This window comes from Microplitis demolitor, chromosome 10 (genome assembly GCF_026212275.2).
Source record: "Microplitis demolitor isolate Queensland-Clemson2020A chromosome 10, iyMicDemo2.1a, whole genome shotgun sequence".
NCBI classification, from domain to species: domain Eukaryota; kingdom Metazoa; phylum Arthropoda; class Insecta; order Hymenoptera; family Braconidae; genus Microplitis; species Microplitis demolitor.
This window is the reverse complement of record NC_068554.1, coordinates 1781095-2003916: the sequence shown is the minus strand read 5'-3', so window position 1 is coordinate 2003916 and position 222822 is coordinate 1781095. Positions and strand designations below refer to the sequence as shown.

Genomic DNA, 222822 nt, shown 5'->3' with positions numbered 1-222822 from the left:
ATCCTTTCTATGGAACTTGAAAAAATTATGAAACCTTCACCAGCTAAGTTTGAAAACCCGCTTACAAGCTTTTTTTTTCTAAGAAATTTGTCTTCCAAAATGTGACTTTAAATATTTTTGATGATTTGAATTTATATGTATATATATATTTATTCACACATACATTGCAAGTGTATGCGAAAATCTCGTCTTTATTTCAGATTATTATTTCTATATATTAGGCTGATCAACTAAATTCTACTGAAGATTAAAAATAGTCCGCTGACAAATGCAACATGCAGATTTTGAGACTTAAAGAATTGAAATAAGTATCCAGATGTCAAAGAGATTATTTTATCAATCTCGTATTCGAATTCACAAACAAATGTAGACTCAGTCTGTTGTCGAAATTATTCAAAAAATTTTTTTTAACAGAATCATACACCATCATTTTTGACATCACTTTCGAGTAATAAACGGTGAGGAAATTTTTCACAAAAGAAAATTTGTTTATAAAAAATTTCCATAAAACGTAGCTTTTGATTTGATACTATTTGAATACGTGATTTTATGCAAGTTTCAGTAAGACTCTCCGCAACTTTTTTCACACGTTTCGAGTATTACTCATGTATTTTGTGTACAATACCAACACCAATAGCAACAACAGTCATCTGATTGAACAGGAATTAATCTGATATGAATAAAGCAGTTATAGAGCTGAATTTACTGTATCAAGGCATTAAAAAATGGAATTTCAGGTGAGTGAGAATGAAGATTGGAACGATTTTCGTGCAACAGCCGAAAAAATTTGCGATTTGGCTGCCCAAAGATTTTTTTCTTTTCATTTCGTTTTTGCAAAAACATGCAATGCAGCAAATGCATGTATTTTTGGTTCGCGAAAAATGTTGCGATCTTCAGGTACATTCAAATTAACACAAAAATTTGAGTGGACTGTTTGGGACACGTGACTTGTGGTGAATTTAGCACAGAATTTCCAACTGTTTTTCTAGCTATGAAACAATAAATTTTTAATGAGATTTCTAAAAAAAATTACTCATGCGGACTCTTTTCAATGTGTGTATATACTGGCTGGTGTATTTGTACGACAGAGAGATCTCACTGAATTCATGGCGAATGTTTTTTAGTGCAATATGTACTAAAGTCGGCGTGTAACGATCGTACAGGTCTTTATCGATTGCCTTTACCCAGGGCATACACTTTTTATGTAGTTGAGCTGCGCGATGTATTCTATACTTATTGTATGTCTCTTAAGCTTATCGTTTTTATACAATACTTTTTACGTCGACGCTCGATCTGGCAGGTGGTACGTTATGTCCGTAATTGCGTATCTACCCTCGCTGGCAGCCATTTATCTATTTAACCGATCGCAGATGCACAATGATGACTTCGACTGCCACACGACTGACCGTTTACGTTGTTATTTGCAAAATTACTAATTTCATTGGAATATCTTGAATTTAAATATAATTTTGCTTATTGATGATAAGCGCGCGATTATTTTTTTTTTTAAATTTCACTTTTTCATTTATCATAAATGCTCTTATTAATATAAAACTACATATCATCGATCAGCTCCAAAGAAAAAAATTTATTTTCAAAAATAGTTTTAAGTTTTCCCACAAAAAAATATACAAACAACATATATGTCACATATATATTTTTCGTATGGATTAATGTCATAAATTTTATTTCATTAGATATTTGTCAATAATTATCTAATATTGTTAATTTCTGTTATTTGCTAACATTACGGTCAAATGGTATTATTCAACGAAACAATTAATAATATGGCTGTTTTGTGAATGGTAGAATAATAAAAAATGTGTATGCGAATTATAACAGATACTTAGTATATAAAATTTTTCGAATAAAAATAAAAAGGAGAGTACTTTTGTTTGATTGTAAGTTGGAGGCAGTAATGATGGCGTTTACAGACACAAGATAACCAAAATACAGGTTTCCGCGGATAGCGTTGTGCTGTAGCGATGGGGAAAATATGGTAGGGGTATACCGGTAGAGATGCTAATGTCGGCCTTGTGCCACATACCCGCTCTCGGTGCATGTCCGTGTACAAACATGATACATGTAGTGAGAAAGAGGTATATAATATAGTGTTTGCATTAAATGTTTATACATATACACTCGTATGCAATTGTACAATCATTGCGCTAGAGTTCAAAATAACTTACTGATAAAAATTAAAAAATAAGGGAAAGAAAAAATGGCTTTCGCATACAACGTAATTACATTAGATTTACAACTTTTCTACAACGTAATTAATTAAAATTTCTAATATATTTAGGACAAAAGGTCGATTGCCAATTGCAATCGTATTGGGAACACAAGAAAGAAGGTTATGTTAGCGAGTGCCTGTGGCTTGGGCTATCGCGAAAATGCGTGAAAAACTGGCTGTCCTAGAAAACTTAAGAGAACCAGACAGTGGCATAAGTGTCCGGAAACACGTGATGTCCATGTGCACAACTTTGTCTGCATATGTATGTTTTTTTTTTACTTTTGATGAGTAGACAATAAGAGGATTAATCTGCTTAAGATTTAATTATAATTATTTTCAGAGTTCTGCAATATGTATATTCACTATAATGCGTCAATGTTGACTTATCAAAATCACTATTTTTTCTGAAATACTTTTTTTTTTAATAATAATAATAACCGTATTTGGAAGCAGCTATAGAAAAATGTGATATTCTGATCTAGAATAAATTTTTTCTCATTATCATAAATTTGAAATAGTGAAAATAGTCTATTGAATAATTACGAGTGAAAAATATATGAGTAATTCAAACGGTGGTATACTTTTCACTAGTGATAAGTGAATATATTCACCGCAAAATATTGATTTTCACTTAATCGTTTTTAGAAAGCACACAAAATTACACAGCTAAAATTTATGTGTGGGAAAAATTGTGGCAAAATTTTTATGTTAAATATTGAACATTTCTATGTGTTACTTTAACATACTGCTTTTGAATTGTTTAATTACTTCATTTTTAACAGAAAGAACGTTAATTGAAACAAAAGTTTTTCAAAGTTATTTAAATGAAACAAAAAACAGTTCTAAATCGTTATTAAAAAATTTGAATTTGTAAAAATATGTAATTAAATGCGTTGTTGATAATTCTAACCATTGATTACTTGAGTGGTCAGATATTTGTAATTTATTACTGTTGCAGAATCTTGTTTTACATATTTTTATCTTCAAACAAATGATTTTTTTTTTTTTTTCATTATAATATTACAAGCACCACATTTTTTACGTGACGTATTGCTAAACTTACTCGGCGTTAAAAACGGATAGCCTTTCAAATATTAGTAACAGCAACCTTTCATAATCTAATTAACTCCAGAACTGATAAAATCTCTCCATTGTCGCAAGGTTTATTTAAATTAGATGATTCATTTGACAAATATTCTATTGTAAAACTTTGCGATACTAATGCGGACCGGATGATTTTGTGTTTATTCTATTTCGTCTAACTTAATTTCATGCCATTGAAAAATGGTTCAAAAAATTTTGACTTTTGATAGATAATGTTCAAAATTCATAAAAAACCAAATAATATTCAAATAATTAAATTTCAAATTTTGTTCCAACTTTAGATAAGGAATAAAACGGGTGAAATGCGTGGGTTAAGAGGAAGAGGGTGGAACAACCCTTATTCCGAGATGGGCGCCTTTTCGTGTTCTATATAAAGTTATTTGAAATTTTCCTACTATACTTTCATTCAAAAAAAAAATACTATGGCTGAAAATAGACTGATTCAAATTTTTCGGCCAATTTTCGGCTTTTTCCAAAAAAAATGTTACGACTTTGACGTGATTGTAGGTAAATTTTTGAGCCTGGGTTGTCAGGAAGAGAATATTCGGATTTTCCAGAGGAGACCATCAAGCTTTCCTTTTTTAAATTTTGAAAATCCTTATTTTTAAAAAAGGATATCAAACTATAGATGTACTAAGTTCCAACAACGATTTTCATCTTCAATAATTATAAGTCATTGACTTAAAAAATAGTTTGAAAACTTGGGGAGTGTCAAATTTACGCAGGAATAATTTTTTCTAGAATTATCAATAATTTTGAGTCCTCCCCAGGATCTTTTTGACTGATGTCTGAAACTTTTATGAAAGTAATGTATAACCATCGTCGATAATCCTTTTTGTTCAATCAAAGTGGTCAGATGTAAACGATGTATATAACGTATATACTCGATTATTATGGATGCCTCAGGATCACGAGGCCGCGCTAAGTAATAATCTGTGAGCGTTCTAATACGACTTGGAACCGGGCGGCCTCCAAGTTGAAATAACTCGACGCTGGTTACTCTTCCCCTCTGTCTCTTTTGCCACTCGATCTGAGTACGTCGATCGGCTATACAAGAAGGCAAGAGGAAGGGGGCTGGGAGCATCGTGTGGAAACCACCAATGAACCTCATGCCAAACCGCCACGACAAAGAAAACCAGCTGCGCGTTGGCAAAACTATCGCTGCTGGCCGTTCTCTACAACTTTGTGTCTCTCTAACGCTCTCCCATCAAGACGAGACAACAAGGACGATGGGTGAATGTTGCTGAGGCATTTGGCATCAATTTTATGTTTAAATTAAATCTTAGTAGGAGGTAATTACCAATTTATTTCATAGAAATGTTATTATATTATTCATGATGTTGCACACATATACAACCATCTATTTCCATGAAATTCAAGATTACTCGAATTTAAAGTGTTATATAGACACTTAAAATTGCACAATACGTAATTCATTGCATGGTCAACTTAAAATTTAGAAGTTTTAAATTAAGTGACCATCAAATGTATAGGTTGCGATGAAAAGTTTCACTTTTCATATGAAAACACATTAAGAACGCTTTTCAGATAATTTTGTCCATGCTTGTGTCTAAAATAAAAGCTCTAAATACAAAATAAAGACACAGACCCGATGCTTTACTTTATGAACTAGCGAAGTATACTTCAATTTGTTTACGAAAAAAGCTTGGAAAAAGTTCCCATTTACTGTACGAGTGCAACAAAGATAGCACCGTTTATCCAGTTTAGTGCGAATAGAGAAACAAATGGAAACGCGTCTTAAGGATGACAAGTTCATTGTAATTTGCTGAACTTTTTCATACTATCGAAAAGTGAATTAGCGAAATTCACTAGCAAATAGTGAATATTCACTAATTTACTAACTTAGTTGTAGAAACGTTAAAGTCTTGAAGGTAATTTTCTTGTTCATCAAATAGAATGTTTTTCTATTCCCAGAAAAGTAAAGTTATTTTATTTGAAATTTGTAAAAATATCCGCGAAAGTTAAAAGTATTAAAAAAGTCGTTTTTTTTTCTCATAAATGTGTTATTCTTGACTGGCGCCCATTTTATATGTACATTTTATTTTTATTCATTTGTTTCGAAGTGAAACAAGAAGTGTCCTGTCTCACGTATAAAAGCATGGACTTCTGGATGTTATGTATACATGCCAATATGTTAACACAAAAGCTGACAATCGATTATTCGCAATAAAAACCTATATACACTAAGTACACTATATTTTCCGGCGCTCCTTTTCATTTTATTTTAATTTTTTTTTTTTTTATAGAAGAATGGTGACTTTCAAGTATTACAACTATTAGAATTAACTGTTTAGTATATATATTTATATATTATACACATTGACTTTTTAATCTTTATTTTCAATCATAAAAATGACACTTAACTTTGTATATATATATATATATATATTGATTTAAAAATACCAAGAACAATAGTGTATTTTTTTGCTATTAAAAATATTTATGAATTGTATGAATGATTATTATCAATGCAGCATATTTTTTTTAATTGTCGAGTATCATCAACAATAATGGGAGACATTTATTCAAATGTAAATGTATAGTATTACAATAATATTTTAGGTACTTTTAATTGTTCAGGCAAAAGTTTTTAAGAAGAGTTTTTGCGTTAGAATTTTGTTATTGGCAATAACAGTGCAGACAATGACAATAAAGAGACTACATATAGCCATGTAGAATGTATGAGTGACAAAGTGAAAGTACAATTTTGTGAGAAAATAAGAAGGGGCTCAAGAGAATCATAATATGCATCGTTGCTTGGCGTCTTGGCTCAAAGGTCTCTGACCTTGTCCCAAATACTACGACTGACTGGTTTTTGTTCGTTTTCTGCATATACCCTCTCTTATTTTCCTTACACTTTACTTATTAACTCTGCACAGTCGTTAATGCCCACTACATTCGGGAATAGGACCGTGAGAACTTTCAGCTAATATGAGAATATCTATTCATTGTTTTGTATTTTATATTTATTATCATGTTTATGTCAATAATATTATAGTTTTCATATAATGATTGTATTGAAGAACTGCATCGAAAATGGACCTTATTTGACGTGGAAATAAACAAAATTTACCCTAATTTCGTTAAACTGCTAGAGTTGATGAATATATAATTCGTTTCAAGATTAACTCATTATTTAGTCACAAAAATTAAGGCTCCACATATAACATGTTCTCAAGCACTACAAATCTACCGAAATGTGTTTGTTCTACACGAATTCAAAAACTTTTATGATACTCAAGTGAGTCATGAAATTTTGATTCGAATTTTTCATCCCCGAAAATGTATAAAAAGTTAAATATTTTATGAACGCGAGTTCGTATACAATGCGCTCGTATTGGGCATTATCTCTACCATCAATGTAATTTTAAAAAAATATTGAAACAGCGCAAAGTTCGCACTTCGATCGCTTATTTCATTTTTTAATCTCCACTTTTATTGTAATGTCGCTTTTTTTCAAATACTGTCTCAATAGTTAAAGGTAAAAATATTTCTTGAATACAGTGGTAATAGAACTTCTAAACGCACTTATGAGCTTCGCAAATTGTCATCAGTGTCAATTGATATAAATGTTTTCAATCGCATTGAAATTTATTCGTCAAGTTAGTAGTACAGCTCGTGAAATATAAGTAAATGAGCTAAAATATCTAGTAAAATAAAAATAGGGAAGGTGTGCAGATAAAAATATACAGAATCGAAGAGTTAACGTGCTGCACTCCCTACAATTGCATGTCCCATCGCAGTGAATAATAGATTAATGATCGCCTGGGAGATAACAAACTCGAGACTGCATGCGCGTAATTAGTTATAGAAAATACAAAAAATGGCTGCAACTTATAGATCATGCCGCAGATTTTTTCGAAGTAATCACTTTATAATAAATGAAACTAAATACTAATAGATTTGACAGAAAGCATGCTTGAGCAGCCCTAATCTGCAGAGATTGCTTGATTCAATCAATCTTCATTTTCGCATCAACAACAAAAGTCGGCGTTATTTTACTAGACCTTTCAAGTTTACTGATACTGTCAATTATCAATTAAAATAAATTATTTTAGGTGTGCAACCCGACAGTATATTTGAAGGCAACACGTCGAAAGATCGATTAGGACTGATAAGGGTTTTCAGAATACGGCAAGAATTAATGGGCACTAATTAACCTATTTCAAAAATTTTAAATTTTGAAACATTTGTAAGTATACTCGACGGGTTCGACCTTAGTGTACAAAAGAAGTTGCTTTCTATATTACACTTTGAAAAATTAGTGTTTTTGAAAAAAAATTTTTAAACTTGCATTCTAAAACTGAATTAGTGAAAATTAGTGAAGATTCACTAATTCAGAGTTATAGCAGTTGTACCACTTAACCTAAAACGTGGTAGGATTATAACTGAATTAGTGACTATTCACTATTTTCTAGAAAATTTCACTTTCAGGGAGTATGGCTTTTCGCAGCTTACACACTTTACGGATAATAGTAATTACTATAAAATGATTGAAATTGAAATAATGGGCAAAGATACATCAGCGGCAGCCATCATGTGAAGTTAAGATTGTGGGACATATATATTACTGCGCCGAAAAAACAGGTCCATAACAACAGACATTCTAAACAGGTGGGGCCTTAACTAAGCATGGCCGAAGAGTTAGCCAACCAATCAAATCGCATTTATTCTTCCAATCCTCGAAACCACATCCTTTAGGCTTCCTATTTGCTTAGCAAATCACAACCGAAAAATTAGACATTTTAAAATTAAGTTTTCAAATTTTATTTTTGGCAGTTATCGGCCTTGAAATTCATCAAAAATGTCAAAAACAAAAACTTTGTAATTCGATTTTGCCTTAAAACTTCAAAATAAAGAAATAATGAGAAATCTATTTCTATTTTTGATGCCGGCTTTTTTCAAAATTTCTATTAAATTTATGAAAATAATATTACTTGTTAATAAAACTTTTGTTGCATTTACTGAAAACTTTATTCATGATTAAATATTAACGGTGATTAAACTCCTCGATGACCGTGACACTATGATTAGACAAGTTTGATTTTTTTCGTGTTAATTTACATAGCTGCATAAATCATGATCTAGAAAACATTGTCCTTCAGTAACCCCACTACTCATAATAATTTAAATCTTATCATTCATAAATGATGGATTATTGCTGCGCATCATGAAATATTATCGTCCACTGCTAAATTCTCTAAAGAATATAACAGATAGAAAAGACTGTCTTCCTTAACTGAAATAAAAATACTAAGTATGTTGTAATTATCATGAAAAATTTTGATAAGATGATAAACTTAACCCAAGGTTAAATTTACTTAGCACTTAATCTATTCAATTATTACCTGATTACTCAGTGTGGAAAAATATAATCTTTAATAATTTGAGCTTTTTTTTTAAATAAATTCAAAATTGCATCTAATCACTAATTTTTCAATATACATGTGTATATATTTTGAAATATATAGTTCAATAAAAACAGTGATTTTTTTTTATCTACATCATTTTACTACATTTTAAAATTTGAAATATAATATAATTAGTTTGCAGGTTTGAGTTTGAATTTTTCCTAACTTATCGCTGTTTTTGTGATAACGTAATTATTTTGATAAGGAATTATCTCATAGATGAGCAGAAGAGGGTTTGGATATACTTACGAGGCCCACTCCTAAAGATAAAACTTGTTTTCAACAAATTAAACTTTTTTTAAGTATGAAAAAATGCTTATCTTTAATAACAATATCCCCTCTTGATATTTTTACGAAAAACTGATTTAGAGAAAACTGATTAAAATTTTTTTATCACTAAATATATAGATATTTTATTTAATTTTATCAATGAAGAAACTTTGCGTTTTTATTCCTCATTTTTAACCATCGTATTTGATTGTGAAATAATTATTATCAAATGTGGAATAATATTAGACATAATCAGAGAAGGCTATAATTTACTTATCAATAGTGATGATGAATTCATATTTTTTTTCGTATTATTGTTATTTTACTGCATTATTTTTAAAATTATTAAGTAAAAGAACCTTTTTCGACTTTTTTCGGTTTAGATCTATTCCATATTTTTATCTCAATATATTTTGCCTTCTTTAGTTTTTATCCACACCAAAATTACTATTTTTGTGCATTGTTTTTAGTCTTTTTTTGATCGTCTCAAAAAAAAACAGGTTGAAATTTAAATTAAATTTTGAAGACATCGAATTGTTGAAATAAAAAGCGACTAATTCAAATTCCGCTTGTTAGCTAACATACTAAAATCAGATCAAATTTTTTGACGCAGGAATCCTGTGATGCGGGATTTTTTTCAAAAATTTTCAAACCTCGTAGATGTATTTTTATTAATTCCGAAGAAATGCTAAACAATCATGATGTGGAACTTGGTATATTTCCGTATCTCTCCAGTCCTAGCAAAGTCACATAATAGAAAAGGGTGCCCAAGGGAGTTCTACGTCCACCCTTTGTATCGTTGAACAATCACGACCTACCCCACAGAGCTTGTAGGGATGTATATATGGCAAAATACACTTTTTCTCTTCAAGTTCCCGATTCTCCCTCATTCTCAGCTATTCTCTTAATGCGTGGACGTCATTTTGCGCTTCATGGGGTTGCAGCAAATGCATCGCAATGACTGCTGTACATAGACTAGAATGACTGATGAACTTCAACGGCCTTCCTTCTGCCTGATAGGCGCATAACAGGACATTTCAATTAATATTGTGCCTGAAGATGCACACGTTATTTTTCCAGTGCAATTTTATTTTTTTGTCTCATCAATCTTCGAAGTAAAGATATAAAGTCATTATTTTTTAGCATTTAATATTTTCACTGTAATTTTAATTTTAATTTCTTCAATTACACTTTTTCGACATTTTTAAATGTGTTCGATACTTTTATCACACTATTACAGTGGAATTTTTTTTTAATGATTTCATTCATTGCAAACTATAAAAAATATAATCTTAGTTATGGTTTCTCGTAAAATAAATGTATATTAAAAAGAATAAGTAATAGAGCTGCTTAAAATATAGAAAACGTGGTGTAATTGCGTTTAACACTATTAAGTATAATTAAACCATAAGACATTGAACTGCGATTTTCAAAAAGGTTCTGCGCATTAACCATATGGAGGAATAAAAAAAATTAAATTTACACAGAGAAAAAAAAGTACTATTCTCGAAACAAAAATTTCTTGGTTCAAGAAATCCGTTCAAAATATTTATTTTATAATTATTAATTATCAATTTCTTGAGAAAAGAGCATCAAATTTATTTTTGTTATTATATGAATTTGATATTATATTATGAGTAAACAAAAGAATAGCTTTACTTGAATTAAATAAAAATTATTTCCTTCAATTCTACGAATTCTTAAGACAAAATTATGTATTTTTGAAAATTATCAAGAATATATGTTCTTGTATCAAGTAAATGTTCTTAACAAAAGTATTTTTTTTTCTCAGTGTAAGAACTCAATTTTTCAAAAGTTATAGTGTTTTCTAACCTATAACCTATAAACTTTTAAAGAAATTGAGGTTAAGTCACTAAAAATAGTTTTTTTGTATAAACAGCCTATCCTTTTCTTTAATCATGATTACAAGATCATTTTTATTTGTAGCAGTGTATTGTTTATACCATTTAATTGTATATTTTAAATTTCAGATGCAATTTAACGGAACAAAATCGATTTTTGAAATTTTAGGGTATAGAGCACTTTGCGCTTGAAAGCATACCCATAACAACAAAAAACAAATATATTTATGACGATTTTGCAAATTAGAAAAATTTTTGTGTGAATGCAGTAAATTATATTATTTCATTGTCAAAACATTGTAAAAAAATAAAACAATAATATTGATATTTAAAAAAATGTCATTGACTTTAATTGAGTTGTTTTCGTATACTCAATTATAATTTTTTTTCGCATTTATAAAAATATCCAAATCTTAACTGAAAACAATAAAGATGTTTAAAAAATAATAAATAATTGCCCGTCATTTGAATAAATAACTATAAAGTACGATGCAACAAAAAAATTTATTTATAATTTTTATATTCCTATTACTTATCAGCTTTATTAAAAGCAAACAAATTTATGATAATACTTCATCTGAATAAACTTTACAGGGTAGACGCGAATAATATTTGCTAACCATATTTTTTTATTTCGTCTTGGCCCATGTACGTCATTATTAGTGTTTTCGTTAAATCAACGTACGGTTCATTGTACTGATGTCAAAGAAATATCATCGCCGACGATAAATTCAAACCAAAGAAGAGAATTCGTATGAAAGGATTTTACTCGTGATATTTTTTTCCCTCATATTTTATATGAATTTATCGACCATTCAATAATAACTATTTTAAGCCTATTTCATAAAATATATTTTTCATATAAAAAAAAATATATCAATGTAATATATTGTAAATTATACATTTAAAAATACATAATTTATAATATATATAAAAAAAAATGTATATGTTCATATAAATGTATAAATATATTATTATATATCTAAAACAGCCAAAATATCTATTTGGAAAAATATAAGGTATTATATATTTTTTCATATATTTTTATGGTTAGAAATATATTACACCATAAATTTTTCCCATACTTTTGCACACCTCAAGCACGATAAAAAAAGTGAACGAATCAATAAGAAACTAATCGAGATCTCAAAAATTAGTATCTATTGCTCTTTCCCCCCTCTCTCTGTCTCTGTCTCACTGTCTTTCTCAATCTCAATGAGTAAGGGCAAATAATTATCTTCAAGTTACCAGTAATGTTTCTATACATTTGTAAATTCATAAGTAGGTAAATAGAAGGAAAGAGAAAGGTATCTGTAAGGTTTACAAGGCATGTGCAAATTGCACGTTCAACACCAGATGGCAATTACATATAACGTATTACAATAACAATATTCACGGAATTCTTTGAAAATTAATGGAGTAACAATACTCAGAAATAGAAAAAATTTTGTTAGTCAAAATTTGAATCTTATGGAAAAATATAGAATATGCGACGTCAAAAATACCTCGCTCGATAAATTAACCTCTTTTTGGAAACATCGAGCGTAAAGGTGAATAACGTATTAAGCTAAATATATTTCTTACTGAGAATAGTAGGGTTTATCGTGATGACGGTGTAGTGAATGGAAACGTGAATGGATTTACTAGAAGATATATCTATTGGGACGAAAGTAAGAGGCATCATGATCTTCACAGTATAGACTTTCTGTTGAAGATAAACATGTAAAAGATAATAATAAGGCAGCTTGTAATGCACTTATTTTCCAGTGTATTTATGAAAAGTAATCATTGAATGATCGGTCGTAAGAATAAAAAATTAACACCATTATAAAAGTAATATTTCGTATTACTAAATGAGTACCGGCTTTTGGTAAGCAGTATACCTAACGTCACAAGCCGCAGGCGAGTTTTAGAATCCTGTTCTTTTTGCTGCAACATCATCATTTTTGCTTTGAATGGGAAGAATTAATATCATTTTTTGCAGAAAGAGAAAAAAATCTTTTTATGTATCGATAGATTTGACGTTTAAAAATACTATATGTTACAAACAATAATAAAGATACCTTTTGGCATTCAAAATTTATTTTTCAATTTTCAGCTTTAAAATAACTTTGCAAAACAATTTGTGTTAAACAAAAAATTTACAGCCTTTTGATTATAGGAATCTCCCTAAAATCAAAAGGACATATAGAAATGTGTCCTTTTAATATGTAATCTAATATGTATGCTTATTAATTTTTCCACTAAATGATACACTCAATAGAAATTTGTTAAATTGTTTCCCTTATCGTTCGTTATCGTTAGAAAATTTTGAATTGGATAGATAAACGTAACGATACCGCGGTAAGTATAAACTGCTCAACGCATACATTTGATAAGACCTCCAAACGCTGCTTCGATGTGTTAGAATATTAAGCTCTTTGTTCATAATTACGGCTGTCTAAATAAAAAACGTACGTATATTATGTTTCCCTGAAAACTGTTAATACTTGAAAAGTATACATGGAACCATGGATATTTTTGAAATGACAGAATTAAATATGCTTTTTAGTTCACATTTGTTGCTCTAGGATATAAATCTCATGAAAAGTTAGGTTTTACGTAACAAGATGGAAGCAGCGAGTTTCCGTATGCCTTTCACACCACAAGGCCAAAGCCGTCAGAGCTGGTAATGTAAGGGCAAACTTGCATGCGCAATAATTCTATCTATCGATATTCTAACGACATGGACCACGTCCGTCTTGGCGTAGGCCTTTTTCTATCGTAGTTGTGTTTATACTAGCGTGACGCGAATCAACGATCGTTGGAGATCATGAACCGATCGTGGGAGCCGGCTTAATACTACAGATAAATACCTGACAACGAGAAAGAGCGAGACTTATATTGTTATCTTTATTGCATATTCTATCTATTTATTTATTTATTCGACCCAGTCCCCACTCGAGACTTTAATCAAACATTATCCAGCTTCAAAACTTCAATTTTCAAATCATATTACTATAAACTTATTTTCGGACTAATTCTGGATAAAAATATTAGAATTGTTCGAGTTTTTTTTTTTTTGGGAATGAGCCTGATCTTCAAAATGCATTCTAATATTTAGTTATCTAATATTTAGGTTATCAGATAATTTTGCCTAAGCTTCTCTGAAATAAAAGCTCTAAACGCAAAATAAAGACACGATGCTTTACTCTATGAACTAGCGAAGTGCACTTCAATTTTTTGATAACTTCCATTTGTTTACGAGAAAAGTTTGGACAAAGTTCCCATTTACTGTACGAGTGCAACAAAGATAGTACCGTTTATCCAATTTAGTGCGAATAGAGAAACAAATGAAAACGCGCCTTAAGTAATTTTGAATGCTAAAAAATATTTCAGTGTTAATCGAACCAAAAATAGTTATCATTAAATTTTGATTTTCATTCCTGATAACTGTAAAGATCAAAAAATTTGATGGCTATATATTTTAGATTACTCAATTTGTTGTGATTTTTTGGTTTTATTAATCAGCTGAAAAAATAATACCATTTACTGAAAAAATGTCCTTTTTAATGACTAAGTTCATTCCAATTTTGAATATATATTTTTTGAATCTACCCATTTAAAAACGACTCTTGGCAATAGAAATAGTGGGTTCCGTTTCCAAAAAATACCACCACAAAATTATTATAATTTATAAGAAATTTGTAAATAAATTTTAAAATTCTTTTGACAACCCTTTTTTAGCATCATAACTTGGGTTTTGAGAGACCTCGAAAAAATTTATCACAACCATCGCCGACGAATTTCAATAAGACAAAGTACAACCGAAAATAAAAAGAATATTCGAGGTCTTTTCATGAGACTTAAACCAAATGGAAGGTCAACAGCGGACCAGAGACCACAAGAATAAAAGTATTTGGTAGACATTTAATGACCTCGAACAACTCAAGGATTTTTTGTTTTTTTAATTTCGCAACAGCCAAGCATTGTTTATACCATGATTAAACTAATAACTGTAGAAAATTTTGATTACGTTTTTATTACGATTTTTTATAAATGTAACAATAATATCATTAATAAAATGATTTAGTTCAGTTGGATATTATCGTTCCGTATCTTGCAAATAATTTTTTTTAGCATAAAGTAAAAGTACTAACATCCGATTAGGAATTAGATCTTTTGCCTTGTACTAAAAAATGAATCAGTGAAATAAAGCGCCCACATAACAAAAAAGGGAGAGGGGGTTGATTTCGATTATTCATAATTAAAAAAAAAAAAAAGAGTAGGAACACGGATTTTATGGGGAATGCGGGCCACTTGTTTACGAAATTCTTTGCGATGATTTTCCACAGAGACACAAATTGCAAATTCTACCCGGAATTTGAAAACTGTTTACTAATACATTAAATTTTTAAAATTCTACTTTTATAAAAATTAGATGCTTCGTAGTATATTGTGAGGCAAAGTATGAAACAAGATCGTTTTAAGTAAGGGCTGTTGCGAAGTTAAGAAAGCGAAAAAATTTAATAAAAAATCGTCGTGTTGTTCGAGGTTATTAAATGTATACCAAATATATATGATAGAAGAGGGTTAAAAGGGGGTACTTTTTTATAGAACTTCAGGAGTACCCGACTTTTCCCCCTCCCTAGATATCTCCGTAGTTAAAACCCTATAAAAAGGGATTTATTTGTCATTCTTTTGTAACAACATTCTTTATGTTTATTTTCATTGGGAATAAGCAGCAACACTTCTGATAGTCAATTAAGTTGACCCAACAATGATAATTATACTTTAGTAATCAATAAAGCTGAACAGAGTTTTAAATATACGAAAATACGATTATTTAAAAATGTTAGAAAAAATTTGACAAAATTGAGTACTATTGTGTGTGTAAACATATTTTTGTTAAAAATTATCATCTTTTATTGTCGAGGATTCGTTTAAAGAGTTTTGGCGAGCAGCGTAGCAAGCAGAAGTATATAAGGCCCTCAACAGTGCTGCCATCAGTTGACTGAGGTCAATGTCGGGTGTTTGCGGATTGGACCGGGCCTGAGACTATCGTTGGACCGGTGTTGCGTGTTAATATATGTGTGAGTGTAAATAACGACACACCAGCATTGCATAAACACTCCTTTGTTTTTGAAAGTGTGTGCGTTTGCTCGCAATATAGCCGGTGTTTTGCAGTGTTCGTGAAGAGGTGCATCGCCCTCTGACGCTACTTCAAGGCCAGCGAAAATGCATGTTCAGCGTCCTATCCCTCTTTCTCGTTATCTTTAACTATAGTATACTATAATCGCCAAAAGCCTTGGCGACTTACTTCTCTTACTCTGTCGTTATTACCTTTTGCTTGCTTTACTTCCCCTAAAGCGTCACAGAGGAAAAAGTGAGAGAAGATGAAAGATACAACGTCTGAGAGGGCGCCAGGTTTTCGGACAAAGAAAAATACCTCAACCTGGGACTAAAAGAGATAGGTCGGGTCTGCGCTTTTGCGCATGTCTGCTATAATGCGAAAACAGGCCCAAGTTTTTTATAACTTTTTTCAACTCATCACTCCATTTTATTACATTCGTTCTTTTTCAAATAATTTTCGTAACTTCTTATTATTTTAAATGTAATTTAGACTAATTAGAAATTTATATAAATTTCTAAATTATGATATATTGTTTTCAACAAAATTGTTTGATAATCGATTATACAGTCATGATAATGAAAGAAATATTGTTTCATAGCAGGTCAGGTGGAGAATTAACACTCGTATGTAGCAATGTACCTGCTTTACAGTAGTGTGTCACTTTCCCTTTAGACCATATTCCTTGCCAGGATGCAGGCAATGTGCATAATGTGCGACGTAACTTTATGAGCAACCGATATAGAAATGAAGGACAAAGAGAAAGAAGAGGAAGGCCGTATTATGAAGCTACAACTTGTCCGTTATTTTAATTTTTTAGTATAAACGACCAAATTATCTATACTGAAAATTATGAAGAAAAAAACAACCAGAAAAATTAAAAAATTTTACTAATTTTTACTTCGCATTCAAAAACTGAGTTATTATGGGCATACAAGGTCGTTGCGGTCATGAGTCCATTGTTGCGCAGCAATACACCTGACGCGATTCAAAGAATCCATTCGGACGCAAATTGCTCGATCTATCTGAATTCTCTCTCTGTACATGTATATATACATATATATATATTAATGCAAAATGAAATTGAAAGATCTAGTTTTTAAAAAAATATAAAATACGAACATACGATTATTACAATCTACCCCGAAAAAAAAATAAAAGTATTTAAATAGAAAAAAATTAAAAGTATATTTAAATAGAATTTCTTAATCAAACCACCATATTTAAAACTTCACTTTTAGAGTTTAATAAATATATACTTCATATTAAAAAGTATATAATTTGTCAAAAATACTTATAGTTGTGATATACTACAGAAACTTCTGTTCACAGTTTTTGATTTTTTAGCGGGAAATTCAAATTTCTTTAAATTAGTGAAGTATGATTTGTTCAGAACATATATTTTTTGAATAATTCGTTTGTTAGCTACTAAGTGATGTCATTGGCAGCACTTTATATAGATATATATGTACACATACATTGAGGAAGGTCGGGTTCTAAAGAGATACCCACCATTTTTGTACAAACAATTTTTCATTGAAAATAGTTTAAAGCTGTTATTTAATATCCTTTTTTTGCATCAATAATTTATAAATAATTCACGTGTGACTAATTCCATATTAAGAGATTACAATAATCGAATGAAGATAGACGTATGTTTTATCGAATTATATTTATACAGCGACTAGCTGAAGGTATCAATATAGCTTAAACATCTATGTTGTATTATGCGGAAGCCAATAGTCGACTCCCTTTGACTATGGGCCCTCGTTTAGAGGGCATCCAGCGGCGAGAAATACTACACGGTGAATGCGTCAGTAAGCGCAATCGATGAAAATCATTTCCTCGCTCTTTGAGCATTCCTCTGTGAGCACCGCATTGAATGCAAAGTAAAAAATAAAATGTAAAATAAGAAAAAAAGAACGGGAAAAAAATTATAAAGAAGCCGAAGACAAAGGAAGGTTGACGGACCCCTGGATGACTTTACTTTTGTGAAGCTGGGTACATTCAGGTACTTATTCAGGTACTGAGTATGTGTACGTGTCAGGTGGGATGAGGCGTAAAGAGAGATGTAGTGAATTTCTCGTACGAAAGAGCAGGAGCAGAAGAAGGCAAGGACCCGTACACAATGCGTGCTGCGAGGAATAAACGAGCTTGGCATTCGTACAGAGAAGATGGAGCAGTTTGGCTTACTTGGTGCATAAGAGCAAGATAAAACCACCACTGGATCGTCAGATCGTCCAATTGAGTGGTAGGATGGAGAACCTCAGAGGGCCGCAATTTCGGGTAGGTCGGACACTGATATCCCTCTCAAACTCTTCTTCAAATAAAACTTCGAGATATTTTTTGCGTCTTCTTTACTTCATAATTTGCTGATTATTTCTGAGAGTGTACTGTAGCCAAATTAAATAAAAATTTACGTGTAATCAGTTTGCAACCGTCACGGTTACAATCAAAATAAATAAAAAATATAAAAAAACGAATGGAGCAGCTGAAGAAATAATAAAAATAAAAGTAGAGGCAACGTCTCTCAACTGGCTCTTCACTCCCGTCTTACCCATCCCCACCGGCGTTTCGGGCTGGAACGCCAACTCAATTTCTCCTCTTTTGGTACCTAACTTCGTACCTACGGCAAGCTCTTCTACACAACTCTGGGCCCCTCCGTGTTATATTACTGGGTCCTACGGCCATTGATCCCGACCTTCACGCGCCGAACGAACGCGATCGCTAACGAAAGCGGACTTTCCGAACCCGAACCTGCAGTAACTTGGTTTTGCTTCGTTCGACGTAGCCACTCAGATCACCCCACTGCTGTTCCCTTCCACATCTGACTCTTTTTCATTTGCCCAGAGCATTTCCACTGGATCCCCGGCTATTTCGCCCGTTCTACAGCCACAGCGTGTTTTCTTTCAATGTTTTTAATCTTTTCATCGTCGTTTTTTCGTCCATCCTTATTGCTCTCCCTTCTCCTGTTACCTATAGTCATTCGAAATTCTTACACGCACTGGGCAAATGCTATTTCAAGTTTTCTGATGGTGAATACACACATCAGAACTTCAGAACCCTAACCTACCACAACTTGTTTTTAACATAATTGCTTTTATTTCCTGTCTGCAATATAATTTTTTATTTCTGCACGGTGAATTAATACCTGGCGATTTATTTTATTTCTTTTTAGCAAATTATTGTTATGTTGCTACTCTAATTCAGTACTCAAATTTTCATTAAGAATTTTATTTTTGAACAATTAAATTATTTAATTATTACCAAAGATGAGGAAAAAAATTTATGATTGAGTAAAAAAATATAGCATGCAAAAAGTCACTCACCACGCCGAGAAATATCCAGAGCAGCAGACAATTCTTTCAATTTCTATAACAAAAAAACAAAATTGATTAACATTAATAATTTTTTAAAATAAAATAAGAATTTTAGATGATTTTTTACATTGAATTAAGAAAAAATTACCTCGGCGGACGTATTTCTGCGCTTCCAGCATCCGGAACCAGCACACGAGATTCATGATGATCGAAATCAATGAATTAATTTCACTCCAATTAATCTGTCACTGAAGTTTATTTTTCTCTCTAAACATTTTCACACCGACTGAAAATTTAATAAAAAATAATTAATAAAACAAATAATTAATTTTTAGTTCTGCGTAAAATATTATGATCCTGAAGTTAGATGACAATTAACAATTTTCAGATTTTTTTTATCAAATCAATTGCAAAAAAAATAAAAATATGCATATGTAGAAAATTCAAAAAGCTAAAAGTGCAGTTTTTTGAAAAAATGTTTTCTTTATCATTTATTGTGTTTCAAAAATATCAAAAAAATATAAGACGTCAGCTAACTTGGGTGTCATAAAATATTTCGAACATTGAAAAATGATTTTTTTTTAATTTGCTGGAATGTGATAAAGAACATAAAATTTAAATTAATTACCCAAACATTAGTGAAGAAAGTGCTGATGAACAATCATTCGAGCGAGTAAATACTCAAGATATCCAAAATATATAGAATATATTCTTGATACTATATATCCAGTCATTCATATCAATTAATTGTAACAAACAAACTTGATGGTTCATAAAGCTGTCAAGGCATAAATTAATTACTATATACTTAAATAAATGAGGAAAAATAATTAAGTTATTCATTTTTACCAAGACATGGGGGTTAGACATCTTCCGTTAACTTCTCAATCGCGTTCTGCTAGCGGTCGTTCTTGCAACGGCGACTCTCATAAGCTGTGGCGCTACCATCTAGTTTCAAAATTTGAATTATTTTCTCAGCGGCCATTTTTATTGCCAACAATTGAAGCTCAGTTACAAAAAATCTCTATGTTTATCTGATTGGCTCTGAGAAAAATGTGCTGACTCTACTTGTCCAAAAATTAAAAAATTGACAGCAAATAGTTTTGATAAATTTTTTTTTTTTTTAGTAGACAAAATTTTAATGGATTCTGTATTTATATAATTATTTAAAGTTTTCAATTAATAACCTGGTCTGTCAACTCAACTGATTTTGCACAAAAATTACAAATCTAAAAAATTTCAAAAACTACTCACTTTGCCGCCATTTTACTGCTTTCTCATCAGCAACGAGCACTTTCACAAATTGATAAAACTTAATTATAAAATTCACTGGATACATAAAATTGATGCTAATTGATAACAAAATTAAAACTTTTACTTAAAAACAATAATTTTAATTATTCTTAGACACTTAATTACTTTCATTCTCGCATTTAAATTTCAACAACGAACCCGGCGCCCACTGATAGGAAAAAAAGCCAACACTGAATTTAATTAATTTAAAAACTTACATTCACTAACACACTTCATTTATTGTCTCAGAATAACTTTTGGTTACTTAATACATTAAATAAACTAATTAGACATATAAGAATTGAATATTATAATAAATAAATTAATTATTTCACTGAGATCCAGTCACGAACAACGACAGCGATCAGCCCGAAAATTAACTGAGCTTAAGGCTTGTGCGCATGTCCCAACTGTCGCGACCGCAGCGCCTTAAATTTGACGACGCTCCAATAATTTTAAACTTTGAAATTTTGAATCTCAGCGTCATAGTTCCAGGAGCCGTCGTTGTTCTAAAACTGTCATGGCTGCGCAGCAAACATCTCTCATGTAAGCTCCATTAATTTTTTCATTTATTTTAATTTATTTGTGGTATTTAAAACTCAATTACATTTTAATAACTTCCTACAAATGAAAAGAAAAATTTGAAATAGTAATTTCTAATGGATATTTAATTAGTCTTTGATAAAATATTAAATTAAAAAATGAATAATACTGAAGTTAGCCGACGTTTAATAATCTTTGAGTTTTTTAAATCGGTGAATTACAAAAAATGTCCGAATAGCTTCGGCTTGACAATTGACAGCTAAAAATTTTTTCAATCGTTTTCTTAATTAATAATCGAGTAATTAATTATTATTATTGTTTTCAATACTTAATATTTATTTTTTTGAGTTTAAATTAAAAAATTTAACTTACTAAATATCGATCTTGGATTTTTAAAAATAATTATATTGTTAAATTAATTGGAAAATTATAATTATTTTTGTGGTGTTTAATATTTTTTTTTAAAGTCTAGGAGATTTTTTGTGACTGAGCTTCAATTGTTGGAAATAAAAATGGCCGCTGAGAAAATAATTCAAATTTTGAAACTAGACGGCAGCGCCACAGCTTACGAGAGTCGCCGTTGCAAGAACGACCGCTAACAGAATGCGATTGAGAAGTTGATGGAAGATGTCTAACCCCCATGTCTTGGTAAAAATGAACAACTTAATTATTTTTCCTCATTTATTTAAGTATATAGTAATTAATTTATGCCTTGACAGCTTTATGAACCATCAAGTTTGTTTGTTACCATTAATTGATATGAATGACTGGATACATAGTATCAAGAATATATTCTATATATTTTGGATATCTTGAGTATTTACTCGCTCGAATGATTGTTCATCAGCACTTTCTTCACTAATGTTTGGGTAATTAATTTAAATTTTATGTTTTTTATCACATTCCAACAAATTAAAAAAAAAATCATTTTTCAATGTTCGAAATATTTTATGACACCTAAGTTAGCTGACGTCTTATATTTTTTTGATATTTTTGAAACACGATAAATGATAAAGAAAACATTTTTTCAAAAAACTGCACTTTTAGCTTTTTGAATTTTCTACATATGCATATTTTCATTTTTTTTGCAATTGATTTGATAAAAAAAATCTGAAAATTGTTAATTGTGATCTAACTTCAAGATCATAATAATTTACGCAGAACTGAAAATTAATTATTTGTTTTATTAATTATTTTTAATTAAATTTTTAGTCGGTGTGAAAATGTTTGGAGAGAAAAATAAACTTCAGTGACAGATTAATTGGAGTGAAATTAATTCATTGATTTCGATCATCATGAATCTCTTGTGCTGGTTCCGGATGCTGGAAGCGCAGAAATACGTCCGACGAGGTAAATTTTTCTTAATTCAATGTAAAAAATCATCTAAAATTCTTATTTTATTTTAAAAAATTATTAATATTAATCAATTTTGTTTTTTTGTTATAGAAATTGAAAGAATTGTCTGCTGCTCTGGATATTTCTCGTCGTGGTGAGTGACTTTCTGCATGCTATATTTTTTTACTCAATCATAATTTTTTTTTCTTATCTTTTGTCTCGAGTCATAGGTTCATAATTTTCTAATTTTGTTCCTTGCTATGAAACTGAAACTCTTTAGCAGAAATTAATTCGGGCGCTAATTATTTCCAACTGAACTAAGGCTCCAGTTCAATCATTCGCAATTATCCGTATTTTAAACCTCCCAAGAACACATCAAATAATTTATAAGCAGTCGAGATTCGGTTTATTGTTCCATAAATTCGAATTGATCAAATAGTTCAAATGTTCTAATGCATAAGGTAGATGATTCAAAACAAGGTTATTGGCTCCACAAGCTGCAGCTGTCACTAGTGTAACGCTGGATGCCTCTTCACTTGTTACTGTGCGTTAGCCAGCCGGTAGAAGTTTTTTTAAACCACTTACTTTTCAAGATGGATTCCACTGTACCTGCAACCTAACTGCAGGCATAATTTTCATATCTAAATTTTTCTAATTGAGTGGAATTTCGTTGACTTATCACTAGAGCCAAGAGTTTTACTTTGAATTAAAAATAACAATTTATAATTGATGGTGTCAAATTTTGGATACTGCGGCGGAAATATTGGTCGTATAAAAAAATTTTTCAAACAAAAGTTATTCTAATTTTAATTATTCAAAAATAATGTCTCATATAATTTTTTCTTAGGACTAATAAGAAAGCTGTAGTTTCAAAATTAAGATTTTCATAATTGACAAAAATTTGAATCATTCATTATGAATCTTAATTTCGAAATTACAGTAAAAATATTGGTCGTAGAAAAAAATCATAAGAGACATTTTTTTAAGAAAATTAAATTACCTACAACTTTCGTTTAGAAAATTTTTTTCCTAGACCAATATTTTCGCCGTAATATTAAACATTTGAATAATTAATTTCGAAATTAAGGCAAAAATCTCGTTCCTAGTCACAGCATTCGCTACCTCGAAGGACAAAATTAAGCTTACACGCGTCCGTGGAAGAAAGGCGAGAGGTAAATAAACAAGCTGTTGAATGAGAAATAGAGGATGATAACGACGCCACCTAGGAGGGAATATGTCGTGTAGCTCTTTGAATGTGTGAGAGAGAAAGAATGTGGCGATAGAAGATGAACATATTGAGTAATCTAGAGCGAGAAAATGGGATAAGGAGAGAACGTCCACCAGCTGTTATTTTTATAGTATTACGGTAGGATAAACTTAACCAATCAACACGATTGAAACCTAGCCCATCCTGAAGCTTCCAATAGTATGCATGTATATATATCTATATATATACATATATATATGTGTGTGTGTGTTTGTCGACTTATGTGCATTTATTAATGCACGCAAAATCTCATGCGATGGGGACTACAAAGTCGCCCGATAGCCTTTGATAAGAATTGATGCGCTTGAACTCTTGCGGCCTACATTCAAAAGTGTCGTTTAAAGGAACTTTCGGTTGTTTAAGCACCTGATTATCATATTACATCTATTATTATAGAATGGGGTTTTAATCTATCGAATCAATATCAAGGGTGTGTCAAACATGAAATAAATAGTAGTATGTATGTGTAAGAAGTAAGTAATTAAAGCCATAGTATATTTAATAATTTCTGGAAATCGTCCAGAAATGTAAGATTTGACTTTTGATTGGGAGACTAAAGGATTGTGGTATTAATAATGCAGAGAGGAATAATAATGGGATGATTTTATTATTAGTCGACGTTTTCAGATCCTTTAAAAATCAAATTTTCGAGTTTTCTCTCCACTAATATACCGACACAATGACCAAGATGTGCCAAGCTACCTCCGTAAATATCCATTATATGTTTACATCAGCTTCACTTCTCGACTCACAATTCTCAATAGTTGGTCGTATTTGATTCTGTTCAGCGTATTCCACGCAGATGAAGTTCTATTAAAACGCGAGACAATAACCTGACAGTTTTGATAGGCGTCGGTGTTGTATAGCACTGTGTCGGGGACAACATGCTCCGATTCGTTTTCCCATCCCGTTCTCGATGTTTTTCTTTTATTTCTCTCTATCACTTCATATCCTCATCTATTTTAATCGTGTGTAAATTTTCACATATTTATTTTAAAATCTAAAGAAGGCTTTACTACCCATATTTATTGAATTTTCAGACATGTTTATAATTGAGAAAAAATAATTATTTTACTACAACAGAAATATAAAAATATAGATTATAAATTTTCATAAATGTAAAGTGAGAATTGAGATTCATAATTTAACCCGATAAAGAAAATTAGATACTATTTCATATATTACTTAATTTTTTTATTGATGAACAATTATTCGCCATCACTGGGGCTCGAACCTGGATCTTACGTGAGTAGTATGAAGAAATATTAAGTATAGCCCATACTTGAACACATACACAGAAAAATAGGATTTCTTAGCGCAAAAAATTTGAATTAATTGATTCTGTTGAATATTCAATTCTGATTTTAAGGATTCAAAATATTCCAATATATTTGAGACTTACAATAACCGCACAGTTTGAAATTTTGACTTAATAGACTTGAATGTAAAATCGAGTATCAATGTTTGATTTGAATATGCGCGCACTTCTACACTGAAAAATTTCCATTAAATTTTACTATGGGTGCATTGTAACCCCGGATCATAAGGGAACTGCTACAAAATTTACAAGCGTCCCATAGTAAACGTATGCGCATAGGTCCCAATCGTGTCATCTGCGCATGTCATTTTCTATGGGACACTTGGAAATTTTGTAGCAGTTTTCTTATGATCCGGGGTTACAATGCGCCCATAGTAAAATTTTTTGGAAATTTTTCACAGTGTAGTGACTATGGATCAGAAATTTTGAAATAAGCCCATTATGCATTGACTATTTTCAAACAGAAAAAAAATTGTCATGTGTATAGTGGCGCAATAATTACTATTATGTTGGTGTGAGTATAGTAGGCTCTCTTAATATTTTAGATGGTAATTTTTACTATGATGTAATAATTACTATAAAAACTTCGTAGAAACTAGGCTTTTTCCACTCGCATATGAACAGTAAAATATGCGCTGCGAAGAGAAAGCTTCCACTCAAAATTCAGCTTCATTGAGCCAACGGCGATTTTGATGGGAGAACTGAATCTCGTTCGCAGCACGATTATATTTCTCATTGTGTAACTGAGAAATAGTTTTTGTATTTCTTAAAGAGAAAAAGTTTCCAAGGAGCATAAGAAAAGTTTTTATGTCAACATAGGAAAAGTTCCAATACGCAGATATAGCATGGAATACAATTTTTAACAAAACTAAAGAATACTGGCGATAGTTAAAGATAAGAGAAGCATACTTGTGTTAACATAGTACTGTAAAACTGAAGTAGAGAGTCGGAGTGGTCGCCGAGAAAAAAATTGTGGGGGTTGGAACGTGAGAATCGACGAGCACGACTGTACAGGGATAAAAAAGTAGAATAGCGTAAAGCGAAAGAGAGTGAAAAAGAAAGCAAGTACTGTTGGACGAAGAAACAAAGGGGGACCTCACTGTGTTATAAGATCGATAACTGATGTGATACCGACCCAACCCAACTGAACCCAGACCAACCCTGGTTCGTTCACCCTCGCGGCACATTCGCGCCATTATCTGTTTCGAATGTCGTCAACGGCGTCGTTTCGTTTACAGCGGCTACCAAATCAGACAACCTCTTGTACTTCTCTCACTTCCGACTGTTTTCAACCACCATTGACTCTACCAGTTTCTCATACTCTCATAACTTTTTACCTTCTAAAGTCCAAATCTTTGTTTTCTCGGCTCGCTTCTACAATTTTAAGGTTATGTGGTTACAAAATATTACAATTTATTTCAAACATTGTCAACTAATTTTTTTGTTGAGAATTATAGGGTAGATGTACCGTTTTTGGCCAGTTTTGGATACTTGAAAAATTTAAATAAAATAATTTGTAAGAGACGCAATGACATTTAATTTTTAAATGTGTTCACAGATACTTTTATCACACTATTGCTATAGAAATTTCGTTTTATAATTTTTCAATAATTAAAACAAAGTATCAAATGTCCAAAATGTCCCAAAATGGAAAAGTGACCACAAATAGTACTTCTGCCCTGTCTCTTATCGCAAAGAATAATGATGAATAAGTTATCGTTATTGATTGATGCTAATATCATAAACTCGTGAACTTTTTCATAAGCATAGATTAAAAAAATTATTTTTTAGTTTATTTTTCCTGATTCACAAATCTAATTTGAAATAATTCAAACACGATCCAAAACAATTCAAAGTAGCCAAAATTGACTATATATAGGTATATACTGTAGCATGGATTGAATCATTCCAAATTATATTTCTGAATCAGGGTTGTGCTGCAATGTTTTAAGGCAACATTATTATCACCGTTGCCTTTGCTTTTATGAGCTTTGCAGACATGCAACAACATAAATAGGATGTGCCTTACAAGAGTTTGGCGGGCGCATTGCTTCAAATATTACGACTGAAAGTGATGGAATGATCTCGTCTGAACGTAAAAATGAATGATAATTTGGAAAGAACTATTCGATAAATAGTTAAGCAGAACCTAAATGAAAGTTATAAAAAATATTTAACACAGTGAACAATCCGTCTTTTTAGCCTAAAGTCGTCACGCATTCACCCTCGTCAAACCTAGACCTACCTCAACTCTCTTTTGCTTGATCCCTTTCCTTCTTATTTCTCTATCTCGCTCTCTTAGCCCTTCTCGACTCACTCATATTCCCCACTGCTAGTTCACGCAATGCAATTTACCGTCTCCCTTGATCCCTCCAGCTTCATCGTACTCTTATGCTCTCTCGCTTTCTCCTCTTCTCTCCACAACCGTACGTGCCGTCTAGGTTTACTTGCCTTCTTTGTATCAGTTGCTCTCCCCACTTAAACAACTATAAGGGGTGAATGAACCTACCAAACAACGACCATGAAAACAGCCAAACAGAAAGAAAATGTAGCCGGAGTCATGAAGAGATATTATTTTTCGATACTGCAAGGATATACTATATTATTTAAAACTCAACTCAATTCAGATTATCATTAAATCAAATTTCAGTGAATGCTCACTATTTTTACAACTGTAAGTCCATGTACCACTAATTCGACCAGTGATATATTTATAGATGGTTCCGCGTATATTTACTAATTCATAGTGAATTACACTAATTCATTTTTAGAGAGATCGTGAATGGAACTACAATGGATCACTCCCTTCAAGGCTGATGCTATTTTTCTACCTTTTCTCCTTATTTACGAACATTTTAGCCCATCGCATAATGAAAACCTCGGAAAAAGTTGGCGAAACGGGTCTATAAGAAAAAATTGCAATAGCACCCACAGGTTTCATTTGCCTCCAATAGTTTTTTAAATTTATTCAAAATTTATCTGCGTTTTGTTCTGTACTCGTTTCATCCCCTCCACCCGTTTGTTTGTTTTCCTCGCAACCTCTTCACATTGAACTACCCCATAAGTACTCATTGAAACGTTAAGCCGGTTTTTGGTTCGAAATTCATTTTTTTTCAGTCTAAACCCAAATTTCGATGACATTTATAAAACTGAAGTCAAGTTTTTTTTTTTTACGTGTTTTCCACTCTGTTAAAGTTGGCAGGGTATTTCACACCAAGTATTACATCACTTTCAGTAAATTTGTTGTAAAGGTTAATATCACATATAATAAAGTTCACTAGGTTTAGTTTCGTACGTCAGACATATATATGCCTTCATTATTAAATATAAAATCAGTAAAAAAAATGTTTTAACGTTCTCTGACCATGATAAGCTTAGTTATAGAAGGTTATTTAACAACAGCATATCCAAAATAATTTTTTTTAGAACAGTGTTCTCATAATACGGCAGTAAATCCTAAGACTGGCCAACTGGGTTAGTCGGCGTCAGTAATTTCTTAGTTATTTTTACGAGGTTAGGTTTTCGAATAACCAAGTTCATTATCCAGGTTCGAAATATTTTAATTTATTGTACTTGCGCCCGAGGCCTTTGATATCTTGAACTGTAATGCTCAGAACTTACCTTGAAATACATAAATGTATTAGTACATGCGTGAATGTATATGTGTATCAGAAAGAGGATAAAAAGCAAACTCCTCACGCAGTCAATGCGCCTTACGAAGTGACGTACGCGTGTACGTGGAAACGTGCGCGACATGCGTGCCTCTGTATACAACGACGCGGGTAAAACTCATGTTAGTGTAGGGCTAGGGTCTGGTTCAACCAATAGCAATAAAGGAATTCGTGACAGCGCAGTTACATGGCCAATCGTAAGGCCCCCCTCACCGGGTTACTGACCTAGCCAACGCGTTAAATAACCCATCTTGAAAAGTACTGCGATACTCTCTATCCCTCTCTTATTTTCAGAGAGTAAAGAGTACAACCAGCAAGGTGACCAAATGTTCAACGATTCAACGTATCTATTCCATAAATATTTTACAAGATTATTTATATCGGAAGTATTATACTCCAGATGTGATTGTTCACATGGTTATTAAAATATTTTAGCTTTTGCACTTTGAGTTCTTACTACTCATATATACTGTGTGCTGTATTGTATAAAAAGACTATATCAAGCATCGTCTATCGATTCGACGGTCTAAAATTTTTTTTAAATTAGCTTAAACAGTATTAATGTATTTGGCATATGATTACAAATTAAGTTATTTAAAATAATGGGTTGGGTTTTCGTACGACAATACGTGCAGTATTCGTGAAATAGGCTGCAGACACAACAGTGTCAGTTTAAGCCGATTATAGTTATCTAAATACGAAGCCAGAACGATGTTGCAGCTTAAAATGATGTTATTCTTTGTATTGTTTTTTTTTTTTTTTTTTTTTTCTTTACATAATTTATTTTTTATTTACTTTTAAAAATAAAAAATGAAAAGTAATTTATTCTGAGAATGCGTTATTCATTAAAAACTTGAAAAGTTAACATGAAATTACGGTGAAAAAAATAATGATGATCTTCGATTTCCTGTAGGTGGAATTTCGAAAACCCGTTTGAGTACTTTTAAATCTTTAAAAAAGAGCATAAACCAAAGTCAGTTGGTGATTGGACGGTTGTAGATGCATGTTGGGAGAAGGTAAAAGATAAAAAAATAAAAGAGTGACCACTGACAAGAATAAGACGAAAGGGCAACGATCATAAAGAGTGTGGACTTACAACAAGTCAATATGTGCTGTTTTATTTACTTTCGGCTGCTTCGATATTATACAAATTATCAGCCAGTATGACTATCGATTGTTCATTAACTCATTTAAAATTTACATTGATAATTTCTATTTTTTTTTCGCCAGAGAGAATTTCACTTCCGATAAAATTTATCGTAATTAAAATTCTAATCTTCATAAAAGTTGAAAAAGAGCTCACGGCTTATACATTTTATTATATTTTACATGGTGGACTATCGATTATAGCAGGATTTAAGTATGGTCGTTTATTAAAAGTTATTTTTACAAATTTACTTGTTATTTAAAAGTTTTTTAATTTTTTTATTTATGAGCTCATATCTTCTTTACCCATAGAAACTCTTCTCGGCTACTTTGCTCAGTATAGTAAGGAGCACCAGCTGCATGAAACGACGTTCCAGGTGATTGAAATGCGACGGTAGAGTTTGGGAGATGTCAGAAACTATACTTTGAGACTGAAAGCTATGGTAAATCGATTGAATGCCTTCTTTGGTCACAAAAAGGTTTCACCACATGTAAAATAATATAGTTTTTCTTCATTGTCCTCGAAAAATCCATACTATTAAAAATAAAAACCGGATAATAAAAATTTCAAACAATAAAGTCTCAATAGACAATTTAAAGTAAGCGTATATAATATTAAAAGAGGGAGAAACTATTGGATGTATAAAGCTTATATATAATATTAAAGCGATGTAACACCTGTCGTTGCTCGGAAGCGAATTTGCTGATGACTAATTCGAAATTAATACTTACGAATTATCATGCCTACTTTTCTATTACTTTGCGATTAATATATTTATTAGTCCGCTCATACTTTTATTTTTTCTCAGTGAAGGGGCAAGCAACACCGTCACTTTGTTCGGTGTCATAAAATGTTATAACATAATGGACAAATCGATAGCTCGACTAAGCCTCACGAATTATTTACTTTTTTCTTATCTTATTGATGAAATCCGATTACATTCTCAAGAGAGTTCCATATTGCTAATACTTTTTATTTATATCTATATAAATATTTTTAACAATCGTTTTATTGTGAATTATAATTTGCAAAAACTATTAGATGTCAAGAAATATTTATATATTGACATCATAATATTTGTAAGTTAACTGTCGTAATAATCATTTTTATTCATGATCTTATATTTTTCATGTACATTTTATAATTATATTTTCAAAATTTTTATTGCATTGATTATATAGAAAAAGGGTCTGAAGGTGTTAAGGCCATTTTCAGACAGACTCCACTTTTTAAAAATTTTCAAACTTTAAATTGTCATAAGCGGATCAAAATTTTATTAATTGATTAAAAAAAAAAATTACTTACAATTAACATGAAGCTGAAACTAGCGGCCGTGATAAGTAGCGGCCACGCAAAAAATTTCGGGCCGCTACTTACTACGGCCGCTAGCTTCAGCTTTATGCAATTGACATCAATTAGGAGTTAAACGAAATTTGTTAAATAAGTTTCAGTTATATCATGTCAATTTTGTAATTTGAATTTTCAAATTTTTTAGGCTATAATCTATTCAACTCCTGACTGATAACAACTATAAGTAATTTTTTAAAAATTCTATATCTCGGCGAAATTACTACTTCGTTGTTCTTCAATTAAAGTTTCAATTTTTTTAAATTTTGAATACGGTTATGACAGATGAAAGTCACTGCATATTTTTAAAAAGTGGCGGGGGGGGGGGGGGCTATCTGAGAGTGACCTTAGGTACGCTTAGCGAAATGTTATCCAAAATTAAAATAAAAGAAGTCAATTAAGTAGATCAGGAAGCCGCGAAAAAAAAAATTGAGAGAATATTAAAAAAGTGAAAATCAATTTGATTTTTTTTGTTGTTTATAAATAAAATGTCGCCAATATGCAACATATTTTTTACGTCTGAAGAGTATACATCGTACATGACTGGCAGAACCTACCCCAAATAGACCGTTTAAGTTTGCCAAGAACGACGCGTATGAATTCGTGCTTCCGCGTCAATACTTTCCCTGGTTTCGTCCGGCCCCTAACCTTCCCCACTCAAAAACGACGTGCGTTGCGGACCGCGTAACAATAATTGGCCAGGGAGCACAGTACAGGCAAATCAAAAAACTTTTTTCAGACGAGCCATTATCAAATATACTTCTAAAAATAAATTATTTCAGTCCACACAACTTTCAATTTATCGTTATAATTTATATCTTCAAAGAGAATACAGTTTATATTTTATTAAAACACTTGCTAAAGTTTCATTTTTTTTACAAATTCAAGAACTTCATGAAAATCGTTAAAAATAAGATGTTTAAATACATGGATTTGTATTAAACGTCAACAGTAGTGGTTATGCTGGTACATTTAATTAAATACTTACAATGTGTAATTCTCATTATACTCAACGTTAAATGTTACAAAATCCTTTCAATATATACTTTAGGCTTGTACGAATTTTCGTCGAATCAAATATAATAATTTGAATTTTTGAATAATTATATAAAATCGAATAAGTAGAAAATTTTCGAATTATTCAAAGCTTTACGATTAATTCGAATAGTTACGAATTTCAAAATTTTATTATAAAAGACTTAAAATTGTAATATTTTTCCCAACAATTCAAATTTTCACACAAATCTACGAAAAAATTATTTTTGGTAACTTTAACAAACTAAGCTCTTCAAATAAAATTTGAATGTTTGAAAGCTGATCAGAACTCGAAAAGTTACAAAGAATTTGAAAATTTTCAGAATCCGACTTTATCAAACAATTCAAAAATTTGAATTATTCGATTTGAATTTCGACTCGAATAGTTATACTCAAATATTATGATTCTGAATTTTTGAATGTACTCAAATGAACAAAAATTTACACACTAGTTATAATCTATTCGATGATGTTTAGGAAATCGAAATATTTTGATGTCAATAATTTAAAGTCAAAAGTGGTTGCATTGATTATTTTTGATACTTTAGCTCTCGGCTTTTTCTCTCTCTCACTAGATTTATTTAATTTATTTATCTAGCAACCTGTTACCAAAACTTGATAATTTTTTTTTTTTGAAATAATTATATTTTTTAGTATAAGGTATTGCTTACATAATTGATTAGGACTACCGAAAATTTATTTTCAATAATTTTACAGTATTCATGTCTTCTATTGAAGTACAGATTTTCGTGCTGTCAAAAAAATTAATTAAAATTAAATAAATAAAATTTGAACTACCAGGATTGATTACCGTGTCATATATTTTCGAGTGATATTGACCTCGAAAGTTTTGTTTTCAACTATCCTGTAGTTATCGTCTGAGTTGTATCATTGATACGCACACGTGGGTATGTTTAGCTGTGCCGATGCACTTTTGGCTCTTGCCCGAGTGTGATATGCTTAAGGTCATTGACGCGGTACACATTTACTGTTAAATATAAACGGCGTGCCTTGCAAATTAGTTTTAAATACATTTTATATGAATGCATTTCACTCATTACTTTAAATTAATATTTCATTGAGAAATAATCCAGATTATGACTTGGAAAATTTAATTGTGCTTCAATTATCTCTGCTTTAAAAGCCGATTAAAGTTTACGTTTGCAAAAATAACAAAAAAAAAAAATATGTTTTTTTTTTAACGACCATGAAGCTGCTCATATGCGGTGACTGACCTAAACTTCTTATGTTTTCAATGACTTCCAACCAGCCCAAACACTTATGTGTCTACTGTCCAGCCTGAAAATATCGTGTATGTGGAATGTTTCACGGGAACCACGACCCACCTCAACGGAGCTCTTACTAAATGAATAATCGATGAATATCCAAACTGAGAAAAAAAAAATTTATTTTAATTATGTGCAATTAATTATTTTAAATTAAGTAAATTACATGATATAGAAATTTTTTTTTACTCACTTTTGGTTTCAGGGGTGACACTTATTTGCAATATACACAAAAGAAGGATTTCAAAAGAAGAAGACAACAATTTTTCTAGGACTAGAAGCTTAACGATAAAATTTTTGGTTTCAATTTATAATGCGAAAATTTTCTTGGGGTGAGAAAAAATTTTTGCGCCAAAAAGTTCTTTTTTTCTGTGTAAGATGTTATCTTTACTAAGATAGAGCATAAATATAAAAAAGTGGTAAATGATCTATTCAAGTATTTCTTAAAAAAGTGATGTGGTTTCAAAAATATTAATTACCGTAAACAGAAAGAAGTTTTAGGAAGATAATATTAATATTAAAACAAAGTTATATGTTAATACAGTGAAGGCAAAATGGATGGTCTGAATGTTTTGCGTTCATCCGTATAGAGTGCAGCAAACTTGTGATTTGGCAAGAGCACTATAATAGGAAGAGTATGAAAGAGAGTCATGTATAGTTCGCGGTTACGTGGGGAGTACCTATGTTAAATTATGCAGCGTGCATATTTTCCGGTCTGTTTGGTGGGTTTCAAAGCCTAACCGGTATAAACCAGCGTCACACGCGTACCGGGTGACTTGAAAGAAAGGACTTGATGGTAAAATAAAATTATTTTAATCATCAGAGCAAAATATATAGGTGGCCGAGTACCAACTGAAGCTGTAGGAAAAAGCTAGTGAGCGAGTCGAAACATTCTTTTTCGTTCATCCACTTATCTCCAGCAGAATTCGTATTTCGAGTACTTTTCATAAAAGTCAGGAATTATGAAATTTCATAAATCTGAAAAAATTTGACTATGGTTCATTTTGGGGACCAGTCCTCAAATTTCCGAATGTTTCAAAGTTCTAAAAACGAAAACATGATTCCTTGTATTTTGAGCTTTCGAACTAAAAAAATCAGCATCTTTTTTTCACTTGACTACTCATGCTGCAGACTTCTATGGTCAAGAGCTCAAAGTATTAGATCAAGTATTCAGCAGCATAAAAATGATTCATTTTTCGCGTAGAACAAATTTGATCAAGATTAGCAACCAAGCTTTGATTAAGCCAGGATCTTTGTCGGAGATAATGTCTTACAACTAAGCTTCGACTATTGAATTTCTCTAAGCCCAGGTAAATCTTGACAATTGAAAGCTGTGCTTATTTCAATTTTGTGTTTATTTTATTGAAATTTTTTTGGCTATTGGTCAAAAATCAATTTGAAATTCCATATTTTTTCTACAGAAAATCCACAGTAACCAGGGCTTGTCATCATCTAGAAAAACCATGGAACACCTTGAATTCAACATTTTCTTGATTTAAGATCTACGGTCGGTAAGTTAGAGAGTCAATCCGTGTCATCAGGATCTGTGATTGATTATCTGTATTATCAGGAATCTGTTTCATAGGAATTTGTATACTTGGGATCTGGATCGCCAATACATCTGGATCTGTGTAATAGACATCCGCATTTAATTATTTAGCACACGCATGTGTAGATCAAGACGCCAGCTGAATTTAGCAACTTTACATATCTCTGTCTATTGATACGACAACCAAAGATGACTTTTTTTCATTGAGTTGTTTTTCTAAGTGAATAGTATGAAGCAGAGTATCCAGTTTGATAAACTATGAATCTTCTTTAATAACAATAGTCAATTATTTTTATAACACTGACTTTTCGCTCATGCCGCCAAACCTACACTCGAGTATACTTCTTTGAATAAATGAACTTCTTTGAATGATTCGAACTAATATAAAAAATATTGTCGATGAATTCTTCAAAATAGTAATCTGACGCTAGCACTAGTTATACATAAAGTAAATAATAGAGTAGCCGACGTATTCATTAGTTCTGAAAATTGCTGAAATCAAAGTTCTAGAACATAGGGGTTCTGCCCTTAGTCATAGACTTTTACAACTCGAAGAAAGTCAATTAGTACTGAAGAAAAACAATTTATACATAAGTTGGAACTACAAGTTTGTTAATAATTTCAAAATTAGTGAATTGTAGGTGGCTACAAAAGATAAACCAATAGTACATGGAAATTATTATCTTAGAGTCAAGGTAGAGTTCTAAACAATACACACTGGATTAGTTTTTCATGCATTGATTACAGTTTAATTCTAACTGCTAAGATTACGAAACAAAGTTATATTGATGGTCTAGTTGTGTGATTTATAAAATTAAATGTGAATTGGGCCGTACAAACCAGGCGAGACAGAAGCTTAAAAAAAACTCTAACAACACAAAACTACTGCAGCAATGCCAATGTATTGAAAGAAGTAAACACTACATTGGCTTCACATTATTCTGACACACAACAATTCTAATTTTGATGACACTACATCCTAGATAAAAATTATAATTCGATGAAAAATGTTAACAGTGAAATCGTTTTTTATTTTTCAAATTATTCAAATGCACCATGAAGAACCATAGATCAGGGACTCAAATAAAACTTGACCCGAAAATTTCCAATGTTTTCGAGATCTAGGAGCTTAAGGAAGTCTGCAATCATATTATATAAGACGCTAAAAGTCGACTTGAAATTAATAAATTAAAATTCTAAATCAATTTAGAAAGTATCTGTGACAGAAAATGAATACGTACTGCCAACTACCGTCAATTTTCTCAAACGAGATGTTTTACACTGGAATATTCGGCGTTGTTGAACCAACGGCTAAATCGAGATCGCAGCACACATTTTTTTTCTCAATGTAAATACGACAAAAGTACTAATATTACATTTAATTTTCATCAGAATCCAGAGAAATAACTCGACTCCATTGGATGATATGAATATTGTATTAGAATCATATTAAATATAATTTTTATGTAAAAAAAAAGGTATAATAAATGTGGCTAAGTGCAAAGAACCCGGAAGTTGTGTCTAACACTGTGCGCGTGAATGAATGTCAAATCAGGCATAAGTTCAAGGAAATGAGGATAGGTGTTGGTTATTATAAAGGGTTAAGAAAACTCGAGGTGAAACTAATTCGCATTTTCATATTATTTATATCGGATGAGCCAATATAATAACAAAACTAAAGTTTTATTTAACTTGGGGTAACTATCAGCGAAGTTAGACCTTTTTAAAAAACATATTTCTCAATATCTTCATTGATATCCCAGAGCATGAAGTAACTTAGCTTGGCTACGGATAGTATATATGGAAAAAAAGTTAGCAGCGGGTCGCAATACTTTTCCGTGAGACGGCACCGAGTGCCGTCGGCCCTGAAGGGTGGGCTTGGGCTGGACTGGCGGGTGTGCGTAGGGTCAACGACCGCAGTTGAGAGGGCTTCTCCCTACCTCGTCGCATGCTTTTGCATTTTCCCTTCTCGTTTCTTTTTCATTCTCTCCTCGTTTGCTCATTCTGTATATACATTCATCTGTGTTCTCTCTTGAACTATATGTCTCAGTGAATCTGATGGGCGTAGATTGGGACAGGTTAGATTCAACTTAGGGTTCAATATCGAGGGAAAATACGAGCCTTTATTTGATCGCTCACTGTACTTCCTGCGTTCTGCCTTCCGAGAATCCCGTTGGGGTTTGTTGCCAGCGTGAGTTGATTGTAAGTAAGCTACTCACAGAATAATAGTATATGTATGAAATGTTCATGAATGTCTTTCGAAATATATATAAACGAGTGCTGGATTCAGTTAATGCTGAGTGCGATGGGAGAACAAAACACCACTGATAGTATACTGATTTCGTACAATTTTCAACATTAGAATATTTTCAGAAAAAGCTTTTATTCTGTCGTAAGAAAAAGCAGACTAATTTAACGTATTGTTAGAGAAAATAAAAATAAAATATCCTTCAAATCTCTTCAATTATTAGCGTAGCTTACAGCGTACAAACTTATTTCATGTTATTCATTTTTTTTTTTTAAATCTTAAAATTGTTATTTTTATGTAGCATACAATTTTTTGCCTAATCATGTTATAAAACCCGCAGCTTACAGCTTAAATTTTGATAGAATGAGTTGGAACAATCCAAGATAGAATATGTCGGATTACTCTATCGAGTTTACTTACGCGCTTGAAACTAACCTGTTACTTCAGTACGTGATTCTGTATGCATTACTTTTTTATAAAAAGACTAAAATAATATAGAAACTTCGGAAGCTCAAAATTTACAACCTAAAATATCCGGTCGATATTTGGTCGTGAACTGAACGAGGATTCAAAATAAAAGAAATATCACAAACTATTTTTAATGACAATATAATAAGAATAAAGAGATCTCTTTGTATTTCATATATATTATACACGCTGATAGTTATCATGAATATTTTTCATTGTTACTAATACAGTATTATAATTAAAAATTTTTTCACCATAATGCTACGAAATGAGTACATTATAACCATTTTCATCAATAAAAGTTATCATTCACATTACGAATAGTAATAATTACTCTCTAAATTTGAAACAGTGTATATACACTATTTTTCAGTAGTTTTCACTGTTTCAGATTTAGAGAGTAGAATCTTAGATGACAATATTTATTTTACAACCACACGGAGAAAAATGTTGGCTCGAAACCTACCAATTTTTATTATGCTGCCGACCAAACTTGAAACAGGAAGGGAAGAATCCAAAAAATTATGCTCATACGAAAAATTATTATGCTGTACACAATTCTTATTACGCGCGAGAAACTTATCGATAAGATTTAATAACAATTACTTTCATACATTATAATAATTGTGATGCGGCATAATAATTTTTCGTACGAGCATAATAATTTTTCGTATGAGCATAATAATTTTTTAGATGCTTCCCTTTCTGTTTCAAGTTTGGTCGACAGCATAATAAAAATTGTTAGGTTTTGAGTCACCATTTTTCTGCGTGCATGGTTTAATCAGGTATGAGACTCTCTAAATCTGAAAAAGTGAAAAACCTCTAAAAAATAGTAAATACACTATTTTACAGATGTAAGTATACCACTTGGTATACTTATATCTGTAAAACAGTAAATAAACACTGTTTTAGACTTAAAGAGGTCTCTTACTATTGAATACTTCAAATCTTAATATATTATGTTGTTAATTACAATAATCGCATGAATAGAGCGTATCGCATGAAAAATGCTACCTTTCCACACTGTCATGATAATCATTGTCAAAAAATTTTCAGCTATGAAATAGCTATTTTCGGTATACGGAATTAAAACAGGGGTTTGCGGTATGCTTGTATTGGTGACATGTTTCGGGTAATGACGCGCTTCGCTCGTGCGAGAAAGATGTATATACTCGTTCTCATTGGTAATGTAACATAACCTAAGACGAATGTTGACAAGCATACCGGATTTCTCGCTTTAATCATACGTGAACAATATTTTTCAAATAGCTATTGGAATCAATAGTGTTAAAGTTTTTTTTCACACGAAAAGTAATGGTAAAATAGTTGCAGAAACACTAATTTTACGTTAGCTAATACTGTTCTTTGTTGTGTGGTATAGGAAGCGCTTCAATAAGTATAGTACATGATATGCAATTAGTATCAGATACTTTGCGTGTCATTTCTCAAAAATATAAATTCATCAACCAATTTTCACTAATTACAATTTAATTCAATATCTGACTCAATTTCAGTGATAAAAATTTGAAAATAGGTAATTATCATGCATTTCTTATGTTTTTGATTAGATTGATTATCGAATTATCAAACCTTAGATAACAGATTACAGAATTGATAGATTGGATGTTTAAGTAAAATTTACCATTCAAATTTGAATTTCGCAGTTATTACGTAATTAATTTAAGTAAGCTTTAACCCTTGAACCGAAATACTGTTGGACTGAATGAGATAGTCTGTAATATTAATCCCAACACTGTGATAACTGTGAGTTAAAATTAACATACTTGAAATAAGATTTTCATTATTTCCATTGGGTAATAATGTATAATTGAGCCTCATTAGAAATAGCTATAGCTGCTAACATTTGAATAATATCAATCAGATACTTACTTTTGTTTCGGATTTTTTTTTCACCCGTCGATTTTCTGTCTTGTATGCAAACATTGTTATAAAAGAGGATAGAAAAAAAAACGGGCTAGTCGAGGAAAACTTGTAGAAATAAGCACAGCTCATTTCTCCGAAAAGAAAAATTCATCCCTGAAGAAAATACAGGCAATAACCTTTGAATCTCTCGGGGTTGTCCGAGGAAGAGGGAATAGAGTAAAGGATAAAATGATGGGGAAGGATATCAAAAAAAAAATAAGTAAGGAGTCGGGGTAGGAAGGGGTAGCGGAGAAAATTCGAGAAGACAGGTATATAGATGTCTACCACAGTAATATGGAAGGATGGAGAAGTTGATGGTTAAAAAGAGAAAGAAGGAATAAGAGAGAAAAAATGAGGGAGTGCGCTGGGAGACAAGAGGGTGGTGGTGGGTTAAAGGTAGCGGGCCAGAACCTCACTTTATTTTTATGCAGTTATTGATCTTCGTGGAAGCCGCTCGTCGTTCTCCTGTTACCCTTCTTCGTTGCCCCGTTCTCACTCTCACCCTTTTTACCATTAGTTTTTTTTCTCACTTGTGCGACCGCGCACATCGGTTGTCTTCGTTTTGCCTACGTTGTCTCATTCGCTTACTGCCTCGTACTCTTTCCCTTTCTCGCGCGTCAACCAACCCACTCCACTTTGCTTCAGGGTGGCGGGTAACTAGCTTATCAAAAAATGGGCGTTGCCGCCTCCTCTACGGCATCTTCCATTGTGACCCGCACACCTGTACATTTTTCTCTCTTCACGTCTCTTGCTCTGGCTCCACAGATCCGGCAATCCGTGAACCTGGAAAGAGGGTTTGAGGGGTATAGCCAGGTGTACCAGAGCGAGTTACGCTGTAAGCGCGGAAGCGAAATAAGATATTGGAACTGACGGCCATGGCGAAGAGTAAGGGCGCGCACGACTCCCACACTAACCATCGCAAAACCCATCCCTGGTAGCTGAGAAAGACCCCTGCCATTTTCTTCCAGGGTGTGTCCCATGCTTCTTCGATTTTGGATAGGTTCGGGACCACCCTCTCTAGCCCACTGCGACGTTGACTACGGCGAAAGCCCACCAACACCCAAACCCAACTTTCCTGATGCACGGATGCATAACCATTGACGCACATCCACATCTTTACCTCAAGGTTCGGCAAATACGCACACACCGGTATCTTACATTGCTTCACATTCCCCAGTATAAATACGTATGACCCCGATCGATTTTTATACGCTCTTTAATTATAGTCAAGATATAATTCGGTTTTGAGCTTCAAATTTTCAATTCTCATTTTATACCCCTTCTAATTTTTTCGTCGCTCGAAATTCGTTTTTCTGTCGCCTGGTTTACTTTTCCTAACATCTGGAATTTCTGAATTTTGTAGGTTAGAAAAAAAAAAAAAAAAAAAAAAAAAAAGATTCTCGAAAGCAAACTTAGTAAAGTAATAGAAATGAAAAAATTATTTCAACTATGAGCATAACAGAACTTGAGAGTTAGAGTAAGTCTGAACTGTTGCCTGCGAATAGGGGTAGGGGTGAAGAAGAAGGGATGACGATGCCCTCGGCTCCGTAGCAACAGGCATCTGTTGCGATAGAAAGACGCTAAAGATACTCACGCCATCTAGTTATATGAATTGGCTTTCGTATTTTTATAGAGTACAAAGTTTCGCGTACATTACACTAAAATTATCATTTTAAACCTCTATATATGATAGTTCAGTCGAAAAATTAACAAAAATAATACATTTTATGTTTCTGTAAATAACGATGATTCAATTTTTCACAAAGTTGTTGGTAAAAGTTTAATTATAGTTCGAAATTTTACAGAATTGATTTCTTTAACTTTTTTTTTTAAATTTTCCACTAGTTTTAAAAAAAAGTTTGTTTTGAATTCGAATGTCAAAATAGCGGATATAAAATATCTTCATTATTAAAAAAAAGATCAAATTAATTACTAAAAATTTTTTGCACAAATTTTTACCATAACATTGAAATCAACGTTTATCTAAAAAATTTTAATAATCGTCGTGGGTAAAAAATTATAAGTTTTCTTAGTTCATTTTAAAATTTTATAACTTTGTATAACTTTTATTTTATTGTATAATAGAATATTTAACTGAGAGCTTAGGTAAAATATGAATTATAAATATTTTCAAACAACAGTCGAAGTAAAGTTTTGTAATGCAACTAACAATAAAAGCAGCGCGCTTCATATGAATATCGTTTTGCATTCTCAGTTTACAAAATTAATTGATTAAATTTTAATCGTGAAATGATTTAATCCTTAACAAATATATGCCGACAATTTCTTATTCAAACTTGACTTTAAAAAAACTCCAATAAATTAACCGCGAAAATTTTTTTTTTAAATAGTTACTTCTGAAAAAATTCATGAGTGTGAATGTAGCAGACATCGGACAAATTTTGAATTTTAAATAAACAGAGTAAATAGTTTTAAAAATAATATTTAAAAAAAATGCACGTTTAAAAAATTAAAAAATGAATAAGTGCATTTTTTAAAAATATTATTTTTAAAACTATTAACTCTGTTTATTTACAATTTTAAATTTCTCTTACGTCTGCTACATTCACACTCATAAAAATTCAACATATATGACTAATAAATTCTTTAGATTTTGAACTCAGTCGAGCAATTACAAGTCTTACAAAAAATATAAATCTTTTTTAGGTTTTCGTTGCATAACTCAAAAGTCGCTCGGCCAATTTATTTCTAAGTTTGACCAATACTGAGTCTTGAAAAGCTCTTTCGATTGCTGCAAAACACGTGCAACCCGGTCGATTTACTCTAAAGATACCGTTGGACAAAAATTACTTTTTTCCCTGTTTAAAAAAATTTTCAATAATTTCAATTCTTTTGTTTGTATATATAGATATACAGTTTGCATGGAGTGACCGCTGCTCAATTCTTTTCAATCAGTATTTTTAACCAGGGTTCAGTGCGATGTATATTTTTCTGATCCAATCGTTTTGTGAGCTCGAAGAGCTCAAAAGTTTTATTAATTCTAACGTTTTCGAGTTCTCTGAGTTCGAAAACAATGACAAGTTTTGGGATTGGGCCACAGGGTCAACCGCTTTTCAGATTTCATACACGTAATCAACAAATAGTTCAAAATCTAATGTCTAAGAAAATCTAACATGCTACTCTACACAGAAAAAAAGAACTTCTTGACACAAGAAATATTTTGTATTATGAATTGAAGACAAAAATTTTTCTTGGCTTAAGAATTTTTTTCTCGCCTGAGAAATTTTTTCCATGTTTCAATAAAATTTTTTCTCATCCCAAGAAAATTTTTTGTTTCACTCTATAATACAAAAAATTTCTTAGGTCAAGTAAAATTTTTTTTAGATCAAGAAAAAACTTTTTACCCCGAGAAATTCTTTTTTTCTGTGTATAAACATGAATAAGTGAAATCTGTGAATATTCACTAATTTTAAGTGCAAACCGAACCACTTATTTTAAAAAGTGGTTCGATTGGCACAGAATTAGTTAATATATTGGCCTATTTCACTTATTCATGTTTACAAAGTAGCTGTATATCATTTTCAACTAATATTAAACAACTTCACTGAATTCGAAATTAAAAACTTGTCATTTTCACTTTCTATTAACAAATCGAATTTCACTAATACTATTTACGTAACAATTATTTTTTTATTCATAATGAAGGTTACAAACTTGATATCTCACCCGCCACATCCATCCCACTGTCAACCCACGATTAGATATTGAGACAATATTTCTTACATATGTACATAAATGTTTTATCAAAACTTTGCTTTCATCTATTAGCTAGAAAATTTATGTAATAGATCTGTTCCCAAAGTTTTTGAATTTCAAAAAATTTTGATAGGTTGATTGGTCGACAATTACTCTTTTGGACTTACAATTATAGTTCATTTTTTGAGTATTCATGACTTATATTAAATAAAAAACTTTTCTGATTAAAAATTTTTCCTTAATTAAAAGTTTGATGAGTCAAGAAGTATCGTCAGAATAACGAAGAAAAAAATTTTAATAAATATTCGATTATTGGCATTAATATGAGCCATTTTGTAATTAGGATGACTAAGTATGCTTACGCTACACTATTAATTGGTTAATAGTTCTAACGTATAAAAAGTCGAAACACTCATAATAGACTGCATGAAATACTGAGAATTTATTTAGTCATAATATGAATTCATTATATTCATAAAAATAGTGGTTTTAAAATCTCAACTTTTTACCAAGTATTTTATGCTAACATTTGTTTGAATTTATTCACATTCATAGTTTTGAATTAAATGTGTTTATCAATATTATATTACTTAGTAAAAATATGATCACAGTACAAACTGGTAGCGTGACACAAACTTATGCGTGCATATTAATGCAATATGTTTGTCGCGTCACCTAAAAGCGCACCAATATAGACAGTATATTCCCGACAGGCAGGCCGTGTTATCATAACCCAGTGACGCCAAATATTGATTTTGACGCGAACACACACACCGATAAAGAGTTTGTGTCCATATTATTCGCGCTTATATTCACTGAAGTAATTTAAATCGTTGTCATATTTGTTAAAACTTAATGTTTTTATGAAAACTTTAAATTCAAATATCAAGAACTTGAATTTATTTTAAAAACTATTATAATGATTGAATAAATTTAATTTCTCAGCTTCAATTTAAGATAACTATCAGAAGTGCGACCCTTGAAATAAAAATCTTGAACAGTTAATTTGCAATTAATATAACGTTGATGAAATAAATAAATGTATACAGATCTGAAACTGAATATGTATTGATAGTATGGATCAATAAATAATACTAAATATTATTAAAAAGTTAAATTCTCTGGTTTGATAAGTAACAGCCGTTTGCATCACATAATTATCTGCATCCATCGAAAAGTGGATATTTCTGGACGTGTCCTTGATTTCACAAAACAACGAAAGGCGCGCCCTCGGTGCATTATTGGCATCTAAGGGGGGAGATGTAAGGATTGGGCGAACGCATGGACTTGGCGACGTCGCCTGAGTGAGAGAGAAGGTTAACATCGGATAATGCCAGAGGAATGCGCATTTCCTGCGGACCGAATCAATTGTGTGTCCAAGTTGTTCCACACGGGTCTTTTTCAGACCAATGTTTTTACGGTTGGTTAGTACCGTTGCATGTGCAACTCAGTATAAAAGGGGGTCATGGTACAACCCAATAGCAATAATAATCCAAGAACTATAAGTTTGTATTCTGGCCAAACTGTCTCTAAATCTAAAATCACTGAAATTATGCATACTGCATGTGCATAAGTAGCGAACTCTGTCGCAGCAACTTAAGAAAACTAAAGATTGCTGGGTTATCTAACAAGAAGCTGGCTTAACACTTAGTTATATACCGACAAACGGTAAGCTGTCAACTACAGGTTTTATGCCAACGGTTGGCTATGAGGATCATATTTCTGATAACCATCAGTTAAGATCATATGAGTGTACCTACATAACCACAGTTTCTCCGTAACTAAGTGATGAAAAAACAGTTTTAGTTAATGTACCTTCAAGTTGAGGGTAACACTTGATTATCCAACTATTGGCTACAATCCCTGATAGCCAAGTTGGCGAGAAACTGACGAGAAACTTGCAGCCGCAACTGGAACCAAGTTGATCGCCAACAGTTGGTACCTCCAATAGTTGATGGACATTTTCTGAGAAAGTTGGTGGCAAAAGTTGTAAATCCAAAAAGTTGACGATCACTTTCTGAGAAAGTTGGTGGCAAAAGTTGCTTGCAAAAGTTGGTGATCATAAGTTGACGGTAAGTTTACTTTCAATTTCCTCAGAAACTTGCATTCCAGTTGCGGCTCCATACTGCCGCCAACTTTCTGAGAAAGTTGGCGGTAACTTGTAGCCAAAAGCTGCAAAAGCTGAAGTTGTCGATAACTTGTCGTCAAGTTGGTCGGAAACTAATGAATGACCAACTTTTTCTCGATCAACTCGTGTTATCAGGGATCAGTTCAATGATTTTGAACTTATTTGAAAAATAGTATATTACATACCTAGGCCAGTAAAATAAGAAAAGTCTCAGAGCACATGTAACTATTGGCCGAGGCGAAGCCGAGCTGACAAACTTACCTGTGCGAATTTAGCGTCTCATCGAAGAAATTGCGAAATCAAAATGACCTGAATTGATAGGTCTACGTTAGGTCCGTATAGGTCCACCAAAATTATCGTTAGGTCCCTTATAGTTTTTTTATAAATAATTGTTGAAATTTTGCAAAAAAAAAATTCATTTTAGCATGAAAAACTAAAGACCAATACGGACCTCATGATAAGGAATGCAAAAATGATCAAATTTATTGGTTTCTCTCTGAATGAGGTGCTAAAATGAAATTTTTTATTTGCAAAATTTCAAAAATTATCCATAAAAAAACTATAGGTGACCTAACGATAATTTTGCTGGACCTATACGGACCTAACGTCAACCTATCAATCCAGGTCATTTTGATTTCGCAATTTCTTCGATGAGACGCTAAATTCGCACAGGTGACAAACTTGTGGTCTGAGGCTTTCCTTTTTACTGGCCAAGGTGCGTATACTATTTTCTGCTCGACGAAGCCGGAAAGTTGCAACTTCGTTCAGGGCAGCGGCCCGAAAGTTTCTACTTTCCGGCCGGAGGGCAGAAAAGCACTTTTTTGAACTTTTTGTAACGATATCTTTTGAAAAAATCATCCAATTTTGATAGTTAAGGCGGTATTCAATGCAGTTTATTGAGTTTTGGAGCTGATTAGATTTTGAAGATTATTTCAAGCTTTTACTGTTTTCGACTGATTGCGGAAAGACACTTTTTAAAACTTTTTTCTCGACCGTTGCCTACAGTTACAATAGATAAAATTCTCTTACATTCCGTTTCATTATAATTTTTTAATGATAATATTCGTTTTGATACTCTTTATCGTCGACGTATTCCAAGTTATGCGCAAGTCAAGTGTAAGGAAAATTTAATAATCTATGAAGAGGGTAGCACCTGCCTTAGCAACGAGTTAAACAACACAAACTTTATTTTATTGTGTTTGAATTGTAAGCTCTTTTAGCTGTCAAGGTGCTGGAATAATTTTTTCTTATTTTGGAAACATGGTAAAAATAATATATAGCTATTAATAAAATGCACTTTTGTATAATTCAATATCGTGATTATCATATCACATAATAATTGTCGTTTATTCGATTTTCCGATCAGAGAACGATTCATTTCTAACAAATTCATTCTTGACCAAACTATTTTCAATAGTTTTTAAATTATCACAACTCAGAAGAGTATTCAAAATCACTTTTGATAGAAATTTTCACTAGAAATACAATTGATTTTCTGATAATTCGAAAAATTTTGAATTGGTCAAGAACGAATTCGTGGGTAAAAAACATTTTTTTTAACGAAATATATTTGACATTGAGGAAATTTTAAACTGTTTATCCAACAAACTTTAGGGGCTATTGTCAATTTTACGTAAATTACGACCAAACCAAGATAAGGAGTTACGGCTTTTGCTACTTGGTCTTGACAATGCCGGTAAAACAACGATATTAAAATCATTAGCTAGTGAAGACATTACTCAAGTAAGTTTTTATATTCAGTCTGCAATAGTAGCAAATATAACTATATGATATATTGAAGGTTACGCCTACTCAAGGTTTCAATATAAAAAGTGTACAAAGTGAAGGTTTCAAACTCAATGTGTGGGATATTGGTGGAGCACGAAAAATACGACCTTACTGGCGAAATTATTTTGAAAATACTGATATTCTAGTAAGTGCATTTTTTTTTTTTTTTTTTTTTTTTTTTTTTTTGTATACTTTCAAACATGTTCTAATGATATTCTTTTAGATTTACGTAGTAGATAGTGCAGATATTAAAAGACTGGATGAAACAGGACAAGAACTTTCAGAGCTTCTGCTGGAAGAAAAATTACGTGGAATTCCACTATTAGTATACGCAAATAAACAAGATCTTGGACAAGCTGTTACAGCAGCTGAAATCGCCGAGGGATTAGGACTTCATAATATTAAAGACCGTGACTGGCAAATACAGTCATGTATTGCAACAGAAAGCAAAGGTGTTAAGGTAAAGTTTTTTTTTTTTTTTTTTTTTTTTTGGGAATAGACTTCTTTATTTTGTCAGAAGATTATAGTCAGATATATTTGCACAGAGTAATATGGGGCAAGTGTGCGCAAACTTATTCATTTCGGACTGAAGTGCATGGGTTTGCGCACACTTGTCCTACGTGACTTTATAAATATTATAATAGTTTCGTTGCTCAGTACAAAAACAATATATAGATTTATTACATTGACATATTTTTTTAATATAAATATTATATTTGAATGTTTAGCGCAATATTCCATTCCTTGCTTTGATCTACATATGCGTGTGCTGAATAATTAAATGCGCATGTGCAGTCTAGAGATTTTGGTCGTAGCTAAAATCAAAGTCACGTCATCAGAGAAAGAATAGATAGTTATTGGTTCAAATTATTTAGTAGGGATAAATTTCGTCCTCTCATTCAAATTCAGTGATTTAATATAAAAATGAGTGTTTTAATATATATTAAACCACTCTTTTGACCAAACAGAAAGGATTGTATTTTAATATACAGAGGTGTTCTTGTTTGAAACACTACGGTGTTATAACAATGCCAGACTATTTTGGCCAGATGTAACAAATTGGAATAAACGGCCGTAATTTTTTTTTAATTTTTTATTTTTCATCATTTTTTGCCGACAGGATATTAAAAGTTTTATGTATTAACTAATGGTGTTTTAAAAGTATTTAAAAATTATTTTTGAAGGAGTCATTGTACTAAAGTATAATATTTTGTATATTAAAACGCAACTATTTTCTTCTGACAATTTGAATTTATTATCATACAGTTTGAAAAAATCATGAAAATATTTATAAAGGATTACAATAGAAAATACTTTACTTGTCCAATGAAACTGAAGCAAGCGGCCGTAAGAAGTAGCGGCCAGTAATTTTTTGCGTGGCCGCTACTTATTTTGGCCGCTAGCTTCAGCTTCTACACTTGTCCATCTTGATTTTTACATTGTAGGCTTACACAAAAATTATATTGATAAAAAATAATGTTATTAGTATATTTATATTGTGATCACCCTTATGAATATTTATTATTTTTATCAGTTTATTGCATGTTTAATAAAAAATTATTACAGGAAGGACTTGAATGGGCATGCAAAAGTATCAAAAAGAAGTAATATTTAATCATATATTCTGGTGAAACTATTATCGGAATGAATATGTAGCAGTGACAAATTTTTGTACATTCGTTATATTCATTTTGAAATTTATCTAATATTTACAAAGATTAAATTATTGATATAGTAAATAGGTTAAAGTGAATAATTATATAAATTATATTAAAAACCGAACTTCACGTTTCGTATTACTTGACTTATTATAACATATATATTTAACAGTATTGCACTTAATGGAATGTAACATATTCGATGTCTTATTATTACTAAGTAGATAAAACTTCCAAAAAGTTGATCATGATTGCAATTTAAATGTGTGTGATTTATATTTTTCAAATAATGTAAAAATAATCATATTTTTAATTTAAAATAAGATAGTCAATCTGCAATATGAAATAAAACTTTAAATAATTATTATAACTAACATATATCTTGATTTCATTACACTGATATTAGATATCTTCAATGAAATTTTTTTCGTTAACTGAAATATCAAAAACATTGGGAATTATTTATGTCTCAATATCCTGCCATAAAAAAATTTTTGGAAGAATTTGATGTTTTTTTGAACCTTTATACTATTTGCACTATAATTCAATATGAATTGCTTCTGTAGTGACTCGAATTTCTTCTTCATGGAACTCATTGCAGTCAGCTGGATACTTATCCTAAAAAAAACAAATTCATTGAAAAATTTTTCAACCGAAAGTTATTATTAATCCCTAGCAGATCTGAATTATGGGAATTTACGATATTCGGAAGAATTAAGCTTCCCGCTCGGCATGAGTCTCAGAAAGACATCTTATTGATGTCATAAAGATCTAAAAAAGTATGTCGAGCGGGTTAATTCGGATCCGCCAGGGTACTTTTTAACAAGATACATACGAAACATTGTTCATTTTCTCTAATAGCACCATAAAGTGTCCAAAAACTAACATTCGTTTTGGTACTAATTGCCCATGCTGCTGGAAAGCTGCTAACCTTTATAATACTGTCTCGTAGAACAGATCTATTGTTCTCATCAGATGGTTTTTGATTAATAACACATAATATGTGAGTTGCACATTTTGGAGATTTTACTGCCCACTTATATGCTCGATAAGTCTTAAAAAATATATTAAAATAGTGTATTCAAGATTCAGTCTTTTACGGAGAAAAAAATGTCGTAATTAGATTATTAAATTTGTATTTACCTTGAGAATCGGAGATACTAGATCATTATTTATAGTGTCGCTGAGACGATTGCTGAGTTCATTAGCATTGACTCTAGACATAATGAATCCTTTCTCTGAAGCCAATTTTATCAAATCCTGAACATATGCCACGGCAGGTTTTATATACTTAGCACTGTCTATGTTCATGTTAAGATATCTTTTGGCCCCAGCATTTATCATTCTGGTAAGACTTTCAGCAGGTTTTGTTGGGTCGAATACCGCTGACTTAGGAAACCCTTGGGATTTCAGAAAACTGTTGACTACAAATTGCGCAGTGGTTAAATAACGACTTTGAATATCAGGATCAGATATATGAGAGAACCAATCAGCAACGAAATTTGTCAAGGATTTTATCCATCGTCGACGAGCACTTGGATTTTCAAAACTTTCAAGAATTCTTTCATACATAATATGACCTTCCGAATCACTCATAGAACCTATGATATGAGCCAGCCCACTATTTTTCCATAGAGTTTGCCCGAACTCAGAATTTCTGGAACAAAATTTACGACATTTTTTTTAAGTCTTATGTAAAATACTTATTTATTAAAAATTTATCAAATTATTACCTAAAATGATCCCATAGAACATGTATATTTTCAAGAATTGGCGGCATGTACCATGAATGAGCTGAATGATCATGATTTTTTGGATGATCAGGAGATGATTCGCCAGAATTAAAGTTCTCCAATATCATGGGAAGTAATCCTAAGATACCTTCAGCATTATTGTTTTCACGAGGACCCAAAAACATACTTGCCATATTCATCAAGCCTTCAAAGTCAACATTAAATCCGTTTCCATCTTCATTACTAGACCTGGCGTTTTTCATCTGTTGATTGTTATTACTAGCAGAAGAAGCAACCATTTGTAAAACTGGACCCAGCATTGACAAATCTATGCCGCCTTGATTTTTACCATTTTGACCTCCTGATGTACTCGCCATCAAGTTTCCAATTCCAGACAAAATTTGGCCAAATCCTGCTAGTCCCTATTCAAAAAACATATATCAATTCTTATGCTAAATTTCGAATAATTCACAATTGAATATTTTTTTTTAAAATGCATACATTGTTTTCATTCATAAATTTATTTGTCCCTTGTGATTCATCAGAAAAAAATGAATTCGCCACTTCTGCAAATGCACTGGAAATATCAACGTCATCCTCTTTCTGAGCAACGGCAATGCCCAAAAAAGCTATCACTATTATTGTCTTTGGAAAAATCATTGTTTTATACCTAAAACATAGATTATTAATGATTTCATAACTTATCTGTAAATACAACTTCAAATAAGACAATACATCATTTTTATGACTGTCGAAAATTTTCTCGTCCCTTTTCAATAAAAATGATGATTTTGCATAAAATTAAAATAAGCGTTTATCTCCATAAATATTCGTAAAATGAATTTTAGAAATAATTATTCATAAATATGGCCGAATTCAAGCTGAATCTTGTCTTGTTATTTTTGGCTAGCAAAAATAACGCGTTAATACTGTCACGTTTTGAAACAAACCGGAAACGTTTCGGATTATGATTATTGAGATACCGTTGCTTCTTCGACGGGCCTCATACTAAACTATATATTCCATCAAGTAAAGATCATGTATAACTCTTTATTTATTTATGCATTTATCTTTGTATTTTTTCTTAAGACGTCAATTTAAAGTAAAAAATTGCTATTTAAGACGAAATTTTTTCATAAGATTTCCATGATGTCTATTATATTAAATGACGTCTAATTCGATTAAGAAATTGTGAAGTCATATTCTATAGCATCTAAAGAATAGATTTCAATAATAATAAATATATATATATATATATATATATACATATATATATATATTTTTTTTTCAATCGTAAAAATGTTTAACGGTTTGAAATCTGGCTTTAATAAACATTTTGTGACTCATTGTAGAATTTTAAGATCATTGACATACATATGTACATATATATGTACTGGTTTTTTTTTTTTTTTTTTTTTTTTTTTTTTTTTTTTTTTTCAAATAATAAGATACCGCTTGCATCTGTTTATTTATAGAAATAAAATATCTTTAAGATCAGTAAAACGTAATTTAAAATTAATAAAAGATGTATCGTTAAATACAGTTGGCTCTTGAAACATGTGATTCTGAATACCGTAATCCACATAAAATTGACATTCTTCGCTTTCAAGGTTTGATACAGGATAACGGTACACAATTATTATTATCAATACATAAAAAAATACGGCCATAATAAATGGAAGTATTAAGAAGAGAATGAAATATATTTTTAAATAATTAACAAAATCTTAATTCAGATTTAAAATTAATTTTATATTTTCCGCAGAAAAAAATCTTCAGTATAATAAATTTTTTACCCATACGAAAAAAAAAAACGTGGCACTTTTTCACTCATATTATCATTAATAGCTTTAACCATGCAATTTTGCCGTTCAATTTATTATTTATCCGTTATCACTTTTAGTTGATAACAAGCGTCCTTAAAAAAAACATTAAAGTCATATACAAAACATAGAAAATATACCTACATCTATACATATATATGGAGTAGAATTTAATATCGTTAATTAACCCTTGGGAGCAAGAATATTCTCAAGTTAGCGTTGAACCGTTTATTACTATATCTAACATAAAATAATTCTGCTTACAAAGTTGAGAAATATTTCAATGAAATTTAAAAAAAAAAAAATTATTTTTACTTACCGTTAATAATAATCACATTTATTTAAATAAATAACAAGAAATCTAATTACTCTATGGTTTTAAATATAAATATTGTTTTAAGTTTGTAAATAACGCCGGAGTGGCAAGAGTTCATACACCTGACGATGCTGTGGCTTGACTGGCGTTGAGTGTAGCCTGGCAAACGGTACTTCCTTACCTGAACGACTCCGAGGAATTATGCTTTGTAGCAAACAATGCAGGAAAATTTTTTTAGTGATTATATAAGTTGACCTACAAATTATTGTATCTAATGAAATATTTTATATTTGTTTTTGTAGTTTAAATAAACAGTATATAAATGTATATGTATATACATATATATTTTTACGGATTCGAATCAAAATTATTTAATTTAAAAATTTTTAATATTTCGTTTATTGTTAATGACAGTCATCAAACATTGACAGATTATTAGTTGAAACAATTTTTTTTCGGGTATTATGGCGTATGCGAGATATTTTTAAATTATTTTTTAATAAAAAATTATTTTTAATAATATGAAGCGAAAAAGAATTTTATGAAACGACAATATTTTAGGCAAAATATTTATCTACTGTGAAACTGACGTGGCCTTTCTGTGGCACAAACTCGATGTCTAAACTCGTTTTGAGCGGATGACTCGTTGAAGATTTCGGGTACTGATAAATATTCTGTAACTAGAAAACTTATAGTTTAAATTAGTAAAATGAAAAAATTGTACAAGTTTAAGAATGGAGAACATTAATTATTTTACCAGTAATTTATTGTCTTTAAAATGGAAAATTTGTGGATAATACGTAAATCAGTTTAGGACAGAGAAGACCTTTCTGTTAAGAATGGATGAGCATAGAAGGGAGCTACTAATCTTTCAGAGAAGGGATAAGTTTATGAGTTTGCCTGCACTGTGAAAAATTTCCAAAAAATTTTACTATGGGCGCATTGTAACACCGTACTATAAGAAAACTGTTACAAAATTTACAAGTGTCCCATAGTAATGGTATGCGCAGATGACACAATTGGGACCTATGCGCATACGTTTACTATGGGACACTTGTAAATTTTGTACCAGTTTCCTTATGGTCCGGGGTTACAATGCACCCATAGTAAAATTTAATGGAAATTTTTCACAGTGTAGTGGTCAGTAAGATTGAAGACATGGGCCAAAAGTTTGAAAAAAAAAAATTTAGAGGGGAATAGGTGATTTTCAACTAAACTATTTTCATACATAAAGAGCCTAATTATTGAATAAAATTTTTCATTCGATGTTTTATGTTATTTATCGAATGAAATGCTTCTCGTTCGGAAACTTCGGTTGTGTCTAATAACGACTCATTCAAAATTTCCATTTGCTAATGTGTGCAACAAGGACCGTTTCGTTTGCACACATGCGTGTGACAAAGAGAATAGATAGCATATCCTCTTGTCACTTTGCCCGTTTATCGAAAATGCGCTCGGATATATTTTCTTCATATTTCTATTAATATGTCGAAAAGGATGCGCTGTAACAAATTTTTGAACTCGATGTAAAAATATATATATAGCACTAATCATTATTGTTATTGATGTAAATTATTTTGGAAAAAATATTGAATACACGGTCCAAAATTAAGCACCGTGTGTCGGGTAATTTTCACACCGGAAGTTGAAAAATTGACCATCAAAAAAATTGATTTTAACTAATGCCAATTTTTCTTGTTTAAGATTTTTTTTTATTTTCTTCATCAAAACGACTCTTTTATCTAATTAAATACGGTGTTAAAATAGTAATATCTAAATATACACTAAAAATTATTTTTATATTATTCATATTGATAATTCTCAGTATCTACGCTCCTAGAGTTTTCTTCTATTAATATATCAATAGTTCTGAGATAATGTTAATAGTAGCGGATTCTATTTCTGTAAGAAGCTTGCACTTTTATGCAGAACCCCAATGATATTCGAAATATCGATCCGTCGTACCTACCGTACAATTTTATTTTACAAATATGTATAGAACACTAATAATTTTATCTACATAGTAAATTATAGTCTTCTTTCCCGAATGTATAATTTTTCTAATAATAGGTTTTACGCCGTAGTTCTGAATGCGTCATGAATATATAATCCATGTCTTATGATAAAAATAAAATGATATTATAGAGTTGAACATAAATGTTCCGCAATCTTATCCGGAAAATTTTCGAAAATTACAAAAACCGAATATGTCACTCGATACTTGGAATTCAGGAACGAGTTATGAACTTACGATTTATAAAATAATTATGTGGCCTTTAGGAATTTGGCCACTGAATCGCGGTGAATTGTTTTCTGATATTCGTCTTTTTTTAGCGGCAATCACACAAGTAAGTGGTTACTAGATTAAATGCAGACTAGACCTTGATATATAATTTTTATACAGGCGTCTACATGTATTTGTCTTCATATAGAAATGTGGCTGAACTGTCAGGGTCTAGAAGATATTTTAGACATTTTCGTCCTCAGTGTTTTTGCCCTTCTCGCTTGCATGAAAGGAATAATTGTACGTTATCACCAAGATAAACTTCATTGCAATGTCACATCAGCTGTCAATGATTGGTTCACATTATCATTGAAAGCCAACTTACGAAATCGTAAAATTATGATGGAACATGCTCGTATCGGTCGAATAGTGTGTATTTCTTTAATGGCGCCCGCTTCTGGTGGTACACTTTCATGGATAGTATTTGCATTGCCACTTCCGATGTTCATTCCTGAAAATAGCACTGATGTTATCAGAAATTACCCTTTACAAACAGCGTGTACTTTTCAATCTGTAACTCTGTCTGGATATTATCACATCATTTTTATCATTCAAATCTATCAATTGATAGCTACATGTCTGGGAAATTGTGGAAATGATGTTTTCTTTTTCGGGCTTGGAATGCACATTTGTGGTCAGTTAGAAATACTCAAGAATGAGTTTCGAGAATTAAAGACAACGAACAATAAATTAGAGGACCGAAAAATTTTTCAGAATGTCGTTCGCAGACACTCTCATCTCATGAGCTTAATTTATAAATTAGAAAGTTCATTCAACTTGGTTATTCTAGCTCAGCTTATTATGAGCGGAATATTAATCTGTATTATGGGTGAGTAATCTAATAAACTATTTTTCTGTAGCAACTGTTGGCAATTTCCAAATTCGTGATTATCCCTGATAGCCAGGTTTCTCGTCCAAAAGTTGGTACTCATTAGTTTGCGATCAACTTTCTGAGAAAGTTGACGTCAGTATGGAGCCGCAACTGGAATGCAGGTTTTTGAGAAAATTGAAGGCAACTTTTCGTCAACTTATGGATTACCAACTTCTGGTCATCAACTTTCTCAGAAAGTGACCGTCAACTTATTGGATTTCCAACTTTTGCCACCAAGTTTCTCAGAAAGTGTTTATCAACTTTTGCGGCCAACTTAGTGTCTAGTTACGGATGTAAGTTTCGCGCCAGTTTTTCACCAACTTGGCTATCAGGGTAATTTTGCTTTTACACAAGTCATTATATTTTGAATATAGACTAATTCGTTTAATTTTCCTCAGGTTTACAAGTCATAATAGCGTTGAAAACTGAAAACTTATTCGCCGGAGTCAAAGCTTCTGTTGTGTTATCTTCACTAATGTCCCAATTGTTTTTATACAGCTATGGAGGTGATTACTTGACATCTCAATGTGAAGCTATTGCTTTTGCAGCATATGAAAGTCCATGGCACAAAAGTTCAGTGAAAAGAATAAAAGACATTCAATTTATTATTCTTCGCGCAGAAAAACTGATTTATGTTACGGCGGGAAAATTTTTTTACATGACTTTAGGAACTTTTATGGATATTATTAAACTATCAGTTTCTTATATGTCTGTTTTGAGAGTCGCAATAGATGTGTGATGGTTTTACTACCAAGCTGAGTGATTTAAATATATAAGTTAAACATAACATAAACATAATAACCAACCATTTTTATACTCTCATCAACCACATTGATTTTGGAAAAAGTTTTTATAGGTTATGGTGCAAAATATCTAACTATACATCAAAAATCGCACAAATTGTATAAGTTTACAATGCGTTCATATGTATATTTGTATGTTTATTTTTTAGTAGAATGCATCGATATTTATTTGATATAAATATTTTATTTTTCACTGAATTATTTATTTTATAATTCATTTATATCTTCAATTTGCATTCAGAAACACCTTTATGCTTCATAAACACCAAATATTTTAAAAAATTTTAAGTACCATATTATAAATTGAAATCTGCAATAGAAGTTTTCAGTGCTACTGATAAGAAAAATAAATGTCAGTTCTCAGGTCGAAAATAAAACTTGATTTAGACTTTGTCGTCTTAAATCGTGAGTAAGCCAGTTAAGTCTAAAACAAGGCGAATTCGCACCGGTTGATGCAACCTGTTCACTAGTACAGGAAACTGGTGCCACGAGGGGCTACTCCAAGCCTTCTTCGGCCAGAGTTTCTTTATTTCCTGAGATGGTAGGAGTGCGTAGCCCACAGAGGTTCGAGATGGTTGTGGTTAGATACCATGCGCAATGAGGATTTTTAATAATACTTCCACCCTTAGTCACTCGATTATATTTTTCAACTAAGAATGTCATCTAGGGAAGAGATAAGGGCTACGCAAGGCGCATATATCCAAAAAGATGAGGAAATAGTCTTCTGGAAAACTTATTTAGCTCATTGTATTTTTTTGTAATTGTATTTAAAAAAACTAATACAAAGCTGAAAATTTGTTATAGTAACGTTAATATTAAATATCGTGAAACAATGAAACGTGTTCTGATGACGCTTACTAACTCCCAGCTAATTTACTTACGTAAAAATCATATTTTTCATTTTATATGGATTCTCGACAATAAATTATAGTGACGCCTATTTTTTGCTCTTATTGAAATTATTTTAGAGACGTCAGAAGTGTAAAGTATGACATAGATGCTTTGATCACCTGAAATATGGATAAATTTTCATGAAAAAAATTCAGTGCTATACCTCAAATTTTCAAATAATTTTTATACTTTGCTGAAACTTTCACATGACATAGTATACATTTTTCCAGCTGAAAGAATGCATGGTTTTCGACTTCGCATCATAATGAAAATCCCAAGTTTTTTTGTTTTTGTAGAAATATTATACCATTCACCCGAATACCTTCAATTTAAATATATATTCAAAATGCTTCATTTTTCGATATATTTCCAAAACAAAAATCAATTGCTCACACTAATTGATGGATAGAAAGACTATGGTCCAATAATCTTTGCCCAGGCCAACTGAGGAAGAAAAGATGCACAACTTGGCCAATCGAAAAAGTGCCAAATCTGATCATCTCACCGGTTTCATTCATTTTCATTACAGTCTAAAACCGAAAAAAAAAATGATACTGTTTTCACATAATTCAATTAGGTTTTGAATAGTGTTTACGCACCTGAAATCCTGTAATACTTAAAGCCAACATATTAATCATTACAATAAATAACAGACAACTATTGTAAGTAGATTTGAGAATTCGACAATACCTTAAACAAAACAAAAAACAAAAACGTTAAACTAGATTAAAATTATCATAAATTTACCAATTAGTCCATTACAGTCACCAACTCGAGTATATTATTATGTTTTTTTATGTAATCTATCATTAACTGATGCATTCTGTCCTCTCGGATTACTTTTTTTCGTTTATTCCATACATATTTGTTGTTTGCTACATTCTTTAGACGATATCTGAAAATTATAATGTCTATATATAAATAACTTATTTTACGTCACTTTAATTATCCGTGCGATCATTAGTGCACGGGTTATAAATTATTAAAGTCAACATGTTGAAGTATTATGAATTATTTACGTAAACACCGCACGTAAGACACTGAAGTGTAATTTTGACTTTGACAACCGATACTTTGAAGATCAATCTCAAAAAACCACTTAAGAAAATTACTAAGGATCGAAAAATAACAATTTTATAAACATTGTTTTCCGATTAAAACTGATAGTTTCCGATACGGGAGAAGGTATGACATCCCAATCTGCATGTTTGCCACCCTTGCATTCGACGGCAAGTACACACGCAGGTTGATATATGCCCTAATTCCCTCCCTTGGGGTGTAATTTACTATTTTTCTTTATCTGCATCCAATAATTAATATATCTAAATATATACGGCCAGACTTTGTTTTTTTTTTTCGGTTAATGAGAGTGATTATCATTCAAGGAAAATAATGGTTATCATGCATTTAATTTTGATAGCATTATATCAAGAAATCGGAAAATTATTGTACAGTAACCTTAAAAAATCTCTTATGGTAATTATCAACGCAAAATTCTCAATTTGTATGTAGAGTAGCCCGTATTTTATGAAATTGTAACTTTGAGACTGATTAAATCGCGCTTTAAAATAAGGAATATTTTACTGAAACGTACCCAATAACTACAAACATACTACAGGCATGGTTAACGAAGTTTGCGTACAAAGAATCGAATGCAACGATTACAGTTGTAGGAAATGGGCTGACTATATATGCATGGATCAAAATCGGTATTTCGTATTGCACTGGATCTACAAAATACTCTGTTTGATATAAACTGATTTGAGGCCGTGTTTGATTCAGTGGCATATAGTAATCAAGAATTTTCGGAACCATGGGTGTAGTCAAAAACATCACCGTAACGGCATAAATAAAATCTTTATTCATAAATAATATTATTTATAAACTCAGTAGTATTAAAAATCAAATATTTTTGTTTTACTCACATATGTAAGCGTGAGTGATTTTTCGGTTATCATTTCCATATTTTCGTAACATCTGTAATTCTACATCTGACATTGGAGATTTCCAATCTGTTTGAGTCTTGATAAGCAGTATCTTTATCTTAAGCATAGAATTTTATTAAAATATGAAACCATAGTAAATAGAGAGCTTTGGTTTTCAGAAATTTTCATGAATGATTTTTGCAAATGCTGACAATTCATCAAAAACCGAAGCTCAAATTTGATGTTATCACCAACCTTATCGATATTGAAAAGACAATTACACATTTTGACAATCGTCAATGCATGTAATGCAAAGATTGGTGCACATTCGACGACTTTGTTGATATCTCCCCAGGCTGTTATCAATTTTATGACCTTAAAAGTGAAAAATGTAATTATATCTGTTTTGAAATTTCGAATTTATAATTTATAGAAGGCTATAGTTAAAAATATTATAAAAATGAGGTTCGCTTCAAGTGTTTAAATTCATTACGATGCGTTTTTTAAAAAAGAATTTAAATTTCATCATTTTTAATTCTTTTCAATCAATATTTTCAAACAGGGATGCCATACAGAAAAAAAAGTCAAGAAAATCTTGAGTCAAAAAAATGTTTTTGTTTAGCTAACAAATGATTCCATTTACCTCCGGTAAAAATATACTTGCAATTAAAAAAAACACAAGAAATCTTAATATTTTTCTAATTCTAGGTGACTGTGAAGGCCATGCACCAAAGCATGAAAGTAATACTTTTGTGATCCTCCAATTTAGACTATCGAAGAAAGTCATTGTTTCAATTTCGACCATATACTGAACATTTTGACTTTTACTAAGTCTCCCGAACCCTTGGTTTCGAATAATTTAAAATTCTATCAGAAGTACACACTGCTCACATCAAACAGCATAATTACCCCCTTTTATTATGACCAGTACCATAAATACTATAAGCTTCCGTGTCGAACTTTTTGCTTGTTTCGCGTGACATCATGTTAAAGCCCTTATTTCAGAGAATTTAAAGACAACATAAAAAAGAATTCAAAATTGCAACAAGTTCATTGTAACTCTCCTTAGAAAAAGTTGTCTTTTCTTATGTCTATTCAAAACGGACTTTACTGTTAAAAAGTACTTTATTCAATGTCTTCTGTCTTAACGACACGCTGCAATGTCTATTAAATTTAGAGAATACTATTTTATTTTCGTCATGAAATTATTCGATACATATCAATTTAAAAGCAATGGCTCTATATCTCTATTTTTATTCAACTCAAGAAATATATCCATCAATTCAGCTTACACGAAAACTATGATGGAGAAAATGAACAATCATAAGAATAAGTTCAAATTTTTCATGACAATCATTTGACAGATTAAAAACAATATCGAATAGAGCCGAATCAGAAATAAAAAAAAATTTTAACAAACGTGACCATCCCCTACAAGCCAAAATGCTTTGAATATACCTGGGACATTACTGCTATTTTTAGAAGGTTACATTCATACGCAAATGTCAAAGTAAGTGTTTATTGTTTATTTACGACGAATAAAATCCAATTTTTTGTAACCATTTTCTTCTTATTTTATAGATATTTTCATACGTAACTTGAGAGAGGCACCATATTGTTACTTTTTTAGTTTTTTTGGAATACATATCTTCGGCTGGTATTGAAGTAATTTATTCATTTTTATTAAATAATTTTATATATTATGTAGAGTAATATGAGGCAAGTGAGCGTAATCCCATGCATTTGTCCAAAATGAATTGATTTGCGCACACTTGCCTCACATTAACTAACTTTTTAAGGTACACGAGGTATATGCACGCTAATTTTTCGCTAAATGTCACAATAAACTTTGGTTAAATCTATACTCCATGGACTAGTATTGTTAACTTAGAAATATAGTTGAGGTAATTTTTGAATCCTAGAGTCACGCTGGAGAAAGCTTAGAAAAATTTTGTCCTTTACTTTTATGTGCCAGTGATATTTCAGAAGATTTTTCTGAAGCTTCCACAGAAAATACACACTCAGCACGTAAACATTCCATACTCTCCACATGAACAATCCATACTCACCACATAAACAATCCATACTCAGCACGTAAACAATCCATACTCGCGGCTCTGTGTTGGGAAAAAACTTTTGTCCTTTACTTTTATGTGCCAGCGAACTTGTATAGGATTTTTTTGAATCCTAGAGTCACCCTAGACTTACTCAAGAGAAAATTTAGGATAATTTTATGTATCACAACAATGTTTTCAAGCTCAAGGAGCTGAAAAACAGCGGGAAGTTTCAGGGCTGACTCGCAGGCTCAACCGATAGACAGATTTTTAATATAAAAATTTTTCGAATTTGATTCTATCTCACTATTTCCTGTTCGATTTTGAAAAATTGTCTTTACTGAATTCTTTGATTGAATAGTTTTATGAAGTTTTTAATATATACTTGTATCTTTACTTAGAAAAAAAAAAAAAAAATCATCGTAATCACAATTTTTACAACTGAAAGCTCAATTTCAAGAGAAAGACTTGAATATAAAATTGTTATACATCAGAAATACTCTCAAAATTGAATTTGATACAGTACTACTATGAATTGAATACCTATCAAACTATTTGTCTAATTTCTTGGGTATTTTTGAATTTAAAATCCTCCGCGATGTTACTCCTTCAAAGATTGTCAGTAGACTAACACAAAAATCGATAATACTGATACTAAAATAAAGTTCATCAGTTTCCTTAATATAAAACTTTATCATGTGGATAAAACCATATCATTAATTAAGCATAGTATAGTAGAAGAACTGTGTTTATGCATAAAAAATGAAGATGTCTCATGCAGATACTCATTAGATATGTACATAGATAGAAACTTTCTTCGAGAATTTTTTATGCTAAAACTTTAGAATATAAACTTAAAAAATATAAAGTAACGATAAAAATAACCCCAGTTCTACAAAGAGTATTTTTAGTCGTAATGGAAGCACCGTTACGTAACACGAATTGGAATGGTGATACCAGATATGCTTTAGGACTTTATAAGTACATTACAAAGAGTGTTGGAATCTGGCCATGCGATTCTCAAACCATTCCGTCAAAAATTCAAACACTATTAGTTATTGTACTTGAGGTACTGTCATATTTACATAAACGTATTTTTCTTTTTTAGAGTGTTTATAAACCGAAATTGATACATCCATGGAATGATGAATGTTTATCAGTGTAAAATCATGGCCTCTTCGAATTAAACTAATAATCTGGTGCTGGGGTTTGTAACTTCAACATTAAATTAATTAACTTGATTACTAATATAATAATTCAATTTTATCTACCCGTATATATAAGTCTCTTTATTTTCTGAGATAGGAGTTTAGGTTCGAAGAGACTTAAACTCGTGCTGCCTGTAGTTAAACGAAAGTACTCGGCTTGTAACCAACATGGTCAGGGTTCGATTCCCAGATGAGACTGTCTGATTATTTTTCAATAAATTGTTTATTGAGATGGTCTCTTCCTCATCTTTCCCAATATTCGCCTATTCTAAAAATTTTCGGTCGTAAAGCCTCTCCAAGGTAACACGACTTTATCTGCCCGGACAAAATCTCGCTATGACAAAATCTCTCCAGGATAAAATACATGTATGTGGAGCATATTCTATATATTTATGATATACACATAAAATGTAAAAAAAAGTCTGAATACTATTCCAATCGTAAGTGTAGAAATCATTACAATTACATAGATTATTTTAAGATCTTGTTTATAGAGATCGTGTCCAGCAGATTTCGTTCTGGAGAGATTTTGTCATGGAGAGATATCATGGTGGAACCCTCTCTAATCCTTCACATTACGAGTCGTGTAAAATTTCAAAAAAAAATCAAAATTTCAATCATTTTTGGGAATTTCAAATTTCGTGACCCTCAAAAATTTTTTATTTAGCTGATTTTTGAGGAGTTCTCAAAATGTCATACAAATAAATTTTTATATAAGCCTCGGAAAAAAAATTGTTCTTTTTTTTGAGCCACTCTTATATATATATATATATATATATATATATACTCAGAGTGTCAACCACTTAATTTTACATTTTTAAATATTACAGATTACGATGGCGATAAGCATTCTAAGTGAGATTAATCTAAATTGTGGAGAAGTGAATGATGTTATTCAAATGTATTCACTAGCAGCATGCTGTGCTATCGTTATAATAAAAATAACATCACTTCGTTACAACAATATTAAAATTCTTGCAATAATATCATCGAGCATACATGATTGGCAAACAGTTACACACCCGAAAGCTCTCGAAATTATGAAGCGAAATGCAAAATTGGCTCGCTCTGTTTGCCTTTTCCAAATGATATCTGCTTATTTAACATCTGTTGTGATTATAATAGGACCTCTGCCATATCTTTCTTTGCAAGTCAATGCGACACTTAATTCATCTGATATGATATTAAGACCTCTGCCATTGCGAACAGTTTGTTTTTACGGTGAAATGTCGACCAAAATGTATTCTGCCATTTATATACTCCAAGCTATCCAAACCTTATCAACGTGCACTAGTAACATAGGATGTGATTGTTACTTTTTTGGAATAACTTTGCATGTTGCGGCACAATTCGAATGGCTCGGAGTTGAATTTCAAACTTTGAATACTGATGCAAGTGAGAAGGAATGCAAAAAATCATTGGCAACTCTGGTCAGCAAGCACAATCGACTGATGCAGTTGTCAGACTATCTAGAGGATTCATTCCATATCTGTATATTTCTGGTTTTATTAGTAAATACAGTTCAAATTTGTTTAAACGGTAAGAATTATGAACAAGCATTTGTGTGTATTCTTGTGAGAAAATGATCGAATTTTTACATGAGACGCGGGTTCCAAAATTCCGATGCATTAAAGAATATTTTTAAGCGTGAAAAATTTGAAAATGTATTCACAATAATGTCTTAAACCTTGAAATCAGTGGGAAGTTTTGAGGCTGGCCTACAGCATCAATTGTTTCTAGATTTTATATGTTTTGCTACGGATAGTAGCTCAGCCTTGTGTACAAATTCAATTATTCAAATTCTGGGAGATCAATTAATTAATCAAAAGTAATGACCACCGGTAAACTTTTCTATATAATTTTTATTTTATAGTTATGCAACTGATCATAAGTGTGCGATTCGGAGATACTGCTACTGCCATTAACGCAGTAATCATTATATATGTGATGAACCTCCAAATTTTTCTTTATAGTTATGCTGGAGACCGCCTGACTTCTGGAATTGAAAATTTACACGTTGCAATATATGGTAGTTCATGGTATGACTTACCACAAAAAACTATAAAAGACTTGTCATTTATTATGCTCAGAGTTAATAAGACTTTTAATATAACAGCCGGAAAAATTTATCCCATGAATATTGACAGTTTTAAAAATATCTTGAAAGCAATGTTATCTTACTTTTCTGTAATGCAGGCCATGTTTGAAGAATGAATATGGAATAGATGATATAAATAATTAGTATGTCAGTGACAATATAAAAGAAGAAAACTCTTGAAAACCCATATTAATAATACTATTTTTATTCGCATCCATTGTATTTGATTGATGATATATTTCATCCCGAAATTAATGGGTTAACGCACACTTACCTACATCGAAAACTTGCCTACATGACTTATTGATAAACTTACTGTATTGTATTAATGTCCTTTTTATATTTTACTTTGTATGGACACGGAGAAATTATTCTGATTTGAAATGCTATAGTGTCATAGTTATGCCGGACCATGTTGGCCACCTGTCGGAAATTAAAGCAAACATACAAAAATTACAATGGCCATAATAAAATTTCCAATGGTTATAGCAATTTGTGATATAATCCTTGTAAGTTTTATTATGGTCGCAGTAATTTTTGCATGTGTTTATTTCAATTTCCGACAGGTGGCCAACATGGTCCCGCATCGCTATGATACTACAGCATTTCAAACAAAAATAATTACTTCGTGTACATTCAAAGTAAAATATAAAAAGGGCATTAATACAATACTGTAAGTTTACCATGTAGTCAAGTTTACGCACACATACATCGAAAACTTGCCTCACATATAAATAAATAAAAAATTTTTTTAAATTTCAATATTTTAGTTGTTTTAGAGCACAAAAATAAGGGGTGACCCCTTAGTTATGTGTAACTTTTATCACTTTTTTATTCAGCAACATACAAAATAGAGGAAATAAAGATAAACTTCCAGAAAACGAATAAATATTTAAAATAGTACTATTTGAACTCTTACGACGATGTGAAATCAAACAATGGCATTTCTAAAGGCGCTAAAGGAGGCAGTGGTGCTAATCTCAGCGAATGCCCTTCCTTCGAAGACATTTCATCTGTTCCAGCAACTGAAACAGTATGCAACCGTTGTGTCAATTGCTTGACTTCTTGTTCTTTAGCTTCAAGTTGACTGAGTAAACTTTCAACGAGAGATCGCAGTTGAGAATTGACAGTTCGCAATTCTTCAATCACAGTGACGGTATCTTTGGGATGCTTGAAAGCCTGATCATCATCCGGTAATGACATAAGACTCAGCAAACTATCCTGCTCTTCTATGGTTTTATAAATTGCTTGCCTTAATGATCCCTCAAATTTTTCTGTTACCACAGAAGCAGTGGATCCTTTGTCATGATACTTAACGACATGTTTACTTAAAATATTCTTTTGCTGATTTTCCAGTGTATTTTTGTATTCGTCGTACTGCGCTTGCTTCATCCTAAAACGTAAGTCATGTTATTTTTATGAAAAATTATTTAACATAAATAATGAGATATTATTTTATACCTCACAACCACAGCTTGCCTTTTATAATAATCGCTTTGTAACGCTAGTGACTCCAGTGCGACTATCGAATGAACTGATGACACTGCTGATCTTGAATTGTTGCCCGAGGGATCTGAAGTTTTGATGTCTGCAAAATTATTACTCAGCTGACTATGAGCATCCGCAAAAAAAGTTGATACTTTTTCATAGCAGTCAGCCGCTTCCTCGAACTGTCCTTTCTGTAGAAGAGAATCTGCTCTTCTGAGCTTTTCATGGGCCTGAAAAAATATCATAAAGTTTTTAATCAGATGAAAAAACGAGTAAAGTATCGACGTAATTATTAATTAATACTTGAGTTATTCATTTACTGAGCGTAACACTGATAAACAAATTAAAAACATGACGCAATGACTGTCAATTGCTATTTGTGGATTTTTATCACATATATGAACAAAGTAAGTAAAACACAATTTCGATAACATTTAAAATTTTTGATATTAAATTTTCAATTGTTTTTTTTTCTAAGTATTTTCTTAAAAGAAATAGATTTTTTTAATGTCTGTTGCTTTTAGTATCGTTTGGTTTATCAAGTTAAATTTTCTACTATTATTACTTTTAATTATGACACTTACTAGATTCAAGATCGCATTCTCCATGACTGATCAGCTGATTGTAAAAACAAAATATACAATTTATTTTTATTTTTAAATCTATGTACATGTATCAACAAATTGACGTTACCGGTAGAGTCAGTAAGTTTATTATGTTGGTAATTTGAATTGTATGAATTCAAGAAGTCAAGAAGTTGCCTTTTTTCTCACAAAAACCCTGATAGCTTGACTTTCTGATCAGAAAGTTGGTGTCAATTAGTTACTGTACGTCATCGAGATGTCAAAAAGTTTAATTTCAATTTCTGAGCTGAAACTCCGGTTTTCTAGGTCGTTTTGCAACAAAAAAGTTACCACAGTATATAAAAGTAGTGTTTAATGTCTATATTATCTGTCTTTTACTCGCTTAATAGATAAATGAATCACCCTTGCATGACTTGGAATATTAGTAGAATCCTGTCAGATGTCGCTGCTTTGTTACTTATCTTGCTTTTGCTCCTCAAGCGCGAAAGCACTGAGGGTGCTTTACTAAGGTTCTTCCTCTTCGGCAATTTCACTCAAACGAGATCATTTCTGTACTCTTTTCATTGCACCAAAATTAGATTTAATTACATTGTTAGTGTTGTCTATTGGATTTTATGCGATTTTGATCCATTTAAGTAGGTTCTATGGGAACTTTCGGATAGGGGTGTTGTCAATTGTTACGTATGAATCTTCGTAAGCACGATAACCCGAAAGACGTTAATCAGAATAATTTTTTTTATTAGCTCTGTATTTTTCATTGAAACCTTTTTGAAAATCGCGGTTTAAATCCTGCCTGTTTCATTATAAGTAATTAATCTCAAAACTGATAATTCGATATTAAATTCCTGTGTATCAATGAAATGTCCAGCCTTTTCTCTTTCTAACAACTGACTACCTCTATATGCCTCTTTTTTTTCTTTCCATCTATCTATCTAACTAGTACTGACAATAAAATTGGCGTGATAGTCGTACAAGAAAGTAGTGACATCTACAAAAAAAGGCGGTCTATTTGAAAAAATAATTTTTTTTTTTTAATTAACTCAATTCAAAATATAATTTTTTGGTTCTTTAGCAGCATAAAAAATGTTCGTCTTTCGTTCAAAAAAGTGTCTCTTATGACCCTATGACAACCAACCCTTGGGACAACCATACCCAGTTTTCTCTACATGGAGAGCGTCGGATTAAACACGGATTCAGACTTCTTATGTCAGTTCTCGCTTCCGACTTGGATAGCTAATTTCACCATCGTCATATCATATTGTTTTATCCCTTGCCACATCATATATTATTATATTATAAGTTTGCTTATATTTTTAGGAATAAGTCTCATCAGTACGAAGTGAACCATTTCTTGAAGGAAATCATGCTCTTTTTAGAACAAACCTAAAAGCAGAGCAAGAGAATCAATTGAGTATTGAAGGTATTGAATGGTTGATCAGGATTACGACTAATTCTGTTAACCTGATGATAAAAAATCATTATTATTTCAAAGTAAGTCATTTAAAAATGAATCATTCCTCTCTAAAAATGAACTAATAGTGAAATGCACTGCGAATCAGCGGGTAGTCACTATTTCTCTAGTGGTATAACTGGTTCCCAATACATATTCACCAATTCGCAGTGGATTTCACTAATGACTTCTAGAGAGAGATAATTTAAAAAAAATTCTATCCTGGTATCAAAAATGGACTATTTTAAAAAATATTGATTTGAATCTTCTGGTAAATTACACGTTTTTATATCTTATTTCCATTTCTTCAGCGCACGTTCCCTGTCTACTCGTGAATGGGCATGGCAAGGACCAACAGTGGGTATGAATGAAATAATAAATATATAAATACGGGGCAGCGTGGGTTGCGACAAGCAAGCAACCAGCAGCAGTAACCACATGGATTAAGTGGAGGACGGGGTAAGACGCAAACGGCGCACGCCATGTACGATCGAGGTCATCACCTTTCTATAACTAAAAGCCTGCTTTCGCCCTTTCAAGTCTTTTCTTTAATTTTTACTTTTTTTCTCTTTTGTTTTCATCTCATTTAGCTTTGATTAAAAGACTCTTAGAACAATATTTCGAAGAACCAAAATCCTCGATATCTTTATCCACGTGAATTATCATTTAAAAACGTAATTAGTTTTTTTTTCTTCATAGATTTTAAACATTTCATCAATTTTTCCTAGTTTACCGTTGTTTTTATAAGAACATTAAGAGACTCACAGCGTAGGTGTAGACTCGGAACAGTGGGTGGAATATTCTCACCATCGAAGAGAAGCAAGAGAGAGTAGAGATCGTTTGTACTTTTACTCTTTTCATTTCTTCCTTTCTCTCTCTTTATCTCTTTCGCTAGGACCCAGAGGTCATCGTCCCCCCATTCTGAAGTATCTACCTTCTTTTTATGGTCGTGACATATCTCGGCGACCATTTTTCGTTATGTTGTGTGTGATGACCCGCAATTTTCAGACTTTGTTGATGCAGATCAAAGTGCAGTGATATTAGATAACTTTTTTTGGTTATAATCATATACACCTCAAAGAGTGTTGTGATAGAATCGAGAATGCCGATACGTCCCACTATCATACAAACACGTTGGTTACCTATTTCATCTCGCTGTCCTTCTCCGAGACTAGAGCTTCCAAAGACGGTTAGGGAGGTACGGTTTCCGGTCGCCCACACGGACTACTATACCTAGTCACCGTCCGAGTTGTGAAAATCTACAATTCAAACATCAAGTGTACCTGGCGCAATATACAGGAGAGATAACTACGTTATGAGATGATAAAAGATAGACTGATTATTCTCTCAATGACACCCAGAGAAATCTATAATCTAATCAATTTATAGGGGGTTATTCTTAATGGACAACTTCGGATTCCGGTTGGTTTATATTTTTTCCAGTCAATCCGATCGAATAGACATCCCAAAATAATTAACCAACTAAAGGTATCTCAAAAGAGAATTAACTCATCCATAACTTGATGTTATAGGTATTTAAATGTTGACCACTCAAATTTTTTCATTTTTTCTATTTCATTATAATTTTATAATTAGTTTTAGAAATTTAAATGAACTGGATCTAGAGTCTCTTGTTTAAAGAAAAGTGTGTGTGTGTTTCATGAAGGTAATGTGGAATATATGTGACTTCAATCTTAGAGATATTTAATATTCATTAGAAGAGATTATATGATGACTTGTTTATTTTATAAATGACATCTTTTCCTTTTCTGGATACAGTAGAACCTTGTTATAAGACTATTGGTTTCTCTCTCAAACTATCATGATACCTGGTTTATAAAAAAGACAGAATAGTCTTATAACGAGGTCCGACTGTAGTAAATTTCAATACATACTTACATCTATGTTTATACAGTAAACAAAAAATTTTCAAAATTCGGGAGTAAATTCGGAGTGATGACGGATTTTATTTAAATCTGAATGAACGTCTAGGTTATGAAATTCTCAAACAAAGATTGATATGCGTAATATCTTGTTTGCAGAGAAACTCCTGATTGTTGATAATCCTGTGGCTCTTCTTCGTTACTCTTTTCTTCAAAGGATATTCGACTGTAGGAAGGATAGTTTCCGGTCGCCCACGCTTTTCTGCGACCACTGTACTGTTTTCGCAGGATTAAGGGACGTGTTGTATAAAATTTCATTTATCTTCTATCAATTTCTAAATTTCATTTTCTTTTCCTAAAAAATAAGATACAAAAATGATGACAATTTATTTTTCCATAGTTATTAATCAAATGAACAAATTATAGTATCACTAACTGAAATTTTGAATAAACGATTAAGCTTTTTCTCAGCCATGCCACTAAAAGTGGAATTTGCATCCATCAGAAATGTCCATTATATTACAATACTTGTATTTATCTTCACACTCAAGAAATATTTTTTTTGTAAAGACCTTCGGAGTCTTTCAATATACTTGAATTGACCTCCCTGCGAGTCAAGGACATTTTTAAGGCCCAACACACAATGAAATATTGTACAAATCTCAAGTGAGCAACGTTCAAACATAAAAGACTAGGATAGGCACCAGTTTAATATGTATTATAAAAATACCTGTTGTACATCTAAAACCAGTGGGTACTGTTTTCTACGGCTTAAGGATCGTGCTCTTTAAAAACTATGTTTTTTTACCTGCTTATTCTTGTGTGCGTCTTATCACATCGACACCAAAATTATGAACAAGTGAAAAATGATGTCCATCATTTGTAAAATCGTCAGAAATTGAAACTAAATGGATTATTGATTCTGATAACGAAAAAAATTATCCAAAATAACAAAAGGTATAGCGAGGTATAAATAAATAAGACGCATCTCCCACGCCGTAAAGTCGTTATTATATCCCATAGCGTATTGTGCCCATGGGAAAACTGGACAGGACTCTTGCGCCAGGGCCTCAAGGTAAGTTCCCGTACCCACACGTCTCTTGAAGCATATACACACTTATAAGGGACACACTCAAGCGTCGATTTGAGATATCGCGGGGAGCGTTAACCTCGCATCTTGTTCTCTGGAACGCGTGTGCGTGTCGTTTCAGCTTATGTGCATGTGTAAAAGACTAACCAGGTCGTTGAGAGAGAAAGAGGGTGTGCGTATATGCACTATAGCGAGGCCCGATAGATGCTTGAGGAACAGGGTGCGGTCCAACCTACCTTGGTTCTTGTAGAGCTCATGAGCTAACCTACCCATAATCCTGTCTTGCCGAGTATACATCCAGGCGCGAGCTGCCACAGCCTGATCTTATGCCATATTTGCATCCACGATCCAGGATACGTAAATACCCTCTTACTAGCTCGTGCGCGTGTATCCCCCCCCTTACTTCCCTGCTTTCTTACTCATCTTTCTTGTTATTTTTGTTTCTTTATAAGTTGCTTCACTCTTCGGGTGACATTACGCAAATGTGTAGGAATTCGCGAAGCTCTGGAATACTAATTATTCAATTTTACACCCTGTTTTATGATATTTCATAAATTTAAAAGAGAATTATCCTTCCAAGTAACGCATAAACTCTATCTATATAATGCGGGTCTAGCATTTTCATGCTGTTTGAATATATTTTTCAGATTATCGGTTTTTTTGTATTTTTCAGTCAGTCATTTTTCCTCGCATGCAAATGCGCTCATGACGATACCATTTCACGCAGACGCGTGGGCGAATAAATCTCTCATGGCTATTGATTAGCACAGACGTAACTTGCGTCGTACTATCTCTTGCAAACCCGATATCAGGATTGGACAAAATATATATAGCAAAATCCAAAAATCTTTTGATACAGCGCTGAGACAGCAGAACGATTCGATCTGGAATATTTATTATTTGTCAGAATAAAAACAAAAGTTATGCGTACACCCAAACGTCCAATGAGATAAGATTGAACCTTCGCGAAAGTTGTGAACATGTAACGATCATGGTTTATTCTGGTAGCGAGTAACTTATTGCTCGCGTAATACAACATTTTTATTTTTTTTTTCTCTTTTATTTTATACCACTTTACAGAAAAAAAAAGTTGTTCAGATAGTAAGTATACACTGTAAAAAGAGCGGCGTTTAAAATCGACTCATTTTAACACCGTCCAGTATTAAAATTACATACCACCGCTGTATGTGGTGTAAAAGCGGTGTAAAAAAAAATTCCACAAATAGAAATTTATACATTTATACACAATACATAAAATTTTAAAATACCATTCGCCCAAAATATAACGCGACTTGTCATCACAATGGCGCCCGCAATTCTTAATGGATCTTAATGAAATTTTATCCACTTATTTATTGGATTACCTTGATTAAGCTCGAAGATAAGCCCAGTCGGTCGATTAGTTAAAAAGTTGTAAGTGTTTGAAATTTTTTCTGATTTTCCTAAAAATGAATTTTCTGGTTTTATCCTAAAATAACTTTTGAACCGAAAATGATAACTTAATTCTGTAAAAAGTATCTCAAAATTTGAACGATTAGCTTCAATTTTCACTGTAATACTTGATTTTTTGAAACATCTTTTCTAACAATTTGATGATATTGAAAATTTCACAAAAAAGCTTATTTTTGCAGCTTAGTCTTCTAATAACTTCTAATTGATGGCATAACTCTTTTCCTAGAAATTCATATTAAAGCTTACAAAATAAGTATTAATTACACTATTGTAGCTTTTTTTGTATTTACACTGTGGAAAATTCCCATTAAATTTTACTATGGGTGCATTGTAACCCCGGACCATAAGAAAACTGGCACAAAATTTACAAGCGTCCCATAGTAAACGTATGCGCATAGGTCCCAATCGTGTCGTCTGCGCATACCATTTACTATGGGACACTTGTAAATTTTGTGCCAGTTTTCTTATGGTCCGGTGTTACAATACGCCCATAGTAAAATTTGTTGGAAATTTTTCACAGTATAGCCGGATGACTTTTGATTTTTTTTACAGTGTATAGAAAAACATCAAAAAGATGATTTACAGTGTGAAGTTTAAGATCCACAAGTCTAATAGATCTTACTAGTGTCTTTCTCTACATACTCTTCACACTCAAACCGGATGACATAACCATGTAATTGATATAATAATCGATTAATTGATATAATAATCGAGACGGTCGAAATTAATTTGATGATGAGCCACTCGAAAGTAATAGACCAAAAAAACATCAAGTGACTCTTCAGTCTTACATATGTAACCCAATGAAAATACTTAGCAAGTTTGTCACACTCAATTGGATTCACACATTACCCAATCCACTTCTTGACACTTGATAGGTGATGCTGGAATTTTGGTTTATCAGATCTTCAGTTGATACACATGGAGAAAAAGAGAGAGAGGTATTGTTCTTTAATAAAAGACCAAGGTTATTATTGGTATATATAATCTGTTATAATCCATGTAAAATTACTACAGAAGTGCCCATACAAGAACTTGGGCTTACGACATTCTATTGGTGTCTATCTTGCTCCATTCGTTGTGCGAGACTTTCACCGACGACTGAGTTCATTCATAAATTGAATATTGCTGGCTTGTATAACTGTGTATAACGACAAACCATTTATAGTAACGTTTATTAAGTAATATTGTATTTATATATATTTAGAATGAGAGAGAGAGAGATTGATTGATTGAGAGACTTACACCTAATACCAAGGCTCAGGGCGAATGGTAACATAGTATACCAAAAAAAAGTTATTAAAAATAAAATTTTATAAATATGAGAAGTATATGAATGAAGGGAGAGATACTGAGATGTAAAGTCATACCTTTATAATTAGGGAACTGAAAAGTGAAAATTTTCGGATGACTATTTTATAGCTTTAATAATTTTAAAATTTCGAATTGTTGATCATACGGTCGAAAAAGAATGTTTCTTAACTCACTACAGGATATATAATATTCAGTAAAGTCATGTCTTGTTGGCAACGAAATAAAAGAGATGAGCGGGAGGAATAAGAAAGAAAAGAAGAGGAGAAAAGAGGTGTGGCGCACGAGTCTCTCTTGCATTGTCTGTCCGTGCAGCGGTCGAGCTGATCCACGCATAGCAGCATCCGAATCTATCTATACTACACGCAAAGTATACACCATGAAGCATCAGTGTCTCTCCATCCAACTCTTTCGAGGCTCTTATGTGTGTGTGCGTAGGCGATTGCACGCGTGCACACTCAGTATAGCGAACCGACAATCAACACACCCGGACAGTTCCGACCGGTATTCAAAGTCAGCAATGTAGACGGCGAGGGGGATACAGATGTAAGAGGAAGAATCGCGGTAGAGGGAGTAGGCACGAGCCTAACTGCAGCCCAGCATCCCACGCTTATATTCTTAGGCGACGTTCCAGCGTCCTCTCAAATTGTCTTTTCTCTTATACTTATAATACTCGTAGTTAGTGTTTTGTTTCATATCATGGATTTCTCTTTCTCTCTCTTTCTATCTCTCCCTTCCCCATTCTTCTCTATTTTGTAAAATTTTTCAAACTTACATATATATATATTAGGGTGATTCAAAAATAAACAGAAAATTTTTTTTTGCGTCTTCTGATTTTTATAACTAGCTAACGATGCATCATAAAAAAAATCATCAGGCATTTTTGTAGGGAATTGAATGCTCTACAAAAAAAGTCTCTTATCATTTTTTGATAAATCCTACTGTTCAAAAGTTATTTAAGCTTCAAGTGAAGTTTATAGTAAATTTTGACATCTTTTTACTTTTCCAGCGAAACTATCAGACTTATCACAAAATATCATAGGACCTTTTTTGTAGACATTTTTATTTCCTACAAATTATTGCCTATAAAGTTTTTTCTAATTCCTCATTGTTTTCTAGTTATTTTCAGTTTAATCACCAGGTCTTAAAAAATCGATCAGATTTTTTTTATGAGCTTGACTAAGTATTCAAAAATGAAGCAGTGGCCACAAATGGTACTTCTACCCTGGAAGAAAAAATTCTGCTAGAGCAATATTGGGGATGTTGTTCATATATTGGGAAAAATGATATTCCACATTCAATGTTTTTCCGAATAAACAAACGGAAATTTAGTTATTGGTTTAAATTTTCTGAGCGATTAATAGATTTAGTTTCTTGTATTTCATATATTTATGTTGAACAAGATTACAACTGTTCATGTTGTTTTACGGACAATCTGTCCCAATTTTTCATTCGTTTAAACTCTTCACGGGACCTCACACACATCTCTATATACACTCAAAACACTCAATTCATTTACACTTAACGATTCAACTCGACGAAGAAATCTATTTCCACTTGGGAGGGACAAGATAATATACGTACTAAAAATATATTTATACGAGTAAAAGTAAAAAAGATACGATTTCGATCGAGGCTCGTATAATCTGTAAAAAAGAATTACGACGAGTCATGGAGAAAAAGAACGTTGTTTGAGTATAGATGCAATAAATAAGAGACGACAAACATTGAAAAGAATATAAAAAGGAAAGACTAATATGAAAAAAAAAAAAAAAAGAAATATATATATATATACTGTATATATAAGTATACAAGAGAAACAGAAGATAAAGCGAGACGAGAGAATATATAATGGGTACAACGAAATTGTATTGAGCTGAAAGAAATGGTTGGTTAGTTTTATCGAACAGGAAACAGACATTTTACTTCTCTTTTTAAAACTTTTAATTGCCATTTATTTTTTTAGTCTTCATAGAGTAGGTAGTGATCAGCCAACACGAATGAACAAGAATCGTGCGAGCGTCTTCATCATGTTGGATTCATTTTTCTATAATTGATATATTTTTATATTCAAGTGTGAGATAATTAATCTTAAATAATCAACGCTCTTTGATTTACTGATTGATATACATTTCGTGCCATTCATTTAAGCTCCGTATTTATCTTTCCTTACGTATCACTGTCCGCTTGATCGTCCTACTCTATGTCGAACATATCATGCAATCATATATTCTAGAGGATCATTAACTTATTTAAATTTTTTTAAACTTTATAGTTTGCTTTAACTGAATATATTATCTTACTCAAAATATCAATTAAAGTGACGACAACTCGTTAACTATTAAGTCATTTGAATTACAAAGAAACCAGCATTTAATATTTAATTACTTCTACTGCATTTCACATTCAAAAACATGGAGCTATTATTTTTGTTTTAAATGCTATGGTGTCATAGTAATGCCCCACCACGTATGGTCATAGTAATTTTCACATGTTTATTCCGATTTCCGTCAGGTGGCTAAAATGGTCTGGCTTTACTATGCGACCATACATAACCCTGAAAAAAAAATACTTTTCAAAACAATGTTTTTGCAAAAAGGCATGCTTTAGTTAAACGCATATTATCTCAAAGAAGGCTTAAAATCTAAAAAAAAATTACTTTCCTTACTTTAAGTGAATGATTACTTCATCAAAAAACGTAACTTGTGTTAAATTGATAAATTATTTATGTGGCGAAAGTATAGCATCTTCCTTATATGAGTCATATTTACTTAACCTGCAAAAATTTGTCTTGAGTTAGAGAAACACTTCTTTCAGAGTAGCATTCAAAGCAGGAGTAATTTCTGCGTGCTAATAGATCTATTTGCTATGAATTAATAGAGTATAGATTGGTGTAGAAGTACGTTGATGTATGGTTAAAGTGTATAATTAAAGGGTAACCCTTGGTCTACAAGCTTAATGGTGTAGTATGCACTTCTGCTGGTCTAAAACCCGTAGCGGTATCCCGCAAGAGGTGGTTCAGTGGGATTCCACCGCGGTCGGTCAACGCGCGTGCGGCCCCACGGAAGATCGAGGGATCAACTATCCTGTCTCATTCCCTTCCATTCTCGTTCTCTCTATCCAACCGTTAAAATGCTTCGGCACGCGTCCTATTCTCTATGATAATTGATTATAATCATAAATTATAAAAGAATTTAAACATATAAAATTAAAACTAAAAATGTGTTTACAGATAATGAAGGATGTTCTAACCAAAGTGAGAGCTGATTATTGACTAATCAGTACACCAGACCATTATTAAATAAAGTAGGCCGTCATCTTCGACAGTTTTAATTGTAATTTAATAAACTACCAAGTTACGAAAATAAGTATTTCGTAATATATTTTATTATTATAGTAATGAATAAAAATGAATAAATTAAAACTTTTTTTTCCATCAAATCAAATAAAATAAAAACAGTGATCAAACTGAGCGTTAAAAATATATGGTATAAATGTTTATGTTCTCAATGTATGATGACGTATTGCCATAGTTAGAAAGAGTGAACGGGTACCAGAGGCCTCGCCCCAGTCGTAAACGACCAACGATTAGGATTACACGGTTAATCCCCCAGATTCTCTACGCTGTTTGCCGAATACGGTAGTAGTCTAAAACTTAAATATATTCGACGAAAAAGACTATAGCGTATATGAGAGGCAAAGAGGGAACTTGTTCGATACGGTGATTATATATGCTCGCTTAGAATCTTTAGTCACTAGTTGATTCTTCTCCCACTCTTGGGTAATCATCATAATAATGATAATGATGATGATGATGATGATGATCGGTCGACGGAAGTCCAAATAAGGGTAACTTATGAGTGAGGCTGTAGTTTCTCGTACTATTGGCGCCACTTCTGATTATTTATGATCGATCAAATATATACATATACATATATATAAATACATGTATTAAGAAACGTGTAGAGAGCAAGAACTTTTACGTTAATAAGTAAATAATCTGGGAGAAGCTTACTGTAATTTAAATAGTGACATTCATTTATACTTACAATAATTTCGATTGGTGGATATGTGAGCTAAGGTCTCCTGTGAATATACAACGTCAACCACTTGATCTCTGGCTCTCTCGCGAATCTGTCTTAAATTACTTGACTTGATTTTAAAGATCTTGAAGACAAAGATCCGCAACAGCGTGTGGGATAGCATCGTGTCGCGTGCCTAACTCTCAGTTTCCACCTTCAAGATTTTCAGTGGCTCTCATTTAGCATCATCTGACTCGAGCGCTATTGACCATAAAGCTAAAACGGTTTTATAGTTTTGTTAATATTTAAAATATACTAGGACCTACAACCAAATGCGCTCATATGTATTTTAATTAAACTCTTGACAGATTTAAATCAGATAGGAGATAGGAGACCTACAATGACAGGCATCAAAAGTCCATTCAAGAGACAAGAGCACATACGCGACCAAGCGATTTCGAAACCTCAACACGTCGACATAACATGAAGGTATCGCCGCTCGCACACCCGCATCCACTCGCCGGCAGCTACCGTTCGACACTCCTGTTTCTAATCTTAAGCATCGCGTCATTCCGTACTGACCACTGCAAGCAGAATTATAATATGGCTGGATGCTGGACATCCGCGATCCAGTTTCTTTATAACACGATGGTGTTATTTGTTAAAAATAAATAATTTATTCACGACGACATCTACTATCAAGCTTCAGGCAATGATTCGAGAAGTATGATATCGAAAAGTATTTAATATTTGTTAGCTAAGCTCAATTATTATCACTATCCCTGCAGCGATATGGTCATTCAATAGACGTTGGAAGAGCGATCGCCAGTGTAGATAATTATGATTTTCATGGTGAAAAAAATCCACGGAATGTTTTCGATTTGAAAAAACAAATGCATGAGGGAATGCTTGGATTTATTGAGGATTGTTGTAGGAACCGCGTATTTAATTGATCTGCTGTACAATACGCTGATGGGAGAGCAAAATCAACCAAGATAAGATGAAGTTTATACAGCTTTTATTTTACTTATTCTCGCGTCCGACGTTGCCGCTCTGCTACGACGAGTCCGAACCCAAACCCAGGTGTCTTCCGCAGTAAGAGTGGACTGTAACTCGTTCTCCACCCACTGAGAGAGCGGGGAACAACGGTCCTAGAACCTGTTCCCGACCGTTTGAGAGTCTCTGCGCCTTACTCTCATCTCCAGCGTCGCGTCTCAGTCCTTCTTCTCTTTTACATCTCTGAAATTCTCTCTTGCACGCCTCTATATGGTTGGCCCCACATACTTGAAACACGTAATATTGAACAAGCAAAAGGAACGAGAAGTAAGAGAAAAAAATATAATATGTAGAGAATTATTCCTTCGTATCCAAGTTGAACTAAAGAGTTAAGAATATTAAAAATATAAATTAAACGAAATTGTATATTTGATGACTGTATATTTAATCAGGCTATTAGATAAAAAAATTTAATGCTTGCTTATTTTATTCCTAAAAAATTACTTTATCTAAACTTTCAATAATTTAATAAAGATACAAATTTTTACAATTAATAATATCCAAATATATTAAAAACCTTCAAAAAATGGCCAATAATTTATACTTCTATGAAATTATACAAAAAAATCTGAACTACGGTTGGTCCTGTAGCCAGCCTCAAAACTTGTCGCTGTTTTCAAGCTCCTTGATCTCAAAAACATTATTTTGAATTCATTTTAGAATATTTTTTCGAAGAATTTTGAAGTTTTTTCAGCTGAAAAAAAAGTCATGCATTGCATGAAGCTGCAAAAATAAAAAAAAATCTCAAACAGTTGAAAAACCGAAGACTTTGAATTTTTGTGTACAATCATTCTTAAGAAAACACATAAATTTGAGCAGAACTAAATACAAGTAATCACATCTATAGTTTCTTCCAGAGATTTTGTTGAGATTTGAAAAATAACTGTTTTCCTCATTCAACAAAGTCATATTCTACTGCTCTGATTTGTCCACAAATTTTGTCGGCTGTAACTGTCATTCTCTGTTTTCATTAAGCCGCTTAGAAATTTATTAATTTAATAGTCTCAAAATTTTATCTGATTTTGATCAACTTGTTGGATTGCTACAAGAAACATTCAAACCGGTTGATTCCGAAAGCTATCGTGAACGACATGTCTGGAGGATAATTACATATTAGTGGATTTGGAGTTCTTAATTTTCATAATGTAAACAAGAAAAAACTCAGTATCCGTGAAAACCCACGTTTTCCAAATTCTATTTTTGAACGCATATGTTACAGGAAGTCTTCAGAGTAGCCGCCGGCACAAAATAATTTCAATTTTATGACTTAACCTTAATCTTATGGAAATTGAGGAAAAATCATTGTCATTTGTTTTTGGCCGCCATCTATACTGAACATGTTTGTCAACTGTTTACATAACACACCTACAGGCTTGAAATTAGACACAAATGTTCCGTGCATATGTAAGAGAATCATTTATTACTTGTATTTCTTTTGAAAACCAACTCTGAAGGAATTGCGACGGAATCAAAGACAATACTCCCGTTTTTTGACATAAAACCCGCCGATATATTGTGTTAACTCAAGTTGTAAACGTAATTATGAAATTTAAAAAATTTTCATTTGTGTTAGCTTAATTAAAAAACGTTTTTAAATCGTTTTGATTGATATCGTTGATCTAAATCACAGACGACTGCCTAAACATACTTTTCATTACCGTTACAACTATATCTTTAAGTCAATCACTTGAACTATTTGACAGAAATCCAAACAACTTTGGAATCATAGAATACCGTTGTAGCTAATACTTATTCATTTTTGTTTAATTTCTTATGAATTATATCCAGTAATTCTTATTATTTCTCTTGTGTACATGATTATTATTAGATTATAGTAAAATTCGATTTTTTGATACAAAAATATTACAACTTGTACGGTATACAACATATGTACTTAAGATACAATATGTTGTCAATTATTCTGAATAGTCAATGAATATATTACTTATTACTTCAAATCATCATAGTTGTCACACCATAAACAGATTTTCTATAAAAAGGTCACGCCGGAGAGAAATTTATAGTAACCGTTCCTAGTACGTTTATGAAATATCATCCCATACCGTTATGATAATAATTACTTCGAATTATGGGTAGACCCATAATTTCTGGGAGTTCTGTAGCATATGCTAACATAGGGGGCCATTAAGCTTATGGGGGTCTAATTAATACACGAAGAAATTATTCTTGTTTGAAATGCTATGGTGTCATAGTGATGCCGAACCATGTTAGCCACCTGACGGAAATTGAAATAAACACATGCAAAAATTACCGTGGCCATAGTATTTTGCACAAGAATAATTTCTCTGTGTAGAAGTTATCGTGTCGAATTCAATGTCTTTTTGTGAGACAAATAATCCAGTCTCATTTGAAACTCTTCTAGTTTAAACTCGTAGTATTGAAGATAAGACGGGTTTTAAGATCGCGTTCAAGAGCTCTGAGATACTCAGACAAACGTTTACAACAGCGATGACTGGGAGGAAATAAGGAAGAGGGGAAAAATGATACGATGATCGAGGCAATAAGTTACGGGGACGAGAGGAAGAAGAAGGGGAATATATACGGCACACGCCACATGCCATTATAATGGAATAATGAGGCAAAAGACGATACTAATCATATGTTTCTTTCCATTGCAAGAGTGTGTTGTCACTGTATGTACTTTTTCCCTCTTTTTTTAATCTCTTATTCACTCACTCGTTCACTCTTACTGTCATACTGAATAAGTTAGGACGAATTGAGCAAATCAGAATTACATCCGATGAGATCACCTCACTAGTTCTTCAGAAGCCTTGCAAATTCTCGGGCATTCGCTCATCTCGGCCGATACATTCATAGCCTACGGTACGAGACAAACCAAAGATGTCCGGTGTACTTGAAAAATATACCAAGTTAAAGAGTACAAGAAGCAAAACGGCATGAAAGAAGAGACGAAAGTGGCCAAGAGTCCACTGGGGAAGCAGTAAGAAGTCATGGCACGTGACCCCAAGAACCGACAGAGTCAACTCGCTCAAGTAGTCGGACTGTGCTCTTTGAACTGCGGCAATTTCAAATTATGTCTCTCAGAGAGCGGATACTCAGGGTTGTCAGAAGCTACTGAGGGCCTTCACTTGCTGGTATGAAGGGGGTTACAAATAATGAGTCCTGACCTCGACTCGAGAAGCCTCAGAGACGAAAGAACATACAAGACTTGAAAGCAAAGCAAGAGTCCCCTGTCCAAAGAATTTGGAATAGATGATAGTTTGTTCTAAGAGCCTACTAGTTGTATATGACTTATTTATTTATTTATTATTTTTTTTCCTTCACAAGTTCTTGTTCTCTTCTCTTTTATTCAAACGTGTGACGTACATATACAGCAATAATTTTCAAAAGAAACTCTTGGTCGTTTGTTGTACGTCTTATGAGTATTCTGCGACCAGAACGATAGTCTTTACTCGCGGAAGACAAATGATCATTTTCAACGTTACGTGGGCTGACATGCATTACTGTCGTCGATATAACCATAGAAGTTGAATGAAAGGCAAAAGAGGAGGAGAAGGTATAGTGATTATGTGTATTCATACTTGTATTTTATTCACTATACTCTGTTACTCTCACATACATTCATATTGGGATGCAAAATCAGGTGTTAATGCACTCTTGTATGTATGGTAGATTGCGAATCTTACTGATATCTTTTTGATGAAATCTTCCTTGGATGATTAGAGCTCTCAGCGCGTGGGTGGCAGAATTGTTGATTCTCCTGAAATCATAAACGAGATGGGAATAAATTTCAATAAAAATTTGAAGCTCTTTTTGATCTAAAGATGATCAAAAACAGACTAATAGAATAATCAACATAATCTCAAATGTATGTATGAAATTCCAACAGGATAAAAAAAATAAAAATTAAAGTTTTCGGTAGTCAGTGTGAGTTACCTGTTCAAACTATAAAACGAAAGAACAAATATTCGAACAATATCTCACTGTTGAAACGTCTGTCAAATAGACGGAGGCTACTAGTAGCCACATAGTTATAAGCAGCATGTCAAATCTTAAGGCTTTTAAGAGGTGTACAATTCGGTGAGGAGCCTCATATATGAGCTACCGGAATGATCATTTATCACGAGACCTTTTAAAATATTACCCGTATTCCTGACTGATGTAGTTCTTAATCAGGAACTATTAAAAGCCATTATTATCACCGTCTAAAATACCAATAGAGATTAATGTAATATTTGTAGATATGACGGCGACTTATCACTACGTAATGACCCGCGACATTATAGAATTGCGATGGATGAAGGCCATATTTATAAAATTAATTTACCATTAACAAGTGATAAAAATTATTTAAGATAATTTTATTAAAAGTTTGAATAATTCTATAAGAGAATATCTTTTCTAATCTATGCTGGTTTTCTAACAGACAAGAGGCACAGCTCAGAACAAGTGAACGTTTTAAACCCGTGGGCTGTTAGACGCGACGACTATGACAGAAACGAAAAAAGAAAAGACTATGGTTCCGGTCCAGTGATGCCTGGGGCAAGGCGCGCGAGCTGTTCATAATCTTGGTGTCCCTTTCTTGGCCATTACAATATTAATGTAACGCTGCTAAAAAAGTATGTTTGCTTGCTCTGGCTGGAAAGGTAAGAAAGATATAAAGGGACGAAGAGGAGGAGGTGGTTTTAGCCCACGTACGATAGTCCAGATATGGCGTGTGCCGCCACCACCGTTCCCCTTTTCAGTCAATCGCCCCTACTATCTCTTCTTGATTCCCCCGCTATATCGCGAAAGACCAGGTTATCTCTTTCTTACTCTGTGGTACCAATACTCATTTTTTCCCTTTTTTTAACCTGACGGCAGATCAACCTCGTATCTTTATTCGGTCATGCGACGACTATTACGGGCCTTCTGCGAGGCGCACGACAGGGTGTCGAGGAAGAAAATAAATCCCCTCTACCTGCGAATCCGTTTTGACGCGTGGTCTACGCCCTTTTTTTACATTTTACTCTACGAGAACAAGCACTAGCAGCAAAAAATTGTCCCATCATCATCTGCAGGGTAATCAAAGACGCAAAATTGGAAGCTTGTCAAATAGAAACTGTTAAAACGAAGTTCAAAATGTCTTATCACATTTAATCCACAAAATTTGCTATGAAGTTGGTATATATCTATATCTATATATATGCTTATGTAGTACTGTTAAAGATAAACAAAGTAAAGAGAGAAGGAATGATACAGACACAATTTGGCGTGGGCGCACCCCCACAAAAATGACGTCATTTAATAAACGTTGGCAGGAGTTACCGAGGCAAATTTTATTTGTATGAGTAGATGAAGAGAAGAGGAGAAATATGGACGCATGTATGTGAGAATGGAAGAGTACATAGCGGGGGAACGAAGCTCTGATGGTGATGTGAAGGTATAGTAGGAGGGTTGACTGGAGTAGTAGGGTGTCAGAGTAACGAGGGACGTGGTGCAGAAAGGGGGTAAATAAGAATGAATGGATATTGTAGGCTGTAGAGACAACTGAGTAGTAGTGGAAGTGGAGGAGGGATGAAAGAGGTGGCGCGATCAAATCGTTGGTCACGAGGGAAGGATGTGAAGATGTGAGAGATAAAGGAGTGGTATAGTAGTGAAAAACAAGAGACCTCACTCTTTTCTCTGACAAGGACTTTTGAAGAAAGAAAAGAGAAAGGACCGGTGAGAATAGAAGAGTAAGATACCTAAACACCAAAGCCACCAAAGTATTGGGGGGTAAGATCCCGGATGATGTAAACAGAACACGTGACGCTAGCCAATGGTCTGATGTTGCTACTGCCGTTGGGGTCTTTCTCTCTCCTTTTCTCGTCGTCATCGTCATCATCTTCTCGTTCACTCAGCATGCTACTAACCACTTGGTTTGCAACTCTTTATTAGTCTAGCGCGGACTATCGTGTACCCCTTGCCTCGTTGCATCCGACTGCTCATTATTATCTAACGTGCACAAAGTTTACCGTGAGATCAATATAACTAAGTTTTTTTAAGTAAAGTATCTGCAGTTGACATCCAAAGGATTATTGTGCTCAAGTGAATTCGGGCTTGTTTGAAAATACATCGGAAGAAGCGACGGATTCGTTACTGGAATCATATCGCGCTACACATCCGGATGACGATAGTTTTACTGATATCTCCTGTCGCTCAGTGAACGTCCTGTTGAATATATGTACATACATATACATATATGTATATACATATACTCATGCTCATGCGTACATGTAGTGTAAATAGAGTCACGACGTTGATGTGATTGACCACGTGAGAATCCGGCTTTTGTAATTGTGGTGATATTTTTTTAAAAAATATATCAAGTGCCCGCTGACATGTGTCAGCTTTTTAATCATCTACTCTTAGAGGCTGATATTTATTGTCCACACCAACAATATCTTTATCAAGACAATTTAGTTTCAAGCAGATACACAAAATTTTACCGGTTATCCACGAGTACTGTGAATTTTGTAACACGCCGGTTGACGACAAGCACAAGTGTAATTTGAAAAAATGGTGGCGCTCGTCGCGATGCGACGCGAACATACAACAGGACGTAGCAGCAATTACGAGCCCGCTAATCCACTTGCAGGTTTTGATCATCTCCAACAAAATCCATTCGGGCATCCAGTGATCAATGAATCGAGATCACGTGACATTCAGACTACTGAAGATGGTGAGTTACAGGAATTTGTGGATATCGCACAAGTCCAACAATTGCTACAGCAACAGACGCAGCACCAGCAGCAGCATCACCACCATCAGCAGCCACCACCGACGTCTTGTCTCTGGGGGGCGGTTTATCCGCCGCCTCCACCAACTATCAGTTACCCTCATCATCATCATCACCATCATCATCACCATCCTTCAGAATCTCACCAGTCAGGTAAGCGATCTAACCAACATATAACCTATTGATTGTAGTCTTGAAATACTATTGTCTATTCAAAATGAAGATATAAAAAACAATACTATAATCACTCATTAACATTAATGTTTCTACAACTTCAAATTCTTAAAAATATCTGACAGAAACCACTTGTGATATTTAGCGCTTAGTAGCTTAATGTATTGCAAAACTACAGTCAATATGATCTATTGCTTGTCTCTCATCTCGAATTACTTCTGTTTGATTTTAATTGAATGCAAGCATGATTGACGTGTAATACGTAACTGCGACTTGATTTATTTCATTCACTGTAAAAAAATCGCGGAGTGAACACACATTTAATCCGGACTCTAAGCTTGAAACAGTGAAAACCACTGAAAAATAGTGAATAGTCACTGTTTCAGATTTAGAGAGGAATGTGGATTTCTAAAAAATCCAAATCACTTCGGTCTCTCTGCTGGAAAAACAAACTTCTTGTTTAAATTAAATGCCCGAGTCGTCCGAATTCACTCCCGATTTTTCACAGTGTATCTAAAAATAACATTTCTAATTAACAATTCATTCAGAATCCAATGTAGTTGATCAGAACACGTAAAGTTCATAAAGATCACCAAACACTCGTTAACAAGCTTGAAAAACTTTTTTTACAAAAGCTGTTGATAAACGTGTTCGAGAAAAAGTATACGCACTAGTGAAAAATGACAAAAAAAACGACTAAATATACAGCATTTATTAGGCGTGTCTATAAGCATGCATTTTATACCCAGTTGCTTTTCCTATAATTTTTCACTTCACCGTCGGATCGTGAAGAAATCGTTTAAGTGATGACTTGAAACGTTTTCCTCATCTTCGCTTCTCTTTACATTTCGTTCATTCATCAATAGACAAGTTTTATTTAAATTTTTTGGTCTTGTCTCAGCAATCCTCGTAGAAAATAAATCGAGCGTGACAAGCGTGAATGTGAATTAGCCCGCTGGCTGGTTTTTAATCGCTAGGAAAACGTCTAGCGACCGGTTGTTTCAGACGGTAGATGGATTTGCCATCTCTTAAAGTCTTTATAATAATTATTTATTAACTACATATGTGTGTACGCATATATTTATTGAGATTTATAATCAAGAACGGTTTGCCATTAGCTGTTGCCATGCATCGATCTCGAATTGCTAAAGCAGAATAGAAATATTTCGAGTTTGCTCAAAATGGAAATCGACAGATAATCAGAAGACAGATGTGGATAATGAGAAAACATATGCAGACATAACCGGAAAGAAAAAGATAAAGGGTATCAGAGAAAAGTTAAAAAAAAAAGAAATATTTGTGTAGCCGTCGTCGATCCACATACCAGTATTATCGGCGTACTCTCACCACGTCGCTCGGATATTTTTTTCTTGCGTTGCATATAAATCGTCGATGATTCATTGACCACCGACTGTAAGATTTAAAGTCTCAGTCCCTTCGTTTCTCAGTCTCCTTCCATTTACTGAATCCTGCGGACACCATGAGGCCAAAAAAAGCTACAATAATTACTTGTAAAAGATGGCATGACAATCTCTCTTGTGGTGCATAAAGCAGCTCGACAAAAAAAAATTTAAAAATAAAAGACACGACTTGTTGGAATCATAATAAAAAGACGCGAATGTAATCGGAGCTATCGGGGAAGGGGGAGGCAGCACGTCGGATCGCGAGCTGCGAACAGACGAGCAAATTAAGTCGGCCTGTCGGAGTCTCTAATTCTACTCTTCTATGTCCCTAAAAAAAAAAACGAGAATTTAATAGAATAAAAGCTCTTCTGACTGCCCTGAATTGTCTAGATTAGTATCACTAGATATCTTTAAATAAAATCCAGCCCAGGAAATATTATACTCACAGTTACATCTCCGGGAACTTGGAAAAAAAATTTTTAATTATTTTTTCATCATGTTTAGTGTGTTAATCAAATTTATTTCATTTTTACAAGTGAATCGGTTGAACAAAAAAGACACTCGTTCAAAAGAAAAAAGAAAATCTATTTTTCAAGCCCGCGAAAATGTATTACTTTCAAATTTATTTGAATGAAATATACCTATATTCATTATACGATTTGATGTACAAATTTTTCCCTAACTCTACGTCCCTTAATAAAAAATGTTCCAGGATATCGAAAAATCCAGGATTGAAAATTTCGATGTTAAACTAAATTTTGACAAAAATCCACTATACAGTACAAAACAATGATATACAGTTGGAGTAGAACTTAACATATCATTCATTGCCATTTAAACGTATATATGACTGGCAACATAATAATCAACACCTTAAACGTCACTAGCTTTGACGTCGATGCAAACGTACAAGGATATTGCTTTACTGTAGATTATGTCATAAGTATATAGTAGTTTGTGGGTGTTTATGCCTCCCCTTTCTATAGACAGAATCGTGTGCTACCTAAGGTAAATAGGAACCTTTCTTTAACGTCGACAAAACGTAGATTACGTCGATTAACCTCATAAAAATAGACTCATTGACATTCTATAGTCAAGTAATATCGGAAATACCCAGAGAAAATTTATAAAAAGCTCACAAGAAAGTTAGTGTGTACAACATACATACATATATATGTAGTCAACAATAGATGAGTCCATATCAAAATCAAAATTCCGGTTTTATTTTGAAAATATAAACTACTGTCACAAAAAAAGTAACATTCAGGAACAAATCACAATTTTAATGACTTTTGTAATTTTCGAAATTCTTGAGCGACTTTAAATATAATAATAATAATAATAATAATAATAATGACTTGATATATAAGATCATTTCTAGACTTGAAAGAATTATTAGTAGCACTGAAATACGATAGAGCGAACAGCGAACTCGGCAATCGATTAATGAGCATGCTGGGACGATAAGGGATAGTTTCAGGTCTCGAAGTAAACACCTTGGGTGCGTAAATCATCATCGCTACTTAAAAAGTAGGTAGCGCACACATCAGACATATAGTGGTTGTGCTCATACGTGTGTAGACGTCGTATTGCATTCATACATTCAATATACGTCAACTTTATAGGATTATATACAAAGTTATTTTTTCTTGAATGATCGTCTCACCGAGCAGAGAGATCGATCGTTGTCTGCGCCCGCGTGTCCAACCAGTGCAATCCTTAACGATCTCCAGGAAAATCGATGTGACAGCAAAGCAATCCGAGATGAGAGATCCAGCTGGTGAAGACCGGACTGGTCGACGAGAGAGCAACAAAAAGAGGGAGAAAAATATATGAATGCCTCCCGGCTTGAGACTGCCTGCCTACCTTCTTCATAAGAATTACACATCCGTTAGTTTCAAATACTCTGTGGGAGGACTTCAACTCTATATACTGTGCTTGTTCGTTCCTTATTTATAATGTCAGTCGATCGTTGTCCATGAATTTACAAACAGCAAAGCTACACCGATTATAACAGAAACTTAATCTATCGATAGCAATTAATAACCTCTTCCAATAAAATTTAACCAATAGCTAAAAAATGTTGTAATATTTCATGTAGAGTTTTAGAAAATAATTACTTCGCATACAGAGTAAATAGGGAGTTAGTTTTTTCAGCTGATTTCGGAGTGATCTGGATTCCATTTCAATCCGCATTTACTTCTTTTAGTAGTAAATTTCACTCCGAACTGGATTTCCAACATCAAAATTAAACCCTTTGGAAAGAATTTCACTCTGAATATTGTCATTTACTCCAGATTTACTCCGCATTCACTCCACTCATTTTTTACAGATCGAGTACTAGTTCCCCGATCAGGTACTGGGTGTCTTACTTCATACAATTCATTTTCGAACAAACATATGATCAAAAACTTGCCCTCTGTATCAAAAAGTAGAAAAAATCTCTGATTATTATACGCAAACCACTTTATACACCGTTCCTCATTTAAATTTGTGAACCAAAAAAATACTTTTTTAATCATTTCATCTCTGACATGCCAAAAAAAACGTAACGCAAGTAAATATACATGAGTATTTCATCAACGGTTACTCGCCTGTTGCTATTGAAGATTCGCTGCGTTGCCAAACATTCAAGGTCGGTCAAGTCGAAATTGCTTTACCATCCCCCCACTACTTCGCAAATTTAAGGATTGAAAAGTTAGTAATCACTTAATACAGCTGGAATCCGCAAATTGGCTCTCTTTTTGAACCATTCCACAAAATATATTTTCTCAATAAATAACCTTTTCTTGCTATAGACGTAAAACCAGTAGTGGAAAAAGTCTATATAGTTATTCAAATATTTTTTGCCATTTAGTATCTTGTTCAATAACATAATTCCCGTGAATTACAATATATACTTAGTTTTTTTGTAATGACCGAGCAACATGTGATTGAAACACATAAAACATCTAAAGAATATAATGTTTACAAGTAAAGCAAATGAAAAAAAAGTTAAAAACGCCCGGTGATCGGTGCGTTCTCGCACGTGTACATACTTTTCTCTTTTGCCTCGGGTGGTCGCGTGCCGTCAAGGATTCGCGATCGATAGCGCAAGACAAAAAGCAAAGTTGACGTTCAAGCGAGACCGACAAAGGAAGAAAAAGTGGTAGGAAGAAAGAGAAAGAACGATGATAATAAAGCGAAATGTTCACCTTCTATACATCATTACAATCCTCGTAGACTGTGGCTCGGAAATACGTCGATGTCACGTCTCGGGATAACGATCGGTATCGTAGAAAAACTCGGTAGTCGATCAGCGGAATGAAGAATTCATGTCAGTGAGCGTTGGATTGACTGATGGCTCGTCTCTTGTGGATACAAGTCGTGTCTTCATCCATACTAACTTATGAAAATGAACATAATAATTCTAGTAAACAACTTTATTTGTATTTTATCACTCAAGTTATTTATACTCATGTATATTTAGACACAGCTTTACATAATATAATTAGTATCTTTATTGTTTTAAATAAGGGCAATGCTGAGGATGCGTTTTAGTAAAAAAAAGTTTATAAATTTTGAAAAATCTTCATAAATGTCAAACGTATGTTTGGATGATTCAGCAGTTGCTATATAAGTAACACCACCAAGTAATTTTGGTATTTGAGGATACTTGGCTCAGGTGGTTGCGTGGCGGCTCAAAATAGTTGCACTCGCCCGCGCAAACCCAACTCGAGTAAGTCCACGAATAGTGTGCGCCCACCGTCGCCTCGATGCTTTGGGATAATTTTAGAATTTTGTTTAGCCACCACCGTAAATTGTAAGCGAGAAAGCTAAACTGTTACGAGATATAAAATGTTGCTTTAATAAAATAAAAAAACCAAGTTTATTTTCATAGTATGAGACTTAGTGCTGTATCAAAAACCAAAAAAGATACAACATCCATTTTTTCTGTTGATAAACTGCTGCATCGAAAATTTCGCCTTTTTAATTTTTAAAAACATGGAGTATTTCAAAATTATTGTCATGGTTCAAAAAACCATAACTGGCTTCAGCAAAACATTGAATAGTCTAATATATGCGAAATATATAGAAAACATGGCTAAACTCTGAAAAGCTGAAAATATTGAATTTCGATCTCTTCGACTTGGTAAAGATTGGATTTTTGAACTGGTACTTAAACTTATCAGTTCTGACAAACATTTGAACAGTTTACTATACATATGGTCTTTACCCATGACTTCCGTATCAGCGCACGAGACACCTCTAATTCTGTTGGTGTGGGAGATTGGGCGCACGCCACAGTTTACGTCATAGATTGCAACGTCACTGGAGAACCGCGGGTAGAGAGGTAATCGTGCCGGGTAAACTGAGGAGCTGAGTAGAGGGAGTACTGGAAGAGTAGTGGTAAGAACATGGTTATAGTGGCGGCGATAGAGGAGAAAAGACTTGAGCGTGGGGAAAGCATTCTAGGGGCAATACACGCGCGCGTACACTGTCAGGAAAGCGGAGAGCGGGGATTGGCTGTCGGTCGGTTGCCGCTTCCAAATATGGGACAGTCTCCGTGGTCCATTCATAAAACTACGGGGCGCGCCGCGACTCGGCTCAGTTGGTGCGCGACCCCCACGCATCGCGCGTCCTTTACATCCCTTCGCTATTAGTATAGGAGAGACAGCGAGATAGAAGCTCGACACGGGTCACCAGCCAGTCTTACGGGAAAGGAAGAAAACCCACGCACCCTTGCCTTTTTTTTATCATTCCTTCTTATTCACTTCAACTGCAACAGTGTATGTGTATGTGCTGGATTTTGTTGTTGTCGGTCGTCCCGCTAAAACTCTGAGGAGGCGTACACGTATAAGTGAAAGAAAAAATTTAAATACATACATTGTATACTTATATGTTCTTTTTTGTGTTCGTACATGAGTGAAAATAGTGTTCAATACATCTCCTCTCTCTCACTCATTGGTACCTTAGGGTGAGGAGAGGAGGATTTATAAACCGAAAGGTTTAAATTTGAAAAGAGGAATATTTTTATTATTTTAACTCTTGCTAAACTTGTTAAGTGTCATGGTATTAAATATAAAATATCTATTAAAAGTTTTACTGGGTCGTGTAACTACGGCAGTAAAGTGTTAGCGAAAGGTGTAGAGGTGTAGAAAATAATTTCATTTTTTTTAACTATTTTCTCTGTCAACAGACAGTGAAACTTTTAAATAACTACTACTGAATGTGACTTGTGCGACTTTTTTTAAAGAAGGCTTAGTTTGAATGATAAAAATAAAAAGAGATAATTGAGTAAAGAGAGAGAGAGACAGACAAAATTAATCTAAAACTAACGTCACCAAACTTGTAAATATTGTGAAAATAATTGCGTTAAATAATACAATAGGCGAGGAGACGCAGTGCGGAGCTGAGGAAGCATTAGCGGCATCTGCCACTGTAGTAAATCCAACACAACTTCAGAGGATGACCATGGACGGAATTGAGGTGGTCGGCACGCAGCATCATGCTGCAGCCAGTCCATTTCTGCTGTCATCACCACCACCAGGACATCATCATCACCATGTCCATCACACCCACGCTTCTTACAATATCCAAGCAGTCCAGTTGAGTTTTGACGCCTGTCTGGCTTACAATACTGCGAGCTCAACTTCTGGGATTCCCATAGGCCGTGGGACGTCATCGCCGATAGCCGCGACCTCCGTCAACAGTGGCAAGGCAGTATCACTGCTAACTCTTTCAAGTTGTCCTCCATTACATTCAGCGAGCTCCGACTCGCCGGATATTCATCACCGGCATCGGCACCATCACCACCACCATCACAATGATAGCCAACAACATCATTCTATCTCAGAGAACCCAGTATCACCGAGTGATTCTGCGGAAAAACAAATCCAACCGCGCAATGGTGACGACGACGATGTATGCATCGGAAACTGCCAAGACGATATGCGTGACGCAACAGAAAAAGATAAACCGGGTGACTTAAATACTCCTGTCACCACCAGTAGCGATTTGCCATCTTTTTTTGGACCCTCCGCTCTCGTAGAACCACCACCAATATCAGGTACAGCATCCACACTACGAAAGACTAGCTTTAAACAGACTATATATTATAATCGATTTTCTTTGATTTTGAACCCTAGAGCACCGGAGAGATTGCTCAAAGGCAAAGTCAAGGTTATTAAAGCCACGCGACGTCCGTGACGTAGAACGGTCACCCGCGAAAACGACCAATATCGAAGCTCAACCACCGACCGTGGATCAATACTTAACGACCCCGACATTCAGCCAGACTCTCTTCTCCTCGCCACCCTCAACTCCTGCTCAGCTTCAATATTCTCTCTTCCGAGCTCACTCGGATCTCCCTCCTGCTACTCTTTTCCCCGAATGCTTCCCCTCTTTAGAGGATTCATTCATGCTTCCGTACGACCCCTACACCACGAGACCGCTATCATCCCAAGCCTGTGCTATCAACCTTCCTTCCTACCCTCTGTCTGGCTTTCATCCCTCAAATGCTACTATGAGAATCACCCAGCTGATTCACGCTCCTAGTAACATATATTCCCATCAAAAACTATTGCAGTTTCTCAACTTACGCTTACAAATTTTTTTTTATAATCCGATTGAACATCAAAATTGATATTGCTTCGATGAAAATGAATAAAATATTTGTAATAAAACTAGAATTACATCAATGTGTTTATTGTTCTCGACAATTTCATACATAATAACTTTGAAATGTATCTCATAAAAAAAATTTAGCAGGATACAGACAAACGCGTAGTAGATAATAGAGCGTTAGCCGTACAAGATAAAAGTCGTATCGTATCATTCGCTTCTTCCTCTAGTATACAATGCCGTATTAGACAATACAGTGCCTGGGAGTCAGCGTCCCCAGCAAAATCGACCAGCATGTAGCTGAGTCTGCGCGTACTATTAATTAACAAGAAGCAATATCAGAAATTAATTTATACTTTCGATTTATCCTACTGGAAATCTTACTAATCAACTAATAATTTAAATTACAGGTAGTCTAGCAGGCGATGATCTCTCCCTTGAAGCAGCAACTGTAGAAGATGATGAAACGGTGGTTTCTACAGGGCGGGATCACCACCACCATCATCACCATCAAGACAATACGGATTCGACAACTGGTAGAGCGCACTCGTCATCTAGTCCCCAGCGTCATCATCAGTCCCAGGAGGACATTGAACGCTGTAATATCCTTCAAGGAGGTGTCATACTCTATTCAGCTCCACACTCATCGTCTTCAGTTTCCTCTACGCCTGTCACGAGTGTCAACATTTGTAATGTACCCACGCTCACTTATCGAGGTATTTTTACGACAACGTGCACTCAATCAACGACTCTTAACACTCTCCAGACACCTCAACAGCAACAACAACAGCAACAACAACAACAACAACAGCAACAACAACAGCAGCAGCAACAACAACAGCAACAACAACAACAGCAGCAACAACAACAACAACAACAACAACAACAACAGCAGCAACAACAACAGCAAACAACTCAAGAAATCTGGAATTCAATTCCATCCCCATCTCTCACCTTAACGAGTCAGCCATTCCTCCATCCCTCACTTCACTCCGCACCCTACGGGGGTGAGACCGTAGAATTACTTCAAGTTGATTCTAAACCCCCTCCTCATTCTGGGTATCACGATTCGCCGTCTTCCACATCGACAACTTGGCTGACCAGTCACGAGGACAACTACGACTCTGGCCTGCTGTCCCATCATCAGCCTCACCTCCATCATCATCATCACCCAGAGACAACGCTCAAGCAAGAACCAGTTTCTAATTCTGGATATAATCCAGCTGTGCAACATCAACAGTCTCAACCCCAACAACAACTGCCCACACCAGGGTCCGGTGCCGTTCAACTTGCGGAGTATAATCCCAGCACATCTAAAGGCCATGAAATTCTATCCCAAGTCTATCAGCAGAGTGCTCTGCCTCTCAGGCTAGTCCCAGTTAAGCCCAGAAAATATCCAAACAGACCGAGCAAAACTCCAGTCCATGAAAGGCCTTACGCTTGTCCAGTCGACGGCTGCGATCGCCGGTTCTCGCGCAGTGACGAACTTACAAGACACATTCGTATCCACACTGGCCAGAAGCCATTCCAATGTCGCATCTGCATGCGATCTTTTTCCCGGAGTGACCACCTCACCACCCACGTCAGGACTCATACTGGTGAAAAGCCATTCTGCTGTGATCAATGTGGAAGAAAGTTTGCCAGGAGTGATGAGAAAAAAAGACATGCTAAGGTTCATTTGAAACAGAGGCTCAAACGTGAGGCGACCCACATTAATTCAAGGAATCATTCTCAAGCTCACGTTTCTTCACCTTGTAATCAGTAAATTTACTAAATTTTTAATTTAAATTAGAGTAATTTCTTCAGGAAATAAATGTTTCATGACATGAGATTTAAAACGACCCTCACATATTTGTCTAATGTGTGTTTGCTCGTTGCTATTAAATTTTAAAAAGTAATTTATATAAATTTTTCAGATTAGTAATTTTTAGAAAATGCTATAGTATTAATTTATCTGATCTCTGTTAATACTTGAATATCCTCTCACGGATACCCGAGTCTTTCAAATGTAAGAACGTGTAATCGTTTATCGTTACCTTAGTTTTAATGGATGGAGTTTTTCATTGCTCGAAATTATGAAATTAAATGACGTCAATTGTTGGTCCTTATTAATCATTTTTATCGTGCGTTATTCATATTAAAGATAAATATATATTTATAAAAAATTAATCAATGGTGTTAATGGTGTATTGATTAATCTATCATTTTTTCTTCACAGATTTTTCATTATTGATGATAATTTAACTAGTGAAAAATTAAGGTAATATAAACTTTAGCCTTTCTATGTGATAATTTTTGAAGATTTATAAATAGATATATATCATTAAAAAATAAAATATTTTTAGCAAATTTTAAAAGATGTATAGTTTTAAATAATCACCTGTTAAAACTAAGGTACCGTTTTTTTTTTATTTCTATTCTAAATTTTATTTTTTATTTTTTTGTTTTTACATATTTATAAATACGTTGAATTTAATATTCGTGATCCGGACACGCTAAATTTCGGTTGTAACTTTAATGTCTGATCAACAACTTCAAGTTAAATTTTTATTCATCGATCGACAAAAATTAACATCAGAATTAATTATTTATAAACAAAAAAAATATATTTCTTGGCGGGAAAAATTATTTTCTTTAATTTATAATTCAAAATATTTTTCGCGCCAAAAAATTCTTTTTTTCTGCTTAGGAAAATTAAGATTAAGTAAAATTATGATTAAAAAAATCAAATTTTTCTAAAGAGTAAGAAAAAATTTTTCTTTATTTTGAATACTTGACAGCATTTTTTTTTTTTTTTAATTTTTTCTTAATATTAATGAATTAAAGTAAACTAATAAAATAAAAGAAATGTAATTACATTATTCGATCGTTATTTATGGTTATTACATAAAAATGATATTGTAAATATGTATATATATACGGCGTATTATATGTATACATAAAAAAATATTTAACTGAATGCAGATACAGTAAAAAAATTGCCTACATATATAAAGGTATACTAATAAAGTTTCACCTGGAAAAAAAAATTGTTATAAAATAATAAATTTTTCTTCTCCAATGTGGCATCCATATGTCATGTGAATACGAGTAATTAATTTTATGTACATAATAATGTTATATTTATAAACAAAAAGCGTGTACATTTTATTGAAAAATAATGGGTATTTTACACCCTCTGCACGTACATACTTTTAAATACTCGTTGTATTGCTGAATAGGCAAGCGTACATATTTTAAATTATATATTTGTATATATGTTGTTGATATAGAATTAGTATTTTTATTGAAATATTTCTCTAAGTCGAAAAATATGTAATTTTAAATTAACAAAAAAATAATTTAAAATTGTTTAATATGTCTAGGTAAGATTTACAAGAAGAAAATAAAACAGTAATCGTTACTGCAGACTACAGTAATAGCCAAAAAAAATTACCTATGCAGTACAGGACTCATCCCTTTACTGTAAAAATTTTGGGGTAAAATTGACACCCGAGAACTTGACACGTGTAGTAATTACGGATTTTATCTCAATTTGCATTGACATCAATTCGGAGTTATAATTTTAAAATAAATTCCTTTTAGGAGTGAATTTCACTCCAAGGGAATTAAATAAATAAACAGTCATCCACTTCCGATTTACTCCACTAATTTTTGCAATCCACGGTGTTATCTAATTTTTTTTTGACATCATTTTGTTACTCGTTATAATTTGAATTCATGATCAACAAATGACCCGGGTCATAATTTCTAGCCTCATCGAACCCAAGTAATCCTCAATCCAGCCTCACTGAGTAGAGAAAGCCTTTCGAGCCTCAAATTATGTTCAAAAGCCTCAATCAGCCTCAAATGGTGATCAAAGAACCTCAATTAATACTAATCGAATTTAAATTACATAATCGAGACTAGGTTCAGATGAGGCTTATCGAAGCTTATTGAGAATCTTTGAGCATCATTTGAGGCTCATTGAGGCTTTTTGAACATCATTTGAGGCTCGAAATGCTTTTTTTATTCAGTGAGGCTGGATTGAGACTTACTTGGGTTCGATGAAGCTAGATATTATGACCTGGAGATCATTGAAAATTTTTAAATACTTAATCAATTTCTATATTAATTTTGAATAGTATTTTGAACATTTACATATTTTTTTTAACGCAAAATTTCCATAAATTACACATTTACGCACCTGACAGTGTCAAAATTTTTAATTACCCCGTGTAAATTTAAAAGGATATTTGGTGTAATTTTTACACCAATAATTTTTTACAGTGTTCAAACGATATTTGATTAATAGTTAACGCAGTAGCGACTGATTTACTTTCTTCTTGTATCTTAAAACAAAATAAAATTGCAAAAGATTGCAAAAGATTTTTATGTATATGCTAATTAAACTGTTCGATATTTACCATGTATCGTTCTTTATTGCTTTTTATTCTCATTCTATCTTTTATCTCACTTTCACCGATACCAGAGATTACTTTTTTACAAAATCATATTATTGCTTATAAGTAATTTAAAAAAAAAAATTTTAAGTGAAGTGTAGTATACACGTGACTTTTTTCAAGTGCAACGCACATAAAATTCAAACTCGCTTATTATATATATTTTTAATCGTTGTTCAATGCAGCATTTGAACACCGCATTACAATAATTATTAACAAAAAAAAAAAAAAAAAAAAAAAAAATACACGTTAACATTGATTCACATAAAAATTGTTTTACTTTAACCCAAAGCTCCTAAGTTAGTACTAAATTACCAATACAATAAATTTTATCAAATAATAACATACGTCATAAGGTAAGTGCAATAAAAATGTTTTTAAGCGAATTTTTTCTTGTGGCTTTTAAGCACCGGATGCTAATTGTATTCATTTATTTTTACAAATTTTTAATTTTCTTATAATAATTTTAATTTAAAAAAGAATTTCTTTCAGAAACATGACAGCCCAGTCCTAATAATTATAAAAATATAAATAAAATAGTTTTCAAAACAATTAAAAAATAAACGATCCTGAAATTAGCATCAATTATAAATTTTTGAATTTGTTTTTTAACAATTAAATTTGAAGAAAAAAAGAAACTAAAAATACGCACATGTAGAGAATTTAAAAGACTATAAGTGCAATTTTTGGAAATATTTTTTTTTTCATTACGTCAGCTAACTTTAGTATCATAAAAATAAATGATCCTAAAATTGACAGACAATCAACAATTTTCGAATTTTTTTTTCAACAAATCAATTATAAAAAAAACGAAAACTAAAAATATACACATGTAGAAAATTTAAAAAACTACAGGTGCAATTTTTTCAAATATTTTTTTTTTTTATAATTTATAGTTCGAAAAAAAATCAAAAAATTATTAGACCGCTAAATTCAGTATCATAAAAAATAAAGTTTTTGTATCGAAAAAAAGATTTTATTACAATACTCCAAAAAAGAAATCTGCATATTTGAACTAAGCTCGGATTTCATCGATTAATAAAATGAATTTGAATAAAATCTTTAAATTTTGCATCAAAAATATGTTAAATCAAAAATTTTCAAGAGCGCATGGCTTTAAAACTTGGAAAATTTATCAAGCGTATGGAAAAAAATTTTCACCAAATTTGGAATGTAGGCCATTGTGCTTCAAATACTTTATACATATATATATATATATATATATATATATATATATATATATATATATATATATATTAATCCATCGTCATCAATAAAATTAGACATAACTTTTAAAAATAATTTCTTGCTTTCTCTATAATTTTGTATTCCTCACTTAAATTATGACATGTTAATAAGTTTTAGTACCAGTCAGGGTTTTTTTATTGACAAAAAAATGATCCTCGGTTACGCAACTCATAAATTTTTTATGTTCAAATTGATATTTTAAATGTTCATACCTTGTACTACCTTTTAAATTTTCACAACACAAGTAAAAATTCAGTAAATTTAACTCTGATTTGATTGGCTCTACTCAGTCTATTAAATTATCTATCTCGTCACTGGAAAACTTCTTATCATGAAACGTCAACGGCAATTGAATCGAAGGTAATTTAATTTGATCCCATTTTACCTTCTCAACTGTCGTCGCAATTCAAATGCATCGGCGTCCCAAAAGGAGTCAAGTAATGCCAGAGTATAGTAGAGTAGTCGTAACCAGCGTCTTTTCTGGGTATTTATTTTTTATTATTTTTATTTTAATCTGTATACAAAACTCGTTTGTGAGCTGAAGAAAGTGCGTCAAGCCGAGCACTCAAATATGAATATATTTATATGCTCATAATATAAAAGTATATATATATATATATACATACATATATATATACCTGAGAATAATGAATTATTCTTTCGATTGAGCATTAAATGTAACTATTTAATTACAGCTACAACAACTACATTGTTGATTAATTTTCATCCTGTAAATTTCATCAAGACCAAAGATACTCTTTTTAAATTTATTTTTCTCAACAATGTATCGTAATATACATAGGTATACTTGTGAGAGAGACAGTACAAGAAGTGGGCAGGAGTGAGGCTGTGAGAACATGTCTATAAATAGGTTCAGGACCGAGATGATACCTCCTCTACACCTCGCGCCTTTTTATACTATCTTGCTCTTACTGACTGTGACTATCTCTCACACACTATATTACTCCTACCACCCAACCACAATTTCCCCTCCTGACTCGTTCCTCACGTCTCTCCCTTCCACCATTTATTGACTTCTCACTCCTTCCAAGTGATCTCGCTCAACCGTCGCCACCCACGGTCATCAACATGCACTCTGATATTCTTTTCTCTTATTATTTTATTCCTCAACTTCCATATGTATTTTTAATTCGTTTGTCCATCAAAACTCTAAAGAAAACCCAGTCATGCCGTACAAAAAAACACTGCAATGTGATGACAATTTGGGTTAGACCACCAAACACTTGATAGATCTTACAGACGTATGATCGCTGTCCAAATACTACATATTTTAAAAATAAAATGAAAAGATACTGATTGAAAAAGCATGAAAGATAGCAGCGATTGGCGAATCTCTAATATAAGGTGATGGTAGACACCTTTATCCGGTTATCAAAGCCTGAACACGGTACAATTTTTTTTATTTCCTCTTGTCACATCGATCTTATTTACTACTATACCAAAGAGTAGTTTGTGGTGAAGCTCGGACTGTAGCTTATAACCGAGCAAACGACTCAGCGAGTCATCCAGCCAAGAGCCTGCCACACCCCGATACGATTAAACCTGTTGCTGCTTCACCCGTGCTACAACACACATATGTAAGTATAATCCTCGCATGTTTCATGCATAGAGTAATAATACCGCATCAACCCCTTGGCTATTCTTTCCACCCACTGCTAACATCACCTCTGACATATTCTTGTTCATACTATTGCCGATGTAGCATTAGCATTAACGTCCAAGTCCAACTGATCGATTACTCCTCTCTCTTCTACTTGCTCATTTTCGGATAATTTCCGATTCCGGGTGCATTAATCTATCATCCAATCGTATTCTTATCAATCCAGAATGATCATCAGTAAAACTCTAATTCAATAACTAATTTAATAAATACTATCTGTCATCTGAATTTAAATATTTTTTAATATACGAGAAAGAGAAAGTCTATCCACCCACATTCCACAACCCAAACCGTTAATCTCGATATTATTTATATATATTATAATAAATATTGACATAAATAATTGTAAATATACTTCTGACGTAACAACCCTTAAATGTTTAATATAAAAAATATCAGAGCTCGTGATTACGAATTATCAGAAGGTCATCAATGAAATCCCCAGATAAAAATAACTGCTGATAAAATATGCACACTTGTAGCTTGGGAAAATAAAGCTAAGGGTTGAAAGTTGCGCGCATGGCTGTTGAGCTTGTAGGGCTGCAAGGGGTAAGGAGAAAATTTGAGGCAAGGGGTGGAATTCATTGAGAAACGACACGTGTGTGACGGAAGACACCAGGGTGGGAGTCACCATGCGATCAACTCCCTACTGAGTTGCCCCTAGCGACTGTTGCGTCACTGCAGCCGCGTGACGTCACCGCGTTTGTGCCCTTGACCGTCCAAACGTCCGCTACCCTGTCAGCAGCTTCTGGTACGTACACCAATCAACCCCAAACCCTTGGATCCTATTCTTAACAATTTTATTTATTCGTTATCATCACATGCGTCATACACTTGCGCAATGTTACCTTAATGTTTTTTGATTGCCGATGGAAATAATACAGAGTTCATGTCTAAAAGTAAGCATATATATATGTATCTATATATATTTACCTCTCATCTTTTCATTCATTCAAGCACCTTCATTCACCAACTGACCAGTTAAGAATTCTACAGATTACAAGTGGGAGAAATATTGCCCACGCTTTTTACTCAATAATATACCTTTATATTACCACCAAAGAGTCTACTCTCTATCGTGTTTTTATAAAATATTACATATACATGCTCATATTATAAGATTTTTTTAATTTATTATTTATTTTCTATAAAAAATACTTTTCCTGACTAAAAAAAATATTAATGCTTTATTACAAATAAACAACGTTTTAATTATACTCATATTTATATAAACTTTCACTTATGGATGTTGAAAAGCAGATCTCACTTTGCTAATTCATTCACTTTCTGGACCATTCGTTTCATTCATAAAACGCAGTGTAATGGCTGGATTTTATGCGCATGACTCGAATTAAATTCTACCTGGAAGAATTGATCAATAGATTGTAATATAAATATAATATATAAGAATTTAAACTTGGAAATTTTGAATAGCGAGAAGTCGAAGCTTTAGTCAATGTATGTGTTAATCAGAGAATTTTTTAAAATTTTATCAGCTCGATAAAAAAGTATCGACGTAAATATTTCAATGGTAAAGTGTTATGATTGTATTCAAATTATCGATTGTTTATAGTCGCCTTTAAGTATATCGATAACACGGGTAATATTTTTCATCACACGGAAAAGAGCGCTTGGGAAATTGAACTCATGTCTGAGTATTAGTTTCGTATACGGATAAAAAAAATTACGACTGAAAGTAAATATTCTTGAGTCAAGAAATTTTTTTAAAGACTTCAATTTTCTGGGGTAAAATAGAAATTTCCTCTGGCTTATGCTGCTAAAAAAAGTTTACTTGATTCAAGAGAAAAAATCTTGAACAGAAAATCTTGAAATTCAGAAATGTATCTTGAAAAGTACGAAAAAAATAAAAATTATTTAATAAGTATTTTTATTGCTGTATATAATCAGTTAATTTTATAACTGTAATGTTAATTAAATTTTTTAATGCAAAAAATGGATAACAGAATTTGAAATTCATATGAGAATAGAAAAGTATATTATTCAAAAAAAAATAATGTATATTGATTATAATAAACATCCACTTGTATCCTTTTCGACAAATGGGTTCGAATAATCGAATGAAATTGATTATTGATGTCAAGTATAGTATCAATACTATCTTGATATTGGCAGTGTTTCTTTTTCAAGCCATTGACGAGCTTGAATGTCATCTTCACCTTGAAGAAAAGGTCGGAGTATTTCTAAACACTTGGCGTGATAAGAATTCAAATATTCAATCTATAATAAAAAAAAAAGTTATTCCGTACTCGTTAATTTGCCCTGATAGCCAAGCAAACGACAATTAGAAGTCAATTTGCTGAGAAAGTTGGAGCAAGTTGACATCCCATTAGTTGATGAGTTGCCTTCAATTTTACCAGAAAGACCGACAGGCGGAAGTAAATTGCCGCCATTTCTGGGAAATTGGCAACCACTTATTAACAGTTACAGAGGCTGTTGTCAATTTGATCGCAACAATTGACATCAACTTTCTGACTAGGAAGTCTCGCTATCAGGGTAAATGAAAAATATCAAGATATCAGATAAATTTTTACCTCTTGATCGGTAAGCAAATCGATGTCAAGAAGAGAAGTTTGAATTGGAACAAAAGTAACTGTTTCAAAAGTCAAGAAATCTAAATTCCTATGGTTGTAAGGAGTATTAGCTTTGATGACAAATTGAACATTTTCAAGACGAATTCCAAAACTTCCGTCTTCATAAAATCCAGGCTCTAAAAAAAACCAATTAATTATTATCCACTTTACTGTACTGTTAAACAAAAATTAAAAATCCTCACCATTCGATAAAAAGATTCCTGGTTGTAAACCAGGATCATCTGGATAAGGGCGCCAGGAAATAGCAGTGGGGAATTCATGAACGTTGAGATAAGCACCTACTCCATGGCCACTACCGTGCAAGTAGTGGAGGCTGAAAAAAACGCCTTTATAAGTAATATCAAGTAAATTAAAAATAGAGTAGTTGATATATTTACCCAACATCCCAGAGGCTTTTGCGTGCTAGGATGTCTAAATAATTTCCCTTGATCATCATAGGAAATACTGCCGTAGCGACAGCGGTCTGTCCCTTAAATACTCGAGTAAAAGCTTCTCGTTGAAAGCTTGTTGGAGTTCCGAAATGAAAAGTTCTTGTCACATCAGTAGTTCCATCATAATACTGCGCACCCGAGTCACAGAGATAAATCTCTTGGTCTGTAATTGGTACATCAGTTTTTGGTGATGGCAAGTAATGAATAACAGCACCGTGAGGTCCAACTGACGAAATTGTTGGAAAACTCAAACCAACAAAATTTTTTTGTTCTCTAGTAAAATTAAAAAATATATAAATATATTTATTTACAGTAATTGATATGATCACCCTGTAGCTAAGTTGACAGCAAGTTAGCAACAATTTACTGCAGCACCTTGTCACCAAATTGGTGGAAAAAGTTGCCTTCAAATTTCTCAGAAAGTTGTCAACAATTTTTAGTTAATAGTTACAAAAACTAAAAATTGCCATCAACTTGATCACAACTAATTGACACCAACTTTCTGACTAGATCTGATATCAAAGCTGGCTACCAATTTTCTGAGAAAATTTATGGCAAAAGTTGGCATCTCATTAAGTGATAGAAAGTTGACAACAACTTGTAGCTATTAGTTACAAAGGCTGGAGCTGATCGCAACTAATTGACACCAACTTTCTGACCAATTTATTGAGGGTAATAATTAAATCTTACCGTCGAATCTGTTCTAATTTATCAGCACCAGTTATTTCTGTAATCGGAGGATCGCATTTACTTTTAACTTTATCTTCAAGCCAAGCGAAATATTTAACCAGCGCAGCAGAGTCCCTAATATGAGCCGCCTTCATGTTGTCAATTTCAACTTGGTTTTTAATAACTTGCATCAATCTCACCGGAGTTATCGCAATATGTCTCTGCACATCTCCACACTCAGTATGCAAAGCATAATTAGCATTACTATTTATCCAAATTCTCTCATTTTCCGATCCATTACCCGTGATAAATAAATTGCTAAGTGCAAGCTGTTTCAAATACGACCTCACATCCTCATACGGATGGTAAATAGCTTCAACACCTTCATCATTCAGTTGTTTTTCCGCTTCCGCAGTCAATCTCGTCTTGTCAACAAATATATGAATATCTGTCAGTGTAATGATAACGTACGCAAAAAATACCGGATTGTAAGGTATGTCCGAGCCTCGTAAATTTAATAAGTAAGCGACTTCATCCAGAGTCGTAATTACAAGAACACTAGCTCGGTTTTTTTTCATTGCCTCTCGACATTGTGTTATTTTTTCCCCAGCCGTTTTGCCCGTGAAAGTTATCAGCTGCGGCACGATTGGATTAGATATTACTGGAGGCTGTTCATCTCCCCAGAGTTTGTCGATCAAATTTTCTTCAAGTGGCAACAAATTATGTCCAGCAGCACTCAGGGAATTATGCAGGGGAATCCATACCGCGTAGCTCATCAAGTTTGGATCAGCACCGACTGTCGAGTTTGGCGGAAGATTGGACACCAGCCATTCGTCCTGAGTTGGAGTACCAATCGTGCCCTCTTTCATCAACGTCCAAGCATCCGGTGGATCAAATTCTGCTTGTGCTTGGGCGTAATACCGTCCATCTGTCCACATCATCGCATCTTTGTCAGTGATAATTGCTGTTCCCAGAGATCCTTGGAAACCGGAAATGAACTGCCGACGTTTGTCACGATCTGTTATGTACTCCGACAGATGAGCGTCTTCGGAGCCAACTATCAGGGCTTGAATTCCTTTTTTTACCGCACCCTCAAACTCAACGGCTGCCATCAGCTCGCGGAGTTTTGATAATTTTGTAGCTCCAGTTCTTGCCATATTGATATTCATCCTTGGAGTTTGACATATGTTTTAATTAATTACTTACTGATATATATTTACATATATTTATTAAATTAAATAAAGTATAGATAAAAAAATAATAAAAAATAAATTAAAGATTTTTTATGCCTTACCTTGTTGTTGTCACTTAGGAAAGTATCAATGATGCAAAAAATTCTTATCAGTTTATTTATATATTTTTAATCATAAAGCAAACTTTTGAAAGATGTGCAATGTCCCCAATACAATGTAATTAGTTCCACAATTTTTATTTATCGCCTGGTAATTTTTTTTTTATAAAAATGACAGATATTCTACAAATTGATCAACACAGCGGTCAGTTGCCAGCGTAAAATAACGAACGATCGTGATTTTTTTAGATTTAGCATCACGTTAATTATTTTAGTATCTGTCAGTGTCAAGTACTCTAAATATAAATGCTACTCAAGGAAAACACCTGATACGATCACTCGACATTACTATTGATGCTGTGTTGTCATCACGTGACTTGCAATAAAAGTACTGGGTGTACTCAGCTGATAATTGTCGGTGTGTTAGCTATTAGTAGTTTAGTTTTATCAATCTCTGATAGCCAGACTCTCTTAATCGAAAATTGATGTCAATTAGTTACAATCGTTAACGACAACTTTAGCCTTTGTAACGACTACAAGTTGTTGTCAACTTTCCTGAATGTTGAAGGCAATTTTCCATCAACTGATGGGATGTCAACTTTTGTCACCAACTTTCTCAAAAAACTGGTGACCACCTGCTGTCACCTTATGGAAATCACAATTTTTGAAGCCAACTTAGCAACAAATTGTTGCAGTAGGTCATCTCCAGCTTGACTATCAAGGAAATTAATAAAATTAATACTTTTTAGACAATTGTCCATCCAATAGTTACACCTGGAATGCGAGGTGTAGTGATAAGATAGCTGATACCCCATAGTTTTTAGTAAATTTCATAGAAATCTATTACATTTGTATTTACCATGGAATTATCAAAGAATTTCGTCATACTCTATCATAATTCATCGTGTAGGTTCCAAAAATACTATTGGTTCAAAAGTTTATATATTTAAAACTATCAAACTTATTGCAAAATACTATAGGAATTTTTTTGTAGATAATTTTACTTCCCATAAGTTATTTATCACAAAATTGCCCACGGGTTTTATTAAAAATAAAAGAAAAATATTATTTTTTAATGTTTTTATTCAAATCTGAGGTAAGAGACCCAGTGCTCGGTCACTCATGTATTTGTATATATTTACTAAATATATCTATACAAATATAAGAAGTGATTAGGTCTGATACTCATAAATTATAAATTAGACAATAGATTGTTTTTAAAATTATTAGATACCACTTTATCTACTTAGATCGAATGAAAAGAAAAAATAATTTTTTTTTTTCGAATATTTATATACAATTTTATAAGTGATACATTTATTTAATGATGCAAATCACAAAAAATATCAGCATTAATTAAATTAATAATAGTTATTATAAATATTACAAATATATAGTACAAATAATAAAAATAAAAAACTTACTACACTTTATTAGCTAAGAAAGTCAATAATATCTTGTGTGGATAAACTAGCAGGTTTGTTCTGCTGCAAATTATTAAATGATTCAGGACTTGTTGGCATCATCATGGAGTTCATTGCGCCTATTCTAATAGAATCACTATTATTTTTATTTGTTTGTGGTTTAGGACTAGTCCATTGAGAAATTTGATTTGGTGTAGACTGCGATCCCCAATTTATTGATGTGTCCATTCCATTTAGATTCCAATTGATTGGTACATTCGAAGGCTTAGTTGACAATGACATAGGCATCGAGTTTGTGTTTTTCCATTGGTTTTGATTGATATTAGTATCCCAAGAAGGCGAAGTAAAACTAGTGTAGTTGGGCTGCACGGGTTTGGTTGCTGATAAATTTAACTGACTAAGATTGTTCTCTAAAAGTGTACTCGTAAGATCTTTAGGTTCTATTTTCTTGGGCTGTGATGGTGTTTTTGGTGTCAATGGACTTTGCGCATGCAATCGATGATTTGATTCTTGTTGTTGAGAAAACCTTAAATCAATTAAAAGTAATTTATATTCATTTACTTACATCTATTGCACAAAAAAATTTTTTGTTCATAATGATTTAGATCTTAATTTCATGACACTCGACTAATGACAGATGTCATTTCCTTGAAAAATCGACCATGAGACAAATACAATAGCTAGATTTTTAAAAAATCTCCCTAAAAATGATCATACACACCTGTGTTTTTCTTCTAACGTCAATCCTTTTTGATCTTTCAGAGGAGCCACCACCGGGAACATTTTGCTGGATGGAAAAGCGTCATTTAGTACATCAACAGTCGATGGATTTGCCGTTTGTTTCAAAGCGTCATCAAGTTGCTGCGCTTCGCGACGTACTGCATCCAACTGACGCAGCGATTCACGATGTTCCGTCGTCACACGATTCACCATGTCGTTTATCAAAGCAGCTAGAATTTCAAACTGCGACGGACTCAAACTTTGTTCAATGCAAAGTGGCAGTAAAGACGGCAATACTTTGGTGGCAAGTATTTCTTTATTGATGCCCAATTTGCTATGAGTCAAAACCAACTTATATATTCCTAAATAAATAATAAAATAAAATATAGTAATTTATACTGAATCTGTGACAATTAATGCAATTTTTATCTTATCATAACTACCTATCAATGCCATAAGAACAGCAGGTTCGCCAGAATGAGGAATTTCTTGAAGGAATGGTAGTATCTGATCCAGTACAAGCCATCGATCCAAGTGTTCCAACATCTTCGCAAGACACAGCAAGCAATTAACACGTAAGCTTAAACTCGTACTGTGACCTGGTCCTTTCAAACAAATTTTTTTAATTCTCGGAAGGATGACATTCTTCATAGTCGGACCGTCAATCAACGTCGCTATCGAGGGTAATGCAGCAAGACAAAGTTCTTGAAGCTGCTCCATAGGTGAGTCTAGTGCCCGAGTCAGCATCGGCACAATATCTGACTTTATTACACTGGCTGAGCAGAGTTTAAGAAGAATATCAATGCGCTGAATAATTACCAGACTAATTTGAGGTGGATCCTCCATAGCGAGAACGGGTTTTATGTTTGGAAGAATGTGTTCCGTAAATTCATCAACGGTACATTCTTCTAAGACTTGTAAAATATTTGGTAACACAAAAGGAATCATCGGAGCATTGACGAATTCTTTGTAGAGACATGGGAGAACTCGGTGTAAAACAACTCGATGGGGCAGTTGTTTCATCACTTGGGGAAGCCCTTTATAAAACTGTGACTTCTGGAGGTTGTCCCATTGAAATAGTTTCTCGAGATAATTTAATGTCTTGACTCCGATGTCATTGAAGTATTCAATTTTGATAAACTGATGAGCATCGGGTCTCAGCTCCGGATTACTACTCAACATTAACTTGACAGTTTCTCGAAGATTCTCGGGAATCAAAGTCAACTTCGAGGCTGCTGATGTTTTGTAGTCCGCGAAGAATCTTCGGCACTTTGATATATCGCCGTGGCATTCATTGAATGCCCGATTCCCGGGTGAATACAGTGTATAGATGAATAGTCCTAGTGCAAATATATCACTCGGAGGGCCACAACTACCTGCTACAATGCTTTCTGGCGCTTGGTAGTCCAAATGAGCTTGACCAATCGATGATACGTTGGGATCGTATTCAATATAAGACCAAGAAGGCTGCAAAGTATCAGTTAATTATTTCTCAGACATAATAGAATCGTTGGATAATGATCCGGGTTAGCAGACAATTAACAATTTTCGAATTTTTTTTTCAACAAATCATTAACTAGAATAAAAAACTAAAAATATGCACATGTAGAAAATTTAAAAAACTATCGATGCAATTTTTGAAAATATTTTTTTTTTATAATTTATCATTTCGGAAAAAAGTTAAAAAATAATTAGATGTCAACTAACTTCAGTATCATATTGAATATCATTTAAATGAGTGTGAATGTAGCAGGTATGAAAAAATAAATAAATAAAATTTCAAAAAATGCGCGTACTGATTTTTCATTTATCTAAATGCACATTTTTGAATTTTATTTATTTAAAAATTTAAAAAATTCCCACTTGTCAGTGACATTGACACTCATTTAAATTAAACATTTTTAAAAATTCTTTTTGCGGGAATTCAAATAAAAATAATACCTCTTTATCATTGGGACTTTGATTTAAAGCGCAAAAATCAAATCCAAATATCTTCCAAGCACCATTTTTATTAATGACAACTGACTCTGGACATAAATTCCTGTGCAACAGTTTGACATCACTGTGCAAAAACGCAAGTCCTTCTCCAAGTTGAAGTAGACCATACTTTATTTCCACGTCCAGTAGTTTGTAGTCTTTCAAATCTTTTGAACTTATTTGTGAAATATTTTCAATATTCCCTATAACATTTGCCAAGCTAGCAAAGACTGGTTCAGTAGCAAAAGCAAGACTATCACGAGATTCTTCAAGTGGATGTTGAACTGTCAGTATTTGCGGGTGTCTCAGTTTGGTTAATTGAGTAACGCCACGTTTTAGAGCTTCCAGAATTACCTCACGTTCTTGTTTACTTGAACATCTGTCTAATAATCTCTTTTCAAAGACAAATATCGCGGCTGCTTGTTTTGTAGACTTTTTATACCCGCTGTAAATTTTCCACAGCAAACCGGGACCCGCACTGGCAATTTGAGCTGTCACTTCAAATTCTCGTGTCACTGGATTACCTGGTAAGACATTTGACAGCTGGGAGAGTCCATAAGCTGTGCTATTAACTGTGTTACTTATTGTATTACTCACTGTGTTTCTTAATTTATTTAACACATCCATGTTAAAAAAAGAAAATTCGATAAATTTTTTATTTTGTTTCAGAACTGAATTATTTGTATTTTAATATTTTGACAAAGAGCGTAAAAGTAGAGACCATTTATTAATTTGCAACAAATATGTTTCAAAATTTTAAATTTACTAAAATTTATAATACACTTGTTCTGTCAGTGAGTAAAAATATCGAAAAATATTTTATTATGGATACTTTGACCACGGACACGATGGAGCCTTGAATGGGTATAATGTCAGGTTGACTAAAAAAAAATAAAAGGTAAAAGGTGCGGTCTCGATAAAATGGGTACCGACTGTATAAATCATCGGCTTAGAAGATTTCTTTTTAACCCATTCTGATAAGACAGATTGCAAAAATCAGGCATTTAAATTTCCCGCCATAATTCAAATTTGAATTTTAATGAGAGAAAAAATCAAATCCCGTAAGTAAAAAAATATATGAAAAATTAGTGAGTAAAATTTAAAAAAAGACGAATAATTAATTGAAATATTATATATATGTTTTTATAGGAATATATGTTATACACTGATAGAAGGATTTCTTAGTATTAAAAAAGATTTGTTAATATTTAACAAATTATTTCTTAACGGAGCTTTATTTAAGAAATATTTATTAATATTTAACAAATCATTTCTTAAACATCATTTTTTTGTATTTAATAAATATTTCTTAGCATCTAATAAACGATTTGTTAATATTTAATAAACGATTTCTTTCCATTTAAAAAATGATTTATTAGTATTTAATAAATCACTTTTTAACATTTAATGAATCACTTTTTAATAATTAATAAATAAATATTTTATATTTAATATATTTTTTATTATTTGAACAAATTTTTTTTTTATATTTAAGAAATTATCTATTAACTTATTTATTAAAATTTAATTCATAAAATCACACAGTTCAAGAATATATATCTATATATGTTTTTGCATGCAGCTACACACATTCATTAATATTTGTATTTATAAACAAAAATAACTAAAACAACCATCGTATAAAATTTTCTGTTCTTTTAATTTCAAAATACAATTTCATAGTAATTAACACTATAACTAGAATAAACAAATTAAAATTTCTTATATTAAACTACGCTGAGAAATAACATAAAATCCGTTTGATAGTACATGTGTTTTTAATGGTTTTATATTTGATTAAAATTGTACTGAATAAAATTAACAAGGCTTCCATATTTTCATAGTTATAATATGGATGACAATTTACAAAAAACTTCTGATATAAATATTATTTAAGTATATGAGTGCTTCAGTTGTAGGTTACGTTTAACCAACAATGCAAGCTAGAACGGAGTAAACAATATGACGTCGCAACGACACACACATATAGCTTTTTTAATACTTGTACACCACTACAGGCTCGTGTGTAGCCCTCTACCGACAAATTCGTCTAAGAAATATTTATTAAATATTAACAAGCCTTGTTTGGTGCTAACAAATATTTCTTTTATGTTAATAAGGCTTTGTTAGCATTAAAAATATTTCTTAATAATAAAGAAGTTACTTATTTCATTATAATAAATATTGTTAATAATTAATAAATATTTGTTAAATCCAAAAAAGTCAGTTGAGAAAAATTTAATAAATCAATTTATTACTCCTAAACAAATCCTTCTATCAGTGTACTTATGCTTGTAATTTTTATTTGTGGTGTTTCTTGGTAACCATGGTCACGAAATCGATTAGTTCAACATTTGTATTCATGGAACTTTGGTATAATTTTCTGTTTAAGAAGATCAGTTTGAATTCGACGAATCTGTAGCTAACATAAAAAATGTGGCAAGATCATGAGGTTCGGTTTGATGTGTCATTGATGTAAGTACATGCAGCTAAGACAGGATTTTAGTTATTTTTGTTTTAACTTCTATTTTTTTTAGAAATTTTCGAATTTTAAAAAAGAGTTTTCTATGATTTTAAAATCTAATCTCATTGATATTATTTTCATTCAAGGGATTTGCAAATACGGGATGGAGAAAGTTTAATTGATAAACTAGATATGATTGAAGACACGAAAGGAAATGCTGGCGATCAAGGTCGGCTAATGGTAACCAATCTGCGAATTATATGGCATTCACTAATGTTGCCTAGAATTAATTTAAGTAAGTTATTAAAAAAAGTATATAAAAAATATATAATATGAAATCTTTAATTAAAAATTATTTTCATTCAGGTATTGGCTACGATACAATAGTTAACGTATCAACTAAAATGATAAGTGTGGTAAATATGATAAACTAATAGACGAGTAAGATGTTTTAATTTTTAATTGTTTTATGATCATGCGTGGTCAAGCCCAATTCATGTCTAATCATACTTTCATATTCAATCACGCATGATTCATGTAAACGCATCATCATTCACGGCATCTTTGAAGCGGAATGAAAAATCATGCATGGCTAAATATCTCAGTAGACTTCAGGCAACTCCGCTGTCCATCTTACAGCTTGAAATACATTTCTTACATTTAGTTCTGCTCAAATCTACGTGTTTTCTTGAGGACACATGTATGTTCAAAAGGGCGCAGAAACGGCCTCCTGTAAAAAGGAGACAGACCTCGGTCTAATTACATTAAATAATTAATTTTTTCTTCCTGGCCACTTCAATTTGTGTCTAAAGAGAATTATATTTGAATTTTTATTAACATTTTTTAAAAATTTTAGATCCAAGGAACGACAACACAAGCTTTGCATATACTAACATCTTTCAAAAACTGCAAATATGAATTTATTTTTACTAATTTAAACACTAAAAACTTCAGACACTATACATCAGTTACAGGAGTTTTCAGGTATTCTTTGATACACTCTTTTGAAAATTGAATGGTATTATAAAATTATTTTTTATAAACTTCAGAGCATACATGTCTACAAAAGCTTATCGCGAAATAAAATTACGAGGTGCCTTTGTACAAAACAAAGCACTTATTACATTACCGTCAGAAATCATAAGCAGTACAACTCTGGGAGTTTGGAATTTATCAACAGAACAAGTATGCAATTCATAAAAGTGTTTGATAAATACTTATACTTTCAATAAAATAACATTTGTATAGAAAAACAATTTATTTTAGGGCAACGTTGGAACATTTGTGATAACAAACATCCGAATAGTTTGGTTTGCAGATATGAATCCTCAGTTTAATGTATCACTGCCTTATTTAGCAATGGAAAATGTAAGAAAATCCGAGCATTGTTTCGAACAATATATTTAATTAAATTTATCAAACTTCAGGCATCTATAAAGTCATCTAAATTTGGACCAACGCTGGTAATAATAAGTACGAAGTCAAGTAATGGTTACGTCTTAGGATTCCGGGTCGATCCAATTCAAAAATTACACATTCTTCACAAAGAAATTCAAACTCTTAAGGCAGCATATGATAAAAATCCAATATATGGTGTTGACTATACTTTTGAATACCAGGTAATAATAAATATGAAATAAAATATCAAATATTGTTCAAGTACTAATTCAAGTTTACCAGTATCGTTGTTATTCTTTTCAAAATTTTTTAGGGCGTAATTGAACCAGAAGTAAATGAGCCACGAACAAACGAAATACAAGATACTACTGATGAAATTTCAAATGTATTTGGTTTATATTTTGCTGAAGATGGATTAAAACAACGTCAACCTCAAGTTGATTCATATTTAGGACTAGCAGCTGAAGAACCTCGACCGGGAATTTCTTTACAAAGTTTATGGGAATTGATACCTGGCAATACATAATAAAATCTTTTCAAAACAGTAATCAGTACATGTTCAATTATTTTCATAAACTCTTGCCTCAGGAATAGTTTTTTCTTTCGAAAAACCGTAATGATACCCAGTTTGCAGTAAGAAGTTCAATTTACTTCAATAAGAGGTTTTTCGAAAATGATTCTAGAAAGAGCTCAAAGAAATTGAAATTACATAAATGTAGTCTAGTGCTAGTCTTCAACTTATTTTTTATTTTCAGTAAAACAAACAACGTTGAATGAACAATTTTTCACTCCTTCATATTGACATCAAATTCATGTAGGTAATTATGGATTCTTATTGCTTCCTCTGTTAATATTCTTTCTTCAATTAATTTCGTTGCAAATCTTTTATTCCTGTTTACCAATATTGTGTTAGGAGTAGTAGCATTACTACCGAGATTTTTCAATAGCATCTGCGAAATAATTAAAGGTCAAATTAATAATCACATTTGTCTCTCCAAAAGTTCCCATAGAACGGGTCAAAAACCGCATGGAAACTAATACGAGCATTTTGGATTCAATGGGGTTTTTGAATGGATTCTATAGAAACTTTTAAATAGACGTACTGTATTAGTCAAGTGTCATGATAGCTTACCATTATCAATCGAATCAAATAAATTGCAAACGTCAAAAATGAAATAGCTAAAAGAGCGCCTTCGAGAGAAGGGAATCCTATGTGAGTGTCATGATCATCCCAGCTTGAGCCACGTTTTTTTCGAGCGGGAATAACAGCAGTACGAAAAGTTATTTCTAAAATAATTCATAACATGCACAATAATTAATAAAAAAGACTTTTCATCAATTACTCGCAATATTTCATTTATTTTCGGCCAAAGTGATATATAATTTTAAAATTTACCTGGAATGACTGAACTTATTATTTTCAATAATTTCTTTTCAAATGATTTCAAAAATCTCAACTTTTCTTCGAAACCCTTTCCTCGGTTCTCTAACAAAATTTTATGAACTCGGTTCAGTTGATTTATTGGAATATAATTTAAAAGAGAATCAATAGTTGACTGCTGGTGTCTGTTTGGTTTGGGATTATCCTCAGTAATTTTGAGAATCGAAGATTTTGTGGTAGTGTATGACTCCATAGTTGAGTAACCGGCTTCGTTTTTAAATTTGTTTGTTTTATTTTCACTAATTTTGTAAGTTTCATCTTCGATAAAACTTTCTATAGTTGTTTTCAAATCGTTATTGTACTTGTAATCATGAGTATCGTTTGATTGGCTAAAAGCAGTTGAAGCAGATGAGTTCAAAAGAACGTCAGTATAAATTTCATCAGAATTACAATTTGAATAGTTTGCTATATTCAAATGTGGATCTTTAAAAATATTCGGTCGGTTGCTGACTTTTTTTTCATTGAATTTAGTGGAAGATGTCCGATAAACTTTTATTTTGTCTGAAAATTGGGGAAGCTCAATCCATTCACTCACAACAGAATTTTTTAAAGAAATCGATAGGAAATAATATGTTAGAGTAATTATCACTTGTGTTTTGTACATAATGAATTTTTTTATAATATAATTTTAAGTGTCTCTTACCGCTATGATGGCAGAAGTTTGACTACTGACCGCATCAAAGAAACTCGAGGCTACACTTTTCAGTAACAATTATTTCGAGTAGCCATTCATTAAATAATTGTCGTGAAAAAGCTAATATGTACTAAGTAGAGCGTAAGTACAAGTTAATGTATTTTATAATTTATCTTAATATATAGGTTTTGATAATATGAATAATATTACAAACTAATTCCACGTATAAAGAAATGAATTCCGAGTGATAATCAAAGCATTTGAAACGATTAGAATCCAAATTTTCTCTTAATAAATCCTTAGGAATTCATTGCAATATAAATACATAAAATAATTTAAGAATAAATTAATTAAAATTTACCCTGATTAAGAAACCTAATTTGAAATAATTCAAACACGTATAAAATTTTATCAGAAACCATGAGATAATTTTCATAGAATTTCGTAAAAGACTAATTTTATGAAATTTCATACATTTTGATGAAATTTTTATGAAACTGTTTACAATTTTATACAATATAATACAACCCTACAACTAGAACCGCAAATATTACCACTATAAAATTTTATAAAACTTTTATCTAGAGCTCAAAGTTGCCAAAACTATTTTTGACCATGTAAATATCAAAAAAGAAAAAAAAGGACTACGTTTATACTCAATTGTTATAAAAAATGTTAAACTAAGTTGATAAGTATAATTTTATACGATAAAAATAGAAAGTCTAACAATATATTATTATTCAAATTATTAAACATCGTAAGAAAGTTTTAATAATTGAAAATATAATTTATTTTTTAATTTACTATTAATAATGTAGTACAAAAAAAACTTAATAAAAATAATCACTTACTGTAATGTACAATTTTGTTTATTATTATTCAATTACTACCATAATTTTTCCATAATTTTGTATGAAATAAAATATTAAGTATAAGTTACTAATTATTTCTAATTAAAACTTATATTGAAGTTTCAAAATGACTGACCTGTAAAATAAAATTTTTTGAATTTTAAATGAACATTTAAAAATTTAATTATTTAGAAAATTAAAAATTCATGGGTTAGATGTTAATTTACGCCGCAGTAAAAGTAAAATAATTCAAATTTTACCGCGCTTGAAAATTTAATTGCAGAGTGCGCTAAAACTCTTATTTCTACTTCTACTTTTTCCACGTTGTGACGCAATATCGTCTGATCCTCGTGGTCGCGATGATTGGCTGACATACAAGTCGGGTGATCATTTGTAATTTTTTTTTTTTTATTATTAGTATTACCCACTGCGTTTGATAATTCGCACGTATGTATGTTTACGCGAAATTATTTAATTTAACTAAATATATAAGTGTGATTAAATAATATTTGTTGTGAAAACAAAAACTTGGAAAACTAATCACTCGGACAATAATTAAGAATGGTGGATTCAGGGGGAGGTTGGTCTTCTATTCAAGATACAGAATTTCCAAATTTCCCAGCCGGCGACAGTTTTAATTTAAATGATGTCACTGGTTTCGATGGTACGTAGTATTGCAAAATAGTGACATATTTATTATTATTATTATTTTTTTTTTACAAGTGTCAACTTTCTTTATTTATTTCAATTCCCTCAATGAACTTTTATTAAATTTTTCAAATGCTTATTTAATCTTTTTCTTAATTCATTCAAAAATTATTTAAATTTAATTATAAATAACAAGTATGACTGTCATGTCAGTACTTAATTATAATTAAATTTTCTTAATGAAAAATAATTTTAAATTAAAAAAAAAAATTATTCAAATTAAATTATAACTTTGAAATTATTTTTAAATTCGAATGCTAAAATAAATTTTAAAAATTCTCTAGATCTTTTGAAAAATTGTGAAAGCGAACTGATGAAAAATGAACATCTCTTTGGTGACGAAACGTTTCTATCAGACCTCAGCGAGCCGATCGCTATGGAAAATGACCAGTTTAATTTTCTTGACATGAATATCGACAATGAATTGAAAGATCCGAATTTACTGAGTAAATTAGTTGAGCCAAATCTTGTTGTTATGGCTCCTAATTCTACACAACTTCCTCAACAACAACAACAACAACAACAACCACCATCTCCGCCACAACCACTTGCGCAACCTCAACCTCAGCAGCAACAACAACAAAAACAACAGAAAAGACAAGCAAGTGTTCCTGATGGACAAGTACCAAATCAACCGAAGAAATTAGCAACCCATCCAGCATCAGCACCAACTGTTTTTGCGTCTCAGTATACACTTCCTCAGAACGTTAATTTCACACTAAAATCACCAGTCGTTACTCTGGCTCCTGTAAATACAAATCAGCGACAATTATTATTACCAGCGAAGTTGATAAAATCAGAAGCTGTTGTATATCCAAGAGGTTCACAAGCTGTCACCTCAACTCCCGTACCTCATCAAATTCATACTTTTGTTAATACAGCCAATGGAACCGTTCTAGCAACTGGTAAATTTATAAACTCATTTATTAATTTATATTCAATAGTATACTGTATGACGAGGAATTAGACGATTTCAGACCAGGGTGAAGGCTGACCACCCGCAATGAAATCCTGTTTCATTTTTTTACACACTAGATTTTTCATGATTACCTGCATTGGAACTTAAAGTTTCTGTGTCAGCAGCCAGAAACAAGTTAATTTTCGACCAATGGTGTCAACTATTGAATTGTTTTTTTTTTTCCAAGGGGTGAAACAAGTTTGTGACTGGGCATTCACAATTTACGCTTGCTAATATTCGCGGCATTGGACTGAAATTCGCTTGTTTCGACTGGCTATAGAGACACTAATTATAATAATTTTTTACGTTTATCTTTTGAAAGGTATACCAGTAGTTTTAGACACTGATAAAGTTCAGATAAATCGTATGAACGCTGCACCAGCGGTTGGTGTTCCTAAAGTAAGAGAGGTCAAGAGAAGTGCGCATAATGCTATTGAACGTCGATATAGAACGTCAATAAATGACAAGATAATTGAATTAAAAAATATAACTGTCGGCGTTGACGCAAAACTCAACAAGTCAGCAATATTACGTAAAACAATTGATTACATCAGGTATCTATTTGTTTCAATTAGAATAATTTGAATAATAATTTGAGTAATGTCTTTATCACATTAATTAATACACAAATGTCTTAGGTTTTTACAAAACACAAATGCTAAACTCAAGGCTGAAAATATGGCAATGAAAATGGCTGCTCAGCGACAAAATCTACGGGATCTATTGTCTTGCGGGGAACTCACACCACCACGTTCAGATTCAAGCGAACCTTCGCTGTCTCCCGCGCCAGCTCCCCTTTCACCAGCCTCGCCATTGTCTATCAAAGAAGAACCAGACAGTTTTCAACAAAAACCATCTCAGCATTCCGTCAATGGACTCGGTGATCATACTCGTCTTACTCTCTGCGCTTTTCTTCTCATTTTCGTTGCCTTCAATCCTCTTAAAATCGCAATTAATAACGTCGGGAGATTCAATAATGACAATACTGAAACAAAATTCGATAGCAGGACAATTCTAACGCTCGAAGATCAGAACGAACCTAGTTCAGTAATATGGAATAGTATTATCTTGTGGTTTATCAACGCGCTGTTATTAGTTGGTGGTCTCTATCGACTGCTTCTTCATGGAGATCCTGTTATTCCAACGGAAAGTAAGACGTTTTTAGAGCTGCGCCGTTGGCGACATCAAGCTGAATTCAACATGTCAATTAATGACAACGAAAAAGCGTACTCGGATCTACGTCGGTGTCTCGGTTACTTCAATCGGACTTTACCAAGTTCCAGAATGGAAATTGGCCTGACGACTTTATGGCAAATAATCCGTCAAGTTCTTTACAGACTCTGGATTGGCAAGTGGATATTGTACGCGGGTAAATGGTTGTCACAAAGTTCTGAACGCCAGCAAACCGAAATATCAACAATGGAGTTAGCGATGGTCTATCAGAGAATTCTTTGCCTCCGTTTATCAGAAGGATCTAATAACGCAACACTTTTTTTGGCTCTGTCTGCTGTTAATTATGCCGAAGCAGCCGGTGATTGTATTCCCAAAGTATCACTTGCGGAAATTTATACCAACGCTGCGCTCTCTTTCAAACAATCGATATTTTCATTGATTCATAAATATTATCTCAATAAAGCAAGATCTGTTCTTGTAACTTGTGTTGTACCGTCTAAATTCAAGTGGATCACCACCAATGAAGGCGCTAAATTTTTTACCTCACACAAGTGGCAGTACGGAGACTGTCCAGTTAGTGAATTTACATCGCAGAGTATAAAAACAGACCCTCTGTCATTTACCGCCCGGGCTTATCGTGAATATTTGATTGGCCAGTGTCTGAAACTTTTGACCGGGACCGCTGGAGACTCTCATGCATCGACAATATTAAATCTTGCTGAAAATATCGTAGCCTCTGCTGATGTCGAAACTGGATTTCCAAGCAGCCAGAGCGTTAACGCACAAGGTAAATCCACTTGTCTACAATATAAATTAATAATCTGATAATTTAATTCAAAATTTTCAGAGCGTGAAGATCCCATTGGATTATGGTGGGGCGCAGTATTTTGCGCAGCAGCTAATTGGAGATTGGGTAACGAGGATTCATCAGCTTGGACAATTCTCGAGAGTAAATTTCCATATGAAAAAAATTACAATGAAAACGATGCGACATCCAACGGCAGTCCACTGCCTTACGCGGTACTCTGCGTCCTTCAAGCCGCTAAACGACCCACTAGATCTTCTATTCGTCTTGTTGATCAAGCAGGAAAATATCTACAGCATTCAATGGTTTATTATCATTGCAAACAACAGTCTTCTCACAATGTGCAGGTGCGTTTATTGCACTTGATATCAATGACAGCATTGATAATTTAAAAGTTACCTTGGAAACAGACATTTGGCATCAGCTCAAATAACAAATGATACCTTTTACGTGTGTGCATTGTAGTTGCATTGCATAATTGATAAAAGTGCAATACTTCTGCAGTGCAACACTCGTGATGGGGCTTTGCAACAATTGTTGCTACGTATTTATTTAATTATAATTCAATTATCTTCGAACAAATATTGTCTTACTTTTTATTAATTATTTATGTATTTTTTAGTTGGTGCAATTGTGGCTCTGCGACTGGTTACTGGAATTAAGAACAGTTTTGTGGCAAGAACTGGGTGGAGAAACAGGTCAGACAGCTGTCAGCACGTTCCTTGCTAGTTTCCAAGGTGATTTAGCGCGTCTGAGACAACTAAGTCAATATATTCCGGTAATTATCGATAATTTATTGTGTTAACTATAAATTACATGATTATTTATTGACAATTTAACATTTTATTGCAGTCCGTGTTACCCAGGATATTTTTGTACGAAGCGACGGTGCGAATAATGGCAGGAGCGACTCCTGTAAAAACTCAATTACTTCTTGACCGCAGTTTGCATCACCGGAACTCGCGCTCGTCAATTATTTGTGGGAAAGATCGTTCTCAGGAAAATGGCAATGAACGCGAGCATGCCGCAGCACTTTGTCTTGCTTGTCGGCATCTTCCTGTTCTCTTACTGGCGTCTCCTGGTGAACGCGCGGGAATGCTCGCTGAAGCTGCTAAAACTCTTGAGAGAATCGGAGATCGTAAAAAACTACAAGAGTGCTATGAGCTCATGCGTCAACTTGGCCCGGCTATTTCTGCGAACTGAAAATTATTTCCATGGTTACATTGCGCTGTAAATAAAACACCTGTCGCTTTAATGTTAAATTTATAATTGTTTCTAGATGACAATACCACATCAATATCATTTTTACTTATGTAAATTATGTAGATTTTATTTATCAAATGTTAAATATTTTTTTTCTTTGCAATCATATATGTAAATTTTTTTTTGTAAATTTTTAAATGTATAAAGTTATTAAAATGAATGATATTATTTTTTTAAGTTCATCTTGATTTATTTATAAATTTTAGACATTTTCCCTGTCATCTATCCTTGCTACTGACTCAACTAAGACTGGCCTCACTACGCCAGCATAATCTCCATCGAAAAATTATTGTTAAAACTCTTTCCCACCAAGTGCTTGCTGGCTTTGCTGCTTCTTGAACGAGTCTGACATCGTGATGTATCTCTTAGCTCATTGTCCTGCTTACAATGATTTCAAAGAAGTATTTACATGATTAGTTTGATGAAGAGACCCGACTTGGGTTTTTCAGTTCAATGAAATTCGAATCTTGTAAAAAAAAGCTCTAGTTAATCGTTTTTCAAAAATTTTTTTTTTTTTTTTTTTTGTAATTGATTTGTTAGAAAAAAAATATGAAAATTTTTAATTGTCTTCTAATATCAGAATCATATAAATTATTATTTATTATTAAAATTATAATTATAATTTCTAGATATGTAAAGCATGAGAAAGTAACAAAATATATGTGATAAATATACTATAGTTAGTTGAAAAAACATGAGTGAGTATACTTTAGAATTTCTCTCTTTTTAATCTTCGCTGTCTTGAAAAAGGTATTGTCATATATTTATAAACTATTACTATATATTATTTTTAAAAATTATTATTTAAACAATAATATATATCACTAATTTTATTACCAAATTTATAAAATCTTATTAATATTTCAAAATTATTTTTAAAAAAATAACTGATACTGAAATTAATCGACGTCTAATTTTTAGATTTATTTGTTAAAAATGATAGCTTATAAAAAATAAATATTTCAAAAAATTGCAACTATAGCTTTTTCAATTTTCTATACATGCAATTTTTTCGTAATTGATTTGCTTGAAAAAAAAATTCGAAAATTGTTTTCTAACTCCAAGATCATAAAAACTTTATATGCATTCTTATATTTATTTGTAAATTCATGAATGAAAAAATTAGTATTGATGTTTAATTAAATATTTAATTATTAATTAAAGAATCATATAATTTTTTTTTTATAAATATTTGCAATTAAACCTAGCAGTAATTGAATTTTTTAAAATTTAACATTGTAACCTCACTTTATTTTACAGATTGAGCCGAGATGACAAATTCAAAGGGTTATCGTCGCGGTACACGAGACTTGTTCTCCAGGAAGTTCCGTACTCATGGAACGATTCCATTGTCGACGTATATGAAAGTATACAAAGTAGGTGACATCGTGGACATTAAAGGAAACGGTGCCGTGCAAAAGGGAATGCCCCACAAAGCCTACCATGGAAAAACTGGCCGTGTGTTCAACGTCACTCCCCATGCCATGGGTGTGATTGTCAACAAACGTATCCGCGGAAGAATAATCGCAAAACGCATCAACATCCGCATCGAGCACTTGAACCACTCAAAGTGTCGTGAAGATTTCCTTAAACGAGTTAAAGAGAACGAGAGATTAAGAAAGGAAGCCAAGACCAAGAACATCCAAGTCGAGCTCAAAAGACAACCAGCTCAGCCTTCAAAAGCTCACATCGTCTCTGGACGTGAAGCTCCAATCTTACTGGCACCAATTCCATATGAATTCATCGCTTAATTAATTAATAAAATACTTTTAAAACTCATACCTGCAAGCCTTCATTTATTCATTTAATTAATTATTAATTATTAATTATAACCCTAAAGTTAGCAGATAATTAATCATTTTCAGATTTATTTTTCAGTAAATCAATAAAAAAAAAAATGCACATGTAGCAATTTAAAAAAACTATGGGTGCAATTTTTAAAATATTTTTTTTATTTCGTCATTAAACAAAAATGATTAGAAGTCTGCTAATTTTAGTATCATTATTAATTAGTTTTAACATTTAAAAATTTCTTTATGTACGTGTCTTAATTTAACTTGTTCATACTTAAAGTTTTTGAATTTCGCGCCAAAATGTAATTTATTTTAAAGTCGATATTAGAATAATCGATTGTGACGGCAGCGCCATCTTATACACTAGCTCCGTCGACAGCAAACATCGAAATCTTTCTTTTTTCCTCGACGATTTGAGCATAAGGTAATGATTAAATCATTTTATAAAAATTTTTCTATTTACTCTATTTTTAAATAATAAACTACGCAATTAATCACTTAACTATGTTTTTTTTTGATAATTTTAATTATAAACACTCGTTAATATCCAAAGATAATTTAAAAAAACAAAAAAATTGAATACCCGTCAACCGCCACGTGCGTTCTCAATTATATTAATTAATTAAGTGCGAAAAATATATTATCTTTGTTCAAATAATTTTTCTCGTGACATTTATTAAAGTTCTCAATTTTTTTGTTTATATAATTACTTAGTATCGAAGCGCGCAGTGATTAGATTTTTCAAAATAAAAATTATAACCTCACTTTATTTTCAGCTTGACTCAAGATGACAAACTCAAAAGGTTATCGTCGTGGTACACGAGACTTGTTCTCCAGGAAGTTCCGTACCCATGGAACAATTCCATTGTCAACGTATATGAAAGTATACAAAGTAGGTGACATCGTGGACATTAAAGGAAACGGTGCCGTGCAAAAGGGAATGCCCCACAAAGCCTACCATGGAAAAACTGGCCGTGTGTTCAACGTCACTCCCCATGCCATGGGTGTGATTGTTAACAAACGTATCCGCGGAAGAATAATCGCAAAACGCATCAACATCCGCATCGAGCACTTGAACCACTCAAAGTGTCGTGAAGATTTTCTTAAACGAGTTAAGGAGAACGAGAGATTAAGAAAGGAAGCCAAGACCAAGAACATCCAAGTCGAGCTCAAAAGACAACCAGCTCAGCCTTCAAAAGCTCACATCGTCTCTGGACGTGAAGCTCCAATCTTATTGGCACCAATTCCTTATGAATTCATCGCTTAATTTATAAATAAAGTTCTTTATAAACTCGTACACACAAGTTTTCATTCATTTATTTATTAATTTTAACAATACTTTTCAAACTTTTTTTTATTTTACAATTGAATTAAAATCTGATAGTTAATTTAACATATTTTACTGAAATAATTTTTTTTTTAATAACTAAATTGAATTACATGGAGGAAAAAAAAATAATTAGATTACATCTTGATTAATTTACATTAAAATAGACTAGTATTGGGACAATTAAAATATAATCGCACGTATTTTAAATAGGAGCAATTGGGAAGCCTTCATTATCAAATATCTTGTTTTAATAAAGATGTTAATTCATTACTTACTTTATTTTCTTCTTTAATAAATTTCTATACCGTTAATTACTTAGTAAAAACTGTATTTATAAATACGATTTAAACTGTAAATAAATTATTTACAGTACATTAATTACAGTCCCTTGATTGGTAGAATAAAATGTATCCGGTTTCTGAAGTTTTATGAATATCTGAGGTGAGTCCGTAAAAATCAGCGATATTCGATGCATCAATTTTCTGTAAATTATTATTTAATTAATTTAATACTAGTAATTATTAATTAATAATAAGACTTACATCAACTGCGTCATCATCAAATAGCAACCAAAATCCATGGCTTTTAACAATTGAAATATAGTGCCCGCGGTTGGGACCACTTCCGCAATGTATCACAACGGCAACCAAATCATAAAGACGATCTGGATTAACAGCATCGTCGCTCTATTTTTTTAACAAAATAATTTATTAATTTTCAGTGTCCCACACTTTTTCAAAATTTTCAATTGACAAAAGTACAACATAATTACTCAGTTGACATCACTTAAGGGTTGAATGAAATTTAAAATTTTAATTTCAGTAAAATCTTCATGTGAAGCAGTAAATAGCACGTGGCCCAATAGGGACAATAGCCAATGATAAAAAAAAATCATGTCAAATTTGTACTTAGAATTTTCAAATTTGGCAGACAATGTATTCAAAAAATTTCGTTTAATTTCTAATTGATAACTAAGTAATTTTTTTAATATATCTCAGCGAAATTTTTTTGGATTAATTGATAAAATTTTGATAAGCTCACGACAGTTGTCATTGAAAATTTAAAAAAAGCGCTGAGTTGCTAGTTTAAATTACAATTTAACTTACAGTATTAAATAACCTTAACTCCAGTGGGAATACAACTCTGTGAGATACTTTAATATGCCGATTGTACTGTTCGACATATTTGAATCTCTTCAAATGAAGAGCAAGAATCATAGGTAATTTTTTCAACCTCATTCGTTTCTAAAAATAAAAAATAATTATTTAAAGAACTAATTTTGAAATAATTGATTTAAAAGATAAAAATTACTTGGGCTTCTTGATAACTACTACAATGATCACACTTGAATTTATTATCACTACAAAGAGTTTCTGTATTAGAAAAACATTTGAGGCAGTAAGTTATGGATGTGTTTTGATCAACATCAACTTGAAGATCGAAAAAATCCTCATCTTTGCTAGATACAGTCTCACAATTAAGGCAACGAGTCTCTGATGTCAAGATACCCTGAAATATCTCGTGCACCCATGTTGGTTCTGGTGGAGTTCCAGCATCTCCAGCTCCACCTTTTCCAGTAGCAGCTTTGCTTTGATTTCTCTCCGCTAATGAACAATTATAATCATTAACATTAATAATAACAATAATTACCCATAAACAAAAATTCATACTCTGCATAATTACTGAACTTACCTAATATAATTTCATTAATATGATTGATAAGAAAATTCAAAAATTCATGGGCATCTTGTTGCATATAATTATCAAACTCCTCTGAAACATTTATTATATTTTATTTCATTTAAATAATTTAAACAGCATCAAATTATCAGATGTCACAGTAGTGCAAGGCAGACATTCAAAAATACGAGAGTGCTGAAGAGTTAAAAATTCAACCGACTAAAATAATAACAGTTATGCTGACTCACAAGAAATCTGAGACAGTTCTAAATATTACTGATTTGAAAAAGTTTCTGATAACTCGAGTAGCACAGCGACAACTTTAAGATGTCTTTCAAAAAGACGAGACTAATTTTTATTGTTTCAAAACCTTTTTTTTATATAAATAAGACATAGATGTTGATCCTAGGAGTCGTAGGAAATTTTCGCACGGGTTTTTAGACCAGCCGCCTCAATTAACTAATTTATTTCTTGTAATTAAGTAACGATATATAGTGCTCACCTTTTTCTTTTCTCAATCTAGCAATAAATTTTTTTGGTGCAATTGAACCGACTTTCTTTTTTTGCGTTGCAATACTATAAAACAGATCTGCTAAACATGTCAATAATGTTTCTTTGGTTCTTTTATTTCTTGCTTTATATTCTAATACTTTCTCCCTAAATGGCCTACAAAAATACAATGCCTGAAGTACTGAATTACTGTAGCAGGTATTTCCAAACTGAAAATGCAGATAAAAAATTAGTTAATTTATGGTTTTGAAGTCAGCAGACAATTTTCAAATTTTTTTTCCACAATTTAATTTAAAAAGAAAAAAATCCACATGTAGAAAATTTAAAAAACAGTATTTTTTTATCATCAGTGTGCATGTAGCAGACATTAAATTTTCAATTATCAATAAATAGACCTAATAATTAATAAAAGAAAATTAAAAAATAATGCACTTTTAAAAAATTTTAAAATTAATAAGTGCATTTTTTCGAAATATTTTTATAATTGTCTATAAGTTTATATTTGTCTGTCTGCTACATTTACACTCATATTTTTACCAATACTTTTTTTTTTATATAATTTACTTTTTAAAAAAATCTAAAAATTATTAAACGTCGGCTAATTGCAGTAAAAATAAATACAAATATTTACATTCACAAGACCAAAGTAATGTTCATTTGGTGGGAATTGATCAGCTCCAATATTTCTTTCTAATTGTGATATATTTGCACCCTAAAAAATAATTTAAAAAATTACACTTTAATTAATGAGTATGGAAGCATAGAAAAGGTTAATTATTAAAACAAAAAAACTAAATAATATCTTACCATTTTACCATTTAATTATTTTACCACGAATAAAATACTGAGCAATTAAAATAGATTGTTTTGTTGAGAAAATCTTCATTGTATTCAAATATTACGATAGTGATTTATTTATTTTAATGCTTATCGCACACATCATATTACAATTATTAATTACTTGTTACATACTTGTTACCAAATCGGCATGGCAATGTAATAAAATACATTGAACACATGCAATAATAATAATATACATACATGTATATATATGTATATATTTATTAACTACAAAGATAAAACTATATCATTTATTTGTGTATTATAAAAATTTTTTGTTTATTTATTTTTAATCTGTGATTTATATAAATTATTACATTTTATTATTTATTACTTTTGACAGATCGTATATATGCATATGTACATATATTTTATTATTTTTTTGTATTATGTTGTGTAAAGAAATACTCCCATCTTATAAAAACCGAATTTGCTGCCATCTAAAGTCTAATCTGACACATTATTTATAATTTAAATAAAACTAATTAATTTTGTCATTAAAAATAAAATATTTAATTAGTAATTTTATCAGGGTATTAAAAAATCTTATGACGTAATAGATAATTGATTATAAAATAATTTTTTATGAGAAAATAAAAACGAATTCACTGATTTATGGAACTGTAAAATTTTCAAGTCCGCGCGCGTGCGCAGTCAAAAATTTATATGAAAAATTGATAACAAGGCAATTTTTTTTATTAAAAATAAAAGATTTAAGTGATTAATTTTATCAGAGTATTAAAAAATCTTATGACGTAACAGATAATTGATTATTTATTGTTTTTAATAATAAAATATTAATTTTTTATCAAAAAATATGAGTGTGAATGTAGCTGACAATTGTCAGTTTTAAAAATTTCGAAATAAGTGAATTAAATGAAATTGGATAAAATTAAAAAAATGCGCATTTATTGAATTTGAAAATGAGTATGTGTATTTTTTTATTTTTATATTTTTAATCGTATAAACGATAAATTACAAAAAGAAATTGCACTTAGAGTTTTTTTAATTTTCTACATGTGCATATTTTTAGTTTTTTTTTTCTTGTAAGCAATTCGCTGAAAAATATTTTGAAAATTTTTAATTGTCTGCTAACTTCAGTGATAGAATAAAAATAAATTTACCGATTGATGAGACTAAAGTTTCAAAGCGCGCGCGTGCGTAGTAAAAAACGAACATGACAGATTGATGACAAGGAAATGTATCACTGACACAAACAATTATTTACAAATATTTAAGTACCTGTAGATGATTTATTGCCAAACTTTTATAGCAATGGTTAAATTGTGTTTTTTGTGTGACCGGAAACCATCAAAAGCTGATAAAATTTCATTCCACAAGTAGTTTTTATCATTACTCTTAATAAATTTCATTTCTGTAAGTAATTACTGATAATTGAATGTCTAATTAATTATAGATTTCCGAGAGATGAGGTTGTGAGACAAAAATGGTTGGATGTTTGCGGACTGACACCTGAAGATGATGTTTCACGCATCTGTATCTGCTCCACACACTTTACAGCATCTGATATGATCAGTTGTTCATCTGGTATTAAAAAATCATTCCTCAAATCTGGTGCCGTGCCAACAAAATTACTGTCAAATCCTCTGGTGATAAAAGAAGCTGATGATGCATCGAAACTATCAAAGAGAAGATCAGAAGATGATCCTCCTGTTGACATCATGCTGCAGTCTTCAGTCGAAGAACTTATTGATGAGCTTATAAATGAAATTGAAGGTAAAGTATTTCCATTTTCAACTTTACTGAGTTTTAAACTATCCTAAGTTTTTTTTATTTCGTAGATTTAGATGATGATAGCACTGATACTCCGAAGAAACAACGAATATTTTATCGACCTCGTTATATATCTGAAATCACTCTGGAAGATTTTTCAACTCCGCGTAAAGCTGAACGAGTACTTAAATTAATAAAAGCAACAGATCTTAGAAAATCGAAACAAATAAAAAGCTTGCAGGACCAACGAAGACAACTTCATCTGCGTATCAAATCTTTGAAAGATTTAATTTCTCACTTACAGAGCAGGAATTCAACTCAAGAAAGTGAAGTTTAAATCGAATTTTCTTCACTAGGTACTTAAATTATGCGCACATGAACAAAGACTGGTTATCATTTCGTTTTTTTCTACTAAATATGTTAGTCTATACTTTTGGTTACGGTAATAACATTTGTCGCTCATATTTTTTTAAAGACTGATATTGTGTGAAGGAATGAAACGAAACGATTTAGACTTGGGTGAAGGCTGACATCACCCACAGTGAAATCCTGTTTCATCCTGAGTTACACACTAGATTTTTCATGATTACCTGCATTGGAATTTAAAGTTTCAGTGTCAGCAGTCAGTCAGAAACAAGTTTATTTAAGACCAGTGGTGTCATCAACTATTAAATTGTCATTTGCAATTTATAATTAAGCAGAAACTATAAATACTATACTATTTATTCACACTAATTTTTATAAACCAATCACAGTCAGAACTGTCAGTTATGTAAATAAAATTAATGGTCTGAAATTACTGAAAAAAATGACAAGTATCAGAGTTTAAATTGCAAAGCCTTCAGTCAACGGGCAGAAAAATTAGTTTGTTCCTAAGGGACGAAACGATTTTTCACCCTGATTAAGAAAATGATTTAACCCATGCTAAGTGTATGTCTATATATTAGTTGATTCAAATTGTTTTTAATCATTTCAAATAATTTTTACTAATCAGGGTTGCCCACTGACTACAGGCAGTCACAGTTTACCCGCTTGTTGATATTAATTCGCGACTGTGGACTTAAATGTTAAGTTTCGATTCTATTCAAATCTTACATTTTTGAAAGTACATTTCATTTAAAAAAAGTCAGCAATATTAAACTTTTCATTGAAATTTATTAATTATACAACTATTCAAGTATTTAAAAAAAAGAACTTGAGTTACAACAAGCTTAAGAAATTAATATTTTCTACATGATCATTAATATGAAAGCACGATATATATTTAATACTACAAGAGCTTATGAAAAGATAAAAAATCTCATGACAATCATGATCACATTTTTTACCTGATTAATATTTTTTATTTAAACCTCAGTAATTATACTGTTCATACATACTATCAACATACTTTTTCTATTTGTCAGCAAATCGTATTACGAAGTACCAGAGTAATTCGCACAGTAATTTAGTTTTAGTGACTTCTAGTCAGTAGGATTTAGTCTTACGGCAAAACGACCAAACATTTACTCAGTATTTATAAAAATTTTTTTAAATATTAGAGTAATAAATATACGATAATTTATTAATAGTAAAGTTCTTTAGTATAGAATAAATTAAATTTTAAATTATACATGTAATTTCTAAACTTTATTACTTATTATATGAATATACAAATTTTTACTCTACTTTATAAAACATTTATTATTATAATTATTATTTATTTACATATGTAATTTAATTACAAATTATTTAAAGTCTTACTGTCATGTAAAACAAATAAACTTTCAAATTTAAACTTCTACATTTTTTTTTAATTTAAAAATTCGCGCCTTAAAGTGGCAGTGTCATGGCGTAAATTTTGGCGCGTAAATGAGCTAGTGTCCAAGATGGAGAATGTAAACTCTAAATAAAAGTGTAAACATTTATTTTCATACATTACTTATATATTTTTAATGATTTAAATCAAGTGATCTCTTTTAAAAATTTCCCGCTAAAACCGGTGAGTTTAAAATTCAAATAAATTTAATTCATTGACTAGAAATTTTTATATTTTTTTTTTTTTTTTTTTATTTACAATTTAAATTTTGTCTAGAATCAGAGTCATCATGGCCTCGGTAAATACCGGAAAGTATCGACCAGAAAAATCTGAAAAAAGCCAAAAAAAATGGGAATCTGGAGTAGATGGTCCTCGAGAAAATGCAGCAGACAGTAGACTGAGGCAAGCCAATGAAAATATTCATATTGACAACCTGTACGGATTCCAGCGTGTCAGCGACAACAAAGAACGTGTAGGCTACTTGATAAACATGCAGATAACAGAAATTGTTGAGGAAGACAAAAGATTAACAAGCGGAGTCGATTATTATTTCCTAGAGGAAGATTGCACGCGTTTCAAGGTATCGCTCCCTTATCATCCGTATTTTTATGTCCTCTGCCGCAAAGATACCGAGCAAGAGCTATCAATATTTCTCCAGAAAAAGTACAGCGGCATTGTAGTAAAAATAGAATTAATTCGTAAAGAAGATTTGGATCTGCCCAATCACCTGTCAGGTCTCCAGCAGAAATATTTGAAGATGTCATTCGCTAATATCGTGGACATGACCAAAGTAAAATCACAAATTCGGCAGGCGGTCAAGTTGAGCAAAGACCGCGAGAAAAATCAGTCATGTTACTCTGAGTTGTTAGCAGACAGTCTTGATCCAGATGACCAGATGTCATTGAAAAAAATAATTGACCACATGGACAACATCATCGACATTCGGGAGCACGATGTCAAGCATCATGTCCGCGTGTCTATAGACTTGAATATTTTCGTCGGGTCTTGGTACTCAGTTAGGACACGTGGTACTGATCCTCCGATCATCACTCGCCGCACAGACATCATTGAAACAGTGGACCCAATTGTCCTCGCGTATGATATCGAGACTACAAAACTTCCTCTAAAATTTCCTGACGCCAACTTCGATCAGATCATGATGATCTCCTACATGATCGATGGCGCTGGATACTTGATAACCAACCGCGAGATCATTTCCATGGACATCGAAGACTTTGAGTACACGCCGGCTCCAGAGTTCGAAGGAAAATTTCAAGTTTTTAATGAACCAAACGAAAAGGCAACGATAAGAAAATTTTTTGATCACATCCTCGACATTCGCCCGCACATTTTTGTCTCATATAACGGAGATTTCTTCGATTGGCCGTTTGTAGAAACACGTGCTGCCATTCACGGGATGAACATGAAAGATCTCATAGGATTTTCGAAAAATCGCGATGGTTTTTTCACCAGCAGACCCGCTAGTCACATGGACTGTCTGTCCTGGGTAAAACGTGACTCATATTTACCAGTCGGATCACAAGGTCTCAAGGCTGTAACCAAGGCCAAGTTGCGTTACAATCCAGTTGAAGTTGATCCCGAAGAAATGTGCAAATTAGCAGTCGAGCAACCCGAGTCACTCGCTAACTATTCAGTGTCTGATGCTGTCGCCACTTATTATCTTTACCAAAAGTACGTTCACCCATTTATATTCGCTCTGTGCACGATTATTCCAATGAGTCCTGATGAAGTTCTGCGTAAAGGTTCCGGTACACTGTGCGAGTCACTGCTGATGGTTGAAGCATTCAAAGCAAATATCATAATTCCAAATAAAAAAGAGACTGAATTGAACAAGCTGACAAATGACGGACACGTTCTGAATCAGGAGACTTACGTCGGTGGACATGTCGAAGCTCTAGAGTCTGGTATTTTCCGTGCTGACATTCCTTACCGGTTCAAAATAGTCACCAGTGCCGTCGACGAACTGATCGCTAGCGTCGAGAGCACTCTGAAGCACGCGATCCAAGAGGAAGAAAAAATTCCACTTGATCTAGTGGATAATTTTGAGGAAGTCGCCGACGCGATAAAGGAAAAACTGATGGATCTAAAAAACCAACCGCTGAGATTAGAAAAACCTGTGATATATCATTTAGATGTCGGCGCCATGTATCCAAATATTATTTTGACGAATCGTCTGCAGCCATCGGCGATGGTCGACGAAACCGCTTGCGCAGCTTGCGATTACAATCGTCCTGGAGCTTTATGTAAGCGCGATATGAAGTGGATGTGGCGAGGCGAGTACTTGGCCGCGAGCTTGAGCGAGTATCAGCGCATCCAGCAGCAATTGGAGACTGAAAAATTTCCACCAGGATTTCCTGGTGGACCTAAACGTGCGTTTCATCAGCTGTCTCCAGCAGAACGTGCGAGTTATGAAAAAAAACGTTTGGAGCAGTACTGCAAAAAAGTTTATAAAAAAGTTAAAATAACTAAAATGGAAGAACGCACGCAAACTGTTTGTCAGAAAGAAAATTCATTTTATGTGGACACTGTACGAGCTTTTCGTGACCGAAGGTACGAATACAAGGGACTTAATAAAGTGGCGAAGCAACAGGTTGCAGCTGCGTTGAAAAAAAACGATGCGGCTGAAATAAAATCCGCTAGAAATCGTGAAGTTCTTTACGATTCATTGCAACTTGCGCATAAGTGTATTTTAAATTCGTTTTATGGCTACGTTATGAGAGGAGGATCCAGATGGTTTAGTATGGAAATGGGCGGGATTGTTTGTTATACTGGCGCTCATATTATTATGGAAGCTAGAAAAATAGTTGAGAAAATTGGACGTCCTTTGGAACTGGACACCGATGGAATCTGGTGCATTTTGCCCGCTTCTTTTCCGGATAATTTTGTCATCAAAACGCGGCATGAAAAAAAATCTAAGCTGACTATATCTTATCCCAATGCGGTGCTGAATTTTATGGTAAAAGATCAGTTTACAAATCATGTCTATCATGACTTAGTTGATAAAGAGACGGGTCATTACAAAATACGAAGTGAAAATTCAATTTTCTTTGAAATAGACGGGCCTTATTTAGCGATGGTCTTGCCAGCGGCTAAAGAAGAAGGCAAGAAACTTAAAAAACGTTACGCGGTATTTAATTTTGATGGTTCATTGGCTGAACTAAAAGGTTTTGAAGTTAAAAGACGAGGGGAATTGCAGTTAATTAAAATATTCCAGTCGTCTGTTTTTGAATCTTTTCTAAAAGGCGGGACATTGGAAGAATGTTACAAAGCTGTGGCAGAAGTTGCTGATTATTGGCTGGATATTATGTACAGCAAAGGATCAAACATCCCGGACTCTGAGTTATTTGAGCTCATTAGCGAGAACAAATCGATGTCAAAAAAACTAGAAGACTATGGAGCCCAAAAATCGACGTCTATTTCGACAGCTAAGAGGTTGTCAGAGTTTCTGGGTGACCAGATGGTAAAAGATGCTGGGCTAGCATGTCGCTACATAATTTCTAAAAAACCTCATGGTGCTCCGGTGACAGAACGTGCTATTCCATTGGCGATATTCCAATCGGAGCCAAGTATCACTCGGCATTACCTCCGGAAGTGGTTGAAAGAGCCTTCGCTGCAGGACTTTGACATCCGGCAGATTCTAGACTGGGGATATTACATCGAAAGACTTGGCAGCGTCATTCAAAAAATAATAACAATACCTGCAGCGATGCAGGGAATTGCCAATCCAGTTCCACGTGTCAGACATCCTGACTGGCTGCACAAAAAGCTGCTGGAAAAAAACGACACCAAGAAACAGATGAAAATTACAGATATTTTTAGCTCCGCTAGCAGAGAAGTCGACGAGAATGATGACGAAGACAAAGATAGCGCCAATGAATCCATGGAAATAAATGACATTGAAGATGTAGGAGCGTCAACTTCAAAGGCAAGGCAACTTCCTCAGGCTAAAAGAAAGCGCGCGGTTTCTGAAGACGAGGAGATCGATTTGAAAAAGAGTTGGCGCGAAGTTTTGGGAGCTCCGCCGGCTCCTGGAAATACTTATGAAGAATTCAAAGCCTGGTTGGAGTTCCACCGGAAAAAGTGGGCGTATCAGAAGCAGCAGCGTGGCGACAGACAGCGGAAGAGAATAAAAATGATCGGTCAGGTTGAAGAGACAGCGCGCGGAGTTGTCCGTAATCCGAACACATCTACAATTTCAGGTTTCTTCCGCAAAGCGCATCGTAAATTACTAGACTATCCGTGGCAAATAATTCAAATTGTCGAGACGAATCAACCAGGTCTATTTAGACTCTGGGCTCTAGTAGACAATGAGCTCCATCAGATCAGATTGTTGGTGCCAAGGATTTTTTACGTCAACTCACGTAAAGAACGTGGGGATCCTGGACCCAATGACTTGTGGCGCAAGTGCACTAAAATTCTTCCAAGATCACGGCCAGTTTATTATTTGTACCAGTATACTGTCCCAGAAGAACTCTATCAGCAGCACAGCCAAAGTCTTATGGAAAACGTCACGCAGCCGGAAAATGAAGGAATCTACGAAACTCAAACGCCCCTTATTTTTCGAGCGATACTCGAACTGGGATGCGTTTGTACCGTCGACGCCAAGGCTGCGCGTGCTATGGCAGATGGCTCTGACACTTTTAACTTACACCAGCTCCAAATGAAAACAGGAATAACTGATATGTATTTACGTGATCGCGCTGCTATCAAATACGTCTACTTGTTCCACCACTGGGCGCCAAATCGCCAGAGATCTATGTGGGGTTTATTTCTAGGTCCCAGCAAACGAGGACATGTTTTTGTTTACGACTCCGTCAAGACGAACCAGATGCCAAATATGAACGCTCTGTACCAAAACGAACTGGCTGCCGTAAAAGATCACCCGGACTTCGATTTTTATCCAGAAGACATGAGCTTCGAAGTGCGGATCGAAATAAGTCTGCAGCAAATCCACCGTCAGCTTCAGGCGGCTCTGAAGTCTTACAAAAATGAAATGAAAGGCGCCACGATGCTGCTGATTCAATCTCCCATGGAAGTTTCAAATCTGTGCAGCGCAATGCCGACACTGAATGAGTTTCCTCTGGTGACTGTCCATAACCCGGACGTCGACCATCTCTTCAGTACCTTGGACTGGCAGAGAGTCGGCGCCAGGACCATGATAAGACACTTTTTAAAAAGTAATCACGGGCTGTGTCTTATGATTGATCAGTGCCGGTTTTTTGCAGCTCCACTAGGCAACATTCCAGCGGACGCGACACTTTTTGGGGCGGATTTATTTTACGCGCGTAATTTACAAAAAAATAATTTCATACTCTGGTCGTCTCCAAACGAAAGACCAGATCTTGGGGGCAGTGAAAATGATGACAACCGTCTGCTTACAGACTTTGAGGAGAGTTCCAGTTGCGCTGCCAATAAGTCAGGGACTTTTTCCAGCGTTTGCGTGGAACTGGAAGTTGAAAGTCTTGCTATCAATACACTCCTGCAGTCGAACAGAGTCAATGACATAGATGGTACCAGTTCATTCGTTGCGTTTCATGTCGCACCCCAAGCTTCCCTACAGGACATAGTATCTGGAGACCCAAAGGCCGTGATTCCAAGTTACGATGAAACGGCAGTTTGCAGCGCAGCATTCAAAGTTTTGAGGAATATGGTCAGCGGTTGGTTGAAAGCAGTTACTCTCCAGAAAAACGTGTTCGCTGATTATCAAATAATTCACTTCTATCGATGGCTGAGGACACCGAATGCTCTGCTCTACGATCCAGCCTTGCGACGAACACTTCACACTTACATGAAAAAATTGTTCATTCAACTGATCGCTGAATTCAAAAGACTGGGATCTATTATAGTCTTTGCTAATTTCAACAAAATTATTATTTGTACAAAAAAGCGAACGATCACTGACGCACTTGGGTACATTGAGTTCGTAGTCCAAACTATCAAGAACAAAGAATTGTTTCACTCAATTGACATCACTTACGATAACTGCTGGGAGTATTTAGTTTGGTTGGATCTAGCGAACTTCGCTGGCATAAAAGGAAAATTGAATGATTCCGTTGATAATAAAGAAAAAAATACCAGCAATGACGATGATGATGAGGAAGACAGAGACTCTGATGAAGAAGATGATGATGATACACCAGAAGTTATCATGAATTGGAATTTAATGGAAATTTTACCTCAAGAAGCTTCATGCCAAGCGAGTTTTAGTGCCGTGATTGCTGGTTACATCATCGCTGTCTATGAATTCATAAATCAGATGGAATTTCCAAGCACTCCAAGACTCAGTCGACGAAGAAAAAATAACTTTAGTCAGACTATTTGTCAACTAGGTCTGGGATCGTTGGAAAACGCTGGTGAGTTTGCTAAGAAGTTAATAAACGGAGAGATGTCACAGAAATTATTTCAAATTGTACAGAAAATTCATAAAAAAATACCGGAGAAAGTTCTGACGAGCGACGAGTTTCCGAATCTCGATCTCGGGAGCACCGGCTCGATGAAAATAAACCCGGCGTTGGAATTGATAAAAGCGGTTTGTAAAGTTCTGTCACTAGACAAAGAAGTTGAAGACGAAGTCTATGAGCTGCAGCGGAATCTCCTGAGATTAATAAACGTCGGTAATTTTAGTGACAAAGCTGAGTGGAGGGAACCCTGCATTTCTTTTGTACTGCCAGAGATTATTTGCAAGGCGTGCAATCATACGAGAGATATTGATCTCTGCAAGGATATTTATCGTACAATTGAAGCTGGTATCCATGTTTGGAACTGCCCGCTTTGCAAAACGACTTACGACAATGCGGAAATAGAGTTTGTACTTATAGATACTGTGTGCAGAAAAAGTATGGGGTTCGTTCTGCAAGATTTGCAGTGCAAAAAGTGTGGGGAAGTACAGAGGGATAACGCCCGCGAGTACTGCACATGCTCAGGAGAGTACAGAAATACTGTGTCGCAAGATGAGATGGTAAAATGTGTTAAAGTTTTAAAATCGATCGCGAAAAAATGCCAGATGATTGTTTTGAGTGATTTAATTGATAGTATCCAAGTTCTTAAATAAATTATATTTTATTAAATGATATTTTTAATTTATTTATTTTTATTTTATTAATCATTTAAATCTTTTTATAAGTAAATTAATGTCATGAAAAAAAAAGTTCTAATTTTATATGTAAATGCAAAATTGAATTTATAAAAATTTATCATCTATATTTTGACAAAAAAAAATATTTATTGTCGCAAAAAGTTTTTACTCGACTAAGAATTTTTTTTTTTTTGCGCCAAGAAATCATTTTTTTTGTTTAGTATTTTTATAAAAAAATAACTTTTTTTTTTTAATAACTTCGGCCAAAGAGCGTCCAGAATTGAGCGCTTTGTCCACATTTTGGATGAATGCATTTCAACTTTTTGATATCTTGGTTTTTGGGTTGGTCGAAGGGAATACAAAGACCCTTGGCGCCCATCAAAGGAGCTCCGGCTTCTTCAGCTTCGTCTCTCGCGCTGTCTTTTTTAATTTCATCTTCGCAGTCAATTCTCCCGCAGAACGGAGCGAGAATCAAGTTCTTCTGGTCCAAGTGCTTGCAGAAACTGTTCCAATCCTGACAAGACTTTATATGATCGTCCAATTCCTTCTTGGCTTTGTCGAACATACTCTTCTGAACAGTGTTAAGTAAATCACTGGCGTATTTACAGACCTGGTCTTGTTTTGCGAAAGATTTTTCCAAAGTGTCTCTGCGCACGAACGTCACTTGGGATTTCTCCAGATCTTTGAATCCTAGTTCAACTCTCAATGGCACTCCCTTGAGCTCCCAGTGGTTGAACTTCCAGCCAGGACTGTAGTTGTCTCGGTAGTCTCCTTTGACCCTAAGACCCGCGTCTGCAAGTTTTTTCTCTAGTTTTGTACACTCAGCCAGTAAATTAGCGCGTTCTTCAGCGGTCGTCGTCGCCGTAATACCGCAAGGGATAATAATTATTTGTACAGAAGCCACATTTGGAGGTAAGACGAGTCCTTTGTCATCACCATGGACCATCACCATCACACCGATTGTTCTCGTAGTTAATCCCCATGAGTTTTGGTACACGAAAGTTTTATCCCCACCTTCAACAACTCCCTCGACTTTAATATCAAACATCTTCGAGAAATTCTGACCCAGATGATGACTTGTTCCTCCTTGAATCGCACGTCCGCTCGCTGATACAAAAGCTTCGACAGTAGTCGTGTAATCACCGCCTGCAAATTTTTCTTTTTCAGTTTTCCGACCGCGTACTACCGGGATCGCAAGATATTCCTCGTAAATTCGGCGGTAAAGATCTAAAATAATTAATACTTCTTCATCAGCTTCAGGTTTTGTTAAAAATGCAGAGTGTCCTTCTTGCCAGAGGAACTCACGAGTACGCAAAAATGGCTGCGGATGTTTGAACTCCCAGCGGACTACGTTATTCCACTGGTTCAATTTCAGCGGCAAGTCCCGATAAGATTGGATCCATTTAGCGTAAGCCGGGTACATGACGGTTTCAGATGTCGGGCGAATAGCGATTGGTTCAGCCAAATCTGAATCTCCTGACTTGGTGACCCATGCAACTTCCGGTGCGAAGTCTGCAATGTGAGTTTTCTCTCGTTCCAACACAGCTTTGCTCACAAAAATAGGAAAGTAACAGTTTTGTACACCCAGTTTTTTAATTTCCGTGTCGAAAAAGTCTTTTATTTTGTCCCAGATTGAATAACTCCACGGACGGAGGATGTAACAACCTGACACGTCATAGTACTCGATCATTTCACCCTTAGTTATAACTTGGGAATACCAATCAGGCAAATTTTCAGATTTTTTGGCTTCTAGACCCAACCTTGTGCCTGTTTTTGTGCTGTCGACTTCTTTAGCTGCTTTAGGCGCCTGCTTGGAAGCTTTTGGCGGCTCAGGAGCTTTTGATTTCTTTTTCTTGTCGCCATCAGCAGCTGAAGCTGGAGGTTTCCAATCTTCGCCGGTAGCTGCTTTGTAATCAGCTTTTAATTTCAACAGAACTTTAACATTTTCATCAACTGTGGCTTTATCAGCTTTAGCAGACTTCAGTTCGCGGACTTTGTTGCCTTGATCCGCAATCTGTTTACTCAAATCATCAGCATCTCCAGCTCCTGTCTGGACCTTCGGTAAGTTCTGAGTATTTTTAGCTTCTTTGGTGTCTTTAGGATTTGGAGTTGACTCTGGTTTCCAATCTTTACCTGTAGCTGCTTTATACTCCGCCTTCAAACCCAATAAAATTTTGACACTTTCATCAATCGCCGCTTTATCAGCTTTAGCTGATTTCAATTCTCGAACTTTGTTTCCTTGTTCGACAATCTTCTTATTCAATTCATCAGCATTACGAGCATCAGTGGCCTGCATTTTTGGTAAATTTTTATTCTTAACCTCCTTCGTATCTTTAGGAGTAGACTCCGGCTTCCAATCTTTGCCTGTAGCTGCTTTATACTCAGCTTTCAAACTCAATAAAACTTTAACACTCTCATCAATCGCAGCCTTGTCAGCCTTGGCCGATTTAAGCTCCCGGACTTTGTTTCCTTGATCAACTATTTGCTGGTTAATCGACTCAGCACTTGGTTCAGCTGCTGCAGAACTTTGGAAGTCAGCGGGATTCAAATCTGGTTTCCACTCGACGCCAGTTACTTTTTTAAACTCCGCTTTCAAACTCAACAAAGCTTTGACTTCTTCTTCAATTACTTTCTTATCAGCTTTCGATGATTTTAGCGCACGAATTTTGTCTCCCTGATTTTTAATCTGTGACAATACAGAGGCTCCATCAACCGCTGGTGTAGATTTGGCTGTACTCGACCCCGCGTTCTAAAATCATAACAAAAATTTTTATTACTACAATTATAAATAATTATTATGATTCATTACTATAAATAGCAAGAGAAATCAGTTTTACTTTTTATTACATATGGTCTAATAAAAAGACAATAGTGAATGTGAATGTGGCCACGTGTTCTCTGGCTAGAGAATGCACTTTTTTTTATTATTATGATAGCTCTGTTGGTAATAAAGATTAAATACGTAAGCTGATATACTTACGGCTTTGTTACTTTTGCTGGTCTCTTTATTACTAGTTTCTTTAGACGCTGTCGCTGAAATTGGAGAACTGTTGGTGTGTCCATCTGGTACGTAGAATAGTATCAGCGGTCTCTCACGTGATGTAAAGTCACTCATTGGTGCATATGTTACGTCACACCTGAAGAATCCTTTCCTTTGCAATTGTATTATCTCTCCTTGTTTCACATTCTTCAACTCTGCTTCTCCAAACATTTTAACTTCTTTCTATTCTCAGAAAAAAAAAATAATAATAGTATATTAAGGGACAAGGAATGAAACAAAACGATTTCAGATCAGGGTGGTTGGCTATCATCCGTAGTCTGAATTGAATATTTCACATCTAGGGAGGAAAGCAAGAGATTCCACCCCACGTGGTGGCAAAAACGTGGAATAGAATGTCGTACCTCTCTCCATAGTGTGCCTACATTTTTTCACCAGGCCTGCACCTGACTTGTTAACTCATAAAGGGACCCTGATAGCTACATCTTGCTCAGCAAGTTTATGCAGTGAAAGATTTTGGCTAACTTAACAAATTTCTGGCAATCGGCTGGATAATACCTGCATGCAAGTTGATGTAAATTTGCGGCCGTAAACTGAATGTAATTTTACAGAAAAACTTGCTGTCAATTTAAAGTAAAACTTTCAATCAACTTAACGTCATCTGACAGTAACATTTAAAGTCAAATTGAATTCAAGTAACAGACAATCTGCTGTCAATTTAACTGCAACTTTTGCTGTTAAGTTGACTTCAGATTCCGGATGTAGCTTGGAGTTAACTTGCGGTTATGGAGGCTATCAGAGAAAAAAACGACTTTTTTGCCTCTAAATAGGGCGGCAATTTAAACTTTTGACGTCGGTATGGTGAAAAATAATTTACAATTTTATTAGAAAAAAATGAGAAAACTTACTCTGGTATTTTTTGCAATAAAGTCTTTGAAATCATCATCTTTTCCCAAGACATTTTTGCTGATTATATGGTCAAAGTAAACAGCAATGCAGGGAATTAAATCACCGTCTTTTTTATGATCATTTTTATCACCTTTTTCTGCGAGCCAAGTAAGTTTTACAGTATTCTTGTAATCTTTGTCATCTAGCTTTAGTCTAGCATCAATTTCCAGTATTTTTCCATTTGATTTCTTGATACTGTCAATCATCAAGTTGCCCCAGGTGATAAAAGTCGCTTTCTCGCCAGCTTTTAGCATCTCGGCATCGACTCGTTCAATAAAAATCTTCTTGCCAACCAAAACTTTTCTAGTTCCCATTTCCGGGTTCTTCGGGTGATTCTGGACGTCAATGAACTGATTGTCAGCAGCGTCCAGAACGTTGACTTGTACCAAGTCATCAGAGTCCAGTGCCGTGTAACGATAAGCGATCGGGTCAATTATTTTTTTATTCATTGCCCATATTTTGTCCCACTCCATGAAGACAACTGACCTAGATCCACCCTGAGCAATAATGAACTGTTTCAGTCCCTCGACTGTTAGTCCATGACGTAATATTCCTCGCACTGTTGGTAATCTCGGATCGTCCCAGCCATCAACAAGACCATTGTCAACAAACCAAGTCAATTTACGTTTTGACAGAACGGTATTGGTCATATTCAAACGGGAGTATGCCCAAATATGCGGGCGTCTCAGTCCCAGGGCTTCGATGAACCAGAAGAATTGAGGATCGCGATCTGTGTACTCAGTTGTTCTCAGTGTGTGAGTTACACCTTCAATTGAATCGACAATCGGACATGCAAAGTCGTAAGTTGGATAAACTTTGTACTTATTTAATGTCCGGGGATGGGATTCAGGCTTGCAACGATAAATCGTCGGGTCTCTCATGCATCCGTTGACTGACGTGTAGTCAATTTTGGCACGGACACAACATGCCTGGCCTTTTTCACTTCCTTTCTTCATTTCTTCCCACAGTTTAATATTTTTATCAACTGGATTGTCACGATTTTTCGACGGCTCTTTCTTCTCACGCTGCTCTTTCATTATCTCTCCAGGAGTATCATCAACGAAGGCTTTGCCTTCACGGATAAGTTGCTCGCAGTATTTCAACATGAGATCAAAGTAATCTGAAGTGTGAGTAAAACGATCTGCTTTTATGTCTAACAGTTTTAAATCTTGTAAAATTTCTTGCTCGAACTCCACAGTCTCTTTAGCAGGATTCGTATCATCAAAACGCATTATCAAAGTGCCTGAATAAATATATTTAAATAATTAAGATCTAGGGTTTTGCGAAAGTATTTCTATAATTGTTTTTTTTTTACCTTTGAATGTTTCCGCGTAATATTGATTTAGTAAAGCAGCTTTAGCATGACCGATGTGCAAATAACCACTGGCTTCTGGAGGAAAACGTACGACAACTTTTCCCATTTCAGCTCCAGGTAATTCAACAAATTTTCCTTCTTGCTTCCTACTCATTGCTGGTTTCTGATGTGACTCTGATGGATCTTTCCGAGATTTAGTGGCAACTGAAGACTTATTAAAAGTATTCAAAACCTTTGACGCGTATTTGGAAGAACTCACTCGACTGAACCAACGATTTAACTCAGGGTACTGGGAGTCTTGTTTATAATTATGATATATCAAAGTAGCAAATACATAAATGTCACCCAGCGTTATCTGATCAGAAACTAACCAGTTCTTGGTCAAATTTCTATTCAAATAATCCAAACAAGCGGAGAGAGACGCTGGATTTTTAAGTGGACCGTTGCTGTAAGATATCCAGCTGTCAACTTGAGTCTTCTCTAAAATTCCACTTCCACCTGTCAAATTTTTTTGTTTTTATCAGTAACTTATCTTATTAATTAGTTCATTAATTAGCTAGTAATAGTAATTAATAATGAGTTACCATACAAACTATCATCAATAGTTCTTGCTAAATAACGCCCGATATTACAGTCATCATCACAGACAACTTGATCATTTATCAATAACTGAACATTAGCGGCTGCTTTCCACGATTCTGGATAATCGATATTGATTTTATTTTTGCTGTTTTTAGATGAAATCAACTCGGCAACAATTATCGCTCCTGTAATTTACAATTTAGATAATAAAATTTTATGATGTAATAATAACTCGCAATGTGCTAAAAATAAATTAATAATAAAAAAAATAAATGGTGAAAATTTACGTACCCAGAGGAGGATTTTGCGAGCTTGCTGACAATTTAATAGTCATCTTTATTTAATTAATTTTTTTTTTCAAATCTTTGATCCGAATTATTTTATTTTATGATTGATTGATTGATCGAATAATTTATGGAAGATTCAATATTCAAATAAATAGGTTAGATACATCAACACATGTCATGTGGAGTTAATTTTATTTTCATGAACAGTAACTTCAATTTCGAACTCATCTTTATCGTCGATAAAAATGAAAACGTCAAAAAAACTGAAGTATGAGTTTATAGCAGACATGACATTTTTTAAATTTTAAATATATATATAAATAAATAAAAGTAATGAAATTTTAAAAAATCAGCGTACAGATTTTTCATTTTTCTAAATATATATTTTTTAACTTTGACTTTATTTATTTTTTTTATTTATTTAAAAATTAAAAAATTCCCACCTGTCAGTTAGTTTGACACTCATCTGAAGTTAGCCGAGGTTGAAGTTTTTGAATTTTTTTAAAAATGAAAAATTACACAAAAACAATATTCAAAAAAATTGCACCTGTAGTTTTTTAAATTTTCTATATATGCATATTTTTAGTTTATATTTTTTTGTAATTGATTTGTAAAAGAAAAAAATCAGAGAATTGTCAGCTGTCAGTTAACTTCAGGATCATAAACAAGTAGTAGAAGAATTTATATTTTTTATTTAAAATTCAAGGTTAATTACAACCAGTAGACCTAGGATTATATTATTCTAGAAAAATCTAATCTGTGTAATTAACTCGTGACAACTTCTTGAATAGAAACGCCTTAAAATTTATCAGCAGTTTTATTATTTAAAATTTTTGAATTCTATAACAATGGCAGTGGCTAGAGCTTTGCATTATGTATTTAAAATACCAGATCGTAAATTAACTGTCAAATTTTATCGTGAAGTTCTTGGTATGAAGGTAAATAAAATATTTAATTTCGAATTATTTGTTGTATATTTTTCTTAATTGGCATTACTAAGAATTAATAAAAATTATTTAAAGGTATTGCGACATGAAGAATTTTCTGAGGGATGTGATGCTGCATGTAATGGGTACGAATATTTTATCAATAAAGTTTATTTGAGCAAGTAATCAATAAGTTTATGTTTATAGACCTTATGATAATCGTTGGAGCAAGACGATGATCGGTTATGGTCCAGAAGACACGCACTTTGTTATTGAATTGACTTATAATTATGGAATAAATAATTATGAATTTGGTAATGACTTTCAAGGTATTACTATCAAATCAAAAGACGTTATTGAACGAGCTAAGAAACTTAACTGGCCTATAGAAGAAGAAAGTGGATTTTCTGTTCTCAAAGCACCTGGTGGTTACAAGTATTTTATTATCAACGAACCACAAGTTGCTGACAAAGGTAATTTTATATTTCAGGTTTCATGACAACTGATCACATGATAATTGATCCTACGGACTAGATCCAACTGACAACTAGTCCTACTGATAACTGATCTTCTAATTCATCAGTTTGATAACTTTCATTATCATCATCTCGTAAACCATCTTCATGATTTTCAACTGAATGTCGATGGGATCACTTGTCGTGGTATAAAATTCTTGGGATCAGTTGACTGTCACTAATTTTATTAACAATAACAATAATGATTTACTTTTAGATCCAGTTGTCAAAGTAACTTTGTCAAGTTCAAATCTCCAACGTACGATTTCTTATTGGAAAGATATTTTGAACATGAAAATTTACGAACAAAGTGATAATCATGTTGTCTTTGGTTACGATGATCATCAAGCGAAACTGGAATTTAAATATATTGGTAATCAATTAATTATATTAAAGATAATAAAGTATTTAATTGGAAAATTAATTTTGAAATAAATAATTCAGGAAGTAAAGTTGACCATGGGAAGGCCTACGGCAGAATAGCATTTTCTGTTCCCTATGACAGCCAACCGGGAATTCAAAAAAAAATACGGGAAAATGGTCATAAAATATTGACAGACTTAATAACGTTGGACACTCCAGGAAAAGCTTCAGTCCGGGTTATTATTCTCGCTGATCCTGTAAGTAAATCACAATAATTTTTTCATAGTAGCCAGCGATCTTGTCTCCGCTGCGAACGATGTATGTCTAAAAAAAAAATTATATTAATAACATGTATGTTAATATACTTGTAAATTACAAGTTTCTAAATCACTGTTCCGATGGCTCACAAATGTCCTTTCTTTGATACTTTTATACTACGCCTATTTGTCTGTCGGCCCCTTATATGTATTCCGTAGGTTCAAAAGGGAGGGACAGACAAAACTAAATTATGTAACACTACCTGTATATACTGGAACTAATGATACAACATTATATTTTGTACTATTATATATGGTGTAGGCAAACCTGGGTGGTAAGTAAAAGTTATTATTTACTTTAGCCGAGCCCTAATTAAAGGGAACTCCAATTATGTAGGGGACCGACAAACAAATATAGATTTAGTGGGTGAGTATCGTTCTAAAAAAAAAGTCGTTTTATAAAATGACTTTTGAATACAGTCAGTCCATTAGCTCAGAATTTCCCCTCAATCTGACCCCCACTACGAGCTGCAATATCTCCCACCCCATTTGTATTTATATGTATATTTACAAATACGCCATTCATGCGATGTAAAAGCACATGAGTGTAGTTTACTTTTTAAAGAAGAAGTGGCATTCGATAAGTCGGAAATTTTAAGTTTCATAATAAACTCATAAAAGAATTAATAATAAATAAGAAATCTACGTGATCTTGATAAGATGGTTTATGTAATTTATCACCGATTAAAAGCTTGTAAACGCATAAAACATCTTTAAACACATACTAAGTAAAGTAACGTTTGATGGATTTTCTTAGCTTATGAACTTATAAAATCACTTAGCTATTCTTTAAACTTGATCATCGTAATCAAAACATTCAAAATTTTTTTTTCTGTTAATAGAGTAGAAGTAGCTTTGTGGCTACTGCTTCATTTTTTATATTTAAAACTTTATTTCAATTAATGAAAAAGTATTAAAATAAAATTTCTATTATACTAGTGTGATAAAAGTATGTTTGAACATGTTTAAATTTTTTAAGTGTCCAAAATTGGGCCCAAAGTGGCTAAAGACGATGCCTCTACCCGCTATATGTATATATATTGAATATGGTACTGGCTATTGGTACTTACATAGAAAAAAAAGGATTTCTTGATTCAAGAAAATTTTTTTTTTTCATTTCATGATGAAAAATATTTCTTGTGCTATATAAAAAGCCATACTATACAAAAATCCCAGTAGCCACGGTCATTAAATATCAAGAACCATATTATTAAAATGACAAAAATTAGGACATGTCTAGGAAAACCCAGACACATGATAACCGGGTTGAAGTCTTCAATATATAAATTACTATATAGCATCATAAAACTAAAAATACTAGTGTGTTATAAAATAAAACCAATTTCTTCTACAATTTTCAGGATGAACATGAAATTTGTTTTGTTGACGACGAGGGATTTCGTAAGCTCTCCGTTCCAGATTATCCAAGCGAAGCGATTTTGGACAGATTTATTGCTAAAGAATCATCATAAAATATTTTTTGTAACTTAAAGTAAAGTTTATACTTTGTTATGGGTTTTGGAATATATGATCACAATGTAATTGATAAAATTTATAATAAACTGATAAAAAAACATATATTATTTAATATTTATCTTAGTCGATACTTTTATCAAAATAAAATTTCCCAGCTTACTTAATTTATTTAAACGGACATTTAAAATTAAAGCTACAAGTTGTGCGATTTATATACTACATATAGATGCGTCATTTATATATGCTAAATTATTTCATATTAAAGTCAGTCAACACCGGAAATATTTTTATTATTTATTTTAAATAGTAGTTTTTTTCCTTTTTCGTTTTTTTTTCTTTTATTATCGTTTAAGATAAAAGGTCACTGATGACTAATCGCATATTTCGTCTTAAAAGACGCCATGGGGAATGACCAAGACTTCAAGTGATAACATTAGTGTATATAAATAAATATATCAGTAAATAGCTTACATAAATGAATTGACGAGTTTCGAAGAGTCAGTTCTCTGTCAACAGCGACAATGATCTTTTCGAAAAATAGTTTATGTTATATTACAACTTTTGTCGTGATTATTTTAATTATCAATAATGGTTTGTACTCTTACAATAAATTAATATTTATTTTGACGTATTTCAAGTCAATTGATTTGTTTTTTCTATTTTTATTTTAAGAAATCAGTCAAGTTCAAGGATCTCCTAAAAGTTTTGGAAGATCTCGAGTAAGTTCCCGTTGGTTTGGTAAGTCACATTCTAGTGGTGGTTCACGTTCGAGTGGTGGTTCTCGTCCAAGTAGTAGTTCTCGTCCAAGTGGTAGTTCACGTCCAAGTGGTAGTTCACATTCACCACCAGCATACAGTCCTCCAGTTTATAAACCTTCACCACCAGCATACAGTCCTCCAGCTTATAAACCTTCACCACCAGCATACAGTCCTCCAGCATACAAACCTTCGCCACCAGTATACAGTCCACCGGCTACTCATAATGATCATCCAGTAAATCGTCCAGCACCTTCAGCACCAGCTATTCCTAAAGCTCCACCGCCAGCTCCATTAAATCCTAAGGACAGCAGTGGCATGTTAATTAATCATGAGAGCAGAGGTACTTCTCATCCAAGTAAGTCTTAAAATTATTATTATTATATAAAATATTTATTTGATGCTTTATTATTATTATTACAAGGTACAAACCCAATCGGCCACCCCAATTCAGAGACAATTCACAAAGTCAATGTACCAACATCTCATAACGCACCTTCAGGAACACCAACAAATTATCCCCCTTGGGCAAACCCATCTTTGAAACCTTCAGGTCCACCCCCACCACCAGTGATTCCAACTTTACCAAAACCTCCAGCTCCTTATCCCCCTGCACCGAATCCAATTAAACCTCCGACTTCAACGGGATTTCAACCACAGCCCATAGTTCCAAAAGTTGTGTCGCCAAATTCATCAAAACCTCCAGCTCCTTATCCAACAGGTCATCCGGTCGACATGCCTCGACCAAACACTCCTATTGGTTTCAACCCAAACTCAAATCCCATCGCGCCACCGTATCAGGCTCCAAAATTAGGAAGTACTCCTAGCCATCCAAGTTATACAAATAATTACCATCCGCCTCCAGTTTACGGATCACCTCCCGGAAGTTATGGAGGATACGCTCCGCCTCCTCCATATTCAGGTCCTAGTTATCACCCACTAGCTGGACAACCTCCTAATTATCATCCAGCGGTTCCAGGTCAGCCGACTTACTTACACCCCCCAGTTTACGGTGGCGTGAGTTCTCAGCCATTTGTACCCGGGCAAAGTGTCATTGTACTACCGGGCAAATCAAGCAGCCCTGGACTAGGACAGATGGTCAAAGAAGCTCTAGTTTACTCGACTATTAATGCTGGAGTAAACGCTGGTGTCAACAGACTCATCTACGGAGCACCGCCGCATTATCATCACTATGGAACTGATACTCGTTACTCTGGATCTCAGTCATCAGTTACCAATAACACCACCATCATTTACAATAATGGTGTTCCTGTCACTGGACCAATAGGCGGAAGTCCCAATCCAGGAACTTATGTTCCTAATTATTCGACTAATCAACCAAATTACGGTTCCAGTATTCCAAATTATTCAATTAATCAACCAAATTACGGTTCCAGTATTCCTCCCACGCCTAATGATCCAGGTAACATTTATCTGAACACACCTAATCCAGGAACTAGTACCAACAACAATAATAATAATATTCCTGTAAACTTTCCACCGAAATTCGGTGGATCCGGAAACTCAAGTAATTACGGCAATACAACATATGTACAAAATAATTCAACGGTTCCTACTAATTTTTCAAACAACTTGTATCCAAATCTCGGTAATTTTTCGGAAAATTCTAACATTACGCAGAACATTTCAAATGTTGCTCCACCTCCAGTGATACCGGAAATAGAGTACTGGATTAGTGATAATGAATTGTTAAATTTGACTGAGCATCTATTCATGAAAGATAAAATGAATAAGTTACCAAAGACATACGTTCTTAATTTCCAAAAAAAAATATCTAACTATTCAAATGTAATAGACGAAACAAACCAACCGTAAGTAAAAATTACGACTTGTGAATTTTAAAAATAATCGACAATTTTTTTTTTTTTTTATTATACGGAATGTTCGGGATGACAAAAAATACTGATTTCCGGTTTAAATAACATGGGAAAATTTTTTTAAAGTTTGAAAATTTACTCATCAGCGAATCAGTGGATTGGAAAAATCAATAGGTATTTTATTTAAAATTGAACGCTCTACAAAAAAGGTCTCTTGTAATTTTTCGTTAAATTTAATTTTTCAAAAGTTATTCGAGGTCAAAGTTGGAAAAATGTTTCCTCGGAGTTTCGACTGCGCTATTGAGCTTAAACTTTAGAAGTATTTTTTTTCATTCTGAAAAATATTTCCCGTATAATTGAAAAAAAAGAAAAAGGCGTTTTTTTTTGAATGAGTAAAAATCTTTTATATATATTTAAACTACTTAATAATTTGTTTTAGATTGTTGTATGTCAATAAAGAAACCTACGCATACAAGACCGTCCAATTGCTTCGCGAGCTCTATGATAATTATCAGATAAATTCAACAAACAAGGAAAATATAACGAAAACTACAAGAAAAATGGAAAGCACTTTTATAAATGCAATCTCTGATACAGAAGTTATGAAATCGACTATTAAATGGTTGCAAGAAAAATATTATGTAGATCCAGATGATTATGAGGTCAAGGATACGTTGCGTCATATCTGGTTGAGTAGAATCGATAAGTCAACCTCGGGATTTGAGAGAATTTTTATGGCCGAGATGTATGAAGGCCCTACGATAATTGGCGGTCAAAATTGGATTTATTATGATTATCAAGAGTACCAAAAAAATTTTAATTATTTGTCATTTGTTGATAAAATTGATCTGAGTGCTGTAAGTTTATTAAATAAATTTCTGCTATTTAATTTGTCGAAATAAAATTCATATTAATTAAATAAATTATAAATAATAGTAATTATTTATAGTTTATGTAATTACTAATTACTGATAATAATTAGTAAAAATAATTGCTTATACTAAAAGTAGTTAATACTAATTATTAAAAGTAATTAATAATATTAATTATTAAAAGTAATTAATAATATTAATTATTAAAAGTAATTAATAATATTAATTATTAAAAGTAATTACTAATACTGATTATTAAAAGTAATTACTAATACTGATTATTAAAAGTAATTACTAATACTAATTATTAAAAGTAATTACGAATACTAAATAGTAAAATAATTTTTAAAAAATTAAAATTTCCCGCTTTTTATTCAAAAGTTTATGATTTTCTTTGTCACAGACAAAAAAAGTAATTAATAATTTTATTATTTTTTTTTTTCAGAATGCAGCCATTGTCAAAATTAACATAGAATTATTTGGTATAGTGAAGCCCAATGCTACGATGTTGTTTGGAACTTCACCGGAGTTAGAAATGGCACTATATACTATTTGCTTCTACGCACGACCGAATGATATTTGTCCTGTATCTTTAGGTGGAATCGTATTTCATTTATACACTCACAATTTCCATTACTTCGGCAAAGATTTAATAGATCTTGGTTTTGTTATATTTTAAATATCATGACTGTAAAATATAATTCACGCCAGGGCACAAATGTCAATAAAACATTCACATAAACTGAAAAAATTAATCTGGTAATAAACTTTTTTATTAATTCCATTTATACATACCTCAAAAAATATAATTTTTATATACATTCGTATATATTCATCATTGATTATTTGTTAACATATTCCACTTGCATATTTTATTTAATTGATGCCGCAAATTAAATATTTTTTTTATGCGAAGCTGTAATTTAAAAAAAATGTTAATTATTATAATTGAATATTTCTTTGTTAGTTTCAAGTTTTAAAATTTTTAAAATTTAAAAATGAAAGTACGGAACAAAACGTCAGAAATTTGTGAGAAGTATTTTTTTATGTTCAAAGTCTTTATCAATCTTGATGTAACGGAAGTAAAAATTGAAATGACACTCAGCTATTGGACAGAGGACATGTCAGGTGCATTCTGCGCAATACAATGTCTTGTATCATTAATTATTAACGACCACTCGAGGTTCAATTTTTTTCCCTCTTATTAAGGCAGCCTCAAATTATCTATACTTCAAATTTTGCCATTTCTATGATAAATAATTCTCTTTGTTTGAATAAATCCAATGTTCAAAATTTCTAAGAAAATTCAAATGTCACTTCACTTACTACTTATTTTAATAAAAGAGAAAAATAAAACGCGGAAGTATTGATAAATTCAAATATACAGTTTCTTAGATGTTTGAAATTTCTTTGATCTGAAATAACTTTCATCTTTTGCAAAAGTCGCGGTACTTCTACGCGGTCATTATTCTATCGCGTTCTACGGAAATGGAAAAGAAGACTATAAATCAACACACGTCAATACAACTTATGCGTCTTTGTATGAACGGAATCGGTATATGGAGTATAGAGAAACGGCGAGATGAAATATTGTCAAATTTTGTAATATGTTACACTGTGGTTACCTTAATTTTTGGATTGATTGTCGAAACTACGGATATTTATTACTGTATGGGTGATTTACGCGTAAGTTAATTCTCACAGTAAAAATTTTCGGATTAAGAAAAAATTACTTATATTTACATTTATTTTAATGTACAGGAAATGTCTTATACTGCGCCTTGCTTTCTAAATGTAATTGTTGAATTATTTCTAATGGGCAAGTTTATAATTAATCGAAGTGAAGTTATTGCTTTTAATGATTATACAATTCGTGAATTTTGGAATATACCTTACATTGACCCGGAACGTAAAATATTGGATGAATGTAATAAAAAAAGTTTTAAAATAATTATTGCTTTCATCATCGTGATTCAACTTGTTGTTTGGCAATATATAACTATGCCTATAATAGGTAAATATCATTTTATTTAATTAATATAAATAAATTTTACTGGTTTCTTTTTTTTAGAATCCTATGGGAAAAATTCATCCGAAAGAACTTTACCTTATAATCTATGGTTTACATTTATTCCATTCAGAGAAACACCATATTATGAAATAATTTTTTTTTTACAAGTAAGTCTCGTTTTAAATTTTTTAAATTTAAATTATAAGTGCATAGTTAATAGTTCGTATGATAAATAAATAAAACTGCAGTCAGCTGCAACATTAACTACTGGCGTTTGTGCAACGGCATTTGCAACATTTTTATTTACAATAAATATTTATGCTACTGGACAATTTAAAATTTTACAACGACGATTGGAAACGTCTTGTCAAGGGTACAATATTGAAAAAATAAACTCAGTTGAGCAGTTAAATTTAATTGCTGCAGAATCTTATAGTAATCTACGAAAGTGTATTGAATTACACAAAGTACTGCTTCAATATATAATAAGACTTGAAAATCTTTATTGTCAAATAATGTTAGTTGAAACACTGGCCTGTGTTTTTCTCATTTGTTTAACTGGCTTTCAAATAGTCCTGGTAAGTGTTGCAATTTATTTAACAGAAAATAAGGGTTTCTTTGCGCAATAAAGCAGATTTCTGTAGGGAGTTGATACTTCTATTCTTCGGACATCACGGAGTGCTCTTTATTTTTGCTGTTTAGTAACTCAATTACTTTTGTATTCTTGGTCATGCCATGAAATAATTATCGAAAGCTTAGAAGTCGCTGAAGCGGCTTATCGGGCTTATTGGTACAGTTTATCTTGGTCCAAATATGGAAAATCATTCAGACAAGCTTTGTTGATTATTATTACAAGATCACGCAGACCATGTGTTTTAACTGTTGGAAAATTTGTTCCAATGTCTCTTGAAACATTTACTGCAGTAAGTATTGTATACTATTTTTAACCACTTGTTTATGCTGATAATAAAAAATTTTTGCAGGTTTTCAATTCGTCTTTATCGTATTTTACGATCTTACGACAAATGAATGAAGAAATAGAAAATAGTTAAGTACCAATATACCCGATAATAAGGAATTAATTTTCTATAATCATCTGTCGCAATATCCACATATAATTAATTGAACATCTTCCCAAGTATGTGGACGATTGATTAAGATATTGTATTAAATTCTTCTACCTAAACTTTAATAGTAAACCATTAATAAAATAAAATATAAATGGTAGTGATCCAAGCTGTAGTTTGTAAAACTTCAATTAAATTTTAATCGATCTTAGTTTTATTGTATTTCAAGTATCGTTACTGTAGAATAAAATTTATAAATAAAATACTTTAAAAAAATTATTTTGATAATTATGTTCTTTACTTTAATTTATCACTTCGAATTATACAAACCTTAAGGGGGGTTGGTACTTTTTCTTCTTTTGCATTTAAGTAAACGAGCGGTTCAAGTTGCACATGTATATGAAAGCTCTAGCCAAATTTTTCTTGAAAAAATTTGAGGATCGCTAGATTATAGAGGAGTATTGATCCTTGGTATATATCTTGCGATAAAAGCTTTTTTTTTGTGAAAAATACGTTAAATATACTATATTACTGTTATATATTTTTGATAGTATAAATTAAATAATTTTTTATAAGTGATGATAAGCTGAAATAACAAGAAAATTAATTAGTAAAGTTCAATAAAATTTTCGATTTCAAATTTTCAAGTATTTTTGAATGACAAGTTATTTTTATATTGAAAGTTTCAGTAGTCTTGACTCAGTAGAAGTAAAAAATGAAATGACACTGAGCTATTGGACAGGAGACATATCACCAAGAATCTGCGCAATGCAATATGTCTTTTGTATCATTAATTATTTATTATCACCCGACGTTTAATTTTTTCCTCTGTTATTACAACTGTCTCTAATTATACGTAACGTAATTTCACCATTTCTATGATAAAGAATTCTCTTTATTTTAATGAACTTTGAAATAAAAATTGGCTGGAAAATTTAAAATGTCATTTCACCCAGTACTTAGTTTAATGAAAGAGAAAAATAAAACGCGGAAGTAATGATAAATTCTAATATACAGTTTCTTAGAAGTTAAACTTCTTTGATCTGAAATAACTTTCATCTTTTGCAAAAGTCTGGGTACTTTTATACAGTCATTATTTTATCGCGTACTACTGAAATGGAAAAGAAGACTATTAGCGACCACGCGTCGATAAAAATCACGTGTTTTTGTATGAACGGAATCGGCATGTGGAGTATCGAGAAACGACGAGATAGAATAATTTCAAATATTGTAGTATGTTACACTGTGGCTACCTTAATTTTTGGATTCATTGTCGAAGCCATAGATATTTATTACTGTATAGGTGATTTACGCGTAAGTTCTTACACTGTTAAATTTTTCTGATCAAATACTAAAACTCCGAATCGGAGTAAAAGCAAATTTGAATGGAATCCAGATCTATTGGAAAAATTATTCTTGTTTAAAATACTTGTCTCTAAAAATGAATCAGTGAAATTCACTGTGAATAAGCGACAATGCACTGAGAACCAGCTTGTAAAAAATTTTCAAATTGAATGCGGACTTAAATAAAATCCATCACTCCCGATTTTTACAGTATGAAAGTGGACCACTGGGTGAATAAGTGTAGCAATAATGACTATCCATTGATTCGCAGTGACTTTACTAATTCATTTTTAGAGAGAAATTGATGTCATAATAAAACCAGACCATGTTATCCACCTGACGGATTTTCCATTTAATGGTTATTGTAATTAGTTATATAATTGTTGTGTAATCACTCCGAATTCGCTGGCAATATTTTGCAGTGTAGTGATTTATAAATTTCATAATATTTTTCAAATGTCTTTTTTTTAATATTATGTAAAAAATTATTTATTTTAATATACAGGAAATGTCTTATGTTGCACCTTGCTTATTAAATGAAATTGTTGAATTATTGATGATGGGAAAATTTATAATTAATCGAAGTGAAGTTATGGATTTCAATAATTATACATTTCGTAAATTTTGGAGTGTTCCGTACGTTGATTCGGAACGAAAAATATTGGATGAATGTAATAAAAAAAGTTTTAAAATAATTATTGCTTACATCATCGTGATACAACTGGTTGTTTGGCAATATATAACGATTCCTATAATAGGTAAATATCATTTTATTTAATTAATATACATAAATTTTACTGGTTTTTTATTTTTTAGAATCCTATGGGAAAAATTCATCCGAAAGAACTTTACCTTATAATCTATGGTTTTCATTTATTCCATTCAGAGAAACACCATATTATGAAATAATTTTTTTTTTACAAGTAAGTCTCGTTTTAAATTTTTTAAATTTAAATTATAAGTGCATAGTTAATAGTTCGTATGATAAATAAATAAAACTGCAGTCAGCTGCAACATTAACTACTGGCGTTTGTGCAACGGCATTTGCAACATTTTTATTTACAATAAATATTTATGCTACTGGACAATTTAAAATTTTACAACTACGATTGGAAACGTCTTGTCAAGGGTACAAAATTGAAAAAATAAACTCAGTTGAGCAAATAAATTTAATAGCTGCAGAATCTTATAGTAATCTTCGAAAGTGTGTTGAATTACACAAAGTACTGCTTCAATATATAATAAGACTAGAAAATCTTTATTGTCAAATAATGATGGTTCAAACCCTGACCAGTGTTTTTCTCATTTGTTTAACTGGCTTTCAAATAGTCCTGGTAAGTGTTCTATTTTATTTAACAGAAAATAAGGGTTTCTTTGCGCTATAAAGCAAATTTTTTTGTAGGGAGTTGATACTTCTATTCTCCGGACATCGCGGAGTGCTGTTTATTTTGCCTGTTTAATAACTCAATTACTTTTGTATTCTTGGTCATGTCATGAAATAATTATCGAAAGTTTAGAAGTCGCTGAAGCGGCTTATCGGGCTTATTGGTACAGTTTGTCTTGGTCTAAATATGGAAAATTATGCAGACAAGCTTTGTCAATTATTATGGCGAGATCACGCAGACCATGTATTTTAACTGTCGGGAAATTTGTTCCCATGTCTCTTGAAACATTTACTTCAGTAAGTATCATATACTATTTTAAATCGCTTGTTTATACTGATAAAAAAAATTTTATGCAGGTTTTCAATTCGTCTTTATCATATTTTACAATCTTACGACAAATGAATGAAGAAATAGAAAATAATTAAGTTCCAATACATCATCGATAACAAGAAATTAATTTTTTATAATTGTCTATCAATGTATACATGCATACGATTACTATATTATAAGTTTAATATCAAAAACTTTTATTAAAATCATGACAAAATACATGCCCACATGTCGATGTTAATTGCTTTTATTTCTTTCAAATGCAAGTATTGATAAATAATTGATGAATAATTGATTCTACGTTCACCCAAGTGGATGGACAATTAATCCAGACGATAAATTAAATATTAGAACATGAACTTAATGTGTAAACTGTAAGTTAAATAAAATATAAAGTGTAGTGATCCAAGTTGTAGTTTTTTAAACTTAAAAAAAATTATTTTGATAATTATGGTCATTACTTTTATTTATTACTTCAGTTTATACAAACCTTCAGGAGGTTTGTACTTTTATCTCTTCGCACTTGAGTAAACGAACGGCGCATGTTGCACTTGTACAGTAAATGGAAGCTCTGGCCAAATTTTTCTTGAAAAAATTTTAGTGATTATTTGAATAAATCAAACCGAAGATAGTTAGGTTATAAAGTAGTACCGATCCTTGGTATATATCTTGTGATAAAAGCTTTCATTTGTGAAAAATATGTAAAATATACTATATTACTATTATATATTTTTGATAGTATAAATTAAATAATTTTTTATAAGTGATGATAAGCTGAAATAATAAGAAAATTAATTAGTAAAGTTCAATAAAATTTTCGATTTCAAATTTTTAAGTATTTTTGAATGACAGGTTATTTTTATATTGAAAGTTTCAGTAGTCTTGATTCAATAGAAGTAAAAAATGAAATGACACTAAGCTATTGAATAGGAGACATATCACCAAGAATCTGCGCAATACAATGTCTTTTGTATCATTAATTATTTATTATCACCCGACGTTTAATTTTTTCCTCTGTTATTACAACTGCCTCTAATTATACGTAACGTAATTTCACCATTTCTATGATAAAGAATTCTCTTTATTTTAATGAATTTTGAAATAAAAATTGGCTGGAAAATTTAAAATGTCATTTCACCCAGTACTTAGTTTAATGAAAGAGAAAAATAAAACGCGGAAGTAATGATAAATTCTAATATACAGTTTCTTAGAAGTTAAACTTCTTTGATCTGAAATAACTTTTATCTTTCGCAAAAGTCTCGGTACTTTTATATAGTCATTATTTTGTCGCGTATTACTGAAATGGAAAAGAAGACTATTAATCACCACGCGTCGATAAAAATCACGCGTTTTTGTATGAGCGGAATCGGTATGTGGCACGTCGAGAAACCGCGAGACAAAATTATTTCAAACATTGTACTGTGTTACACTATCGCTACCACAATAATTGCACTCATTGTCGAAGGGTTCGATATTTATCACTGCTTAGGTGACTTGCATGTAAGTTATCTATCAAATCATTGTATTTTCCGAGTGTCAATTTTAGAATTTTGTGGAAAATATTTTAAAAATTTTCATTTACTTTAATATGCAGGCCATTTCTTACACAGCGCCTTGTACAATTACAGTAATTATCGAATTATTTAAGCTGACTAAATTTGTAACCAACAGAACTGAAGTTATGGCTTTCAATGATTATACATTTCGTAAATTTTGGAGTATTCCTTACATTGATTCAGAACGTAAAATATTGGATGACTGTAACAAAAAAAGTATCAAGATAATAATTATTTACATTATCATACTGCAACTTATTCTTTGGCAATATATAACAATTCCTATAATAGGTAAATATCATTTTATTTAATCAATATGTAGAAATTTTACTTGATTTATTTTTTTTAGAATCCTATGGAAAAACTACATCCGAAAGAACTTTACCTTTCAATTTATGGTTTACATTCATTCCATTTAAAGAAACGCCTTATTATGAAATATTTTATACTTTACAAGTAAGTTTTTTGTTTTAAATTTTTTAAATTTAAATTATAAGTTTACAGTACGGGTTCGCGAATAAATTTGAAAATCCAATCGAATAATTCGCCGTTTTTCAAATTATTTAAAAGTTTTACCCGGGTTTGGAAAACATATAACAGTTTTAAGCTGTTCACAAGAAAATTTTCAAATAATTCAAAAATTTACTATCAATTCGAATAATTTTCAAATTCGAACTATTCGTGCACCCGCAGTTTCTAGTTCATACTTAGTATTATTAATGAATAAAAATATAGACAGCTGCAACAATGAGTGTCTGTGCATGTGCAACAACATTTGCAACATTTTTATTCACCATAAACCTGTATGTCACTGGACAATTCAAAATTTTGCAACAACGATTGGAAACAGCTTGTTGCACAACTTACAATGAAAAAGTAGATCCCATTGAAAAATCTTATACTAATCTTCGAAAAAGTGTTGAATTACATCACGTACTGCTTAATTACATCGCAAGAATTGAAAAGCTTTACTGTCAAATAATGTTAGTACAAACACTTGGCAGTGTCCTGCAAATTTGTTTTTCCGGGTTCCAAATACTTTTAGTGAGTGGTTATTTATTACGCATCCATTGGGTTTATTTCAAACAGATTTTTGTAGGGAGTTGATAATTCTATTCTCCGGACAATGCTGAGTGCAGTTTTTTTCAGCGGTTCAATAAGTCAATTACTTTTGTATTCTTGGTCATGCCATGAAATAATTATCGAAAGCTTAGAAGTCGCTGAAGCGGCTTATCGGGCTTATTGGTACAGTTTATCTTGGTCAAGATATGGAAAATCATACAGACAAGCCTTGTTAATTATTATTGCGAGATCACGCAGACCATGTATTTTAACTGTCGGAAAATTTGTTCCCATGTCTCTTGAAACATTTACTTCAGTAAGTATTATATACTATTTTTAATCGCTTGCTTATACTGATAAAATAAAATTTATGTAGGTTTTTAATACGTCACTATCGTATTTTACGATTTTATTACAAATGAATGAAGAAATAGAAAATAATTAAGCACCAATGTACCCGATGATAAGGAATTTATTTTTTATATTATATGTCAAAGAATAATATGATGATGATGTAAAACCACTAAAAAATCCAATTGACTCTAATATTAGAAATATTACCACAGAATTAATAAAAACTATTTAAGTATCAATTGTTAACTATTTCTAATTATTATCGATTGAATAACCAATTTGTTAATTATTAAAGTAAATTAAATAATTTAATAAAGAAAAATCGACAAAATGTCAATGCTACCAATCGACAGCATTTATTATTTATTATTTTTTAAATGTTGATATATTTTACAGCGATGATTCATCGAGTTTAAAAGCATCACATTGTCATACTATCATAAAGATTAGGAATTATATACGAACATTATGTCTATAGACTGAATGTTAAAATGTCTTAAGATCTATTCGATAAATTGTCGACTAATTCAATAAAATTGTCATTAATGTCGCGCGCATAAACGCTATAAATTAACCAACGTCACTTGTTGCTTAACATCAAACACTACAGAAATGGAAACTATAGAGTATGAAACAAGTGTACGTTTGCCGATATCTCAAGCGATATTCGATCTGATGATCGAAAAATTTTCTAAGGATAAATTTGACAAGTCGCTAATTCTTCATTACAACGACACAGTATTTCCTAATTCTGACAGTAACTTGTATCCGAGTTACAGACTTGCAAACAATGCGTTCCAGTTGAAACAATGTATTCATCGATTGAATTTATTGAAGGTAATTGTTTGTAACCAAGACAACAAAGAGAGTCTCAATGATATCTCCAGTGGAAATTTGACCAACGCAATGTTCATACCCTTCACCAGGACAACTGCCAAAGAAACGATCGCCGAAGCATCTGATAAATTTAGTACAGTGCAAGATATTATAATACGTTACACTTTGTACAGTGAAAACAATATTCGTGTATGTGTTGAAAAAATATCGCAAAATCAAGGTGGCGCGTACTATTTTTCAGCTGAAATTGAATACGATCGTGATTACAAGACAATAAATTATGAAGAATTTACTAAAATTGAAAATTCATTTTGGGATTTACTGTCGGATAAATATCTACCTGAATTCTATCACTTGTTAGACACGAATGCTATTTACAATTATGTCGAATTATCGCAATTACTAAACATACCCTGCCGTAAATTTTCACCAATCTATCAATACTCTTGCAATTTGATTGATTATAAATTGAAGTATAAATTTGACGGCTACAAAGGGCGGATGATAAACAATAATTTGAATACCGACACGATATTGTATTGGGATGACATGCATAACACTGGGGAAGTATCATCAAAATTTTTGAATAAATTTCCTCATGTTATTTTTCAGTATGAAGTTATTCCTGATAAGCGATGGATTATTTTTACTGATATCATCGGTGTGATATTTCACAAACAATTATATATGCCGGAACCAAATGATGTCTTATCATTTTTTTCTTCTTTTCCGCGGCAAGAGATTAATCATCCGTTGCTGAGTGATAAAATGAATTGCCGCTCGTTTAAATTCATTATATCTAATAATGATAATAATAATAATAATAATAATCACAATCATAATAATGATGATGACGGTTTGCTAAAAGATGAATTTTTAATTGGGGTTCAATTTACGATCAGAGATAATGAAAACGAAGACTATTTTTCGGCATCGTTCATTGATTATACTGATGGATTTATAATAGTGTGCAACAATCGTGAATATAAATACAAAATTCCAACACTGGATGTACGAATCATAAATGAAATGGCTTTTTTGGACGAAAGCACGACCCCGATATTTGAAAAAAAACTGGATGCGTCATTTTTGTTGAACCCGCAGTCAATTTATGAAATAACTTTGCGGCGAGGGCATGTTGTGATTTTGCGTGAGCGGTTTGAGAGACAGTTTACTTCAAACTCTGAAGAATTTGAAATTTTTAAATCTGAGCTGGATTATATGTCTCAACAGTTGCGGTCACTTCAGCAGTAATTTATTACTGATAAGAGTGGAGTTTAAATTGATAAAATAAAGTTTTAGATATTTTAAAAAATGATAAATATGTTTATTCAAAAATCCCGCCAATACTTTTGATAGATACTGATTAAAATAACAATCATTTTATTTTCCAATTAAATTACAAGTTTTATTTATATTTGTTAATTGTTTGAAAGTACAATTTAAAAATTTTAAATTAAATACTTTAGCGCAAAAGCTTGTCCACAAAAAATATGTATATTGTATTAAAAATAGACTTTGATTTTATAACGGCATTGAGTAACATTTATTGTAAATACTTTTAAAAATTCCAATATAAAAATTTGATTTTATAATTATTAATGGAGTATAACATATTGTGAAGCAATAGCTTTTTGCTTGTGATGTAGAAATATTGACTTCATCATAATTTATTGTATCGTTAAATTTTTGCAAGCTTATATCAAAATATATGTTTTATAAAACTGAAATTAGCTGACGTCTAATAATTGATCATACTGTTTCAAAGTACATGATCGTATTATAAATATTACAACTAATGGATGGAAGAAAGTTAATTATCAATAAATTAAAAATTTTTGATCTTTCAAAATAGATTCTTAGCAATTACGGAAAATATTTTTATATTACAAGTATATGATTTTAAAAATAGTTAGTTATTTGTAGATTATAATTAAAAAATATTTTTAGCAAAGACAAGTATGGAAAGAAGTGTAATAAGGCCGCTTTCATTAATTATTGATCCAGCAGCATTAGTTGATGTTTTATAAATTACAGAGCTTGCTGGGTTTCCGTAATAATTACCAGGTGGATTTTGCGGTGGAACATATGGTTGAGGAACCGAACCTGGAACTGCTGGATTGGGTTGAAAACCTGGTGGATAAGGTGGTTGAGCAGCTGGATCTCCTGGAGCTGGGCCAGTCCCATTTCCATAGTAATTATTATAAATAATTTCAGTGTGAGTTACTCCAGGTGCTGCAGGTGCTGGTGCTGGGGCAGAACCCGAAGATCCCGAGAAACTGTGGCCATAAATTCCTCCAGGAATTACTCTGTTTACAGCGGCGTTGACTCCGGCACTGACTACCGCACCCACAGCAGCTTCTTTGGCAATGGTACCAAGTCCACGTTTCTCTGATTCAACTATAATTGTTTGGGCAGGTTGAGCTGGTGCTGGATGATAACCAGCATTTGGTGGGGGATGATAGCCAGGTTGCGGATGGTAGCCACCATTTGGCTGCGGATGGTAGCCAGTATTTGGTGGTGGATGATAACTGGGATTGTAGTTCTGACTTGGATGATGGTTTGTTGCAGTGTGAGATGGATATCCACCAGAAGGTTGATATGACCCACCTGAGATAATTAATTAATGTTTATATTTAAATTTAATAACCAGTTCACGATCAGCTGATAAATATACAGATGATTTTTTTAAAATGACCAATTCATACAAAGATGGTAAAATTTCTTATGCTTTGTGACAAGTAATCATTACCTGAACTAGGTCGACTATAGATTTTCCCAGGATATTTTACTTTTCCACCATCAATACCTAAAAATAAGTATAATTAATTAATATATATATTGAAGTATTATGATACTGGAGTTAGCGGACCCTAATTGTTTTTTAAACCATAAATTCAAAAAAAAATATATTTTAAAAAATTGCACCTGTAGTTTTTAAAATTTTCTACATGTGCATATTTTTAGTTTTTTTAATTAAATTCTTTACAAGAATTATTTTTTAGTTAATAGAGGCAAAACAATAAAAATAAAAATCTATGTAATTTAAAATGAAAATTACATTTTTTTTTAAATACAGTAATTTAAAAACTTTCTCCCGAATACTTGTCAAGGTTTTATAATATTATATAAAAAAGTTTGCGAGGAAAAAATAGCTGACGAGGAAAAAACAATTAAAAAAAAAAAGGGAATAATCATCGAAATCATCACCTTGAATTTTCAAACACAAGGATAAATTAAACGAAATAAATATTCAAATATCTCTTGACATTGAAATTACTTTATAAAAATTCAAATGATTCCATAAAATAAAACTACATTATTTTGTTTTAAAACAAAATTCAAAGTCATACAATACAATACCTATATATTTTATTATAAACCCTAGTGATTTTACGATTAATTTTTATACTCACGGACATTATGACCTCCATTAAGTAAATCAATAAAATAAAAACTTTCTCAAGAGATGAATTTGTAGAAAACTTTCTTTTTATTAACTTTACACGTAAAAAATAAAAAGCGCTTAAATTTAAAAATAATTATGAACAAAAAAAACTTCTAAAATTTGAATTTATAAAAATAAACACGAGTGTGAATGCAGCTGACAGTTGACAGTTTAAAATATTGCAATAAATAAATAAAATGTCAGAAGAATAAAATTTAAGAATGCGCATTCAGATAAATAAATAAAAATCCCAGCGCGCTTTTTTAAAATTTTATTATATTTATTTATTTAAAATTTATAAATTTTCTCATGTCTGTCATTTACTCTCATAAATAAATATAAGACGTTAAATAAAATATTCAATAATTAACTCACATGATGAAACCAACAAAATCACTAAGAAACAGCTCCATATTTTGAATTCCATTTTCTTTTCACAAATAAATATTTTTGATACCAATAACGCAGTTTGTACAACAAAAATAATTAAATTCAAGGCTAATTTTCTAATTAGACGTATTATGTGAGTATGAACAGATGGATGAAATAAATATTCTAATTTAGAATAGTTTCGTAAAATTGACGTACACGATATAGTAACATCAAACAACTGTGTGGGAATGAATCCGAAGAGTCTTTTTTCTCTTTCAGCAGCCGCTTGGGGGAGGGATTTGTGATGGATACAAATAATTACAACATTGACGTCATAATAAATATCATCATAACAATAGTTATTTTGTGACCACAGACTTATCTGTTTGACAATTGTAAATAAAATTATCAACACATTAATTTTAAAAAAGATAAGAGTTTATTATATTAATGATAAAATGTTGTTATACTAGGTCTCTAATTTATCATGAGTGTGAATGTAGCAGACATGAGATAAATTTAAAATGATCAATAATTGAATAAAATAGAATTTTTAAAAATTTAATAAATGTATTTTTTATAAATTTAAATTTGTCTGTCTGCTACATTCACACTCATACTTTATCTGATTTTATTAAATACTGACAGTATTTTTGTTAATTTAATTTTTTAATGGAAATTATTTTATTTTAATTAGAGAATTTAAAAACTTTAATGGATGACAGATTTTTTGTAAAACTGTCAAAGAAATTTAATGGTAAGCTCGTACTAGTGATTGTTTGGATAAAAAAATAATTTAAATGGAGGAAATTAAATTAGAATGAATATCTGATTTTAATGAATACAGTTTTAAATGTAACGATACTTTTATTATTTTTTTTTCTAATTATTTATAGATACATTGTAATTAAATTTTGAGTTTTACTATTGAAAAAAAAATAATATTTGTAATTAATTTTTGCTGATGATGTCATACTCGATTTTGGGATCTGAAAAAATAGTAATTGAATATTAATAAAGTGTACAATAGCCAATTGGAGCGAGTTTTTAAATCAGAGATTTAGGTAAAGTAGAGATTAATATATTCTTGTTGATTTAAACTTAAATATCTTTTGAACAGTTGAATTTATCAAAAAATTGTAAGAGACCTTTTTTGTAGAGCATTTAATTCTCTACGAAAATATATGGTCATTTTAATTTATTGATCCGTTAATGAGTTATAAAATTTCAGTTAAAAAAAAATTTCTCTTGTTTTTTAAATAAAAAATCTTATTTAAGCGAGCGCGGGTTCTTTAATTGAGTCAACCCAATTTTTTTTATGTTACATTCGAATTTTTGTATGAAACTAAAAAAGTATCGATTTTATTAGCAGTCTAATATATATTTACTTTTAAATATATAAATCTCAGAGTTTTTTAATCACTGATTGAAAAATCGCGTCTTTTTTTATCGCTAAAAGTACCTTCGAATTTAAATGTTGGGAACTTGGTCATATCAACTCCAGGACCACCTCCAAATTGGGTGGCAAGTCGATCCAAATCACTTTTAAGTTCTTTCTGGATTTCAGGACTTGGGTCGACTAATTTTCCACCTCTGAAATAAAAAATGAAAGTCAGTTGTCAAAACTAAAATCATATGAGTGTGAATGTAACTGACAAGTAGGAATTTTTTGAATTTTAAAATAAATAAATAAAATGTCAGTAAAATCTAAATTTATAAACTGTCTCAGTCTACTGCATTCACTCTCATAAAATCATTATTATAAATTTCGAGAATTCGGAGTTGAATAATAAACTGATAAATTTACAAAAATATAAATTTAATCAACACTTACGAACTCTTTGATTTATATTCACGAATTTTATCTAAAAATAATTGTTGGATTGGATCAGAAGCTTTTTGCATGCATGGTGCCATCATTCCAATATTTCTCCGAACGATTTTCGATACTTTCAATACTTGCGGTGTCAGCATGGTTGTTTCTGAAATAAAATAATTTATTTAATCAATACAATTCATTAATAATTACTAAAAATATATAATTATTTAATATATTTATAACTATATTATTTATCTTATGTAATATGAGAATTTTTTAAAAATAAAATTGATGACTATCAAGTTTAACTTTTAAGAATTATTTTTAATAATTATAACTTACATGATTAATATAAATTTATGTAATTGATATTTAATTATTAATTAAGAGTTAAAATAAAATAATTTACCTTTTTTTTGCAGATCAATCAGTTGTAATCGGGGTAATCAGCTGGTAGTTCCAATATGGCGACTGATGTACTACTCAAGTGAAAAACGTTCGCTAGTAAAATTTAAAATTTATAAATATAAATAATTATCAATAAATTAACAGATATATGAGTAATTAAGTAAATAAAGAGTGTTTTTTAATTGTTATTTGTATTACAAAGGTAATTATTAATTCAATTGTTTGTTTTGTTGCATAAATTATAAATAATTCACAAGCCATCTAGCGAATATTTGAATAAATTTTTGGCGGCAATTTAAAAAATTTTAATAATTATTTTTATTTTTATAATTATAATTAATTGTTAATAATTAATTCAATTTTATAGTTTAATTAGTTTTTTTTTCTATCAGTAATTATTTGAATTTAAAAAAAAAATTATCAGGTGTCAGCTAACTTCAGCATAAAAAAATTTATAATCCTGAAGTTAGCAGATAATTTTTGAATTTTTTTTTTCAACAATTTATTTATGAGAAAAAAAAAATCAAAGAAAATGCGCATTTATAGAATTTGAAAATCTGTATGTGCATTTTTTTTTAATTTTTATATTTTTAATAATTTAATTAGTTTATTTGTAATTTAAAATTTATTTCATATCCGCTACATTCACACTCATAAAAAACAGTCCTGAAGTTAGCAGACAATTAAAAAATTTTAATTTGTTTTTCAACACTTCAATTTGAAGAAAAAAAAAAACTAAAAATATGCACATGTAGAGAATTTAAAAGACTATAAGTGCATTTTTTTAAATATTTTATCTTTTTGTAATTTATCACATTTTAAAAAATCTAAAATTATTAGACGTCAGTTAACTTCAGAGTCATAAAAATTTTTAATTTTTTTTAAAAAAGCGGATGCTAATAATACCGGCGAATGGTGTTTTTTTGTCCGGACCCTCCTTAACTTCCGATTGATGTGTGTAAACGTGTAGGAGTGATTGTGTGTTCGAACACTAGAGGGACAAAGTAATCAAAAGTCAACGCTTGGACCAGATAAGAAAGAAAGACCGCACAGAGTTAAAGAGAGTAAGTAAGAAATGAATACAAAAAAATATATGAATTATATGATAACAGGCCCAGGTTACAGAATGAAAAGGTAAAAATGATAGCAGGAGAGACGAAAATAAATGAGCTTAATTTTTTATATTTTTTTCAAAGAAGCCGGGAAAGGGCGCGAGAAGGGGAAAAGAGCGAATAAGTAACCGAGTAAAGAGGGGCGCGCAGTTCTAAGAGAGAGGGAAGACAGAATGAGATAAATGTTTTCAGTTTAGTTTAGTTGGCGCAACTACAAAGTTGAGTAAATTGGCGGGGGTAAATTTCGTTAAAGTTAGTGAAGGCTAGGCTTAACTTCCATCTCCCTTCGGCCCATTCTCAGTTTCATTCATGAACCCACCAGTACTGAGACTCATCGCCACGCTCTTATCTTACACTCATTCTCAGTAGATGTGCTGCTGATATAAATTTAAAAAACAATTATTTTAATTCTTATTACATCAGTTTGTTACTTCAACTAAATGTGTGTGAAAATTATGATTGTGTTTATCAAGTAATTGTGTGTCAATTGTTTGAATTGAGTGTTTGAATTTGCTGACAAAAAAAAGTTTACGAAAAAATTCAAATCTTGGATTCACATCTACTGGAGTTTTAAAAAATACAAACTTACACAGGTTAACTATTTATTTATTTATTTTTTTATTTTCATAAATATATATGTATATATGTATTAATTTATACGTTTAACTGTAGATTAGACCGTGACAATTAAGATATCGCATTTATCGTAAGTGAAAAATAATAATTACTTTTCATACTTAGTAATATTTATTACTTATGAGTCATTTGGAAAATTTTAATTATATATTTATTATATAACAATATATATATATATTAATAATTAAGTAAATTATTTCAAGATAATTTTTATTTGTTTTAAAAAAAAATAATTTAAAAAAATTTTTGTTGTTTTTAATAGGACATAAATTTTATCATTCGTGATTTCCAATCGCGTGTTAACAATTCATCGTTAAATACCTCGACTAATCGTATCTCGTGAATCATAATAAAACGCTTAAAATAATTTTATTAACTATCGATCAATTACCTCCCAGCCATTTGTATCAATAATTTAATAATCGAAAAAAACACTCGTTAAAATTTTATTATTTTATTGCTTTGTAATTTATTTTTATTTTTTTTATTGCTTTTATTTCTTCTTTATCAGACAAAATTATTTATGGAAATTTACACGAAATTTTTGTTTTATTAAAAATAGTAAAAAAAAAAAAAAAAAATAGTTTTTTAAAAGTTTTTTGTATCTGTTCCGTGTACTGGACCTTTTGGTATGGCAACGTCGCGTTAATTCTTTCTTTCTTTTTCTTTCTTACGGCAATGGCGTTGTCTGATACACTCTGGTATAGAAGTAAACGCTTGAAAGCTAAACTAATATGAAGGCATTACTACATATAATACTGAATACAGAATACAGTGTGGCAGCAAAGCATCAGTAAAGCCCCGGAGAATTCAGATGGAGATGGACTGAGAATAGAAAATAGAAGGGGCTCAAGTTTTATATTTTTAAAGGAAGACAAGAAAACTTTACTCGTACATACATTTTTTAAATCTCCACTCGCTTTGTATTCTATATATACTTATTTATTTATTATTGCTAAAGTATTGCTTACAATCTTATCTGATTCAGTTATTAATCCATATAATTTTAAATCGCAATGTTTGTAATGTATCGCTTTACTGATGCTTTTAGTAAATGCTGCTTTTATGTAGAAATTAATGGGAGTCTTAAAGAAGATAATTAAATATATTTTTAATTCAAAGTTTATTCATAAAAGAGTTTATCAGATTAATAATTTATAAGGCAAAAAAATATTAATTGGAATTTTTTTTTGGCAGTAAAATTTATAGTTTTTGGGAAGACATTAATATTTTACTTGAACAATTTTTTGAATTATTAATTGAAAACGAAAATTTTCATAGGAATGTAGCAGACATGAGACAAATTTAAAATTATAAATAAATAGAGTAAATTATTTTTAAAAAAAATATTTATAAAAAATGCACTTATTAATTTTTTAATTTTTTAAATGTGCATTTTTTTTTTTAATTTTATTTTATTAATTATTTACTCTACTTTTTAATAATTTTAAATTTGTCTGATGTCTGCTACATTCACACTTATTATAATTTTTTGATTTTTTTAGAAACAATAAATTATAAAAGAAAAATAATTCAAAAAATTGCACCTATATATTTTTTAATTTTCTACATGTGCATATTTTTATTTTTTTTTTATAATTAATTTATTTAAAAAACCCGAAAATTGCTAACTTAAAAATCATAATTTTTTCTAGTTCTAAGAAAATTTATGTTTCCTCTTCATAATGCAAAATTTTTCTACGCCAAGAAATCGTTTTTTGTGTTGAGTTTAACGTTATCGCAAAAATTGCAAGATAATCAAATTTTTTAAATTATTTTGAATGAATAATCTTTGGCGGTTTTTTTAAAAATATTTTTTCAAGTAACAGTAACGGGATTTTATTATTTCGGATTGAGATTAGATTTCTTTCTTTTTTTTTTTTTTTTTTTTTAAAAGTAAGAAATGGGTGAGATTATAAAAGCAACTTTGAAAGGCGAGTCAAAGGAAAAAAAATTTAGTCGGATGAACGGCTTGTTTTAGCTGTAGTCTTCGAATATCGTCGTATTGGGTCTCGGTTAAATTGCATCTAGAATGTCTGAATGCGGGTGGCTTTTGTTATGGGCTCTTGAGACAATTTTGAAATTTTTTACTCCCTTTTATATTAAGTATCTTGTATGGCTTTAGTTTCACCAAGGGCATTGTGTTGATGAGAATGTGTTGGGAAAAAAATTTTTCGGGTTAACTTCTTACTGGTAGCAATTAAATTTATTTATTATGAGTTTTTAAAACAAAAAATTTATTTAATTATATAGAAATGTAGTTTTTATTTCTTACTATTTTAACATATTTATTTAAAATTTAAGCCTGACAGTAAAAGAAGTTTATATGTGAGTTTATTTGATGACTTGGTTCTTTGTGAATATTTTTTGCAGAAACTTTCTATCAATTCAATCAGGAAAATTATTTTAAATTATAAACATTACTATAGTTAATACAATAATAAAATAATATATTCTTGTAGTTTTTGTCGTAATAAAAATTTCATATTGGTACTTATTCTAAACTTCAAAATATGACACAATAACAAATTTTTTTGAATTTAAACTTTTTAAAATACAAAGAAAAAAAAATTGAAAACAAAAATTTTCTTGGGGCGAGAAAAAATTTATTGTGCCAAAAATCTTTTTTTTGTGTATATATGAATTCTTTTATCAAAGTTTTTTGACTTTTCATTAATAGTGATAAATTTTATCATTAATTTCAGAGCAAAATACGGTCAGAAAAAGTCGATTTTGAACTATTTCTTAACTTTTTGATGATTTAATCATTGTTTCTTCTTTTGAATTTTCAAAAGTTTAAAAAAAGTTTGTCATTGAGTAAAGTTTTGAATTTTATAAGCCAACGCTTTTTAAATTTTTCTTTTTACGGGTTTTTATAGTAGTAATAAGCAGAAATTTTTTATTTTCTATAAATATAATAAATTTAAAAAAAATGATTTGAACTTTGAATCCTACCAGCATAATTATTGATTTAAAATCGATTGATCTGATGGAAAAACTTTGGTATTTATATCAATACTTATTAACATTAAATAAATCTGAAAAATGATATTATAGTTTCTCTTTGACCAGCATAATCTGAATTTACATATGTAAAAATATATTTTCTTATATTACATAATCTCGTTAAAATTCTTTACTAAAGAAATTATAAAATTGTCATGTAATAGTTAGCAGATAAATAAAATTCAAATTAATGAGATCGATAATTTGATTGATTATAATCAGATACATTTGAGATTCAGAATCTCGCGATTCAGATTCACAGTATATTTTAATATACCGGATTTATCTCGAGACACGTTGAATAATAAAAACAGAAATGATTGAATAAGATATTAGTCGTCTGGTAGAGTAAAGGTTCTTAGAAGACGCAATGGAAGTTAAATAGACAGCAAAGCGTTCGCTTTAACATAAATGGACATCGGTCAGTTTTTTCAAGAGTAAAAACGATCTTCAGGGGTCTTTGTAACGGTGAGCCTCAAAGTATTGAGGTCTTAACCTTTAATTCTTTTTTATCCTCATGGTATGACTTCAAAAAGTTCTATTGCAATTTTGAAATTTTCATTATTTAAAATAAATTAAAATTTTTTTTTTTTTTTTTTTTTCAGACTAAAATCTTTTGAGTCTCAGGTTGATTTTTCTTAAAAATTGTATCGGGTAACTAAGTGCAAACATAATAAATCTGTAATAACATATCACTGACGGGTGATTCGATCTTACCCTGAAGTATAGTGTGCTTTTACTTAAGGTTTTGGTTGTGTACTCGAATAAGACCGTGAGAGAATTGACGGTTGAGAGTCTCAGAGATGGTAGTGTCTGGTCATCTTCATCCAACCATTTTTACACTCACCACCTGTCGTTTGAGCGGTCAAAGTAACTCGATCTTAACTCCGTAACCGCTTTAGGTCTTTACAAATATCCATATTTATAATAAAAAAACAACCTAACAAACAGTTTTTTAAATTATATAGATTTTTATTCCTCTTCAATTATCATAATGTTCGGTTTCAATGTTACTACTATACTTTTGAGTTTATATTTATATAAAGAATTAAATTATTACATGCATACAAGTTATATTACTCTTGAAATTTATTAAGGCTTTCCTTTAAGTTTTCTTGTATTACTTCTGTGTGAATATTCTGATTTTTCTTTAATAGAAGATGAAAATTTGCTCAAAAAGTCAACGAGTTTTTTTAAGACTTTGAATTTTTTCTAAAAATTCTGAGAAAAAGTTTTAATGTAAATTTTAACACAACTTTGTTTCGAAATTTAAGAATCTGTAATTTTGAAAATTTGAAATCAGAACGAAACCTATGAAAATTTAGTACGCTTACAAAAATTCATATTGAAAAAAATATTTAATTTAAGATCGTCAAGTATGAAAATTAACCCAATTTTTCTTAATATTTAGAACAGTATTTGTAAAATTAAAAACGTTATTCAAAATATTAATACATTATCTTATATGAAACTTTTAACAAAAATTATTCAAAATCATACGGAGGTATTAAATTTAATAGTCTTATTTCATAAAATTTAGAATCAATATTATTAATTATTACGATTATTCTTAAAATTAATAGATTCAAATATTTGAAAAAGCTTAGTACCTTTAGAAAAAGGGTAAAGGTTCCAATTTTGGGCTCCAATCCAAAAATGTAGCAGTGGCCACAAATGCTGCTTTTCTTGGTGGAAATTTTTCAGACTTTTGTCTGAAAAAGTCTCTAGAACTCTAAAACTCTAAATCATTTTTCAGACGAAAGCCCGGAAAATTTTCACTCAGGGCTTACTCTATTCAGATGTCTCTCCCCAAAATTTCGTTTATTTCTAGTATTAATTTTTTTTATTATTTCCAATAGTTATAAAAAAAAAACAACAAATTAATGAATGAAATAATTTTCAGATAACATGGACGTCGAATCACTTTACGATTACGATGAAGAGGATCAAGATTTCTATGAAGAAAGTCTTTTAACTCGAAAAATCTACCCTATTGATCATCGTGCATTAAAAGTAAGTAAAGCGAGGTCACATTTTAAAGTTTAAATGTGAAGGTTCTTTTTATACCGTAGCAAAAGTTTATTGATTATTTAATAATTTTAATAACTGATCTTGTATAATGGAAATTTTCTGACTCGTGTCGTTGATAAATCTAAGTATAGACAGTATGAATGGTAGTACAAGTTGAAATAGAGAAAGATTTTCTCCATTGAAGCTCACTCGGTTGACTTTATTAATTAATCAGCTTATTAAATTTACAGTCGCTCTTAGTTATAACAATCAATAAATATATTTTAAAATAAAAATATATATACGTCAGGATGACTAATAATTTCACTTGACAACCGAATTTATTTTCGTGTCTGGATATAATTCAAATAACAATAATAATTATATCAACAATAAAAAATTTTATTGACGTTCATTTAAAATTAATCGTCTTACAAAATTAGAAATAATTCTTTTTTTTAATTAATTAATTATTATTATTACAGACCAAGTTTTTCGTCGTAAATTGTAACTTCGTCTAGATTAAACAAACTTCATTGTTCGTGTCGGTACAGTTGGAGCCCTCAATAACGACCTCCTACTAACTGGTACTTGCGCCCAGATTTTATTTTTGATCCTCGGTGGAATCGAACCCTGGCCGACGTATTACTAAACCCAGCACGTTAGGCACTTGACCAATTGGCGGTTTATCCGAATTCTTCTTTAGTTTTAGTCAAATTATTTCAAAAGTGAAATATTTATGCTAAAAAAAATTATATTTCCAATTATAAAATAAAATTCGTACAGAAAAAAAATACTCATATAAATTTTTGCTCACATTCGGGTGTGTTAAAATAAAATTTTAAGTTGCAACTCGATTTTAAAAATGAAAGACAGGTAAATTTAAATGGTTTTCTTACATGGGTATTTTTGATCTCGTTATCCCTGAAAAGGCAAGGTCTCGGGTCTCCTCAGGTAGTATAGTGGGAACCTCAGAGCAAGTAACACCAGTTTTCAGTACAATGAACAATTCTTTGCCAATGAATTAAATCATAATGACTATTTTCTTTGGCAATTCTCTTACTTGTTAGCAACCCAAAGAATAAAAGGTTATTTATAAATCATTACTGAGTCAACTTATTATTCTATAATTATTTCCATAACAGATTTCGAGAGCTTTAATCAATCCGATAACGTATCTATTTAACATATTGATTTAGATTTGCATAATATTCTATTATTACAAGATTACGAAATATCAAAAATATTACCCGAGGATTAATATATTTTTTTTTAAATAGAATATGACTTAGTTGTTTAAAAACATCTTTAACGACTTAAATTTTTTTTTTTTTTAAATCATTTGAGTTGTGTATTTTTTATTTCTGTCTCCTTTTCATTGAATCACTTTATCTCTTTCGTTCCTTCAGTCTCTAGTATCATTGCGTCACTCAACAGCTAGGCGTTTCATTCAGTTGCGTGGCCACATGAAGGTCAAGCGGTCGTAGTTTACTATCTCTCTCGTATCAGTTCTTTACACACAACAATTCTTCATATGTTCTATCTCTCTTGCTTCCACGAACTCCCCTCTTTATGTTATTCGGGTCTTTCCGTTTACTCTCCCTCTGGTGTCTTCTCTTCATTTTCCTTTCCTCGTACACGAACCGTTCGTTCAACAATCCCCACTCTGCTCGATGTTTTAAATCAACTCATGAGGCAGGTTCATTCATACTTTTGCCACATGAGTATTTCTTTACACAACTGTCGTTTTCTTCTATGTCGCTTTTATTGTTTTTATTCTTTTCTTCATTTATTTATTTATTTTTTTTTAATCTCTTTCTACACACAGAAGTATGAAATTTTTTACTGAAAGTAAATATTCTTGATTCAAGAAAATTTTTTTGACACTTCAATTTTCTTGGATCAAGTAAAAATCAACATTTTGCACAAAAAAAAAGTTATCTTGAATTCAGAAAATGATTTTCAGAAACCAGGTCAAGATTTTCTTGAACTAAGAATTTCTCTAGTTCAGAGATTTCTACTTGATCCCAGAAAATTGAAATTTTCAAAAAAAAAAATCCTTGAATCAAAAATATTTACTTTTAATTAGAATTTTTTCTGTATACGTACTCAGCCAACTAATTTTGAAAATTCCTCTTAGAAAATTAAATTTTCTGTAAAAAATTTTTTAGTCAGTAGATTAAGAAATATAATTTTAATTATTTTTATCATTAACTTCATTGATCTCAGAATTAATTACTATTTTTTGATCGAATAACAAGATAATTATAAGTTTATATCGAATAAATTTATTTTATATTCTTTTAAAAATAAAAACTAAGACTTTATTGGTAGTCATGAAAAAATATAAATTTTAATCATCAATCTCTTTTGTTTCTAATAATAGAATCGAACTTTTTTTTTAAATCAGTCAATAATTTTATAGACATTAGACTAGTCTATTATTTTATTTTACCACGCAGGTAAAACGATTTCATTGCTGGACTTTGTAATACGCATTAGTATTAAGCAAGGTCTTTTTTTTTAAATCTTTATACATTTTCATAGTTATGGACAATAAAATTTTTTAAAAATTATTTGAAGCGTAATCTACGAGGATCAAACGTGAGCTTCGGATGTGGCAGTCTCAGTAGTGGTGAAGTAATGATGATGATGGCCAAATATATGAAACAAGAGTCAACGTCAGATGTTGAAGATGAAAGTATTATGCCCAGAGTACCAGACAGATTTACATCAATGCGAAAAGTTCCTTCACTTTCAGACCTCTCTGATCCCGATAGTTCAATAGGTGAGTTTTATTATTTTCATCTACAATTTAATTACACACTTGATTATTTATATATTTATTCAATACCAATCAGATTTATACAACAAAATTGAAAAAGATATAAATTACATACATTAGATCATAAAATTAGGAAGGTAGATAAGGAAATCTAACAAGAGCAAAATAAAAGGAAAATATATCATTACACTAAAAAATTTATGAAGCAAACGCGGATTAAATCCTGAGTAAATGATTTTTAATTTATTTCCTCCCTTGGAGTTAAATTCACTTCGAAGGGTAGTTTATTTAAATATTAAAACTCCGAATCTGATTTAAATAAAATTTAGATCACTCCGTATGCGAAGTGATTTTTTAAAAACTCGTGAACTCTGAGTGACAGAGTGAATTTGAATTGAAATAAAATCCGTACTCACTCATGATTTCTTACATTGTAAGGTCGTTGTTGCACGGGATAGAGATTTTATTAAAATTTCAAATTAGTAAAATTAAATTGAGCGATAAATTTTTAAAAAATAGCTGATAAAAATAAAAATTAGTATAGAAATTATATAGGCGGGTAAAATTAAAAAATATTTAAACTGTAAAATTAAAGGGGAGCGATAAGTAAAAATATAAAAGGTTACAAAGACAGATTAGGCCATGAATTTAGTTGAATGATAATATTTAGTTACTTGTGATATACTACAATAACTATTTAGTTGAATATGGAGTGTAGTACATGATCAAAATACAGCGAGAATTTACGAATTGGATAATCAGCAGCATCCTCATTAATCTCCCTCCACACTACGCCCCCGTCTTCCCTTCTCTTTCGTCATACCAGCTTGTCTAATGCATTCTACAGTCACAATAAGTGTGACAGACGACAATATTATCATTTTTTCATACGTAGGTCGTAACATCTTTTCTCTTATCTATTTTGTTTTAAATTATTTTATTCATAATTGAGTTTTTATACTTTGTCACCTATTGCACCCAATTAGATCTTATCATATACATATACATACATCTCTAGCAAGCAAACACGTGTCAGAGTCAACTACTTATTTATTATGATATTAATTACTGGTTAATTAACTTAATGACATCGTATTAAACTTTTGTTTTATCGTTATAAAAGCATTCGTTTTTTTTTCTTTATTCATTAAAGGATTTATCGAATTGGAATAAACAAAAATCCAATTATTGACAGTAATCAATATGTCAGACATTATAATTTATTAATTAGATTTAATGAAACACAGAAAAAAATTTTTTTGGCCCAAGAAATCCTTTTTGACTACCCGCTAAAAATTTAAAAATTTAAAAAAAAAGGGGAGTTATTTTCTGGGTAAAAATGAATCAATTTGAATGAATTTTTTTTATTTAATACTTTTAATAATTTAATCGAGTGTTTTTACACTCAAAAAATGATTTCTTGGTGCAAGATTTAAATAAATTTCGGTTTTCTGTTAGAAAAATTATTTTCCATTTTTTAAAATTATTTTTCACTCAATAAGTTATTGGGCTATTAATTCTAGTAATTAGGAGATTCTAAAAATTATATTAATATATTTATAACTTTCAAAAACTTCGAGGAAATTAATTAAATAATTTTAAGTACATAATTAAATAAAAATATCAATAATGAATATCCTGTCAATAATTGGGTCTTTTGCATTGTTTATTACATTTATTAAAATATAAAAACCATTTTTTTATTGCATATATTAAATTAATTGACTTAACAACCGCCATATTTTTAAGTAAAATAATATTTTCCATTATTGTTTTCTATTTTTGAAAATTCTAAAAAAATATTCCAAGCCGATTTCTCGTAGCAAAGGGTTGAATGTACGGCAAAGCATAAAGAAACGAGATGAAATCTATTTTTATCGCGTTTCATGCTGTAGAAATATACAACCTTCTAGTAAATTAATTTTCCAGCTCTGTATGTTTTCAATGAATAATTCACAGCAATAATTATTTTTTCATAAACAAAATACAGCATTTACAAAAAAATAATTATTTAAAATTAAATACACGCAATTATGTGACATCACATTTATTATTAACCAATCGATATATATCGATAATAATAATTAAAAATGATAATCAAAGTCTCGTATGATAGTGAATTTAAAAATATTTTATGCTAAAAGTCTTTTACCCCATTGTCTTAATGGCATTCATGTTAAACAATGAAAAAAATTGTTGTTTTTTCTTTCCTCTGTTTTCTTTTATTACTATTTTTATTTTTTTTCTCGTCTCGCCGGCGATTATGTACACACACATAATCTAAGTTAACTTTTTATGCAGCCTATAAATAATTAATTAGATTGATTCTTCTGACGCCATACATCGGTGTTGACATACAGAAATAATTTATAAAAATTCAAGGAAAAAAAATTTTTAAAAATACAGTAGGAGAATATTCTGCTGTAAATCGGAAGCTGATGTTATATAGGAGTCGGAATTAATTATGTTCTCGTCATGGTTCAGGTCACGCCCTGTCGTTAAAACAACACCAAGAGAAGAAAAGACAAGAACAAGATGGTGGTTTTGTCATTCTAAGAATATTCCCCTGGTCATGTCTCTGTATAGATACAAGGTATATACAATTTATTCCAGACAAACGGGTACCGGATGAACGTGCTTGGCGTTTAGTATCTAAGGGATATATTTCTCTCACACGCTACTGTCTATATTATGTTTTTTAATTTTTTATATATATACATAAATATATATATTCAAAATTTTATCTCCTCATCTCTCTTCAAGTCCATTCTCTCAGTACCCCACACTTTTTTTAAATTTTTAATTACTCGTCGCGTATTAAAATTTTATCAATTAATTGAAAAAAATTGAAATTGACATCAATTTGAAATTTTAAAAAATTTGGAAAATAAATTTCAGTAAAATTTTGATGTCAATTTTATAATTCAAATTTTGTAGTCCAAAATTTATTCAAATTTTGTTTAACTTCTAATGACAACTTTAACTAATTTTTAAAAAATTCTATTTTCGCGCCATTTTTATTTTTTAAATTAATGGTTTAATTATTTTTAATTAATTAATTAAATTTTAAAATGGCTATGAAAATTGAATCATTACGTATTTTTAAAAAGTGGGGAGGGGTAATGGCCTGAAAATGTTTTCAAATTCAAAAGAAAAAAAAGCGCGAAGCTGAGCGTATTTTCCAACCCTCATAATTTTCTAAAATTGATTTAAAAATATTATTTGGAGTAGCCGTCAAGTTGGTAATTGATGAAAAAGTATAGAACAGAACCATGATGTTTCATAAATTTAATTATCAAGATGATTAAATCTTGATCTGTAAGAATAAATTTATTAAATTGCATGAAAATATTTATGGAAAATCATCGGTCCATCATTAGCCCGTATTCCAACGATGCAATTAAGCAGCCGGCTTTAAAATAAAACTTTTCTTTCCGTGGGAGTCTGAGCGGGTCTTAAAGACCTTAGCATGGGAAAAAGTATCTGTAAAAATATTGAGAATAAGTGTATCCCAAACTGTAGCCGAATTTGAGAAGCCTCATGAGTGCATAATATAAGAGGTAGAAATATATAATAAATGCCGAGAGAAAAGGAAAAAAAGAAAGAGAGAGAGTGAGAAGGTGGTCGGCACATTGCGTGAAATATGTAACCACAGCTGTGCGTGCGGCCCGTCTGGCCCCTTAGTATCCAGAATCCTCGATTCCCATCTTTTTCATCATAATAATTTTCTCCAGCACTTGTTTGGTAACTAAACTAAGCTAAAGCAAAGTTCTCACGTTCTTCTTTTAAATTTTCACAGCGTAACAATGCAAAATTTTAAAATAAAACGACCTCTTGGAACTAAATTTACACTTGACCAAAACTTTCTCATTGAATCGTATCCTCAAATTTTGAGTCTTGTCGCGATAATAAAAAATTTTAACGGGACAAATTCGCGAGATAATTTCGTCAAAAACCGTTAAATTTGAAAAACGTAACGCGCATGCAAAGAGATCTATATTATTGGTAGTAGATAAGTAGTTACCATACGTTAATTCACTAAAGCTTCAGCTTTGAACTGCGATGGCGCCACCGTCCAATCATAGCCGGTTTCCCTAACAACACGAGTTAATCGTGAAAAAGTTGGTCATTCATTAGTTTCCGACCAACTTGACGACAAGTTATCGACAACTTCAGCTTTTGCAACTTTTGGCTACAAGTTAACGCCAACTTTCTCAGAAAGTCACCGTCAACTTTTTGGATTTACAACTTTTGCCACCAACTTTCTCAGAAAATGTCTATCAACTATTGGAGGTACCAACTATTGGCGGTCAACTTGGTGTCCAGTTGCGGCTGCAAGTTTCTCGTCAACTTGGCTATCAGGGTGTCGTAGACTTTAACGTCGGTAAGAAAGAAATTGTCGGTCAGTATTTTTTTACTTATGTGTCTTAAGTAATAAAAAAAAAAAGGAATTGAATTGAAAAATAATAATAATGAAAGGTGTAAAAGCAGTAGTACAAGTAAAGTTGAGAAACAACTTTTGTAGCCTTACATTAATTATATCCTTGCCACATACAATGACCTCAATACACTTTACAAGTGTGGGATTATGCAAAATTTTATTTTCATTTTTTTAAAACTCAAAAAAACTTATTTTCTTCTGTTATCTTTTTTATTTTCATATCTTTCTTTAAATTTTAGGGATGAAAATTTTTCCCTGCGGATTGGCGGCAAATTTTAAAATACCGACTGAGTAATTTCGGGACTTTTAGTAATTATGTATATGGAGATGCAAAAACGTTTGATTTATGAGAGTAAACGTGTTTTTAGTGATCTTCTCTTCTCCCACGGTGTGGTTTTAATGTCTTTGTAATATTATACTCGTTATTTAAAAGGTTGTCCGTTGAAGCCGGACGTCGTGCGGGATTTTATGGACTCTTGTATCTCAGATCTCATGTATATGTACATATAATTGTATATATATATGTCTTATCCCTCTTGTCTCTATTCGACCACCCGTTGGTTGTTAGAAAGAACAGGTAGCAACAGGTGGTGACGTCACGAGAGGCGCCACGCGCACAATTTCAGCGTTTCATTCATTCATTCATAAATGTTTGCCGCGGGCACCGCGAAGATAAGATATTTAACTTTACGACATGCTGATTATGAATTATTATTTTTCGATATGCTTAATTGAGATTGTTACATCAGCTTACTGTAATCACTCATTAACGTTTATCGTTACTAGAAAATTTATTATTGAGGTTTACTTTTAATTTTCATTTTCCCACAATAAAACTTAGACTGTTAAGAAACAGGAGTTAATTCAAAGTGAATATGGATTTTATTTCAATTCTTATAAACTCTGTCACGGAGTTCTGTAGTCTTTTCGTAGTGATCTGGATTTTATTTTAATATCCGAATTTAATCGGCAATTATTCCAAAAATTTTTATCACCAAAGTTAGCTGACGTCTAATAATTGTATGATTAAAAAAAAAAATATTTGAAAAAATTGCACTTGTAGTTTTTTTAATTTCCTAAATGTGCATATTTTTAGTTTTTTTTTTTTCATCATTTATTCGTTGAAAAAAAAATCCGAAAATTATTGATTGTCTGTCAGTTTCACTGATCCTGAAATTAACAATTTCTTGATTTTTTTTTTTTTCGAAAAATCAATAATAAAAAAAAAAAAAAAATTATGCCAAGTAGAAAATTTTAAAAACCACAGGTGCAATTTTTTGAAATATTTTTTTTTTAATAATTTATCGTCTTAAAAAAAATCAAAAAATTATTAGATGTCGGCTGATCAGTATCTTAAATTTTTTACAGAGGCTCAAAGGTTAACATAAAATAATTACATAAAAATACTCAAAAATAAATTTTTTGTTCCACACATAAAAAATTAAAACATGTAATTTAAAGTTTTTACCGGCTATTATTATTAATAGGTTATCAATCTATTTTCGAAAATAAATTGACTAAAGTTTAATTTGGAAAGTGGATCTAGTAAAGTTTGAGGGGAGTATAAACCCCACTCTTGGGCAAGTAGCCACGCGAGTTCATTCATGAGATCGTGGGAACGCGTTCTCTTTTCCCCTCTCTAGTCTATCTGTTTTTATTAACCGACTTAGCTGTTTCTCTAACTCCTTAACTCTCCCACTACATCTCACATAAATTTTTTACTCGGCATCTTATTCCATTTAACCGCTTCTTTAATTTTATACCTGTCCACTATACAATCTAGTAAATATATCCAACCTTTTATCTCATTTTTATTTAACTTTTTTTTTATTATTTATTCTCTCTGTAACATCCCCTACTTACATCTTTGTGTCTGGCGCCTGGTACAGTGACTGTCACAAGTTACGTCATTATTTGTGTCGGAAGTCATCCAACTTTGATGTCCGAATAATGGATATATAAATATTATTTTCCAGTTCCGTAGTAGTTTACAAAAAAAAAAAAAAGTTAATAAAAAAATATTTAATAGACTCAATTTATGTCGCAATCAAGATTTTGTAGGCGGGATTTCTTTGAGAGCTGCCGCCATCTACTGAGAGAAATTTATCAAATTTTAAATAATATAAAGTCATAATTAATCTACATAATTATTTAAATATTTCATTCTCTTTAATATAAAATAAAATCGACTCCAAAAATAATAAAATAATTTCCAAAAAAAAATAAAAAGTAGGTGCCATTTTTGGACACTCAATACTTTAATTCACTAAAAAAATTTCGGAGTAAACGCGGGTTAAATCTGGAGTAAATTCGATTCAAAGGGGAATTTATTTATGATACTGGTTAGCCGACGTCTACGAATTTTTGGATTTTTTTTTACACAATAAATTATAAAAAAAAAAATATTTGAAAAAATTGCACCTATAAATTTTTCAATTTTCTACATGTGCATATTTTTAGTTTTTTTTTTTTTTGTAATTGATCTGTTGAAAAAACAATCAAAAAATTTTTTGATTGTCTGTCAATTTCAGGATCATATTTATTTTATAATTTAAACTCCAGTTTGAAGTGAATGCGCATTTTATTTAAATTCAAATTCACCCCGTCACTCGAATTCCGAATTTTTATAAATTACTCCGCATACGAAGTTTCTTTAGTGGAGTAATTTCGGAGTGATCTGAATTTTTCAAAATAAAAATTTCCATTTTAATTACGTCTTTTAAAAATTACTTTATTACACCATAAAAAATTTTCAGAGTGAATGCGGAGTAAATTTCGAGTGATTAAAAAGCGGAAGTCTGTTTATTTATTCCCGTAGGTGTGAAATTTATTCCGAAGGGGAGTCTATTTAAATTAAAACTCCAAATAACTCCAATAAACTCCATATTTACTTCTTAGTCGGAGTAATTTCTTTCAAAACTCGTGAACTGTGAGTGACGGAGTGAAATGATTGAAATAAAATCCGTATTCACTCCTGATTTTTTACAGTAAAATTAAAAAATGTCAAAAATTTTTCTCAAAATGCTCAAAAACGTCACCTCCACCCTATATTCCAGTAGCATCAACAGAAACCCATACTTAAAAATATTTCACGGTGATCTTTATAATAGCAGTGGTACATTATGTTGAGTAGGATTGGCAGGAACATAGAAACATAAGGAGCAACAAGTTGTATCGGTGGTAAGATTACTGAGATAATGGGTCTAGGATAATCGAGGAGAGTTTATACTGAGAGAAGTGTAGTCGAGAGAGAAAAATAATAAAAAGATAAAGAAGCAGAATAAGAATAATAAGAAGAACTTGGGGTCCTCGCTCCCAACAAATTGCTGGGTTCATTCATCCTCGTGGATTATATACAGAAAAACTAGTTACACCAGCTTGTCTCTCCTACTCCTGGACTCTTTATCTTTGATTATAGCTGGAGGTAGGCTATTTTATATGCCCGACTATTTTAGAGTTATTGTTTGAGTTGTAAGACTTTATAAATTACTTTCAAGATACTCGATATGTTTCGTATGGAAAATAACCATATTATTTTTTTTTTTTAAACTCCACTTTAGATTTTTTTTTAATTACTCTGTTCAGTAAAATTCTACAGTTTTTATTTTTTAATTAAAAAAATTATTATTAATAAATTTAATTGAGGGTTTTTTAAAATATTTATTTAAATTCCATTATAATGATGGAAGGTTATGATAAAAATATCTGTATCGTAGATCAAGTTTGCACTATAAAATAGTCTTAGTATAAAAAAATAATAACTGAGAAAAATAAGAGCAGAAGAAGAGATAAAAGAAGGGAATAAAAAGATAAAATAACAGAGGGATGCTACTGGTAGCGATTACCGGAGGCTGTTGGAAATTAAAATGTAATTATGGTTTGTACGGTACCCAGGAAACACGATCGTTATTGGGAAATGCTCGTTGAATTTTTTATTTTAAAAAAAATAACAAATGTAGAGTTGGAGTATTAAAATGTTTTTTTATTAATGAGAAAAAAAACCTGATCGGGTACTGGGTCTTTTACTTTACGTTCATTTAAATTATCTGACTCAATGACAAATTTTGAGTAAATATTTTAGTGTAGTTTAGTTTGAAAATAAAATAAAAATGTTACTTTAAAAATAATTATCTGCGGTAGAGTAATAAAATTCCGAGTATTTGCGATGTAATTCAGGTTCGAATAAAAATTTAAAAGATAGCTATAATAGCAGTAAGAGACATAATTGCGAGCAAGTAATATCGCGGTTGAGTCGATCTTGTGGCTTCAGGGCCAACTTAACAGCAGCAAGTCCCTTAGACTACATACATATATCTATAAATGTACCAACATATTTTCCTCTCCATTATACGCTCTTTATCTTGCTCCCTCTTTGTTGCGTGGTTTCATCTGCTACATAAGTATTCGTATCATTTGCCCGACTCTTTTTATCGTCTCTGTAAATTCAAGTTACAAAACATCCTAATTTTCTTAAGACCAATTTTCATTTTTTCCGTCAAATTATTTTTATTTTATTGTAAAAAACATTTATATGTCAATTTATATTCATCATAAGAGCCTATATAAAATTAAAATACAAAATTGACATCGATTTGTTTTTTAAAAATTAAGATCAAAGTTCAATTTTGAAAAAAAAAATCCAAGTAAAATTTTTTTCCATTAATATGTACCCTATATATATGTTCATACATTTAAAAAATCGGATGTCAATTTAGAGTCAGTTCAGGAGTTTTAAAAAAAATCACTTCGCATACGGAGTTTCTTTTCTTCAGTGGAGTAATTTCGGAGTGATTTGAATTTTTAAAAACCCGTATACATTTATATTCATCATAAGAGCCCATATTAAAATTAAAATACAAAATTGACATCGATTTGTTTTTTCAAAACTAAGATCAAAGTTCAATTTTGAAAAAAAAATTCAAGTAAAATTTTTTTCCATTAATATGTACCCTATATATATGTTCATACATTTAAAAAATCGGATGTCAATTTAGAGTCAGTTCAGGAGTTTTAAAAAAAATCACTTCGCATACGGAGTTTTTATTCTTCAGTGGAGTAATTTCAGAGTGATTTGAATTTTTAAAAGCCCGCATTTACTCCGGTTGAGTGTTTAAGTATTAAAATAAACTCCCGAAGTGAAATTTACTCCAAGAAATTAAATAAGTACGCAGTTATCTACTCCGCAATTTTTTAGTGTAAGAAAAATTATATAATTATCATATTTTAGTAGTTATTTATATTGTTAAACATTTTAATGACTTGTCGATTATTATAATGGATAACTATAATCAACAACCACTTCCGTTTTTTGTGGTCTTATCAAAACTTGTTACTGAATGCAATTGATAAGCTGGATCTAACGCGGTTTATTCACATCCCGTGTAGCTAAAGATGGCTTCTTTTTAAATTATTTTTGAGTCTTGGAATTTTCCAACTTTACAACTCTTTTATTCTATATTCCGTCACATTCTTATACTTATACTCGTCTATTTGTTTCTTAAATTTACTATCGCTTCCTAATTAATGAGGTGAGTCAATAAAAAAATTTTATATCCAAATTTCATATTTATTTCACTTGAAAAAAGTCTCAAAAAAAAAATACTAAGCAATTTATATTTACATCAATAATAAAACAGTTTAATTGCTGTCAATTCTCACGCATGTCTTTAATATCTTATATTTTCTGTCACTTTTCTTTATTATGGGGAAATATATTTCCGTTCTTCTTATTCCTCTTTAACTTTCATATTACATAATATTTATACTTATTGCTGTTGCCACAGACTTTACATATTTTATTTCAAATATTTTTTCGCGCTTCAGTGAATTAAATAAACAATTTTTTTACCCCATACTAAGACAATTTAAAAAAAAAAATTTTCTATAATTTATAAATTACATATTAGAATTAAAAAAATAGTTTTATGGTGTTCATAAAACTATTTATTAAATGATGTTTTTAAAAATAAAATTTTCTCAATATAGCTGAGCGTTGATTAGCACAGCTGAAGATGAAACAAAACGACAAAATAAATAATTGATTCCGCTCGGTAGCTCTAGGCATCGTAAGACTTTAAAGCATAGCATGTAATGCGTAGGTATGTATATTCCGCGATACTTGAGTGCGTACTTGGGGCATAGCAAGCCGAACTGGTTTTGCTGGGGAGAAGTGTAAGGTCATTGGGGAGGAAGTTAAGATAAACTTGTATACCAACTAACACGGGTGGAACTTTTTTACATCCTCACATTTTAATTATTTTTTATTTTTATTACATCTTGCTATTATTTTAATTTACCCAGAATCCATTTTTTTTTTTTTCAATCAAAGTCATTTTATTTTTATTTGATTGAATTTTAATTCCATTTATTTTTAAAAAATGAAATTCAACTTTGATTAAAAACATTTTTATACAAATCAATTATTCATGACATCAAGCGCATGAATATATATATATATGTAGACAGCAAAATCCCAATCGAGAGCAAAGCGATGAGGACTAAAAAAAAAAAATGTATTTTTTATTGTTTCACTTGATATGACTGAGGTTTATAGCGCACCTGTGCAACCGGCTGAAGGATACGCGCGACGTTCGCGTGGTACCTCGTCGGAGAAGGGAGTAGAGAGCAACGCGTCCGAGAGTGTACTCTGGTACAGAGTAAGAGGGGATACTGGCCACGCGATCGAGATTTATTTATAAGTCGAGCTGCTCTGAGATCTCCTTCTCATCTTCCTCATCCTCATCCTCATCCTCATCCTCTGGATCCTCCTTCTCTTTTTCCTTATTCTCATCATCCATAGTCGTCTTGTTAATCTTATTTTTATTTTATACTTGTTTCAACAGTTCTTTTGCTCGACCGTTCACTCGAACCTCGGAGGAGAGAACACAACATCTGCTTAGTTCATTTCTTCAATCGCGTTATACAGATTCTCTTTCTGCCTCTTTTACTACCAGCAAGTCTTTTCAATACACATTTATTTCCGGCAACTTGTTTATTTATTATTTTTTATTATAAATAACTTGTCCGGTTTTTACTACTATAAATTATTAGCAATTAATAATACTATTTTTCCTTTAATAATCCACGTATTCAAATTTATCGATAAACTTTCAACACTTAATTTATTAATTTTACTCCAATTACACGATACTTGAGTTAGTCAACGTCATGTACTTTTAGATTTTTTTAAAAGCGACAAATTATAAAAAAAAAAATATTTTAAAAAAATGCACCTTTAGTTTTTGAAATTTTCTACATGTGCATATTTTTAGTTTTTTTTTTTTTTTTTTAATTAACTTGTTAAAAATAAATCCAAAAATTGCAAACTGTCTGTTAACTCCCTAAAAAAAAAATGTAGAAGAAAGTAACAAGTTACGATTCTTAATAGACTTGTATCTTTCTCTATCGATTGTACTATCAATTAATATCCCACGATATGTCAACTACTGAAGTATAAAGTAGCGTATTTTACGACTTTAAGCCGGATACCAATGACACGAGTGAGTTATACTGTGAATCCGCATCCGGATCCATTCACTGATCTCAGTTTTCTATACACTCTTTACTTTTTCATCTTTTAATCTATCTTGTACCTCTCACATCCTTATCCTCTTTATGTTAAAACATCTTACTCTCGATACAACAACAAAAACATTGACTCTATAATATAAACTTGCCATAAAAATACTTATTCATCGGCGCTAGATTTTAAAAATAATTCAATACTTGAATTAAATTTATCGTGTTATATTTCGAGCAGCGGCTTTTTTTAAAATACTGATAATAGCTGGTATCAAGTGCGTTTACTTGGTTTTTTATTTATTTTTTTTTTATATGTCTTATTACGAGAAACAGGTTCGGGAGAGACATGCAGGGGAACTGGCCCGAGTGAGAGCCTGGTTGCAAGTAGCCGGTGAAAATAAAAAAGGGAATTAATAAGAATAAAAACAAAATATATATACAATACGATTATAGCTGATACTGCTTGGGGGCATGTAACTAACGGTGCGTTGCTTTAAGTGTCGAGATCGCACGTTTATTCTCTTTCTCGTAGCTCATCTTGATATCATTCTTTACATATGTTTCTATTCAACTTTGCACTGGAAAAAATCAGAAGTAAACTCGGAGTGATTACAGATTTCATTTTAATTCGAATTCACTCGGAGTCCCGGGGCTTCAAAAAAAATCACTCTGCATATGGAGTAAATAGATGATCCTGAAGCTAGCAGACAATCAGTAATTTTTTTATTTATTTTTTAGCAAATAAATTACAAAATAAAAAAAGTAAAAAAATGCACATTTAGAAAATTTCAAAAACTACAAGTGCAATTTTTTTAAATATTTTTTTTTTTATAATTTAAGGGTAAAAAAAAAATCAAAAAATTATTAGACATCAGCTAACTTCATATCATAGTAAATAAGGAGTTTATTTTTTCAACTGAGTGATTTCGGAGTCATCTGGATTTTTTAAAATTCACATTCACTCCGAGGAGATTAAATAAATAAATAGTTATCTGTTTTGCATTCACTCCGGGTACACTCTGCTAATTTTTCAGTGTAAATTTACTCTGCAAATAAACTATACTGCAAAAAAATCGGGAGTCAGTTGGGATTTTATTCAAACCTGCGTTCACTTATTCGGAGTTTCGGAGTTTTTAAAAAAATTACTGCGCATACGGAGTAAATAAGGAGTTTGTTTTTTTAGCGGAGATCTAGATTTTATTTAAATCCACATTCATTCATATTTGAACTTGACAAATATGTAATATTTTATATTGATCAATATAATAGTAGAGCCAACAAGTATAAGTTAATATAATAGTCCTTTTTCCGTATACGGACTTAAAATTGAATTTATAAAATAAAAGTAAGACCGTGAAAAGACATCGGAAGTTGAATAAAAATCCAACCCTATACAACTTTATTCTCGGACACTGAGAAGTCTTTTCGTATCAATAATTCAATATTCCCATCACTAAAACACAAAAAAAAAAGAAATTCTTATCAGAAATATTTGTTCTGAAATTTAATATACCAAAAAAACGTTTAAATAAATGGTTTTATAATTTACTTTGATATTTTAGATAAAATAAAAAATAATTGCCAGGTACTGAAATTCCCATAGTATGTAAATAAAAAACTTTCACAGCTTTGGGGCAGATTTAAAACCAAGATAAAGGCCCGGGTTTAGTTTTTTTTTTTTTAAATTCATCCAGGATCAATCCCAGGTAAAATGAATACCCCCAATGGCTTACATATCCCATAAGAAAACCTCACAATCAAAACTAAATAAGCAGCCAAGAAGTGGGGGTCGTAGAGATAACGCAGGAGGAGTTTACTTCTACCCAATCCACTGCAGATTCTCTTGTCTCATAATTTTCTTTCTTTTCTCTCCAGTAAAATAATCTCTTTGTTTGTCCTGAGGTCCCGCCTGTAGCATATCACCACGCCTGGCTGACACCTACGCTCGCTCTCCCAACTCCCAACTGTATCACACTATTGTAATATCATATCCATACATACATTCACATACATATAAACCTACACTCTCAAAACAATACACGCAATCTGCTACTGTCCATTGTTCCCCTTTATTATTACAGTAGAATGTCATCCATGACTATATGATATATCTTAATCTGGTAAAAAAATTTTAATAAACAACAAATTCAAATTTAAATTTTTAAAAAAATCTCAGTCTGTTCTCTATTATTTATTGCAAAGTCACTTAGACCTGCTGTCTCTGATGTTGGTCTGATGTGTAATGCTAATAACGCGATTGGTGCTCGGCCAGCCGTGACACACTGACGTCACTGGTGTAACACTAAAGTATGTTCACTTTGACCTCGACGGTCTGCTGAGAATCATTTTGTATCTGCTCTTGCATTATAGTCTTTATTAACTATATACACTTTAAATACTACTAATAATATAACATTTACTAGTATTTCTTATAAGTATAAGTATGACATTACTTATTGCAAAATATATAAAAATTTTAATTTAAAATTTAGTTAAAAAAAAAGTGAAATTAAAATTTAAAAAAATCCTCAAATCAGGTTGCGATTTAAAATTTAAAAATGAGAACCGTCGTAATGTTTTTAATTCCCCCTAGACGGGAATGCCAGACGTGAGATCTTGTATGCGTACGCTCCCACGATCCTTGCATTGTGCGTGATACATATCTACGTCATACCATCCCTCTTTCTTTCTCATCAGCAACTTCACCAAGTCTGTCTTTGTCTTTTTTTATGTTTTATGTCCCTTCTACTTGTCCATTATCCTCAACAAGACAAAAAAACATTTTTAAACAATCGCCATTAGATTTTTAGCGCTATAAATTAAATCTATTTCTTCATTACCTTTTGTTTTATTTCCCATATTAATAAATTTATTAAATATAAAAATATCCGTATAAAATAAACTGGGGTTAGAGATATCAAAGACAGATGTACGAGCTTATAGATCCAAGTGCTATACCAACAAGGGTGATGTTTGTAGCCGTGGCTTAGTAATGATAGCCTAGGGGATGGCTTAGCAATTTGAATTTTACCGCGAGGACCACTGAAGGTTTCAAAATTACGTGTTTAATGCCTTCTGGCACTATCTGTCTCATCTGACAGTTTCTATTTACCCCGATTTAATTATCAGCTCTGATACTGTGACACTCAATCGAGCAATAAACTGGGACCGCATCATCACTTAAATGCGGCCAAAGTTTTACCTCTAAATCAGTTCGCTTTGATCGGGATCCATCCAATCAGACGATTTTCGCTGCAAGGTTAGTCTATGGCTGAATTTACTATTATTTATTTTTATTTAAAATGTCTTGGTTGGTTTTATTGGACAATGTGTGGCGCACCCACTTTGGCGCATTACTTGACGCTCGACGATTCTCGGCTCGACGGCGGGAGCACCCAACCGTGCTTCCACTTCTTGCTGCCCTCAGTCCCACCTGACCTCTCTTTCCCTCTTTATCTCCTCTCATACCTATACACCAACATACATATATTTATTTATATTTACACATATGTCCGCGAGTCCTTCGTCCTTCCCGCCTACCCGTCCCTGTTAAAGTTAACGGAGCACTTTTGTCATTCCTAATTCTAATTCACCAGATCTTTATTTTCGTCACATGGAAATATCACTCATATATTTTTTTTTCCATAAAATATATCAATGGACAGTATTGATCTTACCCATTGTCTTGAAACTTTATTCCACTTTGAAATTATTTTAATACAGTATTTATATCTTATAAATTAAATATTTAAATTGCATCCCACAAAAAAAAATATATATATATAATTTTTTTTCTACTTTGTTCCAGGTAAGTTTCAATTAAATTCATCAATTTCATCGTCATGCACGTACCGTTTCAGTGAGTAATAACCTTAGATTTTGTTAATGAAACTAAAATGACCATATAATTTATTACTATTATTATATATTTTTTTATATAATATTATTTTAAAACCTTTGTTCTTTATGTTCATATTAATTTTATGTACATAATTCACCGTCATTATCGTCAACATCATTTTGCCTAGAATTCTAAAATTTGAGTAACTAAAAAAATTTATATGTATACATATATAAATGAAATCATACGATGTATAGGTATATAAAAGTATGTTAGTGTCTATAAGAGAAAAAGCAAGTTGGTTAGTTTAGTTCGAGGTGTGCTCATGTAGATAAGCTCCGTTAATGACCGGACGCGCGTTCACCCAGCCAGAACTCGCGAACTCCCCTCGAACCTCGATGCCACCTCCACCGTGTTTTTACCTCCAAAGTTCTCTTATACCGTTTGTAGTTACTCATATTACGTCTGAGAGAAACGTTAAAGAATAAGATGTATATATATATTTTTACAACACATTAAAAATACTTACATATGTGGTTTTTTACACAAAATAATCATCAAAGTTGACAAAAGTCTCTTCAACATATCCTTTGTGTCTCTTCATTGTTCCAGCTTTTTTTAAATTTTAATATTTTATTTTACTTTTTTAACTTTTTCTCTTTTTAATTATATTTTTTCCTTTCATGTATCGCATTGTCATGTAATCAGGACAATTGTTATGTGATATGAAAGTATAAAATTAAAATAAGTCAATTCATATTCAAACAACTTTTTAATGTAGAAATTTTTTTTATTATTACAAACTTAGTTTTTTTACATACACGTTTTTAAAAAAGTATTAAAATTATTTCAATTCTTCTAACATATATACATATACATATACATATATATGTAGCGTTGCTACAGTAATTACGATCGATCAATTTCGGCAATCTACGGCGAAAATCAATTTTTCCATATTCCGTCTCTACCTCATTCGTAGAGACATTACACAATTACAAGATACATTTATTTGTCATTATTAATTGGTTTAAATAATTTATTTTAATATAATTAAATTTTACCTTAACCACTAAATATATACTGAAAAAAAAGGAACAAGGAAATATGTAAAATTGATGTCATATATAGATTAATTGTCAATTAACGATCAAATAAGCCAATCTATCATAACTGACGAGCTGACCAACTTTTTATTGTCTATATTATAAATATATATGTATATAAAATAAGTAAAGAAAGAGAGAATGAAAAAAGAACGGGGGAGAGACCTCTTTTTCAAGCTTTATGCCTCGGTAACTTCACCGTCGTTTTCTTCGACGGGCAAAAGTCCGTTACGTAATGAATCCGTTGCAGATGCTTTCATGATCGACGTTACTATGCGATTTCTCAAGCCTGAAAAAATAACAATAATTAGAGAATTAATCGGATTTATGTCTCTTTTGACCTAGTGTTCAAATTTATCAATTAAATATTCTCATGAAGTAAAAATGAAATAACTCCAGTTAACAACTCACTACTTACTGTATTACTATTTAATACAGTAGTGATTACTCGTAATGATTAACTTCAAAGTTGTGTCACGTAATCGCCAATAATTTAACAATTTTCTAGTATTAGTAAATAAATATTATTTCAATATTATTAAGTCAAGACATATATACTGTTTAGTAATAACTATTATCCACATATTCGTGATAAATATATACATAAAAATAAATATGTATGCCTCGATAGTACATATTATAATTATAAATAGATCTCTGTATTATTTATTTAATGATTAATTTATTTAACTGTTACTTTTCTCAGTGTAATTTATTTCTACAATTATACACCAGCAGAATAACTTGTCACTATCATAAAAAAATATTTAAAAACCACTGGGTAAAGTGAAAAGTTTAAAAAATAAAAAAAAGTCATTGAATAAATAATATGTATTTCGAAAACTAGTTAAACATGACATTATCATTGTCTACACCCAACAAATATGTAAAATATTACAGACACGTCTAGAGACCGATAGTGCCGGAAATGAGCAGTTGTCTAACAATAATGTACTGGAGTATACGAAGCAACTCGTGAATGGCTTCCGGACTTGATCATGATCATGATGTTAAAGAAAGAGAGGGAAAAGTTTAAGAAAGAGATTCTCCCCCGGATCAGTGATGATAAGAGGACACTACTGGGTACTGGCCTCTTACATACTAATCAGTAGGGCCAGGATTTTTGCTTTGACTTAAAAATAACAATTAATAATTAATGCTGTCGAATTTTTGATATTACGGTGAAAATATTGGTCGTATAAAAAAAATTTTTAAACAAAAGTTGTAGAGAATTTAATTTTATAAAGAAAATGTCTCTTACAATTTTTTCATAAAACCAACAGGAAAGCCGTAATTTCAAAATTTAGATTTTCATAATTATCAAAAATTTGAATCGTTCATTATGAATCTCAATTTTTGAATTACGGTGAAAATATTGGTCGTATAAAAAAATTTTTCAAACAAAAGTTGTAGGAAATTGAATTTTCTAAAAAAAATGTCTCTTATGATTTCCTTATACGATCAATATTTTCACCGTAATTTTTAAATTAAGATTTTTATAATTATTAAAAATTTGAATCGTTCATTATGAATCTTAATTTTGAAATTGCTTTGAAAATATTGGTCGTATAAAAAAATCATATGAAACATTTTTGGTCGAAAATTAAATTTCCTACAACTTTTGTTTGAAAACTTTTTTTATAAGACCAATATTTTCACCGTAATACAAAACATTCTAACCATTCATTCAAAATTAAGGCAAAAATCTTGTCCCTACTAATCAGTAATCATAATCATCCACATAAAAAAACATTACCTCATTTTTACTTTCTTTGCTCTGACGCATTATTGCATTTAGCGTTTAGTTTCAGTCTAATTATTTTACTGCTTCTCAGTAATTAATTTCACTGATTTTTGGTTCACTGATCAAACGTCCCATGAATTGAACTGTCAGATAAATCCGAATCTGACAGAACTTTTATTACAAGCAAAGTATTTTAATATCTCGTGTGACAGAACCCCTAAGATTGTGTAAGATCTCGATGCGTGTTTTCTCATATTAATTTTTTGTTTTTTCTGCGGTATTCTTTTTGGTTTTCTTCGTCTATCCTGAACGCCCGAGGCCACTTCCGGTAGCCCTCAAGCGGCTGAATCCTCGGGGCTTCCGGTCGTCTTACTACACTTACTACGAGAACGTGTTCCTTCCCCTTCTTTCTGTCCTTCCGGTCCTTTCTATCACTCTCTCAATGTCCTTTACTCTTTTCTCTTTGATCTACTTCTTCGTAATTATTTTTTTTTCTTATTTTAATTATAACTCTTTCAAATCCACTTCTTTTACAATCATTTGAATAGTGGAAAAAAACATATATATGTACATATATTTGTACGTAGATCAATTAATGTACGAATTTGTTGGATTCGAGAATTTAAAAAAATTCAAAAATAAATTAAAAGTTGAGAAAAAAAAATGTATAGCGAGCAAGCAAGCGTGAGAATAAGGCAAGCCGAAGAGATAATTTTAGTACCTGTAGGCGCCACTTCCTTTTTCTTCGATTCTTCGTCGGTCACTCTTAACTTCCGGTGACCTCGTAAAATCGGCTGTGGCACTGAACTTCCTCTTTTAAGGTTTAAATATTTAATAACCTTTCTCACCAGCTCGACTGTCCCCTATTTTTATTATATTGTATTAACCTGTTTTTAGATCAAACAAAAAATTTTTTTAGAAAAAATAAATATAAACTTTCGAGTCATCTTTTCTGACGACACGGAAAAAAAAAATACATTTTGTAATATGAAAAAATCCCGTTATTCTTGTATGCTAATACCGATTCATTAAAGACGACAGTTAATTACGCGCTATTCATTCAAGTAAATTATCATGATCGATTGATCGATCAATTACCCAGGGCCAGATCAATCAAAAGTTCAATTTAAAAAATTAATTTTACATTTATTGAACAAGATACTAATCATTAAAACACTAATTTGTGTAATTTATTTACTTTTTTTTTTTTCGAGATTAAGAAATTTATCTGCGTTCATAAATATGACAAAATAATCTCTGCATTTGAATTGATTATTTTAAATTTGCATACATTTATTTTATAATTAGGCTTGAAAAAAAAAATCTTAATAAATTTTGGGTTTATTTTAAAAGCGGCAAATTACAAAAAATAAAATATTTTAAAAAATTGCACTTGTAGTTTTTTTAATTTTCTACATGTGCATTTTTTAGTTTTTTTTTTTTTTTGTAATTAGCTTGTTGAAAAAAAAATCCAAAAATTACTAATTGTCTACGATATTGAAGTTAGCCGACATATATTTTTTAGATTATTTTAAAAGCGGGAAATTACAAAAAATAAAATATTTAAAAAAATTGCACTTGTAGTTTTTTTAATTTTCTACATGTGCATTTTTTTAGTTTTTTTTTTTTTTTTGTAATTAGCTTGTTGAAAAAAAAATCCAAAAATTACTAATTGTCTACGATATTGAAGTTAGCCGGCATATATTTTTTAGATTATTTTAAAAGCGGCAAATTCCAAAAATAAAATATTTGAAAAAATTGCACCTTTAGTTTTTTCAATTTTCTATATATGCATATTTTTATTTTTATTTTTTTGTAATTCATTTTTCAAAAAAAAAAATCGGTAAATTTTTAATTGCCTGCTAACTACAGGATCATTAAAAATTTAGGAGAAGGAATCGATTAAAAAAAACTGAATTAAAAAAAATATGAATAAAGTAAAAAAAAAACTGAAATTACGGATTTATCGGTAAAGTATAAGATTGTGTAGGTATTATGAATGAACTTGTTCTCGTCGAGTAGAGTATGTATAGTATAGAAGCGGATGTTGGTCGCGGCATGGCCACAAAGAGAGCCAAGCGGTCCTGGTATATGCTATACATATACACGAGAGTAGAAAGACAGGTGCGGTATTGCGCATGTGCGTGAATCGTCGAGAGGGTATTCATTCATAAAACTAAACTGGCAGTAGGAGAACTTGCTCGTTGAGCGTTACCGCTTGAGATCTTTTCCCCTCCAAGCTTTTTTAAAACATTTCTCCTCTCCCTTCCTAAGTATATGTCTCTCCCTTTCCTCCTGGTTCTTTCTGAGATGGTTAACTTTAACGTCCAAGCACTTTAGTTGTATTTTAGTTCGCATCATGCGCTGCCACGCAACGATAATCATTTTTCAAATTTTAAAATAAAAAAAAAACACCAAAAAACCGTCAATCAAAAATACGCGAAAACCCGCGAAAATTTGAATTAAACTTGTCAACTAAAAGTCACGTCAAATCGGAGTCTGAGTGTTTGTCCCATACGTCATATAGTCTTGAGTACCTGAACTGTCAAAAGTTGGTGATCAAATCCCAGAAATTAATGCGGACTGTGTACTGCGCATTGCGCACTAGGTTTTGATTTTTGGATAACTCATTTCTGAGGTTGATTGTGATTTCCGGTTGTTTTAAATGTTTACAAGTGTCAAGTGAAGTGCAAAGATTGTAGGTTTTGTACTTTAGTGCGTTGTATTGTCACCCCCACTCCAATCAAATAATCCCTCCTTTGGTTTTTTAAAAAAAATAAATATAATAAATAAACTGACGTTATGGTGGGGAAGCACAGGAGGAGAAGGTGGAGCTTGACACTCATATTTTGGTCGTTTGGTCATTGAAGCCGTTGCGCAAGCAGTGGCAAGTAGAAATGGAAATAGAACGGATTTTATGAATTGATAGCAAACACATGCTTCCAAAATATAAAAACTATATTTTTATGTAAAACATTTTTTATTTTTAAAAAAAATATATACATATATATATATTTAAAGGAAAGCTGCTACTGAACTTGATACACCATCTTTTATGACAGTTTATAAAAATAAAAACATCAACAAGACCGAATATTCGGGGCAATATGGGATAAATAAATTGCCATGGACGCGAGCTGATGATTTTATATTTGAATATATATTTCATATTTAATAGATGTTTAGGGTGATATATATATTAAATTTTTTATCATTGGTTTATAAAATATATTAAAAAGAGTTTAACTGATGTACGTCGACTACGGAGGCGACACGCAACACGTCGGAATGGGAATCAAGGCCATGAAATCTTTCAATAGGCCAAGAGGTAAAAACCATTACACCTTTAATTCATTTTTATTTTTTACAACCCAGACAAAATGATAGTCGGGAATCTCAAAAAATTCCGTTCGTCTTTGTTATAAATTTACATATGATGAAAATAATTTAGTGATTGATTATATTTAATATAGAAACGGAGGTTTAAATCCAACATTTTGATGCTAATTCTTAGGACTCGATAGTTATGAAAATATACGATAAATATAAATTTAAATTCGATCATAAGATGGACTTCCGGGGGACGATTGGACGCCCGGTATCGCATAAACACGAGTTAGCCTGGTCGTCATCGTCGTTAGTCGTCAACGTGTGGTTACTTTTATTTTTACGTCAGGATAAAATTAGGGCGCACCACAACGACGATGTGCACGTGCGCGTCGACATAATTGTATAATTCCATGAACATAAAGTATGAAATGACGGAATTTATTTCTTTGTAAATGTGTATATATACATATATATATATATATATATATATATATATATATATATATATATGTATATAAATATCTATTTTTAATAATACATAGTAACAGTGTATTAATGATTTAATAATTTAAACTGTATAACAATTGGATCAATCGGGTCGTGTGCAATTTTTAATATTTACATAGGTCAATTTATACGCATATGTATTCAACCGTAAAACAATACTCTATTCATTGCAATCAGGTTCTATATTATTGTCAATACGTCATTTTTAAGCCACTTATATTTATCATATTAGAATCCACTAGAAAAATTATTTCAAAAGCAAAATTATTTTTAAAATTTTAAATTTTCCCGGGTCAAAATCTCAACTTAATTATGATTTTTTTGACTCAATTTACTTGATTTTGACTGCTATAATTATTTTTAATTAAATATGACTTTTTCAACTTAAAAATTTGTCCTGTCAATTTAAAATCAAATTTTACTTGGATTTGAATTATTTTACTAAAAAATTTACCAAAACAACGTGACTTTAATATGACGGGATAAATCGGTTCTAAGACAACTTAATCAAAAGCAAATCAAAACCGAATGTGTTTTCATTTATTAAAAATGAACATAAGCTTGGCTTGCTTCCTTTTAAATTTTTGAAATTGCCGCCAAAATCAAATTATTTTTTTGACCTGAGTTTATATAAATATCAACCTAGTTTTTACTAGTTTCTGATTAATTTTGAAAACCTATTCGTCATATAAATTTAAAATATGTATCAAGTACATTACTTAAAAAATTAAATTCATCGCATAAGAAATTGTAAAATTAATTTGTATCATTATATATTCCATTTATAATGCAATTTAATCTTTTTATCTCATTCATTTACTAAAGTATTATACGAGATCAATATTATTTTAAAATAAATTGAAATTTAAAGTTAATTTACTCATCGTAGAAACTAACTCATTTTAAATTAATCAGAGCCGCGTCGAGCGGGAAGTCGATGGTTCAAATCCATCTCAGGTTTTTTTTTTTTTTTTTTTTTTTTTTTTTTTTTTTTTTTATTCATGTTCTTCATGTGTAATTAAATAGCAAAGATTGCAAAGTAGCATTGATAGTTATAAATTTTAAATAATTAGCTATTATAATTGATTACTACAAGTATCTCAGGTGAGAAATAATTTAAATTTCTTTTTTTTTAATTCAAGTCAAATATGTTCTTTTTTTGATCCGCGGGATCTCAGCCAAATCAAGTAATTTTCAAAATACAAATATCAGAACCCGGGTCAAAGTAACTTAAATTTGACTTTTTTGACCAAAATGAACACGGAGAAATTATTCATTTTCAAAATACTTTAGTGTCAAAAAGCCAGACCATGTTCGCTATCTGATGGAAATTGAAATAAACACATGGAAAAATAAGTATGGCCATAGTAAAATTTCCAATGGTTACTGTATGTTGTGACGTAATCATTGTCAATTTTACTATGGTCACAGTAATTTTTCCATGTGTTTATTACAATTTCCGTCAGGTGGCGAACATGGTCCGGCTTTACAACTTGACCTGCCTAGTATCCATTTAGTCAAAGTGTCAAATTTGACTTAATTTTTCCTCAAATTTAAATAAAAAAATTCAAATTTATTTTTGTGACCCGGGAAATTTAAATAATTTTGAATAACCATCAAAACTAATTTATCTAAACAATAGTCCAAAATTTTACTCCACCGCGTTCGAGCTGTACAATTGTAAGTTTTGAGTCAAATTCCAAAAATACCTTCATATATTTTCTCGTTAAAAAATCCTGCTGACATAAATTACAACCAACACCAAAAATATATTATTTCCAATAAATACAAACTTACATATCAAAAATAAAAATAAAAATAAGCGATAAAGTGAAATATTATAAAAAAATGTGTGTTGCCAAGATGGAACACACAGCAACAATAAAAACGTGACTTGTAAACAAATTTAAAAAAATAACCGCGTAGTCTGATAGAGGATTCCCAAGAGGTTGCCGGCACTGCATCAATAAAGTCCTCGACTCTTGTTGTGGTATGGCCCGTGCTAAGGTATAACACGTCTTCCATAACAATTGACATTCTTACAGCTCTGGGAATCAGCGTTTACCAATCTCGGTAGCAGGTCGACACCATTTTATTTTAAATATTCATTATTTATTTATCATTTCTACAATACTCGGAAGTCGGGCTGTTTATTCAGTTGCTCGAGCGGTTGCTTTTTATCAACCACTATATATCTAAATAATATAACATACAACATATAACAAACCAGTGTATGCGATGACAATAATGACTAACGGGCTAATCAGTAAAAAAAATGATAATTGGTCCATTATCTATGTGATTTTGTAGTTTGCTATGGTGATGGATGACTTTAACCACAAATATGTATTCTTACCACGCCTCTTTGGACAAAAGATACATGTACTGGTGTTATTTTGTTGTATACTGCTGTTACTACATATATATTACATATATATAATACTACCATACACAATCTCCTGGATTGTAGCCCAGGAAGTCGTGGCATTATCACAACAGCACACTCGTACCCGAGTATCTCAGTGAAACACGCGCATTTTACGATTACTCTAGTCATATACAAATCAAATATATATATATATATATATATATATATATATATATATATATATATATATATACATTTTCTTGCCTTGTTTTTTTACATAGATAATCATTAAGTATTACTACTGCTGTTATTATTATTAAAAACATTTCAATACCTGATTAAAGTAAAAGCTTTCAGATTTAGCGGCTAATTAAATTCAAAAATCAACTGATGTATTTAATTATACAGACTTAATAATTACGGACGGGCTTAAAGTGTTTTTTTTAACACCAGTAATATTTTTTGCTTATAAAATTTGAGAGTAAAAAAAGGCAGCCTTAAATGCATTAATTTAGCATCCGTCCGTAAATGAATTAAAATGAAAAAAAAAATAAAATAAAAAAATAGAAATGAGTTTAAGAGCGTATTTAAAAAATGGAAACAGACATGAGACACGTGCTAAGAGACTTCTCATCAGCTTAAGACCCTTTTTAAAAAGTCTTGATCAATGTTTTAAGCCCAACAGCAGTAGCCCAACTGCGCCAGCTGGCAACGATGGGGCATGTGGTTTAAGCCCTGAGGTCAAATGCGACACCAATGATCTTAAAAAGACATTAATACATTTATAATAACAGTATTATTGAGATCGAAACTTTTGAATTTATCTAAATATGGTATAATAACTCTCATTGAGCTTTTCATACAAACATATACAAATACATGTGTAGTTTTTTTTCAATACGGGATTAAAGTTTACGGCAACGAAAACTCCACCTGTTGCTGGCTGTCGAGCATGAGTTTATTGCTTGAAATCGAACTGTATTTTTAAAAATACTAGCTTATTTTACTATCGAGGGGCGAGTAACCCTAGGTCACTGTTTTGCAGCACGCCCTCGGTGACGCATAATAAATACACTGCAGAGTGTAAAGTAAGCAGGGAGAGGCCGGCTGCAGATCTTAAAATTACTAAATTTAAACTGGAGTGTATTTTCACTGCGCAGGATGTTGATCTTACGGCAAGAGGTTTTGTGAATGGTTTTTATTTTATTTAATTGCTTGTTATCAGCTATTCACCCCTTAATTTATAATATTAACTGTATCATTTCAAATTTTTTAAATTACTACTTTTTACCCGCCAAAAATTTGAATCGCATTATAAATTTTTTTAAAAAGATTTTATATTTAAAATTTTTCGCGCCGAAAATTTTTCCAGTCTTAGAGAATTTTTTGCATCATAAATTGAAAACAGAAATTTTCTTAGAACGGGAAAAAATTTTTTGAAACGAAAAAAAAAAATTCTTGAGCCAAGAAAAAATTTTTTTTTTCTGTGTAGCAGATTAAATTTATGAAAAATAATTCACAAAATTCAGCAATAAAGTCGAGAATTATAATTAGCATTTAATAGCAGATATAAATATTTATCAAAAGCTAAAAAAAAGTATCGGTTATTACTTTTTGAATAAATGGGAGTGTGTAATATCCAATTTAACGAGTGAATTAACAATGCTAAGTGTTAATAGCAATATAAGTGTAAAACATTGTAGCATATGAGAAGGGAGTTTTAAGTAATTTCTCACACAGTATAAACTCTTGAAGCGTCAGGTGTCATGGAGTAAGCAATAGGGTGTATATATAATACACAACGGCTCCAGAATATATGCCTAGATAGGTATCGTTGTAAAAACGAGGGACGCAACTGGCGCAGGTGCAGGTGCATCATGAAAGCAAACATTAAAAAATTTTACAACCGTCAGAATTTGCTAATGTATATGTGTATATTTGTTTATTATATATATACATATATATACATAAAAATAAACACATGTATTGTGGGAGTGTATGTTGGAAAACAAATAATTGTGTAAAATAAAACAATTGTGGTTTTAGTGATTGCCATTGAATAAAATGCAAATACGACCCATGACCTCTGTGACACAATGACATTTGTTCGTGTTGGTTTGCATTAATTTACATTTTTGTTAATTCATTATAAGCTTCTGATCGTAACAGACTTAACACAAAGTCATTTATTTAATAGAACTTGTTAATATAGCAGATTATTTTTTTTTAATCCGATAACTTTAATTGGCTTAAGAAATACGTATTCACATATAAATATATGTGTATATATGATAATAAAGTATCAAACAGAATAGGATAATCAAGAAAGGCCTATTGGAATTTATACTTTTTTTTATAGCCTCTTGTTTTTTTCTTGGAGCATACGTTTAACATATGGCACCAATTTCAAATTCTATAATAGTCCATAATTCTATATTATATTATTTTTTTATATAATTATTTAAGGTATTAGCTCTTCAGTAATTAAAGATGAAGGTCAAAAAGTTATATTTTATCCGAACATTTATCTTGATCATAGAAATAATTTATTTTCAAAAATTTAAACTTTTCGCGCTCTTTTGAATACTTTTTGAATTCCTTTTTGATCACATAATATTTTTGAATCACATCGCAAATTACATTGAAAATATGCAATGACAGTTTAATTTTTTATAAATTAATAATTAATCTAATTTATAATAATTTTGAGTCCCCTTCAAAATTTTATCTTTTTCCAAAATCTATTTAAAATATAATTAATGTATCAAAAATATTTATTAATATCAACTCGGTCATGATCATAAAAGTATAAAATCTATTTTCAAAAATTTGAATTTTGGCGCGCTTTTGAATACTTTTTGAATTCCTTTTTGATTAAATCATAATATTATTCATTTTTGAATCACATTTCAAATGACATGTCTTAGAAATATGCCATAACATTATAATTTTTTGTAAATTAATAATTAGTCTAATGTATGATAATTTTGAATACCTTCAAAAATCTGGTCTTTTTATTAAATATTTTTTAAATAATTAAAAATTAACGAGGTTGTTTTAAAATTAAAATTACCAACTATTACTTTTCATTCCCACGATACATGTATAATTTTTCCACATTTGCTCGTGAGGAAACCGAGCGCGACGTAAACACATACGGGACCACGTGTGTATTTAAAAACAATCAAGAGGGTTAAAAAATACAAAGACAGTATGTATATCCATGTATATAAAAAATAAATGTAAAGGGGTCGTCGATAAATATTCCAATTGTTTCAAAGTAGGAACCACCGATGCCTGTCCAACGTCTCTTTCTCTTTGTTCGCTCTCTTTTTTTCTTGTTTTTTTTTTTTTTACATTGATCTTAATAATAGATAACTTCACCATATCCCTTTATTTTTTTTTAAAGCCACAGGTGGACTCATTGTTCAACTGATTACTTTCTATTACAAAGGAAAAATTTTTAATTAGATGGACATAAAATTGACAACAGGCTAATGATATCCTTGAGTATTTTATTTTTTGAACTTCCCGCGTAAATTTGAAATTTAAAAAAAAGGGCAAGTTACATCTTTCGGTCCGAATTTCAAAAATCGAATTTTCATCAGATCTCGACATTTTGAGGTCCTAGGAAATTTATCTGACCGTTTTCAGATAAACGTCCGTCGGAGTTCTGAGCTCGAAAACAGCGGGAAGTTTCGGGGTCGACCCACATTAAGGACAATTGTTTTTCAGATTTTATATAAATTTAATTATAAAAACAAAATAATAAATATCAGTAACTTTATATTCATGATAATCTTATATATAAAAATAGAAAAAAAAATGCTAACACTGATTGCCAGATCACCCTTCCGAATAGTAAAATATATCTGATGTCCCTCGACTGAATAATCGAAAGCCACATTTAGATCATGCAGATTACGTCGGTTTTATACAAATGCAAATTTTAAAAAAATAAACCACTAATTTAAAAACAATAAAGAATTAAAAAAGTAAAATAAAAATTTTTGAAACTGATCACAGGGTCAAGTGAGGAATTTTTTACCATAAAATAATTTTCAGTTTAAAACAAATAATCGATAAAATCTATTTTTATTTTTAACCCGCATGCAAGAAGTAATAGTAAAATTATTAGAATTAATTGCAAGTATTGGAAACCTTGCAAATTTATTTATGTAATACTTGGAGCTATTCCAAAACTTTACAAACCTGTCAAATATAAAGTTTTTAAATTATTTATGATAACTTTTCAGTTTAAAATTTTGAATCATTGTTTTAAATTACTTAGTAATTTATGTTTTTTTCGTTTTGTATAGTTTAATAATAACATGTATTGTTTATTGCAGATATTCCGGCGCAAGTACCACCTTTAACACCTGGTACAAACAAAAAAATGACCGAGGCTTTAAAGGCCTCATTTGCATCCTGGGAGAAAGAACAACTTCGTCTAAATATAACCAAAGGTATTGAATTTAATCAATATACACAAAAAAAAAAAACGAATTTTTCGGCGCAAAAAATTTTTACTTGACTCAAGAAATTTTTTATTTCATCTTTGAAAAATTTTCTCGCGCCAAAAATTTATTTTTTCTGTGTAGTATTAATTAATAATATTTAAAAAATTTGAATTTGAATTAAAATTACACTGGTACGAATGAAAAGTTATAAAAACAAAATAAAATCGAGGTAAAGGTAAAATACATCCGTTGAAGGAGTAATGGCTCGATGAAAGAGTGCGTGTTTAAGTTTGTTGGTAGGTTTGCGAAATAACATGTCCCTTCATAAAAGAGTGAATCGGACTGCTCGTTACGCCACGATGATCAGTCCATTCCCTCTCTGAGAGAATCGAAATCTCCACGAAACATTCGCCAACTGTTTTCATGTTAACATATATATATTTTTATCCATCTACCCATATATATATATTTATTTTTATGTGTGTAATATACATGAGTATTAACACACATTCGAGTTTCCACCTTTCTTTTAGACTGTTTGCCACAATGCACCAATGAGCATGAAAAATAGGTCAGGGGGAAACAAAGAAATAGATTAACATCATTCTGACTATTTCTTTGGTTTGTTCAATCGAGATTTATAAAATAATTTATTCAAAATAGTATATTGCACTTTTTGTTATGTCATATTTTATTATTAATCTAAAATTAGCATCAATTTTTTTAAATTTTTATTTTCAATAATCTAAAGGCGAAATTTTTTATAAATTTTATGATGACAATTTCAAACCCTGATACTTTAATACAGTCTCCTACAATCACTTTTTTAAACCTTAAAATTACTCGAAATTAGGTTTTTTTTTAACGTAAAATTTCATAGATTCTTCCTGCGCAGTGTAGTAATTTTTAGATGATAAAAGTAAAAGCGATAATTTCGAGTAAGAATTGAAAACCCATTCTTGAAAAGTCTTGAGTTTCTGTCTCAAATAACAGAACATAATCCGAAAAATTTAAAAATACAACCCTTTTAGCCTTTCAGTCTTTCAAATAATGAAATGGTATTTTGTGGTGGTTCATAAAAAATCTTCAATACGCACTCGAGTTAGTGGATGACAATTGATATTTACGAATGGCTGTCGCGATGAACGAAGCCACGGCAGCGAAAATACGGCTCTCGATAGAACAAAAGTCCGTACATACAAACATACATCGAAGGCCTATGATGGAGGGAAAAAGAGAGCAGAGAAAAAAAAGAGATGGGTTTTGTTATAAAAAGAAGAGGTAGACCAAGTGGAACGTTCGCTTGCTAGTTCACGGAGGTCAGACGAGGTGATCTGTTGATGGTAGCACAGGAGAGTCCGAGCTGTCGAGGGCATGTAGACCGGAAGTAACGTCACACCCGCGTGGTTCTCAATGCGCATACCGGATGTGTGGCATCGGCTCCCCATCAGAGTCATCAGCATTCATGATTCCCAGCATATTGCGTTAGTCTGTCGCTCTCTGGCACCAGCAACAGGTGGACTTGTTTCCTAAATCTCTACCCACGCTGTTAAATTTCTCTGCACTTGCATTCCGTCACATGAAAATCACAATTTCCATTTTTTTTCAACCAATTATTCCCTACTTTTCAACTCTGTCATAATTCCTTCAAACAAAAATTATCTCCCTACAGCTCAATAATAAAATCTCAGATAAAAATTTTAAAAATAATTCTTAGGCATATTGATATAGATATTTTAAAAAAGTACCAACACAAGTTTTGTTAACAGACACTGCAGACACCTGTCTAGATGATTCGCAAACACGCCTGGTGAATTCTTATCTCTCTTAGCTTTAATGATATTTCTTTGTATCGGAATTTATCTTAAGCGAGAAAACTGGAGAGCATAAAACTGTCTGTTAACAATACTGTCAAGAAATCACTTGGTCAAACATCCAAGCAATCCTCAAACATGTCGGGTTCCTTTGATCAATCATTTAACCAACGCCTTTAGAGGAATATTCATTTTTTACCTTTTTTTATTATTTTTGTTTTTATACTCTACACACCCACGTATACACACATATATTTATATTAATTTATAAATGTATGCGTATGTCATATGTTGGCTACATAGACACACACATTCAAATTAAAACGTCGCATTATTACTTTGTTGTATGGTTGCGTTCCATTTCTACGAACTCATCGCGCTTTTTCATTCATCCACCAGCAACGCTGATGATTCTTTTGTTCATACTTTTTCATATCATAATATCATGTACGCAACTATTGCGGTTTTTAAATTTTATTCAATTGAATTTCGCGCTAACTGATTTTAGATTATTTCATTGTTGCTTTTATTCTCTTCCAAGTATCAGGTAAAAAAAAAAAAAAAAAAAAAAAAAAAATAAAATTACTTTTTAATCTTTGTTGTCATGAAATTTTTACGACGCATACACCGTACTTTTCACTTAAAAATATAATAAAGTCATGTTGAGTAAACAAATATTTTATCATCAATAAAAATAGCCAGTGAGTCAATTACTCAATTGATAAAAATAAATGCTATTTATTTTATTTAATGAATGGAAAAAAAATGATTTGTTTTTTTGAATGAGGCCTAGATATAAAAATGTACGATGGTTTATTATTTAATAACAATAATATTTATTTTTCTTTGTTTAATTAAGATCCGAGACAATGGTCAGAAACAGCAGTAGCTAATTGGCTCCATTGGGCAATTAGAGAATTTTCACTAGAAGGTGTAGCAATGCAACCTTGGCAAAATATGACTGGTAAACAAATATGTGCAATGGGTAAAGAATCATTTATTGCACGTGCTCCAGCATTCATGGGTGATATTCTTTGGGAACATTTGGAACTTCTTCAAAAAGGTTCGTTGTTAATACAGTAATAAATATTTAATATACACAGAAAATCTGAAAAACAATTGACTCTGGGTCAGCTTCAAAACTTTTCAATGTTTTCGAGTTGAGAGAATTTAAAAACACTACTGTAAACTTTTGAGCTCTTGATCAAAAAACGGTTGCACTGAAAAAATATACATTTTGCTGAAAAAATTCATTTTTCTCTGAGGATATTTTCAAGAATCAACTAAAAGAGTTTGTTGAAACTTAGATTTGATCAACTGAAACAAATCGGTCGAGCACTTTACGAATTTTGCATCGATTTTCACCTGAAAATGTTAAAAATAGCTTCCTAAAACTTCAAAATTTCGAAATTTGATCAAAACATGAAACCGAAGTATTCCAAAAAAATACACTTATAGTTTTTTCAATTTTCTACATGTGCATATTTTTAGTTTTTCTTTTTTTTCTAATGTATTAGTTGAAAAAAAATCAGAAGATTGTTAACTGTCTAAAAATTTCAGGATCTTGATGAAAACTCGATTTTTAAAAATCGGAGCGAACCCAGTTTCTCTTTTTTAAAATTTTCCAATCTTAAGTCAAGAAACTTTCCGAAAAAATTGACGTTTTCAAAAAACTTCTTTGATCAAGAATATTTCCTTAGTCGAAATTTTTTTTCTGCGTATCATTTAATATATTTTCCAATACAATTTATCGATGAACATTCAGATAAAATGACGTCTATTTTTAAATTCTTTTTTTCATGAAAAATATTTTAATTAATGACGTCATTAATGAGATGTAAAAATATATAAATATTAGATAAATAATAAAAGTCGAAATATATACGACGCAATATAATAAATCTCGATCAGGTCAAGAGATAGCACCTGGATACCGTGAGCCGGAAACGATCAATCCAACAGATTGCAATGAAAGAACCAGCCCATATTATTTTACTTTTTTTTCTTGCAACGAATCTCCTCCCCCCTCATCTATACATCTTAAATATTTTATTTCATTAATTTACTTCTTGCGATTATCGCAAAACTCGAAAAAATAATTTATAAGAATAAGGAAATGTCTCGAACTTCCTGTCATGGATATCATGAGCCGAGATTAGAACAAAATATATCATATTTCATTAATGAAAATCCGCGTAATCGCGCCGTCACTATTATTATCATTTACAAGTAATATAATTTATTTAAAATAAACAATAATTATCAAGTTCCATTGAATAAATAAAAAGTAAATGAAGAAATTAAAATAATAAAGGTGAAAAATCGCGTGTTGTTGTTGTTGGATGGCAATTGCCGTTGATTTCTTCAAAGGGAACGGATATTAAGAAATAATGCGAAAATAAAAATTAGATAGATGAGTATAGATATATAAATTGCAGAAAAAAAGTCTAACGATAGCCTTGATGAATTGTTAGTGAAACTTTTTGTCGTTTCGCTTTCCTTCGTCTATTATTAATTTAATACTTTATGACTACAAGTGTAATTAAAACAATAACACTATTGGTTCAGAGTAGACAGGGTTGCAAAAAAATTTTTTTTTTCAAGCCAATTTTAAATTTAAAAAGTTACGTGACATCTACAGATATGTAATTAAAATTAAACTTATTTATAATTCATACAAATAATTAAAAAGTTTTTATTTAATTGTCTACTTCCCGTACTGTACTGAAATTCAGAATTAAAATACAACTTGCTAATTATTACTTAAGAAAATTATCGAATTATAAAACTATTATTTTTTTTTTTTTTGCACAACTCAATTGCGAAGCTGACGTTAATTTGAACAAAATTTGTATCATTTGAAAGATAAATTATTAATTAATAAAAAGAAGACAATTTCAAGTGGCTTTTTAAAAAAATTTCTGCAAATGACGCGCGTGGATTTTAAAACTTTTTTCGTTTTTTTTACAGAAGATGAAGTAGACAAAGCGTCATTAGAAAACATGCCAGCAAATTTATATGAAAGCGTATGTGTTCCTGACCTCGGCGAATTTCTGGGTTATCAAGGAGCCAATAATTCGGTAACAACAGCAGTTACAACAACAACAAACCCACCGGAACTTAAGAGTCCAGCAACTCCAGCAAGTTCAATTACCTCGACGTCATCAATATCACGGAGCGGTCCACCGCAGTCGTCGATTCAATCACCAATAAATCCCCCACAAATTCCAAGGCCTTATCACAATGATAGTAAGTATTTATAAATTTTAAATATATATGTTATGCTAATATATCAAAATGCAACAATCGTCCAAGTAATCAGAAAATCGACTGATTTTAAATAAATCCGAATTTCTTCCGTCACTCGGCTAAAGTTTTAGAAAAAAATCACTTCGCAGACAGAGTAAATAAGGAATTTATTTTTTTAGCGAAGTGATTTCGGAGTCTGGATTTTATTTCAATCCCCATTGACTCCGATTTAGAGTTTAATATTAAAATAAACTCCCCCGGTAGTGAATTTCGCTCCGTGTTCACTTCAAAAATTTTTTACAGTACAAGAAATTATTTAAAAGAAATTAGGGTATAAAATAACAAAGTTCAATAAATATATATTTACTGGACTACCATAAATGTATAAGCACGTAGACATTTAAAACTTGAGACTGAGACCCATAAATGGATAGTGACGCCACAGGATCGTTTATGGTATCGTGTTTGAAGCAATTGTTAACCCGTCCAGAATTATTTGGCGTATGATAAATGAATTTTAATAGTATTTTAATTTTTGATATTATTATTTATCGGCGTTACTATACTTGATATTAATAACCACCAGCTACAATAATATTTTTTACCACAAAATCCACCGTGGGATTAAAAAAAAGTAGACATAAAATAAAACAAAGTAAATTGACAGTTCGGCTTCAGCAGTGCTGCCGAACGAAATAAATTTTGAATATTATTTTATTCATCTTCATAAGTATTATTTTCTTACAGTAAATAATAAAGAAAAAGTATTATTAAACAAGTTTTAACAGTGCATCTGCTCAACATCCTCCCTCAAAAAAGCTGTTGGAGAAAGTCCCCAGTAGCTCTAGTTGAATTCATCATCTTGGTATATTTATATATATATATATATGGACATTTATGTGTATTAATATCTCCTCCTACTTTAAGCAACCAAGAAGTGAGCAACAATGAGTTAAAGAAATTTACGTTAGCAAGGGGGAAATTTCAAGGAGTGAGGGCATAGATATTTTTTAAGGGAGGAGCACTTGAGGACATTATAAAGCTGTATCTTAAAGCCCCCTCTCTTTCTTATTTTTTTTCTGTCTCTATTCCGAACTAAAAATATATAAGGGTGGTCCCATAAGACTGGGACCAACTTCCGGTTGTAATACGAGCTCAAAAGTTGAATCGTGCGGTGGAAGAATCGTGTGTATTATATATATACTCATATATATATGTATATATATATATATATTTACTGGCATCAAGACGTCTTACGATATTTGTCGAGAGCGCTATTGCGTGTCGGGTTTAGCAATGAGATGTTGCTTTGTAGTTATCGCGTGGAGAGAGCCTCTGCGTACAGTACAAGTATATAGTTTTACTTCTATTATAGCATAGACCATATGTATATGTACTTATGTATATATATATTTTATATTGAGAGAGGGATTTAAGAGGCAAAGAGGTTTTTCAGAATGGTAGACTATCGACGGTGTTGAATGAATGGCTCGATGTATGAATGAATGAATACAACCTGCGCCTTGAAAATCTATGAAAATAAATCCTATTTTTATATATTTTTTTTTAAATTATATATTTTTTCAGTTTTTAAATATATGTCAAAAAATCACGTACTTCACTCAGTAAAAAATAAATTTTTTATTGACAGTAATTTTTTTTTTACAATTTTGTTGAGAAAAAATAATTAATTTTGAATTTTCATATTTGGCGGGGTTTGGATTTTTTTTATTTCGCACTCGTGTAGAAGATGTCCTTGCACTAGATAAGAATCTGGACTATAGAGTAGTGCGTCGAGTTTTTCAGGAGAAAAACTCAGAGAAAATTTGAAAACTTCTTGAAATTAAAAAAAAAATTTATTGTAATTTTTATAAATTTTTTTTATCTATGGGAAATTTTTTTATCCACCTGCAATGATCCTATTGGATAAAGAAATGGATAAAAAAAAGATATATATTTATTTAAGAAGATTTTCCTGTATGTTGTGTGTAATTCATTGATGAAAAATCCAACAGGTACAAAACTGTCGAGAATATAATGCCCCAAATAATCGCAATACCCAAAAGATGATATTCAAGTAAAAAAAAAAAATCTACAGAGAAAGATGATTCAAGTAGCTATGGGGTGGAAAAACGTTGAATAAGAAGACCTAAAAATAATAATTTAAAGAATATCTCCCTCCTTTTTTTATCTCATTGTATGTGTCCAAGTCCCAGCTCTGGGGCGTCTGGGCCTGAAAGAGGCACGAGGCCTAAAAAGGGAGGGGGGTGAGGACTTCCGGTCTCTGTATCACGTGCGAGCCACCGTACAAGTACTCCCCTGTCGAGAACTTCTCCCTGACATCCGGTCTCTCCTCTTGAGCCTCTGCCCCTCCTTATCATCACTTCTGTCCTATAACAATTCCAATCCCATAACCGAGAAAAAAACCTTTTTTTATTACTACCATAAATAAATCTTTTTAATTTTTCTCAAACCATTGATTACTATAATCAACTTGGCCACTAATTTTCCAGTTTTTTAAACTTCATCCTGAAAAAATTTTAAAATACTTTGGTCTGTTTATAAAAATTCCGACGTAATTAAAGAGTTCGTCATAATTATTTTTAAATTTTATTCAAAAAAACCTCCTCATTAAAAAGTTAGCAGAGTAACTTCGGAGTAAATACGGAGCGGATGTCAATTTATTTATTAATTTCCTTCGGTGTAAAATTCCAAAGGAAATTTATTTGATTAGAATTTCAAACCAGAGAATTTAAATGAAATCCAGATCACTCCGAAAAATAAACTCCTGATTTATTCCATAAGCGGAGTAATTTAAACAAAACTCCAGAACTCCGATTCAAAGTCACTCCCAATTTTTAACAGTTAATTTAAATTTTATCTCATAAACATGATATATATGATTTAAGATATTCTTGCACAAGATATCTTAATTTTGGTTTAATAGAGTGAGCATTCAAAATATAGGAAGCAGGTGGTTGAAAGCATTGAGAGAGCGTTTGTCACGGTTCACCCCCATCCATTAATTTCTCAAGTTCCCCCACATTGCTGTTGTCCATCCCTCCCACTATCGTTAATTTTGAGCAACATACATCCACAAGTACAATTGAATACAACTTGGGCAACACATGTATTGTACAATTTACTACCATCACCCAAAAATCCACCACCATCGTCCATTATTCGTCATCATACTACTGAAAATTGTTGGGTGGGGGACAAGGGAAGGAAGAAGGGAAGCCCCAGGCTTGAGAGCGGAAACAGATCGTAGCACTATCGCAGTGACACGCGCACTCACGTCAAGTAGACAGTCTTCAGGTTTTTTACTCCGTACTAGTAGTGATACTACGTATGTACTTAATAGTTTTTTTAGTTTAATTTAATTTAACTTTTTTTTTTATTGTACATATATATGATAAAAATCCAGTGATTCCATGTGTGTATTTTTATGTACGATCTTGATCTTGGATAAAATAGTTGGTGTTTTTTTGAGTGGTTCAACTTACCAGTGATTTATTGCACTGCGCAAATGAAGTGCTGATTAATTTTTTTTATGAAGTAATAATTAGCAGATTTAAAAAGTTGTGTAATTTGATTGGCTGGTATTGATATTGTATTGTGCGAAAAAGAAATAAAAATTTGAGGATTTTTCAACGTCACGGCGGGAGTTGTGAGCCTCGAAACGTCGGGGTCCCGGTCGGGACAGACGCCGGCAAACGAGACGCTAATTGATCCGTATCCCGTTAACGATACAGCATCCGCTCCAGAAATGGTTTTGCAAATGTTAGATACCTTAGTGACGGCTCAGGAGCCGTTTTACGCAGATTATCCGTCTTATCAAGAGCCAGATATTGTTACCCATCACCAAAATCATCATCACCATCAACATATTACCCGAGTTATGGGACCAATTTGCTTGGATGCTACTACACACACTCCAGGTATAGATTACGCTTATTGCAATCCGTCAGCTAACTTAAAATTATCAACGGATTCAAATTTTAAGTTTCATATCGATTCTGATGCAAAATTATTTAAATAATTAAAATTTTCAAATTCTGGCAAGGCGGCAAATTTAAATTTTTGAAATTTGAAGATTAATTTTTGAAATTTTTTAAATTCGGGAAAGCGGCAAATTCAAATTTTTGAAATTTCAAGATTTATTTTTGAAATTTTTAAAATTCGGGAAAGCGGCAATTTCAAATTTTTTAAATTTGCTGAATTATTTTTGAAATTTAAAAAATCCAAGAAGGCGGCAAATTTGAATTTTTGAAATTTGGTAATCTACTTTTAAAATTAAAAAAATCTGGGAAGGCGGCAAATTTAAATTTTTGAAATCCGGATTTGTTTTCTTAACAGAAAAAAAAAATAAAACTGTATTTTAAACAAGAAATTATTTAAGTTACTCCTGTTGTACAAAAGTATAAACTAAAATGCAAAGGTTTTCTTTTTTTTTTCATATATTTTGTTAATGTCAGAGTCTCAAGTACCATAAGACCGTCTGTGTCTTAGCGAGAGCAGCTGTGTCGCGTCCGTTTCGGTTTGGCGCGTGCCTACTCGCCTTCGGCACCTGTTCTCCAGCTGATATAAGACCGCTACATAAAGTTCACTAGTTTATTAAGGCCCAACAACAGCCCATTTATATAATCCAACAAAAATATATATTTTAATTTAAATAATTTATTTCACAATTCTATCGTCGGCTAAATTGCTTTCATTAAAACTCACCCGAACCTGTTACCATCAAATATAAAATACAAAAAATCTAAATTGGTTGGATCTTAGTTGCGGTAATAATAATAATTATGATTGGGCTGAAAATGTAAACGCGGCGGCGTGAGGGCCGATTACTTGCTGGACTCCCACGCTCACTGTCCATGAAATAGGGTGCGAGTTTTAGCTACGGTAGCCATGCAGGTGTAGGTAAGGGTACTTGTACCTACCAACTGTTTTCAAGGTTCATATTCTGTCTCTCCCTCTCTCTCCCTCTCCATATATGTATATATATTAAATATCTATTCATATTATTTAACTTAAACTCTCATACATGTCAACTAATTCCCTAAAGTATCAAGGTTGTATCCAAGTCCAAGTGTACATGTGCTATTACTGCCACTGCGTTCGCTGATAGAATCTGATTGTCTTTTTAGTCTTAATAATTAATTAATTCACTTGACCTTCAATCCATTATCTTAAAATATTTATAATGAAAAAAAAAAATAAAGGAAGAATAGGCGGAGTTTATAACAACCAATCGGTGAATACGTTACCGCCCACGTCAGTTCGCGAGCTATCTCGCGGTTTTTCATCACGCCCCTTGGTTACTGCTGCGCGGTTGCAACTTGCTTTAAATTATACAAACAATGAGTCTGTAATGACGGTGACATCTTTTTGCTTGCATTTAAAAAGATAACAATCCGGATTCATTTTAAATTACTATCGAACTCATTACATGAAAAAAAAAAAATTTATTTATATACACAATGTGTATTTTTAATGATTACTCAGTTTATTATCTTGGAAAAAATGTCATGTTATCAAAATAGATAAAAAAAACACATGTGTGAAAATAAACCAAATGGTAGAAAATTTCCATTGGGAAATTTTAAGATGGGAAATTATTTTCTGATAAAATAAGATTGTCATATATATTTATATATTTGTAAACAGAAAAAAAAATGATTCAAAAAATTTTTTTTTTAAATCTAAATTTTTTCAGGTAAAGTAAAAATTTCCTCCAAGAAAAGTTCTCTTGGGTCAAGAAAATTTTGGTCTGGTTCTAAAATATTTTCCAGGCTTAAGAACTTTTTTTTTCTACGCACAGCAAAGACGAATTTATCATGAATCTCAAAATACCCATGAAAATTTATGGACTATTAATATTATATTTTGTTGGTCAGAATATTTATAAACCCATGGGTCATTAATTTTATATAAAATAAAAAAAAATCTTGCGGTCATGGTTTTTGTGTTCACAAATGCATAATTCATGAGATGTCGATTTTTATCATTCGAATCAACATACAAATTTGTGAATACTAAAACATGGGTTTTAATTTTCATATTAATATATTGTTTTAAATATAAAATTATAATAATTACAATATAAAACCATTGTTACTAACTTGTATTACAATTTATAATAGCGGTCTCAGTAATTTATTTTATTTACGTGTTCGTTTTTTCTTAAAAAATACATAAATACTTTGACAATGTGGAATAATAAATTTGGAAATTTTCAGTACTAAAATTTTTAAAAGTTGCGATCTTCGAAGAATTGTTTTCTTTATCTCACCATATGTTTAAATTTAAAAACCCTGGAATTTATGGGCATTTTAAGTTGAATATTTTACGGAAGGTCACAGATAGGGTTTGATAAATAACACATGTATTAGTTGTATCTCATAACGTTATGTCTTCATTTTACTCGGAATGTCTATGACCAAGAACGAGAAAATTATATTTTCCGACTAGCGAAAACTACAAGTAACACCAGATGTCCAAAATAAGTTTTAAAAATATCGCATAAAAAAAATATGCCAAGAATTCGAAACACAAAAAGACAGAATTGAAAGGTCTTGGCTACTTTGGTCCAAGTCGAAAACATAATCTCAGTTTAAGCCCCAAGTTGGTGTATGTTAACAAAAGCCAGACAAAAAATAAACTTCAATAGGGTTTTAGATGTTATAATTGAATTTAAGTTTACTTTTAATGCTTTTGTTCACTTTTACCCAAACTCGAATTATTTTTTTTGTCAAGAATTACAATTACTCATTTTGATTGTTAGAAAAAAATGTTTTCATTTTCTATTATTTGATTATTGTATTTATTAATGGGTGCTATTATTATTTAATAAATATTAATTTATTTTAATAGTTACAAGTAGGGACCACAGACCCTATAGTTTAATAAAATTTATTATATTATATTTGTAATGAGCGATAATAATTTTTATTTTTAATACAAGGGTTAGGGTTCTTTATAAAATTAAACGATTGTTGCATTATTTTATACTTATTATATTTTTAATGTTTTTTTTTTCAATTACCCCGCATGGAGAAATTTTCGTTTGAAATCCTATGGTGTCATAGTAAACCCTGACCCTGTTAGCCACCTGCAGAAATTTAAATAAATTCATTTAAAAATTCCTACGGCCATGGTAAAAATTTACAATGATTCTATCAGAAATTATGATAACCATAACATTGTAAATTTTATTTATTATCATCATGGTATTTTTTACATGCATTTATTTAAAATTCCATCAGATGGAACCACAATCAGGGTTTACTATGACACCATACATGGAAAAATTATTTTTATTTGAAATTCTATGGTGTCATAGTAAACCGTGATCATGTTAGCCACCTGCAGAAATTGAAACTCATGAAAAATTACTATGGCTATGGTAAAAATTTATAATGATTATGGTAACCATTACATTGTAAATTTTACCATGTGTTTATTGAAAATTCCGTCAGGTGGCGAACATGGTCTAGGTTTACTATGACCGCATTTCAAGCAATAATACTTTCTCCGTAATTCGAGAAATCTATGGAGTCAAATCTAAAATAGATAATTTATTTTGAGAAATAAAAAATATAAATTTTCATGTTGTGATAAATTACTTATAAGTAAATAAATGAATGTTTTTCAGGCGGTTACAGTCATTTACGTAGTCCAGTATGCCAAGAAGAAAATCAAAGAGATGAAAATTCATCACCGCCTCACAATCATACCACTCAAACTTCAAATTCTCATCCAACGACACCCAGTGGCAATCATAATAATAACAACAATAACAATAATAATAACAATAACAATGCAAGCAATGCGTATATTCATTTAAGAAATTTAAACCAACTTAAATCAGAAGGTAAATATTTTCTTAATGACAATAATAAATTTTAATTTATATTTTAATTAATTAGTATAATTTTAAATATTTATTTTCAGCCAATTATGGGAATCATCATATACCAGAACACCTGCAAAGTGGTGCTAGTGAACTTGGTAGTAACGAAAATGATCTGCGGGTAAGCAACCCAGCACCAACAGATAGTTACATGACACCTGCACATTATTCTGGTTACGATGACCCATCGGAATATCATAATTTACCGACAGAGCATGGAAATCCTCACACTTATAATCTTGATAATTCCTCGGAATTTTATGGTGCTAGTGGAATACAATTAGAGCCTAAATATCAACCGCCACCATTTAAAAACTATCCACGAGGTATGTTCATTATTTTTTTTATTTTAAATTATTGTCCCTTCAGTCTGCGTATAAGCAATTATTTGTTTTTTCATTCACTTGTAAAAATTTTTACTTATCGGCAAATTTATTAATTTTTTTTAGGACGGTATCATGAAGGATACAACGAAAACTATGGCCAATATGATACCACACCTTTTCAAACCGTACCCGGCAGTGGGAATGCCAATTCCAGTGCTGGAAGTACAGTCGGTAATGACCAATGGACTGTCGGTCCACTCGGAGAACATTTATCTCATCACCCAGCGTTCCTTACCGGTATTGGTCCACGTGATTCTTCAAATCCTCATCATCCAGCTAATATTGGAAGTAATTCTGATCAAAAACCATTGTTACAAAGTGCAATGCTAGCCGGATACACTGGTAATTACAAATTTCAGAACAATCTTGTATCTAAACAAGTAAAAAAAAAAAAAGAATTTATTGACTTATAATTATTTGAAATCTACAGGTGGAGGGCCATGTTTTACTGGATCAGGTCCAATACAACTATGGCAATTTTTATTAGAACTACTAACTGATAAATCGTGCCAAGGTTTCATATCATGGACTGGAGATGGTTGGGAATTCAAACTGACAGATCCAGATGAAGTTGCTCGTCGTTGGGGAATTCGCAAGAATAAACCCAAAATGAATTACGAAAAATTGAGTCGTGGGCTTCGTTATTATTATGACAAAAATATTATACATAAAACTGCTGGTAAACGATACGTTTATCGTTTCGTATGTGATCTACAAAGTCTCTTAGGGTAAATTTTATTTTATTATTCATTATTAATTAATTTTCACTAGACCTGGAAGTTTAAATTTTTGGACTTTAAATGCTTTCATTTTTTTGGAATTAATTAATAAAATTATGATACTATTATGACCGTTCGTTTTAATATTTTAACAAAGTGGCGGGCACATGAAAAGTAGTGTAGTAGTCAACTTTACCGTGGTTTGAAATTGTTCTTTTCATCCTTTGTCACACAATATACTATGATATATTTTATTTGAATAATTTATTAATGAATTTATTATAATTACAGATATAGTCCAGAAGAATTACACGCAATGGTGGATTTGAAACCAGAAAAAAAGGAAGAAGACTGAAGTTTTTTCGTCCAAAAATATAAATTCAAATATTTAAATTTAAAAAATGAAAGTTTTTTCGTGCTATCGTGATAAACGAACGTAACAATTAAATTAAATATATCATTTAATTTATTAAGTAATAAATAAATAATAAAATAAAGTAAAACAGTGAATACGTACCGCCATAATCGATATCATCGATAATTGGCAAAAGATTTATAAATCAGTCACTAAAATATAAATATATAAATAACAAATATGTTGTTGTTTTGACTGGAATATTATTTTTTTTATAATATATTATAAAGTGACAAACTAAATTACAGTTAAATTATATTTCACATTTATAAATTATTTATCGTTATCAATAAATAATAACGATAAAGTAAAAACTAAATATTTTGAATATTTAAAATATGATAAATAATTTTTTTTTAAAAATCGGTCATTTGTACCAAAGAAAACAGGGTCCGTTATAAATACCATTGGTGCCTAAAAAAAACTAAAATGAGAATAAGTGAATAAAAATCTTTTTTTTTTTAAATAATTTAAGAGAAATTTATTTTCTCTTAGCAATTAAATATTAATTATATAAATATAACATACAAATATTATAATGTTATGTTACGAATTATCAAAGAAAAAGAAAAATGATTTGTAAAAAAATAAAATTCAAGTATAAGATTGGATGTAAAAGTTAAAATAATAATAATTATAATTTTCAATTAATTATTAATTTGAAAATATTTTTTGTAATAAATAATAATAATTATTAATAAGTTACTAATAGTAATTAAAATTCGATATAAAAAGTGATTTTATTTCATTGATACTGAAAATTTTTTTAGAGACTATATTTAGTAGATATAAATATAAGTAAATATTAAATATATATGTTAAAAATAAATGAAATAAAAACGTTAATTAAATGGAATAAAAGTTAATAATAATTAATAGCAATTATAAAGTAAATAAAAATCTAAGATAGGAAGAAAGTAAAATTAATGCCACTCGACAATTTATATATATATATATATATATATATATATATATATATATATAT

At 31.6% G+C, this 222822-nt stretch overlaps 27 protein-coding genes and 1 long non-coding RNA gene across 40 annotated transcripts; 17 read left to right on the top strand and 11 right to left on the bottom strand.

Moving 5' to 3' along the window:
* Positions 1 to 46665: 46665 nt before the first annotated feature.
* LOC103571807 (ADP-ribosylation factor-like protein 3) lies at positions 46666 to 49050 on the top strand. 2 transcript variants are annotated; one of them, XM_008550103.2, is made up of 5 exons: positions 46666 to 46722; positions 47221 to 47349; positions 47408 to 47539; positions 47618 to 47854; positions 48961 to 49050. In XM_008550103.2, the coding sequence occupies exons 1-5, from the start codon at positions 46708 to 46710 to the stop codon at positions 49000 to 49002; spliced, it is 555 nt and encodes a 184-aa protein (XP_008548325.1). In that variant the 5' UTR covers positions 46666 to 46707; the 3' UTR covers positions 49003 to 49050. The 2 variants fall into 2 exon arrangements, with proteins under 2 accessions (XP_008548325.1, XP_014297512.1); XM_014442026.2 differs by lacking the exons at positions 46666 to 46722; positions 48961 to 49050 and adding exons at positions 46741 to 46869; positions 48123 to 48215.
* LOC103571808 (conserved uncharacterized protein) lies at positions 48626 to 53139 on the bottom strand. 2 transcript variants are annotated; one of them, XM_008550107.3, is made up of 7 exons: positions 52928 to 53139; positions 52753 to 52848; positions 51287 to 51455; positions 50786 to 51207; positions 50196 to 50709; positions 49888 to 50106; positions 48626 to 49670 (listed from the first exon to the last, which is right to left on the bottom strand). In XM_008550107.3, coding segments are annotated over exons 2-7 (1407 nt in total). In that variant the 5' UTR covers positions 52755 to 52848; positions 52928 to 53139; the 3' UTR covers positions 48626 to 49589. The 2 variants fall into 2 exon arrangements, with proteins under 2 accessions (XP_008548329.1, XP_008548330.1); XM_008550108.3 differs by lacking the exon at positions 52753 to 52848 and having other exon boundaries at positions 52928 to 53138.
* A 1725-nt stretch (positions 53140 to 54864) lies between these two features.
* Positions 54865 to 56818, top strand: LOC103571885 (odorant receptor 10a). Its single transcript, XM_053742255.1, has 3 exons — positions 54865 to 55272; positions 55329 to 56037; positions 56478 to 56818. Exons 1-3 carry the CDS (start codon positions 55132 to 55134, stop codon positions 56816 to 56818), a joined length of 1191 nt encoding a protein of 396 aa, XP_053598230.1. The 5' UTR covers positions 54865 to 55131.
* A 1011-nt stretch (positions 56819 to 57829) lies between these two features.
* On the bottom strand, positions 57830 to 59639 carry LOC103571884 (odorant receptor 13a-like). Its single transcript, XM_008550208.2, has 5 exons — positions 59368 to 59639; positions 58373 to 58463; positions 58167 to 58303; positions 57963 to 58095; positions 57830 to 57892 (listed from the first exon to the last, which is right to left on the bottom strand). The coding sequence occupies exons 1-5, from the start codon at positions 59637 to 59639 to the stop codon at positions 57842 to 57844; spliced, it is 684 nt and encodes a 227-aa protein (XP_008548430.2). The 3' UTR covers positions 57830 to 57841.
* A 3029-nt stretch (positions 59640 to 62668) lies between these two features.
* Positions 62669 to 65590, top strand: LOC103571883 (odorant receptor 13a). The gene is made up of 3 exons (XM_008550206.2): positions 62669 to 62821; positions 63791 to 64499; positions 64834 to 65590. Exons 1-3 carry the CDS (start codon positions 62669 to 62671, stop codon positions 65172 to 65174), a joined length of 1203 nt encoding a protein of 400 aa, XP_008548428.2. The 3' UTR covers positions 65175 to 65590.
* A 232-nt stretch (positions 65591 to 65822) lies between these two features.
* LOC103571806 (nuclear receptor-binding factor 2) lies at positions 65823 to 67253 on the bottom strand. 2 transcript variants are annotated; one of them, XM_008550102.3, is made up of 3 exons: positions 67131 to 67253; positions 66538 to 66776; positions 65823 to 66451 (listed from the first exon to the last, which is right to left on the bottom strand). In XM_008550102.3, exons 1-3 carry the CDS (start codon positions 67152 to 67154, stop codon positions 65974 to 65976), a joined length of 741 nt encoding a protein of 246 aa, XP_008548324.1. In that variant the 5' UTR covers positions 67155 to 67253; the 3' UTR covers positions 65823 to 65973. The 2 variants fall into 2 exon arrangements, with proteins under 2 accessions (XP_008548324.1, XP_008548323.1); XM_008550101.3 differs by having other exon boundaries at positions 66520 to 66776; positions 67131 to 67246.
* A 17902-nt stretch (positions 67254 to 85155) lies between these two features.
* LOC103571804 (probable serine/threonine-protein kinase DDB_G0267686) lies at positions 85156 to 96542 on the top strand. Its single transcript, XM_053742183.1, has 3 exons — positions 85156 to 86289; positions 93085 to 93762; positions 94727 to 96542. The coding sequence occupies exons 1-3, from the start codon at positions 85917 to 85919 to the stop codon at positions 96079 to 96081; spliced, it is 2406 nt and encodes an 801-aa protein (XP_053598158.1). The 5' UTR covers positions 85156 to 85916; the 3' UTR covers positions 96082 to 96542.
* Positions 96543 to 103666: 7124 nt separating this feature from the next.
* Positions 103667 to 107049, bottom strand: LOC103571803 (xaa-Pro aminopeptidase ApepP). The gene is made up of 6 exons (XM_008550099.1): positions 106694 to 107049; positions 105421 to 106569; positions 104677 to 105003; positions 104482 to 104612; positions 104240 to 104415; positions 103667 to 103925 (listed from the first exon to the last, which is right to left on the bottom strand). The coding sequence occupies exons 2-6, from the start codon at positions 106566 to 106568 to the stop codon at positions 103803 to 103805; spliced, it is 1905 nt and encodes a 634-aa protein (XP_008548321.1). The 5' UTR covers position 106569; positions 106694 to 107049; the 3' UTR covers positions 103667 to 103802.
* Positions 107050 to 107770: 721 nt separating this feature from the next.
* On the bottom strand, positions 107771 to 111682 carry LOC103571802 (SCY1-like protein 2). Its single transcript, XM_008550098.2, has 4 exons — positions 110776 to 111682; positions 109278 to 110301; positions 108836 to 109196; positions 107771 to 108640 (listed from the first exon to the last, which is right to left on the bottom strand). Exons 1-4 carry the CDS (start codon positions 111436 to 111438, stop codon positions 108124 to 108126), a joined length of 2565 nt encoding a protein of 854 aa, XP_008548320.1. The 5' UTR covers positions 111439 to 111682; the 3' UTR covers positions 107771 to 108123.
* A 1160-nt stretch (positions 111683 to 112842) lies between these two features.
* Positions 112843 to 115221, top strand: LOC103571801 (Bardet-Biedl syndrome 5 protein homolog). 2 transcript variants are annotated; one of them, XM_053742210.1, is made up of 9 exons: positions 112843 to 113033; positions 113158 to 113286; positions 113422 to 113570; positions 113642 to 113691; positions 114132 to 114259; positions 114325 to 114460; positions 114542 to 114643; positions 114703 to 114894; positions 114987 to 115221. In XM_053742210.1, the coding sequence occupies exons 2-9, from the start codon at positions 113246 to 113248 to the stop codon at positions 115197 to 115199; spliced, it is 1011 nt and encodes a 336-aa protein (XP_053598185.1). In that variant the 5' UTR covers positions 112843 to 113033; positions 113158 to 113245; the 3' UTR covers positions 115200 to 115221. The 2 variants fall into 2 exon arrangements, with proteins under 2 accessions (XP_053598185.1, XP_008548319.1); XM_008550097.3 differs by having other exon boundaries at positions 112843 to 113286.
* A 179-nt stretch (positions 115222 to 115400) lies between these two features.
* Positions 115401 to 117946, bottom strand: LOC103571800 (conserved uncharacterized protein). 4 transcript variants are annotated; one of them, XM_053742310.1, is made up of 5 exons: positions 117860 to 117946; positions 117600 to 117735; positions 116070 to 116443; positions 115806 to 115960; positions 115401 to 115623 (listed from the first exon to the last, which is right to left on the bottom strand). In XM_053742310.1, the coding sequence occupies exons 3-5, from the start codon at positions 116305 to 116307 to the stop codon at positions 115459 to 115461; spliced, it is 558 nt and encodes a 185-aa protein (XP_053598285.1). In that variant the 5' UTR covers positions 116308 to 116443; positions 117600 to 117735; positions 117860 to 117946; the 3' UTR covers positions 115401 to 115458. The 4 variants fall into 4 exon arrangements, with proteins under 4 accessions (XP_053598285.1, XP_053598284.1, XP_008548318.1 ...); XM_053742309.1 differs by lacking the exons at positions 117600 to 117735; positions 117860 to 117946 and adding an exon at positions 116758 to 116976 and having other exon boundaries at positions 116070 to 116615; XM_008550096.1 differs by lacking the exons at positions 117600 to 117735; positions 117860 to 117946 and adding an exon at positions 116758 to 116976.
* Positions 117947 to 118018: 72 nt separating this feature from the next.
* On the top strand, positions 118019 to 122683 carry LOC103571799 (sterol regulatory element-binding protein 1). Its single transcript, XM_008550093.3, has 7 exons — positions 118019 to 118263; positions 118592 to 119212; positions 119588 to 119819; positions 119904 to 121225; positions 121286 to 121590; positions 121866 to 122021; positions 122096 to 122683. Exons 1-7 carry the CDS (start codon positions 118161 to 118163, stop codon positions 122444 to 122446), a joined length of 3090 nt encoding a protein of 1029 aa, XP_008548315.1. The 5' UTR covers positions 118019 to 118160; the 3' UTR covers positions 122447 to 122683.
* Positions 122684 to 123168: 485 nt separating this feature from the next.
* LOC103571798 (60S ribosomal protein L21) lies at positions 123169 to 124285 on the top strand. The gene is made up of 2 exons (XM_053742307.1): positions 123169 to 123256; positions 123767 to 124285. The coding sequence occupies exon 2, from the start codon at positions 123778 to 123780 to the stop codon at positions 124255 to 124257; it is 480 nt and encodes a 159-aa protein (XP_053598282.1). The 5' UTR covers positions 123169 to 123256; positions 123767 to 123777; the 3' UTR covers positions 124258 to 124285.
* Positions 124286 to 124629: 344 nt separating this feature from the next.
* On the top strand, positions 124630 to 125596 carry LOC103571796 (60S ribosomal protein L21). The gene is made up of 2 exons (XM_008550089.1): positions 124630 to 124723; positions 125076 to 125596. The coding sequence occupies exon 2, from the start codon at positions 125087 to 125089 to the stop codon at positions 125564 to 125566; it is 480 nt and encodes a 159-aa protein (XP_008548311.1). The 5' UTR covers positions 124630 to 124723; positions 125076 to 125086; the 3' UTR covers positions 125567 to 125596.
* On the bottom strand, positions 125596 to 129060 carry LOC103571797 (ubiquitin carboxyl-terminal hydrolase 46). The gene is made up of 8 exons (XM_008550090.3): positions 128627 to 129060; positions 128451 to 128531; positions 127812 to 128028; positions 127322 to 127402; positions 126941 to 127233; positions 126736 to 126873; positions 126172 to 126315; positions 125596 to 126111 (listed from the first exon to the last, which is right to left on the bottom strand). Exons 1-8 carry the CDS (start codon positions 128627 to 128629, stop codon positions 126004 to 126006), a joined length of 1065 nt encoding a protein of 354 aa, XP_008548312.1. The 5' UTR covers positions 128630 to 129060; the 3' UTR covers positions 125596 to 126003.
* Positions 129061 to 129837: 777 nt separating this feature from the next.
* On the top strand, positions 129838 to 132015 carry LOC103571794 (52 kDa repressor of the inhibitor of the protein kinase). The gene is made up of 3 exons (XM_008550088.2): positions 129838 to 129999; positions 130077 to 130396; positions 130462 to 132015. The coding sequence occupies exons 1-3, from the start codon at positions 129908 to 129910 to the stop codon at positions 130728 to 130730; spliced, it is 681 nt and encodes a 226-aa protein (XP_008548310.1). The 5' UTR covers positions 129838 to 129907; the 3' UTR covers positions 130731 to 132015.
* Positions 132016 to 132262: 247 nt separating this feature from the next.
* On the top strand, positions 132263 to 139284 carry LOC103571793 (DNA polymerase epsilon catalytic subunit 1). The gene is made up of 2 exons (XM_008550087.2): positions 132263 to 132374; positions 132468 to 139284. Exon 2 carries the CDS (start codon positions 132481 to 132483, stop codon positions 139261 to 139263), a length of 6783 nt encoding a protein of 2260 aa, XP_008548309.1. The 5' UTR covers positions 132263 to 132374; positions 132468 to 132480; the 3' UTR covers positions 139264 to 139284.
* Positions 139285 to 139335: 51 nt separating this feature from the next.
* LOC103571792 (bifunctional glutamate/proline--tRNA ligase) lies at positions 139336 to 145599 on the bottom strand. Its single transcript, XM_008550086.3, has 6 exons — positions 145422 to 145599; positions 145133 to 145315; positions 144549 to 145046; positions 143194 to 144476; positions 142268 to 142510; positions 139336 to 142036 (listed from the first exon to the last, which is right to left on the bottom strand). Exons 1-6 carry the CDS (start codon positions 145462 to 145464, stop codon positions 139538 to 139540), a joined length of 4749 nt encoding a protein of 1582 aa, XP_008548308.1. The 5' UTR covers positions 145465 to 145599; the 3' UTR covers positions 139336 to 139537.
* Positions 145600 to 145934: 335 nt separating this feature from the next.
* Positions 145935 to 149116, top strand: LOC103571791 (glyoxalase domain-containing protein 4). The gene is made up of 6 exons (XM_008550085.3): positions 145935 to 146355; positions 146440 to 146489; positions 146551 to 146816; positions 147076 to 147231; positions 147303 to 147478; positions 148900 to 149116. The coding sequence occupies exons 1-6, from the start codon at positions 146266 to 146268 to the stop codon at positions 149008 to 149010; spliced, it is 849 nt and encodes a 282-aa protein (XP_008548307.1). The 5' UTR covers positions 145935 to 146265; the 3' UTR covers positions 149011 to 149116.
* A 170-nt stretch (positions 149117 to 149286) lies between these two features.
* On the top strand, positions 149287 to 153234 carry LOC103571789 (uncharacterized). Its single transcript, XM_008550083.3, has 5 exons — positions 149287 to 149605; positions 149687 to 150127; positions 150194 to 151601; positions 152047 to 152464; positions 152925 to 153234. The coding sequence occupies exons 1-5, from the start codon at positions 149536 to 149538 to the stop codon at positions 153156 to 153158; spliced, it is 2571 nt and encodes an 856-aa protein (XP_008548305.1). The 5' UTR covers positions 149287 to 149535; the 3' UTR covers positions 153159 to 153234.
* On the top strand, positions 153185 to 155769 carry LOC103571790 (odorant receptor Or2). The gene is made up of 7 exons (XM_014441999.1): positions 153185 to 153238; positions 153923 to 154165; positions 154241 to 154493; positions 154551 to 154657; positions 154739 to 155068; positions 155135 to 155413; positions 155474 to 155769. The coding sequence occupies exons 2-7, from the start codon at positions 153968 to 153970 to the stop codon at positions 155540 to 155542; spliced, it is 1236 nt and encodes a 411-aa protein (XP_014297485.1). The 5' UTR covers positions 153185 to 153238; positions 153923 to 153967; the 3' UTR covers positions 155543 to 155769.
* A 904-nt stretch (positions 155770 to 156673) lies between these two features.
* LOC103571882 (odorant receptor Or2) lies at positions 156674 to 158711 on the top strand. Its single transcript, XM_014441940.2, has 6 exons — positions 156674 to 156871; positions 157407 to 157659; positions 157718 to 157824; positions 157906 to 158235; positions 158304 to 158582; positions 158643 to 158711. The coding sequence occupies exons 1-6, from the start codon at positions 156674 to 156676 to the stop codon at positions 158709 to 158711; spliced, it is 1236 nt and encodes a 411-aa protein (XP_014297426.2).
* Positions 158712 to 158816: 105 nt separating this feature from the next.
* Positions 158817 to 160300, bottom strand: LOC128668808 (uncharacterized). The gene is made up of 3 exons (XR_008404426.1): positions 160199 to 160300; positions 159107 to 159390; positions 158817 to 158988 (listed from the first exon to the last, which is right to left on the bottom strand). It is a non-coding gene; the product is annotated as an uncharacterized LOC128668808 (long non-coding RNA).
* LOC103571881 (odorant receptor Or2-like) lies at positions 159737 to 161834 on the top strand. The gene is made up of 6 exons (XM_053742506.1): positions 159737 to 160116; positions 160211 to 160463; positions 160522 to 160628; positions 160908 to 161216; positions 161272 to 161550; positions 161611 to 161834. Exons 1-6 carry the CDS (start codon positions 159919 to 159921, stop codon positions 161677 to 161679), a joined length of 1215 nt encoding a protein of 404 aa, XP_053598481.1. The 5' UTR covers positions 159737 to 159918; the 3' UTR covers positions 161680 to 161834.
* A 231-nt stretch (positions 161835 to 162065) lies between these two features.
* On the top strand, positions 162066 to 163864 carry Lef-4 (viral RNA polymerase subunit lef-4). Its single transcript, NM_001414841.1, has one exon. The coding sequence runs from the start codon at positions 162201 to 162203 to the stop codon at positions 163677 to 163679; it is 1479 nt and encodes a 492-aa protein (NP_001401770.1). The 5' UTR covers positions 162066 to 162200; the 3' UTR covers positions 163680 to 163864.
* Positions 163865 to 163905: 41 nt separating this feature from the next.
* LOC103571787 (splicing factor 3A subunit 2) lies at positions 163906 to 166554 on the bottom strand. Its single transcript, XM_008550081.3, has 3 exons — positions 166249 to 166554; positions 165178 to 165234; positions 163906 to 165035 (listed from the first exon to the last, which is right to left on the bottom strand). Exons 1-3 carry the CDS (start codon positions 166298 to 166300, stop codon positions 164359 to 164361), a joined length of 786 nt encoding a protein of 261 aa, XP_008548303.1. The 5' UTR covers positions 166301 to 166554; the 3' UTR covers positions 163906 to 164358.
* A 533-nt stretch (positions 166555 to 167087) lies between these two features.
* Positions 167088 to 168545, bottom strand: LOC103571786 (ATP synthase-coupling factor 6, mitochondrial). 2 transcript variants are annotated; one of them, XM_014442036.2, is made up of 4 exons: positions 168475 to 168545; positions 168080 to 168229; positions 167708 to 167838; positions 167088 to 167234 (listed from the first exon to the last, which is right to left on the bottom strand). In XM_014442036.2, the coding sequence occupies exons 2-4, from the start codon at positions 168217 to 168219 to the stop codon at positions 167197 to 167199; spliced, it is 309 nt and encodes a 102-aa protein (XP_014297522.1). In that variant the 5' UTR covers positions 168220 to 168229; positions 168475 to 168545; the 3' UTR covers positions 167088 to 167196. The 2 variants fall into 2 exon arrangements, with proteins under 2 accessions (XP_014297522.1, XP_053598480.1); XM_053742505.1 differs by lacking the exon at positions 168475 to 168545 and adding an exon at positions 168407 to 168465 and having other exon boundaries at positions 168080 to 168227.
* An 848-nt stretch (positions 168546 to 169393) lies between these two features.
* LOC103571785 (ETS-like protein pointed) lies at positions 169394 to 222586 on the top strand. 5 transcript variants are annotated; one of them, XM_053742500.1, is made up of 13 exons: positions 169797 to 170177; positions 170257 to 170290; positions 175130 to 175239; positions 177820 to 178024; positions 193792 to 193842; positions 207229 to 207345; positions 210013 to 210216; positions 212124 to 212402; positions 220060 to 220278; positions 220359 to 220643; positions 220767 to 221045; positions 221134 to 221431; positions 221714 to 222586. In XM_053742500.1, the coding sequence occupies exons 3-13, from the start codon at positions 175135 to 175137 to the stop codon at positions 221775 to 221777; spliced, it is 2106 nt and encodes a 701-aa protein (XP_053598475.1). In that variant the 5' UTR covers positions 169797 to 170177; positions 170257 to 170290; positions 175130 to 175134; the 3' UTR covers positions 221778 to 222586. The 5 variants fall into 5 exon arrangements, with proteins under 5 accessions (XP_053598476.1, XP_053598475.1, XP_053598474.1 ...); XM_053742501.1 differs by lacking the exons at positions 169797 to 170177; positions 170257 to 170290 and adding an exon at positions 169394 to 169536; XM_053742499.1 differs by lacking the exon at positions 170257 to 170290 and having other exon boundaries at positions 221714 to 222585.
* The last annotated feature ends 236 nt before the right edge of the window (positions 222587 to 222822 follow it).

Coding starts and splice junctions, on each gene's coding strand:
- LOC103571791 (XM_008550085.3), top strand. CDS start 146,266: ATGGCAGTGGCTAGAGCTTTGCATTATGTATTTAAAATACCAGATCGT. Junction 146,490..146,550: donor TGTGATGCTGCATGTAATGG/GTACGAATATTT, acceptor TTATGTTTATAG/ACCTTATGATAATCGTTGGA. Junction 147,479..148,899: donor TTATTATTCTCGCTGATCCT/GTAAGTAAATCA, acceptor TACAATTTTCAG/GATGAACATGAAATTTGTTT.
- LOC103571797 (XM_008550090.3), bottom strand. Junction 126,874..126,940: donor GTAGTTATCAAGAAGCCCAA/GTAATTTTTATC, acceptor TTTTATTTTTAG/AAACGAATGAGGTTGAAAAA. Junction 126,112..126,171: donor TTGATGATGACGCAGTTGAT/GTAAGTCTTATT, acceptor AATAATTTACAG/AAAATTGATGCATCGAATAT.
- LOC103571785 (XM_053742501.1), top strand. CDS start 175,135: ATGGACGTCGAATCACTTTACGATTACGATGAAGAGGATCAAGATTTC. Junction 210,217..212,123: donor TTTGGAACTTCTTCAAAAAG/GTTCGTTGTTAA, acceptor TTTTTTTTACAG/AAGATGAAGTAGACAAAGCG. Junction 212,403..220,059: donor AAGGCCTTATCACAATGATA/GTAAGTATTTAT, acceptor AATGTTTTTCAG/GCGGTTACAGTCATTTACGT.
- LOC103571799 (XM_008550093.3), top strand. CDS start 118,161: ATGGTGGATTCAGGGGGAGGTTGGTCTTCTATTCAAGATACAGAATTT. Junction 119,820..119,903: donor AAAACAATTGATTACATCAG/GTATCTATTTGT, acceptor CAAATGTCTTAG/GTTTTTACAAAACACAAATG. Junction 122,022..122,095: donor AACTAAGTCAATATATTCCG/GTAATTATCGAT, acceptor ATTTTATTGCAG/TCCGTGTTACCCAGGATATT.
- LOC103571885 (XM_053742255.1), top strand. CDS start 55,132: ATGTCACTCGATACTTGGAATTCAGGAACGAGTTATGAACTTACGATT. Junction 55,273..55,328: donor TTTTAGCGGCAATCACACAA/GTAAGTGGTTAC, acceptor ATTTTTATACAG/GCGTCTACATGTATTTGTCT. Junction 56,038..56,477: donor AATATTAATCTGTATTATGG/GTGAGTAATCTA, acceptor AATTTTCCTCAG/GTTTACAAGTCATAATAGCG.
- LOC103571883 (XM_008550206.2), top strand. CDS start 62,669: ATGGAAGCACCGTTACGTAACACGAATTGGAATGGTGATACCAGATAT. Junction 62,822..63,790: donor TATTAGTTATTGTACTTGAG/GTACTGTCATAT, acceptor TAAATATTACAG/ATTACGATGGCGATAAGCAT. Junction 64,500..64,833: donor AGTTCAAATTTGTTTAAACG/GTAAGAATTATG, acceptor TTTATTTTATAG/TTATGCAACTGATCATAAGT.
- LOC103571790 (XM_014441999.1), top strand. CDS start 153,968: ATGGAAAAGAAGACTATAAATCAACACACGTCAATACAACTTATGCGT. Junction 154,494..154,550: donor TATAACTATGCCTATAATAG/GTAAATATCATT, acceptor TCTTTTTTTTAG/AATCCTATGGGAAAAATTCA. Junction 154,658..154,738: donor AAATAATTTTTTTTTTACAA/GTAAGTCTCGTT, acceptor ATAAAACTGCAG/TCAGCTGCAACATTAACTAC.
- LOC103571793 (XM_008550087.2), top strand. CDS start 132,481: ATGGCCTCGGTAAATACCGGAAAGTATCGACCAGAAAAATCTGAAAAA.
- LOC103571806 (XM_008550101.3), bottom strand. CDS start 67,154: ATGGAGAATGCGATCTTGAATCTA. Junction 66,777..67,130: donor AGAATGCGATCTTGAATCTA/GTAAGTGTCATA, acceptor ATATTTTTTCAG/GCCCATGAAAAGCTCAGAAG. Junction 66,452..66,519: donor AGGCAAGCTGTGGTTGTGAG/GTATAAAATAAT, acceptor CTTACGTTTTAG/GATGAAGCAAGCGCAGTACG.
- LOC103571796 (XM_008550089.1), top strand. CDS start 125,087: ATGACAAACTCAAAAGGTTATCGTCGTGGTACACGAGACTTGTTCTCC.
- LOC103571808 (XM_008550107.3), bottom strand. Junction 51,208..51,286: donor AATTTATGAATGAAAACAAT/GTATGCATTTTA, acceptor TTTTTTGAATAG/GGACTAGCAGGATTTGGCCA. Junction 50,710..50,785: donor GTTCTATGGGATCATTTTAG/GTAATAATTTGA, acceptor ATTTTGTTCCAG/AAATTCTGAGTTCGGGCAAA.
- Lef-4 (NM_001414841.1), top strand. CDS start 162,201: ATGGAAACTATAGAGTATGAAACAAGTGTACGTTTGCCGATATCTCAA.
- LOC103571787 (XM_008550081.3), bottom strand. CDS start 166,300: ATGGAATTCAAAATATGGAGCTGTTTCTTAGTGATTTTGTTGGTTTCA. Junction 165,235..166,248: donor GATTTTGTTGGTTTCATCAT/GTGAGTTAATTA, acceptor ACTTATTTTTAG/GTATTGATGGTGGAAAAGTA. Junction 165,036..165,177: donor CTATAGTCGACCTAGTTCAG/GTAATGATTACT, acceptor TAATTATCTCAG/GTGGGTCATATCAACCTTCT.
- LOC103571792 (XM_008550086.3), bottom strand. CDS start 145,464: ATGACTATTAAATTGTCAGCAAGCTCGCAAAATCCTCCTCTGG. Junction 145,316..145,421: donor CTCGCAAAATCCTCCTCTGG/GTACGTAAATTT, acceptor TGTAAATTACAG/GAGCGATAATTGTTGCCGAG. Junction 145,047..145,132: donor TATTGATGATAGTTTGTATG/GTAACTCATTAT, acceptor AAAATTTGACAG/GTGGAAGTGGAATTTTAGAG.
- LOC103571786 (XM_014442036.2), bottom strand. CDS start 168,219: ATGCTGACACCGCAAGTATTGAAAGTATCGAAAATCGTTCGGAGAAAT. Junction 167,839..168,079: donor GAATATAAATCAAAGAGTTC/GTAAGTGTTGAT, acceptor TTTTTATTTCAG/AGGTGGAAAATTAGTCGACC. Junction 167,235..167,707: donor CCCAACATTTAAATTCGAAG/GTACTTTTAGCG, acceptor CTATTTTTTCAG/ATCCCAAAATCGAGTATGAC.
- LOC103571804 (XM_053742183.1), top strand. CDS start 85,917: ATGGTGGCGCTCGTCGCGATGCGACGCGAACATACAACAGGACGTAGC. Junction 86,290..93,084: donor TTCAGAATCTCACCAGTCAG/GTAAGCGATCTA, acceptor ATAATACAATAG/GCGAGGAGACGCAGTGCGGA. Junction 93,763..94,726: donor AGAACCACCACCAATATCAG/GTACAGCATCCA, acceptor TTTAAATTACAG/GTAGTCTAGCAGGCGATGAT.
- LOC103571798 (XM_053742307.1), top strand. CDS start 123,778: ATGACAAATTCAAAGGGTTATCGTCGCGGTACACGAGACTTGTTCTCC.
- LOC103571884 (XM_008550208.2), bottom strand. CDS start 59,639: ATGAATAAAGATTTTATTTATGCCGTTACGGTGATGTTTTTGACTACA. Junction 58,464..59,367: donor AGTATGTTTGTAGTTATTGG/GTACGTTTCAGT, acceptor GTTTTGTTTAAG/GTATTGTCGAATTCTCAAAT. Junction 58,304..58,372: donor TAAGTATTACAGGATTTCAG/GTGCGTAAACAC, acceptor TTTCGGTTTTAG/ACTGTAATGAAAATGAATGA.
- LOC103571801 (XM_053742210.1), top strand. CDS start 113,246: ATGTGGCAAGATCATGAGGTTCGGTTTGATGTGTCATTGAT. Junction 113,571..113,641: donor GTTGCCTAGAATTAATTTAA/GTAAGTTATTAA, acceptor ATTTTCATTCAG/GTATTGGCTACGATACAATA. Junction 114,260..114,324: donor TCAGTTACAGGAGTTTTCAG/GTATTCTTTGAT, acceptor TATAAACTTCAG/AGCATACATGTCTACAAAAG.
- LOC103571800 (XM_008550095.1), bottom strand. CDS start 116,718: ATGTACAAAACACAAGTGATAATTACTCTAACATATTATTTCCTATCG. Junction 115,961..116,069: donor AATAAGTTCAGTCATTCCAG/GTAAATTTTAAA, acceptor GAATTATTTTAG/AAATAACTTTTCGTACTGCT. Junction 115,624..115,805: donor ATTTGATTCGATTGATAATG/GTAAGCTATCAT, acceptor ATTATTTCGCAG/ATGCTATTGAAAAATCTCGG.
- LOC103571803 (XM_008550099.1), bottom strand. CDS start 106,568: ATGAATATCAATATGGCAAGAACTGGAGCTACAAAATTATCAAAACTC. Junction 105,004..105,420: donor AAATTAGAACAGATTCGACG/GTAAGATTTAAT, acceptor TAATTTTACTAG/AGAACAAAAAAATTTTGTTG. Junction 104,416..104,481: donor AGGAATCTTTTTATCGAATG/GTGAGGATTTTT, acceptor GGTTTTTTTTAG/AGCCTGGATTTTATGAAGAC.
- LOC103571789 (XM_008550083.3), top strand. CDS start 149,536: ATGATCTTTTCGAAAAATAGTTTATGTTATATTACAACTTTTGTCGTG. Junction 149,606..149,686: donor TATTTTAATTATCAATAATG/GTTTGTACTCTT, acceptor TTTTATTTTAAG/AAATCAGTCAAGTTCAAGGA. Junction 152,465..152,924: donor ATAAAATTGATCTGAGTGCT/GTAAGTTTATTA, acceptor TTTTTTTTTCAG/AATGCAGCCATTGTCAAAAT.
- LOC103571882 (XM_014441940.2), top strand. CDS start 156,674: ATGGAAAAGAAGACTATTAGCGACCACGCGTCGATAAAAATCACGTGT. Junction 156,872..157,406: donor ACTGTATAGGTGATTTACGC/GTAAGTTCTTAC, acceptor TTTAATATACAG/GAAATGTCTTATGTTGCACC. Junction 158,236..158,303: donor CTGGCTTTCAAATAGTCCTG/GTAAGTGTTCTA, acceptor ATTTTTTTGTAG/GGAGTTGATACTTCTATTCT.
- LOC103571881 (XM_053742506.1), top strand. CDS start 159,919: ATGGAAAAGAAGACTATTAATCACCACGCGTCGATAAAAATCACGCGT. Junction 160,117..160,210: donor ACTGCTTAGGTGACTTGCAT/GTAAGTTATCTA, acceptor TTTAATATGCAG/GCCATTTCTTACACAGCGCC. Junction 160,629..160,907: donor AAATATTTTATACTTTACAA/GTAAGTTTTTTG, acceptor ATAAAAATATAG/ACAGCTGCAACAATGAGTGT.
- LOC103571807 (XM_008550103.2), top strand. Junction 47,350..47,407: donor CTAGTGAAGACATTACTCAA/GTAAGTTTTTAT, acceptor GATATATTGAAG/GTTACGCCTACTCAAGGTTT. Junction 47,855..48,960: donor CAGAAAGCAAAGGTGTTAAG/GTAAAGTTTTTT, acceptor AAATTATTACAG/GAAGGACTTGAATGGGCATG.
- LOC103571802 (XM_008550098.2), bottom strand. CDS start 111,438: ATGGATGTGTTAAATAAATTAAGAAACACAGTGAGTAATACAATAAGT. Junction 109,197..109,277: donor TGTTCTTATGGCATTGATAG/GTAGTTATGATA, acceptor TTATTTATTTAG/GAATATATAAGTTGGTTTTG. Junction 108,641..108,835: donor ACGTTAGAAGAAAAACACAG/GTGTGTATGATC, acceptor AATTGATTTAAG/GTTTTCTCAACAACAAGAAT.
- LOC103571794 (XM_008550088.2), top strand. CDS start 129,908: ATGATTTATTGCCAAACTTTTATAGCAATGGTTAAATTGTGTTTTTTG. Junction 130,000..130,076: donor GATAAAATTTCATTCCACAA/GTAGTTTTTATC, acceptor AATTAATTATAG/ATTTCCGAGAGATGAGGTTG. Junction 130,397..130,461: donor GCTTATAAATGAAATTGAAG/GTAAAGTATTTC, acceptor TTTATTTCGTAG/ATTTAGATGATGATAGCACT.